Source organism: Aphelocoma coerulescens, chromosome 4A (genome assembly GCF_041296385.1).
Source record: "Aphelocoma coerulescens isolate FSJ_1873_10779 chromosome 4A, UR_Acoe_1.0, whole genome shotgun sequence".
Classification (NCBI taxonomy): domain Eukaryota; kingdom Metazoa; phylum Chordata; class Aves; order Passeriformes; family Corvidae; genus Aphelocoma; species Aphelocoma coerulescens.
The window spans coordinates 19,987,674-20,226,176 of record NC_091018.1 but is presented as its reverse complement, the minus strand read 5'-3'; the positions used below and the strand labels follow the sequence as shown (position 1 = coordinate 20,226,176).

The following is a 238,503-nucleotide window of genomic DNA, read 5'->3' as shown; positions in this document are numbered from 1 at the left end:
GCTTCACATGTCTTACAGGGCTGAGAAAATGTGTATAAACTTTAAAAATCAGTAAAATATCAACTTTGATCAATTCAGAGTAGACACTACTTGTAAAGTGAGGCACTCATCTTCACAGGAAGGAGAAATTACCATAGCTCTTTCCTGGAAAAGTTATGGATTATGGGTATGGATTTATTAAATTGTTCGGACTTTTGTAGTTTTTCACATGAAAGAGCCTGTGGAGGGGAAGGTTTGCTTTGTGTTAGATGATGTCTGCAGAGGAAAAGTCCTTTAAAGAAGACTTGCAGAAGGCAAATAAGAATGTGCTGGATTTTTCGAGAAGAAGACCTTAAAATCTTGATGTTTTTAGGATTGAAAATCCATCTAGAGAATTGGATAACTGACTTTTTTAGGGAAAAGTGTAAGGTTTCATCCCAGCCACTTCAATGCACATTTAAAGGGAGAGAGAGTCCCTTTGTCACAGTGCAGTTGAACTCTGCCTCTGACGAGGCAGACTCAAACCCCGCCACACAATAGCTGAGCGCACTTCATTGAAGCAGCTGAGGAATTACAGTAACAGAGCCGGGAGCCCCGGGAAACGCTGAGCTCCAGCTCCCTTTCTGCCAGACTCATTGGAGTGCTAATGGAAAGGTTTGAAGGCGTTAAAAGAGCCCTGTGATCTCGGGTTGGTCTCTTCCCCACGGCTCCTGGCACAGATGCTGACAATTGCTCCTTGAATTTCCAGCTGGAATTAAGAAGTCGGTTCAGACTGGGATAAATGCACTCAGCTCTCTATATAATATTATTGATCAGGACTTGCCACCTTTCTGGAAGGTCCTCCCTTAAAACTGGTTTCCCTCAGATCTATTTTCTTGCTTTTTTGGTATTGGAACAGATTTTGGTCATTTATAAACTTCTCTTGCTGCTGCAAGACCATGGCTAAGATGGATCCAAGAGCCAACTGCTGTGTAAAATAATATTTCAAAATTCCACTATAGGCAAAGATCCTTTCCTTTCTCAAGATTCCCAAAATGCCAGCACTGTTGAGATGAGTCAGGAAATTCCTGGCTTTGATAAGAGTTTTTGTGCACAGAAAATTCATTATCTAATTCATTAAATTAAAATTCATTACCTAATTCATTAGCTCAGAAGCCTGGTGTCCACTGAGCAAGAATGGAATGGGTGCAAGGGAATTCCAGTCTTTTCCTTCACTCCCACAGTACTTCCAAGGCACATTGTCCTTGTTTGCAATCTTCTTGCTGGCAATGCTTTTGTGAGGGTGCCTGGAGGCTTTTGTGCAGGCAACAGCAGTTTGTCATTTCAGCACCCACTCCTGCCCTTGGAAATTATTGAAATCCAGTACATCTTTGGAATGAGAAATGAAATGTGTTCTCCAACAAACCCTAAAACTGCTCATGTTGCTGGCAGCTATGTTAAAACAAGGGTGTTCAAATAAAATTCCTATTAAAAAAAAATTGAATTGAACTTTTCAATGGAATTAGATTTTCCTGAAATTTTATTAGTTGGCAGGTTCATAAACTACAACAGAAACAAAGCCAGAAAACCAAATCATTCTTTACGAGCTATAAAAAGGTAGCAAAGGGGACCAAAAAAAGGGAATATTTTGAAATATTAAGTCTACAAATGGGAGTTTTATCTTTCTGACAGTAAATGGCTCCTACAGATTTGTTAAGGTTATAAGCTCATAAAACATGGAGTAAAATGAGGTCTCAGCTAAATTCCAACAGCACTCCCAGCTCCATTCCCATCCCAGTGCAGGGGGGATTAACAAGCCCCCCAGGCCACCCATACCCTGGTGGCACTGGCTTTTCCCAGGATTCACAGTGACTGCAGGGAATGGCAGAGTGACCCCAGCTCACTGCTCTGGGAACAGCAGGAAAACTGGGATCCAGCTTTGCACAGCAGATATTCCACTGGGGAGTGGCAGCCACCAGCTCTGCCTCGGCCATGGCTTTGCACACTGCCCACCTGCACATCCCAGCTCATTTGGTCCTGGATATTCCCTGCCTGGAGCCAGGCTTGGCCAATGAACTCCGCCTGGCACATCCCTGCACATCCCAAGCTCTGTCACACACCAAGACAGTCTCCATGACCTAAAGGTTCCTCCTGGCCTTGCAAAGCACAAACAAGCAAATAAGTCTTGTCTGACTTCAAAGAATTTCCTTTTGCCCCTCACAGGATTAAACCCTAAGGGATTATTTTGCTTTCCCTCCTCCTGCATTTCGAGTTAAAACCATTTTGTTCACCTGCTCTACTCGAAGTGCCACTCAGTAATTCAAACCACTCTGCTCTCCAGAAGAGGCTGCATTCCAGAGCAGGGAAAAATACCCAGTTTTCTGTAAGGAATTTTGTAGAGAAGAATGCTTCAGTCTGAAAAGCACCAGGAAAATAGATTGTTTTCAAAGACTTAATTGAAACTACTCTTGAAGGGTAATACCCAATTCACTGTCACCCTCAGTGCACACACTGCTCATCCCTCCAGGATCACAGGTTGGAAACTCTCTCAATTGCTGCTCAGCAGGTGATGAATCCATTGCACTGGGAGCTTACAGGAATATACTAAATATATACAGTGGCTTCTATTTATCAGCTTGGTTCTGTGGCTCTGGACTTACTCAGCAAATTATTCCAAACAATGGCTTTGCCTTTGGGAATTGGTTGCCATAAACAAACGAAAGAGAAATTAAACAGTCTGAGGTCAGCCAGTCATTTGACCAGGGCACAGGATTCAAATGTGTCTGAAATAACTCCGTGTCCCTAAATAACCAAGAGCATCTCTGAAGCAGTGTTTTCAGTGTTTGGAAATGAAGTGAAAAGCTTCTAGTGGAAGCTGTGGATTATGGAGGAGGAGAAGTGGTCATTCAGCAAGGTTTACATCCTCTTATCTATAGCTCTATACGGTAGAGATAAGGTTATAAGCTTCTTGCTGTCCCCTCATTAATAATATCATTAATGCTAATACAGATTAATACTTGTGCCAGAACAATCTTCCAGAGCAGTTTGATCATGTTTGAAGAGTAATTTCAATCCAACCCCTCCTTTTCCCAGATCCTGTGAAAGGTTCTGACTCTGCATCAGCTCCACCTGCAGCTTTCCAGGAGCAAATCTGGGAAGAGGAAAACTGGCAGGGCAGTGAGAGGTACAGACACATTGCTGGTTGCTGTTCCTACCCAATAAATGCATTTATAATTCCAGATAATGACAAAATTGCATGGGGCCTGTGATGGGAAGGGTTGCTGTGAAATAACCTCTCCGAAGAGTGCTGAAGCTGAGGGTCAGGCTGTCCTAACTCCCAACAGTTGTGCATATTCAGCAGTGACTCATGAAATTATGAGCCAGGGCTGGTGACCTGCAGGAATTCAGTAAGAGCCAAAGGAGAGCTGAGCATTTGTGTGGGTAATTAGAATGTCCACATTTAGAAGGGGTCAAAGAAATACAATATTAGAGGAGAAATAAAAACCCATTGGGATTCAAAGTCAGAAAACACGAGAAAAAAATTCCCAGAAGTTGCTTATTACATTTCCATCCTATTGGCAGCTTTGTGCACCTTTCTCTGAAACCTGTGGTCCTAGAAAATGCTGGGTATTAAATGTAGCAGCAGCTGTGACAAGGAGTTCTTTTGGACAGGTTTGAATCCTGTGTTCTCATGTAAGAAGCAACTTCAAAACAGTCATTGTGAACCGAGGACTAAAAGTTCTCATCTACACATCCTGACAGTGAAGAAATAACATTCTCAGAAGCATCTGGGAGTGTTCCACTCTGTGCAGTGGGAAGTGTCTGTACAACCTGTAATAATCCAGACCCATCCCAGTGCCCTGATCTGGAACACTCGAGGGGCATTTGCAGAATTCCAGCACCATGCACTCCCTTTTCCCTGTATTCCCACATGGATGCACACAAGGTTTTCAGAAGATGATTCCTTAAAACTGGAGGCCACCATTTGCTCATGGAAGAGCACATGGAAGAACACAGGCAGGAGTACTGGGAATGATGCAATTAATCCTTGAGACATGAATCCCACCCCTAAGGCTCTTTTTCTGATTCAATTCTTTCTTCCCTTGTGTTGAAGTCAAGCAGACAAAAGGAAGAGATGCACTGAGGAGAAAATCTCATCTGCACAGGGAATCACTCACAAAGCCATTTAAATATCATCTACTCTGGCATTCCTAGAGCTTGGTGCCAGCTCAGGACTGTTTTTCTGGGGCACAGCTCAGATTTTCTCTCAAAACACAGGTGAGCAATTGGGGAACGGTTTGGGTCGGAAGGGCCCCTGAAGATCATCTGGTTCCAGAGGCAGGGATGACACCCAAATCCAGACATAATCCTGCTGTTCTGGTACTTGCCTGCCTCTCCTAGGACCCAGGGCTTCCTCCTGAGGGGTTTGCTGTTTTTCACACCCAAAGGCCAGCAGAGAAGGCAGTGTCTGGAGACATTTGATTATCGCAGCCGTTTTGTTAAGTGTCCCAAGAAGCTGAGTATTACTCTGGCAGTTTCCCAGGCACATTGATGCAGGAACTACCACAACTGCAAGGTACTATGCTCAGGAACTGCTCTACAAATCAGCTTCTTGATGGGTTTTGAGTTTCCATCTTTTCCAGGGGACAAGAAGCCATCAAGGAAATTGCTGTGATTAATGTTTTGTACACAGCATTTTGAGGAAGGGGTCAATAGATGTCATTCAACAAATCTCTATCCCATACAATTATGGAATGTCCTGAGTTGGAAGGGACCCACAGGGATCATCCAGTGCAGCCCCTGGTCCTGCCCAGACCCCCCAACAACCCCACCCTGGGCATCCCTGGCAGCGCTGTCCAAACGCTCCTGCAGCTCTGGCAGCCTCGGGGCCGTGCCCATTCCCTGGGGAGCCTGGGCAGTGCCCAGCACCCTCTGGGGGAAGAATCTTTCCCTGAGATCCAGCCTGAGCCTGCCCTGGGCCAGCTTGGGTAAGGGAATGGTGTGAACAGCACCCATGGGGGTTTCAGTGTTCTTTAAGGCAGCACACACAGTGTGGTAACTCAGTCTGCAAAACTTCTCAGACTGCCTTCATTAAAGAGCAATTCCTGGGATTTTTTCTAACCTAAAATACCTTTGAAAAGAACAAATTTACTGAGCTAAAATAGACTTAATGGACTCTCTGAAGTCTGTAAGAAATGGAGACCTGATTTCCTCTTACATCACTGTAAATCAGTGTGAGCCACCTGCTATTTTGCTCACACAAGAAAAGGGAACCAGACCCTCACTTTAGGTGCTCCTGGCCATTTGTGACCCCTGTTTGCAAGACCAAAAATACATAACCTGGTTTCAGGCATTCTAATCAACCAAGGCTTTTATTTTTTTATGTTAATTTATTCAGCACCCATAGTCTTCCTGTGGTTAAATAGAGAACTTGCTGAAGCCTGTCTAAAGATTTTATAAATATGAACACATTATCTCTTACTGTATCTCCTTTCCCTGCCTATTAATCTCACAACAATTAAAGTAAATGTTTCTTCAAGAAAAAAGCTTCCAGGAAACTCAATGCTAAAAGGCAATAATTATTCCCAAGTTCATTCTTAAGGGAAAGAATAACCCAAAATGCTACAAGACCCATGAAAAAGTGGTAGAGAGAGAACGTGTTGGAGAACAAGCTGCTCATTTTACACCAGGATGTGATGTTACACCAGAATGAACATGAACTGCAAAGAGATGAAATCCCACCTCGCATAAATGCCTTGACCATCCCACAACACTGAGGGGCTCCTTTAATTTTGCTCTTTGTATACCCAAGGTCTCAATAAGCAGAACGGATCCTGGAAAAACTGGAACCAAAATAATTCATGGCTTTTCCTGGAGATGAATTTGATTCTCCAATAACTCAGCTGCAGTGAGGAAAAAGTTCAAGTTCAAAGAGCTTCCACACCTCAAAACAGGATAAAAAAATCAAGGGAATTTTGGGGTAGGTAAAAATCTCTGCTTATCCTGCACTGGCCCTTCAAAGGCACCTAGCCAAGGAAATGCTCTGCAAAACAAATCAATCCCTGCTGGACCAAATCAGCCCTGGTTGGAGCTGTAGAGAGGATCCTGTGCTATGGCCCAGCACCACCACTGCTGATAGGAACTGAAATATTTCTGAGACACCACGCTCCAAAAACTGGCACAGGCATTCTGAGGGATGGTTCTTTACCAGCACATTCTGTTGCAGGCTTGGAGGAGGTGTCTGAGACAGGAACAGGGGAGGGAATATGCAAAAGAGCCATCATCAACATTTACTTGCTCTTCCACAATTCAGTGGAGCAGCACGAAGTAAATTTAGCTCTGAGAAAAGGCTTCATGCAGAATCCTGCAGGTTTCTCTCACCAATATTGAAGGTCAAACTCAGGGATCAAGAACTCTTGTAGTAGTGAGGATAAAGATCAAGCATAACTAATATTCAGTCTCTAGAACATAATCACAGACAGTCAGTGGTTGGTTTGATGTAAGTTAGTGGTTGATTTGATAAAAGTTAGTGGTTGATTTGATAAAACAACTGCTGTCAATTATGATTTTGTGCATTTAAAAAAATTCCACAGACAAGTCAAATGGATTCAAGAGAAATGGCCCTGAAAATTGAAATTGCTCCCTGTGTAACTGAATGTTGCTTTTGCAAAATTCCCCTGTGGTTTTACATGGAGACAGAATCTTTCAGCACTTTCTCATCTCAACTGCTCAGTTGTGGGATTTTTTCCATCACTGCTGTGCTGCACTTTATCAACACCATTAAAAGGCAGAATTCTTGCATAACCCTGTCTATCCGTAGAAGACTTCACCTTCACTGGGGAAGGAAGTTTATTCATCTAAAATCACCACATTTACAACAAGGCTGGATGAAAACACATCCCAAAAGAGAACACCCACTTCTCTTCTTGATTTTTTGTGGTGTATTTCATTTACCTCATCAGTACAAAACACGCAGTTGGCTGGCAACCTGCTCAAGCTCATTTTTCCTCAGTGTGGAATGAAGATCTCTACAACACAAACAGTCCTGATACTTCTGGGAGCTGGGCTAGATTAGATTTAAAGTCTTGGAAAAGAAAATGAGCTTCAGACACAATCTTGACAGCAAAATAACAATGTCTACATTTATGTCAGCCATTCAGAGCCCACAAAATAAACACTGGCCTAATAATCTCATTAGGAGCTAATTCCATGAGCTGGCCATTCTGGGGGTGACCTCACTGATAAACAATTCCAAGTATTTATTGCCTGCTTGGACTGTACACTGGAAATATCAGATGAGAAAGAAAAGGGATGGGTTTGAATTACAGTGGCATAAGTAAGTTCTGCTGCTGTAATCCTACTTCTCTGCTATTTTTATAATCACAGGAGTGTTCTATTTCATTTTCCCCAAGGTGAATGGCACAAAGGCATAAGGAATAAAATGATTTTGCCTTCTTTAGGACTATTTTATCATCTTACTTTACCAGACGAGTAATGCAAATCTCTTATCTCCTGCACAGCAAATCTTCGTAGCCTTTATTCTACATTACTGTGGATGTAGCCGTATACACAGTCTCATACATACAAATTTAAACAGTGAGAACGGCATTTGAAGAACCAAAGAGCAAAAAAAATGAGGTAGGTTATATAAAAATAGTCCTGATTACAAAGGCAAACAGCAACATTACCATAAGGGCAACATTCACTCGGAATGTGCATTTATATTAACTCTTTTTAATAGATATTTTCTCCCATTTTCTTTCATTTCAGAAGCTGCATTTGAATTTGTTCTCTGTGTTTGCTCACAGAATAAAAATTTGTCAGAAGTGTCACTCACTCTGTTACCCCTCTAGAGAAAAACTGGAGTCATTACTGAACCAAGTGCTGACCTGGAACCAATAATTCATTTTTTAAATGTATTTATCCCTACCTAGCTAATAAATCATTACAGAAACAAACCCAATTTCACAATATCCATATAAACAATTAAACCACATTTGTTTCAGTGAGAAGACACTGAATGCAGTTGTGGCATGGGAAGCTGTACCCCCAAACCTGTCACTGCAGCAGGAGCCTTCACCTGACAGGACTGGGTGAGGGTTTGAGTGCTGTTGACAAGGCACAGTGAGAGGTGAGTGTTCCTGTGATTCCATGGCCAAAGGGAATCTCTCTGGTCCCAAAGCCCTTGGCATGTGCAGTCATGCAGTCAACAGCAAACAGCAGGAATGGCCAGAAAAGGAATGACCAGAGGCAGGAATGACCAGAGGCAGGAATGACCAGGCAGGAATGACCACAGCCTTTGTCCCCTGACACCACAGCTGGCACCAGCCATGTCCCCAGAGCCGTGAGGCTCAGGAGCAGCCCTGCAATAGCTCCAGAGAACAAAGCAAATCTCTGCCAAACGTAATCTCTAATCCTGGCCAGAACCCTTCTTTTCTCCCTGATGAGCAAATTCTGCTGCTCCCTGCACTCGGGGCAGTCCCTGATCCCTGTGTGCAGCAAACTTCATCCCGGCAAACTCCAGCTCCTGCTCCAAAGGTGCCTGGGTACTTATTTCCAAAATAATTCTACTTAGCACTTGTTATTTTTGGGCCATCAAGGAGACAAACGTGTGTTAACTTTAAGCAAAGCAGCATTCATTAAACAGAGGACCAAATGCTCTACACACCTGCGATAAAATTCTGGGAATGCTTGGGGCTGGTTTGCTGCTTTCCAGGCGCAGAGCGGGGAAGGAACCAGGAATCCGCTTTGTCCTGGGCCCCTCTCCGCAGCCCCGGCTGAGCTCCCCGAGGCTGTCCCGAGTTTCCATCGCGCCCCGGGATGCGGGAATGCCGCAGTGCTGCCCGCCAGGAGCGGCTGGAGGAACGCCGGTCTCCCAGGGACATCTAACGGTGGCATTGGGAAAGTCAGAGAGATCCCGCATCCCGGGCAGGGCTCTCGCTGCGACACGGAGCCCGGAGAGCTCCCCTTGGCATCCAGCACTCACTTTGCTCTTTTGATGCGACAGAGTTCTGCAACCTGGAGCATCGCTTGGATAAAAAATATTTTAAAAAATAAAAATAAAAAGCCCAGGAGCACCTTTGAGAAGAGGCTTCCAGGGGCTCTGAGCACCCAGGAACGTCCCGTACGAAGCGCGGTGAAAGCTGCCCAAATTCCGGGCTAGATTTACATGTTTAATTTAATTTATGTTGTTTGCATCACCCCATGGAGTCTTCTTAACGAGTGTTTCAGCACCCTTTGGGAGCTGTGTTCCTCTTCCACTCAGTCACTGCTCAGGCAGAGACTCAAAGGTGACAATTTTGTCTCTCCCCTGAGTCGTGTGATCCAGACTCGAGATTGGTGTCTGGCAGCTCAAAGGCAGGAGCTGACAGACGATAGCCCCTCCTGATACACAGAGAGTTTGAAATAAGCAAAGAGGAAAGGATGGGAAATCAGGGAAAGACGAGAAGCCCACAGGTTATCCACCCTCCTTCCCTAACAGTAGGGGTCTGTTCAAGATACTATTTCTAAATGGAAAAGGTAAAAATTCATTATTAATAATAATTTTTTTAAAGGTAGAATTAAGAATTTTAGCCTGATATGAAGCAGCCCAAGATCAAGCCCTGTCCTTTCTGTTCCTCAGCCCTCATTCCCACTAATTCTACCCCCTGGCACCGAAGCTGTGCAGCCTCTGCTCCCACAGCCTGGCAAACTGGGGCTGGACATTGCATTCCCAAAGGATCTCTGTGCCTCTTTTATTTAGAACTTTTGTGCAAACAGGTGGGAATGAATTCAAAGATTTATCCATACCTTACTTGCCTTTTTTTGGCTGAATCTTTTAGAAAGTCCAGCTCCCTTCCTTCAGGAAAACCCATTTTTCCCAGGCTTTGCTTTGCCTTTCTCCTCCAGAGCCAGGGTGGGTGGAATGTTCTCAGTGTTGTGTTATTGACGCAGGTCAGCAGCTTTAATAATCCCTTCCTATCTGTCACTAAATGTCCTTCTTCAAGATTGGAGGTGGTTATGCTACTATGGACAAAACATTTTAAAAGGCAACCTCATCCCTCAGCTTTTAACCTCTAGGAGAGGTTATGGAGGGGAAGAGAGACAGGAAAGCTTTGAGCTTGTAGGAAATAATTTTTTCATTCAGATTTTCATGTTGAAGAGAACTTTTTGGCATGAAGTATTCTAAAATGCCAAACTCTCAAAAGAGGGATTATATTTTATGAAAAGCAGGCTACTGTGACCTGGGACCTACCTTAATATCTAATAATTAAGATATTAAGTTAATTTTAAAACATTGGCTCAAAATAAAACTGCAGCTTCAAAGAGAAATGAGAAGCTGATGAGAAAGCTGCTGGAGCAGCATCACCACTGTAAACAGTGAGGTCCAAATGGGCTGAATGGAAAAGTTCACAAAAATAAATACACATAAATAATTTTTAAGGCCTTGAATTCACAGGGGACTTTAATTTGTTGGGTTTGGGTTGGGTTTTTTTTTCCCAAAACTGTCTTCTAAATTGCAGAAAACTGATGAGTAATATTTAATCCTCATGTTCTGGGGTGGGATTTAAAAGTGCCCTCTGGACTGTAACTAATTCAGTGCAACACAAGCACAGTCAAAGCAATGAAAATTCTGTCTTGACACTGCCAAACTGGCTGGGGGAGAGTTCAGGTGGAAACTGCACCTTCTATGCTTCACAATGGGCTTCTTTATTTAGTTTCTAAACTCCTCTGTCCAGGACTTTGAAGACAATGGCTGTTAATCGAGTTCTAGAGGTTTTGAAAAAAGAAAAATCAAGAAGACTCCCAATTTACTTTATCAAAATGTTATGGAGTAAAATGACTAATGGGTAATGGAGTAATGAGTAATTAAAGTAAAATGGTCTGAAGATTATTGCTAATACTCAATGCTTTTCTTTATAACAGTTGGTGCTTTCTTTTTGGCAATTATTCTGTTATTTTCTGAACTCATAATCATCTAGCTCAAATAAGTCCTGCATTGGTGGGATGTGTTATATCTCTTTGTATTTTGGATCCTTTTAAATAGGTTAAAAGGTTTTCAAATCCAGAGGAATTCACTCATGCAACAGGTAGAGCTGTTCAGATGGGAGTTCTTTGTGTTTAACTCCAAATTTCTCCTCAAAGATGGACTGACTTCAACTAGACCTTGAGCAAAGCAGAGAAACTGAAGTTCCCTCAGATAAACATGGTCCATCTGGAATTTTGATCTATAATGGGCCTCAGAGGCTGGAAATGAAATTCCTCCCTCTGGAGAGGACAACGTGTGCTGGAGCCTCATCCATTCCCAGCTGGAATGTTAAAGTGATCTGCTGGGGGGACTCCTGACTGATCTCAGGGACAAACCAAACCCAGGCTGACGCGTTAAATTCCTTCTGCAAACAGCAGCTTTCCCCATTCCTTCCTGGAACAGCTATTTCCATGAGGATCCCTTGGATCCATGAAAGCTGATGTTATCTGGTTTCCCCCGGGTTAGGTTTGATCCCCATGGGCTTTATCCTGTTCCTTCGGACACAGCTGCTGTGCACTGAGCCCAGGCTTTATTTTGGTGTAGGACTGAGCACTGCAGCTTCCACCCAAACCCTGCTCTGCCAACAGCTGCAGCATCCAGCTGCTGCTCCAGTACTGAGTGAACCTCCTGTAGATCCCAGATTTGATGCTCCTCAAATACAAGATTTCCATAAAGCACCACAAGCCATTAGAAAAGGAGCCTTTGAAACTGTTGGAGAACGTGGAATTGTTAAAGGCACCTGTCTTAACTCGTGGGGAGTGCACAGGGGCCAGCTCAGCCTTTGCCTCCACCTCTTCACAGTCAAGGAACTTTAATCTGGCCAGGTGGAAATATTCCTGACTTTGCCATTTAGCTTGGCTGGGCACAAACGAGAGAATACTTGTCAAGCTTAGCCCTAATCTGCTGAGAAAAGCTGCCATGATCACCTCAGAGGAACTTTCTATCAGTGTGATGTGGAGTTACATCTGAGTTCTTAGAGGTAACAAAAGCCAGTTGGGTTCATGGTGCTACCCAGGCTGTTAATACATCCCTGCTCAGCCTTTCATCTCTAAATAGACAATTATATTGCACATTATCTGTCCCTGGGGAGCAGCCACAGGGTTTGGGTATGGCAAAGGCACTGCTGTCCCAGTGCTTCTGTCCCGTGGGGCTGACACTGACAGCTTTAAGCCAAGCGAGCTCCCCGTGGTGAAGGCACATGAGCAGCCCTGACAGGTCAGATGCTAAACTCACAAAAGCTCTGCTGGGCACAGTTTAAGTGGGCACTGATTACTTGGTCACCTCTCAGTACTTGTCTCTTTATTTTTTAAAAATAATCTGGATCATTGTTTTTAAGTTGCCTTACAAGGAAAATTTTGCTTTCCAGACTTATTGCAACCCATTGCCTAATTGGGATGTCAGAGTTGTCATTGCTTCACGCTGTGCCCTCCCAGGCCTTGGCACAATCTCATTCCAAATAGTTCAGGTAATCAATGTTTTCAGATTCTATAAGTTCATAAAAATTCTTGTTTCTGGTGAAGAGCAGAACTGTATTTACAAATGCACACAAACCAGCCCATAAACATTTTTGACACCTTGGTATCAAAACCACCCATGGTAGTTCATGAAAACCTGCAACTTGGCTGTGAGAATTCCAGTTGTATTATTGGCGAGCAAAAAAAAAGAAAAATAAGATCATCCACTGCATCTTTCAGTATTGAATAACTTTTAAAATATTTGGAAGGTGTTTCTCTATAGTTTGTTACTGATATTGCAGTAATTGCATTCTTCCAGCAAAGCAGGTGTGAAAATAAGAAATCCCTCCCTTCATCACAGTCCCTCTGATTCCATCAACGCCTTTTGGTGACAGCAGAGGATGATTGTCTGTGCTTAAACCCTCGGTGGCTCTGAACCAATTTCACAAAAACTTGGAGCTGTTGAAGATTTTCTGTCTGAAATTGGCCTCCTGTCATTTAACAAATAACAAAATTAAGGGTAGCTTAAAACCATGTTGAGGAGAAAGACAAGGTCTCCGGTATAGGAATTGAATTGTATTTGGAGGATCTATGGATTAGAGTTGAAGATGCCTTGACTCTTCCAGGTGAATATTCCAGATGTGGCAGACAATTGGGCAGGCAGTGCAGTTTTCAGTGATCAGTGCTTTGTCCTTTGGCACCACCACTGCACTTCAGCGTCTCTGACATCCCATTTAAATGCAAATACTCTCAGTTAAAAGGCAGTTCCATGGCAGTGCCATAAGTTTAGCAGGAGTTCCAGCGGCTCCCATTGTGATGCCTGTTAATCACAAAGGTGACTGACAAGGCAGCTCCTTCATCCCCTGGTGAAATCAAAATAGGTCACTCCATAATTCCAGAATGTTTCCGGGCACCGAGCTCAACACGGGCTTTGTGAATGAGGTAATTCAGCCAGTTCTGCAGCTTCCCTAGTTCAAGATAAATGTGTTCCTTTATCTGCAGGTTTTTTACTATTACTCTTCTTAATGATCTGGATTACTTCTCCACTTTTAAAGATTGTACATTTTAAGTGACCTGGCAGATTTCACATCCTCCCACTTCATCCTTTGGATCATTTCTGCCTCAGATTCAGCCAGGTGCAAAGCAGTGATTCTGCACTGGGTACAGGCTCTGCTCTTGGTTCTGTCCACAGAGAAAGAATGGGGAGATAGAAGGGAGTTGTTTCTGGATAACACATTTAAATTCCTTTTACATTAGCTATTTGTGTGTTCATCAAACATTTATTCAAAGTGATCAGGAGAAACTACTTCCTTATCCCTGGAAGCACCACAAACACTGAGTTAAATCTTTGAGGAACAAGCTGTTGCTGCCACTGAATCACTCCCTAGCTGCTGGTACTGAAGCTCTCCCAAAGGCAAACTAAAGCAATTCCCAGATGCTCCAGACTCCATGAATGAACTTCCTTCCAAGATGTAGTTTATTTTCCATGGTTAGGATGAGGCTCTGATGTAGTAGAGATTTTAGCAATGCACTGAGTCATGCTGGGCTCTAAAACTTCTCTGCGGTGCTCTGCTGGTCGCTAAACTGATAAAGCAGGGTGACGTTATCATCTCTGAATCCCACTGCATGAGTTTGGGATTCAAGTCTCACAGAGAGAGAGGCAAGGACAAAACCAATCTTCTCAAGAGCAGACACAGAAAAGATGAAGGAGATCCTAAAGCAGAGGACATGGGGGTAATTTCATCCAAAACAGAGATTTCAATCATTCCAATATGGCCCCACTAATTACTCCAGTACAAGGTTTGTTTTGAAATACAGGATGAAGGGATGCCCCATGAAAATAAGAGGCTTTGCAGATAACACTGACCAAAGAGAAGTGACAGAGCTGCTTGAACATTAACATCATTCACAAATTACATTTGAGGCTTGGAAATACATATTTGTTTTCTACTGGGATGTAAGAAACTCTGTGACTGTAACTGTGTTAATCTTCCTACTGTTCCAACTGCAGGCTCCTAAAAGGGATAACTCTCCCTCAAGTGAGGGGAAATGTGGGTTAAAGTATTTATCCATGGAATGAACTGCATCAGTTTAAACTTCGAGGAGGTGGGAGAGGGTGGACACTGCAGAACTGGAAGTGGGTGAGGATGGACACTGCAGAACTGGAGGTGGGACAGGATGGACACAGGCTCCTCTGGCTGACAATCCAAGAAGGGAACTGCTCCACCCACCAGCACTGCTGCCTTTTGCTAACAACGACCTCCAGAGACCCAGGAGGCCAAAATTAGGCAGAGCAGATCAGCTGACCCCAGGAGATATCATCAGTGTGCAGTAGGCAGCTCCATATTTAGTTCCAGTTAACGTCACTTGTCACACATGGGGATGCACTTTACCTCCATGGTGTGTTTGAGAGGCAGATAAGCTTTGCCTCCACACCCCTCGTTTTGTATTTGAGTAGTTCTCTGGGCTCAGCTGCATTCCTCATTCAGCAGCAGAGGAATGGTCCAGGATTTCAGGCTGGAGAGTGAAACAGGACTTTACAAAAAGCCTGCAGCCCCTTATTTCTTCTTCCTTCAGCCAGGAGCCCAAACTGCCCTTGGCAGCTGTTTGGCCAGGGACTCATTTCCCTGGGGCAAGGCAGCTGCAGGTCAGTGGGACTAAGTCAAGAGCACGGATGGTGTTTAGGCTGTGTAAAATAAGCCAGTGGTCTTGAGGTTAGACCTTCACACCACAGGAGCACCTCTGCAAGGTCCTCTGGCCCAGGAAAGGCTGCTGTGAGTCCTGTAACCCCAGTGCTGCATTTCTTACTTAAACAGAAAGGATAAACAAGTGGTGCTCATTGCCAACAACCTTCTCTCCTAACCGGCCTTGTCAGGTCTGCTGCACCTTGTCCTGCTGCACTGCCCATGGTGGGGAATCACTTGTTTCAAATCCTTTGATTTAGAGTTTTCCTGGAGCTCCTGCAATCAGAGCAGTCCTGCCTGACCAGTCCCTGTGCCCCCTGAAACCAGCATCAAACTAGCCAGGGCTGAGCCTTGTGTCACAGTAAAATGGGTGGGTTTGTACCCAAGCAATATCCAGGCACCAGGCTGCCAATTGCTCAGAAGGAAAGGTTTATTTTTCACTATGGAAAAAGACATTGGCATTCTGCAGCGATTAAAAGGGAAATGGGGGCACACGAGGGAGGGAGTCAGATCAGCAGGCACAAATTTGACCATGGCAAGGTTGTTAAATGAAATGTGAGAATTGAGGATGGAAAAGAGGGAGAAATGTCAGAATATAACAGAATGGACTCAGACATGCTCAGGAAGCAGATAAAGTTATGCAAATGCTCAGTCCTCTCACCTGTAAGATGATCCAAAGCACTGCCTGGTGTTCATGGTGTTCATGCTTACTCTTCCACTGAGAGGACTAAGCACTGTTCCAAACTTCTGGAATCTCTGTTCTTTTAAGGGGATTTACTGCCTGGGCCAATGGCTCAGGATCTAGCACTTTGGGAATTCTGTTCTTTGTTGTATTCCTGTTCTTGCTCTGTAGTTTCTAAATGAAGGTTACTCATGAAATCCTTAGTTTTGAGAAGTACAAAACTTATTTTCCCTAGAAAGGATGGCAAACACTGCAAATAACTCCACCTACAACATATCTGGCAGTTGCTATTGTCAGCCTTAACAAATGTTTCTCCAAAAGACATTATGTAGATATCATTATGTATAGAGATGCATAAATTAGCTCAAGTAGCTGATAGAGAAAAATATTTCTTGCAGGCAGGGTCAGCATTTGACTGGGCCGAGTTCCAAATAAGCTTAAGCAACTCATTTAATAGGGATAAGTAAACACTGGAAAACAAACCAGCAAAGAGCTTTTGGTGTGTGACACCTCCAGCAATATTTTTGTCCTGCATTTCCCACTGTGGATCTGTTTCTCACATTATGATTATGTCCATCTGCCAGGTGCATTCAGCAGCAGGCAGGGACAGACTTGACTTGACTGAATTGTCAGGTCCTGTAAGAAAAACTTCTCCAGATCTCAGCTGTGTCTCAGATGTACCCAGTGTTCCAGGCATAAGTTTTGCAGTGCTGATGGTTTTCAGCTAAAAACAGAGATGAAATTTGGGGTTTGCTTTAAAAATGGATTGAAGGTACTGAAATAAAACACCTTGCTGTCTCCGAGTTGTGACTCTGAGAGTTGTGGCTGCCTGGGACCTCCTCAGAATTCAGTGTTTAAGTGTGGTTCAGGCTGTGGGCGAGTTCTGAACTCTGTAATGCCCAAACAACTTAGTGACTGCAATTTCCACAGCCAGACTTTGGAGAGGAGGAAGAAAATCAAGTGTTTGGAATGCAGGAACTTGTCACTATCAGTCACTGGGGTCCCTCATGTACCAAAGCCAGACACTGAGCACAGGTGGGTGGCTGTTTTCTGTGCTGTGCTTGAAGAGCAGCTCTGTCTTTTGGATCATCAAGAAAAACTGCAAAATGAGGAATATGGAAAAGGGGAACACAGTCTCAAGTCAGGATGCTGCTCATCCCCTCAGCAGCACAGCCACACTTTGCAAAAAGCACAAGATGTTGGCCAAGATGGCTTAGAGCTGGCAAACGCCATGGAAGCAGAAGTTCAGAAGGAACATGACTCAGGCTCTGCAGAGAAAAGCATGAAAGGAAGATGATGTGGAACAAAATGATGCTGGGAAAGCAGAGTGGATGATCCAGATGAAGGGGAACACAAGAGTCAGCTGAACAAGCACTCATGCAGGACAAACAATGAACCAAAAAAAAAAGGTAAAAATATCAAAAGTCTCTCTCCACTACAATTTAATTTCTTCACTGTTTGGTGGTGGGGATTCGAACCAAAACACGAGTGAGTGAGTGAGTGAGTGAGTGAGTGAGTGAGTGAGTGAGTGAATGCTGCTCCCTGTGTGCTTGTGTCAGGCTGTCCATGTGCTGCAGACACGGTCTAAAGGCCCTGGTCTGTGATTTGAATGTGCTGTCTCCCTCCACCAAGAGGTGCTGATAAAGTGAAGCAAGCCAGAAGCTGAATAATGAAAAGTAATGATTTTTCAAAATCTGTAATTTATTTTCTCCCTGTTCCTTAATATGGAGCTAAAGTAGAGCAAATTTTCTCAAAATGTACTCTGAGGTACTTTCATGTTCCCAGAAGTTAGTTTGCTTTGTGGTTTTGCTTTTTTTGGATGTTTTTTATTTGGGTGGTTTGTGGGGTGATATTTTGTTTAGTTTAAGGGGATTTTTTGGTTGTTTGGGATTTTTTGGTTGTTGGTTCCTTTTTGGTTTTTCTTACCAAGGCAGTATAAAGAAGTTTCTTCCACAGAGATAATGGAATTTCTTCCAAAGTTGTTCTCCTGTCACAGAACTCAATATTCACAACCCATATTAACATCACACAGATCCACTGTGAACATGACTCCAAATAAATGCTTCATGAAGGTACCTCTTAGTACAAAAAAACCCCAGATTTTGCTGGTCAGACTTCTCTGCTCAGCTGAGTTAGTCAGCAGAGTGGTACCAGCAGAGGGTTAGCTTAAATCCAGGTATTCTGATTTGCTTCTCCTCATCTTGATCTTCAACTGAAATATTGAGTGGGGGAGGAGCTGTGAGTCAAGTGGGTTTGCAACACTTGTAGTATCTGCATATTGCCTGGAAAGGATGAGGGAATGCAGCCATTCCTGGAGATTTTGTGGGCTCAGTAAGGCCCAATTCCTGGGCCTTTAAAGGAGACTTTACTTTTGTTTCCTAAACACCTTCATTTCCTTTCAGAGGAATCAAAATTAACTAAATATCGCTGTCTGAGCCAAGCTTTTCCACCGAGCAGTCTTTGGGGCAGAGGAGCTCTGAGTTTGTGGCTCATCCATCTGTATCCTAGAGGAAAACCCACAGGAAGATGACACCTCCTGCGAGTCACAGCTGCACCCAGAGGCTTTCCCATGTCCCCAGCTGCAGTGGCACCATCACAGGACTGGGAACAGCCCAGGTACGAGCATTCCTGCTGAGCTCCTCCATGGATGAGGTGCCCTGGGCATGTCTGTGCAGTGTGAGGTATCAGTGTGACACCCACCCACTGCCATGTCACTCCAGCCACAGAATTCCGCCTGGGAGCCTCTCAGCAGCTTTGCTGCCACATCAGGTCAGCTCCAGTGGCAGAAAGGAGCTGTAGCACCGCCAGAATCTCCCCACTGGCTCCTCTCAGAACACCTTCCCAAAACTGAAGTGAAGAACTTTGTGTGTGTGGTGAGCGGCTGTGGCAGTCAGGTCCTCACTTCCAATGCTACCCAGGGGAGAAGAAAGGCAACTCCCTTGGGAAAACCCCCAAAAAGGGAGTTGGGGCCTTGTCAGGCTGAGTAAAGTATAAAGGGTCAGTTCCTCAGGCACAGCGCTCCTGGCAACTCCCGCTTCCTGTCTCCCAGAGCTTCTCTAAGTGCCGCTCGACTGCTGTGACATCTGACTTTGAAGCAGCAGAGTCATGAGTGACACAGGTCCTTACAGCCCCTGACATGGACATTGCCATTATGTAATCTCTGTGCCAGCCCAAGTTTATTTTTACAAGCATTTCTGTGCCCTCCATAAGCACTTGGCAATTACTGGTGACACATGCTCCATGATTTGGGGACATGGGATTGAAAAGGACACCACTGGTTCACAGAGTGCAGCCTCCTGCATATAATCCTATTAACGAGTTAATCAAGCTTTAATTTGGGACTAGGTACAGAGTCTGCCTCTGCTGCTCCTGCTGAATTCTGTTCAGGAGCCCATTCCTGAGTTAACAGGAGAGGTGTCGAGGCGAGGAGATGGACACTGTTTTGCGCAGGGAACAGGCAGGGAAACGGTGCTGCCTCCAAGAAAATTCCCTAAATGGGAAAAACCCTGCAGGTGTTGTTCCCTGATCCTCTGTGTCTCTGAGCAGATCTCCACCCTGAGGAGTCAGTGTGTCTCTAACTGAGGAGAAAGCAGAGACCACGGAGCTCCACTGCTCAGCTCCGTGCTGCTCTCCCTGCAGAGCTGTGCAGGCTGTCCAAGAGATGTGGGAGAGGAGATGATTTTGGGGAATGACATCAGAGCTCTGGTGGATCATGGTGCCAAAAGGTAACAAACATGAAGCATCTACTTCATAACTTTTCTTTATTCTTCTCTTCAGACTCAGAATTGATCAGAACAATTTTGCATCAAAATTTGATTTTCATGGATTGTATTTCACTTTCTATCAATTGAATTAGATACTCAAAATTTTTAAAACATTAATTTTGAATCATTTTGAGTATAAAATTTGAGGGGCTTTTTTACTCATGTTTATTTTACGTTATTTTTTAGATCAACTGGACTGGTGCTAAGAATAACAGATGCAAAGTGGGAAGGTGTTTCAGTATGCAAGAAGAAGGCATCTTGCTCTAGAAAAAAGGAAAATATTCATCAAAATAAGCAGCAGACTTTGCTTAATCACTGTTTCTTTGTTAGAGATCAGCTCAATTATAGTGTTATTCAAAAAAGTAAAATAAAAAAATACTCAGCCAGACCTTCAGCTTATACATCTCCAGGTAAACTTATTTTGTAGTTGAAATCAGTGTTCAGGGACAGTCCTTTGTGTTGTTTGATTTCTCCTCACCTGACCCCCAGGACAGCCTGGAGTAGGCAAGTATCAGTCCAAGGGCCATTTGCAGTCAGTGATTCCTCCTGGTGACAATGCTTTGGGGTCCGTGTCTGCTCATGTTCACCCAGCCCAGGCCCCAGGAAGAACCAGACTGTGCACAGAACCAGGAATCTTGGTTTGCACAGAGACCAGAATTTGTTTTTCCAGAAACCAAGAGTATTTCCCATATGTAGAAAGAAGATGATGCAGCTGTGCTCCCCTGCTGTCTGGGAATAAAACTTATTATTTCTCATGTAGATGAACATTCCTCTCATCCCTTGCAAATTTAGAAATTACTGTCTCTGGAAACACAACCTTTTATTCCAAAGGAAAGTGAGGAATAAGCACTTCTAGGAGTGGTACCAGTACTTCCCAAGGTTTGGAGCAGAGGTGTAAGGGAGCCACATAAACCAGCTCCCAGTGACCATGTAGGAATAACTTTCCCTCTGGAGATGGAATAGAGGTGAATAAAAGCCTAGGCCAGGACTTTGCCTGACACAGAGATAACAAGCTGCACTCACAGAATACAATCCCTCAGTGTCCTCACTGGCCACAGGAGTTCAGGGACCCAGCAGTCCATCTCATTCCAGAGGGAGGCTGCTTCTATCAGATTTCCTGTAGAAAAGGCTGAGTATCCTTAACCTTAAACAAATGATTGCTTTCTCTTTGATTTTCTTTGGAGATACAAGAGGATTTGATTTGAAAGCTTTGAAGGCCTGAGCTCTGCCCTGGGCTGGCACTTTCTCTGGACCCCCTCAAGCTGGCCATGTCCTTCCCATCCAGCTCTTTGGTGACGCTTCTGTTCTAACTCTACTGCTGTCTGAAAAGTGATACTCAATCAATTATGTTCTCTCCCCCTTTTTTCCTCCCACTTTTTGGCTGCACTATCTATTAGACTGCAAGCTCTTTGGCAGGAGGAATGAGAGTTACCATCTGCCTGTGCAGTGAGGAGCACTCTTGGATGCAAAAAAAGAGAAATGCTTATGATAGCTCATCAAAAGATCAATTAATGTTAAGGGAGAAAGCATTGAAGTCAGGAATTCCCAACTTGTCCCAGCTTTGAATTCCACTTTTATCAGACAAAGACTATCAAAAACTCCTCTGAATTACTAGGGATGCTTCTTGAAGCTGCCAAATGTTTGAGCTGCAACTGCAAATCTGGTAAAGCTCACTGTGGAAAGGCTGAGCACTGAGAGAAGCTGGTTCCTCTGTGGAAAGGCTGAGGGAGGCACACACAATGGTACAATTGAGAAACATCCCTTAAATCTTTGTAGCCAATTACCTCAGGAATTACATGGTAAATGTTTAGCAGAACCTCTGCTCCCTACAACAAAAGCTACAAATGCTTCCCAGCACTCTACAGCAAGCTTAAGCTATAAAATTTGCAACTCCAAAGCCACAAATCACAAATGTAGAAGTTGCAGTTACACAAGAGCACTGGATAAAATATTAAAAGCTGTAATATATAATACAAGCTGTGTCTCCTGCTGTCTGTCAGTGAGAGGGTGTCACCGAGCACTTCTGCACACCCTTGGTACAGAATGAGACATCTGACTCCCCTGCCAGTGCTGCAGACAATCCGTTTTATTCATTTTTGCATGTCCCAAACTGCCAAGTCCTTGGAACAAAAGATGATGATAATAACAGATTAACTCTTCCTTTCTGAGCTCAGTCCAGGGAGCAGGGGGTGGCTGTCACAACATGGTTTGTACAATGTTCTTTAAGAACCTGCAGTTAGAAAGTGAAAGATGTTTTTGAAATAATGATGGCAGCTGCTTAAAGGTAAATCTTTAAGTTTTGATAAAATAGCAATCCCCTTCAGCTAAGTCCATATAGGTGAAAAGCGAAAGAGAAGGAACAGCAACATCTCATTCCTTCCCTTTCAGAGAAGCCTCAGCCAGCATTAGCTCTGATCCCATGGAGCTGTGTACCCAGGCAATGAGATCCCAGGGACTCAAAACTGGAATCCTCACATTCTGAAAGAGGCAATTAGCCTGGGCCTAAATTTCTACTCCTTCAAGAACAGGAATTAAACCAAATTGATGGGGGTCATGTGAAGATTGGAAAAGCTGACTTGCTGTAAAGACTGGCAAACAACTACTCAGTACATAAAAAAAGGGCTGGATTAATGGATTTGCTCTATAAGATGGTGTCTGGAAACTGCTCCTGCAAGTCAAATATCACAGCACAGGTTCTCCTTTAAAAGTGAACACCCTCCTTGTGCACTCAGTTATGGAGACACAGTTGGTAAATAGGGACCAAACAGTCCCAAACCACGAGAACCTGCTGCATTCATTAACTCATCAGGACAACCTCAGGTATCCTTATTTCCTAGCAGAGGAGGATCTCGTAGGATGAGGATTACAGTGACACGGTATTATCCAGCACGAACTTCCAGATGTGAGGAAGTATTGCTTCCACTTCTGACTCTGTGATGATCAGCAGGATCCCTGCTGGCTACTCTTGACCTTTAAGGAAAAGACTGGGAGACTGTGCTCCCAAACAAGGGGGAAGAGGCCCAAAAACCTGCCCGGGACAGGCAATTCCTCCTGGGAAGCAACAGAGGAGATACTGCAGAGTGATCTGATGTGATTCAGCTATGCCTGGGGGTCTGGGGCAATTTTATTTTACATTAAATTGGCACTGCTGTGGGATTCTGCTCAGAAATGTTCCAGTCTGGGGCTAAAGGCAGCCTCTGTCCAGCACTGCTGCTTGTTTTCCAGGGCATTCCTCAGTGGGGGAATCACAGCACCCACGGAGCCCAGGGTGGGGAATCCACCCCTCAGAGACACCACCCGGGGGACACAGCAGGAGAGGAGCCTCCAGCCCGTCCTTGCCCTCTCCTGTGAAGACAGGAGCACACAGCAGCCGGCAGCAGGTGGAACAGTGCCTGGCTGAGCCCAGCATTCCGGGAGAACGAGGGGGTGGATGTGGAGGTGACTCAGCTCAGAGGAGCAAGTAGCTCAGCTGAAGCTGAAATCCTACTGAGCTTAGAGCAGTCTCATACTGGTTTTTAAAGGACCATTTCCATGATGTGAAAATACAACCTAAGAAACTGCTTTGGCCAGTGTTTGTTACAGGTAACCCCAGCCCTCAGCCCCATTTCTTGAGCTTTGCTGGCTCCTCCTTTAATTTGAGCTCTCCTGAGCACTGCTCTGAACTCCAGCCCTCGTTATTCACTTGGAAGATGCCATGGCTAAAAGCTGTAACAGGCCTTCCTCTCACCTGCACAGGTACCAGTCTCTGTCACCTTCAACAAGAAGGAACGAGCGTGTTCCCTCCCCTCACACGGAGCTATGGATCTGGACCTGCTCCCAACAGCACTTCATGGGAGCTGCAACAACAATCTGAGGCTCAGACTGACACTTCAAACTTCTCAGAACTACCTAATTGTGAGGAGAGTGACCCAAAAAACACCCCCCACACAAACATAGCATGACAGGCAATATAATAGCAAATGATTTTTTGCCAGCACAGCAGAACTATTTTGAGCACTTGGTGTGGACTCCAGCAATCTTGACAAACCTTTTAAGGATTACCAAGCTCTGAAGTAGAAGTTTATTTTCTAAATACTGGGCTGCAAGAAGGGACCTGCAAGAGCCACTCTGCTTCTGCTACTTTCCTTATAGTATCACCAGAAGGGAGTAAAAATATCTCCCTTCTCCTCTATGATGCAGCAAATGTGCAAGGAAAGCAGTTCTGTTCTCTCTCCATCCTCCTGTTGGGCTCTCTAATCAAACAGAATGGAATGGAAAGGGTTTTTCCTAAAGGCCATTAGAGTTTGCTAATTATTGTGAAATGAAGATCAGTTCAAAATAATGTGTCTTTTTAAATTTGCTAATATTTACACCATCCCTGAGAGGGGGAAAAAAGGACAGAGTAGAAGAAAAAGAAAAAAGCAGTCTGTAAATGTTTCATTTTCCCTCTGCTATTCCCTAAAGCAGCACTGGTATCAGCTGAAATTAGAAAGGAATATACTGAAATAGTTCTTGCCCTCCCAGTCTGTTTCTGAGCAGTTGCACAGTGCAGGTGAGTTTGGGTGGAGATACCCCAGAGAGGACAACACTCACACCTTTTGAATGACCTCTCCTTGTCAGAGACCAGTCAAGCTTTTCTGTAGATGAATTCCAATCTGCCTCCAAACAGAGAAGCTCAGAGAAGCCATTTCCAGAGCTGTGCACTCCAGTTGTGTCTCAAAGCTATGAAATACCTTGGTTTGACAAAGATACCACCCAGTATCTGGTTGTGCAGAATACCTTTCTCCTCACACTTAGACACAACATTATTTTAGGATTCCAGCAGACAAAGTCATGGCCAAGAAGTGTATGAAGCAGCTCAGGCTGATTATTCTCAGACAAAGGTGCAACAGTTCTAAAATTCACTATCAGAAGTTCCAAGACTCTATTGCAAAACAGTGCTTGCTTAAACCTTCAACTGATGGACCTGGAAATAGCAGGAAGAAATCCTCTGTTCTATTGACAATAAGAAACCCACAGTTCCTTCTTGACTTCCTCTTTTAAACACATCATTATATATATATACATACCAGCTTGACTGCTGGTTCATAATTATAATTACCTTCAAAGCATTTACTGTTAACCAGAGATTCAAAGAGTACATGGGGCTAGAAGTCTCCTACACCTCTTACAGTATCCTCTGGTCTAACTCCTTCACATCCTCCTATGGTATATTGACATTTTACAGAATAATTTATAAAGAAATCCTCTCCCTCTGCTGTTTCACCAGATCTCCAAACAGACCTGCAGCTTTTTGTGCCTCCGTCTCTCTTCCCTGATCCATGAGGCCTGCAGGACATGCAAAGCCTCAGGGATCCTCTTCCATCTGGACTCTCATTTTAAAGCCAACCCTTCATTTGCCATTTTTCCTTGAAAATCTACATCATAAATGTGGTTCTTTCTATTTCTGGGGACATCCCAATAGAAGAAATATTTTATTAACAAGCCTCCAGCAGGTCCTGTAAATACTGAAATCACTGAGGCTGTATCATCTGGCAAGAACAACCTTCTGGATGGGGTTTGGATCAAACCAGCACTGCAGCCAGCCCAGAGTCCCCGTTGTCTCATAGCAACGGGATCATTTGCTGAGGAAGCAGCACTTATCACCAGCTGGAGCACTTTTTGTTGTGGCTTATTCATGAGGCAAAGTCAGATGCATCCATGGCTCTGAAATATCACTGGGACATGCCTTGAAACCCAATTTCATCCCCTGTGGCCGATGCTCACAAGTCAGCAGCTACAAACAGGAGAAGGGTGCAGCTCTCTTCTTGTTTACAACAGCAATATTAGAAATATATTCAGGAATATTCGTTACACTGAGCCACAAGGAGAAGCTGCAGCTCTTCACTGCTCTTTCTCAGGGCTACCTAAGCCTGTCAGAGCTTCTCTACTGCTTCCTTCCCAACAGCTTCTGGAGCAAGGAAGATCTCACCACCCTGGATTTGTGTTGTGCTCTGCCCAGCAAGCAAAACCAAGTTTTTCCTTTAACAACTACTTAGATCTAAAAGCAACCAAAAACCCCCAAGGTAACAAAAAAGGGTAATCACAAGCACAGTTGGGCTTACAGAGATATTTCCATACCAGACCCTGATTGATTGGTTTTGTGGGGAGTTTTTTGTAATATTTGAGCCCTGATTTTACTAAATGAAACTTTTTGGATGAGATGGGAGAAAATCTGAGTTGTATTAACCTTTTGAAAAATTTCTACATGCAAGATTTGTTCACAAGATGAGGTTTGCAGTTACAAAGGGGCAATATTCTCATCATAAACTCCTGAGAAACAAGGCAAGAGATCCCCCAAATGTGTGATTTAGTGAGATCCATGTAGCTTTGCTGAGATGTATTTGTGTGCAGCCTGCAAAAGAAGGATGTTTTCATCTCAGACTGCAGGTATGACATAAGCATAACATAACTGTGCTAATGAAAAAGCAAATAGTAGATCAAATGTTATGCTTTGTTTATGATTTGATGAGCCTGGAAATATTTGACAATGAAGGAATTTTTATGGTTTAATAAAAACCTGGACAATCTGTCCCTATAACACCACATCCAGTATCCTATGACCCCACATAACCAAACAAGAGCTAAACCTCAGCTGAGATTTCCAACTGCTTTGAATGTTAAAATTGTTGCTGTATTATGGAAAGTGATAGCACTTGGATAAAAAAGATCCTGCTTTGAACATATTTAAGGAATAGCTCTGCTAAGGAAGAGGCTGCTATTTTCCCCTGTTGATTTACAGAGCAAAACTGTGGTTCAGCAGATGGCTCATTAAATTTTTGCACCGTGACTGTTGTAGGAAAAGGAAAAAAGGAACAGAAAAGAACAAAACCAAACCCCCTCACCACAAACACAGGAATAAGATGCACTGGCTGCTTGCTGTGTAATAAAACCTTTTTTTAGCTTTTATTCGTGCACTGATCAGCAGACAATATCTAAACCCACTTTACAAGTGAATTCTCCTCATGTTTACAAGCCAGTCCCTATTTCAAGTGGCTTTGCTTGTGGAGAAGACATCTCTTTAGAGGAAAGACTGAAAATTCCATCTAGCATTTCCTGCTGTAATTTCTTTTCCTTAAAAGCCTTTAAAAGGGAAGATTCCTGTTCATGATGTGTACACCTTCTGCTAAAATCTGAGTTCCAAGTTTGGACATCTCAGCAACAATCTTTATTGCCATCTACTCCATGGTCTGCCCTTCCTGTTTTCCAAAAACAAAATGCTGTATTTATTTTGAAAATGGGATATCCTGTTGGAAGGCTTTGAGAAAATGAGAACATACTGAGACCTCAAGGATTCCTTCCGGTGCCTTAAGAGAAATAAAGGAATAGTTCTAGTCAAGAAAAGGAAATATAGCAGGAAAAAACACTCAGGAGTTACAGTCAGAGCAATCCTAGAGAAATAAATAGTACAGAAATAATTAGAATTACATAAATGGTTCTTTTTCCATGTACACCCACAGTTCCAGTCAGGAACTGCAAGGAAAGGGGACATGACAGGACTTTGGGAAGGGATGTCCACACAACGAAGACACACACAGAGAATTACTGCCATTGAAACAACCAACATTATCAGAGAATTCTATGAACTGGGGCTTCTAATATTATATTTAATTAAATGTAGGATCCTACGCTCTGCAAACATTCAAATAAACGTTGTTAACCATGACTCTTTATTCTCAGAATGTCCTAACTCCATATAATTATGCCAAGCGAGTTCTAATTACTTCCTAGAAGTATCTGTGCAGATAATCATCTACCCCCAGACTATCTCATGCTCAGCTGAGAAGCCATAGAAGTCCCAGTATAACAGATTAGATTTGAGCAGAAATATTTATCCCACTGCTGGAAGTACAAAGATAGAAAATATCTGCTAAATACTTTGATCTTGTCGAATATCAGGCACTGTAAAAACGATGAAGTACCATTATACAGCTGTAAAAGTGGAAACAAGGATTGTTATGCAAAACGAATGCAATGATGCATTTATTCAAGCATAGTGTCTTCCAAATAATCCGAATTTAAACTCGGGTACATCAGAGACAACTTCAGTAAACCACACTGTGCACAATCCTGGAAAACTACGCCGACAATTGTACCTTGAAGCCCAAGGATTGAGATTCTTTAAACACTGTATTGCCTGTGACTCATGCAATTATCACATCTTTATCCAACTCCTCCTGAGCTCTTTGCTCAGAATAATATCTCGCAGCAGTAAATTGCACATGCCGTTTGTTCTGGGCTAAAAACAACTGCCCCTCCCACTCAGCACCTTGGCAGGAAGAGCAGGGAGGGAAGCATCTCTGCCTTTTCCATTTTGGAAAACATTTGCCCCTGGATCTGTTTGCTTTGAGTACCTTTGCTCAGATTCTGAGGGATGGATCAGCATAGTGAGGTTCCCATCAAAGGGGCACTCACAGGTATTGTCACTTCCCAAATAAACAGATTAAATGCCCACACATTCCTATTTTAAGCCCGTCTCTTGCTGCAGCATTGCAGGTGCTGTGCACTTAAAGCTGTACAGCCACAAACCTCCCACTATGAGGCTTCCAAGCTTCTCTCAGGGTGATGTTGGAAGTTTTGCTTTTAACACCAAACTCGAGCGTTTGCAACTCATGAGTTTTTATACCAGGATTTGCAGAAATACATTCAGCTAACCAGTACAAGTGAACCCAAAGTATTTGATTTATTTTTAATAATCTCATCTGGTTCATAATGAATTTTTAACAATGGCAGTTGCGAGCCTACTACTTAGAGTAGCCTCCCTCAAAAGGGCACAGCCAACATAAATAGCTGAAAGGCTCTTTCTGAGTTTACTGAGTAATTTTTGAACCCTAGAAACCACTCAGAGAGCCATATGCAAACTTAATGCTCACAAACCCATATTTCAGCTGCTGAATATGAACTTGTACCCTTAACAAGACGTTGGAAGAGACTCAGTCCAGTTCTCTCAGTGAGCTGAGCTCCTCTGTTCATAAACCATGGTGAAAACCAGGACTTTGTGCCCCTGAACAGCTCCAGATTCATTGCCATAAATTAAACATTAAATAACGTGACAACAACAAAACAGGACTTGAGCTGTGCTAAAACCTGGCTCTAGGTTTCCTCAGCTGCCGTCCAGGATCTTTATCATTTCTGCTCTCACCTAACAGCTGCACACTCAAAAATTTGGGCTGAGAAGCATCACCAGTAGCAGTGAGCAGTGAATTGGTTATGAGCTGTCGTGTGCTGCCCCCTGAGCCCGTGTCAGACAATACAGAACCAAATACTCCCAATGCACTTTTCCCTTTGCAGCTCCCATTTTTCTCCACGTCATTTATTTCTTTGCCTGTTACTCCCACAGTCACTTTTGTCCTTGCTTATGGCCTATTTCAGTCGTGCAAACTCCAGACTCCTGCACCACTCTGAGGAGAGCCTTGAATATCAATGGGAACAGAGCTTGGGGACTTGTCACTTACCTGGACACTTCAAATAAAACCATAAAATTTGGGTTTTTAAACAATAGTATTCAGTTTAATTTCCAGGGAAAGAAACGATTCATTGGTTGGTTGGGGGGTTTGGGGTTTTTTTGTTTGTTTCTTTTGGGTTTGGGGGTTTTATTTCATTTGGGGTTTTTGGAGGGTTTGAGGGGTTTTTTTGGAGGTGGGAAATTGGTGGAGCAGTGGAGAAAGGTGGATGCAGGGATTTGGAGAGGGGATAATTTCTGTGCTAATGCTCCTTCACACGGAGTTGGGGGTGGGGATTTAATCAATGTTGGTATTAAACGGAGCTGTGAAAGTTGCTGCAGGCAGCACTACATTGATCCTTTTTTAGCTTGGTCAATCACTAAGTAGAAATCCGAGCGGCAGTTCGCGGGTACTCCATCAGCCAAGGCTTTGCCTGTGCGATGGATTCAAAGTGCCACCTAGTGGGAATTGTCACTTTGGAGAGCCCATTTCGGTGACTTTAATTCAGGAGTGACTACACAGCTGTAGGAAATGTACCTGTGGATCACCCACCTATGCTGAGACACTCTCGTATCCAGGGATGTTTTCCATACTAAAGGAGGGGGAGTGGAAAAACACTTTTCCAAAAAGAAAAAATAAAAATTCTTGATGTTAGTTAAGAGTTTGATTAAAATAATCCACATACAGTCTGTGCTCAGCAGCCAAGTGCCCAAATCCAGAATGGCCCCTAGAGCCAGGCGTTCACAGAGCTCTCAAAACCATCACCTAAGGTAAAGAATTTCCCCAGACAGGATTTAGCAGCCCTAATATTAAAAAATAACAGTTTTCTTCTAAATTTCAAGGAGCTGCAGACAGGTGGGTTGGGTTTCCAGCAGCAGAGAAGTGTTAACCACACACACACAAACACAAAATCCCACTGATGGGAATGCTGGATCCCATTTTGCTGAACTCAGCTGCTCACTGAGCTCACAGCAGGAATTCCCCTCAGCCTGGGGGCTGTGGGCAGGGACTGGAACCTTGTGTTGTGCACCAGGTGTGAAGTGACCAAAGGGAGCTCTTTGCCCGTGGGTCGGTTTTCCTCCTGTTCCTGTGGGCAGCAGGGGGACAGGTGAGGAAGGCACTGAACACAGGCTGTGATCTGTTTGCACTTCTGGGAAGGTTATGGAGCAGAGCCCACTGGTTTCCTCCCCGGTGTGGCAGTGAATTATGGGGTTAAGGCTGCCAGAATGTCACCACTTCCAATCCCATTGCATCAGGGCCATGACTCACACAGCCCAAGGAGATCCAGCGCATTGCAAGGTGTTAAAATTCAAAGCACAGAGGAGAACGGTGAGGAAAGGAGATTGTTTTTTTCAGAACTAGCAATATTCTCAGAGTTCTTGTGAGACAGCTGCTTACTTTAGCCATCCTGAGGGCTACACTTACGTCAGCATATGTTAGCTGGAAGTTGGTGGCATTATTTTAAGAGCATATACACTGATTAACAAGAAAATGCATTTGAAGCACAGCCACTCTTCAGAGAATACAAGATTAAAATATTACAGTCCTGCTCTTGGCTGCTCACTGTCATCACCTCCTAAGACCGTTCCCTGGTGTGCAGTGGATGTGACATTGCAGCCCTGTGGCTCGATGCCATGTTGGATGGCAGGAGTGCCCCAGCCCTGCCTGCTCACACCCCCAGCTCTGCCACCGCTCAGCAATCCCACTCTGTATTGCAGCACCTTTCAGGCCTTTTTAGCCCTCTGTTCAACAGAAAATGCCTGGTTAAAGTAATTTTTAAAAGCATATTCCATAATAGTTCACTTCAGGTTTCAAAGGAGAGATGTTACCATTAATGGAATCCGAGCAAACATCCCTGCAGCATATCCAGAATTCCAAGCCAGGATTCTTCAGGAGCTTCGCTGCTTCCTGCAGCTGGCATGTGACAGACACGAGTCCTGTTCCAAACAGAACAGAGCAGGCTGAGAACTTTGAAATCTGATTAAGGTCACGGTCCCTGCAAGCCTGGAAAGGTCTCCTTGCCATGCAGGCAGCTGACCACCAGCTGTCCCCATTGCTTCACTGGAGTCAGGGATCAGGCTTGGAACGGGAACACGCCTCCAAAAATGGGTGCTGCTACTCTTTGGAGACCAAAAAGAAAAATAAAAGCTTAGAAAAATAAAGCAGAGCTACTAGAGTTCTGTCCGTCCATAGAAAAGAAAATGGGATGTGTAGGAGAAGGCCTGCATCTCAGGACAGGGATGTGGTTCCAGTGTGAGACAGATGAGCTTGGAAACACAAGGATAGGACCTTAGCAGATCCATGGCTTTGTGACATGACAAAGGAAAGCTCTGGAGACTCATTCATGTAGCAGAAGAGGAATAATCAAAGTGGACTGGAGTATCCCAGTGTTGCTGCCTGGTCTCTGCCCACATCATCATCATCTGATAAAATCTCCTTCAGAGGTGTTTTCCCAACCAGTATCTGTGGTGGACACCACTTCCCAGCTTCAGAGAATGGAAACTATTCAAATTTAGCACTGGAAAAATGCATCTTAGAGAGGCCCGAGGGTGAAGGTGTTTTAGGATCATCTCAATAAAGTTCTTCTCCCTCTTGAGAACTCAGTGCGATTTCTCATTTCCATTCGCTTTGCATTTGAGAATTTTTGAAAACGTTTGGTTTTAAATGAACTATACTAATATGTGATTATTCAGCTCCAGCAATTACAGTCGAATGACTGTGGTTTAACTAATAGTTAAGATTGAAATGAGATAAATTATAAAAACTGGGACTAACCAAACCCAAAGTGGAGCTTGCTGGAGCCAGACCAGCTCAGGGTACTCGGGAATCCAAGGGAAGCAGTTTCCTGCTTAGTGGGCACCGCATGTGGCCAGAGGAGCAGAGCGCTGTCAGTTTAACCATCCCAGACTGGAAAGTCCTTTCTTTAGGCAGTATGGAAGAGGACAAGTCTCCTTCCATGTCATTATATCCATGTATTATTGAAAGCATCAAAAGGTATTTTTATGTCATTTTTCTAATAGACAGGAATAATCACTATTTTACTGCTTTCAGTAGCTACATGAGGCAAATTATACCATTGTGAAAAACGGATCAAAATGTTCCTCATGGAACAATGCTGCAGTGGGAGAGAATGAATCTGTGACTGGAGCCTGGTGCAGCCAACATTCCTGAACACTGAACAAGGGCAGATCCAGCCCTTCTGCAGAGCTCTGTGCTGGGGGTGTATCAGGTAGATAAAGCCTGCAGGAAAAGTTCTGTTGAATGAGCGTAATTAGAACATTTTGCAGACAGCTGGAGGGCTCCAGTAAAGGAGCAAATGCTGCTTCTTCTTCTGGCTGATTTATTGCTACACCTGCACTCAGGAGAGGCACTGAAATGCCTACAAGGATGAGGATTCAACAGTTTTGAAGAGGAAGAAAGGAAATGAAATCAACTTGCAAGAAAAAGATGTAAAGAATCTTTCTCTGTAACTATTTCAACACAGTCTGAACTCAAGAGCTACTGAGCAACCACAGTGCTCTAAATTTGAGAAGGGAGAAAAACACTGGAGTTAAAAAATAAGATCCCACTACATTAAAATCCCACTTATTGGTAACTGCAGGCAGGCTGTCCAGAGACACCTAATTCCGAATTAGACAACTGTGATTTATTTTGCTGCTGCAGGAGAATTAAGGACTTCGGATCTATGACACACTGATCACTGACTTCCCTGGATTTGAGAAGTCCTCACCAGCAGCTCTGCTGGGTAATTTTGAGTGGCCAGCTGTCACAGATGTGCAAATTGCATCCGAGTAAGCTCACATATGCGAGCAGCAGAAACAGCTTCTGGCAACTTCCCACCATCTAATGATTTTTAAAATACCTTTCAGCAATTACACCAGCAAAACATCAGCCCCCAAAACCACAACAAGCAAAAGAGCACAAATTTTACCCAAGGGCACAGCAGGAAAATCTGAAATACTGCCTGCAGGTAGCTGTGCTTCTGAAATTATCAGTCAAAAAAGCTTTTTCCACAACTCCAGTCCCAAGGCACGTTGTGAATGCAGCCTAAGGACACCGTTCTCACTAAAGGAAACAACGGCGTTGCCAGGTGTGCAAAGTGAGAACGTGAAAGTTTAAATGGTGTTAAAGTGCAAAAGACTCAGAGAAAAAATACACCTCTGAACAAAGAAAAAACTCATTATACTTTGCACCTGTTTAAGGAAAAACTCCCTTTAACAAGTCGGATCATTAATAAAGGTGCAATTAGGTATCACATCATTAAAGGAACAAGAATGAAAACAGGGTGAATTCCCATTAAGAGACAACGCTAAGGTATCTATCTCGTTTAAAAAAAGAAATCCACACTTTCTCTCCTTGCTCCTGGTTACAGATGATCTCAGAGTGATTTGTTACTTACAAACATGAGATTGCTCCTGAAAGTTAGGAAACTGCTTTCCTGAGCTAAAAAGCTATAATTTGTTCCCATATTTCCAATGAAAGGTGTTACTTATTGTGAAGAAGCACAGCAATGAGAACAAAAAAACCTTCAGGGAAAACTATCACTCATTTCAATATCACAACCAAGACATAAGCACAGGGAAAGTGACAAATTCTGCATTCTCTCAATAACAGATTCCCTTTCTGTGAGCGTTGGAGGTTAGAATAGAGGAACTTCAATCACAGTGGCAAGCAGCCAGCTCATGAATAGCTTGCTAACATCAACAAGACTATTCGTATGAACAAATGCTCAAAACGACTATGAGACTTCTTGTATATCCTTTGTAATGGTAAAATCACCAGGATTACTGGGGTTTCTAAGTGCTCTCCCACACAGACGAAGAGCTGAAGTCAAGAAGAGTGCTCATGTGAGGAGCTCTGTAAGAGCTGCAGTTAAACACTGAACTGCTCCTTTGGTTTTAGTTTTTTTAAAAAATAGAGCACATTGGAGCAGAGCTACTACTGGACCAGCAGACACCAGGCTTTGAGTAACTCTAACTGAGTGCCTAAAGTGAGACCCCAACATGCACTGCTCAAGAAAAATACAGCTTCTCCTGCCTGAACAGTTATGGTTAACTTCGTACTCAGCTCTGCTTGAAGACCATGAGATTTCAAACCACATTCTCAAAGTAAAGAACAGGGCTGGCAATACATAAAGATCTGTGAGAAAGGAAGCACTGGAACTAGCAGCAAGGTGGGGTTGCCTGCATGGTCAGCCCTTCATTTGAATGCAAATGTAATTTTGGGGCAGGCAGTTATCTGTGACATCAGGCAGGACCTTAGTAAACTGTTACCACCAGCACCTGGTAAAACCATTGTTAATCATGTGTAGTAAAGGGACATCAGGGCTAGCAGGAGTCATTTATAGAGCCAGGCTGGGCTAGAAAAGAGAGAAAGAAAGAGGAGGGGAAGGGAGATCAAACAAACCCTGCGAGGAGCAGGATGTCCCAGCGAGACAAAGGCAGGCTGTGAGCATCATGTACGTGAGCTATCTGTTGGATAAAGACACCAGCATGTATCCGGGATCCGCAAGGTGCACCAGCAACAACCTGCCCGTGCAGAACTTCGTGTCCGCTCCAGCCTACTCCGACTACATGGGATACCACCCTGTGCCAGCCCTGGACACCCACGGGCAGCCGGCGGCAGCCTGGGGCTCCCACTACGGCCCCCAGCGGGAGGACTGGAGCGCCTACGGCCCAGGCCCTTCCAGCGCCGTGGCTGCTGCCCACATCAATGGCTCGTCCCCTGGCCAGGGCTCCTACAGCTCTGCTGATTACAGCTCCCTGCATCCCGCCGCCGCTGCGGGGTTACCTCCTGTAGATACAATTAATGCCCAGCAAATCTCTCCCAACAGCCAAAGGCACAGCTCTTATGAGTGGATGAGGAAAACGGTGCAATCCACTTCCACAGGTAGGAGGGAATGGAGGTTTTATGCTGAGAAGAGATTTTTACTTGTTATTGGGTCATTGCGGGGTTTTTGGCAGGTTCCCTGTTCAGAGGGAAGGATTCAGATTAATAACAACAGGTTCTGATTGCTCTGAAGGATTCCCTTGCTAGCAGTTAAATATTGGTTCAATTATTGGATGCTGCATTTGATCAGTTGATTATTTCTTATGTTTCTTGCTTGACCTTTAATCCTGTGGGAAATGAAAACCAATGTCCTTTCACTTCTCACTTCAGATACATTTAAAAAGTTTGTGATATCCAATAGTTGATTTTAATAGGAGTCCTATAGATTGGGATAAAACAGAAAGTTTCAGCACCACCTATATTTTGCTTACTTTCCTCAAGTTTTGGAGTACCTAGGAAAAGTTCAAGTAAAATATGCACAGCAGGGGGTTGGCAGTAAGGCTTTATACCAGAAACAACCCCTCTAAACCTCAGAACACTGAAATGAGATCTGCAAGATCAAACAATGAGTCAATGCTTTAAAAACAGGGATGATAAGGAAAGGCTTGCTTCACTTTGTAGTAGCAGCTCTCAGAATATGCAGGAATACAAAGATCCATGGTAACACAGCCTGTTAATACAGCCACAGATCAGGCTCTGCTGCATGACAGTCAAGGAGTACAAAACAATTCTTCAATCATATTTAACTGGTAAAAAAAAGCTATGAAGCATGAGGGAGAGGTTCTGTTTGATTGGGATGAGGAACAGGAGAAAAAAATATAAATATTGAACATCCCTAAAACAAAAATCTGTACCCTGTATATGATAAAAGTATGAAACAAGAAGGGAGAGAAAGAAAAGGAGGGAATTCTGCCTGAAAAGAACAGAGGCATAATCTGCTGTATGAAAGGATTTGATCCTCTGTGGTGCTGAGCAGCTTTGACATGCACTGAGATCAGTAGAAATTAGGGATGCTCAATTCCTCCCCTATAGAGATGCTCCCAGTATTTCAATGTTGCATCCCAGGAAGGTTCCTTCCCTTTCCCTCCCTCCCACCCCAGCTCTGTTCCACACATGCCTGTAAATAAAAGTCTTCAAAGCAGAGCCTGAATCAATCTCTGGTGGAAAAGCAATTACTTAAAACAGACATCAGAGAACTGAAAACAACTGCATAGAAAAGTTGTCTGTATTAAAATAATGCATCTAATTTGTATGGGCAGAGTCCTCCTCACTCCTGCTGAACACAACTTTAGTTCATGGAGAGTCCACAGAATTCAACAGACCAATCAGAACAGGCTGTTGCTCTGTGTGAATAAGAATTCTGGGGGATAAAAAAGTTTGTATTTTTAAAATTGTATTTGTTCTTCACTGATTATTATCCAAAAAACCCAAAAGAGGGCCTGTTTTGAAAAAACCTGCAGCTTACTTTTGAGGAGTCCTTACAGGGGCAACAAAATTGCTCACTAATTGTGGGGTTTACAGATGGCAGAACCCTTGCTCAAAAAAAACCACTGCTCCTCATCTCTTCCTTACCTGCTTTGTGCTCCTGTGGATTCCAATCACAGCCTCTGAGAGCAGGGCCTGATTTGTTCTGTGCTGTCCCTTTGATAGAGGGGACACTGGGACAGATTGATTCAGCACACACACACATATCTATACCGATAATGTAAAATATCACATTTTAATTGCTGCTCAAGAAGCACTTAGAGATTTCTAACTTTCCAAAGTGAAAGCCTGCAAGGGTCAGAGCATTCACAGGAGAGCTGGGAGTGTCTCCTTTCTGGAATGGTCTAACAAGATATTGAATATATGTGTGTCCAGGAGAACTGGAGAAATCAGCATGCCATAAGAACAAACCCTCCCAAATGCCCGTGGGCCAGTGGAAGGCTACATTTAAAAGCTACTGAGTCCTGCTTTAGGGAAAAATCCAGATAAGGAATTCTCCTGCTGCTTCTTTTCCTCTTATATATACATTAGTTTTACTGCTAGGCCAGGAAGGCTCCATGCCAGCAGATCTGTTTCATTGGAGTGGGTTCCTTTCTCTTCCTTCACTCCTTTCCCTCTGTCTTTTTCTGTTTAAAACCAATGGCACTATTGTTCTTTATGGTTTCCCAAAAAATAAAATAATTTTAAAATAGTTTCCCTTGCAGCAGTGTCAGGTCTAGGAAAGCACCTGAGTGAGTTTGGTTCTGTGCAGGCAGGTGTTGCAGTGATTTCAGGTGTGTGACCAAGCTTGCTGCAAATGCTTTTTGCTGGATCAGGAGCAAACCCCTCAGCATTTTCTTAGATGGAATCCAATTCTTTTTACATCCTTAAAGCTGTCTGTGTTCACTGAGCATTATCCTTCTGTCTCTTTACAAAACCTTTGGGAGTTTCAGTAGAGATTCGGTGTGGGCAAAAATGAAGGAATCACACTTGTTATTTATTAGCTTTTCTTATCCCCTGTTAAATAGATATGAACCACTCTTCTTAATGATGAAAAAAATGAGGCTCAGACTTACCTGAGGTGATCACAACAGAAATCATTTAGACAAACTTATTTTGTTATTTCTTCATTACATGCTGCAAAGCACTAATTATCAATACTAATACCAATATTTCACTGTGAAAACAATCATTAAAGCAAGTAATTTTTGCAAGATATTCTCAGAAGTGTACAAGAAATGTTCCTGTAATCTCATCCCTTTAAGACCGGGAGAGATTCTTGCCAAAGGTTCACTCACTTTGAGTAGTCTGGCTTGGAGCAGCTACAAAAATGAGGCCCCAAATCTGTGGCCTTTCCATCTCCAGAGATTTCATGGTCATCTTCTCTTACTGGTGCTTTGTGGCCTCATGTCCTGAGAGATGACAAAGAAAACACTTTATTGAAGTTTCTACCACTGCCTCATGCCCTGCAGGTCTTTTGATACTCTGTTATCTACACAACTAACCTGGAACAAAGGAAGAAATTATTTCAAGTTTTACTCTGCAACTTTAAAAACAACATCAATGTAGAACCATGTGTTCAACTGATGTAAAATGAAATTTGTGAGGTTATGCTACCTGAAACCTCTGGAAGATCTCAGTATTTAATGTGAGATTATCATCCTGGTTTAATGCCACTAGAATGCATTTCCTGCAGAAAAGGCCTGCTGAGGCTTTAGTGCACCCTTCTCTCTGTGACTGAAGGACGCTGAGTGTTTGTCTCTGCCTTGGAACTGCAGGGATTGGGATTTGATCCCCAATGCAGAGCACGTAGGATCCAGTGCCCTATCTCTGCACTCCACAGCGTGTTGAGGATACAGGAAAAAGCCAATGTGCTCTGACTCAGAACACTTGAAGGAGGAAGCACTGAGTACTCAGTATTTTCAACCACAAACACTGAGAGAAAAGACTCTTCTCTGACCCTTACACTGCTCCTGTCTCCTCAACTTCCCCTTGGAGAGGGTGAGCACAGCCAAGACAAGGAGTAATTGTAACACAGAACAGAACAAAGCCACAACTAGAAATGTGAGGTGCTAATTCCACACACACAAGACATAATTACAGGCAAATTCTTTGATGGAAAGTAGAATAAAAACACCTTAGAAGAAGCTACAAATCTCGTCTTGTTGATTTCAGGATTTTTATGGAGCTATGTCATCACTCACACAGGAGTAGGCTTGACTTTATGACTGTGTGAGAAAACAACACACACCTGTGGTAAAAGTGTGCCCAAAACACTGAGTTTGAGCAGAGAACTCCCAGGAGAATTTGCTCACAAAGCTGTAAGTGCACCTTAAGATCTGCACTTATGTTACCATAAAACAGGGTGGGGACAAGTTTTGAAACAGGTGAACTGATTCAGAGCAGAGATTTCTCCTGTAGGTGACAAGTTTTCTATCATTCTTCTTCAATAAAAATTCACTCTGCAGACATAAGGACAATTTTTCTGATGCTGATGACAGGTACTGAGAGCATCATGACCAAATGCACTGTAAATGTATCACACTTGGTCTTTGAAGGAAGAAGTTATATTCCCTCAAATCTAAGGAAGAGGAACAAGCCTCTTTAGAGGTCATTCCTGTAAAATGTTGAATGCTAAAGAACATACAACACTTGGGAAAAATCTCACTTAATCACTTTCCTTTTACTTTACCCAGTCATTGGCAATTGCATTTCTCCTGGTTTGCCACTCAGAAATCCACCTACATTTTCTGCAGGTTGGGTCCTTGTGCCTGTCCAGTCATTCCTTAAAGAGAATAAAAATGGCTCTGCTTTGGATCCAATTCCTTCTGGATGATGATGATGAATAGAAAAGTTTACACTAGCAAAGGGAAGGACAGAATCTGGCCAATAAGCTTTATTCCAGAACAGCAGAACATACTCAACATTGAAAACAGAAGGGAAAATTCGAGTCTGTTGAAAGGTTCCAATTCTATGATCCTGTTCTGGTTTTTTCAGCTTGAATAATCTGAACATGTATAAAAGATGAGCAAGACCCAGCAGATAAACAGAAAATTTTACCAAGTTTCACAAACCTAACTTTGCAGTAATGCACAGGACCAGGACACCTCCTCACCACAGCAAGGTTTCTGGCAGGAATATTATACAGGAGTGGATCTATGTCACATTTTCTAATACAGTGGCTGGTGGGTTTTTTTTTTTTAATTTAGCTTTACAGAACATTATGTGCAACACAATGTTTGTCTTCAAAACTTATTTAAAATTACTTTTGCTTCACAACTTCAGTTAAGTCAGTGAAATTACTGACTAAAGTCAGGGAGAATTTGCCCCTTACTTTTCCTACACTTTTAAGGAACATGAGTAGTTAAGAGTCCTAAACAAAACTCTGAGGCCTGATCTCTGTCAGTCTCTATCTTTATAAACTCAAAAAATTAACATCAGTTTTTAAATACTAAAGTAACAGAGAGATGCAGGTTGGAACGGAGAATATCCTCAGGCCAGAAGCTGTTTCTCATTTCTGTGATGATTTAAGGTAACATCCAGTCACCAAGTACAGGCATAACTTCCTCTGAAACACTGCTAACCCCTGGAACCCAGGTTGCAATGCTTTGTGAACAATCCCTCATTAATCCCACACTATCCTATCCTAGGACATCTTCAGGCAGCTTCTGGATTTTATGAAAGATGCTGGTTTCAGTGCCTGCAGAATATTCCTGAAAAGTTAAGAGAGGAGGCTCTGAAAGAAGGCCCAGGGCTGGTTCTAATGCTAATTTATTTTGCTTTGTAAACTAGTTGTGAGGTCCGATGGTGGGGTTTTTTTTCCCTTTCCTGGCCTACATTGTCTGAGGTTTTGAGGCCTATCTGTCATATTGAGGCAACAGACCCTTTTAACACTTCACTTTGCTTTGATATGCAGTCTTGTCTCTTCCTTCTCCCTCTTTTCTTCAGGAGTTATATTGCCGGAAAGGGTGATGATTTTCACAGCAAATAAAGAGGCCTTCTCCCAGCTTTATTGTCTTCAGAAGAAATACTCTGTGAATTTTATGACCAATGGGAAAGCTGTTCCCTTCCCCCAACTCAAAACTTGGCCAGTCACAAAAATGGCCAGAGTGGGTGTGATGGAACAGCATTGTTAAACTATATCCCATGGAAAGATTTCCAGCTCTGAAATGTCTGACTTCTTGTTGGTCCAAAGGCACTCCTCAGTAGTCACTATTGCAAAAGAGGGTTTTTGACAAAACTCCCTCTTCTTAAATAGCTCATTAAACGCAGGAAATCCACTCCCCCAGTACAAAGGCAGGCAGACTGCAAAGGTAGCTGCTTCAAAGCCCTTTTGTTTCATTTCTCTTCCACCCGAGCACTACTAACCTCCCCAACCACAATTCCACGGTATAACTGTCCATGCCAGAACATATTTCCAATAGAACTGACACTGTACAGCTGATTGTAATTTTAACCTGTCACTAACAAAAGATGAATTCAGATGGTACAAAGTCAAATATTGGCTATTTCACTCACCTAAGAGATGAAAATATGCAGGACTTCACTAAAGAATTGGATTAATATATTGACTTTTATCATTGCATCATTGAATTCTGCCATTATGGCCTGAGAAGTGAAGAACATCCTCCTGCTGTCTAAGGGTGAACCCATTAATCCCACCTCAAATTTTACTCAGGTAATATTTCTTCTGGAAATAAAATGCATCCCTGGAATTAGAGCCAGTAGAAGGTCTGCAGAACACAGTGGAGTGGATCTGCTCTGTCTAACAGATGGAATTTAGGGGCTAAAGTCCCAAACTGTTTAGGGATAGGTTCTGTAGCTGCTGTTTGTTAACTCTGGCAAATAAAAGTGTACTTTGCCTTTGAAAGGAAATGCCATGTGCAGACTAATTCCAGCCCAGCATCCAACAAAGGAAGACTCTCACTGACATCAAGGAGAGTAAAGGCCTAACAAACTAAAACATGGCTCTGCCAGAGCTAAAAGTATCTCTTGCAAGACTCCAGCAGATCTCAGCTCCCACCATCTCTTGTCTCACAGTAAATATTACTCTACACAGAAAAAAAAATCAAATTCTTAAAGACAAGATTTATATAGCAAATCTGAGAATTTTTCTCAGAGCATTTCTCAGATTTTCCTTACTTTGGTTTTTTTACTTTTTAAATTATTTTCTTAATTTAAAGAAAGAAATTAGATGTCAAAGCTCTCAATCTTCCTTCAAAAAGAATCCAGATATTATCAATTCTTCTAAAAACAGAGAGCTGCTCATAAAGAAATAAAGGATCTTATGGGATAAAGTTCTATTTCCCATGTACATTTAATTTCTTCTTCAGCTTAAAAAGAAAAAAACCAAAGCAACCCACTCCTACTCAGGTAATAAGGGTTTAAGCACTTCAAACCAGAAACAGGAAGATTTTTCTTGAAGTTTACCACCTTGTTTTGGCAATAGAGGAACATTTGATATTTGTCTGTGCCTTCTGAATGAGAGTAGAGGTCAAGATAAGATCACCTTGTTCCTCTTTTGTGTACTCCATCTTAACAACACAAAGGACGCTAAGGAAACATGTTAAACATTTTGTCCCATAGAATGACCCCAAATTCTCATTTGAAGAGGAAAAAAAACCTTAACCAAACCACCAGTTAGAGAGATCAAAAGTTAAAAAATATCAAGTGAGGCATTAAAGCACCACAGGTGACCATATGTTAAACAAACAATTCACACTTCTAGTGAAGGAAAACAAATGTCCTGGTATTTATGTGGACTGAACTGAATCACTGCTGTTCCTTAGAGACTCCAAAATTCTTACCTTAATGTAGTAAAATTAGCAGCACTTTTCACTTGATTATCAGTGTAAACGTCACCGGGCTAATTCTGCTCTCACTGCAGTTTCACAGAGGTGGAAATGCCACTGAAATGAGAATGTCCTGTACATCTTCCCCAGCCAAGCAGCACCTTCACAGGCAGGTAACAGATTTGAGCCAAAGGAGTTTGGCTGCATGGATTGAGCAGAACTCATGGCCTAAGGAGCAATCCCACATCTATTTTCCCTATTGAAATATTCCAAGTAATCAGGCTGATGGCCTTAGGAAGAGTTGGAAGATGCCCATAGCATTGTAGAGGCACTACTGATGCTCTCCCAGGGTTGGACACTATGGAGCATGGAAGCTGAAGGACCAAATTCTGATGCAGACTTAGTTCTACAAGCGTGGGGAGAGTCCTAGAGAACCCCTGTCTTGTAGGGCAAACCAGAACTATCCCCATCCAGGCTGTAACAGGATTTATCCACAGCATTTCCCTGCCCAGGACTTCTGGTGCTCACCAACTCTGGATCTGGGGTCTATACAAACAGTACAAAGAGGAGCAGAGCCTGAAGAACTTTCTAACACAAGCAGTAGGTTGGCAAGCCAGAAATTCTTAGAAGTAGCAAAGTCCTGACTGTCAAACACTGGAAGAGGCAAAAGTGACCTGGCTCTCAAGCCATGACTGTACAGTGTGCATGGCAAGTGGAAGGCAATGCTAACTTTAAATAGGTTCCATAAAAAACAAAGGGGCTGGGAAGGAATCAGACCTTTGGCAGCACTGACAGATGGCCCCTCCAGCTCCTCTCCCCAGCCAAGGGGAGCTGGTGGCTCTGGGGCTCTGTGCCATTGGAATCTACTCAGACACTGAAATTTTACCAACTCCATGCCTGAGAATGTGTTTCACTCCATGCAAAATTAATTGATCTTATTAGAGTGTAATTATAGGAGTTTGTGGGACCTGTTTTTTGAGGAGTTAGGCATCCCCATAACCTTGTCAGAAAAAGCTCTGTAAGCAAAGAGGAGCTGCTGTGCAAAGCCACACAACACCTGCAGCAATAGCAGATGGGTACAAACACCTCGAGTTCTGTGCAGCACCTGAGAGAACCTGAACCTGAGGGGGCTGTTCTGCTGCAGTGACCACTGAGGACACAGATTCACAACCTCCAGCACCACAGTGGAATATGTGGCAAAAAAATACCAAAAATATATTCCCTGTCCCAGACAATTCACTGGCTAAACAAGCACATGTGAAGGAATGTCTGTATAAATACAGACAGACAAGGAAGCATCAAAAAATTGTAAGATTGTGGTCAACAAAGATGACAACACTGGTCTTAACACAACAATGAGCCAATCTGTTAAAAATGTGGGAAGACCTCAGGCTTTGGCTTTAAGCAGGTGCTGATCTACACTATATTGATTGTCTAATATGAGCATAAACCACAGAGGAAGGGAACCATCAGCAGCCTTTCTCAGCTCTCTTTCAGTGCAGCCACACATTCTGTCCTCAGAAATGACCCCGTATGGAATCCATAAAATTTCAGCTCCTTGCATCTGTGTTCCCTGGCTCCTGTCATCTGCTATTGCCTTTTAATGCCCTGGATGCTGCTGAGCTGTGTCTGCTCCACTCAGCTGCACCCACAGCTGAAAGGAGGCAGCAGTGCTGCTCCCAAAACAGCAGATGCTGCAGTTCCCTGCCCATTGTGAAGTGTTATTGCTTGCCTTTTCTCTTTTTTATGAACTGTCATCTGAAAATCTATGTTACTGTTCCCTGTGCTGTTATCAGGTCATGGACAGATTGTGTGAGACTTGATGGGAAAACACAACCTCCAAATTGCAGTAACAATCCCAACGTTGTAGGAATTTTTCTAGCAGCAAGAAGTGAGGAACTGTGGAAGCTCTGAGTATTTTCTGTGCAGTAAAATGTCCTTCACAATTTCCCTCTGAGGCAGGTAAGAGCATCAGCTCTAGGGACAGAGAGACAAGAGCAATTCAGCAGCAGGCAGGAAGCTTGCAGTAGAGCTGGGAGCAGAACCCTGGTTTCCTGGCTCCTTATTCCTAACAGGAATGCCTTCCCTTTCCCAAATGATAACACAGGGGTGATAAAGAACACAAGAAGCAGTTTATTATCTATTTACTAAGGAGCAAACCTAATGTCTGATGGTATGAACCTCTTGTGTTGTAAATCATGACAGAGTTACTCTGGGTAAGTGCATAGAGAATCAGGCCTAAAATCCCCACAGGTATTTTCAAATGTAAAGCCAGATATTTCGTGTTACTAAAGTGAAAAACTCTAGCTTGAAGCAATGTGTTCTTCTTTCAAAACAGGTAAAACAAGAACGAGAGAGAAGTACCGAGTGGTTTACACAGATCATCAGAGATTAGAATTAGAGAAGGAGTTTCATTACAACAGATACATTACAATCAGGAGGAAGTCTGAACTTGCTGCAAACCTAAGACTTTCCGAGAGACAGGTAGAGTATGGATCACCCATCCAGGCTTTCCTTTGAATTTATGATTGCTGATGAGGAGATAACTGTATGGTTAAGAATACAGAAATGTTAATGCCTCAAGTAACCCAACAGTGCACTGAGTTCCCTTTGCAGTAGAACCCAAACCAGAGCTGTGCAATAGCCCAGGAAATGCAAACACCAACTTTTTCCCATTCCCAGAACACAAGTTAAGCCACATCACCAAAATCCTGCCCGGATTTCTCTCTGGGCAGTGGTAGCAGGGAGAATTTCTTGCTGAACTTTCTAAAGCAGGAGTCCTGGTTCTGCTGAAGTCGATGGGAATTCCATAACCAAATCCAACAAGATCAGTCTTAGCGGAGATGGAAGTGATGAGCTCGAGTACGTTCAGGACACTTGAAGGGTTTTGTTCTCTTGGCTGCCTTGTGCCTTTTGTTAAAGATTTCCTACATACGTGCTACTCCTTGCTCCTGCCCCATTTCCTCCCCTCCAAATTCCTCTTCTGTTCCCAGAAGATAAATCAAAACACAATCCCGTGATTAGGCCTGATTCACTATTGTTTTATGGGCTCTGCTGAGCAGGAATAGTCTAAAACCCACCCAGTTGTAGCACTGTCCATCCAACTTGAACCTGTCTCACATGGCACACGCTGAGCTTACAGAAGTGGAGAAGCAAACACCCATTTTGCAAATATTTCTCAATCTGCTGCTGAATGCCAGGATTTAATTATTGAAAATTAAAATTATTTCAGCCAGGTATAAAAAATACACTATGTGTCTTTTTTCTGGCTGTTAAAACATTAATAACTTGACTTAATTATGCTGAATTTGAATATTATGACCCTGCATCTATAAACAACCAGTGGTATTTACTTGAAAATTCCTAGTTCAGTGATAATTCCTGATGAATGTTTTTGTTAGTGTATTTGAAGAGGTGAAACAAAAATATGTGATCTATTTCTTCGTCATATATTGGGGAAACTTGGCAACAGCTTTTGCAATATTTCTTCTTCATCATCATCATCAATATATCGAGAACAAAATGAATTCCAGTTCATACAACCTACATCTCTGAAGTGTTTTTAAAAATGTAAGATTAAGTAAAAAACACCTGATAGACTCCCAGCACCACCCTTTTGTACAAATTAAACAACTCCATCCTATGAACATGACTGAACACACACTGTCCTGTCCCAAGCTCCTCTGCACACCACCTGAAATCTGAATTGGTTTTCTGGAAAAGCTTTTTTTTCTGCCTCTGCCAAAATTCAAAATTGCTGGGAAGGAATATCTCAAAAGGACAAAGAACAATCATTTCAACGAGGAAGGAAAGATGCAATATCTAATTAAGAAAAAAAGGCAAAGTGAAGCATTGTTAACATAGGAAGGATACAGAAATAAAGGAGATGATGAGGATGAGAAAGAAGAGAGAAAAATCAGACTTCAGGGGAAGAGAGATTTGCATGGAAAAAAGAATTGAAAGGAAAGAGGGCAACAGGTGAAGAACAAGTCAGACAGATGCAACTGGCCCTGTTAGCTTTTAGTCTGACATTACAGACCTGTTCTTACTTGGACTTATTTGATAATTGGCACATGACCCTGAAGTGCCTACTGGTTTCTCTTTGGATCTCTGCTGCAGATCTGCTTCCCTAGTTTAACAACAAACCAGAAAAAAACCTCAATTCACAGGCAGGTAAGAACACTGAAGCCAGAGGGTAATTCTGAAATGTTGGTTTAGTTTTTAGACTGTTTCATCGTTTCATACGTTTTGGCAAATGTATGAGAGAAACTGGATTATCTCTGCACAATGAGAATGCAAGAGATCTGAAAGGACTTGAGACTGGTTTAATGGAACATAATTTGGTACTGAAATGATACTCCAGAACTAAGGCAACAAAAGGAACTGCCAAACATCTCAGATGGCAGCCTGGGACTTAAGAGACCTGGTTTAAATTTACACAGGCTTTGCATGTATTTGAATCCTTCAGCTGTAAAATGGAATAATAATGGCTCAAGGAGAGGCACACTGAGACTGTCACAGAGAGTCCTTAAGATGTTTTGTTGGGCTTCACCAGTGGTTTTCTTTTAAAACACAACGTGGTAGCCACAGGTGTTATCACGTCTCACTGTTTTACCTCCGTTCCAATCATTATTCTCTTTGCCTTTCTAGTTTCTAGCAAAAAATAACTGAACAGACCAGTATTTCTCAGCAAAATATTGATTTTTTTTCTCTGGGTTATAGAAAATGGTGACAGAAGTGTTTCCTTTGCTGTCTGAACAAGGAAACACAACAAACCTGAATGAGGTAGCTCGACTTATTACACTGACTAGACATGATCCAGAGCCACTTCCAAGGATAAATAGCTGGAGTGCACAGCTCTAAAGCCAACCCTGGCGATTCACATCCAAAGCCAGTCCAGTTACCACAGAACATTTCACACCTTAACAAGTTCTGAGGTATTTTCAACTGACCATTACTCACCTTCAGCTCACATCCTCACTTGTTCCACCCCGATCAAGACCCATCTTTAACAGGTCCTTCATTCCTTCCCAAAGGTGGCCGTGTGCCTGCAACAGAGCAGGGACACTGGTGGCACTGGATCGTGTGGGAAGCAGCAGCAGATTCTGGCTCCATCTACAAATGAAGTAGAAGGCACTCAGCTATTCAGGCACTGCTAATGTAATATTTTGAATTAATGTTGTGTAGCACTGGTGAAATTCTGCTAAGAAGTGAATTTCCACTGGCTTGCATGCTGGAGCTCATCAATTAATGTGCAGCAGCCAAGCAGGAAAGCTTTTGTGCCTCAGTTTATAGGCCAGTAGCAGATTTTGGCTTGCCCTGACTAGGGCATACAGTTTTCAATGCCACAACACTCTTGGATCATTTTGGCCATCACTATGACACGTGAGAATCTGTTCTGTTAGATTTTGTTTCAAAAAATTAAATAAATCAAAGCTCATTCCATAAAGAAATAACTCTGAACTAACAACAAGATTCATTTTTTATCAAGCTATTAATAAATATTTTATTACTAGATAGGAAAGATTACCTGTATCAAAAACAAGCAAACAGCTCTCTTGTCTCAGTTCGTCATTGCCTTTCTCAGTGGTCCTCATGCCACTGATTTTCCATAGGATTCTGTGACTAAATACACAAAGGACCACATTGCATTCTGGTAGCAACTGAAAACAATTTTCCTCTGCTCCTCTGCAGGTGAAAATCTGGTTCCAGAACCGCAGAGCTAAAGAGAGAAAATTAATGAAGAAGAAAATTACTCACTTTGATGGCAGCAATCTCGGCTCTCTGCAGAGTGACTCTGGCTCCGTGAGCCCGATGCCAGTTCCTGACCCACAGACTCACTCGGAAATGCCCAGTTCTTTATTCCCCGCGCCGCCGCCTCCCCCTGCTGCTCTCCCCATGAGTGGCTTGCAGCACAGCGGGACCCTGCAGCAGGTGGTGGCCTCGCAGTGAGGCTGCGGGGGAGCCACGGTGGCACCGAGCCCACGGATCCAGTACGGGAGCACTACAGGACCCAGGGGGGGTCCCCAGCGTGACACAGCCTGGGGCACACAAGCTTCAAGTAGAGTAAACCAAGAGCCACCTGCCAGGTGTGCGGCACAGCACGAGTTCCCAAGGGCAATGGAACTGCAGGAGTCCCTCGGGAAGAGGATGCCTGTGCCACAAGGCAAGGAGCCCTCCGGCCTGGGAGCAGCTGGGGAGGCATGGGGAGGGAGAGTCCAGGAGCAGACACAGCCACTTGTTCCACTGCAGACCCAAAAAAAGCACAGAACTTGCCCCAGGCAATCAACCCCACACTGCTGAGGCAGCTGTACCGGGTGTCTGTCCCTCGCCCCCAGGAAAGAGAATATTCCTGCTCCTTTGATCTCCACACAGGTTCCATGTACTGATCCCATTTGTGGACTTGACACATGCATCTTGATAAATGCAAACCTGGCTGATGTGTTTTGACCCACTTGATGGAAAGCCTGGAGCCAGGTGGTTGCACTCGCTACATGTTAAGGGCAAAGGTCAGGGATGAGCTTTTTGGAATTTTTGGGGGTTTGACAGGTATGATTTCCAATGCTCCATCCATACACTGGTATAAACAGGCACTCTTCAGTCTTACTATAAATGTTTTGAAAGTATTCAGGAATTGTGAATCTTGGCCCAAATTCATTTTTGGACAAAGAAAATTCATGTCAGATTCATTTTGGGTCCTAAGAGAGAGCAAAGCAGGGGAGAAATCCTTTTAAAAAGCACAAGTATTTTGAAAAGTGGTTGCATCTCCTGAGACAGCAGAGCCCATGGATAAAGATGCAATAATTGCATTCAAACAATTTTAAATCTGGTCCACTTTTACAAGTTATTGTGACACTAATAAAATTTGAGAAGCCAAATTAATAGAAGACAAAGCAAACAAAATACTTCAACTAAAATTAAGCTCTCAGCATTTTTCATGTGGGTCTCAATTTCTGAAGGGCTGATGCCTTCCACATTTAGCAGAATTCGGTAGGCAATCAGTACTTAAGAATAATCTGAATACTTACTTCCCAATATGATTCCCAATGTGCAAACCTTTTGTCTGCAAAGGGAAAATTTTTAGAGCACATGAGTGATTTGGGAATTTATACCCTCTTTGTCCAAAGCAGTTCAGAAATTTAGGATGCCTATCCTCAGGAATTTCCACAAGGTCTCCCCTGAAATCTCTCTGTCACTGTTGCAAACAAGACTTAGGAGCATTAAGTCATTTAGGCACTACATTCTTGGGTTTGAGCTTTAATTATAACAAATAGTACTATTAGAGCATCAAAATGTTGGTAATGTGAAATTACTTTGTATATACAGAATTAAAATAAATGCCTTTTTTCATAACCATTTTGCAATGTGGTATCAGCTACTGCAGCAAGTGAACCTGCAGATTTTCATGATTAGTCTGTTCTGGAATTGCAATATCAAATTTAAAAGAAGGGTGATGTAAAAGAGTTTAGAGAAATTAGAGGAGCATAGGAAGAGCAGGATGTTTCAGGGAGCTGGCAGCTTTCACTATTTCGTAATTTTATTTAGCATTTTGTTTGCAAGAAGGACAGTGCTAAACAAAGGTAGAGTTCAACTCGAAATGGAGAAGGTACACTGTAAAATTCCCACTCTTTCCTGTCACAGTGGCACTCCATTTGCTGGCAACAGCACAGGTAACACAGGGCAGAGGAAGAAGCTGCAACTCAAAGTTCAGCAACAGAAAGTCTCCAACTGATTTCCACATGGTAGGAAAAGAGGAGTATGACACAGAGCACATGGGAACAAAAGGGGTTTCCCATCGGCATCAATGAGCACTGCAACCAAACTGCTCTCCCAAAAGAGAGCCATTGGATCTACCCAAAAGAGGAACCCACTGGAAATACACAGCACAGCCATGGTGCTGGCAGAGGAAATGACAGAGGTTTCATTCACAAATACACATATATTTAACTTAACAGAGACTGGAAAAGCTTCAACAGGAAAAGCATCCTCACATTGGCCAACTAAACAGAATTGTGCTTGCAGACTAGAGAAAAACCAATAAAAATTCCAGATTTAAACTTTCAAAAGGTAAGAATACAGAGGGAAACTTTGTCTTTTGCACTGATATACAATAAATTAAGACCTAGTTCTAGCTACACGATCAGAAGCCTGGCCCCAGGGTTCTGCAGAATCAAGTGCACAGCTACCTATTTTAATCACATTTTCATGACACAGCCTAATTTTGCATTAACATTTCTAAAAGGAAAAAAGTACTTCAAGGAAGAACTTTAAGAAATCTGTCTGAACACAGCTTCTTTCTCTTTAAAATTATTTAAACATCATTCAAAGCGAGGGGGATCTGGCAGAACGACCTGGTTTATCTTGTTTACATGTAGAAGAGTTATTGAGGAAGATAAGTGACCACTTTGAAGATCTGCCTCATTTCTGCTCCAGTTTGCTGAAAGCATGCTTGCTATAGGTTGCTATGTGTTTCCAATCAGAAGTTGTTAAGTACACAAAATAAGGCTGGATTTTATTTGCAGAAGCACATGTTCAAAGGTTAAAATTTATTGCTCCAAAAGCAGTATCTATAAACCAGGGCAATACCTTAGAGATTATTAACCTTCTAGTTATGCCAGTGGCTGTTTCAAGTAGTTCATTTTTTTTTTTTTTGTAAGAATGCCCAGCAATCTCTCCAGTTAAGTATTTCCAATGGGCTCTAATCCTTTAAACAGTTGCCCACCAAACCCCAAAGGAAGTGATTTTTCTCTAAGAAGCTTGTGCAGTGCTGTTAACTTGCTGTACTCTGTCCAAATAAAAATAAGAGAGACAGAAAATTGCAGACAAATCAACTGAAATTATTTGGGTCCAGCACTGTGGGTTATGAAATACTGGTGCCATCCTCAGGCTAATACTCACTTTCTTCCTGACTTTGGGTATATCAAATAACTCATCACTTTTATCACATCTGAAAACTCAGGACACTGAAGCAGAGTACTGTGAAGATTGATTGGTTGTTAGGGAAGTGCCTTGAAGAAGAAAAGCATACCTTAGGCTACATCACAGGAATATCTAAGCCCTTAATCCTAATTGTGATTAAAAGAACTACCAAGGAATATCCAATTTTCAGAGGAATTCACTAAACTTTAGACCCCATTTTCCAGCAAGAATTGTGATCTATATGATACAAAAAAAATCAAGCAGTAGAGCAAAGAGGCCCTTCTACCAAATCTTCTTGCAACTAAGCAAAATATACAATTCAAAATGATATTTCTAAAACAAAATCTTCAATTATTGCTTAGAGGTTATGCAATCATTAGGGTACAGAGGAGAAAGCATCAAGTATGTGACACCTTCTACCCAAGGAGGAGATTCAAAGATATATTAATTGTGGATGTTACCATAAATATTAAAAAGCAGATTCCTGCTTTAGCTCCCTTATTTGGTTTGCTGGGGCAGTCCAGGGGCACTGAAATGACACGTCCCTGCAAATGACTCACATTTCAGATGGCACTGGATGTTAGTTGGACACAATATTGTGCAAAACTCATCAGGTAAAGAAACAGGCACAGATTTTATGATGAAAATGTTTGCCAGCTGTTTTCATACCCAAAGAGCATAAATTCTAGCAATTCTCTAAAAAAACCTACTCTTAAACGTCTCACAATAAATGGAGAGGATTAATTAAGGACCTGGATGCTCTTTGCTGTCTAAGCCACAACAAACAGTCCCTCTAAGGCGGGAGAGCTTTTCATGGGCAATAATCCCAGAGATAAATGTGTGGGGCAGAAATGCCAGGCTGCCAGCACCGCAAAGCTGCGGGTGGCAGGCAAAGAGGGAAGGCAATTGATTCCTTTGTTACCTCCTGCAAGAAACCCCACACCAAATGACGCCTGGAGGATTCACAGGGAGCACCCATCAGTCCCACCCAGCTACACCTGGGCAGGATAGAACTTCCTGCACTGCTCGGGAAGGAACGAAATCGATGGCAGTAGAGGATTTGCCGTTCCTTTTCATGGTTCTGCTAAAGAATTGATTTACCCTGGGGTTCACACACAGGCTCTGTAGCTCCTGCTGAATTCAAGCTGCTTGTGGAGCAGTAAGGAATGCTCTTATTTCTGTCAGTATTGATTTTCACGCAGAAGTTAAATTATTTCAGAACAGTAAGACCCTCCTTTAGCTTCAGACCATTCCTTCCTGGCAAAACTAATGCAGCTTATCCATGAAATATATGAAAAAACACATTTTAACATTTAGAAATTAAAGATAAGCCATTGTAAGCAGCAGTTAGAAAAACAGAAGTGGAGTAGATAGAAGGGTAAATACAATCAGCTCTCTACCAGCCACTTTTCATCATTTTTCAAAAGGATTTAACAACCAAAACTTCAGAGCATGAAATTAAACCCAAAACCACTGAGGAAGGCTTCACAGACAGCTGGCATCTTTATTTCTTCTGTTGCTCTCTTATGAAAAACAAATCCTCAGTAGGGATCAGAGACACAGGGCAGAACTGAAATTTGTGCTATATCCCTTCTTCCTTTTCCCCAGAAGATTCAGTTCAGCAAGTGAGAACAGCTCACTCAGCAGTGCTCATTCAGCTCTCTGGGCTGTGCTGCATCTGCCACGTGCAACTTAGCACATGCTTACATTTCAAGCCCTGAAAATGAGACCTAAGTAGGGTTCTGTATATTAAAAAACCCAATTTAAAAGGGAAAAAAAAAATTTCAGAAGCTTTGTGTTTGTAGAAGCTTCAGCAGCAGCAAAACCCACCTCTTTAGCTGTGTTTTAAAATTTTAAGCCCATCTACCTTCTTTCATCACTAGTTGAGTTTTTTTCCCAACAGAAATGCCCTCAGCTGACAGCAAACCATGTCCTGACTGACCTTTCCTCAAGATTCCTACAGCTGACTAAGAATTTTAGGAGGAATGAATGTGCATGCAAAGCCCAGCTTGAATATAGGGTCAATAACACCTGGAAAATACTGCATTAGAACTACCAGCAATACAGAGTTCCCTAACAAAGTCCTTAGGCAGCCATTCCCAAGAAATTCCAAGCATGCAGCTATAAAGGTACGGGCAAGAAGCATTCCTAAGCCCGCAGTGCTATTGGAGTGGTCATCTGGAGGCAAGAAAACAAACACCCACTCCTATCACCTGACCCACAAAGGGGTACATTACGCTCACCTGCTTTTTGGTTCTCCAAAATAAGAGAGATTTCACATCATTTTCACACTTCAAAGACAGACAGATTATTGTCTTCTTATCTCCATATAAAAGGAAGAGTAATTTTATGAGGAAGGGTTCCTAATAAAAACTATCAGAGTTGTAAACACCTTTAATGTAAGTTATCATTGTACAGGCAAGTTTTAAACTACCAGTAGCTCCGAAATTGCAGTTTTAATAGCTGTCATTAAAACACTTAATTGCACGTTCGTGATTATGTTATTATTACTGGGTTGGAATTGCTCTCTAGAACAGCTCATATACAATACTGCACCATCTCCACTGCCTGTACAAACAAACCTTTAGAGTTCCAATGGTGAGCACCACACTTGTTATTATTGATAGTTTTTCATCAACCACTTGCTAGAAAACTAGAAAATTTTCTTCCCCAAAGATCTCAAAGTACATTTGATTTAACACACGTAAAACCTCACGTTAACAACCACTGAGACAACTCCCATGGACACTGGTCTAGTAGATAAATTACACATGGCATTTGGACAGGTGGAGAAAAAATCAACCTTGGAGTTCAGTTTTCCTGGCAATCCATCTCTCCAATGTCTGCCAAAGAGCACAGCACTCCTGCTGCTGGTGCCACACCGATCTGTCCTGTCCTGCCTTTACCACCCACCACAGAAAAAGGTACAGATGCAAGACTCCAGATGGCTGAGATTTCTGGATGTCCAGCCCACTGCCTCGGAACTGCTGTCACTCCCCCACCACCCCAGAGAGTCCAGAGAGGGCCCGTGTTCCTCCAGCACTTTACACAGGCACGGGCAGCATGCCAAGCCCTTACTCCCCTCACTGCCATCCCCACAGAGCCCAAGGCAATGGCAGCACATTTTTTTCCCCTTCTTTTTTGTATTCCCTGAAAGCCATGCCCCCCAGAAACGTCTGTGGAACTGCAGCCTAAGTTACTGCACTGAAGATGCAGCGGTTCTGTGGCTCTGAAGCTGCTGATGAGCTGGGCCTGAGAAGGAAGGAGCTGTGCGTGGCCTAAGAAATGATTCTTGGAAAGGCAGATTCATATTAACAGTCAATTAGCTCTCAAAAAACACCAACCCCAGCATTTTGGTAGCCTCAAACTACACAACAACATGCAAAGGTACTGCTCCTTTTTAATATCTCCACCCTGCTCTGCTACACAAAATAGGAGACATCAGACCCAGGGTGCAGATCATTTGAACATTGCCATTTTAGTTATCTCATTCTCACTTCGGTGTTAAAAATCTGCAGTCCTGCCCAGCAATCTTATCCTGCTATGTAAATCTTTTTAAACAAAATGCCTTATTCAAAGTTTACTATTGTTAGCTGATATCAAATCAGTGTAGCAAATTGCCATCGGAGTATCTTGATCTAATTTTGTTCTGGAAAGAATCGAAATAGATCTGAAGAAAATTCAGATAATGGAACAGGCAAAACAAGAAAGGGAAAGGAGGAGCATAAACAAAAGATAAAAGAAGAACAGAGAATAAAGGATAAAGCTCTGAGATACAAAAAATAGGATTAAGTGATACTGAAATTGTGGGGGGTACGTGCACAGACATCCCATAAAGCAAGAGGAACACCAGAGATTAAAAATGTTACAATCATCTATTGCAGAATACGAAATTACATCATTCACAGGGATGTGAAAATGGTGTGTTTGGGGGAAGTCAAACAATGGGTCTGAGCTGAAATCTCTGAGCAGCCAATGTCCCCTGTCACTGGATTGCAGATGCAGTCAATGGAGCCAAAACTTTCCCCTCCTGTGGATCTGCCTATGAGTGACAGCTCTGCACAACACTCAGCAATCCATGGGAATTTAACTGGGGTGTAATGCTCACAAACAGGCTAAACATTCCAAGGACATAGGAAACACATCTTCTTTAATTTGAACGACATTCAGTACTAAAAAGTCTGTGGGTTCTCAAAAACTGTGTTACAGTTCCTTGTCTTTCAAGATAAAGGGAATAAGAGTCTCTTTCCATTTATTTTAATGTCTATTTTTATAAGGGTACACCAATTACAAAATATGTTTTTTTTCTTCCCATGTCTTATCCCATGACACAACTTGCCTCAACATTCTGAGGATCTCAATGCTCAATGCAGAATTCTGTAAATGTAGCAAAACTAGTTACAAGGATTTTGCTACACTCCTCAGTAAAATTTCTTTCCCTAAAAAGCGCAGTCCCAAAGAGAAGAGGAATATTTTTCCTGTCTGTAAGTACACACTTAGAATCCTTTAGTGCTGGAATTAGAAGGGATGTGTGAATACGAGTAGTGTCAAAATACAAAGGATACTGAATGAAAACCCACACCTCTGTAAAGGGAAACAACTCATTGTAATTTGCACCTCTTTTGCAAGCATAGCCCTTACAAAGAGCTCATTGCAAAGAAACCCATCCAAAATAAAAATACAGTGAATTCACTCCACAAATTGCAGCTACACAACTCAGAGAGGCAATTCTGAAGTCCTAGGGTGTGGTTTAGTTCGCCGTGCTAATAACAAGCTCTTAGTAACAGGATATAAAGCCACTTTCAGAATCATTTTTCTCAGAGGGACACGAACATTGAGGCAGGAAGAACCCGTGTGTCACACAGCAGCAGCGGGGCACTGCTGATCCACAAACTTAACAACCCAGATGTCTCTCCCTGCTGATTTCCCTGGCCCAAGCTGCCCCCATGGAAAGCAGACTATAGACAGCAGAAACCTCAGAGGAAGGAACCAGCCTCCTTTCAGGCAGATAAAAGTTGTCTTGAAACAGAAGCCAACAATATTCCTGGGCCTAATCAGACTTTTTTCCCTACTTTTTACAGTCATTTTCTTTGTACTTCTGGCACCATCTTTGTTAGGAAGATGTATTGTCTGCTTTATAAATTTATCAGTTTGCAATGGCCACAGGATGAAGGGATCTCTTAAATCACTACGTATGAGGAGAGTGTGAACATGTGTCTTACAGTCACAGCTTTAAAGTCTCCAATTCTGGAAAACCACTTACAAACATCAACAATGAGAGGAACATTTTTGAGACAGTTATACTCAAGACATACTATTTATAAGGTGCTCTGTATTTTCAAGTTACTGAATTACAATTATTCAAATTGACTGTATGTGTTAAAGATTAAAAGGGATAATTTTTTTCATTATATGAGAAATTAAGAGATTAACAGATTTATTTGTTGATTGACAATACCTGACAAAATAAAGGACAAGAATCCTTTGAATGTTAAACATTGCTATTACAGATACCACTATAATTTCTGTTTAAAAGGTCTATTTACTTAACTATTTAAGTTACAAATCTGAGCAACTGTTGCATCATCTTACAGGACTGGGATTGCTGTTGAATATCAGGGCAGGATAGTAGGATAGATAAAAGTTCTCTGAAAGAGAAAGCACCAGAACCAGCAGCAAGGTGGGGTTGGTCAGCCCTTCATTTGAATGTAAATGTAATTATGAGGCAGGCAGTTGGGCTGACGTCAGACAAGATCTTGGTAAACCATTACCACCAGCACCTGGTAACACAGTTGATAATAAAAGAGGATGAAGTAGAAGATTCCAAGCAGAGTGGCATTATTAGAGAAAACCAAACACAAATATTTTTGAGCAGTAAAAGAAGACACTGAGGAACAAGATGTTGTGACGCTGTGTTTACAGTCTGGGACAGCCATGTACGTGAGCTCGCTCTTGGATAAGGAGCCCAGCATGTACCCAGGATCTGCCAGGGCCAACAACAACCTGCCCGTGCAGAACTTCGTGTCCGCTCCAGCCTACTCCGACTACATGGGATACCACCCTGTGCCAGCCCTGGACACCCACGGGCAGCCGGCGGCAGCCTGGGGCTCCCACTACGGCCCCCAGCGGGAGGACTGGAGCGCCTACGGCCCAGGCCCTTCCAGCGCCGTGGCTGCTGCCCACATCAATGGCTCGTCCCCTGGCCAGGGCTCCTACAGCTCTGCTGATTACAGCTCCCTGCATCCCGCCGCCGCTGCGGGGTTACCTCCTGTAGATACAATTAATGCCCAGCAAATCTCTCCCAACAGCCAAAGGCACAGCTCTTATGAGTGGATGAGGAAAACGGTGCAAACCAACACTGCTGGTGAGTGCAAATTCAACTTCCAACCTCAGAAAGCATCTTCTGCTATCACTGAGCTTAGAAATAATTAACTTTACTTGAAGCACATAGGTTGATGGGTCATTTATGACATTTATTTAACCTACTGCTGTTTAATGCAGTTTTAACTAAATTTGTGCTAGTTTCACTTTCTCCCATAAAGGCTTTATGTGGTTGCTGTAGTGGAACGGCTGATGTGGCTGACCTGGCTGGAGCTCAGCTCCAGGAATCCCTGTTGGAACATTCTGTAAAGCATTTTGTGTGAAAAACATGATAATCATGAAAGAGTTATGGAGCAATGCAGCAACATTTAACAGTTACAGACAGAAATACTACGTCATTATTTTGTGCTGGAGGGGAGATATCAATATATAATCAGGTTGATCTTTTTAAACCTTACAGACTTCTCAGTAATTATAAAGAAAACTATGTACTCTGATCTAACTGCAGTGATTATGCAATTTTCTGCAATTTTCCTGTATCTTATATGTTTCTACCCAGATTTATTAGGTGAGCAGAAATATTCCCAGAGAAGCAATCTGTCTCAAACGATCAGCATAGACTATTTTGTTTGCAGATCACATAATTCCTTGGTTGAGCTTCTTCTTCATTTAATTTCACATCAGTTTTACTTTTCTTACACACCAGAATTTTTCAGCTTCCTCAATTACACAATTAAAAATCTCTTTCCTGCAAGTGCCACTCACTGATGTGCCTGTTCTTGCCACAAGCTGCCTGCCAGATGAACCTTTCCATGTATATTCCCAAGGTGGAAACTAGGGGTGTAGAAAGGTTTGATAAATCTGTTGTTAAGGTTAAAAGTAGTAAGTGTGTGTTAGGGAGCATCAAAGAAAATGCTCGAAAGAAAGCAGAGCAATTACAATTGAAGCAATCTTAGAACACAGGGAAAATCACCACTGCTGCTTTAGAGAGAATCCTCCTTCAAATGGTTATTACTCAGGAGCAAAATTAGCCTGGTAATTGTTTCTTAATTATAAAGCAGACACACATTGTTTTGCCTCTGTTACTAAATATAAAATGCCTGGTGAACATTAGGATATCACAATGCTGTCCTTCCACTTGGAGCCTCCACAAAGGCCTTCAAAGCCAGGCAGATTCAGTCTGCTTTCCCCCCTTCTGTATACTCATGTAAATCCCAGTAACTTCATTAACATCCTTGGAGACTGCCAGGTGTAGAAGTGATGCAAGACTTGAGTGTAGATCAAATTCAGCTGAGACTACTGAATGTCAATGAGGCAGCCCTGTCTGTGTCATGTAGGCACTGAATTTTACATGTACGGCATTCTTAAAGAATAACATTATTAAAGAATATCGCAGACTTAAAAATCTAAATCCTTGCTTCACACTTATTGAACAGTCTTGGAAGACCCTGAGAGGTTTCTCACACCCTTGTCCAAATTTATAAAATATATTTGCAATTCAGAGACACAATTTTGGGTCTAAATTCATCTCTAGTCTGAAAAGTGCTTACACAGAATTTACACACATTCTGAAGTACTTTATGAACCATTTGGGACAGGTGGAACAGAGCCCATCAATAGCTGCATGTCCTGAGGCTGTGCATTCCTAGAACCCAATCCTTTGAAGTGTTAAAAACAGCTCAGGACTTCACAGAAGTGAGGTCAAGGCATCAACCCACCTTAAAAAGAGAGATGGTGAGAGTGAAGCACAAATATTGTAATTGTGCAAAACAAGAAAAGTACCAAAAAGATTTGGCCTTTCATTGGTGTTTTTTAAAAAAAAACGTAAAATTTTAATCCTGACACAGAAAAAAATGTGATAAATGGAAGGAAATTCAAATAAATTACAAGGCTAAAATTAAGCATGTGACTGCTCTGTACCACCTTATCAATGTTTTCTCTAGAAGAAAACTGACTTGATGCCATTATAACCCCTCTTTGAAACACACTGTTGTTTGCTGGTTTTCCTTATTGCCATAATGTTATTTGTGTTATCAAAGTAGCTACTGGTTCCTCTCCTTCAATGTTACCACTGCTTAATAAAGTTCATTGCCTTAAAATCCCAGAATTACAGCCCTAAACTCTACAAATATATTTCTGTGCATAAACATGTGTATGTCCTTAACTTCACCAGTGGTGTGTACACACACCAACGTACGTGAGCAGAAGGGAGTAACAGAAATCACAACACATCTAATTAAAGGAGGGATCCTCCTTAAACACTGTCCTAAAGACAGCGGGAGTTATTGAGTGAGGGGATGTCAGTGGGAATTGTTTCCTCTCTGTTTAGACTATTAAATACACTACATTCTGATTCAATATCCTTAATTAGCATTTGATACAAGGAAAAAAAATTCAACTGCAGGTAAAGTGAAATGAAAATTTACCTGATCAAGTCAATCTTCAGGATGAAACAACATCACAAAGACAGAAGTACTCTGTCCTTTCAACAGATAAAATGTGATTTGAAATGATACATCCTCTGACTAAAAGAGCGTAACTGTATATTCAGAACAAAATGCTTTTTTACTTCAAACACACAGACATTTCAAATATATAAGGCTATAAGAAATTTTTAAAAAAACCAAACATGGAAAGTGGGCTTGGTAAAAAAGACCTTCCCAGTCAGGCCATGCAAGTGAGGAAAAGAACATCCAAAGAATTCCTGACAGTCTGACCCTGCTCTGACTGAAAATCCATTATAAAATCTGCCATCAACTTCTGTTATGCTGGAGTAGAACTTCAAATTAACTTCTAAACCCTGTGTAATCAACAAGGTAAGATGTGTATTTTCTGAGAGCAAGAAAACCTTCAAAGCATAAAACTTAATCAAAAGGTATCTAAAGGGCCTAGAAAAAGTTTTAAAACTTCATATGAAACTTCATCCAGGAGTGACCCTTCTCAGAAACGGAAGGGATTTTAACAGGACTAAACAAAAGGACAACATGATTTTCATATGTTACAGGTTCAACCTCAGAATTTTTTTTAAAACTATAGCCAACACATTTTCTGTCTTTGTTTAAACAAGCAGGGACGTACAAGTAATTCAGATTACAGCACAGCAGAAACACAGCCAGAAAGCAAAACAGAAAAGCAGGAAAAAAGGCCAGGCCACTGCTCTAATGCTAATTTATTTTTCTTTGTAAATTAGTTGTGACATCTATTTTCCACTGGCCTACATTGTCTGAGGTTTTGAGGCCTATCTGTCATATTGAGGCAACAGACCCTTTTAACACTTCACTTTGCTTTGATATGCAGTCTTGTCTCTTCCTTCTCCCTCTTTTCTTCAGGAGTTATATTGCCGGAAAGGGTGATGATTTTCACAGCAAATAAAGAGGCCTTCTCCCAGCTTTATTGTCTTCAGAAGAAATGCTCTGTGAATTTTATGACCAAGTGGAATGGAGAAAACTACTCCTTTTCTCCACCCCCTCAAATCATGGTTATATTTGCTGATTATAGTGAGGCCGGAATAACCTTGTTGAATTTTAACTTGTTTTCAAAGATTTCCTCTAAGCCCTCAGTTTACGAGGAACCTGAATATCTATACTATTGTTAGCATTAGAACTATCACTGAAGGCAAATATTTCAAAGCCAACGATTTGTACCATGAAAAAAGTAAACTTAGTTGGATGATTTAGTCCTGCAAATTTAGGCAGGAAAATCTTCTATGCTGGAAGTTGAAGTGGCATAGGATTTGGGAAAATATCCCTAATTATGCGTATTTCAGCTATGTCTACCTTCAGATAAAAATATCCCTGTCTGTCCTCGGTGTTGGTCCAAAATTAAAGAGAACTGAGGAAAAAATATTCCTTCATCTATTTCTGTCTCTTTTTCCTCTGCTAAGATGAAAGCGTCTGACATTTGTTTAGGGCTTGTAAATTCCAAACCAATTGGCTTGTGTTTCTGAATGTGAAAGGGGTTCTTGATAAGATCTCCTTGTCGTTCCTTTGTGTGGCGTGTGCTTCATCTTAACACCTCAATGGATTTTAGGGAACCACTTTAAAGGAGTCTTTGTCCTACAGTTTGTCCCAGAAAACTCACATCAAAAAAACCTGGGAAGATCAGAAGAAAAAAGAAAAACTATCTAGTTGGCTGTTGAAAGTGCAAAGGAGAACAAATAAGTTGAAAACTGATCTCCCTGGATTATTACTACATGAAGAATTGTTTAAAAATTATATGAAATGAGAGATACATTCTAAACATTTGGTAATGCTTCTCTTAACAGTATTTATCCAATATATCTAAGAATATTTCTTTTATACATTAGAGAGGATAATCCTGAAATTCTTTTACAAGGTTTTCTTGCCTCATCTTACAAATTGTCAAGTGCCTCCAACTCTAAAGGGAAGTCCAGCACAGAGTACCCTCAGGAATATCCTACAGGCAGTCAGCACCTTGCAAGACTGGACCTTTTTGAAAAAGTAAATGAAATTATTATTGAACTTCTAAGTTTATCCTATGACCACACAAGAAAGGAAAAGCATTTCTAGTTGGACATATCTTTGTGCTAGAGAAACAATCTTTAAAAACTCAGATAAAGAATTAGGCCACGGTACAACTGAATGAATTGTGACTGAAGCTCAGTCTTGAAATCCTGGGTATTTATGCTCTCATAGACAGAGAAGTCACTTCAATGAGCACTAAAATGAAACCCCTTTGAGATTAATATAGCCAGCACCAGTTATGTACTGCTATGAATTATTTAAGGTGTTTATCACTTAAGAGCTTCACATTTAAATGTATGTTTACAGAGAGGGGGAAAAAAAAGGGAAAGACAGTTATGGTAACCAATACTCTCACTTCACCCTGCACCTGATATTCCTCCTCTGTACCACAGCAAACAATCCCATACAAGTATTCTGTAGTTTAAATAATGTCTGTGAAATGCCTGAGATGTTTGCAAGCTGCTATGGAAAATCCAACTCAATATATGAATAATACTTCTTTCCTAACCAGGTAAAACAAGAACAAAAGAAAAGTACCGAGTTGTTTACACAGATCACCAGAGACTGGAATTAGAGAAGGAATTTCACTGCAACAGATACATTACAATCAGGAGGAAGTCAGAACTCGCAGCAAACCTGGGACTCTCCGAAAGACAGGTACAGAGAGCACCCCTGAGGTGTGCCCACAGTGCCCAGACAGTGCCACTGCCAGGAGACACAGCAGCAGCCACCTCCTGCACCTGACACACAGAGAATCCGCTACACAAACCCACAGTTATCAATAGGCTCATTTGACAGAACCTTCCAATTATAGGGAACTCAACCTGAGAAATTAACTCAGACTTTAAAAAGTAGTTATTCTTACTTTCTAGCTTACTAGCTTGGAATTTAAACAGTCCAGCTTAATAGGATCTTAGCTATGTTCCCAATAGGTATGACATTCGCAATTTTATTTCTTCTTGAAATCACACCAAATAATGGCCAGCAAAAAAATCCAAGGCATTTGATATATTTCAGCTGGAAGACAGGAAAGTTAAAACTCAAGGTCAATCCAATGAGATAGCTATGGGGTTTTTTATTACAAACATATTGCCACAGGCCACATTCTTCCTCAGTCAGATTTCAGCATATTCAGGAGGGTTTTTTACAGCCTTGGATTTTCAAGTCAGGATCTCTTTTTGCCATACGTGTGTGTAGCCAAGACTATCCATCCAGGGAACGTTCAAGTGCATACTTGGATCATTGCTTCCTTGGAAAGCAGCTCTGCCTTCACTCATATCTAGTACATATTTAATCTCTGTCCTAGATAAAGCCAGTCTCCTGAGCAGGGCACAGTTACATTAGCTGTGTTCACGGATGGACTAAAATTTGTCACACAGTAGGATAGAGCTGCACTGGAAAAATTTCAGAGAACTGCAAGTATGAAAGATTTGAAACCTCCACCTTAATGTTATGCAAGCTGGCTGATTTAGAACACAGACATGCCTGGAGTCACCAGCAATCCTGCAGAAAATCAGCAGTTTCCTTTTACAGAGCTGCTCCTCCCAATGCCACCCCATTTTTAACTGGTAAAGATCCTTCAAGTATAATGTAGACAAAATACATAATTTATCTGCACTTCCACAGGACAGACAAAGCTAAATGCTTCTTCATGCCAATACCAGTACGGTAATAAAAAGAAATATAAAACACTGAGATTTTTAATACAAAGCAAGGGTGCAACTTTCTGTATCATATTGTACTCAACACACCTTAAAGGCTGTAACAAATACAGTAAAGTAAGAACACAATTACCAAGAAGGAAAACACAAACAGAAGCTCCTACTCATTCACATTTTCACATAAGGAAAAAAAATAAGAGATACTTAAAGTAGATTTTAAACAGATAAGAGTCTTTCACCTGCACAATGAGCTTGGGAAATTCACTGTCTTTAAGTAATGCTGATATATTTATTTATACACATAACAGTACATATGTATCTGTAAAATACAGGTATAAATATATATTCCAGTAATAAAAACAATCAAAACTTTAAAAATGCATAAGAATTTATGCACACACAAAAATCACTCACAACATAAATGAAATAAAAGAACCCTCACTACTTGGCTTTGAATTAATCTGTAACATAGATAATAAAGAAATCTTCAAAATTCATCCATAATTGCATCTTCCTAAATTATGACACACGCCACTGGCAAAGCTGAGATGATGAACTCTGCACCCTCTGAGTCTCAATGAGTTCATTGATTTCTGTATTCCTAAATATAACACAGCAAGTTCACTTTACACCAGGCCCAGGAGAAAAGAAATCAAGAAATAAATAATCAATTTTCCATTGATTATTATGCCAAAAATTAGTACAGAAAAATACAAAAACTTTTCACTGCACAAATTCAGTATTTTGGTTCGTGGGGGTTTTTTTCATTGGGTTTTAGCATTGGATTTTTTTCCTCATGGCTTTTTGTTTGCTTGCTTTGGGTTTTGGGGTTCTTAAATAGTGTTTTTGAACTTACCTACATTTCCATTGCTGTAATTATGGTAAAAAGTTGACTAGCACTTTGAATTAATCAGGTATCATTTATAACACCCCAGGTGAAAATCTGGTTCCAGAATCGCCGAGCAAAAGAAAGAAAAATGATCAAGAAGAAAATCTCGCAGTTTGATGGCAGCGGGGGCTCAGCTCAGAGCGACTCTGGTTCACTCAGTCCAAATGAACTGTCAAATTCTCTGTTCCCACCACCACATGGAATAAATGGATTACAGCCTAATGACATTCATCAAGTCATAGTTTCAGAATGAACAGAGGGGAAAAAAACAAAACAGGAAAAAAGAAAAAGCACGAATGGATTTCTCCACCACTGCCATCCCCCACCTTGGAAACTCAACTTTGCAAGGGACCATTTTCATTTAACTGCCTTCAGAGTGCTGATTTCTAAGCAGGAAATTTGAGCCTATTACCAAAATATTTTAATTACTGCAAAAATCTCAGGGACCTTGTGCTGCTAAGATTCATCTCTCAATATCTTTGATAGCAGGTAATTTGCTTCAAACACTGACACAAAGAATGATACCGATGAAGATTCAGTCCATGTAGTTCTAGTCTGATCATACGTATACCCAGGAAGCTAAGAGAACAGATTATCAAATACAGTCCTTTTGCAGAAAATATAAGAAGCTGGGTGTGTGTGGTTTGTACCATTTATATATTAGAGTAAACCGTAGATGTTAATAAATATTTACACTTAAATGGACTGAAAAGAATGTGACTTTTTGAAAACAGCAAAACTGTTTAAAACACTTTTAAATGCTCAAGGAACATAATAATGTTGCTATACCAACATATTGCATTAGTTAAATAACACAAATAACTCTGCCCCATGGAATTGTATTCGAGCAATAGTTACAGGTACAGAATATACTAAACCTTCCAAGATTTGTTCCAGTGTAAGAAACACAGAAATTTCTCATGCACATTAGTAAATGCCAGATAATTTGGAAGATAAGTATTACCTCGATCTTCTATGACTGCACATATTATTGCTCAAAAATATGAACACAAATGGAATGGAAACAGAACTGTTACTACAAGCAAACCACCAAAAAGCAAATAAAGCATTTGCTTGATGTCTTTAAGCATTTGAAGTGAAACAGGAGCAGTCTGGTGCCACTGATTTGATACCTGACAATTATTTGGGGCTGAAGGCAGCAACTATCCCGAAGTAGCTGAGAGGGTATTTTGAAGCAGTTACCTGCAGCTGAGCAGCCCCAAAGCACAGTCACAAAAGGAATGTTCGTGTCATGTGCACTCCTGAAAGAGCACAAATTAAGGACATGATCACAGTGGGGTTTGCTTTAATTACTGCTCCATGTTGGCAGGTGAGAAGGTAGCAATGGTATCTGAAAGACAAGTGAGGAGTCTGGAAAAAGTAGAAAGAAAACCCGAAGCACTAAAAAATCCCCAAGCCCTTCAGTAGTACTATTCTTTGGAATTTCTTAATATGATCTTTTTGATAGCATATGAGTGAACAGCTCTATTGGGAAAATTTAATATTCCTGAAAATGTCAAGGGGAGCAAAGGTAATAAAAAGGGAAAAAAGCAGAATACAAAGAGAAAAGAGCATTATGAAAATCCTGCATCACTTATTTCAGCAACCTCAAACTCTTGCTCTCAGAAGCAGCAGAATAAATTCTGCTTTTCTTTGTGTCAATGAGCATTGATAATGCACTGAACAACACGGACAGAACTTGTCAAAGCTCTCATCATCTGGATTCAAAACACTAGATAACAAATTTGAGGATATGCCTCATTATTCCCCATTTATTTTAAAATAACTCTGTTAGAGTAACTCCATGAAAGCAATTCTGTTGGGAGTTACATGAATAACACTCATCAGAACTTAATTCTGAATTATGTTTGTAGACATAAATGTCTCAAACTAAACTAGGAAGATATCCTGTAACACATATTAAGAACTTACTCACTGTCAACATTTTGTGGGTGGTTCCCCAATATATTTGCTAGTCATGTCCTCTCATATGGTTCAAAGAAATGGGTGTATTCTAATGCAAACAAACTGTAAACAGAAAATCTTGTGTATATTAATAGTTATAAAACTCAGCCCAATGAGAAACTGAGACGACATCTGCATGGCTTTAACTCAGGATCTCCTAAGTCCGCTCCCTGATGTTCCACTGGGATCACACGGACATTTTAGGAGACAGAGCACGTTGTGGAACATGCACACACAGCCCTGGTTCTGTTCAGATTCACAGAAGTGCACATGTGACACACACATGCCTTTTTATCTGCTCTTCAGTCAAATAAATCCAGATTTTTTCCTTGGGAGAGGAAGTTTCCCCAGTTCCATCAGCCTCTCCACCTGGACTGGCATTCCATACATGAAGGATGTAGAAGATAAAATAATCTCTCGGGAAACTCAGACTTTAGATTGACAAGAAAAAAGGGAAGAGGACCTTTACCTCAAATCAGCAGAAGGGCCATTTCTATGGAAACCAGGAAAGGGCTTTTGTGAGGCTTAGCAGTGGCACAGAAATGGAGAGAGAGGAAACTTCTAGTTTTCAGATTTTTTTTCCTCTGCTCAGTTTTCATATCAACAAGGAAGCTGGCTAGTACAGCTATAACATACAACACACCACTGAGTATGCTTGCGTATTAGAAATGCATTGCTTCCGATTTCTCTTCCCTTCTTATTTATGACAAAATTGAAACGAAACACGGAGTTATTTACCAGGTCCACATTCAACACATTCAAAATCATCATCTTGCAGATTCTAACCAAGCTCCAGGCAGTCAGGAAACACCACCCTGCTCTGACAAATGGGGCAGAGGAGCCACTGAAGCCACAGACTGCACTCAGAACAACCACAGTTGATAAAGGAATCATTCTAAACGAGCCTATTTTAGATGTTTTTAGAGTTGGAATGGGATACAAAGCACCTCCTCTGGCATGTTTAATACCAGTCCAGTCAATAGAAATTGTTTTCCTTTTTCATGATCTTTATCCCGAATTTTATCCATCAGATGTATTTTAAATGTATCCAAAGCATATGTTAATAAATATTTAGGGGACAGTCTCTTTCATCCACTAGAAAATGATCTCTAAGCCTACAGAGTGCATCAGATTATCTTCTCTGACTACAGTTAAGTAAGAAGTTATTCCCCTTATTGTTGCTGTGCATAATTATCCCCAATAGGGATCATAACGTCCCTTTCAGCCTAAGTGCAGTGGCACAGCTGTTTCTCAAAATAATCTAAGGAAAAAAATATTAAACTCTTCTAGACTAATCAGGGTATTTTTTAGTAAATTCTATCAGAGGGTGATTAACTGCAGTCAGAGTATCAGGTGAGGAGGCTGGGAAGCCAGAGAGAGGGGAAAATGGCAAGCAGCTAAAAGAAAATCCTTACCCTGCCTCTCACAGGCCTTGGACACTTTATCGGACTGGAGCTATGCCATGAGCCAGACATCATCCCAAATCAAAATACAAATCGAGCACTTCATGCATTTAAAGGCCCATTAAGGACTCCAGGACAGCCTGGCAGGAGCCCATCCATGGTCATGCTCTGCCAGCATGGGAACACAAGATCAGGACATGCACTGGGGTGGAGGCACCACAAAGTCCTCACATTCCATTGTTCCCTGGGCAGCTGAGTTTGACTCTTCAGCATTGCTTCCATGAAGGAGAAACTTCAGCAGATGTGATCAGCCCCTGTATTAATTTTGGTATTTCCATGGATGAAACACTAAAGGCTATAAATAACATTTTTCAGTATTCATCTTTCTTTCTTTGAAGAATTCTCCAGGGACTTTAGTTGTACTCTCCCTTAGCACTGTTAAGCAATTAAAATACTAATAAATCAAATGCCATCCTTTGCACCCAGTGGGTATCTCCCCCAAGGTCTCCAAGTTTCCTGTGTTTTTCACTGTATGTAAATAGAAAATCATCACACTGTTTGAATTCACCTGATTGATTGGTGGTTGGAGTTTGCAAGGTAGTGAGCTCCTTTAACACCATGCTGATATCAAAAGAAAACTCTGTATCATACAACTGTTTAATTCCAGCAGCCAGCAAATCCCTTCTGACATTTATCTGAATCATCTCGATTCTTATGAATCCTGAGAGGTGCCAAAGCTTTGGAAGAACTGCCTTCCTCAGCCCCACTGTCCAGAAATACTTAATCAAGAAGGGACTCGGGCACAAACTGCTCCTGTTGACACTCAGTGTAGCACCACAGTGAATCGGCTTCATTAATTAACTTCTAAATATTGATCTGGAGGAGCAAATAATGAAAAATACAGATGTTTCCTTAGTTACAGAGAGTTTAGACTAGAAACGGGCAAGTACCTCATTATAAGATATTTTAAAATATCAGTTTACTAAGAAAGCATAATTTAAATCCCTAATTGGCTGTTTGTAGTAGTGATCCTGGTAAAAAAAAAACCTGGATGAGAAACTTGACCACCTCTTGAAACTTGGATTATTTTTGAAAATTGATCTACCTGAAGCATTTTCAGTATAAGCAGCACAGAACTGCAGAGCCCTGCACAAAGCTAAAACCCTTCTAAAAATTGCAAAATATTTGTATCACAAGATCAGTGTCATTAAACCTGTCACACGAATCTTGACTTGCCTTCCTTCAACAAACGAGCACATCCACATTTGCCTAATGAGTTCCACATTTCTATTTCTGAACAAAATAATGGGAACTTGCAGTGAGATGCAAATCAGCTTGGGAAAAGGGTTTGCATTAGTTGATCAAGAAGCATGAGGGTTTGTCCACCAGACTGATAACCCATTCTCCAAACGCCAAGAGCATATTCCCATTATCCAACCCCTTCTACCTGTGCTGAAACACACATGTCTGAGATGAGGGAATTCTGAGAGCCAGCCTGACATCACTTGTTGTATATTCTTTCTCCTGAAGAACGCCTGTGTGGTGGTGATTTGTGTGGAACAGGGAAAAAGTGCATTGGAAGAAGACTCAGAATCTCTCAGGCCCACATCAGCACTCCCTTTCCATGCTCTCCCAACAGTGTCTTTATTTAATGCTGTGCTTTGGTTTAACTCCTGGCTTTTCTCTTCTTTGTGTTTCATGCTCTATATAAGAACACTTCTGATTCCAAGAGAGGAAGCGATTTGTGTGGCTAAACATTGCCAGAGACCATCATCCCTCCACAAATCTTTCAGTTTTTATGGCATAATAGTTTCATCAAATAAACAGCATCCTAAAGAAGTACTGAAAATGAAGCTTCTATTTCTTCCTGTGAAGCCATAAAGTTTGGTAAGTCATGCTGAAAAAATTCCCTGTAGTATTTACCTCTCAAACCCAATACTAAAGAGACATTCTTTAAATACAGACATGGGACACAAAAGATGTTTTTTCTAAAATAGTCTATTTTTACCCAGTCAGTCACTGTTGCTATAGGAGAGAACACATACACACGAAAAGTCTACTGAAACTTCAGCTGAACTTTGACTTCAATCTATTATTTAAAAGCACAAGACATTAAATATGAAGCTGCTTTAGCAAAGTACCTTTTCCAATCAAAAACACTTCTTTTCTTGGCTTGTTAATACCTCAGACACTCATTATAAAGAGGTCACACAGTAAGTTATGCTTCATTTTACACTCAATTCAGCAAATTATTGCACTGCCTGCTTTGGAGCTCATGCCTTAATGCCATCACATGTGTCCTTCTGGCACAATGCCCACTGAAATGTCTGTAACACTGGCTTGTTTGTTAAAGCAAAACCCAGGCTGCATTAAATGGAGGATTTTCTATTAAACATGCTGGAGGTGTTCGTGTTTGCCACTCCTTGCCCCAACACCCGAGTGTCACCACTGTCAGATCTCATGTGACAGCTGTTCATCCTTGCAGACACGTCCATGGGGTTCATTTCAATTTCTAGCACACACTCCACTTGTCCCTCGCTCTTCCATCCTTGTAAAATTTTCAAGGCATTTTTATTGGAACACATGCAAGGAATGGGAACCAGGCATGGCTTTACAGCATCTAAGGGGGATCCTAAATGCTCAAAAAAAAAAATCTAACACCAATCTTCTTAAAGAGCTTGATCCACATCCCAAGTCAGCGCTGAAGTGCTTACCCCAGTGAAAGCTGGATCCTGCCAGGAGGGCACAGTGTCATCACAACCATGGGAAATCCCAGTCTAAACCCCACAGGCTGCCTCTTTTGCTCCTATTTATTCGCATGAGCAGAATGAGGCCTGCTCCTTAGCCACTTGGGACAGTCTGTTCCCAGGGTTTACCTTTCTTCCAGAGCAATGAGCACACCTTGTCAGACAGCACAACAACTCCTCCACTCATCCAGCATGGAGCCAGTTTTGCCATTGAACCACCAGCACCAATAGTTAAACATGGAAAAAGATACCAAATATCTTATAAACTTATCTTCATCCAATTATTTAAGAAAATGCATTTCACATCTCACTGGGTAGGAGCTGGAAACCCCACCTGTGGCCCTCTACTCAAACTATTCCTTTGGGTCTGGAAGCACCTGTAAAAACTCTTCAATTGTCACGTTAGAATAGTCTAAGAAATGGAAATACATCAGTAATGTTGATAAAAATCAGCAGTCAGACAAAGCTTTGGGAAAACAAGAAATATTGTAGCACCATGAAGAGAAAGCAATTAATTTTCAACACATTATTTAGCATTCTGCAGGGACAGTGCTGGAAAATGCTTCCCTAATGAGCTAAGAACAGCATTTTTAACTCTTCCACGATTTTTCTGGCTTTTGCTCAGCACCAGCACATAGCCTTGAACCCAGAAGTCTCCATTTAGCCCTTTCTCCTGTGAAATGCTGGCCAACAGGACACCAGGCACTGCAGTTGTGCTCAGAACACCAGTCAAGCATAATTCAGCATTGGTTCAGGTGTTGGGTTTTGGAAGCCGCGAGTCCCACACAAGTTCTAAGCATCATGAGTCCTAAAATCTATGGGGAAGTAGCAAAAAAGCAAAGGATTTGTGGTCAAAGTCTCATGGTGAGACAGTTGTCAAAACAGGCATTGCAGCTTGTTTGCAGTTTCTCCAGGGGAGCCAGAGCAGGGCTGCCCAGAGCAGCTGTGGCTGCCCCTGGATCCCTGGCAGTGTCCAGGTTGGACACTGGGGCTTGGAGCAGCCTGGGACAGTGGGAGGTGTCCCTGTCCATGGCAGGGGGTAGAATGAGATGAGCTTTAAGTTCCCTTTCAATCCAAACCATTCTATGGTTCTCTGACCTTTCCTGTGGATGGTTGACCAAAGCTACCATGAACTAAGACAAGCTCAGCTGAAGAGCAAAGCCTATAATGTAAATGCACAGCATCAGAACTATCATTTTTTCTCAGTTACAAGACTTACCTCTTTGGTTTTCACACCAGATAAAGCAGACATCCAGAATTTAACTGAGAGTAAAATGAAGACCAGTACCTTATTTTAATACCCCCATATATAACTTTATTTCACTGGTTTCAACACTTTCTTTCCATGGGTTATGAATCTATATAAAGATGAAGATGAGTAAAAAAAATATCAGATCCGTAAGTATAGAATAGTTTTCTCTATTTTTTTATCATGTTTCTAAACAGGATGTATTTTAAGTATTTGGTCAATGACTTACTTTCTCTGCAATTTACTGACAACATTCAACACTAAAGAAAAAAGTATTTTGACAAAAATCAGAGAACATAGAACACGTAATTTCAATTTTATGACAACTTGTCTCAATTTTTTTCTCTAGCTTAGAGTGTGATTTACCTGCAGCTCCACATCAGATGGATAATGTGCTGAAGTACAAGCACAGAGCACTGATAAAACTGTAGCTCATATAATGTTACTTTCGGAGGCAACAAAAATTTTCACTGTCAAGTCATCTGCATTTTGCTGCAGTCTAGAAACTCCTGAAAAACAATAAAGATGATTTGTGAAAAAATATTTTCCTGGAAACAACAGACAGGGATGGAGACCCATTTTTACTTCATGCAGGAGGAGGTGAGCTTCTTTCTTAGAGTACCTACAGGTCAGGAATTCCGATCTGGACACATACCAGAGCCAACACTTTATAGGAGCTATGCTAATACTAAAAAGGACCAACATCCTTCTCAGAATTTCATTTTTCATTCCTCTGTTGCAATTACAAACACCAATAATTTTTTGGCTATTTTCCATTTGCAGTAGGTGAGTAATCAAGTGCTTATTACCTCAATAACAGTTTACACCTGTGTGCCGATGGGGGCATTCCCCTGAATCATTCTGAGAGAATTTTCCCCAGTTTTGCTATTCCTATGTGGATTTTCTTCCCTCTAACCACACCATTACCCTGCACATAATTCACTTTCCAAATCCACCAACAAATCCCAGACAATCACCTCAAAGCTCTGAGAAAATTCTACAGCCCCCGCCCTCCCTTATCTTCCCTCACCTGAGCCGCCCCGGGGAGCGACGCAGAGAGCAAAAACGAGAGGGGAAGGGGGGAAAGCGCTTCCCGGCTGTTTTTATTAAAACCGCCACAGAAACACACCTGGAAAAGAAGTTAAGAAAAAGGAGTCTCAGCATCTGCCCCCGTCTTCCCTGAGGAGCCCCTCGCACCGGCCCGGAGGCGGGAAGGGGCGCGCGCGCACCTGAGGGAGGGGCGAAGGGGAGTTATAAATGCGATAATGAGAGTAGAGATATTCAGGTCCCTTGTACGCCGAAGGCTGAGGCGATTTTTTTTTTGTTTGTTTGTTTGTTTTGAAAGCAAATTAAAATCCAAAAAGCTTTTTTTCTCCCCCTGTAACCAGCGAATTAAAACTCCCCTCGGGAGCTGCTCGCGCCGGCTCGTCACCCTCACGCACCTGAGGAGCGGGAAGGAGCGCGAGCGCGCACCTGAGGCGCGGGCGGCGGGAAGGGAGGTCGGGGGAGTGAGAAATACTAACGATAGTAAAGGTAACACGAAAGGCCTAGAGGGAGTCTTTACAAAAAAAAGTTAAGAGTTCAACGAAGTTATTCCGGCTTCGCTATAACCACCAACAGTAACTTCTCTCAGCAGCTCCCCGTGCCGGCTCGTTACCCGCCACCCGGGAGCGACGAGGGGCGGCCGCCTCCGATCACAACACCGGCCGCGACCCGCTCCCCACCGCCTCCCAGGGGCAGCGCCTTCCGGGAGCCCGCACAGCTGGGGGACGCGGGCAGCCGGGGGCCGTTTCCCGCACGGCGCGGCTCCAGACGCGGCCACGCTCCCGCACCCCGGCCGGGTCTCGCTGCGCCTGCGCGCCGCCGTCCCGCCGCCGTTGCCGAGGCGCGGCCCCGCCCGCGGCGGGCGTTGCGCAGGCGCGGCGGGAGGGCCGGCGATGAGCGTCCTGCTGCCCAATATGGCGGACTTCGACACGATCTACGAGCTGGAGGAGGAGGACGAGGAGGAGCAGGAGGAGCCCGAGCCCGTGGTGCGGAGCCAGGAGCTGCCCCGGCCCCGCGACGCGCCCGATCCCGTAGCGGTACGGGGCGCCGGGCACATCACCGTGTAAGGAAGGAGCGGGGGGCAGCGTGAGGGGCCGGTGTGGCGGGGCGGTGGAGCCGGGCGGGAGCGCCGGGAGGGGTGAGGGCAGCGGGAGCACCGTGCCCCGGCCCTGTCGGCCCCAGCCTCCTGCCCCGCGGGGCCGAGAGCCGCAGCCCTGCGCCCCCCTCACCTGCTCTGCGAGGGCAGTTGTGCATTTAACGTCAGTATTTTCCGGTAGCTCGAGGAAAGCCTCAGTCGTGAATGAACAGCCGGAGTTGGCTGTTGGGTGCAGAGGCTGCAGCGCAGCCCTGGCAGCCCTCCCTGGTTGCTCCTCTTTATCCAAACAATTTGTTAGATAAAAAGCAAAGTCCACGCGATGCGAGGACGAACAGCCTGTTCAAACCATCTCGCTGTGACCCTTCTGTGCCACAGCTGAGCCAGGGAGCCCCCACACTGCACTGCAGAGGAGGCTCGTGCCTGTGCTGTACTTTATCTGCTCCAAACTTAGTTGTGACTTTGGTTTAGATTGAGTGTTTTTATCACTGGAACACAGCGTGAGCCAGAATGTTTGCTGCTCATTTAAACAGTTGAACAGAAGATGAGCAAGCTGCGTTTCCTTATATGTAATGTTTACTCGTAGGGATTTTCTTAGCATTCCTGCCTCACCAAGCCGAAGAATTAATAGAACCAAGTGCATCCTTAACAAGTTGTTGGTTGTCACATTAATTTTCATGGCTGGGAGGGAGGTATTGAAATTTATGTGTTGCAGAGACCCCCCAAGCTTGTGTTGCTTTGGCTCTGTCTTTGGATTGCATAAAATTCACATTTCTCTCTGTAAATAGGTGCAGTGTGATCTAACTCCCTGCAGCAAAAGCACTGGGTGGGGAAGGCTGTCCCTTCCCTGGGGAGGTAGTGTTGGATTTGATACTGTGTCCTCATGGAAGCCTGGATCAGGGTTGCATTGAGCTGGTGCCAGTGGGGAGCTGCTCTGCTGCGCCGCAGTGCATTTGCTCGTGCAGATGGAATTTCTTTGTGTCTTCACCCCAAATAGCTCCTGGCTGGGCTAAAGGAGAGGTGGAACACAAGCAAAATGCTGAGAATACCAAGTATGCATCTTAGGAGTTACCTGATTTTAAGTGCTGAACTGGAAAAAGCATATCATCTGCTTTGCTTTCTCTGATGCTTTTTGTGTGTTAGTGATGTTACTTACAGTTCCTTCTTGGCTCCAGCATCTTTTTGGGATGGGCAGGAGCATCTCCAAGAACTAGTGATGTCTACATCAAAAAAAAGCACCCTTGTTAGTGATGTGGAAATCCTCAGCTAGCTACTTGCCCTTGTAACCACCTGAGCTGAGTCCCCATCCAACTTATTTTCCCTTTCTCCCACTCCTCTCAGCTTTCTTCCTGTAACAGGACCTCCCTGCATTGTAGGAGGCAGCTTTTATCAGCTCATGATGTATTTTTAAATCTCCTTATACTGATAAAAACAGTTAGTGGATGTTATCAATAAAATGCAAGTAAACCCTGGACACTGGAGTATGTAATCCTAACTTCCTATTAAATGGGAACTATTTTGCTTCCCAAAGAGTTTGTGTGTTGGAGCTCTGTCACTTTTTGATCACACAGATGCTGCTGTTTTTGAAATCAGTTGGCTGCAGAAGCAGCCTGCTCCAGTTACTGAAGGGAGAGACGTCATCCAGGAAAACCTGGGTTTGTTTTCTGAACCTGTCTGGAGCACTGCTAACGAAAATGTCCTGACAAGTCAGACATTATTAAAAAACAAAACCAGTTATCTTTATAAAGCCATTGTTTCCTTGGATTTTTGTTTCAGATGTCTCCTGTTCCTCAACTGACGCTGGCCTTCTTGAATACTTTTGGTGTATAGAGAAGGGATAATTCTCAAATTCCAGGGTCATCTGCTTCAGCTTTTCATGTACAGTTCTCTTATGAAACTCCCAAGTTGGTAGATTCAAAGCTCTGTGTTAGTTTCTTGCATGAGAGTTTTTGTTGTTATGACCTTGTCAGTGAACTGCTCACTCTAACAGAGTTACTTCTTTGCAGTGTCCAACAGGACTAAATATAAATTCCAAGTGTTTTCTGAGGGTATTTAGCAGGATCGTGCTTTTCCCACTTTACTTTTGCTAACCCTTCCACCCCTGTTCATGGTAGGAGTGACCACGTAAAGCTTATTTGTTTTATTTTAGTCAGAGGGGATGTGTGTAAAAATGGTTGGTAAAATCTACGCTCATCTTGTCCAGGATTCTTTGAAAAAATTCTCTCTGTTGTATTTATTGTTTTTGAAAGCTTTTGAATTTTAGCACAGATAAATTACTAGGTCCTAGTAAATGCCTTTTCTTCTGAAATTCCATTTTGATGAGTTATAAACACCTTGTTTGCTGTTTCTTTCATAGTCAGTGTGACTCTGCTTAGTGTATCCAAGTATCTCCACACATGTTTATAGTGAAGACTGAGTCATGCCTAGCAAAGCAAAGGCAAAAACAGAACAGTAAACAAACTGTAACCTGGTTATAAGGTTTTATTTATCTGCTGTAATTTTTCCGTATCATTAAGTCCATGTGGATGGATGGTAATGAGGTAATGAATTAGCCATTAAACATATTTTTGCCATTAGTATCCAGCTTGTGATTCCTGCTCAAGTCTGCAAACCTCCTGGGTTTGGCTAGAAGTGAACTTTTGGTATTCTATCCTGTTTTCTGTAGGAGTACCCCAGGGACCCACAGTCCAGGTGCTGATGAAAAGCTTATTGTCATCAGCTGGGGAAGGGAGGGAAGAGCCAGTTGAGATAAGATGACATTTGATTATCTAGTATTGCTCCATCTTCCACATATTTAAAATAGCAAATGACCTCAGCCTTCCACTCGTTACCAAAAACTTCATTTTCCAAAACATCATCCATGGGTAAGGACTCTCTTGGGTAGTTCTGTTGGCTCCACAGGAAAATGTCCTGAACTGGGAAATGTTGAATGTTCAAGATTTCAGCTCAGGGCTCTTGAGGGATGTCATCTTTACCCTCTAATGCTGGACAAAGCTCAGCTGATAGCTCATAAAGAGCAGTGTGGGTCTGAGCTCCACTCTTCCAGAGAGGTTAAACATAACCTGGATTAGGTATGGGGAAAGGAGCTGTGCTCAAAGGAGTTGGAGAGCTTGACTAAACAGGTTTAACTTGTGCAGTCTAGTAAGGCTGATTACTATCTATAAATACATTAGTGGGAGAAATGAGAATGAGGTGAGGTTTAAGTCAAAAGAAATAAAAAGGCAAAGCACCTGTAAATATTTCTCTTCTAGATGTGAGAAGGTGTTTCCAAAATCTTCCTGGTTTAGTGGTGGGGACAGAAAACCTGAGCTCCTGCTTTATGAACTAACAGACTTTATCTTGTGGTACCTGTTGCAGGTGAGTTTTGCAACTGGTGGTTCAGGATGTTCATTTCAGTCTTGAATTTGAGGGATTTAGGCATTTCTCTTATTTTAGCTCCCTAGGACAATTTGTGTTCTCCCCACTCTACAGATGGGGGGAAATGAGGTGATGGGACTTGCCTGATGCCATCCATGAAAAGAGGGAAAGAGGGACAGAACTGGCAAGTGAGGTCATCCTAGTTCTGTTCCAGCCTATAGGAAACAGTCCTGGCTTGTAGAGGTACTTGTCATGCAGTGAGAAAAGTGCAACTGAAGGACGTGGGTGACTGATCTGAATTTCTAAATGTTACACTTCGGGCAGCTTGCACTGACTGAGGAGTCACAGAACTGGCCCAGAAATAAATCACCACCAACTGATGTTTTATATGACTTAAAGGACAGCTACTGGAATTGATGCTATAGTGATTTTTAAATATACTGAATTTTAGAAGATTTCATAGGCCTGCTCATGCTAGATCACTAGTCTGTTGTAGGAAGTCTAATTAAGTTAATTACCTCTTGATCAATACTTTAGATAATAATTTCTTTGCATTAAAGATTCTAATAACACTTCAGTACTTCTACAAAGCTGCTTGCAAAGTTGTACAACTGTATAACATCCTGCTTCCATTTTTTTATTTTATTTGGTTGTTGAGTCAACCTCCTGCCCCATCTAACAGGAGTTTAATGTTTCTAAACTCTGTGGTAAATAACCACAGAATATTCTGTAAAGCTTCTAGAGATATTTTAGTAAAACTGAGCTAAAGGCCATCAGTGATTCTTACTAAACATAGTATTTTAAATATAGTTAAAACATAAAGTGAAATTATTTAGCCACTCACAGGTGTCAGTGTGAGAGATGCCTTTCTGTAACTCAGGTTTCTTGGATGTGCTGCAATTGAAGGGAGTGTTTTGGCAACTGATAAAAATTTGGGGGGTTTAATATGTTTCACGACATCAGCCTTGAAATTTAACCCAAAACATATTGTGATCTTGCATTCCTAATCAGATTTATTAATCAGAAAGCACTAATTTATCTCATTCTTTATGGAAATTGGGGCGCAATGGGAATTTTAATGAATATATGTGATCAGTGAGATAAAAGACACTACCTGTGTGGTTTAGGAAGTGTTTGAACTCTGAATTGTAGAAGGTCAGTGGAAGGTTCTGGGGAACAGTTAGCACATGTTTGCTCTTTTTTTCATTTCATTTGCTGTTTCCTGAGCTTCTGTTCTTGGGCACTCTAAGTCAGTGTTGTGGACAAGATGGACCTTTGGCATAATTTAGTGGAATTGGTCTGTTATATGGGTAGAGTAAAGAATTCTTGAATTTTCCAGTAGTTCTTTTATTATGTTGTCTGATTGCCCCTACTTTGTGATCATTTCAGGTTGTTCCATTGCTGATGCACAGAAAAGTCTGTGTTCCTCAAAGCAAGCTTGTGTATGTGCTTTATAATTTCAGTCTTGGTTTTTTTTTTAAGACTGAAAAGGCTACTTCATTGCTCTCCAAGCTGCCTTAAAACTAAATATATAACATTACAAAACCTGGGAGATTTCAGCTTAAAAAGAAAAAGGTACAAAATGTGGAGGCTGACTCGCCAGATGACAAAGGGAATGGAAATGTGCTATATTAGTAACCTTTGTGCTTGCCTAAAATCTTGCTGGGTTTGCTGTTTGGGGTTTTTTTTGTAATGTTTTACACAACTGCCGCTCTTTACAAGAGGCTCTAACTTAAATTATTCATTGGAGAACTGGATTGAACTCCACCAGTGTTGTTGCCAAACATTTCAATTACTGGATTTCTAGAGACAGCACAAGTTCTTCTATTTTTCCTCTCTCTCCTTTAAGGTTGATTTGACTTTTTTGCATACTTGTGAACAATTGCCATTGTCAGTTTTGGATATCTGAGTTATTACAGAGTGCACAGGAGTGTGTATGGGTGATATAATGATGGGCACTGATGTCCAGGGGAAGGTGTTGGAACCAGATGGTCTTTAAGGTCCCTTCCAACCCAATCCATTCCACAATTCTGTGATATTTCAGCAATACTGGTGTTGGTACAAGGGACCAGTTTGAAGTATGGCAGGTGTCAGTTTGACTCAAAGCAAAGTTTGTTTCTTCAATAACTCCTACAATACCAAATGTATTTGTGCTCCTCTTTTTGGCAGTGATTCTTCCAGGTATTTTGATTTTTTTTTGAACACAGATACTCAGGAGATACTTTAGCAGAGCTGACTTGATGTACAATATATTTAACTTTACTAAATTAATATTAAGCTCTCATCAAACATACAGATTGTAGCTGAGGGCCAGCTGCTGCTGGATTTTGTTAAATTACTGAATTTTAGAGGTTCAGGAGTTTTGGAATTAGTGGTGACAGATTTACAAGCCAAATCCAGCTCCCTGTAGCTTTCACTGGTTGTAATGAAAACCTTTTGCTCAAACCCCAGAACACTTCAGTGAAGAGTAGTCACAGTGATACCCAAAACTTAATTTCCTTGAAGTTCATAGTTGTTGTAAAACTGTCCTTTGTGTAGGCTCTTACATGTTTTGCATGAGGTAGTTTAACTCAGCCTGAAGCAAGTTTTTAAAAGCACATGATTATAAATTTCTAAGATGATGATGAATGGGTTCCTTACACTTCATCTGTTGCATGTGGAACAATTGCATGTGCAAGAAAGTAAAAGGATTGTTGAACCTAGTAAAACTGGGATTTCACAGCTGGAGGGTTTTTTCTTCCAGAAATCAAAGATTGAAAGCTACTGCCATCCAATTGGAAAAGAATTTTTGCACTTTTGGAGGTACTGAAGTAAAGCTGTGTTTCTGTCTGTAAATGACCTTATGAATACGAGACCTTACATAAACTTAGATCAAAAGCTCGTGAAATAATGTAAGGACAAATTAAATTAATAATGGTTTCTTTTTAAAGTTAAAACTCTTATTACTTTTTTTTTATTAAGGGAAACAAAATAAGTTAGGTGGAATATATTTTGTTTGTCTCTTTTGTTTTCAAGGTTTGGCTTGAGCAACAAGTTTGATACAGAATTTCCTTCTGTTCTGACAGGGAAGGTAAGTGTGAGATTAAACTGTTCTTTTCAATGGGAACACCCAGTGCATCCAGTGCTTTCTGTGTTGGATACATGAGCATGAACCCACTAAAGACTGTTACCTGTGGCCTGTGTGACCCAGCTGCTTGCTGCCCAGTCCCTCAGTGTAGCTGGAAAGAAGAAGGAAGGATTTGCAGTGATTGTTATCGTTATTGACATTCCAAACACAGCAGAGCTTACCATGGATCCAACTGTTTCCATGCAGACCTGAAAGCAAGACTCACTTAACCTTGCTTTTTAAATACCTGGAGTTTGTGCTCCCTCCTGGGTGAATTAAATCAGTTCAAATACTAAACCTCTCTTTTGAGTATGCCTGACAAGCCTTGAGTTTGTTTAGACAGATCTCTGGAAGTGAATCTATTTTATCTGAAGCTTTACAGAACAAAATATAGTGTTAAAGCTACAAATTAAGTAGGTTTTTAGTAATTTTCACAGAAACTGTTTAGTTTTGAAAATTAGTGGTGACAAAGTCTCTTGCTTTCTCTGGAGTCCTGTCATCTTACTAAATGCAAGTATAAGAAACTGTAATTTGTAGCTATTAATTTAACTTTCACAAAATTCTTAGTTTTAAATTATTTTCATAATTGTATTTTTTTGATCTTTTAATTGTTTAATTCTTTTTCTCTTTAATTTTTTTCGTCCTGCTGTTTTACTCTCCAGTGCTTTGCTTTTGCTTCGATTTATATCCCCCTTGTGTATCTTTTCCAGAAGTTGTAAGAAAAAAGTTTATTTGGCTCTTTCTCCTTTGTCTCATGTCATCCCACAGAGCTCCACTCCCTCTGCAGCCTCTTGCAGAGGTTGAGTCATATCAACAATACTCTGAACACAGCTGGATGGTTGCTCCTGCTTCTGCCAAATCCATCTGGGCTTTTTCCTCCGTCATTTTCACACCAGAGTACAATGAATAAAATCCTTGTGTTGAAGTTGCCTGGCTGCTCTGACAGCAGTACTCCTGAGAAGCAGGTTCTCCTTGGAGTTTTTGGGTGCTGAAAGTCAGCCTGGAAGTTGTGGCCTTGCTTTAGGGTCTCACTGAGCTCAGAAAGACAAATCCTACTGATTGCAGTGTGAGGGCTGCTGACAACACTTTGCATTTCACCACCTTGTGTGAGGCTTGTTCTTTTCTGGGAAGCTCTTTCTGATCACTGAACAGCCACAATACATTTTGGAAAAAACAATTTTAAGTTCTTTTACTCAAGTTGTAGTTTATTATAAATAAGCCTGTAGAAAATCCCTAGTAAGAAATGTTAAAACTTAATTTGATGATATAATTCTATCTCTTTCCTTCTCTCTAAAAGATATGTGGGTTATTAAAAAAACCAAACCAAACCTACAACCAGGTCTACACTTTTTAATACCAGCATCGATGGCTGTCACATTTTCTGCTTGATTGTCCTCCTCTTGTTAAATAGACAGTGAACAAAAGCTTAATTTAAAGTTCAGTTGAGTGCTCGGACTTAATTTAGCAAAGAAAGGAAAGAGGAAGTTCTTCTGCTTGGCATTTACCCTTCTTGTTCTGTAGATGTGATCAGTGCTCCAGGAGTGCCATGGGCAGGGATTTGCTGTATATAGGGATGCTTCTCTGTTGAGAATCTTGATACTCTGTTATCTTGTGGATTTGAGGGGCTTTCTGAGCCAGGAGACCTTGGACGGAAATGAATTCCCTTTTGTCAGGGGAGAGCACCAATCAAACAAGATAGTAAACACATTTTTCTTCCTGCCTGCCACACACTGCCATGAAAGACATTAAAAACCACAGTTGTGGGTCTTTTGGTTTTTAATACTTTCATCAATTGCAAGAAATAAATAATCTGCTTCTTCCTCTGGTTGAGGCAGTCAATCATCTTAATCCCCATTGAAAATGAAAATTCAGTCATTTTTTCCAGTAAGAAGGTTTTCTTCAAATACCCTGTTAAATAATTCACAATAATCAGTATCGTAGTCAACTGAGACACCACTTCACGATCTTCTGTTGTTAAAATGTAATTTTTTTGCTTTTTGTGAAATCAAAATTTATGAATAACAGTGGCTGTATATTTACAAATTGGGATTAAAATGTTTACTCTTAACTTGCATTAGTCCTCAGCTACTCTTAAGACAATGTCATAGTTTATTCATATTGCCTGTGTATCATTAAGTTTAATGGCTTTGCTATCCACTGTGAATTGGTATTAATAATATATCCCATCTGCTAATGGAGTGTAAGAGATGAAGCCATTAGATGGGCTTGATGGATTTCTCAGTGGTACTGATTTTCTTTTGAATAAATACAGGTGTAAAAGATGTAGGTTTTTTAAGCAGGATGAAAATCCTAATGAGAGAAAACTCTGTAGCTACACCCTTCTCCCAGAAGCACAGACTTTTGGGATTTATGCCATACTCTTGTGTTAGTAATTTACTTAAGCTTCCTGCCCTCAGTTTGCCCATCCACATAATGATGGCAGCAAGCCTGCTAATTTTCTTTTTCTGAAATCTGGAATCCTCCTCCTCCTTCATCCATTTTCCCAGTCTCCCTGTTTTTACAGAGCCTGCATAGCTGTTGTAGGTTTAGCCTAGAGCTACATGCTTGTAATTACACCTTCAGTGTTTAATTGAGACTTAATTTGTTGCTTTCTTTGGGAGAGGTGAATGTGTACATTTGTGGGTAAAGCATAGACAATAAAATAATAAAGGAAAGGAGAATACCAGCTAGGTCAGATGTTGGGCCTAGCTAATTGAGCTGGATTAATATTTGTCTTGCAGGATGAGACATAAACTCACCTGGTTTGTAAATCCCAAGCCAGGCTTCTTTTCAAAGGAACATTGTAAGAAAAGATTTGACTACACTTGATACGGAGGCAATATTTAACTTTTAATAATGTAATTGGACCTTGGCCTAAATTGAAATGGTGGTTAAATTTAAATTCTGTGTGCTTCAGGTTTACAGGATTTTTACTTCTCTTAAACAAGCTTTTAACAAAATACTCTCCATGATGTGGAGTGCAATAGCACACACACTGCTCCAGGTGACCAGAAAATGATGGAGGCAGTGATCCTTAAGGGGAAAAGTGGAATTTCCTGCTCTGATCTTGAAACAAAAGGGGTCCTGCGCAGAGAGGAGTGTGCAGTGCAGGGCAATGTGAGCCATAAAGTGAGGGCTGGGCATTGTGATCCCGTTGTGCCGTGTGATTGATAGGGTTGGTGATCGTGATGATTGAAGGAGAAAGATCAGGCCTGCTGGGCTTTACTTGCTCCCTTCCTGTGTTTGGAGATCCTCTGCATCCTGTTGTAAAATATTATGACACCCCCTCCTTTCCTTTTATGTTTTTTTTTGGTTTTTTCCCTCCTAAAAGGAGCTAATGTCCCTTCCCAAGGTGTACAGGACAGCCAGGAGCAAAGTGCTTATCTCGTTCTTTTCAAGAGCCAGACACAAACTCGCCAAGAGATTTCCAGAATTACTCAAAACTAGGCTTTCTTAGGGAGCTGTCTTTGAGCAGGAGGAGCTGTTAATTCTCTGTTTGTTTGAAATACTTCACTCACTTCATATACATCTTTCAATAGCTGTACCTGCAAGAAAGGCAGGAGTTAAAATTGTGCCAGAAAATCAACAATTCTGTGATGGCTTTCATTTGGATTCCATTTCATTATTAGATTAGAACAGTTATTTACAGGTATTTTGTTCTTAATCACTGTATAACAATGCTTAACTGTTACTGAGCTATAAACTGAGCAACAAAATTGTGCTTTCTTCTGTTTATCACGAGGCATATCTTGATCTCCAGTTCCTTTAGTTTCAGATGAAGATGTGTCATTAGTGACAGAAATATTTGTTGTAATTCCATTTCCTAAAGGCAGAAACAATCCAATAGCTTGGGTTAGCCAAACCATGTTAAGTAATTTCATCTTACGTTGTATCCAAGAGATTCACCTTTACATGAAAATATTTGGTGAGTTAGCAGGTAGTGGTGCTTTCATAATGTTATATTGAGGTAAACATCAGACCAAAATTCCTGAAATGGAAATTTTCTGTTGCTTAGTGGCATCCCAAGTTGGTTTCTGGTTTAGCCCTTTGCTCTGCAGGAAGGAGAGTCCTTCAACTTTGCCCTCACAACGTAGGATCAAACTGTTAACCTGATGTGAGCAGTGACTCCCTAAAAATTAGCACAGGAACAGGGAATCTCCCTTTGCTTTCTTTTTAGGTCCAAATTTTTTCTGCCAGCTGTGATCTAAGAATCTGGTTGAGTTCTCTTTGTGTTGAATGTTACCACTGATAAGGGTTATTCTTGTTAAACTGAATTCTGGGCTGTGCCATTCCATTGTCTTTGGCAGGTTTGTTCAGCTGGATTTGGAGGTTGGGCTGGGTTGTTTTCAAGGTCCAGTGAACTTTGTGTCTTAAGGAAAAGGAAACATTCTCTTTTCTTAGGGAGTCTCATTACAAAAGTATAAATGGGTTCAAGAAAAGAAACCCTACTTATTTTTATATTTCAAATAAGCAGAATGTAAAATTCTAAAAGATTTATCAAAGGAAGTGCCATTTGTAGATACCTAAATGTGAGGCCTGTGTAACTTCCTTAAGAGTTGACAATGCCAATTAATGTAGGAATCTCAATTTACTTTGAGGCAGTGTGACTGCAGCAGCTGTCTGAGGTTACTGCAAACAACCAGCCCAGATGTTCTTTCCTACAAAACATTCCCCCACGTTGAAGATGAAATGGTTTTGTTCATGTGCATCTGGTATTTATTATATCCCAGTACAAGATCTGACACTGGCAAAGAAATCCATGAAACCTTGTTCCAGAGACATGCAAGTACAGGATACTTTGCCACATTACAATGGGATTTTTTGTCATTGCAGATGTCCCAGTACAAAGGATCTCAGGGGGTTTCTTTGGCCATTTTCTTTTTTTTTTTCCCTAAACTAAGGTGTCTGTTGTAAAACAGACAAATTTTTTTAGTAGCTCCATTTGTAGATGTAAAACAAAACAGCCTATTTAATGTGGGAGGGGGGAAAAAGAATTACTTTCTGTGTATTTAATAATTCCTGCTATAAAATAATCACACTTAAATTATGTTCTTATGTTATTAACTGTAGGCCTGGCTTGTGTGCAAGCCCAGCTGCCCCCGGCTCCGTGGTGCCTGGTGACCTGAATGGCCAGGAAACAGATGTTGTATTTATTTACTCCCTTTCCTGCAATGCTTTAAAGAATTCAGCTCTTGTCAATAGGCAGAGGCAGCAGCATCAGGTCCTCTCCATTTCCTGCCCCGTGGCTTTGCCCCTGGTGAAAAGGATCTTTGTCATTAAATGAACACTTTTGTTGGTGCTGCTGCCCCTGTTTGCAGAGTCAGATGAGCAGAGCTGGGCTTGCTTGGTTGGGGGGTTATGGAGGAGTTGCACAGCTTTGTGTACAGACTCATTCTAGGGGATTTTCATCAACATGGCAAGTAGTTAGGAAAGATGGGGGTTTTAAATTGTTTTGAGCTGTGCCTGCCTGGTCAAGTCTCTGGAAGTTGGTTCTGATTATTCTGCTTTGTGCATTCAAATGCTGGATTGTGTTAGAGTCAAGAGTGTCATCTTGAAGTTACTGCCTCAAATCCATGTTTGACTTGTCAGATGGAAGTGACTTGGATTCTGTAGGGAGATGAGGGCTTTGGGGTATGTGAGTAGATGAGAAAAGAGCTTATTTCTGATACAAAATGGGGGTTCCACTGTGACTCTGCAGTGGCAATATAGGTATAAATACTTACTCCTTTTTTTCAAACAGCTAGTTTTCAACAAGCAGGCTTTATTCCTAACCCTGGACAAGCTGCATTGCTCTGCCTTAAATACAATCCAGTGTATTTCTTTCTAGGCTTCCCTATTTTAGGAAGCAGCCACAAGGGAAGTTGTGGCTTCAGTGTGGGCCACTTCAGGAAGTTATTTGTGGACAGAGCCTTCACCCAGGCACAGTGGAGGCTTAGATTGGTATGACATTATTTTGGACAATATTCTCCCTTTCTGTGATACATATTTTTGCTGCAAAGCTCCCACATTCCTTTGGAAAGCAGAGATCTGTCATTCTTCCATGGTTTTGGTCAGTGTAGCCAGTGCATGTATTGCCCAGCTGTGTCCCAGTTCTGATTTTGTTTGAGCTCACTGTATTTTCAGGCCAATTGATTAATTACTGGTGCAATAAATATGGATGAGGCTGTTCATCTAAAAGATGTTTGGCTTTTTAATTCAAGTTTGCGCAGAGCACGCACCAGAAATGAATTTGTTGCAGGAAAATGACTTTTCATGCTCACTGGGTGACCAGTGCTTTAGAAGATTGTGTAATTTTACGTTTCATTTTAACCATAGAGGTGATTTCTGAGAAAATACACCTGTGCTGGCTCTCCCTGAAGTTGAGCCCTTCTGTTGCAGGTGGCCCCCGAGGAGTTCAAGACCAGCATCAGCCGAGTGAACGCCTGCCTGAAGAAGAACCTCCCTGTCAATGTGAAGTGGCTGCTCTGTGGCTGCCTGTGCTGCTGCTGCACTCTGGGCTGCAGCCTGTGGCCCGTGGTCTGTCTTAACAAAAGAGTGAGTCCATGTTTCATCTTACTCTATGGATTTTTTAATTACTGGTAGGATTAAATAACTTCTCGTAATATCTTCCCCATTTTCAAACCCCGGGTTGGTCTCACATTCAAAAGGTTATTCTGGTTTCCACCTGAGAAAATAGAAAAAATATGAAATGACACCAAATTACCAATTGAATCAATGGTTTTAAGAATAGCTGATCCCATCTCAGTTCAAACAGGATGGACTATATGATACCTTTAATTTCCAGGATTTCTCAAGGTCTAAGAATTGAGTTAAATGAGTGCAGAACTGGACGTTGACCTTCAAAGTGTGTCAGACTGAAAAATCACTTTTCCTCTTCACCTCTCCCATCCCCACTAGCCTCACCCCATGAATAAATATTTTTTAACTTAAAAATCACTTTTTTATATGCAATAAATATCACAACATTTCAGAGCTGTGGTTTATTTGCCATATTTTACTGTGCTGCTTCTGTTAAGAACAAGCACCAATTTATTTTCTAGAGACTTCCCCCCCAACAGAGAGTTTACCACTTCTGTAATGGGGTCCAAAGTAATAATTCTGAAAAGCACTTTAGTAGTGTCAGGTAAACATGATTTCAGTTACCTCTATGATTTACATTTAGAATTTTGATTTATCCCAGCAGTCAATGTTTAGGAAGTGCATTAATGTGTTAACTCGGTGAAGTGCTCATCACTGAAACTGCATCACTAAAAAGTTAGGGGACTTGTTTTAGCTCATTTTAACTGCCTTTATAAACGTAATTATTGCAGAGGAACATGCCTGAGAGATACAAATGGAGTACTTGCAGGTTTAAAACCATATTTAGTATTTTGTGCCAGTGAAAATCTAAATAAATGCCCATGTGGTGTTGCAGTATTAATGAAATTCTCAAGGCTACAGAGAAAATGCACCAAGTAGGGAAAATGATGGCACTTCTGTGGGGGTGTGAGGGTGATAACAATCATGCAGTGATTAAAATTAAATGTATACCATGCAGGATCATCACAGTTGTCTCCTTGTGACCTTAAAAGCCACTGAAACTTGAGAAATCATCTCCTCTCCACAGCTGTGGAAAGAGACATAAAGATCACACTTTGGTAATCCAAATTGAAAATACAAACACCAGTTGTTGTGAGCTGGAGTTTGGTGGTGAGGGTTTTTTTTCAAGATCCAGATCACAATTCCATTAGCAAAATCTGGAAATTACATGTATGGAAATCTGTGTTGTCAGCAGAACACCTGCAGTGACTGCAGGATTTGGCCAGGAGAATGTGGGAGACTGTATTGTTGTTGGCTGTGGTAGGTAAAAACACCAAATTCAAAAGGGTCTCTTACTAACTAAATGAGTTCTGGAAAAGTCACAGGCCTAAGCTGGACTTGATCTTAAAAACTTTTCCATCCTTAATGATTCTAAGTTAACAAAACACCCATGGGTGCTTCCTTTTTTGAAAAAAGGGGGAGTGGAAGATTGAAGTGATAAGATTGCCACTCATAATTTCTTCTTCGCTTGGTTCTGCTTTTATAAAACTTAACTTACTATAAATAAATCTAACTTACTATAAATTAACTTAAGCCAGAAATGCAGTAGTGAGATTCTTCTGGATGAGACTGGCTGCTGAACCATTCTCTGATACAGTTCTGACTTACTTTTTAGACTAGAAGATCAATTCAGAAGTTACTAGAATGGGAAAATAACAGACTATATCATAAGGTAAGATTAGAGTACTTGTTTTTTTCAGCTTTAGGAATATTGGCATGAAGGATTTTAGAGTCTTGTTGTAATTCCATACTTTATACTGATCCTAAATAATAGATCCTTATAATTCAGTATAGCTGATGCTTGTTGCATTACCCATCCAAACAAGATTGTGCTAATCCTTTATGTTAATTATTTCCTTAGCTTGGTTTGCACTGGAAGCTGAGTAAAAGGAAATGTGAAACTAGCAATATGATGGAGTATGTGAGTATTGCTTCTGTTCTTACTGCTATTCAACAGAACTGTGATGGAATAGAGAAAATCCTTCACTTAGTGACCCTGTGCAAAAAGATCTCCCAGACAAATGTGCAGTTTGGTCTGTAAATTGGAAAGAGGGAGACCCACTGAGACTTGCATTGGAGTGATTCCCACACCAGCACCAGTCCGTAGTTCTTTAACTTATCCACGTTTTCCGGTTGTATTCATAATTCCTTTAATTCAAATAATTTTGCAGAAATAGTGCATCTTTATAGTAATGTGGTTTTTTGGTTGCACCTTTTCTTTGGTGGTTTTGGTTTGTTTTGGTAGGGTTTTTTTGCCAGCTCCAAATTTCGCATGGTTGTAAACAAGACAGACCTTTTAGGAAAGCAGAATTTCAAATATTTCTGTGGTTCTACCACTCCCCTATCCACTTTAACATGTAGCTGTGAAGACTGTGTAGACTTTAGGGAAAGTCTTTTAGGGAAAGAGATCCACCCCAAAAAAACCCAAGTATCCAGAATCCCTCTATTTCAGAATGACTGGAATCTCTGCTTTGTTACCCTGGGGAACATGCCCTCCTCACAGACTCTCAGATACATTTAGCCTTATGAATTAGCTAATGTTGCATGGAAATTGTGCTGAAGCTTTGAACTTTTTGGTTACTGTGTTCTGTTCTTGTCTTTTCCCCTTCTTGAACAGGTAATATTAATAGAGTTCTTACCAAAATACCCCATATTTCGACCTGACTGAGGAACAACATTGGTCTTTCATGTTACCTGTCATTTTCTACCCTTAGTGCCTTGTAGATGATTTTGGAAAGAAGATGGTCTACTTTGCTGTGACTTAAAAATGTTCTTCAGTAGAAATCTTCCTTGCTGTTACTTTCTTTTGTTAAGAAGAGAACAATTTGCACATTTTTTTATGTTAAACGAGGCTTCTATGTTGCACTCTGAATTTTTAACATTACCAATAACTGATAGAGTTGCCACTAGGGATCTTAACATCAGTGCTGCTTAAACTTGTTCTGAGCATGCTGCCTTATTAATTTCTCTCTTTGCTGTCCTCCAATGTGCATCCTAAAGCTGTGTCATCCTATATTTCATCCTAAGTGTTGCAATCCTAGAAACCCTCAGTAGGAATATCCAGGTAAACTCCAGTAGTAATGATTTTAGTAGAACCTGCTTGCATAGGACTTGCAATCAACAGCACTGGTTTTGTCCTGCACTTTGCAAAATCATCATTTACATTAGGGGGGTGCATTAATTTACCCACTATGGATTTGTAAATATTGACTCTTTGCATAATGTAAAGTGTGTATGCCAAGGTTTACAGAATGTATTATAGCTCTTATTCTATTGCCAACAGTCCCCCAGCATCTGTTCCATGTGCTCGTTCCCCTGGGATTGTACAGACCCATCCACACTGGTTTTATGGGAAAGCCATAAAGAGTTTGTATGTATGGCAGATGTGTAGGGCTCAGTTGCACTTTGTTTAGTAAATGGATGAAAAATGCATAGCATTTCTGTCTTTATTTTGAGAAGTATTTCAGGTGGTGTTTGCATCACCTGAAATATGAAGCTGAAATCTTCACCTCTGAAAAAGCTGCATTTGTGGGGTAGATGGCAGCTGCTATTAACAAAATACCCTAAAGTCTCTTTTTAAGTGAGGAATGCATGGATGTTAAGTTCTATTTTGTTTTAAAGTCAGGAAAAATTAACCTCGAATCAGAGATCTTCATTACAAAGGAGAAAAATTAGGAACAGCCAAATCAAAGCTGAAGTAGCACCTTTGTTATTGTTGGTGTGTGGTTGTACTTCAGCATTTTCACAGTTAAGTGACATGATGTCCCTTCTGGTGGAAGTAAGTTTTATCTCAGTCAAAGTGGAGTTCCAAAACATGCTGAGGGGAGGAAGTGGAGCAGTTGAAAGGGCTCCTGAATATGTTTTGGCAGTCAGGCACTGTCTGGAGGGCCACAAATGCCTTGTGGAATTCAGTATTATTTTGGATTCTTCCCTGTTTGCCTGATCTCAGGAAGGGAAGTTATTGTAGAAGAACTTCCTCTAATGGCTGACCTAAGCAAGACTACACGGTAAAAGAAAGCAAATGGAAATTGTTGCAAGTTCTCTGCCTTTTCTAGCTAGAAATAACAAAACCCAGCAGATAACTGAGTATCTGCAAGTTGTGGTGGATTTCATTATCAGTGTCCAGGCATTCCTTTGCAGCATCTTGACTCCCTGCAACATCATCCCAAGTTGCTTTTTAGTTTCAGGGTGACTTGGGGCTTCCTCTGAATGTATTTGCATCTCTCCAGTTTGCAATATGCTATTAAAATACAGTATTTGTAAGACCATTGCATCCTAATGGCTGTAGTAGGTCAGATTCCTTGTACACAGTGTTTACAGAAGGCCAGTTTTATGCAAGTTGTTACTCAAAGGGAAGTTGGTGCTGTTTCCAGTCCCAGACTGATAGTTCAGAGTCTGAAATCTGCACATTTCATGCAGAAACTTTGACTGGTAGATTGGTGACAACTAAATGTGTAATTGCATTTGTAACATGAATAAAAACCTCCTGTGTTGTTTGAAATTATCATTAGCTACACCTTGCAACTCAGATTTCCATTGCAGAACCAAGCAAAGTGTTGTGTCCAATTTATTTCTTTTTTTTTGGGGGGGATGAGTGTTAACTGGAAGCAGAGAAAATAATGGCAGAAAAAGGCAGGGTAAACCAAAACTGAAATGGCACACCCAGTTCTTTGGGTTTCCCTGACAAATGAGTTTCTGGAGTAATTAACAGAACAATGGAAGTTTCTTACTGTTCTGCCAGAACTTTGTTGTGCAAAAAACTCAAGAAATCTCAGCAGGTTCTGATTTTCTTTTTCACGTGACTCGATTTTCTCACTGTACTTTTCCAACTGGGAGAACAGGCACTTCCCATGGAATCACAGAATGGGTTGGGTGGAAGGGACCCTAAAGCTCCTGTCATTCCACCCCTGCCATGGGCAGGGACACCTTCCACTAGCCCAAGCTGCTCAGAGCTCCATCCAAACTGGCCTTGAACACTTAAGCACATCATATTAGTTTTTGAGGTTTACATTTTAAGTGCATAAATCCTATACGTTTTAATTTGTCTTTAATTATTATTTGTGCAGTCTTCAAACAATGTCTTTGTGTTTTAATTGACATTTAATTATGTGGCCATAAAGCAGCTGGTAAAGAACCAGAGCCAAACCTGTCATTTACAGTAAGCTCCATGTTTTAATAAGTAGATAAATTTGCATTAAAATGCAAAACTAGCAGCAGTATTATATTTGCATGTGAAAGACACAGGATCCATAGCTTATTGAAAGGTGAAGGCAGCTGGCAGTACTGCTGTGAACTCTGTCCACAGGTTTCTTTTTGCTTGAGCTGTCCTTTAGTACAAAAACATCACAGGTAATTCTGTCTCACAAGGCTGGAAATCTCATTTTTGACAGTAAATGATCAGCAGGAGTTGGCGAAGTGTTCGTGGAGGATATTTGTCAGAATTTGTAGCAATGTAACAGATGAATGTCAGCAGAGGGAGTGGAAGTGGTGAAGAAAGTGCCTTGGCTGGTTCCAACACCATTGTGCAGAGAAGGAGAAAAGGGAACTGGTCCCTCTCAGGAGTGGGAGTTTGCAGCAGATTTTTAAAAGCAGCTACTGTCTACCAAATCAGTGTTTATTTCTTTACAGAAGCATCTTGACACTAATTTTGTTTCTAGATTTTATCCAGGATATCTTTGGGTTTGTATCTAGAAAGTTTTGTATCTGGAGAGTATTGAAGGAGTACAGAACACTGGCAGAGCATCAAAGCTCTTCCTTAGTGATTCCCCACCTGCACCTGCAAAGGTGCTTTCCCAGAGGAGGAGCACAAAAGTGTTCAAACAGGCACACCCAAGTCTAGGGAGTGTGGGTTCAGTTGTAAATGGGTAACTTTAAAACAGGAAAAAAAAAATTATTAAATCTGGTGTGGTTTTGATAAATACAAAAAAAAATTCTTACGCTTTTCTTGATAGGTACAAAACTCCGTATGCAAAACCATAAATGGATGTTTATTATTGTCCCACTGACAGTTTACTACATTTTCTTGTCAACACACTACCATTGGAGCAATAAAAATGTCAAGCTATTAACATTTACCATAAATTATTTATCACTTTAGTAAGCAATGTTACATGATTCTTCTGCCATTCTTTTGTTTTCTGCTTTCAGTGTTCTTACAGTGTTGTAACATACTTGTATTGCTTCTGAAAAGTGGTTTTGTTTAAGCTGTATGAAACTGTGTTCTTAACACTTTTATTCTGTTTACAAGTGAACAGCCACTTTTTTAACAGGACCTCACATCTGGAGAGTTTTCTCTCTATTTTTTATTTTAAATGAAAATAAAATTCTAACTGAGCTTGCTTTCTACAATTTACTGCACTGGCTTGTGCCATTGAAAGAAGCTGGAAGTCAGACATGCTTCATCACTTTGAGACATTTTTCTTTAATTAAATTCAAAGATGAAAACCTTGAATAGTGCAATGTGTTTGTGGAAAAAGAAATAATGGGAATCTTTTGCGTCTCCCCCTGCAGAGGTGTTTTAGTGGGATGGCAGCAGTGGTGGGCTGTGTTTCAATGAGACACACCTGATCCAGCCAGGCCAGGGGCTTGGCTGGTTTAAAGAACAACACTTGGAAAGCTTAGGAAGGATTTCCAAAGGAGAAAACTGCAGAATTATCAATATATCTGGTTTTCCTGGTGATCCACCTTCCACCCAGGGCAGTGGTGGAGTCCCCGTCCCTGGAAGTGTTCAAAAACATGTGGATGTGGCCCTGGAGGATGTGGTTTAGTGGTGACCATGGTGGGGGTGCTGGTTGATGGTTGCACTTGGTGATCTCCGAGGTCTTTTCTAACCTTAACGATTCCTTGAGTTGGCTTGTAAGGACTTCCTGAAGGAATCTCTCCCTGCAGCACTCCTCTCCAAAAGCAGGGGTTTTCTCACAGCTCAAAGGGAGTCAGCCCGTCCACGGCCAGTGTGTGAGGGTGAACAGCTAAAGGGGTTTGTGCCCAGCCCAGTGCAGCCCTTTGTGTGTGACTAGCCTGGCGTTGGAGCTGTGAAAGCTGGACTTACAACTAAAGCCTTTGGCTCATCCCTGGGGGAAAGGCACACATTCCTGAAAGGGGCACGTGCAATGTTTTTGTTGGAAGTTGTTTTGGGCAAAGCCAGGAGTGGCTGACGGGCTGCTGGAGCATGGAACTGATACTGGATGTTGGCTGAGAAATTCAGGGAATGTTACTGGGATGTTCAGCCAAAACGGGGATGAGGGGCTGATCAGGAGTTAATCCCCTCGGGGGGTGTAGGAGATGTAATTGCCCAGACTTAGCAGCAAAGGCCTGTGTTAAGGATATTTGGGATTTGGCCCTGACTCCTCTTGGAAGGCAGTCTCAGACCTGTTGGTAGTGCAGCTTTGCTGGGGTGTCTGTGCCAGTGTATTTATAATGCTGTGTCTGTCATCAGTTGAACTGTTGCAGCTGAGTTTATTTTTCTAGTGAAGCTTAGAGAGACTTAAACCCTTTATTTCTTAGACCAAATTAAATGTTAGCCTCCTCTCAAAGCTCTGTTTCTGTTCATCCTGCTTGCATTTATTTGAATTAATTTGCCTTGAAAAAGAGTGACCAAGAACAATATTCCAGTTAGTGGCTCATGGCCAAGGCACCAGATATTTATTTCAGTGTTGATAGTTCCTTCTCTTGTGTGAAAAGAATGTGATCCATTAAATTTAAAGGGTCACATTTGTCTCCTTAGTGGCTGTATTGTATTTCTGATCCATAGCTGTTCTGTGATAAATTTGGGACTATTTCTCTTCAGCCACTTGTAGTTTATACAAGTTCCCTGCAGACACTCTCGTTATCAGTCCAGACTCAGCATCTGACACTTTGTACTGGTAAATCTCTCCATATTTCCATTACTGTGTCCTCCCAGTCCTCCAGTTCTCCTTGTATTTGTGCTCCCAGTCTTCCTCTAAAAAGTCTTTGTCATGGACTGATTCAATCTGCAAAATTAACAAAAATGAGTTTACTAAAAAGATTAATTCCCAGATTGATGCCTGAATTCTGCTCATGATTTTCTAAATACCCTTTTACTTAGTCCCTGACCTGATTTAAATATTTCTATTATTTCTACATCTGACTGAATCAGTAATTTTCTTGTTGTGGTTTATCTGGGAGATTGAATCTACCTGGACTTGGTTGATTTACATCTGTTTATTTTATAAACATGCAAACAGCAGATTTGGGTCTGGGCTAAAGTGCTGAATTCTGCATTTTCTCTTAATCACTGAATGTGTTTAGATAATGATCCTTTCCTTTCAATATATTCACATTTTATTTCATATTCTTTATGTAAACCTTATGATTCATAGTAGCCTTTCGTGAGCAGTAAATTAAAAGTTTCTGCAGGAAGTAGATTTGTATATTTGTATTCAGTGATAACAAATATAACCTGAGATTTTAGCTAGAAAAGAAGCACTTTTTAATAACAGTGTTGGTCCCATGGGATAGGTAATAATAAATAAATATAATAATAATAAAATATAAATTGGAATAATAAATTGGAAAATTGGAATAGGAATAAAATAGGAAAGAGGAATCACAGCAGCTCTCAGACTAATAAGAATTTAAAATTAATAGGCAAATATTAATCAAAAGCTGATGACTGATCTGTATTTACTGTAAATTTTATGGTGTGCAAGCCTGAGGGAGTAATTGAAAACTACTGGTTCTCCAGACAGTTTCTACAGGGATCTCCTTGGACATTTTTGAGAGTGAAGTGTCTGAATAGAGCAGCCAAAGTCAAAAGGAATTCTGGTTTTGTTGTAAATGGAAAACAGTGGAAAATGGAAAGCCACTGCTGAGGCTCGTTGGTGAGCAGCACTTTCCCACCTCTGCAGAGTTACCCTGGATCCATGGGTATAACCCGGATCTCATCAACTCTCGGAGATCCCTGGGGGTCCCGTGGATGTCCAATTCCTCTTCCAGTTCCCACGGTGAGTATTCATTCAGCATTCCCAATGTAGGATCCAGCAGGGCACAAGGAGCAGGAATGGACCACAGCCACACCGGAACCACAGGGAGGAGAGAGGGAACGTTTTAATCCGGGATTTCTCTGCACTGTTTAGTGCACGGAAAAGGTAACTTGCTTTAGGATTCTCTATAGCTTTTGTTAGCATTAGTGCTGAAAATCAGCTTGCTCCAAGTTTCCCCTGTGGTACTGATGGAGTTAAGGGCTCTGAAAGGCGGAGAGGGTGATGCTCCAACCAGGAGCTCCCAGATGGAGTTGCAGAAGGAGCCTCAGGCGCTGCATCTCCAGGCTGTGAAGTTTAACATTCACCGAGGAGCTGCACAGCCAGACCTGGGAAGGTGCAAACCCCACACAAACAGTCCCGAATGTGTCCCCAGCTGTCCGGGAGCAGCGCGGTACTGACAGCAGTGACACGGAGCGGCGTTCTGTGCCCCCGTCCCTTCCCCACACCTCGGGAATCCTGCGGGACTCCTCACGCCCTTCGCGGGGAGCTCCGAGCGGGAGGCGCCGCGGCGGCCGCTCGGGCTCTTCTCTGCACGCCGCGCTCCTTTCCGCGGCCCAAACCGCGGCGCCTCAGCCTCGCGGGACGCCGGGCGCGGGGCACAAAGGTCCAAATTCCGCTATTTGGGAGAAATCCGCGCAGCGCTGCCGCGGGCAGGGCCGCGCTCCCGGCCGCGCTCCCGCCCTTACCGCGCATGCGCGCGCGGGATTGGCGGGGCGGGTTTGGCGAGCGAGCGGCACCGGGGCGCTGCGGGGGCACTGCGGGGGCACTGCGGGGGCACTGCGGGCAGCATTCGGGCCCGGCGGGGCTCTACGGCCGGCGTTGGGCCCCGGCGGGGCCGTGAGGGCGGCTCCAGGGCTCTGTGCAGCGGGCGGCACTAGGGCCCTGCGGGGCAGGCGGGAGGCGTTAGGGCCCTGCGGGGCAGGCGGGCGGCTCTAGGGCCCTGCGCGCCCACGCCGGGGGTCTCGCCCCCCCTCCCGCCGTAGAAGGAGCAATGGCGGCGCCGTAGCGCGGCCGCCGAACCCCCGCCCGAGCGCCGCGCCCGGGCCCGGCGGGAGCCGAGCGGGGCCGCCGCTCCTCCTCCTCCTCCTCCCGCCGCCGCTCCCCGCAGCCCCGCGGCCGCCATGGCCACCGAGCTGGAGCCGCCGGCCGCCGGCGCCGTGTCGGGCGCGGCGCCGCTGGAGGCGGAGGAGGACGAGGAGCACTGGCTGTACGGGGGTAGGTACCGCCGGCCGCGGGGGCAGAGCGGGGCCCCGGCCGGCAGCGGGCCCGGCCCCGCCTCAGGGCCGCCCCCGGCCGCGGGGCCGTGCGGGACCGGGGGCGGCCCCGCGGGACGGAGGGACCGGCGTCTCTCCCTGGGCCCCCTCAGAGGGACCGGCCTCTGCCCCCGGGGCCCAGACGGGGACTGGCGTCCACCCCCGGCCTCCCTCAGGAACGCTTGAGCGGCTCTTCCTGGGCGGGTGGCTGTGTGTTATTGTCCTTTTATCAATAACACTGATGCAGGGAGGTTAACGCGATGCTTTGTTAAGAGTTTCAGTTCCCCAATCACCCGAACCTTGGGAACCCCTGGGTTAACGGGGCTGAGATGTGGCCGGGATAAACCACAGGAGTTTTATTGAAACGTCTTTGTCCTCCCCATAGGCTTTCCACATGAATGCTTTTATGTTTCTTCTTGCCTGGCACGTTAAAAATCTATATAAAGACCTTCATAGCTGACTTCAGTTCCTGTCTGATAGGTGTCTCTGTTCTCCGAGACTTAGGATACATATTTTGAATTTGGTTTGGTGCGAGGCATCACCTCTGCAGATGGGTGGTGGTTGGGTTTATTTTTAGTTGTTCCATTTCTAGTTGAACTTTGTTGAAAAGAGAGCATTGGGGTTATAGTGCCTTGGCGCCACTGGGTATTTCTCTACCTGTGATGCCTTTTATGTTTGAATTTAGCTTTTTTCCTTTCACTTGAATAATTCCTTTGTTCTTACTGTTGATTTGCAGATGACACAACTGGTAAGCAAGAAGATGGACCAATTTCTGGGTGAGTCCTGAGGCTGTTTATTTATTATTACAATACATGCTGTAAAGATTGAGCCTTTTTAGGCAGAGCTTCATGAGTGCTTTAGGGCAGTGATGTTGCCAGGAACAGCAGCCTGTCCTTTCCCCATCCCATGGGATCATCCCCAGCCACCATGCTGGGGCTGGCAGTCATTTATGGATGTGGAAGCTGAACTGGATCAGTGGACTGGTTTGATTTAAAACTAACTTTTAGCCCTTTTTTTCTCTCAGCAGTTAGTTTTAAATCAGATCTCTTTTCCAGTTTAATTCCTGGGAAAAATGGTGCCCTGAGGATTGGCTTTGTGCTGGCCTGGTGTTGGTAAAACTGACCTGTGCTTTAGTCTGGGAAAAGGTAAAACCTTGAGCTTGGGTTAAAATCTTGACATGATCAAACCAGCACATTCTGTGAGATCTCTCAAGTGGTGTGGCTAAGACTTGGAGATAAAACCAATGATCAGTTTGGCTTTCTGTGTGTGGAAGGGATGGTCTGTCCTGGGTTATAATTCCTCTCTGTTTGTAGCTGTGTGTTTTGCACCAGCAGAGCCTGGTCTCAGCACAGTATTACCTGTTTGCCATTTTAAATGTAACATTTTTCAGAAAGCTTGGTCTTCACTGGACTTTTGTGTGCTCAGCCCCTCCCAGAGTTCAGTTTAGTGTTCATTGTTATTGTGGGTTCAGTGTCTGCAATGCTGAGGTTGTTACAGATACTGTCCTACTTCTCTGCTTGAAGAATGTGAAAACTTGTTCCAATAAACAAGCGGTAAAAAACATGGTATTGTTACCTAAAAACATCAAATGAGCTCTGTGAGAAGGAACAACTTTTAGACAGAAATTTATAGCTGATTTGCATAAATCTGCTTTTCCTTGTCACATTCATCTGAATGTAATTTTAGTTTACAAGCAGGACTAAAAATCTGAATTTCCAGCAACTGTCTCCAATAAATGCAAAATGCAGGAAGGAAGAATATTAGTGGCCATGCTGGCTCTCCTTTTTTGTTTTTTTCCCTCTTTTTACTTTTTTCCCCATATTTCTTTGTTGCACAATGAGAATCTCCCTAGATGAAGAGCTGTGGGGTGTTTTAAGAAAAATAACTCTTAGTTTGCTCTGTTGTCAGCGGCTGCAGCTCCAGGGCTGCACTGCTGGCTTGTCTCGAGTGTTTGTCCCTAGCCAGGAAGCAGAGATCAGCAGAGTTTGGGATGCAGCATCCACTGACATTCCCTAGCCTGAGGGATGTGTTAAATGCCAGCAGGATGCTGTGCTGTCAGCAGTGCCCAGGATTATGTTGGCATTCTGGGGAAGTGAAATCTCTGGCACATTTTTCCGTGTCCAGATGATGCTGGGGACCTGTCAGATGGTTCATTCCTGGGAAGGAGAGAGGTTAGGGAAAGGCTTCTGGTTACCAAGTGTCTCTCTGAACTCCAGTTCATACATCTTAATGCACACCCACAGATGCTTCATGTGACTTGAAGCTGAAGGTAACACTTGTCACTCTTCCTGAACGCAGTCATCTCAGATTTTTAGGAGATTCAAGGGTGAAGGTCAATGCTGAGTTGCTTGGATTGGGCAAAAAGTTTTGGATCCATCAGAGAGATTTTCTCCAGGGGTCCATGCTTTGGTCCTCATGTCACAGCCTGTGTCTGCAGTGTGGAAATACCTGGAGGCTGATTTTCCCTCTGCCTTTTATACCTGAAGGTGTGTGCAGGTGCCACATCAGGAACCTGGCACCCGTGGCACCTGTGCTTGGTCAGCTGCCCAACCTTCAGCCCTCTTTTTGATCTTGGCTTGATGAATTTCTTTGTACATGGGACTTTCCCAAAACGGGGCTTCAGTTACTGCTCAGATTGATTGTTCTTTGTTTTGCACTCAGGAACTCTCTGAGTTGTGTTACTTTGCCTTTCTTGTGTGGTGTCTCCTGTCCCTCTGAAGTGGCTTTAATGTGACCGCTGTTTGGATTCTGTGAGATGTTGCCTGTTCCTTTTTGAAGACAATCCTGTGGATATTTATTGTCCAGTGTGGGGTTTTAAACTAATAACAACATCTCCACAAGGCACTGGTGGAAAATTTGGTTTCCTTGGCCTGGGCTATTATAACTGCCTCTCTTGAAAAAACTCGGAATTATTGAAGTTCTTCTAAGTTTTACCTATGACATTAGAGACCAATGACCTCTCTGTATTTCAGTTCTGTAACACTTGGCACACTCTTTTCTAGCATGTGTACACTAATTCCACTTTCTTGCTTGGCCAGTACAATAAACAATGTAAACATTTGAATAAATTCTTAAACTTGAGGTAAATCCAAACCTGACCATTGTTGCATGAGGACTAATTTGTAATGAGTGAGAAGAATGGGTGCATAATTATCTGACTTTCCTCTTGGAATTTTAACTTCTTGTTAATGTAAACTGTTTGTAGAAACACTAAAATTACTTTTTCCTTAATTTCTCTGGAACAGATACCTTTGCTGCTGACTAAATGCATGTGTAATTATTAGCATCCTTAAGGAGGAGGTGAAATTTTGCTTATTACGGTCTTATTCTTACCAGTTGTGATTGTGCCAAATCCGAGCTGAGCCAGCTGCCACTGAGCTGTTGAGTGCTGTCAGGTGCTCTCTGGATGTGTGAAACTGATTCTTCCCAGCAAAAGCAAAGCCAAGCCAGGAGGATGGATTTTTTTGTCAGGTAGTTGAGCAAATGCCAGCAGAACAAACACACAAGAAGAATAAAGCATTGTGTGAAAGTCACCTGGGCAAAGGCTTTAGAACTGTTTGTAGGTGACCCTCTAGGTTGGGCTTGTCCACTTTATTTTCTGTGTCATGGTCACTTTGTCTTCTCTGTCCCCTTCACCAGGCACACAGAATCTGCTCATCCTCTGCAAGATGCTCCCCAGGAGAGCCGGCCCGTCAACAACGAGGACAGAGAGATGTCCCAGCACGTACGTGTCCCACTGCCCACAGTGCACATGGGGGGGATTTCTGTGCTGCTCAGCACTCCTGGGGAAAAACAGGAAGTGTAAAGATCCTGGTACTGCTGCATACCTTGTGTTTGCAGTGTTGGGATGTACTGCCAGCCATTCCCAAAGCCAGCTCCAGCAACAGCCTTGTCTTGTCATCCTGCCTTGAGTGGTGGGGAGGGAACCCTGGTGCAGGCACTGCTCATGCCCTCTCAGGAGGCAGATCAGGGTCTCTGATGCTGCAGTCTGGCAGGAAAAGCAGAACACAATGTGTTCCAGCTCAGTATTCAGTGTGACCTCTCAAGAACCAGTAAAACAATGGAAACTCTGGGATAGAAAGCCCAAAGTGCTGGGAATCAATTTTCATTCAGGCTCAGACCTCTTAGAATGCAGTCTAGTGGCTCAGTGCTGAAAGAGGAGGAGGAGGAGGAGGGTTGCTTCTCCCCACCCTCCTCTCCTGGTCTCTTTGATGGGTTTATTTTCTGCCACTGTTCTGCCACATCAAGAGGGTTCATGCAGGGTTCTGACAGACCTACGTGCTGTGGAAGAGGAGGGAGGGTGAGGCACACCTTCCTCGTGTAGGGTGAGGTGTTAATTCAGCTTGTGCTTCTCACAAAACTGTGCTTGCTGGATATCTGGAAGATTTCTTTTCCTATTCCTTTAGTTTTGTGCCCAGCACTGGGCTTGCACTGGAGTCAGATCTGTAAAGTGAAGTACCCTGGGGGCTGATTGTGCTAAATCAGCCAAACCAAACTCTTCAGCAGCTCCCTACCACAGAAGTTGTGGTGAGAGAATATTTGCCTTGAAGTTCTTAGGGGAAACCTGGTGAATATATTTTGGTGGTTTTCATTTGTGGTTGTGTACTTTGACCATGGCCCTGTGAAGGAGGTGTGTCAGAAAAGCCCCAACTCTTTTTGAAAGCGTGGGGCAGAGGAACTGAAGGACATGGTGAAATTCTTAGAACTGAGCTAACCTTCCCCACATTCACAAATATTACCCCAAATCTCGTGTAGGGCCAAATCTTCAAAGGACACTGGAGTTTCTCTGGGGGCAGCTGCTCATTGTTGTTGAAGGCTGTTCAGGAAGCTTCCTGAGATTTGGCTGTGCTGGAGAATTCTCAGTAGTATGTATTGATAAGCTGCTGTGTGATTCTGCTGTTGCAGGCCCTTCCCAGTGGTGAGGATGATGAGGATGACAGTGACAGTGACAGCGATGACGATGACGTCAAGGTTACAATTGGCAACATCAAAACGGGAGCGCCGTCCTACATGTGGGTACTGCTGGGTGCGGGGGGATTTGGGGCTGAGGGATCCCAGCATGCTGGGATGGAAAGTGGGGATGAGCTGAGAGCTGCTCTGGCTCCTGGGAGCAATGGCCAGAACACCAGAATGGAGCTGATGGGCAGCTCTGCCCTGCAATTGCTTGTTGGAGAATCCATCTGTAAAATGGGAATGATAATCCGTGGGGCTGCTGCTGGAAAATTAACTTAATAATTATTTGGCTCCCTGGGGCAGAATCAAAGGTGGGAAGTTCCATTTAACTCATCTGGGAAAACTTCCAGAACCAAAATCTGTCTTGCTAAGAATTTGCATAAGCTGTGAATTTACTAATTTCCAGCTGTCTGGTTTTTTGTGGCTCGGGAATGGCAAGGCTGGATTTGAGAAGCAGGAAATTACTTTTTTACAACTCTGCCTAATGTGCATTGAATAAAAATAATAAGACAGCACTTTTGCTTGCTGCTAGCAGCCTTCCTCTTACACAAACGACTTACCTGTGCTTTGCTGCATATTCTAATTTTTCCACTTTATGGATAATTTCCTTCTCTTGTTGTAGAGGTGGTTTCACTCTGATGGATGACTCTGAATAGCAAACTCAGGTGAACTAAAGCATCTCCTGAAGGGTGTCAGGGCTTGAATATATTTTGCATGAGAATCTTCTGCCAAGTAATTTGTTCAAATGCCAACGTAGTGATTCTTTTCCAATAGGGGAACTCCTATGAATCTAAACTTAAAAACGGGTAGAGGCTATGGAGCATCAGCTTCAGGTATTGCTGTTATTTTTATCCTTCACCTTTGCAATATTTCACCTACCTGGCACTGACAGCTGCAGCAGCTGCAAATTTTGCTGTTTGGAAGGATATCGAAGGTGTAAACCAGGAATAGGAAGTGCATTTCCTAAAAATCAGTGCTCCCATCACAGTCTGAGGGGCCAGAATGCAATGAGTGATTTAATTACCCACCACTGAGCAAGGTGATTATAATTCTGTTTAAACTAGAAAAAAAATCCATTGAGTGATAGTTTTATAGTAAAACCCCAGAATATTTCTAAACTATATTGTTGCACTGGGGCTGAGCATTCCAGCCCTGGAGAAGGACTGTAACTCAGTGTCCTGAGCTTCTTGCAGTGTAAGATGCTAAAAGAAACAAACTCTGGTCTTGAAAATCAGCTGTGCATATTTGGCTGCTGAAATTTTCCCCACCATTCAGTTTGGTTTCTCCTGTAAATTGAGTCTTGGGTTCTGTCCTTCCACATGTGTGACTGTCCTTTTGTGGGCTTCATCTGCTTCCTTCCACTAGTTGCTTTATCCGGATGAGTTACCTTCTGATTGAGAAAATAAGAACAAATTCCCCCTGAAGGTTCTGTACCTGACAGATTTTTGCAGACTCGTGTTAGTCCACTAAAGACTGATCCTGAAAAAGCCTCTTGTTAGGAGAAAATGTGTCTGTCTTGGGAGGGGAAAATAAATACTTTGCCTGGGAAGAAAAATAATTTTACTTTATTTCATTTTCATTTGGGGTAAATTTTGTGCATGTCCTAATGATTTACTCTGCCTGTAGTACCAATCTGGGTTGAATTTGCTTCTCTGCTGTTCAGCTGCAAGTGCTGCACACCCTGTTTGTTTATGGAGTGACTGGAGTCCTTTTATTAAAAAGCTGATTGTGGTTACCTACGTGCTGTGAAGCCAGTGATTAATTTACTGCAGTGCTTTGGTTTTGCTGGAATAATTTGCTGAGCAAATGAATGGATTAAAGGCATTGCATTAAAAGTTGTAACAGTCCCTCTCTCCCCAAAGCCAAATTGCAGCCCAAAGGTATTGACTTGGATGCTGCAGGGAATATAAATGGATTGCCTGTGATAGAAGTGGATTTGGATTCATTTGAAGACAAACCGTGGAGGAAACCAGGTGGGGTCTCACAGTTCCTTGTGGTAAATATTTTCCGCAGTTCCAGTTGTCTCTCTTTATTTTCACATGTAATTTCTGTCCATTTATTGTTGCCAGGGAACAGGGAAGCTGGAACAATGTGTGTTGCTCAGCTTCTGATGCCTGGCTAGACATCAATGGCATTTACTGATTGAACAAGCCATGCTCTACCTAAAATTGGGTTGCATTTATTCTGGTAATTGAACTTCCCTAAAGGGAACAGCTATTTTTTTAAAATGGTCTACTTTATTAATTCCCTGCTTCCTGAGAACATTGCACTGATACCAATCCAATAATGTGTGGCCTTAAAGGCAGCTGAGTGGGGTCAGGATTTGGATGTTGATGTTGTTTGTTCTCCTCTTCCTGTGCAGGAGCTTGTTCTGTGTGCCCTGGCCAACCCCAGAGTTGTCCCCATGGTCCCTCCTCATCTGGGTCCTGGGGCTGCCCACACTTACTTGTGTAAGGGAGATTCTTCCTCTTAGAGCTGTAGGATGCTACAAATCAGCTGCTGTTTTTCTTCTGATACAAAAGTAATTGAAGGAATAAGACATCCAAATTTTTGCAGTGCTACTCTCATAAAACGTGTTCTGATGAAATGTCATCTGAAACAAAAAGTCACTTTTCTCAGCAATCATTATTCTCCCTGCCAGCCCCTGTATTTCATCTGTCTTTCAGCAATGTTGCTGTGCTGAGTAAGTAGTGCTTTCCTGAAGCTGCCTGTGCTGTGGTCTGGGTATCTCCTGCCCACATGAAGGGCAGTCCAGTGCTAATAACTCCATGGGCATGTCCAGGTATCCAACCAGCCCTGAAGCACCCTGCAGGCAGAATGGAACAGAAGCTTTTCTTCTACAGGGATTTCTGCTTGATTGCGAAGTCAGAAAGAGGGGAATGGGAAGAAAGTGAGTTAGAAAGAATACAATGAAGTTCAAAGATAAAGCATGGTTGTGGCCATGCTGACATCCCTGGACCAAACTAGAGCCAGCTGGCCCTAAAACAGTGTTGGAGTGCAATACAGGGAAGATTTCTGCAGAGCTGTGTGGTCTGTAAGTTTATTTTAGATAGCAAATAGCTCATTACTCAACAGCCTTTCAAGTTTATATCCTTTACAGTTAATTGTTCAGCAGCTTGGTATCTCTTTGAGTGAGGGAGAGGAAGAAGAAATCCTGTGTGGAAGAACTGATAGAGGTCTGAAATAGAGGCTGATCAAATCGATAAGTAAATGTCGTGTTGCTGAGTCGGTGTGGATGCAGTTTGCATGTTTGGGTGGTACAACAGGAAGAGTGGCCAGCCCAGGAGATAAACCCACTGCTTAGACCTCACAGTTAAACCAAGCTCAGCATGGGCAGAATTTTGCTTAGCTCTTCTAGCATCTCTTTGTTTTGAAGTTGGTCTGTGTAGGAATATCTTTGCGTGGGGGATGTTTGAGGGACACCTCAGCGGGGCAGGAGGTGCTTTGTACTGCTTCCTGCTGGGATCTGAGAGGTGGGAGGGGTGCTCCTGGAATTACTGCAGCTGGGATTGCCCCTCTGCATCTCCGTGTTCTTGGCAAGTAGTTTGTGGTCACCTCTGTTATTCAGAAGTGCTCGTGCTGAATTGGCACATTGCACAGGAGACTGGCAGTGTGAGATAACACTCTGGGATCACTAATTAGGGTTGTGACTGAACTGTAATTACTTGTGTAGTCTGGGATGTATCAATAAAAACCTTCCACTTTAGCTGTCTTTCATGAAATGGGCGAGCCCCAGAATCTGCTCTCAAAACAGCAAAGGCAGTGCTGGTCAGGAGAGGAATGTGTGGGTTTAGCTCTGCCAGGAAAAAGGTTCTGTGGCCCCACCCCATTTTTTTGGTGGGGGCTGGAATTGTCATTCCTGTGCTATGCCCAGCACTCAGCTCATGTGGACAGTTGGAAGAAACCAGTCTGAAAAAATCAGGCTGGTGAGCAAGTGATTGCAGGGAGCTCCCAATGGCCTGTGGACGTGCTGTGCTGTGTGTCCAGGGGGTCCCACTGCTGCTCAGGCCATGTCCCCCTCCCACCCAAGGTGCAGCCACTGTCCCTCTGTGGCACCCACAGCTTTCTGACAGGGAAAGACACAAGCTGGGCTCTCTGGAAAACTTTTGTTACCTTAACCCTTTATTTAAGCAGTGAAAGGGACAGCTTGAGAATGCGAGCGTGCAGAACCCCTGTGCTAACTCCTGCTCCCTCTGCCAGGTGCTGATCTTTCTGATTACTTTAATTATGGATTCAATGAAGAAACATGGAAAGCTTATTGTGAAAAGCAGCGGCGGCTTCAGCTGGGGCTGGACCCTGCTCCTCCCATCAGCACTGAGAACAAGATCACGGTGGGTGACGTGTGTGACTCCTGCTCCTGGCTCCAGGAAAACTGGGACTGTGTTTGTAACACAGACATGGGGGTGTAAGAGCAGGAGATACCCCAGTTCTGAACTGTTCTGTGTCCTTTCAGTGAGGAGAAATACAAAAATGACTCTTCAAAGACTAAATCTCTGTTGAAAATCTTTTCTGTATGGAAGGAATAGTTCCATCAGCCTGGCAGGTTTGAACCACTACAGCAGCAAGACTGGAGTGAATTTCCAGGTGACTTTGAGGTTACCCAGCTGTAGGGGTGTCTGCTTGGAAAACCCTCTGGATGAGAGAAGTGCAGGGAGGGGAGCTGGGCCCCCAGGGCTGTTTTGCTCACTGCTGCAGTGGTGTGGCTGCCTTTAGTGTTTGCAGACTGCTTTGGCCATCAACCTTTGCAGGAGTCCATGGTGGCTGTCAGAACTTCAGCCAAATTGTCAGGACAGCAAGTATCGCTCATTCCAGTTTTGCCTCCATGGAAAATGATATGAGTTTAATAAACTCATAACAGGACTTCTAAGGAGAGACAGTGGACAGCCAGATGAGGCTGGAATGGCCACTAGCTGACAGAAATGGCTGTGCTTTGACTGAAGAATAGTCTGGTTAGCAGGAGCCCTGGGATTGTTCCTTTTCTTTTGCTGAAGGTTAATCTCTGGTGCTCCATCCATGAAAGAAAAACATTAAAGCTGTGAATTTGTTACCTTCCATAGGTTCAGCAGGGAAGAACAGGAAATGCTGAAAAAGAAGTGGAAAACAACATCATCAAAACAGAGTTCAAAACAGACTTCCTGGCTCTGGTGGGAGGACGAATGAAGGCTGGGCCTCCTCCCAACAGGTAAGAGAGGAGCATGTTCTTCATGGGGGCACCTGGGAACCACCTGGGCCATGCCTGAGTCTCCTCAAGCCTCAAAGAGAAGCTTTTAAGCTTGGCAGGAAGCTGCTGTGGTCACTCATTCAGTGTCACCTCCAGCAGTGCAAGCCCTGCCTGCCCATTGCCAAGCCCTTGGCACAGGGAGGGAATCCTGTATCCCAGCTGATGGGACACATCTCTGGGAGTGGAAGGAGCCAGGCAAATGCCTCAGCTTTGAGGGCTCACACTGCTGACATTGCTTGTGCTTGCTTGGCTTATTCCTACTCCCACGATGTTAATCTTTGCCTCCTCAAGTGGAAGTGGATTACGAGTTTGGCAGAGGATAAGAGGAGCTGTTGGTTCCTGAGCCTGTGTGCGACGCTGCTGGATGTGTGGTAAAACAACTGAGTCACTCTGAGGGGCAGCCTCTGCTGGGGAAACCACTTGGCCCTTAGGAGATCGATGGGGTTTTATCAAAAGCTTCAGAAAAACACACCAGACGAGCCAGAGCTTTGGGCTCGGGGTGTTTCTGTTGCTTCATTCACAAAACAGCTTTTGCACACCTGCCTTGCAGAAAGCAGCCCTGCATCCCAGCTTTACTCCTTGTCTGGGAACCAGCTCTGTGCTTCAAGGATGAGCATTAAAGCTCTGCTCAGTGTGTTGGATTTGAGCACTTCGGGGGCATTTCTGTCCCAGTGTGTAATCCCTGTTTTTACACCTATTTGTGGTGGTCCTTTGGATCACATTTCTGGGTGTTCAGAGATCCCAAACTCACCCCTGCTCACAGGGAAGTTGTTCAGGAATGCAAACGGGCTTCTCCTTGGCCTCTTGTCCAATTTGAGAGATGTTTCCCTGGTGGGAAAGAAAGCATGAAAGAAATCTGCTGACAGCAGGGAAAATTACTCCTTCTGGTGCTTCTGAGCCTGAAAAGATGCCTGTGCTTTGTACCAGGAAGCTGGGTGGGACCATTGATGTGATCGGGGGCCAGGCAGGCACGATCCGGAGGGTGGAGGGAAGACGCCGGGATAAACACGCCTCGGAGGAGAACCCCATTCAGGTAAAGCTTCTGTGCTGCCTTGACAAGTTGCTGATTTTACTGCACTTCCAGGGAACCCTGGGCAAATGCCTGTGTGTTCCTGACCTTCTGTGTCCCAGTTCATACCTGCAAAGCAGCAGGTAATACATTGACCCTGTTGAGTTGAGGTGTGTGCATGGATTGTTCCATTCTGCAGGCTCAGTTAACTTCTGGCTTAAAAACTTGGTCTTGCTAGGAGCCAGATTTGTCCTTTAAAGACCAGTCTTTCCTTTGGAATGGTAAGGCCTGAGTTCTTTCATCATCAGCTCTCCCAAAGTATTCCTAGGACTGTGCAGCTGGGAATCTCTTACATGGATTATTCCTTTCCCCTCCACTGTGGGGTTGGAATCTTCAATTCTGCAGTGAATGGTTTGTACCTGGGACTGAGGGGTTTTTTTGCTTTGAAGTAACATTTAGTCTCAAATAATTTGGTACAGCCCACGCCTCAGACTGAACCTGGGCCTGTGTTACTGGATCTTGTTCCTTGTAAGAAATGAAAGCCTGGGTTTAAAGCTGGTCTCGTTTCTGGGCATGCCTGCCCAGTGTGTGACCATGATGTTCTGGCTGGCTCCTAGGCAGGAAGCTGCAGGGTCTGAGGACCATCTGCCAAACCCCCTTCTTTTAACCACCTTCCTCCTGCCAACCACTGCTAACTTGCCAGAAAAACCCAAATGTGGAACCCTTCCCTTTCTAGGTGCAGTTGCTGGGGTTTTTTCCTCCATGGTTTTGTGGTCCGTTTATTTTTTTAGTGATCAGTTTTCCAGATTTTGCCAACAAGAAGAGTTTGCCTTAGAGACAGAATTTGCTGGGAAAGGGTTGTTGTTCCTCCCCCTCACGAGCCCTGACAGCTGCACTTCAGGTCACTCTGGTGCCTCTGCACATTGGTCACTCTTCCAGGCATGGCCACACTCCTGTTGTGGTGATGCTGCCAGCACTGTGAGGTCCCTGCAGCAGCAGCAAAGGGATTAAAATGCTCTCTTCTCATTCCTCTGCCCCCTAAGGTCCTGGGAGACCATGGAAGCAAGCCACAGCCCCCCCAGCAGCCCCAGCAGCCTTCCCAGCCCCAGCAGCCTCCTCAGCAGCAGCCATTCGCTCCACCAGCAGGGCCTCCGCCTCCCCCACTCGCTGGGCCTCCTCCTCCACATTTCCTTCACCCTCCTCCTCCAGTGACTTCTGTTCCACCTCCCCTGCATCCTCCGGGTACGTGTTCACTCCATGGAATGTGAGCTGGGATGTCCCAGGCTTGGAGCAAATCAAAGGTTTAAGGGTTCAATGCCATGGGATGGTTGAGCAGTCAGGGAACAGGTCCTTACCCCTGGCCAGGCTTTGTTTAGTCTCCATCAGCCTATTTAATATTTGCCTTGAATACTTAAAAATGGCAGCTGATCCTTGAAAAGAAACCTCTGAGCTTTGTTTCCATGAGGGAACCTTCTAATGCTGCTGATGCATTTGCTTTATTGATAAATGTAAAGAAGCAGGTTCCTGTTTCTCTGGAGGAAGCTGAGGACTGTTGCTTCTGGCTTAAATATGCCAGGCTGAAGTGAGGGGGCCTCACTCTGAGCTTCTCCTGGTCCTGGAGCAGCAGCCAGGCTCTAGAGAAGGCACCAGGAGCACTTTGTGCAGTAACTCCTGCCTGAGGAGCATTTGCTGAAGCACTCACTGGTTCTTTTCCTGGTAACTTTTCCATGATAGCTTTTCCTACTGCCTTACGTTAAAATGCTTGGCAAAATCAGGATGGACACACTGGACTGGAACCTGCAGCAGGTTCTCCTCTCCAGCTCCTTCAGTTGTTCTGAAGACTAAATCAATTGTTCATGTGTTGACACTTAGAAAAGGAATTCTCCAGTGTAAGAGAACAGCAACACTGTAAGTTACAACGTAAAGAGATCATTATTTGGGAAAATCACATCATTTATAGGCTAATTCCTGCTTAGTAGCACCGATTTTTCTGCTGCTCTGTTTGCTCCAATATGTGAGATTTATTCAAAAGTGTGCTTTGAGGTTTAGCTTGAGGTACAGAGATGCCATGAGGTACAGAGAGGCCACGCTTTCCCTGTTGTCCTCACTTGTTTTCCCTGCTTATTTCCACAGGCCTGCCACCTCCAGGTCCAATTCCAGGTAGGTGTTACCTTGTTCTTAGTGACAGCAGCAATTTTGATCACACAGGTTCAGAGCATTTGGACTAAGTAACGTGAGATAGGATGGCACTAGTTTAGAGCACAGTTAACTTAAGACCAATAAACTCCAATTGAGCATTGAACTTGAGCTGCTTATCTTCTATTCTGACATAAATCTGTAGGTCAGAACAGAACTTGTTTGTTTATAATCTGATCAGAATGCAATGTCTCTGCATCCCAAGAACCACTTTTCCTCCATAGGGCTGTAGGGGTTAATTGTTACTCCTTGATGAATCTTAGGCTCAATATTTATAAGCCAAAATAGAATGTAGTTTTTGCTTTGTTTTTCTTCCCATACCCCTACAGAACGAACAGAGCTTTAGGGTGTGAATTTTGGGAGGAGATACCACCCTGAAGGAAAATTATTCTATTTCAAACAGGGCCTTGTTTAGAGTAAAAAGATGCTTTAACGGCTTTTAACTGTGAAAGCACTTGTGAAGCTGGAAGATCTTGATGCTGATTTACCCTTCTGTGTGTTTAGGGTTGTTCCCACCTCCTCTGGCACCACCACCAGCTCTCCTCATCCCAACCTTGGATGGGTAAGACCACAGCTGGGGAAGACCACGCCATGGGAGCAGCTCCCCTGAAGGGAGGAAGGGAGGAGAACAGGCCCAAAATCAGTGCTGGGGATGCATGGTCTGGTCTTGGGTTGGGGTGGGGGGTGAGAGCAGAGTCTGCCAGGAATCCTCTGCATTCACCTGGATTCAAGGCACAGGAAGGAGCCAATAAAATCTAGGCAAAGCCTAAAGTAGCTGATGGCATGATTTGTTACTGCAGATGCTTTCTCTGAAGATGCTCCAGGTAGTTTGTGAGCAGCGGTGCTTTCCCAGGGCAAGCAGTGGGATTATGGCAGGTTTGGAAGTTCTGGCAAAACCCCTGAACACTTCTGGTAGTGAGATTCCCATAAGGATGTTCCACAGACCTCCAGGAAAAACAGGGTGAAGCTGCAGCACAGCCAGACCTGTGGGGGTCCCTGATGTCAGTAACTCACCCCCTTTTCTCTCCCAAAGGCAGCCAGCCAGCTACAACAACAGGCAGCCACCTCCCTTTGGCTACAACTCTGCAGGTGAGCACTGGGCAGGACACATCCAGCTGCTGCTCTCTCTCCCCTCTGGTTTTTGGCAGCCCAGGCTTTTCTGGGGCTGACACACATCCTGTCTGCTCCAGCTCCAGGGTCTTGCTGTGTCCCACACAATCCCAGTCAGGAGCACATGCTGGGTTTGCTGCACTGAGTGTTGTGCAGGTGTGGTGATGTCGTTTTGTGGCTGAGTGCTGAGGCTCAGGTCACTGTTCCAGTGCAGATTCCCAGCACAGAGCAGCTTCCCCAGTGCCTCAGCAGTGTGTTCTGCCTGTTTGCACACACACGTGCTCACCCTCACTCACACTCTCCTTTTTCCCCGCCTTCAGGGATGAGCACAACCAACTACTGAGCTTTTGAATCCCTCCTCCCCCACTTCACCCTTTCCCTTGCCTACAGGCACCATCTCCTGTGGTTTTGTAATGGGAGAGGCAGTGCCAGCATTTCAGCAGGTTCCCTTTCCTGGTGCAGCCCTGGCAGTGCTGTGTTCTCTCCCAGTCCTGTAGTGACCAGCTCGGAGTGGCTCCTCCTGGCTGTGCTGAGCTCTGCTGTCCCTGCAGGACAGGGCTGGAGCAGTGGCAGTGCCAGCCCTTCCCAAAGAGAGGAGCCTCCAGTGCTGCCAGATGTGGCACTGCTGTGGGATACGACCTTGCTGGTCCAGCTGGCCACATCTGCCTGGGAAGTGCTGGTGGCTCTGGGCTCCCCAGGTGACATCCTTCACTAGCAGCTGGTGCCCCTGGTCCCCCCCAGGTGCCACCATAGACCAGCAGGTACCTGGTGGGAGGTGGGACCTTGTTCAGGTGACCAAGAGCCCAGGGCTGACAGAGACTGCAGTGCTGCCTGTAAATATTTGCTCTTGTGCTTTCCTCAGGGAGGAGTTCCCTGTTCTCAGCAAACTCTGCTGGAAGTGGAGGGAAGGGCAGGAGGGAACGGGGCCATTGTCTCCTTGGATCCAGCTGTACTGCCAGAGGGGATCTTTGGAAAGGGAGGGACAGAGGGGATGCTGGGGATGCTCTGGATGACGGAGGGTTCTGCTCTCTGGCTGCAGATTCAGGTTTCATCAGCTATCCCCCCATCTCCACGTCCCACACGCCCTGGGTGACCACGGTGGACAAGGGCACGAGCAGCTCCAGCAGCAGCCACTGGGAATATTCGGGCTCCAGGCGGGAGAGGGAGCGCGAGCGCGAGCGGGAGCGGGACAGGGAGCGAGACCGGGACCGCGACCGCACCCCGACCACCAGTGAATACAACAAGTGAGTGCTGCCCTCCTGCTGCTCACCCTGGGCAGCCCTGGGGCACCTTGGGGTGTCTGCCCAAGGGCTGGGTTATAGAGGACACCAGCTGAATTCTCTGAAATGTCTGGGAAGAGCTCCTTTGGATCGATAACTGCAGCACAGACCAGGAGCTGTGTCACTGGCTGATTTGCTGTCTCTGGGGTCTGGGGTTTTTTGTTTAAATCCAGCAGAACCGGTTCCTCTTGCTCTCCCACACGGCCAGTCAATGAAATAGCCCCTCTGTGTTTACTCCTCAGTGTTTCACAGCTCAGTGTGAAGCACTGGCTGGAGGAGCTGCTGCTTCTTGTCTTCTAAATGTCACCTTCAGATCAAAGGACAAACAGCCTGCTCTGCTCTGCTCTCCTGTGGGGCTGGGAGTGCCATTCCCTGGGAGTCAGCCAGGAAATGGGAGCAGAACTGGAGAGACCACCTTGGTGGGAGCTGCTGTGACCTCAGCTGACAGCAGTGCCGGCAGCACTTGGGAAAGGAAAGGAGGCTTGGAGCCTCCCTGTGTTGATCTAAGGTGGAGGCTGGGCTGCAGAGACTTCCCAAACCCATCCCTTTGGTGTTCAGTCAGCAGCAGCGTCGGTGTTTTGCAGGCTTCAGGCTCAGAAATGCCAATAAGCATTCTAAATATCATCAGAATGTGCATTCCTGGCACAGGGTGGGTGCTTCCTGCCAGGGAGCTTCCCAGCCCAGGGAGGGAGCAAACAGGGCAATGTGGTCCTAATTTCTTTTTTTTTTTCCTTTACAAGCTTGTAGGCACTGTGGATGGGAGTGGGGGAAAGAGAACAGAACACAAACTTGCTAAAAATTGGAAGAGCTCAGACTCCCCCACTTCCTGATCCATGCTGGAGCCAAGGCCTGGGATGAGCACTCCTGAGCACATTGCTGGCATTTCTGGGTGGTGTGGAGCATGATGGTGCAGGTCAAAGCAGGGCAAGTGGCCATGCAGTCCTTTGGAGCACTCCCAGCTGATTGATCCTGCATATTTATTTGTCCAGCTTGTTTCCAGGAGTGTCAGAACAATGTTTCTGACTTCCTTTCTCCCAAGTCTGAGTATTGTTCCCACAGAGGGACTTGTTAACCCTTCAGATTTTGGCTTTCAGGAGTTGAACAGGGAGGTGTAGAGGGGGGTGTGGGATGTGTCTCAACTTGGGGTACACCATGCCCACTCCTGGGGATTGAATGAGGTGCTTTGAGCAGGTACAGAGGTGCAGACAGAAAGCTGTGCTCACAGCTGGAGGTTTTGAGCTTGTGGGGAAGAAACCAGCCCCTTAGACAAAAGGATGAGAGGTTATGTGGGGTGTCTGTGCTGAGGGAAGCCCAGCAGCGGCGGGGCAGAGCGACGAGAGGAGCGTGTGCGTGCTGTGTTCCTGTTGCAGGCGTTTCAGGAGCACCCCGGGCAGTCGGAGGTGCCGGATGCTGTTGGTGAACGGGGTTCCAGCCCCAGCAGGTGGCTCGGGCCCAGGGGGCCGTGTCCCTGTGCCCACGTGTCCCTTGTCCCCGCAGTGACGACGAGCGGTACCGCTACTACAGCCGCGAGCGCAGCTACGACTTCGAGCGCGATTACCGGCGCAGCCGCGACCGCAGCCGCGAGCGCGAGGAGCGGCACCGCGAGCGCCGCCACCGCGACAAGGACGACAGCAGCAAACACAAATCCTCCCGCAGGTCAGTGCCTCAGGGCTGGCCGTGAGCTCCGCGTTCCTGGGGTGAAATGTCAGCCTGGCTCATCCCAGCTCCCTCTGTCCCCGAGCCCTAGGCAGGAGGAGCCCTGTGGGACAGGCAAGGGAGACCTCGGTGTTGTGAGTTCCCAGCTGGCAGCGTGAGGGGTGAAGGAGGGATTGAGCTGGGCTCAGCCTCCCACAAGAGCTCCCATCTTAACAAAAGCACTGAGCTACTCTACTCACACAAGGGGAAGTGACAGAAGCATCAGCTTTTGGTCCTGCTGCTCCTGCTCACCAGGGCAGAGCTCACAGAATCAACCAGGTTGGAAAAGTCCTTTAACATCATCAAGTCCAACCTGTGACCCAACACCACCCTGTCACCCAGACCATGGCACTGAGTGCCACATCCAGCCTTTCCTTAAACATCTCCAGGGACAGTGACTCCATCACCTCCCTGCACAGCCCAATCACTCCTGTGAAGAGCTTCCTTCTGCCTGCACTCAGAAATTGCCTCTTGAGCAGAAGCAGCAGAGCTCTTGCCCAGAGACTGATAGTGAGGGGGGTGATGGTCTGCACAAAGGTGAAACTTCTGGGGCAGAGCAGCATGTCCTGAAATCACAGCTTTTCTGTAGAAAATGGATTTGCAACAGATGATCTTCCTGGGAGAGCAGTCTCAAGCAGCAGCTCTGCTCTCTGGGCTGAGGCAGGTTCTCTGCTCAGGTCCTGTGTCACTTCACATCCCATTAACAATCTGAGCAGAACTGCTCTTACTCTTTCTTCTTGATCTTTCACGTCCCTTCTTTTAGGTGAAACTCCAGTCAGCTCTGTAGGTAATTACCCTTTATTTTGAAACTGGTATCAGAAAAACTCCTATGTAGTGACTGGAGGAAAAAGGCTGTTTCTATCTTAAGGAGGTGAGTAAATTTTCAAGGAAGGACTGATTGCTGAAGGGTTGGAAGCAAAATGATAGGAAGAAAGACTAAGACCATAATAAAAATTGAATACAGAACAACTGGAAGCTGAGCTGGTACCAGACAAACAAGTAATTTGCTTTAGGGTTATTCCTCAGCTTCCTCTACTCAGAATTGAAACCTTGGAGTAGATACCTCACTGTAGGAATCCCTGCCCACGGTCCCCTCCAACACAAACCATTCTGGGATTCCCTGCTTGAGGCACACTGAGATTTGAGCCTGTTTGAGGCATCTGCAGATGAAAGGGTTTCATTTCCAGCTTCCTGCAAACTGAGCAGTCTGAAGGAAATCACTGACGCTGGTTTCGGTATTAAAGGACAGTCACATTGTCCCAGCATAAACCCCTGACACATCAGCCACGAGGTGGCTGAAGGTGTTTTGTGGAGAGGCAGCAGCCTTTTATTTTTCCCTATTTTTTTGCCTTTAATGACTGTGAAACCATTTATTAAACCAGTCAGAAAATTACTTGAAGCCAGGAGCTTTTCAGCCAGGTTTAGCCAGTTCTGTGTCTGCTGCTAAACTGGAATTCCAGCTGTGCCAAGAATTTGTCTCTACACCTGATGCTGTCCCTGCTCATGTGCCTGCACAGTCAGTTTATCCTGGGATAAATTATCTGCTCGTTCCTGTGCTCTGGGCTGTGCTTTAACTCTGCCACCTTCACACCACAGTCAGCTCCCGAGAGCTCGCTTGGTTTGAACCTGTGAGAGAAGAAGCAGAAAATCTCCTCCCAGGAGGGGCCAAACCAGAGCTCCCCCTTTTCCTGGAGGGAGGCAGAGCTGCTGCTGGGGCTGTTGGATGCATGGAGCAGCTGGCAGGGCACAGGCTCAGGGCATGCACAGCCTGCTGAGGCCTCCCTCTGCCTGGGATTGCTCCCACATCCTAGAAGTTCTGTGTAAACATTCCCAGTTATCCATCTGCATCTGGAAAACTCGGTGAGGAGATAAAGGAGTTCTAAAGCACAAAGTGAAGAGCCAGGTCAGGTGTGAGTCAGCAGAAGTAGAAACAGGATCTGCCTCCCATGGGGAAACCCACATTTCTCTCACTCCACTGATTCCTTTGCTGCCTTTAGTCCAGGGATTTCCCCAAGATGCTCGGAGAAGTGAAAGGTTCAAACACGTCTGGGGTTCAGGACTCCTCCTCTTCTCAGCCTCGGTGCCGTGTCAGAATTGCTGGAGCTTCCTCCAGAGTGGAAGAACACCGAGATGTTCCTGTGGACACTGCCAGGAGTGGCTGTGGCGGCGTGTGATGGTGGCAGTGTGTGATGGTGGCAGTGTGTGATGGTGGCAGTGTGTGATGGTGGCAGTGTGTGACAGTGGCAGTGTGTGAGTGGCAGTGTGTGACAGTGGCAGTGTGTGATGGTGGCAGTGTGTGACTGTGGCAGTGTGTGATGGTGTGTGACAGTGGCAGTGTGTGATGGTGGCAGTGTGTGACGGTGTGTGGCAGTGTGTGGCAGTGTGACAGTGTGTGACAGTGGCAGTGTGTGACTGTGGCAGTGTGTGACAGTGTGTGACAGTGGCAGTGTGTGACAGTGTGTGACAGTGGCAGTGTGTGACAGTGGCAGTGTGTGACGGTGTGTGGCAGTGTGTGGCAGTGTGACAGTGTGTGACAGTGGCAGTGTGTGACAGTGGCAGTGTGTGGCAGTGTGACAGTGTGTGACAGTGGCAGTGTGTGACTGTGGCAGTGTGGCAGTGTGTGGCAGTGTGTGGCAGTGTGACAGTGGCAGTCTGTGACAGTGGCAGTGTGTGACAGTGGCAGTGTGTGGCAGTGTGACAGTGTGTGACAGTGGCAGTGTGTGACAGTGGCAGTGTGACAGTGGCAGTGTGTGGCAGTGACAGTGTGTGGCAGTGTGGCAGTGTGTGACAGTGGCAGTGTGTGACAGTGGCAGTGTGTGACAGTGTGTGACAGTGGCAGTGCTGGTGCAGCAGGTGCTGTTTGCACAGCCCTTCCTGGAGCAGCCCCACGCTGCATTGGATCATCCTGAAAAACCCCGCGGTGCCCTGGGCGCTGCTGAGGTGGCTCCTGTTGGTGGGATCAAAGCCCCCGTGCCCATCCCTGGGTCCCTGCTGTGGCAGGGCTGTGTCTGATGTCCCTTTGTCCCCTCTGTTCCCTGCTCAGGAAGCAGCACGAGAGCGAGGAGGGCGAGAGCCACCGGCGCCACAAGCACAAAAAGAACAAGCGGAGCAAGGAGGAGAAGGAGGCCAGCGAGGACGGTGCCCAGGAGGGCGAGGAGCAGGACACCAAGGAGTGAGCCAGGCCCACCATCGGCCCTCGGCAGGAACTCACTCCTGTGGAACCAGCATGGCATTGGTGATGTTTTGGTTGGGAGGGGGGTGATTTTTTTTATTATTATTTTTTACTTTTTCCAAGGGAAGAGGCTGACTGGGCAAGCCGTGGCACAGCCGGCAGTGCCTCGGGAGCTGAGGCTGCACGAGCCTTTAAACTTCCTTTTTTTTGTTTGTTTTTGATACAAGACAATACAGCAGTACTAGTTACAAAGCACTGAGCTACTCTACTCATCCACATCCCTAGGGAGAACTTTGGTGTATCAGATCCTATGGTTTCTGATGGAAGATGGCTTCAGCTGAAACTAACGCAATTAGGTTGTAGTTCTTGGTTCTTTTTGTCATCACCATTCCTTTTTGAGAACTAGGACAGTAAGTGCAACTTGAAATTTATTGTCCAAAGAACAGCGTGACTTAGATCCCGGGAGCCAGCTTAGAGTCTGGTGTCTAGTAGTGAAAAGTCTCATCCCCGAATAAATTTCTTTATAGCTACAAAAACAGCTTCTGATTTCTCCGTGGCCAGCTGGGCATCAGGAGGAGCTGCAGGATCTGCTCCAGGTGGGCACAGGGGCCTGCCTGGATGTGACAGCTTCCAGAAGCTGCTGAGGGCGTTCACACAGCGTGTGCAGAGACTCCAAAACTGGCTTTTTTTATCCATTGCAAAGGTAGTTCTGTCATGTTAAACCTCTACGTGGGGAATCAATGAAGATCCATAGTAAGAGCATGAATTTCTCTTTAATTCCTTTTGACTTAACTATTTTATTTCCTTTTTTTTACTAAGAGTTGACTGAATAACCTAGAGTGCAGTAGAGAACACCAAGTCCCCATTAGCAGTTTGCCCTCGTGGGGTTGGCGTTTCTATTTGGGTATCACCAACACTCCTGTCCAATGCATTCCTTTCCCTTAGATCCCAAAATAAATTTAGTCGAATTCCAAAGTTTCTTTGGACTTAGTATTGGTTGGGGAAGGGGCAACAGAGATATTTCTGGGTGGGAAGGACAGGGGAAATAATTTTCAGGGGTTTTGGTCTGTCTGGTCCTTAGGATTCCTGCCCTTCTGTTTGTGTGAGTCCACAAATGTCTCATTTTCCTTTGACTTGTTATTTAAAACTGTCTGAAATATTTGTCCTAAAATAATATGGTTCTGAAACGTTCTGTATTTTGGTATTGTAATCGTGGAAGGGTTGAGTGTGCTGGGAAGGGTCCAACCTGTGCCAGGAGAGCCCTTTGGTTCCGGGTTAAACACTGGAACAGTGCAGTGATGGCTTGTAACTACAGAGCCCAGGGGAGGAGGAGGAAAACGGGGGCTTCTGCTGGGTTTTGGTTTTCATGGAGCTTTTTTAATGTGCTTTGAGCTCCTGGGAAATGTGTGTGTGCTGAGCCAGGGCTAGCTGGGATCAGGCTGCAGGGTGGAGCCCAGATTTAGGAATATGGCATCACTCACTGCTCCCCTGGGCAATCCCTGCTCCTGGCACTGGGTGTGGAGCCAGGGAATCCTCCTGGCAGCTCCTGCTCAGGGCAGGGCTTCAGCTGTGAGTGCCCAGAAGCTTTCAGGAGAATGGGATGAACTTGCTGCTCCCCAGGAGAAACCCAAACCAGAGGAGAATTCAGGAGTGCTTGGTCGGTGCTCCCTGGCACCTCACACAACAGAGGTGCCCAGGCTTGGCCAGGGCAGTGCCAAGGGGAGAGGAGCCCAGCCCCAATGCCCAGCCTCCCTCAGGAGCTTGCATTTGGTGATGATGGGAGGTGCTGGTTTGTTCCAGCGCGGGAACTCTGACCTTGCTGGGGCAGCCAGTGCCAAAGGGGGCCCGGGCAGTGCCCCCAGCCCGCTCTGAGCTGCCTTTTCCTGCCCTGAATCAGGAAAAGAGCTGCCACTGGAATGGTGCACCGAGGTGAGTGGGGGTTGGCCCCAGCCAAGGACGTTTCTCCCCCCTTTGCATGCTCAGGTGTCCCTGGTGCCTCTGCAGGGGTGGCCAGAGCTGTCCCCACCCACTCCCTGATCTCCTGCACTGGTGGTGGAGTGACACAATTAATGGTGATCACATCCAGTCCCGATGGTGCTGTGGGACTGGGAACAGGGAATCCAGCGTGGATTCAGCCAGGGCTGCACCTCCTCCTGTGTTATTTGAATGAGCTGGACCCAAAACACAGAATATGCTGAGGTGGAAGGGACCTGCACTAATGGGGGCAGGCTTTTGGGGCCAGGAGCAGCTGTGCATTTAAGGTAAATAGTTTTAAATTGATTTCATTAAACAGAGTTAAATGGTTTGCCTTTTCTGTCAGGGAAATGTAAAGGTGGGATGTTGGAAATAATCTGTTCTTGCATCAGGAAGCTGCTGCAGGTTTCCTGGTGTTGGGATGTGGGGTTTCCTGCTGTTAAGGGATTTTTCCCAGCCACAGTGTATTCCAGGATAGTCCAGCTCCTTTCCTGGGAGAAGCAAAGACAATTACACAGTTTCCTGCCTCCCAGGGTCAGGGTTTTTTTGAGGTGACCCGTTCTGGGGGCATTAGCTGCTACATGGAAAGAAAGGGTAAAGACCACACCTCTAACCCATATTTTTCAGCAATACAACAATAATTTATAAAGGCATCAAAACAAATTCAACAAAACTATTAACAAGCTGATTTTGGAAACAAAATTTAACTTACGAGGACATTTCAGTGAAGTTGAAGGCACCTTGAAAGGAGATGGAGTAAAAATGGTTCTGCAGCCTCCTCCTCCCTCCCACTGCCAGCCCAGCAGCTGCACAGCTCTCTCCTCCTGCCCTTTCCCCACATCTGGGGCAAGCAGGGGAAATCACCCTCTCTCTGTCCACATCAATATTTACTGTTCCAGGCACAGATTCTGCACATTGATTAGAAAGAGATAAAAAATTGCTTCATGTTCTCGTGTCCCAGCGAGATCAATGACAAGTTTTCCTTTGGGGATTATTTTTCTCTTGGCATTCAGCAGAACAACAGGAAAATAGTCCTGGAGCCCAGGTAGCCCCAGTTGTGCTGTCACGAGTCCCCAGGGGTGTTCCCAGCCAAACCAAGGCTGCTGTGAGGATGGATCCACGCTCCTGCTGTGTCCTGGGCTCTGGGACAGGCCCTGCTGTCCCTGCCCACAGCTCAGGAACTGAAGTCACTGTGTGTAAACAAGGCCCAGGGACAGCAAGTGACAAATTGCCAGTCCAGGAGAAGCTTCAGCCAGGGCTGGGCTCTTTTCCTGCAGGGCTGCTACAAGGAATTAAACATTCATTCGAGGCAGCATTTGGACAGGGACAGACTCCTTGGATTCTTACAAAGCTGCTCCTGCAAAAGGTGCAGCAGAGGCAGCACAGGAGGAGGAGATCTCTCAGTGCAACCTGGTTTGAGAAGAACCCATCATTTCTACTGCTCATTAAGCTGCTGAAAAAGGGAATTGCTTCAGGTGCAGTTTGCAAGGAGGAATTTTCACAGTGTCAGAGGTCAAACCAACCTGCCCAGGCTTCAGTTCTTTAATTCTAAATTTGAACTGCACAGTGGGTTTGAACTGAAGCCAGGCTGGGCACAGTCTCCTTCTGGAGGTGACATTTCCTGCAGCCAAGGATGCTTTGAGCTTCCCCTGATCCCATGAGTTGGTATTTTGCTCCAGCTGCAAGAGGGCCACGAACAGAACTGCAGGAGAAATGTCACCTGCCTGGCAGTACAGGTGCTCCTGCCCCTGCCTGACCTCTGCCTCTCAGCACTGGAAACATAAAAATAAAACAGGAGGCTGGGCCAGGGGAGTCTGTTACCAGCCCGTTCACTTCCTCACCCACCTTCTGGGGGAAAAGCTGCTTTTATCCATCCTAAAACCAGGGAAACTTGTGTGCAGCAAGAGTGAACCTTGCCCTTGACCTTTGGTAAAGTCACTGCAACATCGTATTTCAGTGAAAGCACTCTTGCTGATACCTTTGAGAGTGGTTCTTTAAGCTGTTGAAATTATCCCTTTGCAATAAATCAGTGGAGCTGGCAGGATCCTGCCAATCAGGATTTGTGACAGGACCCTCATACAGGTAACACAGCTCCTCCAGGCTGACTGTGGGGTTTTGATGTATTAACACATTCCTTGGGTTACTGACACCTAAAAGGAAGAGGACTGGGAAATCCTGGTAACTAGGAAATGCCTAATTGGCTCCCCATCCTTACAGATTTAGTAGCTGCTTTTAAAAGCCTTTGTTTTAACCCATTCAGATACTCAGTGGAAAGCAGAGCCCTAAAATCAAGGAAAGCCTCAGCAGCCTCCAGGGCAGGTTGTGGAGAAACACTGGGAAGAGCTTTCTCTGCACCACCAATCCTAAGGAGCTTTAATGAGCCTGGGAAGCTCCAACAAGTGTTGGATTAACCCTTAACTTTGAATTCAACATCCAGATTTGTTGGTAAAATGTTTTCCACAAAAAGGAAGCAAGGAGTCTTCCACAGCAATGCCCCAGGAGTAGGAGTGGAGCAGTCCCTGTCTCTCTGGCAGGGGTGGCTCTGTGTGGTGCCCAGCTGCTGTTGGATACCTGGAAGTGCTGGGGGTTTGCTGGAGCTGTCACACGAGGCTCCCTGGCCAGGACACCACGGTCAGGGTGACTTTGTTCCTCTGCTCCTTCAGCATTGGGATTAATTCCGAGTTGCTCATTCCTATTGCTGGCACTCCATTCACTGCCACAATTTCATCTCCACACCTGCCCAAAGACAGGATCCAGTCAGGACAAGGGTTCATTATTAACACTGCACCCACGGTCACCCTGAGCTCACCCTGAGCCCACCCTGAGCCAAACCATCAACTCCTCCTTGAAAGAACTTTTTCTCTGGAGTCAGAGGGGAAGGGAGAAGGAGGCCACTGCTGGTGCTGGGGTGGCATCAGTGAGGGGCAGCAGGAGCGTGCCCAGCAGGGCAGGCAGCAGAGGGAGGAGTGGTGCTGGTAAAACACTGATGCCCCAGGTCAGCCCTGCAGCTCCGGGCCCTGAGCTGCTCTCCAGCGGCTCCACTGCCACCATCAGAGGTGTGAGAGGGACCTGCCCCCCTCTGGCACACCCAGCGCCTCCTGAGGGGTGCGAGGTGCTGAGCCCCCACAGCCCTGTCCCAGCTCCCTGCACGCAGCTGTGTCCCCTCCCTGTCCGTGGCAGCCCCGCCTGCAGCGGAGCCAGCTCTGCATCCCAGAGATCCCTGTGGGATCCTCCAGCCCCACCCCTGCTCCTCCCGCTGGGATCTGTCACCACCGAAATCACCACCTCCCATCATCAGCAAAGCTCGAGTTGAGTTTCCTGCACGGGAGGGCTTTTGTTGCTTGCGTTGGGATACTTTCCCGAAGCCCAGAGGTTTTACACTCTGGAACCTCCAAGATTTCATCTCAAACCCCTTTCTACTTTTACCTTATTACTCAATTAAACCCTTCACAGTTAGGTTTTAAAAATTCCTGTAAATTCCTTTTCATTGCATCTTTATGGGGGAACCAAAACGCTGCTTAATGCAGGGCTTCGTTTGTTACAGGTCTGGCAACAGTATTAGCTCTCAAATGAGAGTAAGAACGAGTAATTAACTCCGAGCTGAGCTCCATCCAAGGGTCAGACTCTTGGGAAAGCCTCCCAGCACTGGTGGTGGTGGTGATGATGATTCCCCGGGTACCTCACACCTACTTGAGTTTCCTGTCCCGGAATGCCGGAGTCCCGGGCACGATGGTTTTGATGAAGAAGGGTTGGTTTCCTTTGCTTTCCTCAAAGCCTCCCACGATGCTGAAGCCCCAACTTTCCAGGTTTCCTTTACTAAGGACAATATCTTGACAGAAGTGAAGGTAGCTGTGTCAAAAACAGAGAGGTTATGAGGCAAATTGCCCGAGCAACAATTTATGTTTTCCCTCATGGAAAGTACAGGCTCTGTAACAGCCTCATTTTCCTGGTTTTTTGGGATTTGAGACACCCCTTTGCACGGCATGTCAGAGGGTTAATTTTAAAATGAGATGATGCCAGTCCTTTAGAAATCTTTTCTCAGTGTTGTCAGCACTGGTTTAGGAGCTGACAGGAAATCACCCAGCTCTAAAGGGCTTTGGGACCTGCAAGACTCCTGAATAACTTTGTGAATTCTGCTAATGAACACCCACAGCACCAGTGACAAACCCAACTGAACAGTGAGCAGCAGCTACACCCGTGCAATTAATGAGAGCAGAGGGTTTTTATCTCCTCGATGCACTGCATTGGTACCAGGAAGGCTTTCAGCAGCTGGGCATCACTGGCAGCAAATGTGAGGGGCAGCAGCCTCCCTTCAGCTGCCAGATCAGAGCAGGGAAGGGCTTTCCTGCAGGATCCAGGATGTCCAGCTCAGACACTGGGTTCCTTGGTGAGAGCTCCCCGGTTTTGGATGCCGGCCAGCGAGGTTTGTCCCCTCAGGGAGCCTGGGGAATGTGAGATGGAAGTGCCAGCAGCACTCTGGTGGCTCAGAGCTCCGCAAAGCCTTGGCGAGGCGACACAGAAGGTGTGGCAGGAGCGTCTCGTGTGCCCCGGCTCAGCTCAGGTTACATCCTGGCACCGAGGAGCTGTGAAACTGCAGCTCATCATCACCCCGCTGAGTTATTCCAGCAGCTAAACTTTTCCTAATAAACGTTTTTGCCTCAAGGGCTTTGCTTGAGCAGTTTGCAGAAGAGTTTCAGATTTCAAAAGCCTTCTCAGTTAACTTCTCACCAGGAGAAAGATCCAATTATCTACTTTCAAACTGTAATTTACTTTTGTAGGAGTTTTTCACACATAAACACCAGGAGACCCAGCTCGAGCTTACTGATTCCTCCATGGTTTCCTTCCACAGGCACCACACAAGTGCAAAAACGCAGCTCTAAGCCATGGCTGTGGCAGCTTCTGCAGATAAATAGCCCCAAGAGCAACAGTGGCAAGTGCTATGTCATCGCAGAACATAAATAAAAACATCAGGCACATCCTCCAGGAGCTGGAAAGGGCTGTTTGCTAGGAATCAGTTCTCCATATTAAAAAGGGGTTCTAGGAAGAGAAACTTTAACTCACTACGATCAAAAAGGACTGTGGGAAAAGAATTGGAGAGTTTAGGGAAGGTCGAGGTGCAGGTTTTATGGTGCCAGGCACGCTGCTGAGCTGGCAGTTCCCAGTCCCTGTTGGAATTTGGAGCTGCAGCAGGGCCAGGACTGGGAGCTCCTCACGGTTATTGTGGGAAGAGTCAGACTGGAGTCAGATAAACCCCAGGGAAGAGGGCAGCAGGAAAACTGCTTTTCCACCCCAAGACTTCTCCACAAGCCACACAATGCACTGTGCTTTCAAGAGGCAAAGTTTTAGAGAGAAAAGATAAATCAATCTGTAAAAGTTTTGTTTCTGGTGCCTTTGGGATCCAGGGTGTGTTGGATTAGGACATGGGCCCAGTCCAAACCAGCTTTTGAGATGGCATTTTACACTATCAGTGGCTGCTATGGATTTAACATCACACTAGGAAGAAATCAAAGTTTCTATTTAACAGAAACAGAAGCCACAGATTCAAGAATCGAGGCCTGAATGAAGCACTGGGAGCTCAAGCATTGCAAGGATCAAATACACTTCCCTAGCCTGAGCACTCATTTCAACTCACACCTTTCAGCATCAAGTCTGGGTTCAAACTAGAAAGAAATACTTTCCTCTAAAAACAAAGGGATATTTCTGCTGGAGCAGAGGAATAACTGAAGGGAAAAAAGCTGAACAAACCCAAAACTGCACATGTAATAAGCTTGGAGCTTTCACCCTGCAGGACGTTCCAACACAGCCCAGGGCAGCCAAAAGGAGCAGATCCCCGTGGAACAGCTGGTGCTGAGGGCACAGGGTCAAGGCTGGGCACATTTCTGGGGGGTTTCTGTGATGTAGAGTCAGTGTGGTGCACACAGGGCCTGTGCAGTGGACATGCCTCTGCAGCACTGGGGCTTTGGCCCTGCGCAAAGCAAACCCGGGTGGGTCAGGAGCTCTCTGCAACGGGAACCAAACCACAGCACGTGGGGCACTGGGATCTCACTGCAGCTGCACAGCCCTGAGCCAGCTTGAAATGCCAGAGGCGCCCTGAACATGCCCAGGTGACAAACACGGGCTCTGTGGGTGACCAGCCAGTTGCTACCAGGTCTCACTGGGAGCAGATGGGAAAGGAGAGAGGAAGCTCAGGAATTAACAGCCCCTTTTAGTGCTGGAATCAGGAGGAAGATTCTGTCAGATCCTGAAGTGGAATAACCTTGCTGTGTGCCTCCTACCAACCCTCACACCCAGAACTGCAGACAAATTCCAAGGCCAGAATTCAGGCTGGAGTAAAAGGAAGTGAAGAGCAGAAGGGGCACCTGGAATCACTTCTTGCTTCAGGAATTGCAGTCAAATGAAGGGGGGAACATCAATACCAACAGCAAAGGAGTTTCCAGGAATGCATTAAATTGAGGTGATGTCAGACACTCCTGAAATGAAGGCAGGGGATCCAGGAGCAGAGAAGACTCCAGTCCCTGCAGCAGAGTGTGGGGAAGCTGCAAGTCACCCGACAGCCAGAAAAATTGGGAAAGGAAGCAAAGAAGCCCAGCCAGGTTTTGCCTTGCTGAAGTTCACTGCAGCAGCAGCACGAGGAGCAAACACCAGGCAGCATCGAGGGTTTGTGCCAAGGTTTGGGCTCTCCAAACCTGGAGAGGTGCAGCTCAGGACCAGCTCACACCAGACCTGCCTGGAGCAGCCTGGCCAATTCCTGGGAGAGCAGAGGGAGATGGGAGGAGGTGCTGAGCACAGGCCAAGTACAGGAGACACAAAAGCTGCCTTTACCTGGGCTGGTTCACTGAGCATTTACAGGCTGCTAGGTAACACAACAGAGGCTTTGTGAGTGGTTCCTCTTTAGGTGTCTCAAGAAACAAGGCTGTAAATGATCCAGGTGTCCCACAGCTGGTTTGGCTTTATGTTCCACCTGCAGATGCCCCTGCACTCAGCTGGGATGACAACAGACTCTGCCTTTCACAGTGTTTTTTGTGTAACTGCAAAAGGGAGGGAGCCAGAGGTTCACCTCTCCAGGAAGGAGAGGGAAATTCAAGCTTCACTTGGAGCTTACCAGGTTAAAACCTGTGCTAAGGCTGTGGTCCAAAGCTTTGCAGCAGGAGAACTGAGCTCTGCAGAACTATTTGTGCTTCATGCTGAAGATGACACAGTTACAACAGCCAAGAAGAATTAGACTGAAAGAATGTCTGCCCCTAAGTGAGATATCAGATTAGAAACTCCCAGACAGCCCAGGTTGTGTTAGGGGATGCAGGAAGAGCCGCAGAGAGATTTCAGTCAGTACTTTAGCAGGGGCTGTATCTAACACTGACTATTTCTCTTTGAAAAAGGGGTTTCAGGGCTTCTAAAGCATGGTTACTGTCCAACAGGAGTGTGGGAATGATGGCTCACTCCATAAAAACAGTGGAAGTTCCTTACACACTCATTATTCTATGATCTCATTGGCAAATAAGGCTTTCCACTGCCTTACAGCTAAACGGGAATACCAGGAATGCTTCCAAGTTCATCAACAAAGTAATTAATTTCTAGTGTTTGAGTGAAAGTCAACCCAGTAATTAACAGCTCTCTACACAGTCCCTGACAAACATACCTAGGCAATCCCAGCCACGTGATCCAGAGGGGAGACCAGCTGAATCCCTGCTCCCTGATGTCCAGGGCTGGCTCTGGGGAGTTCAGGGAGAGGATTTCCAAGGCTTTCAGTGTGACTGAGTGGGAAGCTGCATTGGATTTCAGTGCTGAGACAGCTTCATAGTAGTTCAGGTGAGTCAAATCGATGCCGTTTATGCTCAGAAGCACATCCCCTGGGGATGAAATCAAATGGGATTAGTACAGACCTTTGGCTATGGAGCCCATTCCAGCATCAAGGGGTCATGTGAACCCTGTTCCCAGCCTCTCTTCAGTGTCCAAGTCCAGCTTCCACTGAAGAAAACCCACAGTTCCTAAAGGATAAAGGGTCTGAGAGCCTCCCTTACCTCTCTTGATTCTGCCATCCCTGAAGAGGCATCCAATGGGCTGCACACTTGTCACATAGATGGGGAGCTTGTTTTTGTTATCCCTTCCACCTCCAATTGTGATTCCCAAAGATTCCTTTGGCTCCTTTTTTATTGCTACTGTCTTCTCATGACTTACATATCCCTGAGGCAAATCCTACAAAGGAATGACAGTACAAAATGCAGCTTCATTAATGCAATTAACAGGAGAAACCCAGCTCTGGAAGACAACATTTGTATCCTTAATCCAGAGCATTCCAGCAATGCTGCTGGCCAGCAAAGTCAGCTTCCCATGTCCTTGCTGTGGGTGGGAATACAGAGCAGCATTCCTAAGGTGAGCCACCAGAGCTGAGGCAGTGCTGTCCTAATGATCCTAAATCCATTTGCTGTAGGGAGATGCTCCCTCTGAGGAGGGGAATTTTGCACTGAGGAACAAGCTATGAGCTCATCTCAAGGCTGCTCATGCCAAGCAATGAAGCTCTCCCTGATTAAATGTTTAGGTTACAATGAAGGCACACATTGGAGCACAGGCTGTACAAACAGGGTGTAAATGCTGCTCAGGGATCTAAATCCAGGAACCACACGCAGGACAGCTGCTCCCAGAGCTCCAGGGACACTGAAACACACCAGTCTGAGCAGCTGCAGCAGGTTTGTCACTCAGCTGGACATTCTACACACAGATTTTCTCTCTGGGTTCACCACACTGGGGATTGTCCTCTTGCTCCTGCTGCTTGTTGTGCCACACAAAGGGGTGGCAGACACACACTGCAGTCACAGCGGGGTCACCTGGGGATTCTGCTCCTGGACCATAAAGGCCTCAGGCTCCACACCAGCTCTTGTATCACTCCGTGTGTGGGGCATGTCAAGAAACAAATCCCAAGCATCTCATGGATGGCAAATTCCTCATTGCCCTTTTCCAGACTAGAAAGGATTAAACGCCAGCTCTGCATCAACACTGAAGAAATGTTGACACCTTTTTCCCTTAAAGTGATGTTTCCCTGTAGATGACAACCTGGTCCTCCAGTTCCAAAAGCTCCAAACCTGCCCAAGAACTGGAGCTGCTGATCAGCCTTCTGTGATCAAACACCATCACAGAACAGTACAATGCATCTACTAAACCAAGAATAAGCAGCACCTTTGCCTCATCTCCCAGCCCCACCTTCTGGTAGTTAGATTTTCGTCTGTAGTGGTTCTGGTCTGGTCTCCTCCGGTGGTGCACTGGGCTCCCCCCATTGCTGCTGCTGCTGCTGTTGGAGGTGCTGCCATCCTCCACTGGCTCCCCCAGCTGCACCCCAGGCTGCCTCAGGATCACAAAGTTCACTCTGGATTCAGTGGTCTGCCCAGAGAAACAAAGAGTAAAAATTAAGAAGACAGAAAAACGGGTTAGAAATGAGGGACAGCCCTCATTGCCTTGGGGAGAAAGAAGGGTTGGCATCAGTTCCTACAGAGGTTCTCCAACAGCTCCGCAATGTGATGCAAAGTCTTTTGTGAAGAGCCAGGGAATGTGACTGGAAAAAGAAAAAGGGAATTAGCAACCATGAGTCAGAAGGAACAGGAGTAGAGGCAGGCTTCACTCGTGCCTCCCTCCCCCACAAACGCCAAACAAGAGAAGGTGGAAAGGGATGATTAATTCCTGTACTTCGGTACGAACAACCAAAATAGCATCTTGTGTTGTGCTACAGCATGAACAGAGCTGGAACACTGGCTGGTCCACACCATGACCACGGCAAGCACTGGATGCTTTTACTGCACAGGAAGCTGTTAAAGCACTGTCCCTCCCAGCTCTGTTCATCTATTGTTCACCATCTCCCATCCCTTTTTTCCCCAGAGTACCTCTGGCCTGAGACTGCTGCCGGTTAAACACTTCGGCAGCTGCACGTCTGGCCTTGGCAGGGCTGCAGGGGAAGTGCTCCCTATTGTTCCTGCTGCTCTCCTTGGGTTTGTTCCTTCGGATCACCTGACAGAACCTTATTGTGAAGGACTCACTGGGGAAGGCCCACGAGCTCCCTCCCCGCCCTGGATGACAGAAATGCAGTCGCTGCTCTCACTCCTGACCACAGGACCCTGTTTCCCTGGTGCCACAGGGAATTCCCCGGCCTTGGAAGAGGGGCTCTTTAAGTTCCATTTAAGCAAGGATTTCAATTAGCCCTCAGAGGAACACATCATGTTTGGAAAACTGTCCGGTTTTACACAAATGGCACTTCCAAAGAGATTCAACCCCAAACCTCATTAAGCCAGTTCTGAGACTTTGGCTGCTGGTTCCAGTGGGATCAAAAGAGTTCCTCATATGGGAGTTGTGTGTGCACACTGCAACAGGAATGCAGCAGCACTTGTGGGATGCAAACAAATTCTAAGAGGCCATAGAACGGAAGCACACATACAACATAAAAAGGATCTCAGTGCTGGAACTCTGCTCTTTCTCCCATGGCACTGCACTCCTCTGATAACTGTGAAGAGAACTGGCTCTCCCTCCTGCTGACCTCACATCCTTTCTGGGATATAAACAGAATGGGATGAGGTGCATTGTGTCAGGATCTGTAGATAAAAACACAAACTGGAGGCACTCTCCTGGGGAGATAAAGAATTTAAACTGATCTATGTGATATCTGCTGCACATGCAGCAATCCTTAATCCTTTAACCAGAATTCCTTGCCCACTCCTTCCACCAAAACCTCTGGCATGCTGCAACAGGAGCACATTCCACAGGGAAAGACCACCCCTCTTCCACCCATTTAGTACCTTGGAATGTTTTTAGCCTGAAGTGCTCCACGTCATTTTCCAGTCTCCCTCTTCCCAAATACAGGTAAAATGGGGAGAAAGGGCTTCAAATCAGTCCAAAGGGATCTGTTCTGTGCTGCCAGCCCATCCCATGTCCCAGCCAGTACCTTCAGTGTCACTGTTGGAAGCACAAGAGGCTGCCCTGATGCCTCCCTGTCTGCTGCAGTGCACACCAACATTCCCTCTGCAAGGCTGAGAGGCTGCAAACACCACACAGGAGATCCAATCTCCTCAGATGAACTCCTGAGCCATGAGCCACTGCTTCCCCTCAGCCCTGTCAGGGATGACTCACATGGATTCCCACTCCTGGTGTTTATCTTCCTTTGGAAGCGGTGCTTCCCACACATCCGCAGGGGAGTCGCTTTCCATGGGGGAGATTTGGGAGAATGCAGGCTGCCCTGGTGCGTTCTGTTAGCCCCAGCTCAGAACAGGAGCCCTGGATCAGCCCCACAGAGCCATTTCCACACAACCTCTCCATGTCTGAACTCACCTGGATTATCTGGGCAGCAGCCTCAGGAGTTCCTTGCCTCAAATCCTGGCCATTTATTGACAGGACTCTGTCGTTCCGACTCAGCTTTCCATTCTTGGCTGCCAAGCCTCCCTCTAAGAGGTCCAGAATAAAAATCCCTGCCTCGTCAGTCTTCCTGATCAGTTTGATTCCCAAGGGTTCTGATCGGTCTCTCTTTACCAAGGTGACGTGGATCACTTCCCTGTTTGTAGCAGTGGGATCCTGCTGCGCAGTCTTGTTGGAAAAGCCCTTCTCCTGCAGGACCATGAGGTGGAGAACAGGGCCTGGGTGGCGCAGGAAGGAGACAGCCTGGCAGTGAGTCACACTGCTGATGTTGACGCCATTCACCTACAGAGACAAACAAAGCACTCACTAATCAGAGCCCACGTTAATTAGGCACTGTCCGCAGTGTGGGGCATGGCCAGGCTGGAGCAGGATGGGAAACTCCCTGTGCAATCTCTGACTCGGATGCACATTAGGGAGCAAAGTTTTCTAGAACAGAAGAAGAAAGCTGACGGAATTAGACTGTAATTGGTGAATAATTGATGACAGGGACAAGACAGGACAACCCACACAACCAACAAATCTGAAACTGCAAAATCAATCATTCTTTCCATCCCATGGCAATGCAAATCTGCTTCCAGTGTTCAGTACAGACTGGGAGAAGACTCAAATCTCCACTTTTGAGTGGTCCATCGTCTACAAGTTTCTGGAATCACCCATCCAATTATACTTTTACCAGGGTGACTCTGAGAAGGCAACATTTTGCTTGACCGTTGTCACGTCAGACTCTGCAGTCTTTTAGGATGTTAATAGGGCTCCCAAGTGTGGGACCCGCCCTATTTACTGAGACATGGACAATCGAGCTGGATAAAACAGGAGTCACTCCATTGTTCTACCTGAGAAACCAACTCAGAGATCTCATTGGCCACTTGTGTGTGGGGGCTGCCAGCCCCTCCTGATGCCCAATCCCATGGGATAATGAGGATTTACTGCTTGTCAGATGATTGGGCAGCCGTGGCTGGAGGTGCTAACAGTTGTCACCCTGTGTACAGGGTGTCACCTCAGTCACCCAGGGCCACACGGCCCCAACGGTGTGGGCAGTGCCCGGGCCGTGGGTCAGGCTGGGGCTGGAGCTCTGCATTACTCACATTTTGGAGCTGATACTCACTGCAAGTCAGCAGCTCTCACCCTGGACCTGCCCATGGAGAATATGCAGCTTAAGCAACATAGTGGAGCAAGCAATTAGGAGACTTCCTAACTAGAGCAGAGAAATGGGGCTGCTGTGTGAAATTTGTCAGGTAGGAATCTTTCACCTTATCCAAAATGGTCTAAATTTCAAAAAGCCGTCAAATATCCCAGAGAAATATGTGTCTGACTGGAAGGAACCCCAAAAGTGTGTTCCTGAGCCCCAGCAGACACACAATGCTGCTGACACAGATCTGATCAATGCTCTAAAACCCTGAGCTGCAGAGATTTCCCAGTTCTTCCAGGCACTCTCCTCCCCCAGTCCAGGAAAGCAATGGGGCTGCCAGGGGGGTTTTTCCTACCTCAAGGATGTGATCCCCAGGAGCAATTCTTCCATCAGCAGCAACCACAGAGTCCCGCAGCACCTCCTGAACAACGATGTTCCCTAGGGGGGTGTCCTTACCCCCAACTATCCTCATCCCCAGCTCTTCCTCTGGATCTTCCCGGTGGATTTCAATGGTGGTGGTTTCAGCCACAAGACTGGTTCTCTGAGGAAGGTCTGGTTGTGGAAATTGAAGAGAAAAAGCAACACATTAACAGAATTTTCCTTTTCACAGCACCCCGAGATTCAAACCCCTGGCAGGTTTTGTTCAATGTAGCATCTGGAGGGAAAGCAGCTATCAGGAGACCTAAGGTCACATAAAAAGCTTTAAATCCCTCTTCTTTACAGTTTCTCCAGAATTTCCCCCATTTTCTCTTAGTTTATGGTGAATTCAAACTCTTTATTGTTGTTGCTTGGGGTTTACTAAAGGGCATTCAGTATGGTTTGGCTATATTTAGAGGTTTATTTTTCTCCTGTGACAGCTGGCCTGCTAGGAGCACGCACACAACAAATTCCAATTTCCATGATGCCCATGAGGGAAAGGGACTACCCAGCTGTAATTACTGCTCTGCAACTTCCTTCCTCTAATTTCCTTTGCTCCCCTTTTCCCATCCCCCCTGTAAAACAGGAGGAATGTTTGGCTGTTTCACAGCATACTGGATATTAAGCAATGCTGCACTTTGAAGATGAAAGTTGTTGTGAGCAAGTGGGATGAGATCTCCCAGCACGAGGACACTCAGGCAGGCCCAGCACTGCCTGGCAGGGTGAAGGACAGGTGTCACACCAGAGATGCAAAACCTGCTCCAGGTGTGCTTTGGGAAAAAGCCAGCAGGGAACTGAACTGACCTGTGAGTTACCTCTGTCCCAGGCACAGGGGTTGTCAGCTCCAGTGCCTGCACATGTGGAAGCTGAGCCTAACTTTGAGACAAGGCACTGAGGTTTCCACACTGCTGCCTCCTACCAAGCTGAGACAAGCACTGCTACACTGGAGATGGTTATTTGATCTGCAAGGCTTTCAGAGCTGCCTGTTAATCCAAAACCTAACTTATGCTAGAAAAACACCAGGAGGGAGGTGCTGACCACTCCAGGATACTGACTGTATATTTAACTCTGCTAACAAGATTAAAAAGAACCTGGAACACTTCCTAGTTACTAATTATTTGGCTTCTACAAGGGCTTTAAGTGCTCCACGTTCACAGTGACAGGGACAGCCTTTGTTTCTCCACAGAATAGTGCAAATACTCACTGCAGTCTAGCAGAGACTCTCCAAATGGTTTTGCACAGTTTAGTGCTTGTGAGCAGACTCTGCCACCCCTGGTGCACATGAATGCATCTCCCTTCTGCTCAAGGAAAGAGATGCCTCTGATGGCTACTAACGGCTGAGCAGCATTGAGGATGTCTGACAGTGCTGGGGACACTTAAAAATTTAATTTTTTGAGATAATTACATCATTTTTATATCATGAAAGATAAATACATAGTTCCACTTCTGTCACAAACTCTCACCTTCTTCAGTCTCCTCAAAAGCTGGATTAACCAGTCCAGGCTCTGTAGTCCCCAGTGACACCACAGCAGCTCCAGAGCTTTCTGCCACAAGTGAGGAGCCTCCACTTGGGACCTCTGGATCCTTGGGCGTGTTTGTGTCCCCCCTGGCAGGAGGATCTTCCTTCCCTTTGGAAATGGGATTCTTTTTCCGCTGGAGTTCAGATTTGTATTTCTTAAACCCAGAGCACCTGGAGAGAGATTGGCAGTGACTGTCAGTGACTGTCTCTGCCTGGGCAGGGGACCCAGCACATGAAAGCTCTGACAAACCTGTGGGAAGAAGCTTGTTCCAAATCTCACCAGGGCAGTGCTGGTGCCTCAGATGCCGAAATTGATTCTCATCTGACGTTCAGTTTCTACTTATACAAGTATCAGCTTAAGAGCAGCCTTGTTATCTCACTACTTTCGAAATTATTAAGCAAATTATTTGAAAAAGAAGAATGTAATAGAAACAGGAGTCTCCCTTGCTAAATATTTACCTGGCAAACACTCCACGAGGAAAACAATCCTTCTTAAATATAAGCAAATACTGAGCTCTGTAGGAACTGTACCTCGAAAAAAATCTATATTTCTATTTCACTTTGTGAAAGAAAGTGGCTCAAGTTTCAAGCTCAGCCTTGAATTAGGCTTTGTTTTAACCCACCAGCTACACACAAGAGCAGCAAGGGAGAATTGGGCATTTTCTGTTGTGGAATGAGACCTGACCCTGGACCTGGTCCACTCCCAGTCCATGCAGGTGGATGGCTCTACCTGAATGGGAGCAGTTTAGTTCCTGATCCCACTGACTGCTCCCCACAGAGATCCCAGAATGGGGATGGAATTGTACACACAAAAAGTGCCCTGGATGCAGATACACCATCACCAGCCTGTCTCAGCACTAATGGGTGAGGAAGAACAGCTCTTTTATCATGAGGATTTAGAAAAAAAGTGATAGGTGAGGAGGTGATAAATGCAAAAACATCACTTTCAGAGAGATGAGTGGTATTGGGTGCGTATCAGAGTCACTTTTCAAATTAAACTGACTTATTCACACGCTGGCTAAAGAAGTCTCATCCCAGTCTTACTTCCTCTGGTTTATTCCTACTCATTTATTCTCCAAGCAGTAAAATAACCCTGAACTTAATGACAGAACCTGACTGATCCATTTGTGCACATGCCTCTCTTAAGGTATCAAAACACCAACTCAATTTGCAAAAGGCAGGGAAATCCCCCAAGAAAATAAGTTACTATGTGCTTCTTATTTCCTTAAAACTTCTGCTATCAGTTAAGGTCACTTAAAACAAAAAAAACCCACCCAAATCCCAGTGCAATTTTCTTGTCTTTTAATTTTCTTCCCCATTTTTCAGTCTTCTGACTGTGCCCACAGCCCAGGTGAAGTAGCCTGGAATCTTAGAATACTCTGTCCCCAAGAAAGATACAAACAACTGTGAAATACAGAACAGAACGATACAGTTTCCAGGCAGGCCTTTAATGCAAACATTTCAGGTGCCTCCCTCCCCTGTGCGTAACTCCTGAGCCAGAGGGATTAACGAGTGACAGGAGTTTACTGATAGCAGGGCAGATTTGCAGAGCAGAGGAAGGCCCAGCCCTGGTGGGAGCCACGGCCCCAGCCCTGCAGCCCGAGCACTCAGCCCAGCCTGATAACGAGCAGCCAGTACAAAGGGCTGCCTCAAGAAAAAGGAGATGATAAACTTTCACTGAAGGGAAAGGGGCACTCAAGCACCTTCCGTCCCTTCCCCTGGCTCTAACACCAGCTCTCAGCTCGTGGGAACTGGAGACAAGCAAGAACCACCCGGGTACATCCTTGGCTGGAACTGCAAAGGTATCCTAAGTGTACCTGTTCCCTGCTTGGCTTATTTTTGAAATATGTCATTGCTACAGCAAACTACAGCACAGCTGAAGGAAACAAGCCTGTAGCATTTCTCATTGGCTGCTGACAAAAGGCACCCTGCCAAGGAAGGTCTGTTCCACCTGCAGCAGGGCTTGCACTTAGCTCCCTTCCCTGCAAATCATTAACCAGGTAGGAACAAGGGTTCTCCAAGCACCATGGCAAGAGCTTTGTCACCTGCACTCCTTTTAAAGCAACAATATCCTGCCTGCCAACAGCTCAACCAGCAGTGGAAGCACCGAAAAGTCTCCCTTCCTCTGCACAAGAGGAACAGAAAAAAAAAAATATAGTAATTTTCATTTGCTTCCCCTTTTCAGCAAAAGAATGAGAGAAGATAATGGAATTGTAAGTAGGTGATCCAGCAAGTGCATAATGTGCAGCTTGGAGGGACTTGCACTCTTTGAATCAAAGACTCACGTATTGTACATCTTAATTGGACCAATTAAACTGGCAGCACTGCACAATCTCTTGCTTTCAGAGTGTTGACTTCATGCCTGTCTTTCTTCCCTACGCAAGTGAAACAAGAATAAGCTTGTTTGTAACAACTCCAGGCCTGGTGCTCCAGTTCAGGACCCACAGATGTTAGTTTAGTGTCTGCCTTCGACCTGAAGGTGAGCAGCTCACCCTTCTCCTCCAGAGCACGCACACAATTACACTGTCTTCACCCACCCACCTCTGCAGCCTCACCCTGGCATCTCTGGTGTCCCACCTTGCCCCAGTTCAGGAGCTGCTCTGAGAATGGATGGTTCTGATGAGCAGCACACCAGCCCTGGCATTGCACAAGGAGCAATGACAGGATGGAAAGGGGAATGCACCTGTTCTGCAGGTGAGCTTCCAGCTCACAGCGCTGCATGGTCTGCTGGCACTCAGCCTTGAAGGGACACAGCACAATCAGCTTATCCAGCAGGTTCCGGACCAGGAGGCTGGACTTGTGGCACTGCTGGAAGGAGAGCTTCTTCCGATCCATGGGACAGAAGTTGTACTCCTGCATGAAGTTCTCAAGGCACTTGAAACAGTACGTGTGTCCACAGGGCGTGTCCATGGGCTGCAGCAGGGGCTGCAGGCAGATGTGGCAGATGAGCTCATCGTCCACCTCGTCCTGGAAGTTGTAGAGGTGATTGTCCAGCAAGGGGTGGGCCTGGCCACACTCACAGCACAGCTCAGTGCCCTGGGACACAGGTTCCTCTGCGATGGGGTCGGCCATGGCAGCCAGCACCAGGGAGGAGATGGTCACACAGCAGCTCTGCCACAGACCTCTGAGGAAAGGGAGAGAGAGAGATTTCCAGCCAACTGCCTGCTTTAAATCCAGCCAGTTAAAAATTAAACTGTATTCATGCCTTGAGCTTCCTCCCCCAGAATCTTCACCCCCACCTGCCCCCCGTAGGGCTCTTCCTTCCAGAACCAGCCTGTGACTGAACAGCCCAGGGATCAGAGGATGCAAGGACCTCATTCAGCACAATGGTTAAGCACGTGGATAAATTGAGGCTTAAACTACTTCACACACACACACCGGAGACACAGACTAAATAAACCCTGCCCAACAGATGGACTAGAAGAGCTGACCAAAGCTGCATGTTCTTGGAGGAGAGCAACCATCGAGGGAAGGCAAAGAAAGGATACACAAGACAGAGATTTTTAAACTTCCTCTGGCTTTCCAGATCATACCAAATATTTTAAAGATGTGTGGTGAAAAGCCAGTTTGGGGACTTCTGGTTGTTAGGATTTTTGTTTTGTATTTGGGGGGTGGGGAGGATGAGGCAAAAGAAGAGGAAGAAATTTCAAAAGAAACTTAAATCTAAACCACATTTCCTTCCTTTCAAGCCCACTCCCTTCAAAAAAATTTGTTTTAACAAACAATGCATTGTTCCCCACTCATCCATGCCTAAGCTCCCCCATGGAAACAAATTTCCTATAAAAAGACTAAAGCTTCCTAAGTGGAAAAAACCTAAAGAATTGTCCACATCATTTGTTGTAATGTTAGAGAAAGGCTTGAGCCTCAGCTCCTTTCAGGCAGGGAGAGGAGGATAAGGGACAAACTGAGTCCTTTGTAGCTGCTGCTCTGATTTTAACAGAAATGTCTTCAGTTACATCCTTTCTGAATCTTGCCTGTTGTAATTATATATAAAATTCACTTGAGTTTCCTAGCAGATTACAGGCACAGGGATGATTGCAGAGAGGATTTTTTTTAACCTGGCAGTTATTTTAATGAAGTAGGAAATGTGGTATTAAAGGAAACAAACTGTATTACACAGTGGGGGGTTTTGTGGTGGTGAGATGTTTTGAGGAGTTTTGGATTGGTGGAGGTTTTTTTAACTTCATGTAAAGAATCCCAGACTCTTTGAAAACAAAAAAATTGCGAAACTGTGATGAAATGGAAAATTTCTGAAAGATGATGTGGAAAATACCTGAAAACAATGGCTTTATCTGGAACAGGTAAAAGCCCAAGCAAGAGGGAACACTGGTCTGCACCAGCGCCTGGAGGACATGGCTGGCACACAGCAGAACTCGGGAGGAGGGGAGACAAGAACAATAAGACAGCAGGAACGGCAAGAAAAAATTAGTCATGGGTTTCTAATAAAAATCATACATCACTCCAATTAATTGTCAAGGTAAGTCAGCTATTTAATTAAAGGGAGAACGTATCACCAACAGAATCAGCCATTTCACAGGCGAATTTTTACCCAGCCATAGGAACTTGTTCACTTCAAAAGATTAAAACCTCACTGTCACGGTTCCAGGTGGGTACAACAAGAGTTGTTTGCTTCTCCCTCCCCTGCTGAAGTGCCAGAAAACATCTTCCCCTTGAGGCTGGGTGAACATCCCTAACTCTTCTGTTTGCATTCCCTCCTTAACTCCTGTGTGGCTGACTCAGTGCTCCCCAAACCAAAACACAGCTCACAGACAGCACACAAGGAAATGAAAGCACATGTGTCCATGCCCTCCTCTCTTAGAAATCCCCCTGTCGTTTGGTGCTTGCCTCCACCTGAAACAGACAGCCCTACTGTTTGCCTTATTTGCCTTTTTGCCAGGCTTCAGCTGATCTTGAATGATCTTACAGGTGAAAAAGGAACATTTCAACATCAGACCATCACTTAACATCTCCTACCAATTCCAATCAATCAGCTCAGCACCAGCAGTTAATGAAGCACGAACCTTCCAAGGCAAACACTACCAATCAGACATACTTGTGCTTCGGGTTGGACTATTTGCATAAAACTTTGGCAGGTGATGAAACAAATCCACTTTCTCAGCAAAAACAAACCTCACAGTAGTTTTGCTGATAAACTACTTTTTTGGGGTTTTTTTTCCAGATTATTTCCCGAATTCATTCTCTGCTCTGTTTAAAGGTTACACAAGATGAATCCCACTGATGAGTAATATCTGAGTAATAACTTGTGGAAGATAAAAGTGTCACCACAATCTTGCTGCTCTAAGCTGATCTGCTGTCTCACTTCTAGCTCCTTGAAAACAAGGGGTGAAGATTTCATTTTAAATGTGCAGGTGAAATCTACTTTTACACCACTGTCCCTTCAATAACGAGGACACTCCTGCAGACACCGGGGAACCCAAGGCTGACATCTCTGTGATGAAACCCAGCCCAGAGCCTTCGGCAAGGCAGGGCTGAGTGAGCAGCATGGGGAGGGCAGCAGGCTCAAACAAGCCTCCCTTGATCAGGGACTCGGGCACAAAGCAGAGCTTCTGCAAGGGGAGAATTGCTAAAATCTCATCCAGCACAGACACTGCTGCAGCCCAACAAGGCACAGCTGAAGTGTCTAGAAAAAATCACTGCTTCATCATAACAGGCCTGGCTCCCCTCAGCTTCAATGAGCCACTTCCAAGAGTCAGTCCAGAGAGTCCACAGGATTCCAGCTTTGGAGGGGAGGTTTGATACAAACTCAGTCCTTGGCAATCCAATCTCAGGTCCCCATTCTAACCTCCACAGGCCAGACCAACCCAACCAACCCCTCCATCCCCGTGTTGCTTTTTTTGTTACACCATTCCCCCACTCTCCAGCTTCCTTCCAGCAATGGGTGGCACCTTCCCTGCTCCTGCCTTTCTCTGTAGCACTGGGATCTCTCCAAGGGTTTTAGCTTCCACATAAAGAGGGAATCACAACACCAGGATCCAGCTTGGTCCCAAGTTACTACACACTGACTGCATGAAATTGTTAAAGCCTGCCATGTACATGTGCTGCTCTACTGGACTCTGCTGTTCTAGAAGTGCAACACAAGGAATGCCCCTGGAGTCAGAATTATTTAGAGAGTAACACACCCCCACTGATATACGTAACAAAGAATTGAAGGAAATAAACCAGCAGAAATCTCTTTATATTTCCCATAAGGATTTCTTTGGGGTCACCTTTATCTTTACTCTATTAAAAAAAAAAAAATAGAAAATCACTGTTGGCTTTTTTTTTTTTTTTTTTTTAGTAGGATTCCTTGTACTGTAACATTGACTCAAAGATGAGACTATATTTTTTAAGATGACTTATCAGGTAGTTTAATCTGTATTCCTGCCAAAGCAAGACTATTCCTGACAATATTAGCACACTGCCTATTCTTGTTTTAGCTCTGCCAGGGCACAGAGCCTCAGATCTACCCCCCCTGCACATCTACAACACTGTTAATAGCTCTGGGAGGGGTCTGCCAAGAACCACACCAGCAGCGAACCCCTCGGCACCATTCCTGGTGGGCAAACTGCTCATTCTCTGCTCAGCAGCCCAGACTTGGAAACTGAACTGATGACTCACTTCTACAGCTTTCAAGAAAAAAAGCTCTTTTAAAAGACCGTGATTATCTAAGAAATCTTTCCAACCCCGTGCCTCCACTTGTGCTGTGACTGAGCAGGAGCTGTGCCTGTGGTACCTGGGTACCCCAAGAGCAGCATTCCAGCTTCCCAGCTTATCACCAGCATTCCCAAACACACTTACTGGGCAGTATAAATTAAGGCTCCATTCAATCCAGGCCTGTCTGCTCACACAGTTCCAGCATTTGATCCAAGTGCATTTTGGTCATGAATGTATCTACCAAAATTACATTTCTCTGAGGTGTAATATTGCTGCTATTCCCATTTAAAGACTGAGAAATTACATCACCAGAGGGTAAAACAGACCCACAGCGGCACCAACTCCTGGGAAGTTAACACTTCGTTATGTCTCTGAAGAGGATCTCAAGGAACCTACCTAAGACCACATAAGAAGCTCCTGGGGAAAAAAAAACCAACCCAAACAAAAAAAAGAATAAAATCAAGCCTGTTTCTATTAACTAACTGATTTATAAAACCACAAATATGGTGAGTAAGCAGAGCACATTCCATGTTGCAGAACACAAAACCATGCAGCCAGTCTGCAGCAAAGACATAAAACAGAAGTGTAAACTTCTTCCTAACAGATATGAGATGCTAGAGGAGTGTTTCAAACTGCTAAAGTTAAAAAATAATTTAAAAAAAAAATGGTTCTCAATATTAAAAAACCAGTTGTACCATGGGAAATATTTTAAAACTGGCATGGTTCATGCTTTTGGGCAGCTGTAGGTTAGCACTGACATGTTGCTATAGAAATTGGGCTGAAACCCCAATACAAAAGCTTGTTTGGGGACTGCAGGGCTCATGCCCCACGTCTCCTGCTATGTAACACTGCACTGCAGTAATTATGTCAGTTATTATAACAACATTTCCCTGGGAGACTGGAAATGCAACATTCCTACTAAAGGCTAAACAATTAATTAATTTTTTGGGGGTGGACAAAACAAGTCATCAGCACAATCTGGATGAAGATGGCTGAGGGCATACACCAGCAGGGCACTGACCAAACCTAAAAGCAAGTTCCAGATGGATTCTGATGGAGCAAACCCAATCCTCTAGAAATAAACCATGAGAAAAGGGGCAGAGCTTTTCCTAAACTTTCTTCCAACAGTTTTCACTCAGTTAAGAAGCTTTGTGTTTCACAGAATGGCGATTTTTTTCCATTCCAGAGAGAGAGAAAAGTGCACTGGAAAAGTGCTCTGTAACAGGGAGGGGGAGTTGCTGAATTTCATCCCTGCCTGTGAAAAAGGATTCATGAAATGAGACAGGTTTTATAGGACAGGAACCACAGTCCTGACTGAACACTTCCAGTGTGTTGCCACAGTGTTTCACAACCATCACTGAAATGTCCGTAGTTTACAGCGGTTGCAAGAAAAGTGTTAGAAAAGCAGAGGATTTTTTATAATCAATATTGAAGTAGGTCAATTTTACAAAAATACACAACACCAAACCCAAGAATGGTTTCAGGTATTGATACAATTTCCTATTATCTTTATTATTTTCTGATATGGCTGAAGATCAGGCCACTGAATGTCAAAATATTCTGTAGATGGTGAATTTATACAGTTAAATAAGAAGCAACTCTTTCACTAATTGAGCTTGCCTTGAAGTCACGGGGTTTCTAACGAGCCACCTCCAAGTGTAACTGCTCAGCACTTGTGTGAACATTTGACTCAGAAACTCTAAATCAAAGCTGCTTTAATGTAATCAATATCAAGAAAAATGGAAATTTAAATTTCCATTGTCCCCATCATTTTTTATACCCATCCTTTAACCATAAATTTGAAAATAAGTGGTTATTTAACTCCTTGGTGTTTCTGTGCTTGTTAAACAATTTGGTATTTTATCTGCCTCAGCTTCTGGGCAAGTTTTCTGGAGCAGAAAACAGAAAGCCAATTGTATTTTCATTAATTATAATCAGAATCATTATCCTGTTAGACCAGAAAAGAGCTGTTATCTCAAGAAACCCTATCCTGAGAGATGAGCTACAAGGCTTGAGTAGAGCAGGACAATCCCAAGGAGTTTTCTGCTGAGCAACTTTTGCAGGATCAGCTCTGCAGCATTGATGGATTTCCATTTTTAACATAACTCACTTCCAGACAGATTTATAAAAGCTTTATAAAAATCTTCCAGACTTTTATAAAAAGCCTGTCTGGTTAGTGTATCTGAAAGTTCAATGCAAGGGAAGATTTGTAATACTCAGTTTTAAAAATCTTACTAGCAATCAACAGCTTAAATTGCAAGCATTTTTAATTTGAGGAGAATCAAAAGCTGACATGAAAACTTAAGAAATTGGTACTTATAATTTATTTCTCTTACTACCATATGCTCAGAACATTTGCTTCTCTCTCAGTTAATGATTGCACAGAGTAGCAGTAACTGTCTCACAGGACCCAGAGTGTTAAAGTAGCAGGGCTACACAAATGTAACTTCAAAAATTAATCCCAGTACTTTCTGCAGAGCAGGAGATTCTGGTGTTGTCATTCTGGTAATATTACCTGGGTAACAAGAGCCAGTAAATTTCCTCTCTCCTCCTTTCTTAAGGAATTAAGCTTTCCACCTACACTTTTCTTCCAAAGGGGATCCAACAGTGACTAGTTTAACATAGTGCTCAGAAAAAGGGATATGAATTCATGAATGCTTCCACTATATCCACCCTCCTTTCTACATCATATTCCACACAAACATGCAAGTTGCTCATTTTGTGCTTGCAGGAATTCTTCAGTCACTTAAATCAATTTGCTTCTTTGCAGGATTTGAGTCAAATATTCCTATGGAAGTTCTACCACCACATGGGTGGATTGTCTCTATTTTTTTTTCTATTGTGTTTATAATCATCTCTCTCCAGGAAATTAAATACTCCCACCTCCACCCTCACCTGCATTTTCAATTTGGCAGCTATCTGGAACTCCATCCCTAAAAATCAGTTTGATGTTTGTAGGAGAAGGTTTCTACAAAGAAAGAAGGAACCCAGTGCTATTATTTAAGGATTTAATCAGTAATTAATAACCACAGCTTCTCCTCCAACCCAAATAAAAAGCCCAAAACCAAACAAAGAGAGATTAGGAGATGTGATGTTAAGATTTGGGTTCATCTGAATTTCTGGGAGCACGCTCACTTTCCAAAGAGCTGGGCTTGCTTCTGGGACAGGAGGTAAAGATCAAGTGTCTAATGGCTATAAATGAGTATCAGATGCTCTTACCTCATCACTGTCTGTGTGTCTACCTACAAATTCCTTGTTTGTAGGGACAGATGAAAGAAAACCTGCACAGCACTGTCCCTCTGTGATCTGTGTTTGTCATACAGGTCAGAGAGAGGCAACGCTTTCTCATCCCAGCACTTCTGAAGGATACAGGGGAAGAAGCAGACTGTGCACTATATTTTATATAACTGGATGTTTTAAAAGTCTCTGTTTGAATATCCTCACCAGGGTGGTCACATCAGAGATATTTAAAAGTAATGTGAGAAGGGAGGAGGCGGGAAGAGAGAGACTCTTGCTTTTGGGAGACAAAAGGTATTTCTGTAGCTCTAAGCCTTGCTGTCTTGTGAGAAACTCCTACAGAGCTTTAATCTTTATCACACTCTATCAAAGTGTTCCTTTAAAATTAATTTCAGTTAAAAGAAATTAATCTTGGCCACTCTCAGCCTTAAGCATGAAATAACTAATTTTCTAAGTTCATTACAACACAAACAAGGAACTCTTGTTTTCTACAAAACTTTACCACAAGCAATCCAGCAGCATGAAAGCAGCTTTGCACCTGGAGATGAAATATTTCCTATCAACAGACACAGTTTTTAACATCAGAAACACCAGATTAGGGCTTTGCTGCAGGATAAAGTAGCACAGAACTCCTCATTACCCAGTCCAAGTCTCAGTAGCACTATTTTTTTTAATGGTGTTCTGTTTAAAGAGTTTGGCACAAGGTGTGACAGCATCCCTTCATATCAACAGGCACTTGGAATCTCAGCTCTACAAAATAAACCCAAGGCAGGATGGCTGAGAGTCATTCCAGAGGGACCAGCACATTTCCCCTGGCCTGGCTCTTCTTTCCCAACAGCTCCTGTGCCCGGTGACAGCAGGGTGACAGCAGGGTGACAGCAGGGTGACAGCACCCTGCTCAGACTTCCTTTCCTGGGGTAAGAGGGGTTTTTATGCAAAGTACTTTCTAGCCCGAGCTTGTTCACACTAACTAAAAAGGCTGAATTAAGAGCTAATTAAGTCTGTAATTCCCCTTTACATTCCATCTCACCATCAGATCGTGGTAAAGGGGAAAGAAAGAAAACAAGTTACCTTCATTTAAACAAAACGAAACCGTCTCAAACTGTGGCTCCCCAGGGCAGCTGCAGCTGAGTTTGAAGTGAACTTAAACTCTGCCAGTGCCTCTGGGTAGGCAGAGCTGCTGCAACCAGTAGCTGAAATGCCCTTCACCACAGGTGACAGCTCCTAAGTAAATAATGAAACAGCAGAAGTCAATAAAATAAAAAGTCTCTGGATAAAGATTACATTCCCCAATAGACAGACAGAACAGTATTATATCTCATTTTTAAAGGACTTGAGACATATTCTGCTGTTTAAGACATCTGTGTTCATGGTTCATGAGCTTACACAGTTGCACATGGCACTTTTCACCCAATTTCATACCATTTCTCCTGGTGTATCTTATTGACTTTAAACAACCCTCATAGCTGAGGGAAACAAAACTGCAAGAGGCATTTTGTATTTGGGATGTATTTCTTTCTTTTCAAATCTTATTCCGATTTAAGGCTGGGTCCAAGCTGGTACCAGCAGCAGGACTTTCAAACCCATTGTTATCTTGCCGCACAGGGCCCACATTTGCAGTATGTGTGAATTGATAACTGTATTTTCCCTTGTTCTAAAAATAATTTTAAAACGGGAGTGGTTGCCTCATCAGCTAAAGGAGCTGAAGCAAGAGAGCAAAGTCCTTGAGCTGTTCCCAAATCAGTGCAACAGCCACATTCCTCCTGAGGCAGCCGTGAGTGACCTGCGCCACCGCTGTGGGGAGGGAAGGGAAGGGGGAGGAATCTCCTTTCTCCGCTCGGTTTTCAGCCCCTGGAGATTCGGACTAAAGTAGCCCCAGGTGTTGATCTCACAAGGAAATGGGTTTTATCCTAAGCACTAAAAGGCCCACGAGAGCTATTATGTTTATTTTTATGTATCCTCCTTGAAATAAGCACGCGGCAATTTTTGTTCCCGACCAGTTGCGATCATGTACGAGAGGAAATCCTCAGCTCCAAGTTCCCAGGGCAGGGACTGCTGCCGTTATTTATTTGCCGTGTAGAGATCTGCAATAGCATTTATCAGGTGAGAAGAATGTCTCTGTTATCAACCCCCCACCCCCAGATAAGTCTGAGAACTTTACAAATAGGGCCGCTCATGATTTACTGGGCTTTCAGCAACGGCCACCTTGATGTCACAGGTGAGCGAGTCCCTTGAACCCGCAAGAGAACAGGGCAAGTTTTATCTCAACTCCTTTTTAACTGTCAGAAAAACAGCTTTTAGAGAGACTCTGCTGCAGCTGTTTACAAAACATGCATTGTTTAAGGTACAGGCAAAGAGTAAGCAAAATTAGACAACACTTTAAAAAAATACATAATCCCTTCTATTGCTTCCTTTCCAGAATATTCCAAATAAGGAACACTACAACTCCTAATAGAATTTGCACAGAGAACCTCTAAACTCAGGGGATCACTATATAAATATATATATTTTAAAATAATAATAAAAAAGCCTTTGCCTGTAAGCCGCTGATTGTCTCTCCAAATTCCTCCAGCTTTATTCCATTTCCCTCCTTCCAGCCTTAAGTGCTTTTTCCTGGACCAGCACAGTAATTCCTACTGCTCGTTCATCTAAATCCCCTCTAACCCTTTAGATGGCTTGTGAGATACTGACTCGTGGGCAATTTCTTATCTGAAATATCAGAAAAACTGCCAGATATTTTCATATTTTCAAACTTCATTTGTGTCAAGAAATTTCTAAGCCAAGAGCAACGTTTTATATGCTATAAATCAGGGAACATAAACGGACGAGGGACTGTCAAATACAATTCCTAACAACTGTATGAGCAGCACCACTAAAGTAAACTGAGAAGGAAAAGCCAAACAAGAGGGTTTTGTATTAAACCAGCAAAACATATTCAGGCCTGTGAGTAAGGCAACAGCTGCAACTCCTCTGGGGAGATCCACACGAGCAGAATGAAATGATGCAGCTTCATTTTCAAAGCGAAATCAATAGAGCTGTTGCAGCAGGATGCTTTTATTTTAATGCAGAAAGTAAGATATATATGACAGTGCAAGGAGAAGAGAAAATACAGCAGGGGTGTTTCATGAGCTACAGATATTTTATTATGCAGTGATATTCATTCTTTTAGGTTTATTCTTATGATACTATTTAAGTCTAATACTCTACAATCTCATAAATGTGTAAGTTTTTTTATTAAGCACACTTGGGGAAGTACTGCATTACCATAGTTTATAAACCCATTAATTACAATTTCTAGAAGTTACTGGAATTGCAATTCAGGTAGCACTAAGTTCACCCAGAATCAATCTCAGCCTGTTTCATCAGGTACCTTCGAACCTCATGGGGTTTTTTGGAGGTCATGTAGCTGCCAGGTCCCTCCTGGAAGCTGTTTCTTCCACCTTTTTCAGCCCTCATTGCCCAGGCCATATGGCTGGGTTTGTTTCTTAACTCTTGCTCATTTCCCTCAGTATTCATTCAGTTAAAAACTTGAAATTTGTCATTCAACAGATGTTCCTTTTTGCTGCACACCACAGGTCCTTCTCTCCCGTTCATCCCACGGGGTTTTATGCCAGTGCATCCCTGTTATTGAAATGAATTCCATCTGCACCCAGCTTGCATGCTAACGCTTAGGGTGAGTGAAGGTGTGGATTTCCAGCACAGCTGACTTTTCCAGCTGGGGAGCCCCAGAGAAGGTTTGCCTCCTGTTTATCACTTCCCTGCTCCATCCTCAGCCATATGACCCCTTTGTTTTGCCCTGCACAACCACTGGTGCTGTTCTGACTCCATAAGCTGGTTCAGGGAGCAAATCCCTTTGGGGGAGGGAATAAATATTCCCACTGCCTTAGGCCCTTTCAGCAGCAGACACACTACATCTGCTCAGGGAAATTGTGAAAGGCGACTTGGAGTGTGCAACTTCAGAGAAAGAAGTTTTGTTTTGAAGGAGCCATGTGTGCAATCTGCTCTCCCTTTGCTGGAGAGCTGCCAAAAGAGCTCCGGCATCAAGGACAAACGTCAGCGCCGTCCCTCAAAGGCACAGCACACAACTGGCACTGCTGCAGGAGAGCTCCAGTTCTCCAGCCCACCCAAACCTTGCGCTGCTTGAGCCTCCAGGGGCTTAAGGATTACACAGGACAGCTCTGGGCTTCTGTGACAGTGACAGAAACTTCTCTGGGCTGCCAATTATCTCCACTGTGCCCCTGCTCCGACACACTCCGCACAGCAGAGACCTTCTCTACCACTTATATCTGTACTTGAGCGGGAATAGTTTTTCCTACGGAAACTTTATGTTCTGCTCCTTTCGCCTTGGCTAAAAAACTGGAGCAGAATTTTAAATATGACCCTTTTTCAGGTTGGTAAGCAGCAGGGAAGCACTCATTTTGAGCTCCTTACTTTCCCGAGGTAAAGTAGGTCCCGAAAACCGCTCAAGGAGTTGAAAGTGCCGTTTCAAGCGGGGCTTAAAGCAAACTAAGCCTGCAGTGCCACCGAAAGGGGCAGTCCCACTGTCCCTGCCACCTCCTGCGCTGGCATCAGCTGGCTGCTGCCTACTCTGCTCCTTCTCCATCAGATCTCTCTCCTCCTGACATTATCCTCGAGATGCCAAGTGCACCCAGCCAAGCAGAGCAGGATCACCCCTTCAGCAGCACACAGCCTCACCCTGCTTTCCACCCCTCATAAAAAAACCCTCGTAAATTAAATAGAAATCTGTCCAGATATATGGTTGCTCTTTGGGTTAAACTAAGCCTTATCATCACCTGTACTTCTTACCTTTAAGGTATTTCCAAAAGGTCCGCATCCTCACCTTGCTGTGCTTTGCCTGTTTATCTCAACTTCTATTTATAGGCGTTTTTCCCCCTGCATTAATTACCAGCAAACTCGCCGACTCCTCGCAAAGACATTTCTGCCCCACTACCTCCCTGCGACCCCGGCAAGCGGAAAACCGCCGGGTTTGGGGAGCCCTGCCCAGGCACGAGCTGCGAAGAGTTAAACCCTGGGGCCGGCAGCCTTCACCTGCTGCCCGTGTCACTGATAAGGGACATCGGCTGTGGCCCCATGCGGTCACGGCCGGGAGCCCGCCGCTGGCAGAACGGGGATCCCCGGCCGCCTCTGCAGCGGATCCGCGACCCCTCAGCCCGGCAGGACCCCCGCGACCCTCAGCGGACCCCGCATCCCCTCAGGGACCCCGCGTCCCCTCAGCCCCGGCGGGACCCCCGAGCCCCTCAAGGGACCCCCGCGCTCAGCCGGTCGGGACGCCCCGGCCTCAGCCCCGTGTCCCCCCACCGCGTCCCTCAGGGGACCTCAGCCCAGTGGGAGCCCCGCGCCTCCTAAGGGACTCCCACGTCCCTCAGTCCCGGCAGGACTCCCCCACACCGTCCCCGCTCACCTGCGGCCGCCGGGGGCGGGAAAGGGCTCGCTCGCCCCCGGGATGGGGAGACAAGAGGCGCTGGAAGCCCAGCGCCAACCCGGCCTGCGACGGCGGCAAGCGCGGCGCCTCCACCAAGTTTCCGGGCGGGGAAGAAAGTCGAAACCTACGTGAGAGGAGGAGGAGGAGGCAGCGCAGCCGCCCAGGTGTCACTCGTCCGCCCGCCCGGCACGGCTCAGCCCAGCCCTGCCCTCCCCTTACCGCCGCCTCCGCCTCCTCCGCCGCCGCCTCCCCGGGCCGCGCACACCCGTCGGCCTTGGCCCGCCCCCAGGGGAGCCGCGGGGGCTGCGGCGCGTCCCGGGCCTCGACCGCCCGCTGCCCTCGTGGCATCCCCGCTGCCCTCATGGCATCCCCGCTCCCCTCATGGCATCCCCGCTGCCCTCGGGGCGCGTCCCGGGCCTCGGCCGCCCGCTGCCCTCAGGGCATCCCCGCTCCCCTCATGGCATCCCCGCTGCCCTCGGGGCACGTCTCGGGCCTCGGCTTCCCGCTCCCCTCATGGCATCCCCGCTGCCCTCGGGGCGCGTCCCGGGCCTCGACCGCCCGCTACCCTCAGGGCATCCCCGCTGCCCTCAGCGCAATTCCCCCTCGAGGCAATCCCGCTCGCCTCAGAGCATTCCTGCTTCCCTCAGGGCATCCCCGCTGCCCTCGGGTCAATTTCCTTTACGTTCGCGGCAATTCCCACGGCTCTCGGGGCAATCCCGCTGCCCTCAAGGCATCCCTGCTCCCCTCAGAGCATCCTTGCTCCAGTCAGGGACAATTCCCGCTCCCTTCAGGGGAAAGGATGGCACTGGATATGAGGGAGTGCTGATTTCCCTGTTGTTTCTATAAACTCCAAGTAGGTCCAGGTTCCAGTGTTCCTATTGAGACAACTCCGGGAGCTCTCCTCCTTCACGCCAGCAAAATGACCAGCCGCACACGGGGGGTTTAAAAGTTTCCAAGCTGTGTTAGCACGATATCTAAGCTTGGAATTCCTCCTAAAGGAAGAGACCAACCTCCCAAGACCCAACTCATTATAGTTCCTGGGTTATAATTTCTTTCTCTCGTTCATCACACAGCCTTGGAAATGCTCTTTCTGCAGACAAGAGGGCCATGAAGTAATAAAGACAATGACGTTTCTGACAATAAAGAAAAAAAAATAGAACTTTAAACCAGCAGTTTAGAGGAGGATTTATTAGGAAGGAAACCTTTGTACGTTGAGAGGTAATGTAGTGCGGGTGGAACTAGCACACGCCTGTCTGCACTTGATCGTTTAGGATATCCCAGAGCTGCTGATACAGACCTAAATGGAGGGAGGAGAAAGTGCTTCCCATGTCCTGAAAACACCTTCTCTGCTTTAATAGGGCTGGGGATCTGTGTTATTCAATAATATTCAATCAATAAGAGAAGAGGACATCTTTTATTTGGGAACTGGGACTAAATGATCTTTAAGGTCCTTTCCAATCTGAGCCAAATCATTCTATGATTTTATATCAGTTTTTTTAGTTCACTTTGTCCATTTTGTGTCAAATTTCCTATGGAGTCTTTCTGGTTCTTTGCTACCTCATTAATTCCTTCTGTTCCCTGTTTTTGTCTGTTGAAGTCTTCCAATGAGGGGCTGTGAGCTGTGCTTGGGAGTGAGTGAGGGATTTTCATGTTGCACAGGTGAGGCTGTAGGAGATGCGCCCTGTACTGAAAAAGCAGCAAGGCCTTTCTATTATTTTATTTAGATTATTGTTGGAAATCTAATGGAATCGAGGCAACAACATCTTTGCCCACACGAGATCCATGTTTCCACAGGACGTGAAGTGTAAAGTGTTTTTGTAGGGCCCAGCTGAGAACTGTGATCCAGCTTTGCAAACCCACTGATTTTGGTTAGGATAAATTAAATGTCAGATAGGATTTCCTCTGAAGCACCAAGGCTGAGGAGGCTGGGTAGCATCCATCAGATCATTCTGAACAAAAAATATTTTAGGAATAAAGCTGGAAGTACATTGCCAGCTCGGACACGAGCACCAGAGCCTGGTGCAGAGACATCAGGATGCGTCTGCACCCAACCTCACACCTGAGCCTGAACTCATTTATCCAGAACTCATTTACACTGAACAGTCTGGCCTCTAAACAGGAAAAGCTTAAGCTGAGCTCTGTGGAGCTGGAGCACTCCCAGGGGGAGAGGTTTAAACCTTAGCACAGACCAATTCTCTCTTCTGTTCTCCGGGGTGAGGACAGGAAATGTGTGGGTGAACTTGGGGTATTAGGGAGACAAACCCCAGGGAAATCTCAAATAGATGCAAATCTTCAAAACGAGGAATTCTGTCTAGTTAGCACTCGCTGGAGATTTTTATCAGGTGTTTCTCAGTGGACAGCGTGACCATACATAATTAAGGTCTGGTGAAAGTTTATTGTATAAGCGTGCTGGAATTTTGGTTTGGTTTTGTAATAAAGGAATCCCACTGAGTCATGGCTACTAAATGGACTCATAGAGGACACAGATCTCTTCTGCAGAGCTAACACAAATGTAAGGAACTGAAATTACTTCGTTTTTTCAGTCCGGGCAAAAGGAGCCACATCTTAAATAAGGCTTGGCTTGATGACACGAAGGCTTTGCTGTATTACTGGTTCCTACCTGCTCCTGTTCCTGCCCTGGCAACAAGGCACAGCAGCCTTTAGCTCTGCACTGTGAACCACATCAGGCCACTGATCCAGCTGAAAAACAAACCAGCTGAAAATCTCTAGAAATGTTTTATGTAAAATATATAAACACACTTAAAATAGATGGATATATTTTTAAAGCCAAATAGAGTTCCCCAATCTAGTTTATAATTCAGAGGTGGAATGGAGGGATGTGATTCTTCCCTAGAATTGCTAAGGAAGCAGTCAGAAGAGCAAAGTGGCTAAATATGAAACTGATCCTGGTGAAGAAGGATCCCAAACCGCAGCTGAATATTCAGTTTGCAAAGTGTAAATTAATTGCTCCATTGGATTGTTGTGCTGGCAGTTAATGTGTTGTGTAAACCTGAAGAGAAGGCTCAGATGTAAATGTTTTGCATGGAAAACATCTCAATATTTGGGAGAGAAATAGTTTCTGGGGTAACACTCAAATGGTGACTTTGGTTAAATGAATGTTGCTGAGAATCTCAGTCCACTGTGCCTTCTCTGGCACCTCTCACAAACCCCACGCTCTGCTGTCTTCACTATTGATTTTGGAACACCAAAGTTCTGCAAAACTCAAGGAGTTTTTATTTACTAGCAGTTCTGCTGAATTATTTGTGCAGCTTTTTGAGAGCTGCAAAGACTCTCTGTCACACAATCCAGCAATCTCAGGTCGAGTTTTATCTGCTCTCAGTGCTGATAATTTCCTGTGTGTGATTTGTACAGTAACCACCGTGTGGGAAAGATTATGGGCCACACATTTGTGCAGTGCATGTGTCAGGATTAAAATGCAGCTTCCTGGCAAACAGAATTAAAAATATCAATTGAATAAACTTGCATGTTTACAGATTATTAATTCTCTTATTTCACGGGAAGATTCAGACAGCTTTTTTTTAAAAAAATCTGAAAATAGATATTAAATAAGCAAAATAATAGGAAAAATAACAGCAGGAAAATTGGATGAGAAAGCAAAAATCACATCACACAAAGATCTATAGATTAGTTTAATCCCATTAAAGTTGCATAAAACTTGGTAACTGTGTGTGTGGCTATTGTCCTCTTATGGGATGGTGCAAGGAATATACGACTGCACAGTATTAATTTGGGACTCAACTTTGATGTTTCATCACAAACAAACCGAAATTCCCAACCCACACACAAGAATGTAAACACAATTAAAAAACAAATCCCACAAACAAGGAGAGAGAGTCATCCCAGGAATTTATGATTAAATGGCCTGGAATCTCCCTTTTGTGGAAAGCAGAGCAATGGGAACACGTGTGCATGAGGACACAGGGCATTCTGGTGAATCCAAGGTCCCAAACACAATGTTTGGATTCGTTCTGCCAGATTCTATAACTTCTTTTGTTGCTTTTGCAGTATTTTGTTATGTTTGCTGCAAATTATTGCTACCTGTGCATTGCATACTGTATTTTATAGGGAGCAGTCAGAGCCCCAGGGTTTGGAATTTATAAATGGGAGCAAACAGGCTATTAAGAAATAAAACATAAGAATCTTGTGTGTGTTAGTAATGATTTAGGACTATTTTACATTATCTTTCCTCGTGGTGTGTCGTTAACAGTGGGCAGTTATTAACAATGTCAGAGTCCTTTATTTGATGGATCTGTAGAATGTTTTCATTAGATATAAACAGACTGATTCTCTGCTTCCAGAAAAGTGCCTGTTGGCAGATATAAAGGGGGCATCTGGCTTTTCTTAGGAGGGGAAAAACCCATCTGGCTTTTTACAGTGGAGCAAATATGATAATATAAGGATAAAAAAAAGTACATGAAGCAAATCACTTTCTGGGTTTGCTGTTGTGAATAATATTGATGCCTATTCCTTAATTTTTATATGATACTGTTGAAATGCTGCAGCTGCTTTGTAACCAACTCAGATTTCTTTTATCATAATGCCTCTGTTGCAGTATTTTAAATGAGAGTTCATAAATACTTCACCTATCAAGACAAATACTGTAGCAATAGATAAAATAATGTTTCATTAGGCCAATTTCAGGTCCCACTGAATTCTCCATTATTATTTTACAGGACTGGACTTGATCTTTTGTGGTGCTTTGCCCAAAAGCCTGACTCCCATTCTGTATTAATTTCTTGAAGAAAAGAGATAAGGTACCACCAAGTTTCCAGCAATTATTTCTGTACAGTAAGTATAGTGCTTGATTTACTTTATAGCCTGTAATTGCAACACTGTTCTCTTAGTTAAGACTGATAACAGATACTGAGTAGACTTGATCCAATTCAGGAATATTAGCTATGCAGTTTTGTGCCTGGGAGTTACCGCTGCTCTCTGATGCAGGGTCTGCAGTAAATAATGTGTTCCTGCAGGGTTTAGAATTTGACCTCCAGCCACTTTTGTTCTGCTAACTGGTTAAAAACAAACCTGATTTTCTGTCTGTGTTTATGAGCTTCTTGGGCAGCTGGGCCAGAGGAAAGGGCTGTGTGTGTCCAGGGGTGTTATCCTGTCCCAAACAGGAACCACTTCCCCTTGGAGTCCCAAGTGAGGCTGTGCAGCTCTGATCTTCCTGGAGAGGCAGGAGCCACGGGAAGGCTGCAGCACTGCTCCTGGTGGGGCAAACTCTCTGCCACGAGGGTTTGGGAGCAGCAGTGACCATGAAATACAGAGCAATTCCTGGAGCATGTTCAGGGCTTGTTCAGTCATTATTGCAAGGTCAAAGAGCACCTTTATTTCTCCAGCATAAATGCAGAATACTCGGTAGGTGTGAGTTTGGGGCCAGTCTTCTTCCAGTTTCACAAGGTGCTCTCTGCTTCAGCAAGGGCTGCTTGGCCATACAACGTGTTGAAGACAACTCCATTTGGAAAACTAAACCAGAGATCACCTTGGTTCATGCCACCACAGAATCTTTCAAATAATTTTCAAAAGCAGACTCTCTCAAGGTGTCCCTTTTTTGTGGTATTTCACCCAGCCCTACATTAACAGCCCACACCTAGGCTCAAGAAATGACTGCAGCAAGTCCTGAGTGTCAAACCAGCTATCAGCAGTGGGCTCAGGTACTGTGACAGCTGTGCAAAGAATGGTAAAGGATAAAGATAACGATCCTAAAACTCATAAAAACTGACAGGTTCCTTTCATCAATTCTTCATCCACAGATTGCTGTAAGCCCTTCAGCACAGCAGGTGCCAGAGCAATTTAAATATGCATATAGAAAATATCTCCACAGGGATTACTCCTTTGGTGCCTGATTTTCACTCACTTCTGGAATGGAAGAGAGACTCAGTGTCCATTTATTTAACAGTGTTTAGCACCACCCTACAGCAGAGTGAAGAAGCATCTCAGTATCAGGCAATGTTGAGATATTTGTTAGAGAGGCAAAATGTACTGAGATAATTTTACATTTCTTTTGTTCATGGAGTTTTCAGTTACTAAGGTTGCCCTGGAATACCTTAGGTATTTACAAATCAATTTTTAATAACAGTAATATACATCCCACAGGAATGTGGGATGGCTGCAAGTCTCGTCAAGCTCTAACACAGATCTGGAGCCATACCAGTTAAACACACTTTTCTTCAAAACTCTGCTCAGGGAAAGTGACATATTTCTAGTGAGACTCTTCAGTCTACACCAAAAAAAAAAAAAATAGACATATCCTGGGGAAAAACAAGATCCATCCAAATAATTGCTATGTGCTGCAGCTGGAGCTCTGTTTCCAGAAAATAGCTAAATATAAACATTCCTGACTGGATGGGTGGGAAGCCAAGGCTGCCTTGCAGCAAAGATACCCACAAAATATGATTACCTCTTAACAAGCTAATCCACAAGAATTCCTTCTGCACTGAGCAGGAGATCAGAGAAAGAAGCAATACAGCTGCCATAACTACAATTGTATAATTAACAGGCCTTCTCTGGAAATGCCACTGTGGCCTCTGCTAGGAGTTCTTTCTCACATTCCTGGACCAAGCTACTTCATTTCCAAATCCAGAGGTTACATTTTGTTAGCTGTCAGTCAGGAACTCTGCACACCATCCCAGGGGACCTGCAGCTCTGCTTTTCCTCTGCTTGCTGCAGTGCCACTGGAGATGATGTGAGAAGGAGCCACAGGTTCTGTGGTGCTGTCCCAGATTCCAGCTTGGAAAGGACACTGCAACCCCAGCTGCAGGACTTTACATAATCTTTGTACTTGTACATCACTTCTGCTTTTTTAGGTGACCTCTATAATAGAAATCTGAAGTGTCACAACAATAATACAGCTGTAAAAATAGAACAAACCTTTCATAGGACTACTTAAACACAATTCTGTCACAACTTGGAGCTGGGTTTTGGCAGACCCAGTCATTAAATCCTGCGTGCTTCTGTAACCTGTACTTTGGGCTCTTTTCTGGAGAAATGTCATTCTGCAGAGTTGCCACCTGAAATTCTGGACCAGATGCCACAGATTTTCGGAGAGTTTTCATGGATGTATTACACGAGTTTCCTGGCCATAATTATGGATCTTTTCAGTAATGAAAGTCCTCTGTGCTTCCCCATTACGCTGAATTCAGATGCAAGGGGTGGTGGTAAGTCCAGTTAAAAACAAAGGTGCTGCATGTGACACAGGACATTCCAACCCTGATTCTCTTCCTGCCAGTTCTCCCCCTGAACACTCAGGTCATCGTCTGCGGAAACCAACGATTTTGTGCTTTGGTACACAAGACCATTTGAGGGTATTTTATAGGCCCATCTTGTCAAACGCTGAGCGCAGCCCTCAGAGACTGTTCTGACCAGTTTTAGCAGCCTGCCTTGAATTCAAGCTATGCATGACTTGGGAAGAACGAGCTCGTTAAATACATTCCAGAGGTGACTTAACATAAGAAAGAAACACACCTCTTCCGTGCAGTGCTAGCAAATGTGCTGCTAAGTCAGGTGGGGCTTGTCTGGGAATAATTTGCTTGGCTCAAGTTAAGATTCTGCTGTCTGAACATAATAAAAGAAGTTGGGATAAGGCAACATAATAGAAGTTTGACCATAATAAATGTCTGAACATAATAGAAGAGGTTGGGATGAGGCAGGTCTGCCTCCAGCCCGGTCACCCACACTTGTAAGAGCTTCAAAGTACTGAAGGAAGTAAAAATAGTTTGACTGAGAAAAGGAAGGAATCTGGTATGAAAGCCTTACTTTCAGAAATAGAATATGTCTGTGATTGCAGTCAGATATTTTAAATAGATCTTCACCAGAAGAGTCTTCGTTTGTGTTTTGACCAATGTGTTCCTATGATGGACCTGACTGAAAAGAGCCTCCATGCCAATTCTTTCCTGGATTGGATTCATTAGTGCACAGTAAAACAAGAAACGTGCTCAAGAAATTCCTTTAATAATAATTTTAATAATGACTCAAGGGATGTCAGGTGAAATGGAACACAGATCTGACATGCAATATTCACTGAAGTACATAAATTAAATGTGCTCTTTTGGTCATAGCCCACTTTAACTTTCCCTTTTTGTGGAAATGTGGAGCCCAGCTCTGAATTCAGATGAAATGCAACAGCTACACTGTCCTCCTCAGAGAAGAGGTATTTAGGAACCAGCTGCTCTGGGAATATCATCTGCTACATCGTGGTGTGTTTGCTGACAGAAAGTGATTTGACTTTAAATCTATTCAAGATCAGAAATCACTGCTCACTTCTAGTGTTATCCTTTCTACATTTTTCAGAAGATTCAATGGTCAAAGTAATGATCATTATATATTAAAAACTTGGGAAAAAAAAACCAAACAAAAACCAAACAAACAAACAAAAAAGCCAAACCCACAAATTCTACATCCCTGCTTAAGTGAGGGATAGCCAAACTATTAATCTGCATACCAGGGTTTAGCTAGTTAAGAATTTCTTCAGCTGTAGGACTGAAATATATCCCCAAAAATGAATTACCAAAACAATATTTTCAACTGCCTACTCCATCTCATAGATTCAGCAATTCCCTCCTGTGGCTGAAGATGCTTTACTTCTGGTTGTGCAGCTCACAGGACATCTTCTGATTTCTAGCCCAGCTGCATTCCTCATCAGCCGTGGAAGTTCCCCTCTGCTGATGAGCCCAAGTTTGTCTTCTTTACTCACAACACTTGGTCCTTCTTAATCTCTTTTCCCATAATCATCAAAAAGCACTTTGCAGATATTAATGTGCAGATTTGCCTGCTGGCAGACTCCTAGTTTCCAATCCAGGTTACTGATTTGGAAACCGTGGTTTAGTCCCTACAGCACAACAAAGAATCTGTTTAATAGAACTCAAGGAGCTGCTTTTATTCTTACTTACATCAGCTTGTATTTGTCTTTATGCTTTTGCTAACTGTGGAAATTAGCTCAGCACTGCTCTTGCTTTCTACAAGAGGGAAGCTTCCTGAGTGGTTTCATTTGCTGCTTGGGAGAGGAAGGCTCGTGTGTGGAATTTTTGGAAGAATTTGCCAGATAAGGCCCCAAGTCCAAGCCAGGCATGCTATTTTTATCTCTGATATGACTCTGAGTTGCAGCAGTGATGTTACAGTAGCAGTTAATTTAGGGTTCAAAGCAAGGTAAAAGGCAAGTTGATACTCAGTAATTTTGTATTATTAAACATTGGTTATGAAATGTTACTTCTGAAAAAGCTATTTTGTAAGTCCATCACAAGGAAATTCCTTTTTCTTGGCATTGGGATGTTGCTTCCATGGATCTTGGCACAGAGCAGTGTGAATCTATCACATTATTGCAACCCAAAGCAAAGTTTGGTTCAAATAAGATAATACTGAAATGAAATAAAGGGACAGCTGGATTAATTATGGTCAGTTATCTATGCACAAACAAAAATGCTGATACCAACACAGACTTTTCAGTTGAGCAGAACCTCTGCAAACAGCGATGTTCTCTGACTTCAGCAACACTGCAGGTGTGGGTGTGAGTAAAGGAGCACGTTAAAAACCTGTCCCTGGATGACACCAAGCTCAGGGAGAAAAAGAGTCCTGGAGCTCTTGCTATGTGTTGTCAGTGTACAACAAATTAAGATGAGCTTACCCTAAACACTGCAGCTAAACTTTAAGCTGGTCTTAAAAGAACAGATCATGTGCTAGCTGAGGCTCGAACTTTTCTTACTGCTCTCCGTTCTCAAGCTGCCTTTATAACAAAAAAATCTCAGTGCCTAATTTCCTTTTTCCCTGAGGAATGGTTGGGTTTTTGGGCTTTCTGCTGAATATCCTGGCTACTCCTAGCTCAGCCCTGTGGTGGAAGGAGGATCTGATGGAGAATGAGCCCTGCTCAAACCCCAGGTTTTGTAGCAGTTTCACCGTGTCAGCAAAGAGATTGTGGATTTATGTTCATATCAATTAATGCCTACAAGCACAGCAGCTGTTTCTTTTCCAATCTGCATTGCTATGAGCACATACACTGATAATATTACTGGCATTTGGACTTTTACTCCCTTACCTGTAACAATTCAGCTACAAAGCATAAAAATTCCGTGAGGATAATTCCATCAATCCAGCTGTTTTGTAACAGTTGTAACCTTCTGCACGTCCTGGAAGCCTGAGGGTTAAAGAGCAGCTTTAACAGATCATTGTCTTTGGCAACAATTTCAAAGTTTGATTTAAGTTCTTTCCCTTGCTCCATTACTCAGGGCTGCTCCTAAAGAATCTCCTCAGTGACAGGAGAGCCGTGGGCATCCCTTCAGTCACTTTTCTTGTCCCTGAATGTCCCCTGCTGTCCCCCAGGGCTGTCCCTCCCTCAGGAGCACGGCAGTGGTAAAGTAGGAGTACCCTCTGCTGGCATGTTTTTGGCTGGGCTCTGTCCCACAGCTCTCCAGCCTGCTTCTGTTCCATAGCACATTTCCCAGTTATCCCCACCTCCCTATATTCATTGACAGATTTCCCTTCAGAGGCATTTTTATACTTGAGTCATATTTATACTATTCTACCTAAATTTTCTAATTTTTCATCATAGCGTGACATAGGTCACTGTAAATAATTTCTTTCCCTGCTTGGCTTTCAGGTCCTTGAGTTAAATATTTTTTTCCAACAATCAGCACTTGGACAAAACATATTATAATTTGTTTTTAAGTGCTGATACACTCGATACCGTACATGTTACATGGAATGCTGATGGGATTCCAGATCACATTCCAGGGATCACAGATATGCTGAGAGTCTTGTGGAAGTTTCTACAACAGAAATCTCAGGGGGAGAAGAGTTTTGGGTTCTTTTCAACCACAAAAGTAAATAGCAGAGAACAATAGCTTTTCTGAGACCGGGAAATAAAAATTGTCTTGGGCTAGAGGTGAATCCAGACCCTGTTTAGCTACTCTTAGCTGGAATTCAGAGAGGAGACCCTGGGATCTGAGCCCTTCGGTGAGTCTTGAGTACAATGGACATGGAGCATAGCCGGGAGAAAGGAGTAGCTGCAAGCGAAGATTAGAAATCCCCTCGGGGCGAGGAAGAAGGAACAGATTGTGCTGCCTGTGTTTTGCCCCATGGCTGCTTCTGAGCATTCCCTCTCCCAAACACTCCAGAAGATTTTTAGGAAAGAGAAGCCCCAGTTCCCTTGGGCCCCTCATTGTCCTGCAGTGTTTAACTCTGCTCTCTGCCCATCCCTGGCACAGAGGAACTAACTGCCTGCTCTGGGGCCCCTCACGGATGCTTTGTAGGCTGCTTTATACCGGGGGCAGCTGCTGTGCATTGATGGAAAGCCACATAAAACCACGGCAGTTGCTCTTTTAAGCTTCTTCAGTGACAAGTGTCTAAAGCAAAACGTGTTACCTCTGGTTCTGTAACAGCATCAGACCCATCTAGAACATCAAAGCTGTCACTGAGTAAGCAACACAGAAGACGTGACAAAATAACACAGTAGGCTGCACATAAAATAGTAAATGATTGTATTTCTTTTCTGTGTTTACCTCAAATAATCCTTTGGAGGTCTGAAACAAAAGCAAGGCAGTGCTCTGTAGGTGTCAGTGCTTCCAGACTCATTCCACAGCTCCACCACCGCACCCATCAGTTGGGTAAGGGCTGAGCTGAGGAGGAAAACAACACAGCTGGATTTCCTTTCCTGTCCTTGACACCTGGGGATCGCTGGTGACTGGCACGGACCTGCTCGGATGTGTCACCTTGTGAGACAGCGCTTCTTGGGGCAGCACCTTCCAGAGGTGTTGCATCAAAGAGGAATTCCCTTGGGAATGTCTGTGTTTCTACTGGTTGGTATTGGCTATGAGTTATTAATCACAGCTTTGCAGTTTACACTGCAGCCCGGAATGCCATTGTATTCCCAATTCTGTTAAAAAGAACCATTTCAAAATGCTTTGACATCTGCTTTGCTGGAGAAATGGGATGTGCTTTCTTCCCCTGACAGCTCTGGCAAACTGTGAAAGGTAGCTGTGAAATACCTGGTGGTTTACAAATCCAACACAGCTGCAAGAGTTTGCAAGTCTGAAGCTGTGTGATTACTGCAGATTGAGAAGTCTGTTAAACAAGTGGATTTGGATTTTCTCTTTCCAGGAGGGAAGTTGTGCTGTTCGCTTTGCTTTACCTTGCTGCTCTGATTCATATTTAGAGTCAGACATAAGTAGAGCTCACCTCAACCCCTTCTTTCTTGGATTCAAAATCTTAGTGAGGTTGCAGATTTTTGCCTTGAGATCATTTGGCTTCTTTTCTAGGGTCTTCTGATTAGAATGATTTGTTTTCAGGAGGCTTTATCTGTCTTTAACTGTGCTTTGTAAACTGAGGGGCCAGATCCAGCTGAGATCAAAAGGTTCCCATCAGATTAAGGGAGGGAGGTAAACGAGACCCCTTTCAGAATTCAGAGACACAGACAGAGCTGTCATTAGCAAAGCAGACAGTGGGATTTCTCTTCTCCAGCCATAACTATTGGCCCTCTCACGCTCCTATGTGGTTATCAAACCTTGTACCACATTCTGATGTTGGTAGCTCATCCAGTATCCCACTCTCAGTTATGCTGGGTAATTGCAAACTGCAGGGAGTGCGTTCATCTGAAGGACAGAAAACAGAAATGGGAAATACCTGTTAAGGTACTGGTCCAATAATGCATTTATTAGGGGCTTGTTAGACGAGGGTAGAAAAAGTTTAGTGTTTCTTGGCTTGACACCTTCTAAACCCTTCTTTCATCTCACTCTTCCTCCTCATCCTCCCAAAAACAATGCTCACATCAAAGCTCTGACTTCAAAAATGTGCAGTCTTGAAATACAGTTCCATGATTTTCAGGTCCCCACCCCCAAAGGTCTCACCCAGATCACCTAAGCTGTTTCCTGAGTGTACGTGTTGAAAATGATACAACTTTTTTAATTTGTTGAAGTAACTTTAGTCATGGGTTTGTTCACAGTTTCTGTGGCATATGCAGACCCCCTTAACGTGAATGAATACGGCAAACTTTCAGCAAATTTAGAGATTTGGGTCCTGTCCTTGCCCACAATGTCGTGTCAACAGCACACTCGATATTTATCATTTCCAGCTATCACAGGCAGTCACAATATTTGCCCAACTTTTTGAAATGACCGGAAATCCTTCAACGAATTAAATATGCATATTAAATACCTCATTTAGCTGGGTAAGTGGTAATTGAAATACGTGTAAGTGCATGGCACGGTGTCCAAGAGACTGCCACGACCGCCCTGCCGTTCCCGAGTATTCAGCCGAGGCAGCAGCCGGGAGACAGAGAGCGTGTGTGCGTCTGGGAGAGGGTGGGGTGGAATATTCATGCCATTCAAAAGACTCACGTTGTTACTTAACAACTACATTAACCTCCTGTCACAAGTCATGACCTTGTGCTGACCCTGGCCAGCAAAGCAGCCCAGCTCTGAAGTACAAAACATGAAAGTGGCAGAAGGAAGGAGCGGAGGAGGAGGAGGAGGAAAGCTCAGCTCTTCATGGAAGAGGCTTCCAAAGCCATTCAGACAAACGCGGAACAAAAGCCGCTGTGCATAGGCCATCCCCACCCAGGCACTCACTCACTGGGAAGGGTTTTCCTGGGGAGTCTTTCAGAGCCAGCTGCAGCCTCACACGACCTTTCATCTGTGAGGTTCCTTTTAATGTCAGGCGCCCTGGTAAAGCAAAGGGAAGCGGCCCGAGAGCGCACAGACAGCAGCCTTTAGATCTCTTGTTTCTGTCCTGCTTTGCTTTGCAGCACAGCCCTGTTTGCACAAGTGCTGCTGGAAGCACCCCACCTGAATTTCCAAAATTCGGGGAATGGAAAAACTTCACTGACCAAAGATGCTTCTTCTGTAGTTTTTTGGTCCCTGGAGCCGTTCTGATAGCAGGGATGGGACTGACAAGCCCAACTCTGCAATGTCAGTATCAGGAAATGGGCAAAGTGACCCCAACTTTAAGTGAGGAGGAAGAAGGTGGGCTATGATCGGCACAGGTGGATGGGCAACAGGAATTTGTTTTGCAAAGAACAGCTGGAAACGTTCAGTGGGACCTGTGAAAGTGTACTTTGAAGGCAGGCTGGGAATCTCAGTGAGGGCTGTGAGAGAGAAATTCCTCTTAGTGAAGGGCTCTGAGGGGAAATATCAACTCACAGAAGCTCAGGCAAAGTGGGTTCTTTTCCTCGTATTTTCTAACAGAGTAGCAACAAAAGTGGTCGCACCTCGGGGTGGCTTCAGTGAGCCTCGAGGAATTACTCCCATGTTTTGCTGACCACAGATTTTGGTCAACAGGCCTTCCCTCACTGCTTGGGGAAGCGCTGACCCATCTGACCAGTGGCTCATTTATTCATTTGCCCTTTCCAGCAGACGTCAGGACAGGATGTTTTAGAGGAATTTCCATAAAGAGCCTTTCTAAAATAACCTACTTCAAAAAGAGGCTCTTGGTGCAAGCAGAGATTGGCTTCTGTTCTGAAGCTTGAGGTTTATGAAAATCGCTGTTTCTCTTTGATTTTCCAGTAGTAAATAATTATAGGTTTGACATCCTCAAGCTTTTAAATATCATGAGTCAGACATCCAGCTATGAGATGGTTCATAAAATTCTCACTAACCTAAAAATAATAAACACTGGGTTATTTTTGTTTTCTTCCTGGATTTGCATCCTTTAGGGTTACAGGTTTTGGGTTTTCTCCTGTGGCTGTTTAAAGTGTCCTCCTTATTCCGAAGGCTGAGGACTATATGTGCACAGCAAATTCTGGGAGTGAGGTCATCCAGAGAAGCTGGACAGCTCTCAGGAATTGCAACAAAACCCTGACAGCAAGCAAAGGAGCTCTGGCACAAAATCCTATAGGGTAACCGTGTGCCAGGCCAGGAAGTTCCCAAATGTATGAAGCCATATAATTTCCAAGGGCTGTATCTGCTGTTTGATCTCCAGGAGCCAGCAGCAGAGAGCCCTTCCCGTTTGACAGCAGCCAGGCCAGGCCAGCTGGGCCCTGCTCCCCTCCCACTTCCCTCTGCAGCTCCTGCCTTCAGCTCAGGGCTGCTGGCCCAGCTCTCCCTGTTTACATGTTTCCAAATTCAAGGAGGAAAAGGGAATATCAAACAGACCTAGGCTCTTTTGAAGTGGCTGGAGGATGCTATCAGGTCCAGGGGGTGTGTTGTGCCTTTGAGGCTTGTTTGTCTTTCCCTGGTCCTTGTGTGCAGGCCTTTAACCATTCCAGCCTCCAAAGCCATCCCAGTCCCAGTGGAGCTTTAACCAGCCATTCCAATCTCCAAAACAATCCCAGTCCCAATCCCAGTGGAGCTTTAACCAGCCATTCCAATCTCCAAAACAATCCCAGTCCCAATCCCAGTGGAGCTTTAACCAGCCATTCCAATCTCCAAAACAATCCCAATTCCAATCCCAGTGGAGCTTTAACCAGCCATTCCAATCTCCAAAACAATCCCAATCCCAATCCCAATCCCAGTGGAGCTTTAACCAGCCATTCCAGCCCCCAAAGCCATCCCAGTTCCAGGGGAGCAGCCCTGGCACCATTACAGGGCCAGGGTGGTCTGTGTTGAAACATGTCTCTGTGTGGTTTCCAGGCATGGAAGTTTCTTTATTCTTTCGAAATAAATGATTGGACTGAAATAAGTTCTTGTCTGCCAGGAAGAAAATCAGGGATTTGTTTTGTTTTTGAAGGAGGAGGTTTTGTCCCTTGGCAGAGAGCTTCCTCCTTAAATGTCAGCTGCAATGGTTGCCCTTTGGAGACCTTCTATCATACCCGCACGTCATTAAATAATGTCCTTAAAATCTTCCTACTCCTCTCAGCTTTGGCTGCGGCTTTGGGCTGGATCCTCAAATCCTTGTCTGTGCCTGCTCTCTCCTGGTCGGTGGCTGGAATTGCTGCTTGAGCACTCAGGATCGTGTTGAAAGGTGAAAACTCAAAGCACCTGGGATTTGTTCGGGCTTATTTTAGGACCGCCCCACTTTGCCAAATCTCCTCTGATGTGAAAAATCTTTTATAGGTGAAAAAAAAAGTGCTTTTGCTAATTAGAAAGTAGCGAGGAAGATAAAATTTTGAAACTCCAAAGTCTTGAAGTGAGTTACAGTTTTGAATATCAATATCAGGAGGGAAAAAAAAGAGTGAAAATATTTTCAATTCATTACTAAAAGCTTTTTTAAATCCAGGATCTGATTCATCGATTCTTTTTATAGATTTTCCAAGAACTGGACTAAAAGCAGCTCAGACATAGAATCACAGCATAATTTGGGTTGGGAAAGACCCTTAAGATCCTCGAGTCCAGCACTGCCAAGGCCACCACTAACCCACGTCCCCAGGTGTCACATTTTCATATCCTTTAAATCCCTCCAGGGATGGGGACTTCCCTGCCCAGGCTGTTCCCTGCTTCTGGCACCAATTTGTGCTCTGGCCTTATGCAGCCAGCAACAGGTTGAAATATCCTTACTTTGATTCCATGTACCCCTGTGTTGTGCTATTTGCATGAAAAACAAAGTTAAAATTAATTTTAAAAAGACTTTGAAAACCAAAATAATCGACTATGTCTCTGAAAAAAAAAAAAAACCAAAAAGACAAAAACATTTCTTGACTCTTTTTTTAGGTTTTATTTTTCCTCTTTGTTTTTACTTCAAAAATATGAGAAGTATCAGTTCTGTTTATATGAATTATTTTAGGTGTTTTAGGTTTTAGGCAGCTGCTTAACTGCTATTTCTGTTTGTAGATCAATTCAGCACGCCCTAAATGGAAAGTGGAAGGAATTTTTCATTCTTTGGTGTTCTAGCCAGTGAGTCCAGGCAACCAGGAAAGGCAGCAGGGTTGAAGTTTTAGCAAGAGCTGGATTCTTTATTATCTGGGCTTTAATCTTTCTGTGACCAGCCTTTTGTTCTCCCCTCTCTAGGCCTGGTGAAGGCAAAGCTGGGTTCTACAGGAGCTTCCTTCTTTGCTTGTCAGATTGCTGGGACACCTCTGCAGAGCTTAGAGTGCAACAATAGGGGCAAAACATCTTTTCAGCTAAAATAATTTTCACATCCCTTTCCTTACCCAGTAGGAGTTTCCTCTGTTGTTAAAAATCACTCTTGGTACCACTCAGCTGATTTCCATGTGGGAGAGATTTTCAAAGGTTTGCAGACCTGGTGATGGCACAGGGTGTCTACAACAGAAAAAGTCTGCAAGATTCAGATTAAAATGGTCAGAAACCTTCCTGAGATCGTTATGTTCTGGTGTGGTTTGTTCTTCGATTTTGGTGTGTGATGAAAAAAGGTTGGAAGGAGCCTGAGACATCCTGGCCAATCTTCCCTGGGTGATATAGAGCAGCATGGACTGCTCTGTATTGAATCCTGCAAAAAAATACCTCCTGCAGATCGGTAGATTTTGTACTTGACTGGTTATAAAGCATGGGCAGAGATTAAAGAGTCATCTTTAATTGGATGCCTTTTAAGGGTCCAAAAACGTTGGGTGATTTCTTTTCCTTCTAAGTATTGTCTTGCGCCAAAATATTCTCCTTCTCTATCTCCTGTAATTTGTCATCAAATTGCTATCCTAGTCTTAGGGACATGGTGATAATTTCCATGACAACACAGAAAGCTTCCAGAAACAGAGATTTCTGACTAAATATATGAAGGCTGTTGAAAAGCACAACTGCAAGAATTCTGCCTACCCACTGTAAATAACTGACAGAAAAATTAAGGTTACATGATCTCATCTTTTGAAACTGAAACGTTCTTCCCATCATGGTGATTTACTTAATGTTGGATTTTTTTTTTTTAATTGGGTCAACATCTCTCCAAACAACAGCAATAAGCCCTTGATATGCTGATCTACAAAGCCTTGCTCTGTGTCATGCTCTTAAATAAAAACACACAGAACAAATACCCAGAACTGAGGTTTTCTGACAAGATGGCTGGAAATATTTGAGACACTTCTAATCCAGCATTTGGGCTGAATGTAAAACTATGTAAAAGTGTAAATGTAAAATGTGCTCAGATCTCAGCCTGCAGTTTAAACCCATGATGAACTAAGTCCTAAAGCCTCACGGTTGGAAATGTTGAAAAACAGAGAGGCTCCAACCCTGAGCTGGCATTTCCCTTGTTGGCTGATCTACCTTTGGTAGAGTATCCAGTTGTGTTGGTGTCAAATGGGGGTTTATGGCCATTTTCCAGGATTTTAACCACCATTCCCTGATACACGAACACCACCCCTGTGTTTGATGCATTCTGAGACAGGATCAAGCCAATCCTTCAGCGGCTTAAGAAGGGAAGAAGTCACTGTGCCTTGCTCAGGGATGCAGCAGGGTCAATTCCATGGAGTTCCATGTTGGGAAGGAGTCAGCTTTTTAATGACTATATTTATGGGTTTAGAAAAGCTCTCCCTGAAAGTGATGTTGATCACTGCACCCACACTCAGCAGTGACTAACAGCTCCAAATTCATGCTAATAACTTCCCCGAGGAAAATGGGAATGCTTGGCCCTTCACCCTGCCTTGCTCTTTTCTTGTGGCTCCTCTTCACAGATCAACAAGCCGAGCCGAGCAATTTAACCTGGTGAGAGAACTGGCCATTCCCACCTTTCTGCTGCCTTGATAAATGCTCCATTTGCATGGAAAATCATGCAAATCAGTCGTTGAATTGTTGCCTTACTTAATTGCAAAGCTGGTTGCTGCTCTGTGTAAACGAGCTGATGGCGTTTTGTTTGCTGACAGAAAAGAAAAAGAGAATTGGGACAGTTTATATTGGGCAATGCTTGGTTTTTGTGGGTGGCTTATGGCCTAATCCTGATGGAGACATTTGGTTTCTATTGTATGCTAGAAAATAACAAGATTTTAGAAAAGAAATCCTGACTCCTCTTGGTGTGAAGTGTTTGATCCATCTCTGATCCTTTTCCCCCCCCTTCTGTTATCTTAATAAAATCTGAAGTAGCAAATGAAAAGGGATTAATTGCACACTGGCATCCAGCAGCTTTGGTTCTGTTTTCCCAAATTTTCTGTTGCTACTTTCATTGCTAAAAGGCTGTAAAGTGACACGATGCTCTGCGGGTGAAATTTCATTTGTTTCCCCTTTCTTTACAGAGGTAGAAATAATTCCAGAGGGGGAGGAGAAGAGACTTTTGCATGTTAGTGTCAAGTCTTGTGCCCTGAGGAAGTCCAGGAACTAAATCCCTGTATATGGCAGCATCCAGGCACACAACCCCTCTGCCCACAGCACCAGGATAATGCTCAGGACTGGGGCTTGAGGGGGAAAAAATCCCTGGGAAGGGCTGGGGACGTGTGCTGCACTATGTGAGGTGCTGGCCTTTGCCAGGCAGTCTCAGGTTGGCCAGAATCAGCTCCCAGCCTTTCCTGGTTTGCTGTCACAGGGTGGCTCAGGATGCTCTGCTGTGCTGCCTCTGATCAGACTTTTCAGAGTTCCTTCGGAGGTGTCTGTCACATTGCAGGGAATTACACAATTCAACCACCCTCATTTACCCTGCAGCCTCTGTGTGTGTGAGAGAGACTCGTGAGATAAATTCAGGAGATTCCCCTCTCCTGGTGATCCCAGACATCCACAGGGATGGGAACTGGGCACCTCTATGGGTGCTTCAGGACCTGATCCACAGAGAACAGCTGGCTGGACAAGTATTAATGATAATGTGATTTGGGGGAAAAAGGAAATCCATCTTTTCTTACAACAGACTCTTAAACTGGATCAGCCTCTCAGATTTCCAGTGATCCAAAGGACATTGGCTTAGCCCCACAACTCCTTTTCATTCCATACTAGCCTGTGGTATTTTAGTGATAGGGAACTGCGGGGAGCTACATAAGCCTTGCTGTTCTGGGCCAAAAATAGTTTCACAAGAAGTGACTCCTGCCAAAGAATTGGTTCTCTTAAGTCGCAGACTTTGGCCTCAAAGTGTTGTGGAATGCCATGAGCTCTAAATGCAGGAGGAAAAACATATTTGCAGGCAGAGTTTTCATTTGATTCTATCAGTGTGGACGCCGAGCAATATAAATAAATGAATTTCAGGAACAGCCTGTATTTAGCTCTAATTAAAGGAAGATTTCAAAAATTGCCAGATTAAGTAAATACTGTATTAGCTCTGTCTGTTACAGCCATGGCAAACCAGCCCATTTGGAAGCTGAATTGTTTCCTGGAGGCACATAAGAAGAGAGTGTGTTCTACACGTTATTTTAGCACAGACAGTTTGGGATGAGCTCCTTATGCCCAAATTAAGAGCCCAAAGGCTGCTCTGCACCCTGTGATGGTTTTCTGTGCTGGGCAGGAATTGCCCCTCAGTGACTGTGGTTACACAGCTCCCAGAATCATTTAATGCAAGGGAAAACTGGGAACTGCTGTAGGAAGCTTCACCTCCAGCTCATTTTGCTTCTGGTGTCTCAAACGAGAGAGACCCTGAACCATGGGGGGATTTGATAGGAAAACAAGGCAAGTATGATGCAGTTGTACCCCTCATCAAGCAGTGGTGCTGCCACCGTGACAAGTCCTTGGTACAGCCTTGGCTCAGAGGTTTTGTGCCACTGGAAGAGCCACTGGGGCTTTGGGTGCCCAGTTCTTGTGGGTGTTGTTTGTCCCACTTGAGTTTTTCAAAGAGGCAAAGGTAAGCTTTAAAATATGTGGGCTAATGAGATCGTATCAAACCTATTTCAGCTGAAAATTTGATTTAAAAAATTGTGATCTCTTCATAAAAGGAACTAGCAGGGCCTCTCTTTAGGTCTTTGCAGTAGAAGTTCCTGCAATGTGCAACAAAGGCTGAGGCAAGAAAATCTCTCTTGTAACACGAGGGGAGAACTCATCTCTCCACACGAAATATTTGCCACACCAGAGAGTTGTCCCGACTCTCCTTCCAGGATCTTTTAGACAAGGTTTTTATATCTATTGTGTAAGGTTGATATATATGGTGTGTCCAAATAAGGGAAAAAGAGGTTCCTCTCTGAGGCACAATTCATCTCACCCTGGCAGAGATATTTCCAGATGTCCAGGATAAGACAAAGTGTGCCCTTCAAGTGCTCGTTTCTCCCAGTTGTAGAGAGAAGTTGGAAAACTGGCCCTCAGATATATTTATGTGTGCTCTGGAGGTATCCAGAGGTACTGACATTAATCTGGGCTCTGTGCTCTTCAGGGGTGCCAGCAGATAATCCCTCTGTCCAACTTTTTACCTATTAACAAATACAGAACACTCTCACCATGGATTTTCTTTCATGCAAATGAATAATTTCAAGTGTTACAGTCTTAGAAGTAATTTAGAGAGCTTTCATTATTTGTTCATGGTTGTAGTGTCACCCAGAAATATGTTAGAAAAAGACAAAGGAGACAATTTAAATTTTGGGACAAATCCGAGGAATTCAGTAAAGAACTCTCAACTGGGATTCCTGAGTCCACTTACTTTGCTTGGATTTCTCCTGCAATTTATGGCAGCCTGTCCAAGCAGAAATCATTCTGGCAGTGTTCCAGCAGACTGACAGGATACAGGTTAAAACCCATCCAGCTTTCCAAATCTATGGTTCCTCCCTCCCCACTCCCTTTCTTTCCACATTATATCTTCCAAACGAGCAAGCCCAGTGCTGACTCTGAGCTGAGGGCTGAGGCTTTGCACAGTCTGGCCTCATCTCCTGCCTTCCCCTGCTTGCTGAAGTGCTCAGTGCACCACCAGTCCTCCACAGACTGGGGCAAAGTCTTCATCTTAAGGTGGGAAAAAGAGGGTTTTGAGGGAAATATCATCACTGGCTCTGAGACTTTCCAGTGGAAGGTCACACACTCTTGTTTTTCATTGCTGTCTGCATCAGGATTATTTTATTGGAAGTGGTGCTTGCTTCATATCACCCGTTCAGTGAGGATCTGGGTGTTACCTGTGACAGCTGCAGATAGAGGGTCACCCTCCAAGGCTTTCAGGGAGCAGGTGTGTGCCAAGGAGGAAGTTTATGGGTAACTCCTGTCCTGTAGGATAACAGAACCATCAGTGCTGAAATACAAGAGTGGTCCAGGAGAGGTCCATGCCATCCACACCTGACTGGGCTGATGGAGAGGAGCACTGGGCTCCCAGTTCCCACACTGGGCACACTCTGATGCCTCCAACGTGGATTATTCAGCTCACACCAAGAGACAGAAATGGAAAATGAGTGGTTTGAAAATGTGGCTAAACAGAGCCCAGCTTCCTGCACTAGGATGTACAGAGCCACTGTGGGGAACCTTGGTGCTGGAAAGCCGGGATATGAAATAAATCTCTTCCGTTTGGAAGCAAGCAGGCTCAGTCTGGAAGCAGGAACGTCTTTGGTTACCAGTAGGTGTCATTGCAGGTTTGCAGTCACTGGGGCCCCAGCACTTGTGACACGCACCCAAACCATGGCCCTGCTTCTTGGAACTTCCCCTGCTGCCATGGATGGAGCCAGCTTCTAATTCCCACACCACTGGGAATCCATGGCCACTTTCCTCAGTAGCTCCTGCTCAATGTTGTTCCCTAGCCAACAAATTTGTCTTCAGCACTCCAGGGGGTGTGTAGCAAGCAGCTTTGTTTCTTCTGGGCATCCACTCCACACACCCGAAGAGGGCACCTTGGGGAAGGCCTCTCTCTACAATGGAAATGCAACTTGGCCAAGATTCCCAAATCACCATCGACTGAGCCAATCTCAGTCAATCACCATTGACTGCCTGGAGACTGCACCTAGAAAAACGACCTTTTCATTGCTGCTGCATTGTTCTTTGGGTGGGTGGGATTTCTGCCTCCCTTCCCAGGTGGCTGCAGGATGTTTGTGTCAGCAGGACACAGATGAGCAGCCTGGGGGGCAGGAACAAGCAGGTGGAGGTTGCAATAAGGCCCTGCCCCAAGATCCAATCCCACCTAAGCTCGTATTTCCATGTGCTATCCCACGTGGACATAAACCCACATTTGTACCCACTCCAGGCTCTTTGGAGGACAGCGATATAAAAATAAAATCACAGCTTCAGCCTCCTGTGATGTGACAGGTTTCCTGCCCTCAGTTACTCCTGTCCTACACCGAGTATGGGTGGCCAGGGCTGGGGCAGGACCAGGGAAGGTCTCAGGCATCCCTGTAAGTGCCACTCCCACCCCCAGCTCTGCTGTAATTATTTTGCCCTCAGATCCCATTTCCTGTTCCAGAGCTGCAGCACAATGACATCCACACATGCTGCTGTAATACACTCTGGCCTTTCTCTTCCTGTGTTGCTTCTGACTGATTAGGGGAGAAATTCTTGTTCTCAGTCCCAAGGCATTTGTTCTTGCATCCCATTACCATGATCCAATTCTCCAGAGGAATGCCATTCTCCCTGTAGGGCACTCCTGTATATATATTAATGGTGCCTCCCAGCTTTACAGCACCAGCCAGTTTCACTCACGTGTTCTCACAGTCCATGCCAGGGTCCTGCAGAAAAATATTTTACAAGATTGGTTGCAAGTCTGATCCTTCAGCAACCTGAGCAATTGGCCCATACCAGTTCAATCCTTTTTGGTCCATTCTGTTACCATTTATTTTTTTAAACATTTTTCTATCTACAGCAAAATTCTTACACCAAGCCTTGTTTTCTATGGTTTAACTATGATGTCTGAGCTGATATTTTGCCAAATTCTGCCCTGATGTCCACATGGATCAATTACACACCCAAGGACATCTGGTGAACTGCCATTCCCTTCCATACAATCCCCAGATGCTTGTTTGGATGCCTGAGTGGGAGCAGTCAAAGCACATAGTTTGGGACCTTGGTAGTGGAAAATGTTGGCACTAAAGTCTGGGATAAGAGCACCCCTGCACACAGCCCTGCTGTCCCTCACACGTGGCACAACATAAACCTGAGTGTTCAGTGACACAGAAAAGCCTCTGTGGAAAATGTAGGGAGGATGTTACAGAAATGAGGTACAAATGAAGAACCAATAGTAATAATATATTACATAATACATTAACTGGCTTAATTGTTAATTGCATAATTATTAGCTGGGTTATCCTTTCTTTAAAAAGCCTCATCTAGCCTAGGCTCCCAATTCCCAGATTTGTGGGGCTGTCGAGTGCTGTTAGGCAGAAAGGAAGGACTGCCATGCACCTGCCCAGCATTTTCAGCTGTAAGGTTGAAGAAGACACTGTGGTTCTGCAGGGCAGCTGCAGGTCTTTCTTCATGGCCTTGTAAACCATCAGCGATCTGGGAACCACAGCTGTAGCACCAGACAATGTCCAAGCTCCTTTTTTCTCCTTCTTAGAACTGAGTTTAAAGTATCTTTCTCAAAAGAGCATGGAATTTCAAGGCAAAAATCTATTCAAGAAGCTGATTCACTGAAATCAGGTGAAAAAATCTCAGGCACAGAAGTATTAATACAGAAACAGGTTGACAATGGCAAGGTTCTTTTTACTGCTCTATAATTGCTTGAAATATGATGGTACTAAATTCATGTTTTTAAAATTTTTGGATGTCATGAAACTCCCATAATGGGCTTGGCTACATATAAGTAGCTCCTTATAGTTCATTTTATTTCCTGCTCTTTTCTTCACAGGTAGTGATGATTTCTCTTTGGGGCATCTGGGTTTACTGCAACACTGAGAGGTAAATTTGGTGCGAGGAGTCAGAAGAGCACTCAGAGCTCCTGGTGCTTGTGTAGCTGCCCTCAGCTTCAGAAACAGCAGAGGGAGGGAAACACACCAAAGAAGGAAACCAGAAAACTGAATTTAAATAGTATGACCCAAATTTTCCATGACTGGTTTCAGCAGTATCTCCTCAGTTGCTTTCATGCCCCTGCTAAGTAACAGCCCAAGAGAGTCCTGTTTATTTTTATGTGAGAGCTCTTTCTGAGGCTGGGGTTTCTGGGCAGGCACAGCTCCTGCCATGACTGATGTTGTAATAAATGAAGGTATTTGGTGAGCTGGGATGTTCCCAGGACACTGCCACACCTCCAACTCACAGCACAGCGAGCGTGCAGCACTTGGAAAGCTGCTCAGAGCAGAGAGCATCTTTTAAACACTTCTTTAAAGGCAGGGAGATGCTGCTGCTGATGGATCCAGGCTTTGTTTTGCTCCCTGAATTCTTGTGGTCAGATTATTTACTTTACTGTGCCGTTCAAAAGCGGTGGGGAGGTAATTCTTTGTCTGTGTATTTTTCCATTGATGTTGAGCAGGGCTGGATGATTACATGGGTTGTGCTTTGTTAATTATAAGCACTTAGAGAAAAATCCCATTGCATTGTTGCTGCGGAGGGCGGGTGAGTGTGCAGCCTTTCCAGAACAAATTCCCAGCTGTGCAGCTCCGAGGGCACGGCCACATCACACAGTGGAGCGTGGGGCAGCGAGTCCCCAGTGAATGCCAACCAAACCAGCTCCCAAACTGGGAGCAGCAGGGCTGTGTTAGCACAGGGCAGCATTTTGCAGTGGGGATTGTGAATTAGAATGCAGCTTTCTGCTAACAGAGCTCTGCTGCTTCCAGGGCTGGGCCCAGCGTGGCTGCACTCCCTGGATGTTCCAACGTGGCCCCATGACCTTCTGTACCATACAGAACCTATATGCACCTATAAATAATCCATTTGGCTGCTGCTGCAATATCAGATTTGTTATGTGATAGTCCCGAGGCCCACAGGTGGATCAGGGCTGCCACATCCCTCGTAGCCGTCTGTCCTGCACAAGGGGATATTGGCTATCCCAAAGACATGAATCCCAGTCGCCAGGAATTCTTGGGCCAGGATGAATCTCACTGGGCTATTCCTGGAAAGTGAATGCAAAATATGCACGAGGAGTTTGAAGCGAATCAGAGAGGCCACTAAGCACGCAGAGCTTTTGTTTACACAGCTCTGAAACTTTTTCCGTGTGATTTCATGGAGACACCCAGAAGATTCCAAGGTTGTCCTGCACAGCTCTCCCTGCAATTGCAGATGTACCCCAGGCTTTGGGAGATGGGTGCCCTGCTTCACCTGCAGATGTGGAACTGCCTTCCCAGCCTCAGAGATGGCTTTTGCTGGGGATGATTTTCAGTCTGGGTTAAATCCTCAGCTAAGAAAAGCCAACAGCTGGATTTCTTTTGATCCCCAAAACTCTCGTGGTGCTATGGCAATTTACACCACTTGAAAATGTGGCTTAGGCACATATTAAAAAAAAAGTCCCAGGCTGCACAGAGCATTTGCAAGAGGAAACCCTGCGTCAGAGCAGTTATATTCCAGATCCCTCCCTTGGAGAATATGCACAAGGTGAAGAGGAGGCAGCCTGCCAACCCGACCTTGTTCTAATTCAGCTCCCTGCGAGACATCAATCTGGGTTTTTGCTTCTGGGATTCACTTGCCTTAGCAACAGTTGCTCATTCCTAGGTTTACCCAGAAGCTACAGAGCTCTTGTAGCTTTTGTTTGTAATTAGAGAGCGAAGTTTAATCCCCACTTCCTGCTCTGTTAATAACAAACCATCAGCTCTTCCCTGCACAAGGGAGCAGCAATTGAATATTGAAAACGCTCTGACACCTAGCCTGCACACAGGGGTTTTGATCAATAGATCTCAAAACACTTGGCAAAGGAAGGAAGCAGCATTTTAATTTCATTGGAACTGAAGCCCAGGGCTGGGACACTCTGCAATGCTCCTGACCCCTTGGGTTACACTGCACCAGCAGGAAAACATGCCCAAGAGACAGGGAATGTGAGGATATGGGATTAGAGGAACTGGTAGTGTCCCATAAAGGACATTCCAAAATACACAGATAAGCACTAAAAAGGAGATTTAAATGAGGATCTCTCAGTTCTGTTTGAAGGCTGAAGCTGGATGCTGAGAACTGGTGGGTCTGGCCTAGGGAATTTTTATGTGGCCCATTTTAGAAATAGAATATTTGGAGCTGTGGGCAGGAGTTTGACCTTTTCCTAAATCACTCCTAAAAAGAGTTCTTGAACCCTCCTGCATCTTTAGCTGCATCTTTATCCCGAAAGCATTAAAACCCCTGTTTGCCTTAAAAATAGGATTTGTACCTCTCAGCCCACAGAAATGCTCGCTGTCCAGCTTTTCTGGCTGTATCATTCACCACTCAAAATCCACTGTTAGCAGCTCTGTTATTTAAATCTGTCTGAATCCTGGTGACAAACTGGCCTGAGGATTTCCTGCCATGAAAGGAGTTTGTTTTTTTCCTGCAGCTTAGGGACAAGTGGTGTTGAGCAAGAGGATTTGTCAGCTGATTCCCTTCAGACATTTGTTATCATTTGGTGGGAAGATGCAGAATTTACTATTCTCAGCACTAGGCTGATCTACCAAATTTCTCTGTGTTCCTGCCATGGGTTGGGGAGGGGGATGTCCTTATCTTTGCTCCTTGGGAGGAGTGGATTAGGCATGAATTGTAGGGTCACTGCACTGATGTGCAAGCACTCAGTGCAGGCAGGGGCTGCAGAGGTGACCCCTGGGGGAGACCATGTGCCTGTCACACCCCATCACATGCCAAAACATCAGCCCCACAAAGCCCCACCCGGTGCCCTTGCTCAGATGTGTTTAAGGAAGGGCAACAAGGATTTGGGGTGGGCTGAGTAACCCAGTGTGAAAACAGGGAGGTCGAGACTGTTGTGCTTGGCTTAACAGGGAGGACACGTAATGCATTTAATTAAGTGTTTGTGTCATTGTTCATGTTTTCTTTTACATTCAATCCTTGTGTCAGTGATTAGAAGTTTATGTTGATGGGCAAAATATTCAATAATTCCCCAAATGAAAACTTTTGCCCGTGGCAGAGGAGGTGAGAACTACAAGGAAAAAGCCAAACGTGGTGCACTGATCTGTAGAAATGCATTTTGACATGGTGATAGCCGTGAGTGAGTGTCTTGTCCTTGTAGGAGGGCCTGTAGATGAAATCAAACCAGGCCACTCCTGGTGTAAGAAGCGATGGTTGGTCCCAAAAATCAAACAAATTTGAAATCTGCTTTAAATTGAAGTTTTCCGCCGTGGGCGGAGCGCTTTGGTGCACGGAACGGATCTGGTTGCATAGAGAAAGATCCACAGGAAGGGAAAATAAATACAGCCAGCAGTACCCCCAGAGGAGTCCCACCTCCTGCACGTGCAGGGTGCAGGAAGGGCTGGAGCTGCACTTTGTGTCTGCGCAGAGCAACTGTGAGAAACTCGAGGCACATTCTGCAGTGTAGCGTGGGAACCGTGCCCGCAGCCAAGCAGGAACACAGGGGAGAGGCAGAGGGAGCCCAGAGCAGGAAGTCCTTAAAGTCCCACACATTTGCCCATGGCTCCACCACGGCCATCCCAGCTGGGTTGAGGCTGCTGGAGAACCCATCCTTTTTTACTTCTCTGGCTGTGTCTCTCTGGGTTTAGCAGTTCACCACTCCATGCTCCCTCTTTCCTCTCCCCATCTCTCCCACATTTTGACCTCACACCATGAAACTGTCAGAGTGAGGAAACAGTTTGAGCTGAAACATTCATTCCACATTACATGATTCCAGATTAAAGGCAGGAAACATTTAACCCTTTGAGAGCCTTTTCCCTCATGCTGGGACGCCTTGGCTTTCAAACCACGTGTAAGGGAGTGGTGAGCATTGATGCTTTTTAGATGCCTGTTCCTGTCTTACCAGTGGCTCTTCCCAGAACCCACAGCACTGGGATTCAGGAGTGTCTGGACTTTGCAAACTGAACATATTTTCTCAGCCCTACTCGTGATTTTTGATTCCTCCAGTGCTGAGATGTATTTGCAGCGTGGGGAAAATGTGCATTTCCAAATGTACAAAGAGATGAACCTCTGGCTCCATGTGTTTCACTTCATTCCATGGTTTGAGGTTCAGAAGTGCAAATGGCTAAAATTAAAGCTACAAAAATAGATAAAATGAGGACTTTCAATGATTAGCACTCAGGATTTAGAAACAAAACTTCTTGCTTTCTTTAAAGCTGCCTAATAAATAACTCCCACGGAACAGCACTTCCATATAAAATGTATCATTTCACAGGCCTGACACAAATATGTATTCTGGGCTTTAAAAGCTGCTCTTTTGGCAGATTAGGGCTCTCCTGAGAGCCAGCTCCTGCTCTCCAGCACAGACTGATGAACACTTGTCAGATATATTTGGTATCTGGTGCTAACTCTTGGCCGCTGCACTTCATAGGTGGTCTTGGCAGCCAAAAGAATGGCAACTCCAACCCTCCATTCCCTGCTGGAGCTTTACCAGCGTCTGCACTGGGAACAGCAGCACCACTACAGTCCCTCAGGAGCAGAAGTGACTTTGCCATTGGCCTGATGGAACCACGTGGGCTGGAAGGTGATGAAGACGAGGGGGTTTCACCACTGCTCTGAACGGATGTGGATGGGAAACTCTAATGGCTCTCCCAGGCCTGGATTCTGGGTTTCCATTTCAGCAAAGCATCTCCAGATGTGTAGTTCACAGAAGCAGCACTTTGGTTCAGCCTCAGAGAGCCCATAGTTCCCAGTAACCCTTCTTTTGTGCATTTGGGAGGTTCCTGCAGATGTTGACCTCTGCCACCATTCCCAGACGGAGGGGTTGGAGCGCAGGCTGTTAGGGCAGAATTTCCACCATCACTCCCTCTACATCCAGCAGCACCACCAGCCTGTCACCTTTCCCAGAGCTTGAGGGAGGACCAGTCTCCCTTGTGGAAAATCAAAGGCAGGCAGGAGAATAATTTAAAGATTTGATTCCTCTTTCATTCCCTGATCCCACTGCTCTTTACTGACAGTCACGGAATTGCTGGGCTGTGCCTTGTCCTGCCGGGTAAAGAATGAAGAGTCTTGTTCATTCAAGATCATGGAATGGTTTGGGTTGGAAGGGAGCTTAAATCCCATCCAGTCCCACCCCCTGCCGTGGGCAGGGACACCTTCCACTGTCCCAGGGTGCTCCCAGCCCCAGTGTCCAACCTGGCCTTGGGCACTGCCAGGGATCCAGGGGCAGCCACAGCTTCTCTGGGCAACCTCATCAAACACCTTTGCTGACAGAGCATGAATTTGAGTTCAGGTGCACAACAAATGTAAAACCATGTTCTTCATCAAAAACACGGAGACAAGGGACTAGGCTGGTACATTTTCAATGCGATCCAAATTAGCTTTTCCATCATGGCATAGGAAAATATTGGGGTTTGAAGTGAAATGCAATCCAGAACTCTGAAGAGTGGTGGCCTCTGCAAGCATCTGGAAAGCTGGATCACAATCAAAAGTGATATAATTCAACTCTTTCTGTGAGAGTTCAAAGGCAACCTCAGGAAAAACCCAACCTCTGCTTATCTGGTGAGCTTTCTAACCAGCAGAGAAGGTACAGAATGTCTCCAGATTCAGCAAAGAAACCCCAAATATCTTTTCCAAATGACTGGTTACTGATTGTGAGTGTTCTGCATTACTGCCCAGGGAGAAGAAAAACGTCCTTAGGAACAGTCTCCACAATCATCCCTCATAACAGCACAAGACATGCATAGTTTCACCCAGCATCCTTGGAAAATGTGCAGCTTCCCCCTGACCTGCTGGAGGGGATGGGAAGTGTCTGTATGATGAGATCCAGAGGCTCTGTCTTGAAACCCTTTCAGATAAGAGGGAAAATGTAAAAAATGTATCTTCTAAAGAAAAGAAGATTGGTGTGACAGCTCCTGAATGAATTGGATCCCAGGGTTTGCAGTCTATCAGCTCAGCTCTCTGCTTCATGTTTGGTGTTTTTCCATCTGTAGGAAAAAGCATTATCATTTAGGATGAACTTTGTCCACTTCGTGACAGATAAAATTATTGCACCGGCTACAGATGAAGGGAGACGAGAAGTGGGATTGCTGCATCATTTTCCATGCTCCTGTTTATTCCAAAATCTTCAATAATGGGCTAAGATCTGACAGAGCACAAAATCACCAGCTGTTCTGAGCTCCTTTTCCACTTGCACAGCTGCTTAGAGAAGAGAATCTGCCTGATTAAACCAAAGGGATTTCAGAGGAGAGCAGCAAAACTTAAGAACTAAACAGGTTTAAGTAAGCGATGACTCTGCAGCATTAACGAGCTCAACATTGTAAGCACAAAACAAGGGGAGGAAATATTGGGCTAAGCCAGTGAGAGCTCTTGGGGAGAAGTGGCAGGAATTCAAAGCACAGCGTTGTAGCTGTGCTTTAAAATGCTTTAGGTAAATAAGGTCAAAAGAGTAAGTAGACACTCTTCTTTTGTTATAAACCATGTTTGGAGTTCCAATATTTGGAAATAAATTTTAAACTAACCAGCAAAAGTATGTTTCTAAGCCAAAGGAAGAAGAATTGCAGAAGTTTTTGCTTGCTAAGTTAAATGAGAACAAAGGCGTGAATGGAGAGGAGCAAGGAGGGCAGAGCCTGTGAGAAATTACCAAAGGAAGAGTCTTGCTTTGTCTCCATTAGTGATAGATTGGATCATCTTCTCTACCCCATTGTCCCTGCTTTGGAGCTTTTAGAGTGAAGCTGGAGATCTTTTTTAACTTTAATTCCGTGGTTTTCCTGTGTGAGCCCCAGAGGAGACAGGCACAGCTCAGAAGAGCTCCGAGAATCCATGAACATGAAACATTAGCAAGCAGCTCATTGTGCTCTGCTGCCTCAGGGCCGTCTGCTGGCTCTGCAAACAGAGCAGTGGGATTTTGACCCCAAATCTACTTTGCCAGTGGGCAGAGGGAAATCCAGCAGTAACAATCAGCTGGCAGCCACCCAGTTTGCCTTGGAAAACAATTAGACAACTGTTTTCTGCTACAGAGCAAGTTTCTTTTGATGTCTCAGGAAATTATTCTTTCTTCTCCATTCGTACACCTGACACAAATCCTGGGAGCAGCCAGGTACCTTGGATACAAATATCTCTGTCTGAGCTGTTCCCTGAAATCAGGACCCGAAGTTTCTGTGTTTATCCTCTGCTCCAGGTGTAAATGTGGGATCCACACAACTGAGTTTTAAAAGAATGCAGAAGCAAGATGTGAGTTCAGATGTAAGTATTTCAGCCATCCCTATGCACATGGGGGCAATTCCTTTATTCCTCCTTGGTGAGCCTCTCCCGTGGATGCTGAAGTATGTGACAGGTATTTATGACCTATGGGCAGAGCAATTCAGATTAAGAAAGAGATCTGGCCAAATTCATCAGCAAGTCACAGGAAAAGTTAAAAATAAAACCTGGTTCTCCCTTCTCCCAGGTCACACCGCATTTCCGTGGGGAACCACTGGAAATGGGTGAGAAATGCAGCGGCAGGAGCACAGAAATAACCATTAACAAACACCTTCAGTGACTCCCAAGCCTGTCTTGGTGTTGCTGCAATTGTGAGGTGCCAGCTTGTCACTGAGGCTCTGCTCAGTCCCTAACACAGATAGAATTCAAGTAACTTTCTCCAACTTTTAATTACATTCCTGTGCAGTACAGCTCACTGTGCTTTGTGCATACCTTGAGGGAGGTGTATGGTCTGGGAGTTGTTGTACAGAGTCGGGAATTAATTACAAAGGACACGGGGCTGGAGTTCCTCTCGAGTAGTTGCTCAGCTGTGTAACCTTGGGGCAAATCACTCAACTGCTGTGTGCCCAAGTAAACCCAGCTGCAAAACCATCTTGAAAACCAGATGGTGCACAAAGATTTAAAATGCTCAGGAGAATGATGAGTGATGAGAAAAAAAATTTCAGAAGAAGGAATTCTACAGCTCACTGCTGTTGGTATTGATTGGAGTTAATCTGGAATAAATCAATAGAACTGAGAGGAGAATTTTCTTTGATATCCAAAAATCACCCCACACTCTCAAATCTTTGTTTTCCCTCTCTCCTCTTGACTTTATGGCAGTACTTTCTCTCTAGAGGGTTAATTTTAAACCTTCAGTAGAATACGTGTTTTTTCCCCTGGCAGCCTGAAGTTTCTAATTCAGGATCAGGTTCTACATGACTAAACTTTGATCTTGTACAGGATTATTTTTAGGCACTTAATTCTATAGCATTCTTTTCTCCCTGCTTTTTGTGCTGCCATTCAGCCTTGCCTCTGGGGCACAGTGAGGTGTCCTGGGGCTCAACTACTGCGCCCCAAATAAAAATACTGAGCTTTATTGCCTTCTGTAGATGGTTAGTCCTGGCTTAAAACCAGTATTTGTACTCCTGGGCAATGAACAAAGGAAATGCTAAAGTTACTGTAGCAGAATAAATGTTTGCCACATGTTAGTACCCAAGAGAAGACTTGAATGTTTCAATATTTTTTGGCTTTAGTCAAAATGTAGATTTTTTTCCCCCCACAGGAATGTGGGAATACTTATTTGCATAAGGAATATTTCCTTACATAAGGAACACTTCCAAAGCAGGGTGTCCTAGGTTGCAAGAGGGAAAAGAATATACTTTAGTGTGAACAAGGAATATTTAAATATGTGACACATACAGGAGCCATTTTATTCACTACTCAGGGAAGACCTTGCATGTTTTTATTACTCACTCATGAAAATAAAACACTGATGGGTTTGAATTTTGGTGAGATTTCTTCCCAAATCAGAAAGGATTCCAGCTGAAGGAGGAAGTTACAAACAAATCAGACAAGCTGGAGCAGAAATACTCTTAGTCTTTCATGGAAACCAATGTCAGCAAATTGTCTTCAGCAAATTCAGCCCTTGTTATGCAGTACTGGAGTGGTAAAATTGCTAATTGCTATTCAGAATTGGGGATCATTTTCCCAACAGAAAAATACTTCAGTTTCTGTGGGTCTTGCGAACTGCTCCATTTCATGTTATTGAATCTTTAGACTCAATGTTTGAGCCACTGAAGCTCTAGATTCAATATTTGAGCTATTGAATCTTTACATTCAATATTTGAGCTGTGCTGTTACTAATTGAAAACACTGAAATTCTGTGCCATAAAAACCAAAGTGCCTGGGATGATTAACGACACTGCTCAAACACCAAATTGCTGATCAGCCACAATCAAAAGTAGAAATTCCCTGATATCCTTTGAGTCCCTGTTTGGATGATCCAACTTTTCCCCTCCTACTACCACTTGAAACTGAATTTAAAAACAGGTGCAGGTCTTTTGTGGGAATAAAAGACTCTTAAATGAATCGGAACACAAGACATTCTCAGATGAGCAGCTGTGGAAAACAATAAATAAAACAGAAAGTGAGCTGGAGATAAGGCAAATCCAGGTGATAAGGAAAATCATGGCTAGAGCTGTCTAATATAGGGACACAGAAAATACAAAGTACATTTTAAAGCCCTGAGCTATACAAGTACTCATCAGACTCAACTTCCATTTTTGCTGCTCCTAATGAGGAAAAGGTTGATTTAGCTCAGTCTTGCCAGATGAAACTGCAGCTGGGAATGTTCTTCCATATCCATCAAACTCGGGTTTCCCTCCTGTGTTCCTGAGTATAAATCACTGAGCTTGACTTCATTTCATGGTCCTTGAATTGCTCATCTGGTCTGTTTGAAGAAAAGCTTGGTGCATCATGAATTTGCCATGGTCTGAGCCCATTCCTCCCCACTCTCACTGAGAACAGAGTGCTGGGTGCTCTGTGCTGCTGTTATTGGTTCCATAAATCAGCTCATGGGATACAGCCTCAAATCCTTGGACGTGCTGAGGCACAACCAGACACTGCCACTGGGATATGTCCTGACAGGCTGGGATGCTCTGGGAGCTGTTCAGGGAAGTCTGGCTTTAACTCAAACGGCAAAATAATTAATTCCCCAAGCCAAAATAATGAATTCACCAAGGCAAAAATTTCAGGCATCATAAAACCTTTTCTTCTTAAAAAAAGAACCCAAACAACCTAATGATGTAAATATACTTCGTGTGAAGGCCTTGTTTCTTTAAAAGCATTTTGAACTTGAAGTCTGACTAGTTTAGGAGAACAAAATTAAGAGTTTTAGGTGACCTCCTTGCTCTTGATCAGTGCAGTCCATTTTTTGGTGGGTTTTAAACCACTCTGATCTATTTTTCCCTTTTGCCGTGTAAGAAACCTTCAGAAAAACGAAAAATGCCATGGAGAAACTCACTACAAAATGCTGCCACAAGTTTGTATTTTGCCCATATCATCATTTTCAGAAGAAATCAATGTGCTTTTAAACAAAAACAATCTGAAAAAGTATCGATTTTTAAAAAATCTCCTTTTAAAGAGACACTGTAAGGCTAAAGCTTGCACATGAGCAAATCTCTTCCCATTGCTAAGAACTCTTTCTTTCAATTAATACTTTTCACTATTTATGCTCTTCATTTAAATGAATTAATTCATTTAATTTGCCTTTATTTTCCAGTCTTGCAATGAAGCAAATCTGGTACCTTTTGCTCGCTCAGGACAGCTCCCGTCACTCTCCTCATGTCCTGCTGTAGTTCACAGCCTGTGTTTGGGAATACAGCCATTCCCAAGGGGAGTCACATCTCTTAAAAGCAGGATTTAATTATTCTCATTAACAAACCCCACTTTTTAACGCTAAGATATTTGACCGCACCCCTTTCAAAAGAAAAAAAAAGAAATAATTTGGGACAACCTCTTTTTTTAAACCACAGTTTCGAAATTCCTGCCCCAGAGAGCAAACCCTGCGAGTTCCTTTGCTGAAGGAGCAGGAGCTTTTTGAGGAAGACGTGAAGACAAAATGGGAGAGTCTCTCACACAGCCTGACAGCTGAACTGATGCCCCTTCTTCCCAGCTTGTTGCCCTTTTTATCCAGGGCTCTGGAACACAATTCCTGCCGGCCGCATCAAAGCGTGGTGGCCGATTTGCCTTTGGAAGTCAGAGCCTGCTTCAAACGCCTCTTCAAGTCCTGCATGTTGGGCGACTTGGGCCGGACGAGGTGGAGGCCTCTCCTCTTCTCTCCATTGCAGCTGCTGCTGCTCCTGCTGAGCTCCTGGCACAGCTGCTGGAAGGCCTCGTGCACGCCCTCGCAGTTCTCCCGCGCCGACACCTCGCAGTAGGTCCCGCCCAGCTCGCTGGCCAGCTGCAGCCCTTCCTTGGAGGACACCTGCCTGGCCCGCAGCAGGTCGCCCTTGTTGGCCATGAGCAGCAGGGGGATGTTGGCGTTGGGGTGGATCCTGCGGATGTGCTGGTGCAGGGGCCGCAGCACACGGAAGCTCTCGTAGTCCGTGATGGAATAAACGAACACGAAGCCGTCGGCCCAGTAGATGGAGCGGTTTATCTGCTCCTGGCAGCAGATGGTGTCCGTGTCGTCCTGCAAAACAGCGGGATTTGGGTGTTAGGAAACACGGAGCAGGGAGCAGAGAGGGCAAAGAGCCCCAGACGGAGCTCAGTTTGAACGTGGGGCTGTTTGTTAAAGTACAGCCAGGAGCCTCTCTGGATGTCCCAGTGGAATTCTCGGTGTTGGTAACATTGTGCCAGGTTGTCCAGCCTGGACAAAAGGAGGTTCAGGGGGGACCTTTCACTCCCTACAGCTCCCTGAAAGGAGGTTGCAGCCAAGTGTGGGCCAGACTCTGCTCCTAGTGACAGGACAAGAGGAAGCAGCCTCAAGCTGCACCAGGGGAGGTTTAGGTTGGACATCAGGAGGAATTTCTTCATGGAAAGGGTGATTGGACATTGGAAGGGGCTACCAGGGAGGTGTTGGAGTCCCCATCCCTGCATCCCTGGATGTGGCACTCAGAGCTCTGGGCTGGGGACAAGATGGGGATCGGTCATGGGTTGGACTCAGTCCTGGAGGTCTTTTCCAACCTCAGTGATTCCATGATTCTGTGATCCCACACTGCAGGAAAGCAGTAATGTGAGTGGAGAGGGGTCAGAGCAAATTAGTTGAAGAGAAGAGCCAAAATACTGCTTTGAAAAGTTAGTTCTATATTCTCTTGTACCCAACCAGTCAGAAACTCACACTCTTATTGTGGATGAAATTGTGATGGGCACAGTGAGAGCATTAAAAATCCATCAGGTTTGTCATGCTGTGACAAGTGAACAGTTGTCCCCCAAGGTGACTTTTAGGGCTTTTTCCAATCCTTTATTCAATGTCTCCATGGACAGAGGCTCTCATTAACTCTGTCTGGTGAAGCCTGCCAGGTTTTCCTGCCTTGCAGGTCTCCGGATAGTCAAAGTCATTTTGAAAAAAGCAATTTGCTACAAAGAACCAATGACCACAACTCAAGATCAGGTGCAATCCCATTGGTAATTTGCAGAGCAGGGATGGGTTTATATCATGTTTTGCTGGTCACACATTTGTTGATTCCATCACCACTCCTATTTAGAGCCCCAGCAACCACCAGCACTGGGATTACAAAGCTGAACACAACATTGTGGGCTTGAAAAGAGATCAGCTCGTTTGTCAAGAGGAAGCTATTTCCAGCTAATCCTCTCCTCTTTGTTATCCCTGCTGGGATAGGGATAACCCAGCCAGAGAGGGAGATGCCTGCTGCAGCCATGCTTGGTCTGGAAGAACTGACATTCCTGTCAATATTACAGCATTTCTGGAACGCTGTAATTTTTTTTTATACCCAACAAGCATATTCTGTGTGCAGCTCTTCATGAAGCTGGTAGAAATTGTGTTATTTTAAGGGGAGTTCAACATCACAAATACAGAGCTCAAATTTTTATTATTGTTGCTAAATTCTACCCAAGAAGTTTTCATCAACTTCAGTAAGACTAAGAGAAAACATGTTCCATTATCTATTAATCTATAGAATACTTATTGACATTAGTTTTAACAGAATTTAGTGCTCAGCACTCTCCCCAAACAGATCACTTTTATTTAGAATCACTTGTTTAGATCACTTTTATTTATGAATTATAAAGCCTAACTTCAGAAAGCAGAGGTGGAAAAGAATGAGTAAGACCAATCAGTTTTCCTCTGGTAGATCAGACACTAAAAGAAGAACTACTGACAAGCTCTTCTGAGAGAAGGAGGAAGCAGAATTTCTGAAGGGTCAGAGTGTAAATTCAGCTTAAAACTTTCCTCAGGAGTTCTGCCAACCAAATGCCCTTCATAAATATTTCATTATTGCCCACAGAGACACTGGCTCATCACACCTTGAGGTTCTTTGCCTTTGCCAGCTCACTGAAATTTCACTGTGAGCAGTGAAATTGCTTATCCGATGCTCCCCAAAACACTCAAAGCCCAAAGCCCAACACAGGATGATGAAGAGGGATCCTGCCCAGCAGCCTGTTTGGAAAGGTTAATGAGAGTGAACTCCAGCCAGGCCAGGGCAGGCTGTGGGAAGAAGGGCAATTTGCACTGTTGGGGTCTGGGTTGTAGCCAGTCTGGGGATAATTAGCCACTCTCCATGTCCTGGAAGCATCTTTTCACCAGCAAAACCCTTTCACGGCAAAAAAAGGAACTAATTGCACTTGCAAGCCTTGAAAATGGGTTTGGAGAAGGTGCACATTCAGAGAGCCCTAATGAGCAGAAATTCTCTGTTACTCCAGCTAGGCCCACCCAGGAGTGAGAGGGATGGATAATCCCAAGAGGAATGCTTTATTCAGGAAACCAAAGGCTAAGGGGCTACTTTTTAAATGGAAATCTCTGCTCCAGAATGAATTTTGAAACACACAGGCCTTTGCAGTGTATAGGCCAAGCAGCAATGAATCAACCAACAAAGCCACTCATCTGCTTCTGTTTCTCTCTTACACTTTCACATCTCTGGGGGCTTGAATCCCGAGGGTTTCCACATGATTTCCTCCTGAAACGCTGTGCTCTGCCTGCAGAGTGCAGGAAACTCTCTTCCTTAAGGATTTTGATAAAAAGTCCAACCTTTTCTCAGTCTTAACCTGTTCTGACACAGTCCCTTCAATTATTGCAGATACATCATTCGAAGCAAACACATACAGGGTGAGATAAGCGTGTCTGTGGGAGATCTTGGGACAGCACAGACCTTGGACATGGACAAAGAAAATGAAACTCTTTCCTAATTAAATTAAGATCATTTCTGACTAAGAAACCTCAGCTGCTGGCTTGACTAAACTTTGTGCAGCTCTAGAGTCACGGGACCATAGGGCACAGTGTAAATTTAAACAGGAAAACAGCATCTATCTGGTCTGGAAAAGGGAGTTAAATTATTCCACTCCCTCCTTTCTCCATGGGACAGCAGAGACAGGGATTCCCTTTGTTAAGTGTTTATCAGGCAATCCCAGTGGTGCCCAATCACCCCCCACAGCTCCTCTTTGCAGGGCAAGCTGGCAAAGGCCTTTGTGCAGTTAAATCCCACTTGAATATTTGGAGAGCTTCCACTGCAGCTTTTGTTTGCTTCTGAGTGTCCAGAACAAATGAGGGCTCCTGCCCTCTGCTCTGTGCACCCCAGCACAGCAGAGAGTGGGACTTGAGCAAAGCTTTCCCCTTCAATCCACTTCCAGTCATCAGAGCAGCTGGAAATGGGAACTGCAGGAGCTTCGCTCATCCCGTTCTGTAAACTCAGGATGGAAGAGTCCTACAGCACAGAAATGCACACGTGGGGCAGTGCAGGTGAAACAGGGGGTGCAGAGCTGTCCAGGAGCAGCCTGCCACTCGAGGAGAGAAGGTGGTGTTCCCATCCTGACATTTATTCGGCCAAGTCTAAGTTTAGACTGAGGTTAAGGCCACACCTAGAAGGTTAGGCTCAATGGTGCAATGAGAATACCTAATTCTATCATGACATTGGAATTATCAGTCTCTTGTGATTTCCACCATTCATGTAACCCCAAATTACACTACATTTCCTGCTGCTTTGACACTATTTTCATCCTCTTGTTCTGCATGTGAAGCAGATCTTCAAGGAGAGACATCATAAATCCTGCTTGGAAAAGTATTTCTAGAAAGAGGTTCCTAGTAGACTATTAAAAATCTAGAATGTAATAGAACCATAGAATCATTAAGATTGGAAAAGATCTTTAATATCATCGAGTCCAACTATCTAAAACACTGCGAGAAAAAGGAGTGTGATAAATGCTAACACCTTAAAAAAAAAGGAATTAATTACATTTAAAACCCAAGTAAGGAAAGCAGTGCAAAGCACCACAGCTGGAAATGAAAACTGCTGTGAGGCCTGGCCCCTTGGAAAGAAGCACTTCTCTAAATCTGAGAGACTTTGGGTGTGGAGGAAGGTCCAAGCTGAGCCAGCTGGGCCTCTGGGCAGGTGAGTTTTCTGCCATGCAGGGACAGAAACCACTTGACAGAAAATAAAACAACCAAGGGGTGAGCCAGATTGTGATTTTACTGCTGTTCAGAAGTGTGTTGGAAAGAGATTTGTTTTAATTTTGACTTAGTGCTGAAGGAGCCTGATTTAACACCTTCAAGAGCTCATTTTGGTGAAGTTTAAGGTACCTTTGATTAGTCTTGGGTTTGAGCCCGGGTGTTTTCCTGCTGCTTAGTGGAGTTAATTGCAGATGGAAGTGCTGGCAACAAACATGAGACAAGAAGTGTGTTGAAAAGCACAGAGCAGTTGTTTTACCTCCAGTGAGACAAAGGGAGTGTCCTGCACCTGCAGAGAGATCTGCTCCCCATCTATGGTGAACTTCCTGGAATACAAAGCACCTGGTGGAGAAGGAACATCGTCAGTCAGGGACTGTAACAGGGAACCAAAAGTACAAAGGGAAGGCAAAACGGGACTGTAGAAATCCAGAGTTTTGAGGTTTGGGATGTGGAGCTGCCTGTAGAAAAGTGAACAGCCCTGGAGTGTCTGTGTGGCTGTTTGCTCAGTAAAGTGGGGCTGTGTTTGCTGTGTGGGGACATGTTCTGAGTGTACAGCCAGCCTGGGGGCTGGGAAAGGGCTGCTTGGCATTGAGTCACATACTCAAAGCGAGCACATAAATCCCATTCAGGTTTTCAATCCATATGAACTTTAAATATAAGTGCAGTTCACATTTTATGATCTCAAACTAAGACATCCAGGTGTGGTCTGTGAAAAGAGTGAGTGTTTCCTACTGCATTTTTCTGAGTGCCTTTAAAAAAGGAAAGTGCTCCAGTTTTGGACACAGAGTGAGTGACTGTGTGTGGATCCCCCAGGTGCTCTTTGGGGTTTGCGTGATTTTAGCAGAGTTTGGTTGAAATCCCCAAAGACTGGACACTTGAAACCTGACTTTGGTTAGTCTGGAGGACACATATTCACAGCCAAGTGCCAGTTCTACCCACCTAGGCCTGATCCAGCTCTGATCTAACCACTGCTATCCTAGGCTTGAACTTTATTTTGTTACTGCAGTGTGAGCTAAGTGACGATGAAAATTTAAGTCTTGATCTTTTGAGCTCTCTGTGGCTGTGACAAGGACAGCTCCAGTGGTTGATATCATCAACATTTTTCTTTAGAACTTAACACAAGTCACGGGGGGGTGTGAAGAAATGCTAATCCACAGCTGCTGTGTACAGCCCTTCTGTCTTGCCCCAGTACAATTGTCACTGCTGCCTCCAGAACAATGTCAAACGTGGACAAATCCACCCACTGGAGAGTAAGGAATACAGATTAACAGGGAGCCCAGCTAGTGACAGTAATGCCCTCACTTCTGAAAATCTGCTTTGTTTCAAGGGAACAAGTGATTTTATTCCAGTGGAAAAGAATCTGAGCTCATAGAACATTTTCAACATGAGGGAATTTAGCACTGAATCCAACATTATCATATCATGGTTTAATACTGTGAGGGGATCCAGCCCTGGTGGGATTTATTTTATATTTTAAAACAGATCAGATTTTAAGCTGTAAAGATGATTTTATGGGAAGATCCTGCACCCCTGCACCAAGACCAGACAACTCCTTATTCCCATTCCATGATGCCCCACAGAACAAAGAGCAGGTGCTGCCAGGCACTGCCCCTGCTCTGCCTGATGATGCCTGGAACAAGGAGAAGCACGGCTGAGTGATCCCAAAGGCACCACCACCACCTGTTCCATATTGCTGCAATATTCCCTTCTCCTGCAGCACGGCCGTGGGCCTGGGAGCTTAATGAGAAAAGCATGTGGTTCCCAGCACTGCTCTGGCAGCAGCCCCTGCACAGCTCCCAGGTCTCACTTGATGTACAACCTCCCGGAGAAGAGGTGACAGAAAAGAAGGAGCAAAAGTGCAGCCAACCATCGGGGTTACTTGGGGTCAGTGAGGGGGAGCTGGAGGGAGGAGCTTTCAGATTGTGTTTCCTCAGATCAAAGGTGTCTTGTGCTGCTCCCTCCTTCCCTGCTCCTCATCCTGAGCTCAGCAAGCATCTCCAAAGTGAAGCATTTTTTGAGTCCTGCCCACCTTCACCCCAAAGCTGTGAGGTGCCCAATGTGTGGGATGTGCAGTAGGGGTGAGCATGGATCCATCCTACAACCCTGGCCAAATCAGAGTCTGAATGAAACAGTTCACATGAACACTCCCTCTGGATTAAACAAGGAATGAATGGTTGCTTTGCTTGTCTTACGGAGAGAAGACTTCAATTTCAAAGTCTCCCTGGTTATAATAGCCCCTGAAAAAAAAGGGAATGCACAGAAAAAGTTCTGAACTTCCTTTTACACCCTTTGGAATTCCTCTGCTTCCCTGGGCTTGCAGGGGGAGCAGCATTGGGGTTTTGTGGTTTAGCTGATGTGTGGGTTGTTCCTTGAGCCTGTGTTTCAGTATAGGTATGTCCCCAAGCAAACCTTTTACTCTGATCCTTTTCCATCAACTTGGGGGAAAAAACCAGCTGAAAGGATCATAAATAATGAGCCTTTGATTTATGGCTTTCATAGCTTGAGGCTATTAACTGAAAATATGCACCTTATGGACACCTAACACCACTTGGCTCTCCTGTAATGTGCACCAGTCACAAAACAGAGTGGATTTATTTTCCAACTCTCTGCAGTGCTGCTGGGGAGAGCAGAACTCACCGGTGTTGGCTTCGTAGTCCCCAATAAATCTCTTTGTGAGAAAGCGCACGACCAGGGCTGCAAAACAATGAGAAAGAGATGGGTCCTTAATGAGAAGCCAGATCCATCCTTGCACAACACACGTAACATCTTCCTGCAGGGAGGAGTCTCACACGAGACAGAGTTCATCTCTGGATTGCTCACATGTTATTCTGCAAACGCCGCTCTCAACGCTCACAGACAAAGATCTGGGGCCAGGCTGGGATACCCAATACAGAGTTTTTCACAGCTTGTGTTGGAAAGGAGCCCTCAGATTCAGGGTGGCAGCTCAGCGTGGGATAGGGAGGTTGTTTCCCTGGGATCGCAGGTAAAACAATCTGTGCTTTGCTCTGAAATAATTTAGAAAAAGAGTGGCAAGCCAGCAGATTGCAACTAATCCAAATTTAAGCATTTTATGTCATACAAGAAGTGAGGCTGATGGATGGAATGCTTCTCTCCAGCCTTAAAAACCCTCCTGAAACCCATTAGTGATATCTAATCACACCCAGCAAACAAACTCCATGTGCTCTGCACGCTTGGGTCATGCTGCAGCACCCTGGGCCTTCTTATTCACCTTAACCTGAGCTGCTTTCTTAAACTCTTTGCTTAGAACCCTTTTTTTTTTCCTTGATAAAACACTTAAACCCCATCGTGGCACCAGTAACTTGTATTCCTGTAGTGCTTTGATCTCAGCAGATTCCTAGGAACTTGCAAAAACAATTAATAATTAAATAAAATGGCTTATTCTGCAAACAGCTCTTATCATAGATTTCATTTCAAGCAATAATTCTCACAGTGATACTGGGTCACCCTTGAGCACCCTTAGATGAAATTGCCTGTGCAGCTTTGTCTTCAACAAACTAGTTAAAAATAATATGAAGATGTGGCTGCTTCAAAGCCAAAACAATCAAACATTTTGCTGAATCCCATGGAACCACAGATGTAATAAATCTGATTTGCTCTTAATAATTCCTGAAGTCATGGACCATACATTCAAATGCTCTCTTTACCCTCTTTTCTTCCCCTCTCCTTTGGAGAATAATAAAGGCACGTCTCGCACGCTGTGATTTGTCTGCTGAGCGTAAAACATTTACAGCAGGAGGATAAAAGCCACCAGCCCCACTTTTGGGGCGTGCAAATTTAGCCACAGCTAAATAATTTGCACAAAACCGGGTAGAACCAAGCAGAACGGTTTTGCGAGCACAAAACTCGCTGCTGGCTCACGCTGGCTGCTCACGCAGCGACAGCACATCTGCCTCACAAACTATCCTGTACCTTTTCTTTAAAAAACAAAGAAAAAAAAGGTACATTGGAACAGTTAAGCTGCACCAAATGTCACAGTTTTGGGTCCGCCTGGGGAGCGAAGGAGCTCGGAAGTGCAGCTGCGAGGAAAAGCAGGGACCACACCTGGCACTTACCTGTCTTGCCCACGCTGCTGCCGCCCAGCACCACGAGCTTGATGATTTTGTTGGGCGCACAGTCCAGCACGGGGTACTCCGGAATGGGCAGCAGCAGGAAATTGGTGGAGTACTGAGACATCGTATCCTCAGGGACCAGACGCATGCCAGGAGGGATGGCTGCTGAGCCCGGCTCGGGGGCGAAAAGCGGCAGCACGGCTCCTCGGCGCCCGGCCTCGGCTGCCTTCCCTCGGAGGGAGAAGCGCTCTCATCCCACCGAAGCAGTTTTCCCGAGGAATGGGAGAGCGCCCGGCCTCCTGCAGCCGATGCCTCAGCTCAGACAGCGACTTCGGAGAGCCAAAGGGAACTTTTTGATCAGCCCCCGTGAAAACTGACTCCGGCATCCCGCAGCCAATCACAAGTGGGACCGGGACATTCCTGCAGCCGGGCACCGAGGGAGCTGCGCCTGCATCCCGCGCTCCTCGCCCTTTATCCCCCGCCACGGCCTGCTTCACGGGCTGTCCCTCGGCTGGCTGCTAAAAAACCCAGATTTTGGGGGTTTTCAGCCGTCACGGGAGCGTTTTCAGCGCGGTACAGCCACCCCCGTGCTCTGCTCTAATTCCGCTTTGAATAATCCGGTTCTGCCTGTCCAGTTCCTTTGCCTTTTCAATCGGCTCCAGCTCCACGCTCTCTTGTTCTCCCTGGGCTATTGTGTGCTGCCCCTCCAGAGCCCTGAAGCTGATGGGACCCTGCTCTTCAGGATAACAAACACATTTCCATCCCCCCCCTCCGAGTTTTCAGGCAGCTGTGGGGTATTCCAAAATGCCAGCTGGCACATGAATCCTCCAGGACACGTTTGATCTGTTGCTTTGTGCACGTTGTGAGTCCTAAAGGCCCGCTGGAACGCGGGGCAGCGTTGGGGTGGGACACTGCAGGCTCTCCAAGCATGGGAAAGTGAATTTAGGGCTGATGACAGACTTGGGAAGCGGAGGAAGGACTCGGTGCCTTTCAGTGGGGCGAGCCAGCAGAGGGAATGAAGAGAGAGCGGCTTCTCTAGGAAAACTGAGCGGGGTTTTAGGACAGCTGGCGGCTGCAGGGTCTGTGGGATGACAGCCTGTAACTGAGCACTGGCTACAATCAGCTCTCAGTTCTCTGGGATAACAGGGAGGGAAGAACACGGGGGGGGGGGGGGGGGGGGGGGAGTGACCCAGACAAAGCAAAACTGCAAATAATATGAAACAGATGTAAATGAAACTAAAAAAATAACGTAGTTGGAACATTCATCTTTGGAAAAACTTCTCGGAAGGGGTCTGCAGGAGTGGGGGCAAGGCTGGCACATGGACTCTGTCGGGCGGTGTGGGAGGCAAGGATGGGAATGGAGGGCAAGATAATCCCCCCACAGCTCATGGAGACCTGGGGATGCAGTTTTGCTGCAGGCACAAGGTAGGCTTGGCTCACTCTGGAGAGGCTGCAGCCACCAAAAAGCCTCTCTGTGCCCAGCTGCTCTCACGGCTCTGCTCTGACCCATAGCACGCACCTGAGCCCTCCCAGCAGGGTCCAGAGCCAGGGGTGCATTCCCAGGGGATGGGAAATCAGGGCAGAGCTCCGGATCACTGCCCCTTCCCAAAGCACTGATCCCAGTTTCCACACCAGCATCACAGAGGATGTGCTGAGTGTGAACTGCCCTTAGGAAAACCCAGCGTTGGGGCACAGCAGTGCAGTGAAATCAGCACAAGAATCCCAAGATTTATGGACATGTCACTTTTCCAAGGCTCTGTTTCCCCTCTAAAAGCTCCTTGTGCAGCAGTATTTGTGCAGGGATGCTGTGCAAGCTCCCGGTGTTGTTCCTTTGACCATCCTGGCAGCTGATGAAGAGGTGGAAAAGGTATCTGGAGGCTGATGCAGCTCATGGAACTGCGAGGGAGCCGCCGGATCCTGTGTCTTTTGGGACATGGCTCCTGTGGGAATGGTTTGCAAATCTTCCAGTGTCAATTTGCTTCCAGATTTTTGCAAAACCCCAAACACTGAAAAAAAAATCTTTTCCAGGAAATTTCATTACCGGGCTGCTTTAATCTCACACAAGTTTTGTAAGAAGAGGCAAAATGAGAGGAGGAATAGGGGAAAAAGCTCCAAATCTTGTGGTCAATTAATAGGGCAGCACTTTGAAATGCCTTATTGAGCTGGACAGTGATGAATTTGGGATTAGTTAGCAGCAGTAAGTCACTGTCTGCCTCTCTGAGTGCTGGAAGCTTTGTTGCCATTTGCTATTAAAAGCACATGTTCGTGAGTAATATAAAAACATTCATCACGATAGTCCTCCTCCAAAACCAAACAGTCATAGATCTGTCAGCTTCCAGGTGGCCAGAAGAGCTTCAGCCCAGGGAAAAAAAAGCCAGATAAGTTCAGAAAGATCGTGAAGAATATTCTATGTCTGAAAGACATTCCTGGAAGAAAACAGCTCTGCTGGCTTGCTCCAAGAGGGAGGCACATCCAACTGAAAAAAAAAAAAAAGTTAAAATCATTTTGGGTAACCAAATGTGGTGCTGAGGAACACAAAAGGGAGTCAGCCAGAGGCAGATAAAGTTGGAGGGTGAGCTTTGGGCTGGATAAATGTGAGGCAGACAAAAAGAATGCAAACTGTGCTCAAATGATGCTGAGCTTGGATGTGGCACACAAAAATCAGGAGCCACAAGCACGGGCATGGAGCAGCTGCTGCGGGACGAGGGACAGGGAAGCTGCTTCCCATGTGCTGGCAGGGATGGATCTGGTGCTGACACGGGAGAGGGGATGTGTGGGGGCAGGAATGAGACAGCAGTGGTGGAGGAAATGTTGAACTGCTGCTTTTGGCAGCCCTGAGGGCTTCTGGTTGCTTAAAACCAATGTGAAAGCAGTTTTAGGCTGCATGTTGGAAGCAGACCAGTGGAGTTGCAGTTCCTTTGTTAATATGGCTCAATCTGAATTTCTTCTGCACCAGCCCAGGCTTCTCGTGCTTCTCCCCAAAGCTTGTTCCACCATGTGCAGGAATCTCTGTGCAGAGAGAAGAGGTTGTAGTACAAATAAAACTTCTCCCAAAGTTTTCAATCCATTCTCAAGCTCCCCCCCTCCTCTTAACTTTCAGGGTCTGATTCTGAAAGGGCTCAAGTAAAATATAGAACCAAACCCAGAGGTTTTCAAAGGTGACCCTTCTCTGATTTTCTAGATTGCCAGAAGAGCCTTTTCACCGAGTGAAGCCACGCAGAAGGATTCACACTCTCTGAGGTTGTATAACCCTTGGCATGCAGAAGAACAGTTGTTTTTAAAGGAGATTTTCATTGTTTGTGCACAATGGGCTTATATTTAGCCAAGAAACCCATGTTTTAAATTCAAATTCTCTTGGAAAAACAATCACTCAAATTAGAGAGGGAATGTTTGCAAAGCTGAAAGCGACTTTGGAAACATTTGGATGGTTCTGGAGGGTTCACTTCACCACCCCTTGGGTCGCTCATGCAAGGATCTGTGCCTTTGCATGGTGCACAGAGATTGTTATTTCCACACCAAGTCTTTTACAGATTTATTTACTGCTCTGTGTTGCTTTTGGCTCTGTTTGTTATAAGATTTTCTATTTATATTGTTGTTGGCCCTCCTAGACATCTTCAGAGACAAAGCTTGCTAAAAATAAAAATATTTGCCATGACCATAGTGCCTGTCACAGGAGGATGTCAGAGTGCTTTAAAACTGGTTGTAATTGTTCCTCATGCATTGTACAAAAGGAGTAAGAGATGAGCAGAGCCAGAGAGACCTTGCTAAGATCCCAGCACGTTGGGAAAATCTTTCTGCTTCTGCCTAGTGCTGGCAGAAATTATTTTCCCTCCGTAAGTCCATTTGTAACTGTTACATTTGCCTCTGCCACATCTTTCATAGAATCCATTGATGTTAGGGGGACTTGGATGGGGAAACAGGGCTCTTGTCTGAGCAGAAATGGGAAATGTGGCTGTGGGGAAATGCCAGGGGCTGGGGCAGATGCTGAGACAGAACTCGAGGCTGGTGGCTCGTGCACACATCCCTGAATTGACTCCAACCAAGTCGATCCCTGCAGCTCTCTCTGCCCCTCTTTGTTGCAGACTCAGGGCCCAAAGGTCACTTCTCACGCTGCACTCGACAAAAATTGTCTTTTAACCATCCTTCTGCTCCCAGTAACCAAATACCTCAAAGCTGGGAAAGGCAAAAAAGGAGGAGATAAGAAAGGAACAGAAAGGAGCGTGGTGTGCTCGAAGAACCAGCCTTTGTCTGCGTGCTCAGAATCCCACCTTGCTGGGTTTAAATGAATTAAAAGTGCATCTCTGTGCTCCAGCAGTGACCTCTGAAGACATCTGGGGACAAGACCACAATTTTAGCCTCATCATTCTACTCAGCACCAAGTTGTTCTGATCCTGAGGCCAAAGGGCAAGGAAATGTCCTCAGATGCTGCTGCAACAGCAGTGATAAATCATCTTTGATTCTATTCTGGGATGTGAGAGAGATGAACATTTAAATGTGTACCTCAGTCTGGGCAAACACTGTCCACATTCCACAATTTCTGCATTTCCTCTCCCTAACTTTGAAGCACCGCCATTCATGGCAACCCTCTAAGGAGCACGTGGGTTTTCACTTTTGGGATATTTTGTAAGGATTGGGGGTTTTTTTGTGTTCCTGAAGCCTGTCCCTGGGGAGCCTGTAGTAGATGAAAGTCCCACGTGTGTACGAGAACATCGCTGCGGGCGAACAGCTCAAATAGGATGGAAACATCTTGGCCTCGTGAAAAAGTTTCTGCTTTGGAAACGGAACCCTTCTCCCTTCCCCGCAGATATTCCCACAAGGTCAGGGCTGGTCACTGCTGGGATTGTGAGCGGGGAGCTCCCAGCCACCCTCACCAGCGCTTCCAGGAGAGGATGGGATCCCTCCAGGCTGGACACGACTCTGGATGGGGATCAGTGCCTGACAAGTATTTCTGCCCAACCCTCGCCGTTTCCTGCGGGCTGCTCCCTCTGAGATGTGTTTGCTCTTGGGGTGCGTTGCAGGACGAGCTCTGTGGTGTCTCAGGAACATTTCCCACTGCATCCAACCTGGCCTGCGACACTTCCAGGGATAGGACATCCCCAGCCTTCCCGGGCAACCTGTCCCAGTGTCTCACCACCCTCACAGTAAAGAATTTATTCCGTATCTCTAACCTAAATTCCCCTTCTTCCAGTTTGTACCCGTTCCCTTGTCCTCTCACTGCAGTTCCTAATGAACAGTCCCCCTCTGGCTTCCCTGTAGCCTCCTCAGACACTGGAAGGTTCCACACAATCATCCGGTCCAGCCCCTGGCCCTGCACAGACACCCCAAACCCCCACCCTGTCCCTGGCAGCGCTGCCCAAACGCTCCTGGAGCTCTGGCAGCCTCGGGGCCGTGCCCATTCCCTGGGCAGCTGTTCCAGTGCTCACTGGAAGCACTTTTTGCCACTTCAGGTGCTCCCCAGGGAATCCACGCTGCCACAGCCCTCTCTCGACCCCTGGATCCAGGGGTCCTGCAGTGCCCCACATCCTAGGGTTCCTGGATCCAGGGCTCCCGAGGGATTCTACATCCCGGGGCTGTCCCACATCCCGGGGCTGTCCAAGTCCTGGGGTTGTCCCATATGCTGGGACTGTTCCCCATCCCGGTCCCGTCCCCCGTCCCATCCCCGTCCTCCGTCCCGGTCCCCGTTCCCCAGTCCCGGTCCCCGTTCCCCATCCTGTTCCCTGTCCCCCATCCCCGTCCCGTTCCCCATCCCCGTCCCGTTCCCGTTCCCCGTTCCCGTTCCCGTTCCCCGTCCCGTTCCCGTTCCCCATCCCCGTCCCGTTCCCCATCCCGGTCCCGTTCCCCATCCCCGTTCCCCGTTCCCCGTCCCCGTTCCCCATCCCGTTCCCCGTTCCCGTTCCCCGTCCCCGTTCCCCATCCCGTTCCCCGTCCCCGTTCCCCATCCCGTTCCCCATCCCGTTCCCCGTCCCCGTTCCCCATCCCGTTCCCCATCCCGTTCCCCCTCCCCGTTCCCCATCCCGTTCCCTGTCCCCGTTCCCCATCCCCGTCCCGTTCCCGTTCCCCATCCCCGTTCCCCGTTCCCGCTCCCCCTTCCCCGTCCTGTTCCCGTTCTCCGTCCCGTTCCCCGTTCCCGTTCCCCGTCCCGTTCCCCGTTCCCGTTCCCCATCCCCGTTCCCCATCCCCGTTCCCCATCCCGTTCCCCATCCCCGTTCCCGCTCCCCCTTCCCCATCCCCGTTCCCCATCCCCATCCCGTTCCCGTTCCCCATCCCCATCCCGTTCCCGTTCCCCATTCCCCGTTCCCCGTTCCCCGTTCCCGCTGCCCCTTCCCCGTCCCGGTCCCCCCGGACCAAGAACGCGTGGGAACGGTCGTTGCGCGGCGCGGGCGGCGCCGTTTGGGCGGCGCACGGGCCGGGCCGGTTTGCGGGTGCGCAGCTGGCGCTGTCAGTCGCGGCCCAAGATGGCGGCGGCCGGGGGCGGATGGAGGCGCTGGTGACGGTGCGGAGACTCGCCGCCGTCTGTACCATGGTGAGAGCCCTCGCGGCCGCCCGGCCTCGCACAGCCGCTCCTGAGGGGCCCCCGGCGTTGTGCCCCGCGCTGAGCGGCGGGGAGGGCCCGCCCGCCGCTCCCCGGCGCCGTGCGAGCAGCAGAAGTGGTTCAAACCCATCGCTGCGGGAGGCCCCGCCGCCCGCGCCGGCACCGGGTGTCTGAGGGGGCCGGGGCGGAGCGGCTGTGCCGGGGAAGGGCGAGGGGAGCGCGGGGAGCCGCGGCCGGGCTGAGCGCCGGGTGCCAGCCTGGCCGGGGCTCGCAGGGATTTGGGATAATCGGGCTGAAATCCCGGTGGGAAAAGTGTGGGGAGGCTCCGCAGAAATGCGAACTCGGCGCTCCCGGTGGGTGTGTCTGCTGCCGCCTGTGCCCCGAAATGTTTTTCGGGCAGGTGGGTGCTGCCTTTCGGAGAGAAAAGGAATTATCGAGCGCTAATTGTCCTTGTGCTCAGGTCGTATTCGGTTGTTGTGATAACTAAGTTCGTTCTAAAGGTTGTTCTACTCGTTTATCAAAGCTCTGCAATCGTTCCACGTGGATGCATGTAGCAGCGATCGTCCCTGCTGCCAGGGAAAGAGACAGGCTGGTAATTGCATGATTATGCAGAATTTTTAATGAAGTTACGCTGCTGTGTAAATAGAGCCCAGCAAGTGCTTGGGCTGGCGCTGGAGCACAGCTGACTCACAGGAAAATATTGCAGCCTGTCAGTGAAACACCAAAAAGAGCGCACAGAGCACCTTCTGTGAGGATTCCCTCGGTCTGAGCTCTGGCAGGGGCTTGAATTCTTCAAATCCAGCAGAGGATCAGGCCGGGGGTGCCCTCTCTGAGCAGTTGGGTTTTCCTTGTCCCCCGTTTTCATTGCTCCAAGGGCAGTTCTCCATCTCCTTCCTGCAATCGTAGCAGGGACTGTTGCACATCAATTTACTGGGTTTGTTTTCACCTGTGTGTAAAAGGAGCAGGATTTTCCTATTTGTTCTCCATGCAGGTGCTGACTCCCAGTTTAACTCCAGGCCCAGCTGGACTGAACCCAGTACAAACTGGGTGTTTGCAGTTTCACAGTAACACCCCTAGCATGAGACATTCATCTTTTCTTTTCAAATCCCTGCCCGTGGAAACCTCCCTGAAAGTCTTTGGGGGAAGATTTCCCAGGGCTTTATCCTTCCCTAATCTCACTAAATGGGTTTTTTTTCCAACATAATTTGTGTTTTTTAATTGCCCATCACAGACACAGGTGAGATTAAGGCCGGGAGAGGTGAGTCATGACTTTGCTGTGGAGTTCTGCACCCCAGAGGCAAGTGATTGACTCAATCCGTGGAACATTTTGGATGCATTCCTGAGATCAGCTGACTGAGCCTCAGACTGAGAGGGCAGATGGAAGGCAGTGCATTTCCCTGTGACTGTGCGGCCAAACCTGAGCACATTCCAGTGGGATTTGTTTTTTCAGAGACTCTGGCTAAACCTCCCCAGCCTTGGATTCAGTTTTGCTCCTGTGCTTGCCTGGATTGTGGCTGGGATGGTGATGGAAGCTGGGCAGGTGCTTGTTGCCTCCCACTTCCCTCCTGAAGTACTGTGGGTGTTCTTTCCCAAGCAACTTGTCCATGTTTTATCTTTGGGGAAGCAGGTTCTCCTCACTGTGCTTCAAGTGGAGAATTTGCTGTTTCAGTTCTGTGCAGAAATTGTAAAGCAGTGCTGGTAGCACTAAATAATTGAATTAAATTGGCTTCCAAATTCCTTAATTAGTCATTTAATCAAATGCTGTGGAATCTGTCAGCATCAGTGTTTTAGGTGCATGTGTAGCTTGGCTGAACTTACTGTCAATATTAACATTTTTTCCTTCAACCAGCCCAGGAAATTAAGGTTTGGGTGCTGTATTTTAAAACTGGATCAGTTTATTTGCATGTCCAGCAAGTAAAAATTCTGTTTGCTTTGTCATAAAAGAATAAGAAAAACCTGAGCCTCCTTTACAAAAACCTTAAAACACATGAACAAAGTCCCTTTGGGAACTGCTTTCTTCAGGATTATGCTAATCTGTAGTGATTGTACAGGACTTGACATATTTTTCTTATTAAAATATGCAATTTTTACCAGCATTTCCAGTCATCATCTGTGCTCCAGACTGAAAAAGTGAAACCCAGGTTTGTGACATTGTCAGACCCCTCAGCATCGCAGGGACTGCTGTTCCTGACTTTGCTTCTCAGACACTCCATTCCTCTCCAGTATCTCTGTAAAAATTAAATCCAGAGCCTGAACTCATTAGCAGCCGGTAATGAGGTTTAACCTGAATCGTCTCCCCCTCCCTGAAAGAACTTCCCCGTGTTTCAGGGTGGATCAGCTCTGCTGTGCCTCAGGGTGGTGTCATTTCCTTGGTGTGAGCACCGGCCTTTTTCCGGGATTTCACAACGTGAGTGTGGCAGCTCCAGCCTGGCAGGGATTGGCAGCTGGTGGCAGCTCCAGCCTGGCAGGGATTGGGAGCTGGGACGGGTGCAGGGGTTCATTTGGATGTGACTCATTGCTTGGGGAGGCTGCTGCCACCGCAGGGAAAACACATCCATGGCCAGGAGCCACTGACCCAAGCTCTGCTTCTCTGCCACCAGTTTTGTGTCCTAGCCCTGTTTGCAAGCAGCAGCTGCAGAATTAAGGGAAATGGAAACAGAGAGCACTGCTGAGGCGTTTTGCATTAAAAAATCCGCAGTTGCTGTTTCAGCAGTGTTTAAGGGGGGGATCTGTGGTCACGGGCAGGTGGGAATCCTCTCTTGGCTGAGGAGAGAGTGAGGAGGGCTGAATTCCATGGGTCTGACTGCATCCTCCGACCCAGGGTGTGTTTTCTGTGCTCTGAGACAGTTGTGGAACTGAGTTTTTGAGTCAGAACTTGGGGGTTTTGTTGAATTGACAGAACTTTGGAGAAGGAGACCAGAACTTGAGAATGCAGGTGCAAAGCACAGAGCTGGGCTTTTCCTCTCTGGCAGCTTGTGAGAAGTCTGTAGTAAGCTGTGAGCAGAATATTGTTTCTTGTAGGCAATTAGGGTCACTTCCTCTAGATTCATGTCTAATTGTTTGTTAAACCAGTCAGACACGCCTGAAGAACTCCAATCCAGGATACAAACTGGGGGTAGCCTTATATGCTCTGAATGAGGGCGTAATTATTGACTTCATTGCTGGAGGGGAGGTGGCTGCAGCGTTTGTAGGTCCCACGTTTCCATTTCCCTCCTGAATAATTTACACCGGGCAGCTCCAGCAGGGGTGTGGTGTCCCTGGTGTGTAATGTCACCTCACTGCTGTCACCTGTAGCTGTAGGACTTTGGTTTAGCTTTATCAGAGAATTAACATTTATAACATTTATTTTTATCACTGAAAGAAGGGAGGGTAGAAGTAGAGCTGGCTAAGCAGATTTCTGTCTCCAGCAGTGCTCTGCTGCTTGACTGACTTGTTAAGCTGAAAGAGGCAAAATATTTGTCTTTGCACTTAAAACCCAGCCTGAGAATAACTGAGAATAATAGTTTTAGGGGGAGAAAGAAATACATAACCCCTTGGAAAACAGTGAGGAGGTCACTTCAAGGTTTTCCCACGTGTTGTTTGTACTCTGGTTTAATGCTGTGTGTGATGGGTGTTTATTGCTTCATTCTCCAGATTTGGGGCTTCTGACAGTTTGGGGCTGGAAGCAAAGCCAGGCTGCAGTTCAGCTGGACCACACAGGTTCTCTTGGAACGAGCTTTAGGATTTTACAGGAGTCCAACACATACCTGAGCTTTCCTGCTGTTCTGGTGTCTGCTTTGATGGTCTATAAACTTTCAAAATTTCATGCTTTAATTGTCCTCTGAAAAATGAGAGCTCATGAGAGATCCCAACTGTGTTGTTGTGCCAAGGAAACTGGGCACTACATGGTTCATTTGTTTAAAGCAGACACTGATTATATATTAGAGGACTTCAGAGCTGCTACAATTTAAAAATGAAGTGTGAATACCTGGGGAAAGATGTTAAAATAACAGTGTAGCTTGTTCAAGAGGTGCTCTATATTACCAAATCTCTCTTGTTTGGTTCTTTAATCAGAATTTAGAGCAAATGCTTTTATTGCCTTGGATTCATCTGTGTTTACATGCACATCACTCATTGTCTTGTTGCTATTAAAAAATAAAATGGCTTTCAGTGCTTGCTCCAGCAGATGTCAGTTTGGGGGATTCCTACACTCATGCCAAAATAAAGGGCAGCACTGTAGATCATTATGGTTTGTTTCAGTGTTGTATTTTATATTTTCAGCTCCTTTTATAGTGGATACTTAAAGTGGGCTTGTAAAACAGATGGGGATAAACTTTGTTATGAAAGGACAAGAGGGAATGGTTTTAAACTACAAGTGGGTTGATTTAGACTAGAAAGGAAGGAATTTTTTCCATTAAGGTTGGTAAAGCACTCACACAGGTTGCCCAGAGAAGCTGTGGCTGCCCCTGGATACCTGCAGGTGTCCAAGGCAGGTGGGATGTGGCTTGGAGCAACCTGGAATGGGGGAAAGTGTCCCTACCCATGGCAGGGATGGCGCTGGATGGGCTCTAAGGTCCCTTCCAACCCAAACTATTCCATGATTTATCCACTTAACCTGTCCTGCACTGAGTTGTGAATATATTTCCCCATTCAGACCCATTGATTGGCCCCACAGCTGAATTTTACTGTTGTGTGTCTGTGTAATGTCTGAAGTTACAACCTATTTATATATGAAATACAAACCTATTTATAAATCCGTAGTGTTTGGGTTCACCTTCCCTCAGCATCCACTTCCTCACTTTTCACAGCATTGTCCCTGCACTGTTTGATGTGTGAGGCTCCTGATAAAATCTTGCTGCCAGCTCACAGAAGAACAATGCTGGTAAACACTGGGCCTTGCACAGCTGGGATCTGTTTGTGATTGTTCTTTTAGCGGCCCAGAGAGCTGCAGAATCTCTGAGAGCTGTGCTGGCAAAGCACCCACTCTTATGTGTGTTACTGGGTCATTGGGAGAAGCCCAAGGTCAGGAGAAATCTTGTGGGTGGAGAAATCAGGTGGATGAGCTGGGAGCAGTGGTGATGTGGGAGGCAGTGGCTGAGGAGGCTTGGATGAACTGGGGTGAACTGGGAGCAGTGGTGATGTGGGAGGCAGTGGCTGAGGAGGCTTGGATGAACTGGGGTGAAGTGGGAGCAGTGGTGATGTGGGAGGCAGTGGCTGAGGAGGGGAAGGAGCTGCTGACAAAGGGCAGTGCTAAGCAGTGGTTCTGTTTTTCCTACCCTTTCTCCTGCATCCTTTCCACATGTTCTTTTCACTGGAGCCCAGCTTTGCTACCTAATTTAAGAGTGTGAAATGAGAGGGTTTCACAAGTGTGTGTGCCCTGCTTTGCCTTTGGGAGGTGTGGATCCTGTGGACCTTGCAGGACCAGCTCCTCGTGGAATAAACATGTGCTTGGAAGAGTTTACACAGCACCCTGCATTCATTTATTTAAAACCACTCCAATTATGGCTTCATAGGAGTACATTTCTTTTGAAATACAGAACTTTCAAGTTTCTCTGGGTGACATGGCAGCAGTCAGGGTGCTCTGTGAGCTTTCCTCCTGCCTGGAAATGGGTACAGCCTTTCCAGGAGAAAGATTCCATGGCATTTGGAAGCGTGGGGCCTTGGAAAGTCTGTGACACTGCTCTACCTGCTCCTTTCAAGATTATCGGTTTGTTTGGAGTGCTTATGCAGGCAGAGTGCTGCAATCCAAGGCTCAATTTACAATAATTTGTTATGCCTGGAACGACAGCCTTCCTGGATACATGAAAAGGGAGCCTTTCAAACCCCGAGCTGACAACTCTTTTTATCTGACTTCAGTGCTCCGCAGCCAAGGAGTTTTAAAGGATGGGGAAAGCAACATCTAATCAGTGTTTAGAAAACCATGACGGTGTGTTCTATGAACTTGCAGCAATACAACCCCAGTCTGCTCCATTTCCACTTCCCCCCAGGGTGATTTTAATAGTCCTGAAGCTGGAACTATTATCTCAGCAAATACAGCAAGTGCAGGCAGACTTCTGCATCAGCTCATGCAGATTTCTTTCCTGAAAGGTTTTAAGTAGCTCTGGCTTGGCCTACTTGTTCTTTTTTTTCCTTTTTTCTTTTTCTCCCTTTTTGTTTTGATTTGTGTATTCACTCTTCAAACAACTCCTGAGCAGTGGGTTTAAGCAGCTCCTCTAATCTGGAGTGCTGCACGATGGTGTCCCTTGGAGCCTTTTCTGCACAACCTGAAAGCTGCTTCCCAGCTTTTTTATATGGTGAATCTCCTCCTACTCTCACTTGTTAAAAGGAAACAGTCAAATGAGGTATTAGAGAGCAAGACTTGTGCACCAGGCATGTTCTGGACACTGAAATCCTTGATGTATTTTTCCCTTTTTTTTGCCTTTCTTTAAAGGGAAATGTCTTTTGCAGGCAGGTGCTCAGTGGGAAGCAGCTGGTTCCAGTCCAGGAGTTAGGATGGTGTGGAGTCCAAGCCAGAATATCCTCAGGGATTTTAGTCTATCAGGCTGTTACTCCAGTGATGCTGCACAGCTTCTGAGTGTGCATCCAGCTGCAGTGAAAGGTTAGAGATACCCTGAGTTGCAAGGCTTTAATTCCTTCACTTGAACTGAGTTAGATTAATTGCAAAGAGAGGAATGCATAAAAATTGGGTATTGTGGAAATTAATATTTTGTACTGAGCTAAAAAAAAAATAGTAATTATCCTTAAAGAAAGGCTGAATTTTCCAAATTTCATGGGCTGTGTGGAGAGGGCTTTAAATTAACTGATTGTTAGAAGTGAGCTAATGGAATTAATTAGTCCTGGGTGTGTTTTAGACAGGCCTAAAGCAGCTGAAGGCTGTAGGCAAGCATAGGGAGCTAGTTCCAACAGGATACAGTGAACAGATAGAAATTTTTCTGAAATTTTGGGAGACACATCCAGATGTTAGGAGTTCTCTTCTGACAATCTGCCACTGTCCACAAATGAACTGTAAGTGGAGCATCTCTGGGGGTATATATAATCTGTATCCATCTAAAGTGGTGGAGTGCCCCAAAACAAGCACAGCAAACTTAAAAAAAAAAATTGAGTTCTTGTAGATTTTGGCAGGATCAGTATTGAAAAAAGACCAAACTATAAGTTTGTAGTTGTATTTTTGAGAAGATGAGAAGGTCTTTACCATTTTAGTTATTTCCCTTGTACTTTAAGCAGCTGCTTCATCCCTGTTAAAAAAAAATAAATTAAAACTTCATTGAAGCGTTTGTCTGACAAGTGTTTCTACATTTCTGTGTCTGCCAATGACACCAAAGAAACCTTGAGTATTTTTTGTCCTTATATTGAACTACTGATGATTATGGAATGGCTCTAAACCCATTGGCAGTTCAAACCTGTGTAATGAGAGCCCCTCAGAGCTTGTCAGAGGTAAATGCTGTGAACTCAGGGCAATGGGATCTCCCCACTCGTGACTCTTTCCCTGCTTTGTGGGTTTTTCCCTCATTTTCCAGCTCCAGTGCCCCTGTGCTCACTGTTTGCTGAGCAGCAGCACAGCATTGACCTGATTATTTTGACAAGAGCTCAGAATAACAGTGAGGATCCTGCCCCAGAGCTGTGCAAAGTTTGGTCCTTTTTTTCCCCGGAGCTGCAGCAGCAGCTGCTCCATGCTCAGAAGGTCTCCTCACACCCTTCTTTCTCTCTCCCCACATGTGCAGAGTTACCTCCAGAGCAGCACAAGGCAGATATTTGGGAATGGAAATGTGAATTCCATCCACGTGGCAAAGCGTTAGTTCAGGGTAAAAAATTGGGTAGTCCGTAGTACCAGTCCACTAAATCTCAGCCAGGGTTTGTGATGGATCAGGATTTCACTGGAACTTAGTAAAACTCCTAGTGCTGAAAAGGGAAAAGGTTGTAACTTGAAGCAGGAACCACGAGGATGCTGGAAATGTGGAATTCTCAGCTGACAGCAGCTCCTGTTCTGAGCTGTGTGGTTGTTATTAATCACCCCCAGCTTTTGTTCATCCACAGCTTCACAAAAACTCTTCAACTCTGAGGCTTATTCTAATTTCTACCATAAAGTTCATTAAATAGAACGTAGGGAAAACTGAGCATTCTTCTTCCTCCTCTCTGATTCCTGTCAGATAAGTGAATGCAGCCTATGAGCCTTTTGTCTGTAAGAATAATTACAAATCCAATCAGTTTAAGGTCACCAAGTATTGGAGCCCCTGGAAACTTGATACATTTGCAGTTTCTGAGATCAGTTACATCTAGGCTATGCAAAATACTCATTTTCTTTGCAGGAATAGGATTTTCTTTTTGCTAAAAAGAGCCAATGGTGCCTAATTATGCTTCTCTGTCATCTCCCTTTGGTGCTGCAGTGAGTTACCACTGGCTAAAAAACAGAAGTCTACTACTATTTATTCCACTTGCATGGTGCATTGAACTGGAAATAAATCTTTCAGACTTCTCTACTGAGCAAAAATCACTCAGAGCTTACAAGATCTCTCTTCTGGTTTTGGTGGGTTATTCAGTTAAAATTTCAGGAATACTGTGGGATCACTGCCTCAGTACAGCTTGGTTAGACAGTTCTCTCAGGTAAGGGGGTTTGATACTGCTCTTTTCACATCCCTTTTTGCTTTAAAAAATTCAACAAAACTTGCCTTGGCTGTTACTAGTTTAGCCCAATCCTATTTTCTCTGTATCTCATCCAGATCTGAGCATGGAATAGAATCCCAGAATCATTTAGGTTGGAAAAAACCTCCAGGATCATGGAGTCCAACCTGACAACCCCCACCTTGTCACCAGCCCAGAACACTGAGTGCCACATCCAGTCTTTCCTTAAATTTTTACATCAAGGTGTTGGTGTGATGTCCCTCACTGTGTTGGTATGAAAAAGTGAGGAAAACTCGAATATTAACAATTCCCTGTGCTGTTGTTTGATACTTTAAAATTTGGTATATTAGATTTTTTTAAGGGTGTTTTTTGTCTTTTCAATGAGCACAAACCATCTTGGTCTTTTAATTACCTGATATGCAAAAAGTAAAATGACTGCAGCTATGACAGGAAATGTTTCATTGTTGTTTTTTTGGGATTTTCTTGGCCATTTTTAGCTGTGTGTGTTCCTGCTAAGGTGGCCATAGTTGAGATGGGCCAGGCAGTTTTTTGTTTTCCTGTTTGACTGATAATTCCAGAACTGAGGAGGCACAGCCAGTTCTGTGAATGAGGGTTCGAGCAGAAAAGGGCAGCTCTGAGACAACATTTGAAGTCCCAGGAATTCCCAGAAAATTGAAAATCCTGCTTGCAAGTGCTGAAACTTCTGTTGTCACCTCCCCCACCAATAGGAAAGTGCTAAATTCACATCTCATTATGTGAGTAAATCACTATTACCACGTAGTTAAATTAGGAGGAAGTTTTCCTCCTTGGGTAATTGTGTGTTGTATAAGTCTGGGTTTATTCCTGCTCACAGAGCTGGGTTTGGTGGTCCTGAAGCAGAGCAGCAGAACAGTTCCTTGAGAGCGTTTCCGTGGACCTCATAGAAGTCAAGGATGTACTTCTGGGGTTGTTCCAATTTATTTGCCTTGCACCAGCAGTGAGAAGTCAGTTCTAATCTCCTGCATTCATCTTTCTATTCAGCTGTATTTTAGTTTTTAGGGTTTGCTTAGCTGTTCCGTGCCAAGCAAACTCAATTGCTATGGACGAGGGATTTTTTTCATGGCATTTCTTGGTGCTCCCACAATATGTGACATAGTTTAGCAAAACCATATTGATTTTCTTACAGTTTTAGATGTTCCAAGTACCACAAGATGCAGAAAACTTTGGCTGTGGCACCACAAAGAGATGCATTTCTTAATTCCCCAAATAATAATGTAAATTTCCATACTATGGACACTTGCCACTTGGGTTAGATTTTTAATTCTAGATAAGATGTGGCTTTTGTGTTTCCAGAATGATGAAGTGTGGTTTGTTTCTCGTGAGCAAATATTCCTGTGAGCTGTGGCAGATGGAAAAACCTTTTAGCTGGGGTGGGAAAAGGTGTGGAACACCTTTCAGTGTGACCATAAACCTCTTCTTAGGCTCCATTGCAGCAGGACACGGCTCAGGCTGGACCGCATTTCATCTGCCCTGGGTTAATTGGCTAATTGCTAATTGAGTTGCAGAGATCCCTGATTGGGAGGAGCTGAACTTTGGCTGCAGTTCTGGAGTTTACCCCAAAACATGACCAAGTGGGTGCCCTCACCATAAAGTGGATTTTTCCCCCTGCTGTATCCTTGTTGCCTTGGTTAGTGCAGTTCTCCTGGACGTTGACTCCATGGTGAATCAGCTGTGCTTCTGCCAGGGAATTATTTTTCCATGGAATGCTGGGCATTGCATTTCCTGGAGCTTTTTCAGTGTTTAATTTGCAAGTTTGCATCTTCAGAACTATTTATGATTAATCTGTGATTTTTTTGGATTCTTCCCATAATTGCTTTGAGTCCTGTTCTGGGTTTTTTATGATTTTATGAATTTAAAATGTTCTCTGGCAAGAAAATTCAGAATCCTCACACAATCCCAGAATGGTTTGGGTTGGAAGGGACCTTAAAGCTCATCCCATTCCATGGGCAGGGACACCTTCCACTGTCCCAGGCTGGTCCTACCTTGCCTTGAACACTTCCAGAGATGAGGCATCTATGACTTCAATTGTAAATAATACATGAAATATAATTTGATTTATTAAGGAAACCTTAATTTTTTAAGGACTTAATTTACCCAAATTTATAAAGTTTGGGCAGCAGATACAAGGAAACACTTGGAAAAAACTCACCTGTAACCTGTCAGGTTAAATGGAGAGGTACAAATGGGATACAAGTTGGTGGATTGGTTGACAACCCTGGTTTATGGTAGGTTATTAAATTCTTTATAGCATAGTTTTATCAAAAATTACAATTCTTATGGTTTTATTTCTTTGTTCAGGTATTTATTCCATGTGTTGCTTTCCAGCTGGAGCATTTGGGCTGTCAGGTTTCCCTGGTTCTATGAGGTTTGGTCCCTCCTTTAATGGGCTTTTCTCCAGTGTTTCCCTAAATAATATTGGAGATCATGGAGGGGGCGAGGAAACTCCAGGGAAATTGAAACTGAACTTCATGAGCTTGCAGGATTTACAAATCCTCCTTTCCTAATCACCAAACATGCAGCATGTAAGAGCAAAACAACCTCAAGAGGAGCCAGTGCTGATTTCCAGGCTGAAAATTCTGGAATTTTCACCTTTTGTGCATTTCCATGGAATTTGGATGATCATCTCCTAAGCCCAGATGAGAGCATTGGGAGTGAAGAGCTGAGGTAGCCCTTGGAGACACCCGTGTCAGCAGATGCTCCTTGCTGATGGTTCTCCTTTTATTTAGGTTGGATTTGGGTTTTTTGGGGGGAGATAGTGGAGGGCAAAAGAGCTCCTTGGGAGCAGGGAATGGCTGCAGGGAAACAAATGAAAGAAGCTGCCTGAACTGGCACTGAGTCCTCAAAAATGTTGTGTGTGATTGCTGCTTGAGCAGAGCTCTGCTTGTAAATCTGTCAGCGCCCTGGGAATGTTTTGTGGGGTTTGTAGTACCCAGTTCTGAGCCTGCCTCATTTGCTTTGAGAAATATAACTCACTGTAAATCTGATGGGGGAACATCCAACTACAACTCTTAAAGCAGGTTATTTCTTAGTTTCTCTCCTGGTTTTTAAGAAATTTTTTTGTTATTTCTCTGTTAAAGACAATCTGGATGGAACTGTCCTTACAGTCTCTACTTGTGGTTTGTATTAATAGGGAGATGATTAAAATATTTGCTCAGAGATTAAAAAGCATTGGTAGCTTCAGGGGAATAAATGAATTGAGTTATGCTGGACTGTAATTTTTGGTTTAATGCTTTTCTGAGGTGTCTGAAGGTGGCTCACCTGTGCAGAAGGATTTCTGCTTGGACAAGGTTAGAGTGACTTAGATATTTAAAACAGAATTAGGAATCCAAAGTGTTTGGATTCTACATCAGATGAGCTCAGGACTGCTGGAGCATCTGCAAGAAACATTAAAGAACAGGAATGAGGGAAGGCACCAAATCCCAAGATGTTCCCATCCATAAGGTGTTGGTGGTTTGGAAACAGAAAAGAGATGCATGAATATAAATGCACTTTGAATATAGAGTGGACCAAGTTAAAATCCAAAATAAAACATTGGAATGCCTTAGCTGTTGCTTTATGTGGTGTTTTCCAGTTGTATCTAAACCAGCAAATTCCATCCTCATTGTACTGCTGGAAACTCAAGGACATGTCAAAATGCACTGTGAGCTTAATTCATCACCCTGAAATAAAGGTAGCAAAGCCAAAGCACTTTCAGGTGATCCAAGACTGTGATAAAACTCTTTATTTCCATTCTTTTAGGGGCTTGTAATCCCACTTCACTTGTCCATAGTATTTTGCAAAAGAAAGGTAGAAAAATACAGGATAAATTTATTTTTACAGCGTATTCTTGACTAAATGAAGTTGCTGTTTCTAGGTCACTGTGGCTAACCTGGTGTTTTAAGTGAGAACAGTTGATTGTGTTAATTTTCAAATAAACTGAAATGCAGAAAACCCTTCTGTTAGATCTGGCTGATGGAGTCAAGTTTTGAAATGAAACCTTGGTACATTTATGATAATAAAGCATCATAATCATTTAATTCTGAAAAACTCAGCGAACACAAGGTGCTGATTTTCAATGGAAGTAAATTCTTTCCTAATCTTTGGGGTTTTTTAGGAAATTTGTATTTTCTCTAACATAAACATTGGGTTTTTTTTGTAGGGCGCCAATGCCTCTGCTTTGGAGAAAGAGATTGGTCCTGAGCAGTTCCCTGTGAATGAGCATTATTTTGGCTTGGTCAATGTAAGTGAATTTTTGGTGTTTGAAATGCTGGTTTTAAATTCATATCCTAATTTGGAGCTGAACAGGATTCTCTGAGAACTCGATTGATGAGCACTTCTCACTTAGAGTGGGACTGAGCATAGACACCACATCCTGCAGCGTGGTTATTAACCAAGCTATCCTTTCATCTGAAACACAGAAAATAAGTGTATTTCTTGTAAAGTCTGTGAGAGAACCCTTCCTACTCTGGTACATTTCTAATTCTAAGATTCTAATGTTTAGCTGGAAAGTGGGAGCTGATAAAGTTCATTGTTCATATGCTGTTCCAGAGAAGATTCTACACTGATGCTGCAGTGCAGGGGAGGTTTTAAAATAAAAATGTGTTACTTTTCTAAAAACACCCTTCTCGTGGGAGAAGTGGAAGTTTTTATGCAAGAGATGAATGACATAGACTGGGTGGATAATTCCTTTGTGTAGTAATACTCCTTTTGGATTTTTGGCAGCCTGGTGTAGCCATGAACCCTCCAAAAAGCTGCATTTTTGCATCTGTCAGTTTGTGTGGCTCTGGGCTGGAGCCGTGGGGCAGCAACTGTGCAGAGAGGATGTTGCTCCTGAGTTAGTTCAGAGCAGCAGTGGTTCTGTGGCATCCTATTTATGATGGGAAAATGCAATTTTGGCATAACTCACTGGGAACAGAATTATATTTCTGTGTGTTGTGTTGAAAGCTGGGAGATGCTCCATCTCTTCACACTCCAAGTAAGGCCAACTAAATGGTATTTATTGAGCTCATTAGAGACCCACTTAATAGACTTTGTGTGTGTTTCTAGCAGTTTATATTTCAGACACCCAGCTATCCAAACACACAGAATTCTGCTCCTTAAATCGGGTGTTGATGGCCATTCCCGAGCTGCTGAGGTTTGCTCCGTAATGGCAAAAATGGAGGGCATCTCCAATTGTAACAGAAATAGCAGAGCACTGAATGGTGTGAAGAGGAAAAACAGCATCCTAAAAATAACCAGAATTATTAGAACCACATCCATTCTCTGTTTTGAAGGGTAATATATGACTAATGCTGTTGTGCTTCATTTCTTGCAACTGGTTTCTTGAGGGTGGTTGTTCTCACGCCGTTGTTCTGCTGAGCTTTTTCCGAAGTTATTTCTGGTTCTTTCACGATTTGGAATTAATTGGAGCATTTTAAAGAGGGCAATTTCATGGCTTCAGCATCAGTGCTGTTAAATGTGTGGTTGTGTGCACACAGAATCAGATGTTGAGCTTGTGGGCAATGTAGGCCCAAACTTGAGGGTTGAATAGTTATTTAATTTTTGGATCAGGGAGCTAAACCAACCTGGCTCTGTTAAACTGTGTCTAAAGCCACTGCAGAATGTGGGAGAAGGGAACAGCCTGTTAAAATAGTCTCTATGCACTATAGCACAAGAGGGATGGAACAACGGTGTCATTGCAGAATTTCATCTCAGTCTTCATTTTAAGAAGCTCCTATCTTCAAATAAGCCTTCAAACTTAGGCTGCCTATTTTGTGTTGTGTGCAAATTTATTTAGCACGATGCTTCTTTGTTTTTCTGGGTCACTAACAAGCATGTGAGTGATTCTCTCTCCTAATTCATGTGTTTGTTTAGTTCCATATTTATTTTCCTCGTGTCAATAAGTTTTAACTGTTGTTCCCTGTTGTTTGCATATGGTATCAATCAATGTTACTGTAGCTCTAATCTGGGACCTTTTGAGCTGTATGAATTAAGCTGTTCATTTGCTGTTTCAGTCAAAGTGGTTCTTAGCTTGAAGCTGTTCTGCTGCAGTAATCACACCAAATGTGGGTGAACAGTGGCCATGTCTCCGAGCACGACTTTAAAAAATCTCTCTTCTGTAGGCAGATTTTTATACTTTTTTGGTTTATTTAAAATACGTTGCTCTTGGCATGCAGAACCTCGTTACCAGCATATCTGGGGACTGGCAAACCCAGAATTTGTTTCCCTTTTTTGAAGCAGCAGCACAATAAATTGCAGAGCAGCAGCTCTGAAGCCGTGGTGTGGTGTTGGGGGTGATAAGCTGATACCGTGGTGTGCCTCCCTGCTCAGCCATGGGGAGCTGCTTCTGCAAGGCCTTATCTCTGCCCTGGCACTGCCTTCAGACAGGCCAGATGCAAACCAGCTGCTCTGTGCATTGCCCTGCATCATGTGCTGCTCAAAATATTCCATTATGAGCAGGAAATACTGATTTTATTATTAATTTATAATATGTTTTGCCACTGGGTTTGGCTCCGTTGGTCAGAGCAGTGCTGATAATGCCGAGGCTGTGGGTTTGATCCCTGTATGGGCTGTTCACATAAGAGTTGGACTCTGTGATCCTTGGGGGTCCCTTTCAGCTCAGAATATTCTGTGAAATTTGTTATTTATTTATTTTGGGCTTTCCTCTCCCCAGCAGGCTCTCCTCTCTCAGGATGAGTAGGGCTGTGTCCAGAAATTTTGATTCTCTGATGAGCCCTTAATTACTTTTTCTGTGTATTCCCAGTACCCTGTGGCTGTTGCCTCCTCTCCCTTCCCTTGCTGACACAAGGCTCAGCCTTTCCCCCCATTCCAACCAGTATTCCCCAGTAAATGAGCTCTGCCAGGTGACTTCTCCAGTTTCACTGTGTGCCATTCTTACTGAACAACCTCTTGCTGTCGTTTCTTTTTGCCAGCCCTAATCCAAGCCCCTTTGTTTTCCTTCTGTTCTGTTTTTTGACCAGTTCGGCAATACCTGCTACTGCAACTCGGTCTTACAGGCACTTTATTTTTGTCGGCCATTTCGGGAAAAGGTTTTGGCATACAAGGTGCAGCCTCGAAAGAAGGAAAGCCTCCTGACCTGCCTCTCTGACCTCTTCAACAGTATTGCCACGCAAAAGAAGAAGGTGGGAGTCATCCCACCCAAGAAATTTATTTCCCGATTGAGGAAAGAAAATGGTAAATGAATAAATGAGGGGGTTTTTTTATTCCATTTTTAAGCGTGTAAAATGTTAAATTCAGGTTTCTTTTGGAGCCCAAATTGTGAAGTTTTAGCAGGTTTCTTGAAGATTTTTGTGGTGTGAGGTTTGCCACCTCTGTGCTTGTCCTGTGAGTTTGTCCTTATCTCAGTATCTGTGTTTCTGGACTTGCACATGTCCAGATATTCCACACTGGCATGGTGTTCCCTAGAGGAACATGTCAGCACACTCCAGGTCATTGCTCCAGGCTGTCACGAACTCTCAGAGGAGACCCAGCCACTCACAGCCTGTTCTCCTGCATTTGTGGTAGGATAAATTCCTTAGGATCAGAACCAGTGGTTATTTCCCAGGGCTGTTTGGTGAGGAAAAGTTCTGGCTGTTGATTTATCCTCTCTACTTGAACTTGGAAGGATAACAAACTTCCAGTAGGGGATTTTTGCCCCTTGATGCTGGACTTAATGAACCAGTGCCCCAAGGAACATGTCTGAATTTCTTTATTTCTCTCCCTCTCCAAAGAAAAGAAGAAAATAAACTACAAAAAAAACCCAAACCAATCATGGTTTCCTTCAGTTCTGAGAAATGCCCAAGCTAAGTTTCCTTTATGGTGTTTTTCAGCTGTCTGTTTGTTGCAACCTGAGGATAATCATTGAGAGAACAACAAAGTGCAATTCTTCCCAAACTCACCAGTGTCACCAGAGCTGTATGACAGGGGACAGGAGGGAAGGGAAAACAGCAGTGACCTGGCATTGGGAATTGTCTGTAGTTGCTCATTCTCCTCCCTCTCTTCCTTTCCAGAATTGTTTGATAATTACATGCAGCAGGATGCACACGAATTCCTAAACTACCTACTGAACACTATTGCTGACTTACTCCAAGAGGAGAAAAAGCAGGAGAAGCAGAATGGGAAGCTCCAGAATGGCAGCATTGAGAGTGAAGAAGGAGACAAGCCTGATCTGACGTGGGTCCATGAAATCTTCCAAGGAACACTAACCAATGAAACCAGATGTCTTAACTGTGAGGCTGTACGTGCACAAGCAAACCACACCTCTTAGCTTTCTCCCAGCTTCTGGATTGTTTTCCCTAACACTGAGCACCCTTTTTCATTTATTAGGGTAGATGAAATTGCACTGTCTCTATTAAAATATGGAGCATAGCCTATTTTAGGACTGTATCAGCTCTATGTTCAAAGCAATGCTCATTAAGGTATGTTGCCCAGAAAAAGCCCAGTGTTTTCCCTGTTCCTCCTCCCTGTTTCCATCGAGGCAGCTGCACCTGGCTGATCCAAGCTGCCTTTTTGTCTCCATGTTATTCCCTGTGTCAGTGATTGAGAGTTTATGTTGTGTTTCTACATGAGAGTTGCTCTTAATTGAACTCTGGGATGAACTGAGTTGCTTGAACTGGAATTCTGTGCTTGGTGCTGGTCTTGGGCCACTCTATTTGAGAGCAAAAAAAAGTGCCATGAAATCTAGAATTAGAGCCACACCACCTTCAGACCAGGGATTTGTAGTTATAGTCATATGCTCTGATTTAATGGTGCTAAAAAAAAATGAAAACCCAGATGGGGAGAGAAATAAAAGAGCCAAGAAGTGATTACAACAGAAAAAACTGTTCTTGGCATTTAAAATCTAAACTTACGGCTATGTGGTGAGGAGAAGCTTTAAAAATGCCATTAATAGGATTCTGTCTCAAGAATTTTGCAGTGAAATGTGACTGTTCCACAAATGGAAAGATGGTTTTCCTCCCTGCTAGCCCATTTAATTGAAGAGCCATCTGCCTGTTTCTGCCTTGCCTCTGAGTATTGACTATTAGACCCTGAAATGCAGCAGAAAGCTGGATCAGGCTGCAGAAAAAATGGAATGTGGTTAAAGCTTCTCCAGTGAGAGCTCTGAGTGGTTAAAACTGGGGTTTGCCAGTGAAATAATCAGATGTGTCTTGAAGTCTCAAGGGGGAGAGATGTTTCATGAGAAAGGGTTTGGGGTTTTGTGCTTTTTTTTCCGTGGGTTTTTGGTTTGGTTTTGTTATTGTTGCTTTTTTTTCCTTCTTTTTTTAATGCTCCTCTTTGGATTTTAACACCACATCAGGTTATTTAATCAGTTTTAGTTTACCCCAAGAAGAGGCCTCTGTGTGTGTGTGTACATTTCTTTTTAATCATGTTGCACCATGCCAGAAATGCTTAAAAGAAATCTGCCAGCTCTAAATTGTTACCAAATATCTCTTCTTACTATTTTTTTTTTCAAGGTTAGTAGCAAAGATGAGGACTTTCTGGACCTCTCGGTTGATGTGGAACAAAATACATCAATTACACATTGTCTAAGGTAAACAGAATTCTTTGGGAATGGAAAAAATACCTGTCCTGGTCAGAAGGAAAGAGCCTGGATTAATTGTTCTCTCATGCAGCAGTTGTAGGCTTTGAGATGTGGTAAAATTTTGGGAGTTTTGGAAGGTTTCTTAGTGGGTTTTAGTAGTTAATGAGTACTAGTGGTGGCTAAGATTGATTTTCACTTTCTTTTATGGGGATTTGAATTTGTTACATCACCCAGTCAGGCTTTATCACAAATAAACATGCTGTGTTTGGTTTCACAATAAATTCTTGATTATTTTAATATTCTTACTGAATTTTAGTCTCCTGGCCCTGATGTTTAGGGTCAGTTTTGTTTTTCCTGATAGACTTTTGCTCCGTGTGTTTGTCTGCTAGCTCCAAGGCTTATCAGCTGCTTGGATATTTAATTTGCATACAGCATCTGGCTATTTAATAGCTGATAATGGATCTGTAATTGCTGGGAGCTGAAGGATAATCCAGACTTTGCTACTTAATGGCTGTAGATGTGAACATTTAATTTCTGCCACTAAAGAAAACATGGAATGGCGACTGATGGAAACAAAACTCAATCACCTTATTGCTGTTTATTACCTTTCCTAGCCAGAAAATAGGCAGTTAATACTTGAGGGTGTGAATTCCAGATTTTTCCAGCTGAACATTGTTGCTGCATCCCAGGAGCGAGACAAATACACCTCAAATGGCTCTGGGAGCACCATGAGTGAAAGGAGCTTCATCCTCTGTGTGTTGTTTGGGGTTTTTTTCAGCTTTATCAGCAATAGGTTTTACCTGGATGCTCTGGAATATCCCTGCTTATGCCACTCTCTGATTTCCACAGGGGATTTAGTAACACTGAAACTCTATGCAGTGAATACAAATACTATTGTGAGCAGTGCCGCAGCAAACAGGAGGCACAGAAGAGGTAAGGGCCAAATCTTCAGGCTGAGGGAGATGTTGTCTTAAAATTTCTGGGCAAATACACCTGGTGAATTCAGGAAAAAGAAAAGGTAAGATTGTCTAGGTCTGTATTTGGCAAAGGAAAAGTGGAGAGACCAAGTAACTTCATGGCAGCCTCATCATGAGGAGATTAATCCTGTGTTTCTCCCAGTAGAGTTTCTGTCTGGTGCTTCCACACATCCACATTTTCCCCAGTTAGCATTAATCAGCTTAAAGCCACTGGAAAACATCCCATCTGCTTTGTCTGTGAGGGCTGGATACAAGAAAATCTTCTTTCTCCCCTCACACTTGGTCACAGCCAGAGCAGCAACACAGATTTTTTCCAGCTCTTTCTTCCCCTTGATTGGTGAAAAGCTGATGTTGTCCTGCATTCAGATGTCAGTTGTGCTGTTAATAATTTGGAATAAATATTGCCTGTTCTCCCTAAGCGAGAAAAAACAGCATTTTAAACATTTTACCAACATTTTGGATCCCTTTTACGACGCTTCTCCATAACGAAGCCCTTCTTGAGCAAAGCTTCATTTGGGGTGATTTACTAATCCTTCTCTTTGTCCCATTCTATTTTTGTGCTGCAGAATGAGGGTGAAAAAGCTGCCCATGATCCTGGCTCTGCACTTGAAGAGGTTCAAATACATGGACCAGCTGCACCGCTACACCAAACTCTCCTACAGGGTGGTGTTTCCCCTGGAGCTGCGGCTCTTCAACACCTCGGGGGATGCCACCAACCCCGACAGGATGTACGACCTGGTGGCCGTGGTGGTCCACTGTGGCAGGTACTTCTGCACATTCCTTGCCTTTCCTTGGAATTCTAAAGGAATCTCTCATCCCTGAGCTGTTCCCTCACGCTGCTTGGCAGTGCAGGAGCGTTTAGAGCTGGTTGGCCGGAAGTATTCTTGTTTATTTTTTTAATTTCTGTCTTTTTTACTACCTTTTTTACTGTTTTTAATTTTACTTTAAGGTTTTACTCTTTTCAGTTTTACTTTATAGGCTAAGATTTGTCATTTTAGCAGCACAGTGGCACATCAGACAAGTTCTTTCTTTGAGCTGTAGCAAAGAGCAATCATTAAAAAACCCCAAAATAACAAAAAAACCCCACCCCTAACCCTGCTTTCCAGGAAATCTACATGGAATAAAAAGAAATCTTGGAAAAACACCTACTAAAATGGAAATAAATTATGTTTTTCATGTTGCTGCTGCCTAAACCCTTGAAGTTTCTTTAGAAGCTGGTGCCATCATGTGGAATAAACTGTGCACTGCTGAATTTTTATATATCCTTATTTTCTTCATTAAATTTTAGTTTTAGCAGCTTCAGTTCTGGTTTTAAAAGCAAAGAGGAAAAACTTTTAAGCATTTTAGGAAAAAAAGCCCTCATGGAAGGGGAAAAATTATTTCTGACTGCCTTCAGGAAGTGTGAATTTTAAAGTAATCAGTTATTACAGCACATAAATGTTTTGAAACATCTTTGTGAGGAGCAAAATGCTAAGAATGCATAGATTTAGTATAAATAAACTTCATATAATTCTAGAAGATTCTTGTTGTGGTGCAGTTGTAGTGATTATTTAATTTTTTTCAGTTTAGGATCTCATCCAATGAGTTTTCTTGGGTAGTTTTTAATTTGCCATACCTGTGCCTACAGTTACATGTTTGGATAATGGTGATTAATAATTCACATTCTGAAATGCTTTTGCTTTTTCTTCTCAAACCTTTTATCCTGTGTGGGGCTTTTAGGACTCCTGTAACTCACCTGCTCTCAATTCTTACTGGGAACTTACCAAAGGTTTGAGATAAATGAGATTTTCTAAATATTTTGAGTTCTCAGAACTTGTTTGAAATATTTTGAGCTTAGAGTTTTATATTTTTATTTGGTTGCCCTAAAGAAAGGAGTTTCATTCTTGGAATTATGTTGGATTTTGTGTTTATCAATAATTCTGGAAGGACTGGAGACTTTCTTTTGCCTAAAACTGCTACAAATACTGGGGGTTTTAAGCCTTATGTTGATCCTAAGGAAAGAATAAAGCTGGGAAGAGGGAGTATTTTTTCCCACTGTATCCCTGGGCTGTTTTCTCAGGATTTGAGGTCAGTAAATTGTAATTTTCCATCCATGTGGTTCATTATCTCAAACCAGTCCCTTCCCAGGGCAGCCTGCCTGCCTTTACTCTTGGAATTAGGTCATTTTATTGGCCCTTCCCTTCCAGGTAAATCTTTGGGATGTGGGCAGTGGGATTGGACTGGAAACTTCCATGAGAAAAGTGGGAAGAGCACTCACAGAAGGTCTGGCTGTGGTCAGGCACAGGTTAAACCACACTGAGAATGAAAGGAATTCCTGCTGTGAAATATTTCAGACCTGATTAAATTCAAAACTTAATTAACAGTGGTCAAAATAGTCAGCAGTGGGGAATGCAACAAAACAGAGATTGAAATATTTTTAATTTTGTTTTTTAAAATCTATGAATGGGGAGATGAAATATTTATGGAATAAACATGGAATATTTATTTTATGTATGTGTTTTGAATGTTTTGTGTTTTGAATGTTTTGTGTTTTGAATGTTTTGTGTTTTGAATGTTTTGTATTTTCAAGTAGCCAAGAGCGACATTTTAATTGAAGCAATTTGGCAAAAATCTAAAAACCTAACCTAAAAAAGCTGAACTCTGATAACCAGCATTATGGGAAGAGCTGGGAAGTGGAGCTGGGAGAGCCAGAGGTGGATCCTGGGGAGGGAAGTGGCTCCTGGATAATGAATTCTCGATGCCTTTTCCCTGCAGTGGCCCGAACCGTGGGCATTACATCACCATCGTGAAGAGCCACGGCTTCTGGTTGCTGTTTGATGATGACATTGTAGAGGTGGGTGAGGAACAACAGCACTCTCAAAAACTCTGCTTTCAGCCCATTTTTAGGCTCCTTTCCATTGCTAACTTGTGTTTCATGGCTGCACTTAAGAGCTTCTCACTTTTTTTGGGTCAGTTTTCACCAACGAATTGTAGAACAAAATTATTTTTAGTGATGATGTTGAAACAGCTCAAGCAAATTTTTCCTTTCCTGCCAACATATCTGTAAAGGCTAACAGCCACAATATTTATACATCCATGTATTTCACATAATTATTAAGCAAATATCAAACAGTAGAACAAATGCCACAGCAGAGCTGCTTTTTGTAAAGATGAAGAGCTTTGTTTGTCTCAGAGATCCCATGGTCAAGGCCTGATTAAGTGTCTAAATATCAAAAGCCATGCTTGTGTTGCAATAAAAATGTAGGACATTCCTCATTTTTAGTTTTTTACAATCTTTGCATAGTTTTGAGCATCAGGGGTGGCTTCCCAGTGTGTGTGTGATGTCAACAGTTCCCTTTCTCCCATTTTTATATTTTTGGGGTCATTTTCCTCTGTTTCTGTCATGGGCCAAGCACAGAATTGTGTCACCTAATTCTGGAAATAGTGTTCACCTCAATATTTTAAAATGCAAGTTTTCTCAGTCTTTTCCATCCAGGAGATGAATTTTACATTTTAAAGGATGTAAAACAACCATCCTCTCATTCTGTATTTGTTTCCTAGCAGCCACTTCTATGTTGTATCTTTACTTCTAGGACAAAACCAAATTTCTGTTTATCTGCAAACACTGTTGGCACTTTTTCATAGATGTGCCAAAAATGGCTTTTAAATAAGTGCTGTCTGTTATTGGGCAGTAAATCCAAGGAGCTGTCCTGGAAAAAAACTCACTTTTTTTCCTTTATGTTGCTTTTTTGTCTTTAATCATGACTTGCTATTTTTTTTCAAGTTCATCTTCTTTCTTAGAATTTCTTTAAAATGCTATAAAAATCAAGCTCTTTGGAGGGTTAACATTCTAGGTCTGGCTACCTAACAAAGCAGGCCTGAGGAGGTGAGTGCAAAGCTCTTGTTCCAGATACTGCAGCTGAAAGCCCAGGAAAAGGCCTTTCCACCCAAAATACAAAAAGCTTTATTGCATTTTTTGGCAAGTGATGTGAATGAACAGTTCCAAACTGAAAAGAGGAAGGAGTTTGTCCTCATTACCCACTAAATGTCAGCAGTGGGGAAGGCAGATTTATTTGCCTGTTAGGATTTCATTAGAGGGCCAACTCTCAATTAAATTGGAGATTGATGATCACCCAACATTCCTGCAGCATATGTGGGAAAGCAGCAAATCCAGGGGCCAAATCAGTCCAAGGGGCATCCTGAGCCAAGCAAAATGAATTGAGAAACCTGAGTCAATGAGCTCTGGCTAATTTGAATTTGACATTTGTCACCAGAGCAGCCAGGGGATGCATCCCAGTGCCACTGTTTACCTGGAAACATCCATCCATGGAGCTCTCCACACTGAGGGGAGGCAGAGAATGGCTTCATGGCTTTGCTTAAAAGATAACTCAGAGATTTGAATGCTGGGAATGGGATTCCAGAATTGGATTTGGTTTGGAGAACCAGAATGGGTGTCTGGAAATGAGCAAAGGATGTTTAATCTCAGTTAATAAGAAATATCATTTTTAATGCCAGGTGAGGCTGCAGCATCCTGAAAGTTGTAGCTTTAGAGTGACAACCATTCCCCTAAATCTACAGCTGGGGAAAACCATATCTGGTCAAGTAAGAATGGGAAGAATAGAATCTGTATAATCCCCTTTCAGTTCCACTCTGTTTTCTGGGATAGTGAAATTAAAGAAGGAAGTCAGTTTTGCTGCGCTGAAACTAAAAATATCTGTGGCATGAATTAATGTGGATCAAATGTTTGAGTTGCATTCAGAATGAGTAGTGGAAATAGGCTTGATTGCATGGCAAGTGAGTTGGCACTTAAAATAAAACGTGTTTGACTTGTCTGCTAAATATACTGCAGGAGCTGAGGCGTGTTCTTTCACTGTATTTCTGTTCAAATGTGGCTCTCCCAGTCTGTAGTAATGTTAATAAATGGTGTGAAAATGCAGCGGCCTCAGGAGGGGGTTTCAGCTTCCCCTCACTCCTTGGATGGAGAAAAGACAAAACATCTCTTTGGGGTTTTTTTTTTCCTCCCTCTTAGGTGTTTAACAAAACTCTTCAAGAGAGAATTTCTGCAGTTGATGCATCTTCTGAAAACTCATGTCTGGTTTTTCTTGTGCTGGGAAAAAGCTGGGAAAGGCTGGTCCCAGCTCAGCAGTGCCACGTGGAGAAGGCAGTGCTGCTCAGCTTGTGGTGATGCCAAAATCTGGTCAGTGAGCAGTGATTTCACATTCTCCAAATGGGTTCTGCAGCTGAGGAGGCTCCTGCTGGAGGCACAGCAGGGTCCCTTTCTTCTAAGATGTAATCACAGGTTGGTCTCTGCTCCTCCTGAGCAGGGCAGGTGTTCAACCCAGAGCTTCTTGTTTTCAGAACATTTCTTTATTTCAATTATTTCAACTTAATTCCTTGGGAATAACAGAGAACTTGAGGCTCATCTCCTCAACAAATTCAGGCCTCTCATTTCTGTGGATCCAGAGTCCTAAAGGTATTAAAAAACTCCATCCCAGTGGAGTGCTGAGCAGCACAGGTGCCTGGGAATGTTTTATTCCAGTCTCTGGACTGCAGGATCCCATTCACTGATGGGAAGCCAGTTGTGCTCAGGTGCAGGATCAGGGCATGGAGAACCTACATCTTTAAAACCCCTTTAAAATGCCCTCCAGTTGCTGGTGGGAGTATGAGAACTAAACAGCTTTTCTGCACATAGGTCACAGCTTGAAATATAAGCAGATTTTAATTCTGTTAGTACAGCAAATCATCATTTTTCTTGCAACACAAACTTGTGATAATATTCCAGAAGGCTGTGCCAGGTAGGAGAGCTCTCTTATGGCCAAAGATCATAATTAGATGAGATTCACAGAACTCAAGTAGCACTTGCAGGACTTCTCTCCCTAAAAGGCTCACAATAACTTCAAAATCTGGGAGTTATTGTAGCTGAATTCTCAATCTACACAACATGTACTTGCAGCTGTGCAAAAACCTTCTTGCCTGATTAGTGACTGCTTTTTTTAATTATAAAATAATTCAATTATAAAATACTCAGGCAAGGTACCACCAGTCAGAAAAGCAAATATTAAAATGTCATGTGGTCTTTTAAGGATACATTTTCATGGATCACTTGTTTTGTAGTCTGGCTTAAGAGTGCATCCCTTCTGAGAAGTTTCTTATTTCATCCTGATTTCCTGGTTTTTTCAACAGTCAATAAGTTATTAAGTGGAAAAAAATGTTTTGTTGGATTGAATGGTGTTGAAATGTCACTATGTCAACACTGCATGGCTCTCCAGATCTCCTCTGAGAACTGGGAATAATGGTTTATCTGGGAAAAGGCTTTTAGGGTGGTGTTGTGATTGAAGCTAATTAAAACTTTTCATTAATTTTCAGAAAATTGACGCCCAGGCCATTGAAGAATTCTATGGTTTAACATCAGACATTTCCAAAAACTCCGAATCTGGATACATCCTCTTCTACCAGTCCAGGGACTGAGGCAAGAGACACAAGATGGACACAAGGAAAAAGGGATCAAGCTATGTCCGAGTGGAACGGATTTGTGCCAGCAGAAGCAGTTCCTCGGTGTTGCTGTAGGACCAGGACAGAGCCAGGGGGGAGGAGAGAGCTCCCTCCCTGCCCTTTTTGGAGGATTAGTGCTGAACTGCCCTAACAAGAAGAGCTTTTGTTCCAGTTTTCTTTCTGGGCTTTTTTTTTTACGTGCTATCTTCCAAAATCTGTGTTACCTCTACTTGAAACCCGGCTGCTTTTTTGTTCATGAACTCAAGAAGAGATTTCAAAGTAGCATTGTAGGATTTTTACCATTTAAAGTTGGCCTGAGGCTATACCTTGGTTTCTGCCACCGTTTTTCTGTATTTTAGCAGAATGATTTCAATATTCAGTGTCAGCTGAAGGTATATTTTAGGATATGAGCAGCAGCTGGTTGCTGGATATTTTTGGTGACTCAGACTTGAGAAGCAGTACAAAGCTAAGACATATTGGAAATGTCAAGTCTGTAATTTTTATAAAGAAAAAGCAGACAAACCCCTCTCTCTGCAGCATTGTAAACCTCCCCATCCTGCATTCTCTTGGCTTTAGAGAACACCAACAGCACTGCTTCTTTTTGTACTGCTCTGATTTGTGCTGTTTGTTTCTCCTGCAGAAGGCAGAGAACTGTCTCCATATCCAGCCTCTCCTGCTGTGCATTTCCCTTTGGAAGCAGCAGTTTTGCCTCCAGGCCCCGTTGCTGCAGGTTCCAGGGGAGCAGAGCAGCCCTTACCTGTCAAAGACCATCTCTGCCGTAGAAAAGTTGGGAGTTCCAGCCTTTCTTGGAGCTGTTGCATAAACCAAAAGTGCCCTCATTCTGAAGCAGGATCTGTTCCACATTTCACTCAATTCCCAGGAAACAGATGCCAAGTTGCATTTTGAATCTATGCTAATCCACAGAAACAGCACTAATGGGGAAGGGTTAACCAAGGGAAGGGGTGTTTGGGGAACTAATCCAGGAGTTCTGAGTCTTCAAGGTAATGAACAGGTGAGAAGGAAAACCAACCAACCAACCCACCAGACATTACCTGGTCAGTGTTCCAGGCACTGGTGGTGATGTTTGTCTCCATCTGGGAACCTAACACCCCCTAAAACGCTTCTGATTGATTTACCTCTCTAGGCCTTGCTTCCCAGGGGAAATTGTTGGTCTTTTGAAGACTGAAATGAAGCAATTATTATCCGTTACTGTGTATATATTATAATCTCAAGGATAACTAGGAAGAAAAGACTAAGGAAGTTTGTGAGAAATCTCAGCAAATCTTGTGCAAGTTTCTTTTGGAGAAGTCCTGTTGCTGTGCCAAAGCTTGTCACAGCTGGCTCCAGCCTCCCAGTGGGAATGAGTTTTGCTGTCCTCACCCACTGGGTCCCTGAGCTGTGTGTCCTCAGTGTGGCTGTTCCCAGCACAGCCCCTCATCTGTCCCCAGTGCTCGTTGTTCTTGAGGATCTTTAACTTATGCAATTCTGTGGCTTGTGCAGGATATTCAATATTTTACCAAAACACTGTCCTCAGGAAAGCAGCGTTCCACAGTTCCTCGTGCTGCCTGTGTCTGTTCCTTCCTCTCATGACCACAAATGTGATGTTTAGCAATTAACTCCTGCCTTCAAAATGCAAATGAACCATTGCCATCGTATTCCAGCTGGGTGCAGCTTCCATTCTCCTGGCACGTAAAATGTGGACATTGGGTTTTTTAAATTATTTTTTATTATACAGAGTTCTGTCATTTTGAGAGACATTCAACAGCAGCAAATGTTCTTGTCATCTTATTCCTGTTGTGTGACAATTGTTCCTGGCTAAGAGTCTTCTCCCCTTCTCCACACACAAGCTGTGAGTCCTCTCCTGGTGATGCCACCAGAAGATTATCACTGAGTCTTGCAAAAAAATGAAGAAAAAAAAAAAATGAGAGAGCACTGAGTTAAAAATAATCTAAACAGTAAATACAGAAAGTAATGTAGTACACTAGACATGTATTTTGTATATCTGGTGATACCTTTTTACAAATAAAATACCTGACTGAGAGATAATATTGAAAGATATATGCTATAGATTAAAACCTGTTAAAAGTGCACTTTTGCTACAGATTTATAAGGAGACTAAAAGGAATTAAATGGGAAGAGAATGGCGTGATGTTACTCCTGTATAATAAATGACCCCACCTGTCTCCAATAAAGGTCATTATGGTCAAACCCAAAGGCTGCTCCTTGAATGTCACTCCAAGGCAAAATTTCAGCCCTCAACTTCTGCCACCCTGAGGGATCCTGGCTCTCCTGGGTCTGCATCCGTGTAACCTGTGCAGAAGTGGGTGAGAGCAGGAGACTTCAGCAGTTCAGTGTCAGAGATTGTGACTGCTGTGCTGGGAAAGCAGGGAGGGGTTACCCAGGCCTCTCCCTGCCCCCAGCCCTCCACAGCCCCTGGAGCTCTGCTGCTGCCTTTCCCTGGGATTTCTTCCTCCTCTTCCCTCTGTCTTGGACTCCCTAAGAGTCTGTTGCAAATATCATCTGACTGGTCTGGAACAGAGACATTTAAAAGCAAAAACAGGAGCTTGTGCTTGGAGCTGTTGAGGTTCACCACAGGACAGGTCTTCATTTCTGTGTGGTTCACTGCAGTTCACCTTTGCACAGGGAAAATGGGATCAGTGTCTGCTCCCACGGGTAGGAATTTATGGGAATATAATGCAGTAGGAGCAGGGGAGATTGGAAAATGGCAGCTCCTCTGTAAAACCGCGTTGTAAATCCCAAATGCTGTCTGGTCCTTGTCCTGCTGGGTCACACCTTAGCAATAAATGAATTTTATTCACTGGAGCTATTTTTAACTCCACTGAACGTGAGTTGGGCTTGCAGGAAGAGCGTTCCTCAGAAATAACTTCACTGGGAGAAAACAGCCAAAGTCAGAAGGGCTGAAAGCAAAGTACTCTGAGTGCCAGCAGGGCAGGACTGCTGCTGGGATTTGGGAGCTGGGTTTGTCACTTCAGCTCTTCTCCAGAACCTGCACTGGAGTGAGGGTGGAGACCATCCCATGGTTGTTACTTCTCTACAAAATAATATTTTGCCTCAAATTCCAGGGATCCTGCAGTGTTTGTGGAGAGGCTGTGCCCTCAGGTCTGCAGCACAGAGGTGCTTTCTGACCTGCTGGGGGTGCTCAGCATGTTCTGGTTACCAGCAGGGGCTTTTAAAGTCCCAGTGCCAGCTCGGTTTAGGAGATATTTAAAACAAATCCCGTTTGATTGGTACAAGAAAGAAAATAGACTGACAAAGGCCCCTGAGACAAGTCAGACCTTCCCATTGTGGCATTTAGCAAAAGGAAACAATCCCTGAAACGTGATGAATTCCCAACATGTAAAGTGCTGCTGGCGTTTGCTCTCGCTGCACTAATGAACCTCGGGGCTGCTTCTGCCCTGCTTCCCTGCTGCTCCTGCAAACCCAGGCCTGGCTACGGAATTTGTGTGGTCCCCAGAGCAGAATCCGGGTGGGATGAGATGTCTGGGAGGGAGAGCTCAGGGCAGGGAAGGTTAGAAACGAAGCAGTGGCAGTGGGGTGGTGCCAGGGTCATGCTGTCCTTGTGTTCTGCAGGCAGAACTGCAAAGGAAATGGTTTGATCCTTTAGACATCATTTGGAGTGTGTCAGAATTAATGGCCTCAAAGTGACACAGGGGCAGTTTAGATGGGAGATTGGGAGGGAATTGTTCCCTGGGAGGGTGGGCAGGCCCTGGCACAGGGTGCCCAGAGCAGCTGTGGCTGCCCCTGGATCCCTGGCAGTGCCCAAGGCCAGGCTGGACATTGGGGCTGGGAGCAGCCTGGGACAGTGGGAGGTGTCCCTGTCCCTGCCCGTGGCAGGGGATGGACTGGGATGATCCTTAAGGTCCCTTCCAATCCCTTCCCTCCCTGATGGTGCTTGTAGGGATCTGCTGGAGTGTGGGAGATGTTTCTGCACCCAGCAGGAGAGAGCAAGCTGGGAAGGATGAATTAATTGCACAGCAGCAGCAGCAGCCTGTTAAATATTTGAGTTGCTAATAATGAGCGCATTTAGTGGCTGTCAGTTGTTTTTAAAGCTCCTAAATACAAATAACAAACACAAATACAAAGCACTGCAGTTGCTGCAACACTTCAGCTTGTGTAAAATCAATTAAAAATATTCAAATAGTCCCAGCTGGGTCTTCCCTGGTGGTTTCCAAGTCCCAGGCAGTGTGAAGGAAGGGCAGAAGGGCAAAGATGGGGGTGGAGAACTGTGTTTGGAGTCGGGAACATCCCAGATCTACCAGAGTTCATTTTGTTTTCAAGGTGTTTTTTCTCTGGAGTGAGCTGCTTTAGCAGAACGTGTTGTGTGAGGGATGCTGAGGTGGAAAAGAGACATTTCCTTGGATTTAAGGCCTGGAATTAGAAGTGACGAGCCAAGAGCTGAACTGAGCCTGGGGCTGCTGCTGCCATGAGCCCGCGGGCAGGCTGAGGATGAGGCCAAATGCAGCTGAAGTTTGTGTGTCCATGAAGTAGCAGGTGGAGTTCAGCAGGAGCTGAGCGAGTTTGGTAGTGATTAAGTGCCCTAATTAATGCTCTATTAAGTGCTTTTTGTTTCCTTCTCTGAGAAGCAGCCACAGCTACTCCAGCAAATCATTGCCAGGTGGAAAGCAGGGAAGTGCTGTGGAGGATGGGATGGGATGGGATGGGATGGGATGGGATGGGATGGGATGGGATGGGATGGGATGGGATGCGATGGGATGGGATGGGATGGGATGGGATGGGATGGGATGGGATGGGATGGGATGGGATGGGATGGGATGGGATGGGATGCCCCAAAGGAAGGGGAGTCCCATCTGTCAGTGCTGCTGTGCAGGACCAGCTGTATCCAGAGGCACTTAGGACCACAGGGTTGGTGTCTTGGAGATCTTTGTGGGATAGACCCCAGTCACAGCCAGCAGGGAATCTCACATTGATGACAACACAGATTTCAGACCTTGTGGGACCTCCTTGTCTGGAGTCCTTTGCGTCCCACACAGTCTGGGTCTGTTGGTCCTTCTGATGATTTGAAGTGCCCTGGGTACTTTGGAAGCATCAGCTGCACAGCAGCGTCCTTGCAGGTCGTGGGGAATCTGTGGCAGAGGGGAAGCTCCATCTCTGCATCCCAGAGAGTCCCTGGATGGTGAAACCCGTGTAGGTCCAACCCTTCCCCATCACCGGGACAAGCTGAGGTGAAACACCCCAGTGCCAAAAGATTGCTCCATCAGGGAGTGCTCCAGGTCCCTTTGCTCACACCCTCAGCTCCTCCTCAGCAAATTCCCAGGGAATTGCACGAGGCAGCACGTGGGGGTGATGAGGAAAAAGGGTTATTCTTGGCCATCCTTCCCGAGTCCTCTTTTTGTGTGTGTGTGTTTTTCTTTTATTTTTTTTTTTGAACGTTAAACTGTTCATTTTCAGATTTTGAGTCACAATATTTCTCCAAGCGAAAGGCCACGAGTCTGGAAAAAATCCAGTTTATTCCTTCAGAATTCTCTGCCATCATTTCAGCACAAAAGAGCCAAAGCAGAGCTGGGACCTGCTGCTGATGGGGATGGAGGGATAGCCCCGACACCTCCGGGGTGCTGAGGGTGCTCATCTCCTTCCAGAGCCTCCTGCCAGGTGCTCGGGGTGTCCCCTGGAATGTGGGGACAAATGTGGGTTGGTGAGGATCAGGAAGGGGCATTAAGGGATGTCTGAAGCCACCAGACAGAGCAAAATGGAATTACTTTCATTAACTCACCGCCGGGGAGTAGTAAAGTAAAAACATGAATGGAGATTTTACCCTTTTTTTTCCCTGGTTTCTCATGGATGGTATAAAACAGAACCCAAACCCAGGTTTAAATGGTTGGGGCCTCTCAGTTTCTTGACCCTCAGACCCAGCAGAAAAGCCCAGCTTTGGTTTTGTTAAAGTCTCCCATTCCTCCCCCAGCGGGATGAGGTTGCTGGGTTTGGGAAAACCAATTTCTCCGCGCCAGTTTGAGCCGAGTGCTCCGCGAGCAACGACTCGGGGACAGAAGGATTCCCGGGAGAGCTGGCAGCCGCGTTATCTTCTAAAAATAGCTCCAACAAAAGCTCACACCGCTCCGAAATAATGCAGGGAAGGAGCGGGATGCGGCCCCGGGCTCCGGCTGCGGGTCAGAGCCGCGGGGCTGGAATTGGAGCAGGGGGCGATGAGCCCGTCCTTGGAGCGGCGGCGGCACAGAGGTGCCAAACCCTGGGATAAACGGGCTGTGCTGGGACGGAGCGGCCGCAGGAGCATCCTCTGTGGAGCGGGGAGCGGTGGGAAAACGGGAAAAACAAGAGCCGGGGTGATTTTTGTGTGGTCGCATCCCAGCCGTGGCTCCGGGATCTTGGCGATCCCATCTCCTGGCCGTGGCTCCCAGTATCCCGTGCTGGGAGGAGCCGTGGCTGGCTGGGAGGTGTCTCCCTCATCCCTCCTCGGGTGCTGCCGAGGTGTCTTCTGCTCCCTGAGGCTGCAAAGTGGCTCCTGGAGTTGCTTTATTTTTTTTTTTTTTCCTTCGCAGGGAGGAAAGAAAATATTCCCCGTCCCCTGCGCCTTCCCCAGGCGCGTTTAATCGTCCGCCTGTTAGTCACATTCCCAAGAAAAGCAAACGCTGCGGGATGCTGAGTGACAGCTTCTGGAGAACTGCCGCTAATTTTATCTCAGCACTGGAAAAAAAGCCCCCAGGGCTGGTGAATCTTGCTGGGAGGAAGCCGGCTCTGCTCCGAGCGTTCCTGGGAGCAGCTGGGATGCCCCAAAACCACGAAGCGGCCGCTCTGCGGACCCACAGACCCCTCCTCCATCACTCCACTGCTGGTTATCGTCAGAGAATCATCATGGAATGGTTTGGGGTGGGAGGGACCTTAAAAATCGTCTCGTTCCACTCCCTGCCAGGAGCAGGGACACCTTTCCCTATCCCAGGTGGCTCCAAGCCCCATCCAACCACTTCCATGGATGGCGAGTCGTCTTGCCTTGGGTTTCACCCCATCCATTTCCACCCTGATTTTCCTCCAGGCCTGCTGGCAGCTGTTTAAGGAGGTTTCTCTTCCCCTTGAGCATCTTTGTTGGATTTGCTGCTCTCCCCCTTGGCAGCCAACTCTCCCTGATTTGGGACCGTCAGCTCTGCTGTGCCCAGCACTGCTCCAGGGGCTCCTCCTCTCCCTCAGGTGCTGGGAGAAGCTGGACTTCTTCTTTTTCCCATTTCCCTCACTTCAGCACGACTTGGGGCTCTCTCAGAAGCCGTGCAGAGCCAGGAGCAGCAGGTGGAGGGTAGGGCTGGCAGGGGAGTTTTCCAGCGGCTCTTGTTGTGCATTAACTCTCTTTTATTTATCCTGCTGAGGTGGTTGCCCTGCTCAGACACAACCCTGCTCCCCACCAGGGTTTTGTCCCTTGCCAGGGCACCCGTGGTAGCCAAAACAGCCTGATTTGGGGTCATTTCTCCTGACACTCCCTCCTGGCTGGGCAGCAGAGCCAGGCACCAGCACCCACCCCACTGCAGGGCACAGGGAAGGTGAGGCCTTGGCACTGGACTGTGCTGCTGTGGGTGCCGAGGTTATGACACCTTGAAAGGTTTTGAGGGTGAAAATACCATATTTAGGGGGGAAAATACACCCCTGGATTTGCCTGGTCCGAGTGCAGCCACAGGGAGGAAGGAGCTCGCAGGGACACCTTGGGGTGCCTCTGCTGGGGCTGCCCCACAGGCACAGGGATGGAATCCAGCCCATGGGGGATGCTCCAAACCCAAAACAGCCCCCGAGGGCTGAGCCAGGCTGCTGGGGGGGTTCTGGCCGTGCCCTGGGCTCGGGGACAGCTGTGACCCCACCTGCCCTGGGTGCTCTGCAAACCAACCCCGCTGCCTTCTCTTCCCTCCCCTTCCTCACCCACTAATTGAGCTGAGGCACTAATTAATGCCACAGCGCCGGCTGGGCGCTGAGAGGATGCTCTGATCTCCCTATTTCCCGTTTAACAGAGTCAGGAAATGCCAACACCCTGTGCCTTGGGGTGAAATCCCTGATATTTCCCTAAACTTGCAGCAAGCCAGGGCTGGGGGTCCGGTCCCCACGCCCAGCACAGCTCCTGCGAGGACGCAGGGATGCTCCACAGAGAGCACAGGGCGCTCCCAAGGACCGGGATTTGGGCTCGGTTTATTTTTCCCAATATCCCAGGGATGTTTTTCCTGGATGGGGTTTTGTTTTCTTAAAAAGCCAAGCAGCTAAAAATAGCCGTGTGCTCGCTCGCCCGCGGTGTCCCGGCGTGAATCCGTGTGCGGAGCCGACCTTCAGCACAGCGGCTCCAGCAGCTCCCACCCCGGGAGCTGCCTCTTGTGCTGCGCTATTTAAAGAACCTCTCCTGCCTCTTGTGTGCCTCAAGAAACACCTGGTGGAGAAAACGGGGTTTTTTACCTTGCTGGAAGAGCCACCCGGCCTCAGATTATCCCAGGGCGGGTGATTTTGGGTCGGATTTAATTAAGCACGGGGCTGTAATATTTGTGTTGTGTGGCTATGGAGCATCCCCCCCTTCCCCAAGGGTGGGGTTGAGCACCTTGGGGTGCAGGAGGGCAGCGGGAGTTGCTCTGGGACTTGCTGTGTTACAGGTTTCCCTGGGACACACGGAGGGGATTCATGGAGCAGAGGTAATTCCAGTAATTCCTCCTCCATGGGCGTGGTGTTGCCAGCGTGAAGAACTCCCAAAATGCTTGTGGAGTTTGCTGCGTTGGGTTTGGTGGGGCCATGGTGGCTTGGAGAGGACAGAGATGATGGCACAGAGCCTTCCCCAGGGCTGGCCGTGGCACTGTGGCATCAGAGCACCCAAACCCGTGCTCTGCTGTGATGCCCCCGCAGAGGTTTGGGTCTCTCCCAGTGGCATCTTCTTATTTTTCCCAGCTTTTATTTTTCCCAGTGGGTTTGTGAAGGGGAGAAGATGCTCCCCTCTGAAACCCGGAGCTCACTGAGGAGCTCCTCAACCCCCGCTCGTGCGGAAGGGAGCAAATAAATGCAAACCGCTCTGCAGAGCACAGCTGAAGGCTGGAGGTTTCTTCCCTCTCTCCTCCCCGTCACGAAGAGGCACCAAATTCTCCTGATCCAGAGGAAAAAGTGCGAGTGGGCAAACTGCATCCCTGTCGGGAGCAGGGAGCTGAACTTAGCCCGGGTACACAGAGCGGGAGCGCCGCGGTGGAACGGGGCCAGTGAACAATGGCGAGGTAATTAGCGGGTCCCTAATGAAGAGCTGGGGGTGTCCCGGGGAGAGCAGTGTCTCTGCCGAGCATCACGCAGGGGCTGGGGGCTACCGAGGGTCTGCAGGGATGGAGCTGGCAGATTTCCCCCTCCACGCCCAAGTGGGGATTCAGACTCCTCTGGGTCTGAATTGGAGGATAAATCGCCCAGGCAGGCACCGGAGAGAGGAAGAGGAAACGAGGGGTGCAGGGAGTGAGAGAGCACCCCTGGGAGGTGCCTGACTGCGGGATAGGGGTGGCAAAATCCAGGGGGAGAAAGGCTGGCGGTCACCGAGCCGGGAGGAGATGGGTCACGGTGACATTGGCGAGTGTCCTCGGTGACCCGGTGGCCTCATTTCCAAAGGTGACAACAGCCACAGCTCCCCCAGTCCGGCCCACATCTCACCTTTCCAAGCAGGGCAGCTGCTCCGTTGCAGAGGGATGAGGCACTCCGGGAGTGCTGTGATGCCCTGGGATACAGGGAAAAGCCTTGAGGAGGGATGGGGAGCTCTGCCACCCCAAAGCCCCTGGAGCTCCCAGTTCCCCGTGGTGCCCAAGGCCATCATCGAGCACAGCGCTCATCCAGACCCCTCCCTGCTCTTTTCCCAGCCCTGTGATGTCCCCAGACTCCAGGATGTCCCATGCTCAGGGACCTGCCTGGCCATCCCTGCAGCCGGGACACCGAACTGTGTCAAAGAGTTACAGCCAAGGGGGTTTGGCCTGGAATTGTTGCCTTTTCCTTTTGATCAGGGTAAGGGAGGGATCCTCTCCCCTCTGCTGCCATCCCTATAGCAACCAGCAGCCTCTTCCTGTTGAACAAGAGACTCATCAAACACCATTACACTCGTATCAGGGACGCTGCCTGTGGCTTCGAGCTCTGACAGGAGTGCTGACCTTTCAGGAGGGGAAAAAAAATTCAGAAAACCCCCAGGGCAAGAGCTCAGATCTGGGTGGGAAGGTGCAGTCTTGGGTCTCATCCTCCCCATCCATCCTGCTGCCTTCATCTCCCCCAAACCCTTCAAATTCGGCAGTTTTCAAGTGTTTGGAGGGTTTTCCCTTGTCACTGCTTTCCCCACTCCCTCTGCCAAGTGCCTTTCTGCCATGAATTCATCCCTGGGGGTCTCGGGGGGAGGATGTTTCTCAGCCAAGCCACCTCCAGCATTGCCCAGGGGAGAGGCCCAGCACAGCTCTGGGGTGAAATCCCCAGGGCAGAGGGAATTCCTGAGGACCAGAGGACTTCCCTGCTTTAAACCCCAGCCTGGAGGATGGAGAAGGCAGATTCCCAGGATGTTCAGCAGCTCTCTACTCCGGCTGGGTGTTCACATGCCTGGAAACGTCTCTTTTATCCTGGAGGAGTCGCCAAGTACTGAAGGAGAAATTGCAATGCCCAGAGAGGGAAAAACCCTTCCACACCCCCAAAATCCAGGTGGGTGTGGCCCAGGCTGAAGGTTGGGATGTGACCACGTTGCTGCCAAGCCCCACTCATGGCTCTCTTTAACTCAAACAGATTTTTTTCCAAGCCAAGCACTTGCTGGATACAAATTATTTCACTCCCAACCAGCAGCTGTGAGCTTTTCTGGTGATGTCCTAACCCACCCCACCTTGGAGACCGGGGCTCTGGATCCAGGCGCTGTGGTTCCCCAGTGTAATTCCCGGGAATGTGCCTGTGCTCAGGAGGGGACCCCGGCACCGTGACTCCACACAGGATCCTGTTTAAATGTCACAAGCCTAAGTTAAAATCAATAAATAGAGAGGACCGGCTGTGCTCGGGCGAGGGGGTGTCGAGCTGCCTTGTGCTCCACTTCAAAGCTGAGGACTTGTTCCCCGGGATTTCTGGAACCCAGCATCCTTCCTGCCCAGCGGGAAAGGAGCCGGGAAGGCTGGAGGTGCTTTCAGAGCTGCCACAGGGGGCTTTTCCCCGCGGGGTGTGTGGGCTGCCTCATGTTCCCCCTGTGCCAATCCCCCAGGAGGGATCATCAGGGGGCTTTGGGATTGAAATGGAGCAGCAGAGCCATCCCTGCCGGTACGCAGCGCCTGTGGATTTGTGCTGGTTTATCCTTGGCTCGGAGCAGCCGAGAGCTTTTCCACGCAGACCCGGGACCATCCTGGTGCTCAGAGCTGCATCTCTGCTGTGGCTCCAGAGTTTGGTGCTCCCGAGCAGCTTGCTCCAAGGCTGGTTTTGGAAAACTCACATTGGTGGCAGCAGGTGGCAGGGACACAGCAGGGAGGGACGGCTGCCCAGCACTCAGCCAAAAACCCTCCGGATTTTCTATTTTTTTTTTTAAAGTATCTTTCCTATTTTTCCCCACCTAAACCCACAGAAAGCTGTCCTTACCTCTGTGCCACATCAGGTAAATTGGGTTATCATTAATTATTAATTATCACACTCATATGCCCGAATATTTTGCCTCATATCCTGCGTCCTCTCAGTGTTCCCTGTGGCTGGAGGAATGACAGTTCAGGGAAACACAGTCCCTCCTGATGAGGCACCCAGCCAGAGCAGCACATATGGCCTGGGAGAAGGAGCAAAACACGGTGCAAAAGTCCTTTATTTTGGAAAAAAACCCTTTTCCCAGAAGCCCTGCTCAGTGACATATGGTGCTGCAGCGTGTGCCAGCAAAGGTGCTCCAAAACGTGTCCCTCTGGCTCAGGAAAGAACTTAGAGTGAAACCATTCCTGTGGGGATGATATCAGTGATGGAAGGAGGAAAAATCCTCCCCCTGGTTTCGCCTGAGTGTTTGTTTGGTGGGAATCAGGAGGAGAAGTCGGAGCGAGCCTCGGAATGGCACAGGGCTGCTCCTTCCCTCCTGGCACAGCCGGGCATTGTCCCCCAAAATGGGGCATGTTCTCTGGAGGTGCAACAGCAGCAGAGCAGTGAGACACGGTGTCCCCACTGTCCCCAGGCTGGACGACGCAGAGGGAGCTCATCTGGGGGCAGGAAGATGTTCCCTGGTGCTGGAAGAGCCAAAGATCCACCCGTGGCTCTCCCAGAGGTAAAATCAGGGTTGCAGCAGTGCTGCTGGCAGAGGTCACCCCTGCAAGCCAGGACCTGGAAGGGGCCCATTCCAGACCCCTGGGGAGAGGCTTTTCAGGCAAATCAGTTGTTTTTCCCCAGAGACTGATGATTTTATCAGCCACACTCCTGCCTGCCACCCTCCCACTCCCCCAGTGCCTGGCTTTGGCATCAGCACCTCAACCACCCCAACCCACCACAGCTCTCTTCCCACCAGGCTGGGATGATGCAGCCGGAGCAGCTCTGGGAGAATTCCCACCTTTCCAGTGGCAGCAGAGAGAAAATGGCCTCATTTCCACGGAGAATTATGCAAAGCCTTTGAATGTAGGGCTTCACGCGCTCCCCAGCGGCGCGCGGCCCCCGACGGCCCCGTTTTGGGGAGGCTGGCAGGCTCTGAGCGCTTGTTTGCCACCCTGATTAGTCAGCACTGCTAATTATAGCTGTGCTTTTCCTTCTTGGAGCTCCTCAAGCACCGTTGGAGTAACAGGGAACAACGGAGGTGCTGGAATAAGGCTGGATGCGCTCACTGCGGAAAAGATGCCGGGGTAAATACGTGGGGGAACGTTCCAGCAGCGCGGCTTTGAGCCT

General features: G+C 44.9%; 7 protein-coding genes and 2 long non-coding RNA genes across 20 annotated transcripts; 5 read left to right on the top strand and 4 right to left on the bottom strand.

Annotated features, from left to right (window-relative positions):
• The first annotated feature begins 34,467 nt into the window (after positions 1-34,467).
• LOC138110598 (homeobox protein CDX-1-like) lies at positions 34,468-48,048 on the top strand. Its single transcript, XM_069015700.1, has 3 exons — positions 34,468-34,900; positions 44,435-44,580; positions 47,791-48,048. The coding sequence occupies exons 1-3, from the start codon at positions 34,468-34,470 to the stop codon at positions 48,046-48,048; spliced, it is 837 nt and encodes a 278-aa protein (XP_068871801.1).
• LOC138110600 (uncharacterized) lies at positions 37,429-76,732 on the bottom strand. Of its 4 annotated transcripts, none has more exons than XR_011151002.1 (6): positions 74,008-76,732; positions 72,765-72,863; positions 72,101-72,243; positions 47,627-47,818; positions 47,059-47,211; positions 37,429-37,716 (listed from the first exon to the last, which is right to left on the bottom strand). It is a non-coding gene; the product is annotated as an uncharacterized lncRNA (long non-coding RNA). The 4 variants fall into 4 exon arrangements; XR_011151004.1 differs by lacking the exon at positions 74,008-76,732 and adding an exon at positions 73,392-73,634; XR_011151001.1 differs by lacking the exon at positions 74,008-76,732 and having other exon boundaries at positions 72,765-73,266.
• On the top strand, positions 56,795-65,383 carry LOC138110251 (homeobox protein CDX-4-like). The gene is made up of 3 exons (XM_069014957.1): positions 56,795-57,379; positions 62,332-62,477; positions 64,417-65,383. Exons 1-3 carry the CDS (start codon positions 56,950-56,952, stop codon positions 64,621-64,623), a joined length of 783 nt encoding a protein of 260 aa, XP_068871058.1. The 5' UTR covers positions 56,795-56,949; the 3' UTR covers positions 64,624-65,383.
• On the top strand, positions 73,634-95,773 carry CHIC1 (cysteine rich hydrophobic domain 1). 5 transcript variants are annotated; one of them, XM_069015703.1, is made up of 6 exons: positions 73,634-73,841; positions 80,244-80,298; positions 86,713-86,868; positions 88,529-88,585; positions 88,775-88,834; positions 95,618-95,773. In XM_069015703.1, exons 1-6 carry the CDS (start codon positions 73,672-73,674, stop codon positions 95,669-95,671), a joined length of 552 nt encoding a protein of 183 aa, XP_068871804.1. In that variant the 5' UTR covers positions 73,634-73,671; the 3' UTR covers positions 95,672-95,773. The 5 variants fall into 5 exon arrangements, with proteins under 5 accessions (XP_068871804.1, XP_068871805.1, XP_068871806.1 ...); XM_069015704.1 differs by lacking the exon at positions 95,618-95,773 and adding an exon at positions 89,531-93,364; XM_069015705.1 differs by lacking the exons at positions 88,529-88,585; positions 95,618-95,773 and adding an exon at positions 89,531-93,364.
• On the bottom strand, positions 92,624-95,859 carry LOC138110601 (uncharacterized). Its single transcript, XR_011151005.1, has 2 exons — positions 95,773-95,859; positions 92,624-94,883 (listed from the first exon to the last, which is right to left on the bottom strand). It is a non-coding gene; the product is annotated as an uncharacterized lncRNA (long non-coding RNA).
• Positions 95,860-96,689: 830 nt separating this feature from the next.
• On the top strand, positions 96,690-118,996 carry LOC138110597 (pre-mRNA 3'-end-processing factor FIP1-like). Of its 3 annotated transcripts, XM_069015697.1 has the most exons (16): positions 96,690-97,130; positions 97,905-97,944; positions 100,808-100,892; positions 102,074-102,180; positions 102,896-102,954; positions 103,984-104,094; positions 106,322-106,452; positions 107,179-107,303; positions 108,270-108,375; positions 109,395-109,593; positions 110,485-110,511; positions 111,052-111,109; positions 111,581-111,636; positions 112,697-112,901; positions 114,435-114,593; positions 117,676-118,996. In XM_069015697.1, the coding sequence occupies exons 1-16, from the start codon at positions 97,037-97,039 to the stop codon at positions 117,806-117,808; spliced, it is 1,695 nt and encodes a 564-aa protein (XP_068871798.1). In that variant the 5' UTR covers positions 96,690-97,036; the 3' UTR covers positions 117,809-118,996. The 3 variants fall into 3 exon arrangements, with proteins under 3 accessions (XP_068871798.1, XP_068871799.1, XP_068871800.1); XM_069015698.1 differs by lacking the exons at positions 96,690-97,130; positions 102,896-102,954 and having other exon boundaries at positions 97,199-97,944; XM_069015699.1 differs by lacking the exons at positions 96,690-97,130; positions 97,905-97,944; positions 102,896-102,954 and adding an exon at positions 99,156-100,639.
• Positions 118,997-120,395: 1,399 nt separating this feature from the next.
• On the bottom strand, positions 120,396-149,752 carry LOC138110595 (ligand of Numb protein X 2-like). Of its 3 annotated transcripts, XM_069015694.1 has the most exons (11): positions 149,545-149,752; positions 145,194-145,346; positions 136,915-137,355; positions 134,176-134,402; positions 132,651-132,847; positions 131,083-131,448; positions 128,974-129,150; positions 127,797-127,971; positions 127,415-127,625; positions 123,469-123,627; positions 120,396-122,514 (listed from the first exon to the last, which is right to left on the bottom strand). In XM_069015694.1, exons 3-11 carry the CDS (start codon positions 137,301-137,303, stop codon positions 122,379-122,381), a joined length of 2,037 nt encoding a protein of 678 aa, XP_068871795.1. In that variant the 5' UTR covers positions 137,304-137,355; positions 145,194-145,346; positions 149,545-149,752; the 3' UTR covers positions 120,396-122,378. The 3 variants fall into 3 exon arrangements, with proteins under 3 accessions (XP_068871795.1, XP_068871796.1, XP_068871797.1); XM_069015695.1 differs by lacking the exon at positions 145,194-145,346; XM_069015696.1 differs by lacking the exons at positions 145,194-145,346; positions 149,545-149,752 and adding an exon at positions 138,505-138,588.
• A 32,403-nt stretch (positions 149,753-182,155) lies between these two features.
• LOC138110594 (ras-like protein family member 11A-like) lies at positions 182,156-193,895 on the bottom strand. Its single transcript, XM_069015693.1, has 4 exons — positions 193,587-193,895; positions 192,151-192,207; positions 189,773-189,855; positions 182,156-185,586 (listed from the first exon to the last, which is right to left on the bottom strand). The coding sequence occupies exons 1-4, from the start codon at positions 193,729-193,731 to the stop codon at positions 185,119-185,121; spliced, it is 753 nt and encodes a 250-aa protein (XP_068871794.1). The 5' UTR covers positions 193,732-193,895; the 3' UTR covers positions 182,156-185,118.
• Positions 193,896-200,019: 6,124 nt separating this feature from the next.
• On the top strand, positions 200,020-227,892 carry LOC138110593 (ubiquitin carboxyl-terminal hydrolase 12-like). Its single transcript, XM_069015692.1, has 9 exons — positions 200,020-200,106; positions 212,891-212,971; positions 215,691-215,904; positions 216,720-216,946; positions 218,163-218,239; positions 219,080-219,163; positions 219,774-219,971; positions 221,962-222,040; positions 225,553-227,892. Exons 1-9 carry the CDS (start codon positions 200,059-200,061, stop codon positions 225,652-225,654), a joined length of 1,110 nt encoding a protein of 369 aa, XP_068871793.1. The 5' UTR covers positions 200,020-200,058; the 3' UTR covers positions 225,655-227,892.
• Positions 227,893-238,503: the final 10,611 nt, after the last annotated feature.

Bases quoted from the DNA above. Each gene is read 5' to 3' on its own strand.
- LOC138110598 (XM_069015700.1), top strand. From the start codon at position 34,468: ATGTACGTGAGCTATCTGTTGGATAAAGACACCAGCATGTATCCGGGA. The intron at 34,901-44,434 runs GTAGGAGGGAAT...CTTTCAAAACAG, and splicing joins GGTGCAATCCACTTCCACAG to GTAAAACAAGAACGAGAGAG. The intron at 44,581-47,790 runs GTAGAGTATGGA...GCTCCTCTGCAG, and splicing joins TAAGACTTTCCGAGAGACAG to GTGAAAATCTGGTTCCAGAA.
- LOC138110251 (XM_069014957.1), top strand. From the start codon at position 56,950: ATGTACGTGAGCTCGCTCTTGGATAAGGAGCCCAGCATGTACCCAGGA. The intron at 57,380-62,331 runs GTGAGTGCAAAT...TTTCCTAACCAG, and splicing joins GGTGCAAACCAACACTGCTG to GTAAAACAAGAACAAAAGAA. The intron at 62,478-64,416 runs GTACAGAGAGCA...ATAACACCCCAG, and splicing joins TGGGACTCTCCGAAAGACAG to GTGAAAATCTGGTTCCAGAA.
- CHIC1 (XM_069015701.1), top strand. From the start codon at position 73,672: ATGAGCGTCCTGCTGCCCAATATGGCGGACTTCGACACGATCTACGAG. The intron at 73,842-80,243 runs GTAAGGAAGGAG...TTTGTTTTCAAG, and splicing joins GGCGCCGGGCACATCACCGT to GTTTGGCTTGAGCAACAAGT. The intron at 88,586-88,774 runs GTAAGATTAGAG...TTATTTCCTTAG, and splicing joins ATAACAGACTATATCATAAG to CTTGGTTTGCACTGGAAGCT.
- LOC138110597 (XM_069015697.1), top strand. From the start codon at position 97,037: ATGGCCACCGAGCTGGAGCCGCCGGCCGCCGGCGCCGTGTCGGGCGCG. The intron at 97,131-97,904 runs GTAGGTACCGCC...GTTGATTTGCAG, and splicing joins GGAGCACTGGCTGTACGGGG to ATGACACAACTGGTAAGCAA. The intron at 109,594-110,484 runs GTACGTGTTCAC...TTATTTCCACAG, and splicing joins ACCTCCCCTGCATCCTCCGG to GCCTGCCACCTCCAGGTCCA.
- LOC138110595 (XM_069015694.1), bottom strand. From the start codon at position 137,303: ATGGCCGACCCCATCGCAGAGGAACCTGTGTCCCAGGGCACTGAGCTG. The intron at 131,449-132,650 runs GTAGGAAAAACC...TTGTCTCTGTAG, and splicing joins CTGGGGATCACATCCTTGAG to GTGAATGGCGTCAACATCAG. The intron at 123,628-127,414 runs GTATGTTTGTCA...TTTTTGACACAG, and splicing joins ACGTGGCTGGGATTGCCTAG to CTACCTTCACTTCTGTCAAG.
- LOC138110594 (XM_069015693.1), bottom strand. From the start codon at position 193,731: ATGCGTCTGGTCCCTGAGGATACGATGTCTCAGTACTCCACCAATTTC. The intron at 192,208-193,586 runs GTAAGTGCCAGG...ATTGTTTTGCAG, and splicing joins CAGCAGCGTGGGCAAGACAG to CCCTGGTCGTGCGCTTTCTC. The intron at 185,587-189,772 runs GTAAAACAACTG...GCTGTTTTGCAG, and splicing joins CTCCCTTTGTCTCACTGGAG to GACGACACGGACACCATCTG.
- LOC138110593 (XM_069015692.1), top strand. From the start codon at position 200,059: ATGGAGGCGCTGGTGACGGTGCGGAGACTCGCCGCCGTCTGTACCATG. The intron at 212,972-215,690 runs GTAAGTGAATTT...TTTTTTGACCAG, and splicing joins ATTATTTTGGCTTGGTCAAT to TTCGGCAATACCTGCTACTG. The intron at 219,972-221,961 runs GTACTTCTGCAC...TTTTCCCTGCAG, and splicing joins GTGGTGGTCCACTGTGGCAG to TGGCCCGAACCGTGGGCATT.